General features: G+C 52.5%; 5 protein-coding genes, 1 long non-coding RNA gene and 1 pseudogene across 22 annotated transcripts; 3 read left to right on the top strand and 4 right to left on the bottom strand.

Moving 5' to 3' along the window:
* Positions 1-18,594: 18,594 nt before the first annotated feature.
* KCNJ12 (potassium inwardly rectifying channel subfamily J member 12) lies at positions 18,595-63,354 on the bottom strand. Of its 5 annotated transcripts, XM_060647039.3 has the most exons (4): positions 62,775-63,354; positions 30,735-30,856; positions 25,946-26,230; positions 18,595-23,749 (listed from the first exon to the last, which is right to left on the bottom strand). In XM_060647039.3, the coding sequence occupies exons 3-4, from the start codon at positions 26,193-26,195 to the stop codon at positions 22,401-22,403; spliced, it is 1,599 nt and encodes a 532-aa protein (XP_060503022.2). In that variant the 5' UTR covers positions 26,196-26,230; positions 30,735-30,856; positions 62,775-63,354; the 3' UTR covers positions 18,595-22,400. The 5 variants fall into 5 exon arrangements, with proteins under 5 accessions (XP_060503022.2, XP_060503027.1, XP_060503026.1 ...); XM_060647044.3 differs by lacking the exon at positions 25,946-26,230 and having other exon boundaries at positions 30,724-30,856; XM_060647043.3 differs by lacking the exon at positions 25,946-26,230 and having other exon boundaries at positions 62,775-63,353.
* Positions 63,355-126,090: 62,736 nt separating this feature from the next.
* On the bottom strand, positions 126,091-155,451 carry MAP2K3 (mitogen-activated protein kinase kinase 3). Its single transcript, XM_060647048.3, has 12 exons — positions 155,194-155,451; positions 140,116-140,182; positions 139,684-139,732; positions 138,531-138,644; positions 138,235-138,354; positions 136,789-136,905; positions 135,479-135,530; positions 133,904-134,031; positions 133,359-133,436; positions 128,992-129,131; positions 127,773-127,818; positions 126,091-127,143 (listed from the first exon to the last, which is right to left on the bottom strand). The coding sequence occupies exons 1-12, from the start codon at positions 155,240-155,242 to the stop codon at positions 127,060-127,062; spliced, it is 1,044 nt and encodes a 347-aa protein (XP_060503031.1). The 5' UTR covers positions 155,243-155,451; the 3' UTR covers positions 126,091-127,059.
* A 22,877-nt stretch (positions 155,452-178,328) lies between these two features.
* NATD1 (N-acetyltransferase domain containing 1) lies at positions 178,329-191,287 on the top strand. 3 transcript variants are annotated; one of them, XR_009614441.3, is made up of 4 exons: positions 178,329-178,639; positions 186,155-186,273; positions 187,400-187,646; positions 188,182-188,295. XR_009614441.3 is itself a non-coding variant. In XM_060647061.3 (3 exons), the coding sequence occupies exons 1-3, from the start codon at positions 178,534-178,536 to the stop codon at positions 188,296-188,298; spliced, it is 342 nt and encodes a 113-aa protein (XP_060503044.2). In that variant the 5' UTR covers positions 178,351-178,533; the 3' UTR covers positions 188,299-191,287. The 3 variants fall into 3 exon arrangements, 1 of the variants encoding a protein (XP_060503044.2); XR_009614442.3 differs by having other exon boundaries at positions 187,400-187,580; positions 188,182-188,292; XM_060647061.3 differs by lacking the exon at positions 187,400-187,646 and having other exon boundaries at positions 178,351-178,639; positions 188,182-191,287.
* A 4,853-nt stretch (positions 191,288-196,140) lies between these two features.
* LOC144614360 (uncharacterized) lies at positions 196,141-204,549 on the bottom strand. 3 transcript variants are annotated; one of them, XR_013552076.2, is made up of 3 exons: positions 202,030-204,549; positions 199,861-201,879; positions 196,141-198,150 (listed from the first exon to the last, which is right to left on the bottom strand). It is a non-coding gene; the product is annotated as an uncharacterized LOC144614360 (long non-coding RNA). The 3 variants fall into 3 exon arrangements; XR_013552078.2 differs by having other exon boundaries at positions 196,141-200,708; positions 201,121-201,879; XR_013552077.2 differs by having other exon boundaries at positions 196,141-201,879; positions 202,030-202,728; positions 203,272-204,542.
* A 205-nt stretch (positions 204,550-204,754) lies between these two features.
* TMEM11 (transmembrane protein 11) lies at positions 204,755-219,356 on the top strand. Of its 6 annotated transcripts, XM_060647059.3 has the most exons (6): positions 204,777-204,854; positions 207,806-208,246; positions 213,749-214,167; positions 215,766-216,277; positions 216,428-216,540; positions 218,445-219,356. In XM_060647059.3, the coding sequence occupies exons 5-6, from the start codon at positions 216,512-216,514 to the stop codon at positions 218,959-218,961; spliced, it is 546 nt and encodes a 181-aa protein (XP_060503042.1). In that variant the 5' UTR covers positions 204,777-204,854; positions 207,806-208,246; positions 213,749-214,167; positions 215,766-216,277; positions 216,428-216,511; the 3' UTR covers positions 218,962-219,356. The 6 variants fall into 6 exon arrangements, with proteins under 6 accessions (XP_060503037.1, XP_060503042.1, XP_078293765.1 ...); XM_078437639.2 differs by lacking the exon at positions 213,749-214,167; XM_078437641.2 differs by lacking the exons at positions 207,806-208,246; positions 213,749-214,167 and having other exon boundaries at positions 204,788-204,854.
* Positions 219,357-223,576: 4,220 nt separating this feature from the next.
* On the bottom strand, positions 223,577-283,223 carry DHRS7B (dehydrogenase/reductase 7B). Of its 4 annotated transcripts, XM_060647052.3 has the most exons (8): positions 272,857-272,897; positions 250,700-250,944; positions 244,119-244,297; positions 239,203-239,312; positions 231,599-231,815; positions 230,878-230,970; positions 227,478-227,630; positions 223,577-224,794 (listed from the first exon to the last, which is right to left on the bottom strand). In XM_060647052.3, exons 3-8 carry the CDS (start codon positions 244,270-244,272, stop codon positions 224,589-224,591), a joined length of 933 nt encoding a protein of 310 aa, XP_060503035.1. In that variant the 5' UTR covers positions 244,273-244,297; positions 250,700-250,944; positions 272,857-272,897; the 3' UTR covers positions 223,577-224,588. The 4 variants fall into 4 exon arrangements, with proteins under 4 accessions (XP_060503035.1, XP_060503032.1, XP_060503033.1 ...); XM_060647049.3 differs by lacking the exons at positions 250,700-250,944; positions 272,857-272,897 and adding an exon at positions 283,123-283,223; XM_060647050.3 differs by lacking the exons at positions 250,700-250,944; positions 272,857-272,897 and adding an exon at positions 249,798-250,137.
* LOC132688200 (large ribosomal subunit protein eL31 pseudogene) lies at positions 233,021-233,715 on the top strand (annotated as a pseudogene).
* Positions 283,224-283,769: the final 546 nt, after the last annotated feature.

The raw sequence follows: 283,769 nt of genomic DNA, 5'->3' as shown, positions 1-283,769 counted from the left end.
ATCCTCCAATTTAAATCAAACACCAGCAGGTTCTTCTCTATTTTTCCCCATTCCCGGTTTGTATTCCCTTTCTCCCATGGGGACAGCCCTGGTTACCCCACAACATTAGGAAATGTATGCATTTCCTCAATCCTATAACCCCCCAAAATAGTTTCAGTACTCCCATGCCTATTGTACCATCAAAAACAAAACTGTCAAGCAAAGTTGAAGATTTCCTTATTGATCTTTTGGTTCTTAGAGTACATCCCACTAGGGAAGAGTATATATTCGAAGTGTTGTTTTTGAAAGTCACTTGAATTATTTATTTATTATTTATCATTTTATTATTTATTTTTAACGTGTTCAGTTGTGTTATCAATTTGCTGCACAGGTTTGTGTTCTCCTGTTTGTATTTGATTTTTGTATTTTGTTTTTTATGCAACTTTATATTTAGCTTTATTTGCAAATTGGTAAAATGTTGACACTGTTAGAAAGTCAAATTATATTTTTGAAAGTGTACCCAGAGAAATTGCCTTCCAATCCCTATCCTGTCCATACTATTCATCCAACCCTGAGAGCAAAGCATTTTCATTAATTTCTTGTTTATTCCTCTTGGGTTTCTTTTTGAAAGAAGAAACAAATACATATGCATCTATATCTATGTATTCTTACTCTCCTTCTTTCTTCAAAATGCACATATACTTTGTAAACTGCTTTTTTCACTTAACAGTATATCCTTGAAATCACTCCATAGCAGTTAAGCAGATGGCTTTCATTAGTTTTCACAGATGCATGTTTTGCAATTTGTTTTAGATGTAGCGTATTTTATTCAACAAGGCTTCTCAGCATGGACGTTTAGGCTATTTCAATATTTTGCTGTTGCAAACAATACAGCCATCAACAAGCTTATGTGCACTGGTTTTTGTGTTTTGTTCGGGGGGGGGGGGGCTGGTTATCCTTTGAGGTGTAGTTTCAAGCTTTCTCCTAGAAGTGCAGTTGCTGGGTCAAAAGGTAAATGCATTTGTGGTTTTGTTAGATAGATAGTGTCAAATTTCCCCCCACGGCTGCTACACTGTATCCATACCCCACACTTACAGAGGGTGTAGTTGAGGTCTGGGAATTTTTGCCAATCTGAGAGGTGAGAAGTGAGGTTTTATATAGTTTTTCTTTTGCATTTATATAATAAGTGAATTAAAAGTCTTTAGTGTATCATATGGGCCATTTTCATTCACGGTTCTTTTTTTCTGTCAATTTTAAGAGCTCTTTTCCATTAAGTAGATTAACCTTTTGGAAGGACATGTTGTAAATATTCTTTCAATTTTATTTGTATATTGGCTTAGCTTATGGTGCTTTTTGCCCATGCAAGAGTTTTTTTTTTCTTAGCACTTACGCATTAACCTATCAGTCTGTTCTTTTATTGAATCCGAATTTTTGGAGCGTACTTATGAAAGCCTTTTCCACGCACAGGTGGCAATGGAATTACCCAGATTTTTTCTTCCAGTTCTTAAATGGTCTCAGTGTCTCCATTTATATCTCTGGTCAATATGCAGTTTATTCTTGTGTAAGGAGCAAGACACAGACCCGACTTCATTGGGGTCTGTGAGCAGGGGCTGCTCACACCCACCCTGAGGGGGAAGAAATCATGTTTCCCACCAAACCACTGGAAACACAGTCTTCACTTTGCCCCCTCCCTTGCTCCCACATCTGCAGTGACTCCCTACTGTCTGCAGAGACATGTTATTTGGGGCCTCACTGTGAGCTGACATGGAACCCCTAGGACCCTGCTGAGCCAGGCCACGCACTGTCGCACATACTTAAAGCACTCCTGCCTTCTCTCCACTGTCCCTGTCTTCCAGAATTCCACTTGCCCAGACCTCTCTTCATGATCCTCAAAGATCGGTTTCCTCCTTCTCTGCCTCCTTCCTGCTCCAACAGCCGGGATTTAACTCATTTCCTCCTCTAAATCCTCCTGGAATAAGTTTCTATAAACAGAGTTTAATTTGGTCCTTAGACCCTAGATGAATTTTCTTTCTTGGGTCACGGACTGAGCTACATTCCCCCGGATCCCCTCCGGCTGATGTCCCAGTAAAGTCTCGGCTTCCTGAGTCAAACTTCAGGGCTGGTGGCTGCACGGTTCTAACCACCAGTCAGTGCTCAGTTCAGGGCTGGGGTGGGAGGAGTATCTAGGTGGAAAGAAGTTTCCAAGACATAGATGCGGCCAGGGAGGGAAGGAACCTTCTGGAGAGGTGGTCAGGACTAGCCACTGAATCCTCTGGCAGCAGTGAAATGTGAGGAATCCAAGGATTCAACCCCTGTGAGAGTGAGGAGTGAGGAGGAAAAGCCCAAGGACCAGAAAGGAGAGTGAGGAAGGCATTGCCCGCACTTCTCCTTCCCTGGAAATCTATCTGTTGGCTCGACACCCTCCCTGGAGCCTCCGAGATGAAATCTGAATCTGGCACCTATATTCAGAGGGCAGGGAGAGACTGACGGAAAAGGCAGGCCACTCCAGATCGGTAGGTGGCAATTGTAATCATAGCAAAGGGAACTTACATACGAGGCTTGTCTTGAGCAGCAGAAAGATGAAGGGTCCCTGCCCCCACCCTCCAGCTATTAGAAGGTTTGGAGAGAGGCGCTAACTGGGCTCAGTCACATGCATAAAGCGTGCAGGTGTTTTCAACACCACGTCACCATCTCAACACTCTGTCCTTGATCACATTCCCTAACATCGCCCCTCCCTTCACTCCTGAAATTCCATTTCTGCAACCTCAGCTCACACACCGTCTCCCCCAGGAGGCCACCCCCTAAGCTGTATGGTTGGCACTCTGTCGCCCTACCCTGACCCAGTGTAACACATTGCTCTTGTCCCTGCGGTCTTCTCCCTGCTAGTGGGCGGTGGCTGGTGGTGTGCTTCATGCGATGAGCCGTGGCGCCATTAGGCGGGTTGCCTGACTCCATTAGGACAGTGTCTTTTTCAAGTTTGAATTGCCATGCCTCTCATGCACATGGAAGGTCATTTTGTGGACCCTGAAGAATTTTCTAAGTGTGTGGGAGGGCCTGGGAGGCTGAGAACTGCTCCAATAGGCTGGGAGGCCAGGCAGAGAGACCCTGGTCCGATCGATCATCCTAGAATGTTGAGGGTTCCTTATACATTCCAATACCAGCCCTTGGTTGGCTATATGGTTGGCAAATATTTCCCCCCATCTGTATTTTGTCAGTCCCTCCTCTTTTAAGGGTGTTACGCAGAGCATAAGCTCTTAATTTTGCGGAATTCTAATTTATCCAATTCTTTCTAGGGACCACGCTTTTGGTGTCAATCTAAAATCTCTTTGCCTAGCCTTAGATCATAAATTCTTCCGGAATTCCCCCCGCCAAAGCGTGCTCTAGTTTTATGTTTTACATGGAAGTATGAGTTCATGTTTGTATGAGCTGTGAAGTGTGGCTGTTTAGGTTAAGAAATTTTTGTGTGCTGGCTTGCGTGTTTTGCCTGGGGATGTCCAATTGCCCTGCTCCTGTTTGATCTTTCCTCCCTTCAATGGCTTTTGCACATCTGCCAAAAATCAGTTGAGCTTGGGCATATTTGTTTGAGTCTCTGTTCCATCCCATTGATCAACATGTCTCTCCACCTGCCAACATCATCCAGCCTCTGTCAGCTCTGTAACAAGTGTTAAATTAGGGGCAACTTTATTCTTGGTTTTCCAAATTTCTGTAGTCCTAGTTTCCTTGCCTATTTGTGGAAATATTTTTAAGGTAAACGTGTACATTTTGTAACACCAAAGAAATTTCTACAACTTGCTTTTTTTTTTTTTTCATTTGACTGTTCATCATGAACATTTACTTAATTCTTAAAAACCCCACAAATTTATAGTATTGCATTTATGGATATGCTGGAATTTATTTAACCCCTCCCCTCTTAATGAGTGGCTATTGTTTTCCTCATTTTTTTGTTTTAATATAAGTAATGCTAAAATCAATATTCTTATCACACATGTATTTGTGCAAATGTCCCCATACCTGTTTTCAGAATCCACATTCTTAAAAAGATGGGGCCACATGGAGGCAGGGCTAGACTTCTGAGGAGGAGCCACCCCCTGGCCATGGAGATACCTCTGGGCCGGGCAGGCAGAGCACTATTCTGAGCTGGGACCCAGACCTCCGGAAGAAGGTCTTGATGAAAAGTAGAACAATAAACTTTCTAGAAGACATACGAGCGTGTCTTCTTTATGTTGTGGTATTTATGAATTTGGTATAAGAAGTGCTTTCTTAAATGGGACCCCTAAAACACAATAGCCATAAAATAAAAGTTTGTTAGGGATGCCTGGCTGGCTCAGTCAGTAGAGCATCTGGCTCTTGATCTCAGGGTTGTGAGTTCCAGCCCCACGTTGGCTATAGATTTACTTAAAAACAAAACAAAACAAGTAAAGAATCTTTAAAAAAAATAAATAAACAAAAGATTGTTAAATCGGACTTCATTAAGATTAAGAACTTTGAGTAAAAAAACAACAGCCAAGGGGTGTGTGGGTGGCTCAATCAGTTAAGGGCCCAACTCGTGATTTCAGCTCAGGTCATGATCCCAGGGCCGTGGGATTGAGCCCCAAGTTGAGCTCTCTGCTGAGCGTGGAGCCTGCTTAAGTTTCTCTCTCTCTCTCTCTCTCTCTCTCTCTCTCTCTCTCTGTCACCCCCTCCCCTGCTCACACACACTCTCTCTTTAAAAAAAAAAAAAAGACTAAGTCAAAAATTTACAAGACTAGTAAAACAAGTGTTGCTAATGGGAGTGTAAATTAGTTCAACAACTTTGGAAGATCGCTTGGCAGTATCTATAAATCTAACCGTACATAACACACCTCCTATGACACAGCCTGACAGTGGTTATTGCTAATGCCCACTGAAAGACGTGGAAGTAGGCAAAAGCTAGAAAAGTCAGACACAAAGCAATTTTACATCAATCATAGAGGAGATACGTATATTTTGATATATTTGAACAACAGTAGTGCATAGCAATGAGGAAATCAACTATTGCTACATGAAATAATATGGATGAAGTTCACAGACATGACCTTGAGTGAACAAGCTAGAGTAAGAAAAGTACCTAATGTATGTTTTCATCACTGTTCTAGCTTTGATTGCTCCTGTTTGTTTCCTAACTTTGCTTTCACCAATACTCCAGCACAACAGCAAATAACATGGATGGAAACAGACATTATTGCCCCTTAGCTAATTTTAAAGGACATACTTCTGCTTCGTAATTTCCCCGTTTAAAGGAAAACACCCTCTTACATATGGGTCAATCTATTCCTACTTATTCTGGAGTCTTAAAATTTTAAAGATGTATTTATAACTATCTCAAATTATATTTGAGATGACAGTTTTATTTTTGCACGTTAAATGCTGATAAATAGATGTCCAATTGTTGTCAGCAGTTGGATGAAGAAGCCATGTTCCTGGTGGCATTGTCACTGTAACTACTTCAGGCACATTTGATCGCTTATCTTCCAAACATCATTCTCTCTGAACACAGTATTTTTTTTTTTTTGAGTACAGAATTTAGTAAATAGTGCCATATTAAGGAAAAAGAATAAGTTTAAAATTGGAAATCTCAGTAAGGTATTCATTCTGTATTCTTTTTTTAATGTTTATTTATTTGAGAGAGAGAGAGAGAGAGAGAGAGAAAGCGGGAGAGGGGCATAGAGAGAGGGAGAGAGAATCCCAAGCAGGCTCCCACCTGCCAGAGCAGAGCTGGACACGGGGCTCCATCTCAGGAAGCGTGAGATCATGACCTGAGCCTAAATCAAAATTCGGACGTTTAACCGACTGAGCGACCCAGGCACCCCTCATTCTGTATTCTTATTTATACTATTCAATCTGACTTCACTGGATCTTTCATAAAATCAGTTTTGAGTGGATTATGTTTCCACACAAATGCGCAAGAACTAAAGAGGCAAGAATACCTGGTGTTTCCGATCCCCAAACCAAGCAACGGTCTAGTTACTGATCTCTTGCTGCCCTCTGCTGGTTCCAGTTGGAAGCCCTTGTTTAGATACATTCCAAGAAAACCGCTTTATGGTAGAATTTTTATAGAAGTTTACCTACACACAAAACCAACAAAAATAAAATAAATAAAGATATGAAATCCTTGATGTATATACACTTAGTCAAATATTTAAAAAGGCAAAAGTATTCTGATCCCAAAGAATATTTCAAATCTACATTATTTGGCTCTTGGTGCCATTTGAACTTAATCAAAACTCTGCAACATTTTACCCAGAACGTGAGATTCTCAGTTAATAGTAGAGGTCAATAGTGACTCCTTTCGTGGGAGTGGTTTCCCCAGGCCATTTGCTGAACAGACTGTCTCAGCTGCAAATCCTAATAGAGTAACTTTTCTCAAAGACAGGAAAAAAAAAAAAAAAAGCCATGTGTGACACATCTAAACATAAGTCAAGCTGACAAAGTCTTAATATTCCAAATGCTTTTTATGTGATCTTATTCATGTAGGCACCAAGATTTTCACCACTGGAACCAGAGAACTTCCACCTGGTTCAGGCAAACACACACGCACAGGGGGACATGCACAAGAGCACACACACATACACCACACTCACAAGATGATACAGAAGCTCCTCGTAGGTAACCCAGGTAGCCCAAACTCTCTCAGGACTCACACATGGCCCAAACAGAGTTTCTTGTTTTCACCTGAACAATCAAGGTGACCTTGACTCTGTGTTCCCCACTGTCTCTCAGCAAGTCAGGACTTGCTTTCATGCATTCTTTACTCGTCTGTCCCCCGACTGCTTGTGTGTCCCACGCCTCTGTCTGCCTGCCTCTATGTCTGCTGATGAGCTGTCTATCTTGTTCTCTATCTACCTTCCTCTCTTTATGTCTGTCTGTCAACCTGTTGCTCAATTAGTTTCTCTATTTGTCGTTCTGTCTGCCTGAATTTTTGTCTGCATATCTGTCAGTATGTCATTCTAGCTCTGTGCATGTCTGTCTGTCTTCCTTTCTGTCTTTCTGATAACTTTCTCTGCCTGTCTTTATATTCATCTGGCCATCTCTTTGCCTGTCTGCCAATCTTTCTGTCAGTTATCTATCTGACCACCTTTCGACCTGTCTGAATGCCTATATAATATCCGTTTGTCTGCCTTTCTGTTGATCTATCTATATTATAAATCTACTTGTCTCTCTAACAGCCTTTCTGTTTATCTGTCTCTTTGGGTTTTTATGTGTCTTTCTATATGTATATTTGTCTATCCTTCTACCGGTCTGTCTGTATAACTACTTACCTCTAGAGATATGTGTATATCTATTTGTGTGTCTACTTGTGTCTGTACGCCTTTCTATCTCTTAATTAGTGATCTATTTCTCTATCCAGCTCTCTGCCTATCCATTTGTTCATCTATCTGTCTATATGCCTGTCTGCTGCTCTTTCTGTATATGTGACTGTCCATTTTCCATCAGTCTGTTTCTCTCTCTCTCTCTCTTTCTACCTGTCTGTAGACAGATAGTGTCTTTCTGTCTGTCTCACTCTCTGTCTATCCATGTATCTGTCTTTCTATAAATATTTGTCTGTATGCCTGTCAATCTTTCAACCTATCTCTTTTTTTAATTTTTTTTAAATGTTTTTATTTATTTTTGAGACAGGGAGAGACAGAGCATGAGCAGGGGAGGGGCAGAGAGAGAGGGAGACACAGAATCCCAAGCAGGCCCCAGGCTCCGAGCTGTCAGCACAGAGCCCGACGCGGGGCTCGAACTCACAGACCGCGAGATCATGACCCGAGCCAAAGCCAGACGCCCAACCGACTGAGCCACCCAGGCGCCCCAATCTATCTCTTTTTACATTTTTGTCCACATGTTGTCCATCTGTCTCTCAAGCTGTCTTTTTACCTATCCATTTGTCAGTCTGTCTATCTGACTATCTGCCTATCTTTCTGTCTATCTCCCTCTCCATCTGTCCATCCATCCATCCATCCATCCACTTGCCTGTCTATTTTTCACCTCCTTTCTGTTTTTCCTTCTATATTTCTGATTGTATCTTTATCTGCCCATCTACCAATCTAGCTCCCAGTCTGTTTATCTGACCCTCTTCCTGTGAATCTATCTACCTCTGTCTACCTACCGAGCTGTATGACTCCCAGTCTGTCTTTCCATCTGTCCATCTGAATCTTTTTCTGTATGTCCCCTTATCTTTCTATTTGTCAGTCTGCCTTTCTATCCATATATCTATATGTCTGGTTATCTCCCTCTGTCCAGATAGATAGATAGGTAGATAGTAGACATCTGTCATTTTGAATGGCTGTGCATCAGTCTCTTTCTATTTTCTATCTCTGTCTGTCAGAGTCTTATGTGCATACGTGTGTCTGTATGTCTACCTATTTTTCTGTCTCCGTAGTTGTCTGTCTACATGTATCTCTCTATTCGTGTTCCTGTCTTTCTATGTTGTGTCTGTTAACATGTCCGTCTTTCTGATTGCATCTATTTGTCCACCTGTCAGGCTATGTCTTTCAGGCCATCTGTCACACTCTCTATCTTGTCTCTGTGTCTATTTTTATTATTTTTTATTTTTTTAACGTTTATTTATTTTTGAAAGAGATTGATAGAGTGTGAGCAGAGGAAGGGCAGAGAGGGAGACACAGAATCCGAAGCAGGCTCCAGGCCCTGAGCTGTCAGCACAGAGCCTGACGCGGGGCTCGAACTCACGGACCGTGAGAGCGTGACCTGAGCCGAAGTCGGATGCTGAACCGACTGAGCCCCCCAGGCGCCCCTCTGTCTGTTCTGTCTCTCTGACTATATTTTTTCTCAGTATATCTCTGTGTATACATACATATAAAATTTGTCTGTGGGCCTTTTTGTCTCTATCTGAATATCTGTCTTCTGTAGATATGTGTACCTATCTCTCCAAACGTCTTTCGGTTTATCAGCTTAACATTGTGTCTGTGAGGAGCTATGTCTCGTGATGTATTTGCTTGAGATGCCACGTTTACTGGTGCCAGTGTGTGTATGAGACAGAGAGACAGAGTTGGGTCACCGGTGTGAGTGTGGCGAACTGTGTTCACTGACATGCGTGTGGCACTGCATTCGGTGATGCGTGTGAGAGACTCAAGCGTGTGAGATGCCGTGTGCAGAGGTACGTGTGTGAGCACCTCACCTGGGTGCATGTGGCCTGTAGGTGACGGCACCTTAAAAAGTCTTCCTTTTGAAACCTCAAGCCTGCGGGGGCCTCTGAGCTCTTTGATCCAACAACCCCATCTGTAGACGGACCACCGAGGCTGGGCCAAGCCCTGAGCGGAGGTGATGTGAATCGCCTCTCCCTTCATGCTCGCGTCCCGGTCTCTTGAGGGTGAGAGGGTGGGGGTGTCCGTGCGCCCCAGCGGGACGATGTGGCAGGAGGAGATGGCGTCATTCTGATGCCTTATCTGCACAGCAGAAGCCCCAGTCATCCTCGGTGCCTCCCTCCCTCCCTCCCACCACATCCTGCTGCATCACCTGTGTCTCCACCATCTCGCGACTGTTCGGTTCCATCTACACGCCAGTGAGTCCCCGGTCTCGACCTTCAGCCTGATCTCTTCTCCAAAACCCAGCACATCGATGTCTCTGCACACAGGTTTTGTTGGCAACTGCTTTTTCTTCCCCTTTATTTTGTTCAATAAAGTATAACTGATCCACGTTTATCCTTTGTTGTGTGGAGTCCTGCGAGTCTTGACAAATTGCACCTAGCCGTGTGACCGTCATTACAGTCAGGATATACAGCATTTTTCATAGCTCTCCCTCCCATCCCTTTGTAACCCTGCCTCCCTGACCAACCCCCACCCCGCCCAGGCCCTGTTGACCACGGATGTGTTCTCCATCCATATCACTTGGGATCTTCCAGAATGTCACATAAATGGGAGACTCCTGAGTCTGGCTTCTGTCACTCGGCATCATGCCTTTGGGACGCATCCTGTCACACCATGCATCAACATCTGGTCCTTCTCCCTGCTCAGGAGGATTCCGTTGTGGGGACAGGCCACAGTCTGCTCACCCACTTACAGGGGAGAGGCACCTGGGTCTCTTCCCGGTCTCGGCGATTACAAATAAATCTGTTACAAACATCCACTTACAGGTTTTTGTGTGAAAATGAGTTTTCATTTCTCCTGAGCAGCATACAGAAGGGGAATGGCTGGATCGTCCACTAAGTGTATGTTTAATTTCATAAGAAACTGCCAGCCTGCCTTCCAAAGTGGCTGTGTCATTTGGTGGCATCTTAAAATGCCCAGAGATGCCATCCTTCTGGGCGAAGCTCGCTCCTCCCCACCCACCTGGCGGCCCACATCGAAATCAATAGGGCCAGCCAGATGCCTCAGTGGCCCCATGAGCCCCCCTCAGCCCAGCGGCCATGCAGACTCCTAAACGCGGCCCTGGTCTCCTCCTCTCTTCCCAGACAGCACACTAGCCTCACTGTCCACTTCCTACACGGCAGCGGGTGTGATCTTCTTAAGACGCCAACCATCTCACAGGGCTTTCTTGCTCCCACCGTGGACACCTTGGACCCGGTCGGCAGACCCCAGCCCCAGCCCATCCCTCCTCTCGTCCAAGCTCTGTCCCTGGCTCTAACTGCTCCAGCCACCCTTGCCTTCCTTCTGCTCCCCCAGCCCATGGAGCACCAGCCCAAGGTTGCCCCCACCTTGGGTGCACATCCCCAGATAATGGCGATGAGAGACAGTGCCCATACTTACACGGCCCCTTTGTGTGTTGCTATTTCTTATTCATTTAATCCCCATGCTTCTTCGTGATTATCAGCCCCATTGCACAGAGGTGAAAACTGAGGCACAAAGAAACTAGCTCACTGGGCTGGGGGCACAGAATTAGGGAGAGGCGAAGATAGGTTCACAGCCAGGGTGTTGGACTTGAGAGCCCGTTCACACTCTCCCGGTGGTTTCAGGGCCACTGTGAAGGTGACCTTTCCAAGGGTCCTTCCGAATGCCCTTTTTCTCTGCCAACCAATTAGTTTGAGCATCACTGGCATTGATCACATCCTAGGCCAGGCATGGAAGGAGTACCCATCTACTGAATGAATGAAAGTCACACTTCACTGTCTCCACCGCTGAGCGGGTCCTGGGGAGACATCACAGCCACCTGAACTTTCCTAGTGCTCCCCCTTTGTGGCCACCTGGCTGGGCAGACGGAGGGACGCTCTGTCTCTGAAGTAGCAGAAGGCTCAAGAAATGACCCCAGCCCAGTCCACCCTCTATGATCGGAACCTGGGGCCTCATGGTCACTTGGGGGGGGGTCCTCGTCTCAGAACTGGGACCCAGGGGCTCCTCCCTGGGAGGAGCTGGGGCTCACGACTCCCCACCCCAAGCAAGGCTGTTTAGCAGAGTTCACTAATACACCTTTTATCACCTGCCCGTCTGGCCCCAGCAGCGGAGCCCCGCTGTTCTTCCGAGGGGACAGGGCGAGTGGGGCCTGATTCTGAGGGGCTGGGGTGGGGGTGGGGGTCCTTGTTTGTGCTGAGCCATTCCTGGGAGGGCCAGAGCCCGCGGCGAGCAGCCTGTCGGTGTCTCTGAGCAGTGAGGGTGTTGAATGTCGTGTGCCCCTCGGCTGACACCCGCCTCAGTGAGGGGCTCACCGCCCACCCCGTCCCTCCCAACTCGCCCTCTGACCGCCAGCTCACCTTCCTTCACCCTCAGCCGGCACAGCCCACCCCACCCGTCAGCCCCCTGGCCTCTGTCTGCCTGTCCCTTGCAGGCTCCGCCTCCAGGATGACTGCTGTCAGCGGTGGCCGGCTGAGAGGGCAGCACCGTGCAACCTTGGGTATAAGTCACCTCTGACCTTCACCTGTGAAACCCACTCTCTGCTGGGCAGGCCGTATGGACACAGGACCTCCCCTTGTCAGGCCCTTCCTCTCGATCCAGGCACTGCCTGTCCTCTGAGCCCAAACCCAGCCCCCTGCTCCAACAGGAACCACCTGCTCCCATAGGCGACCACTGCCCCCATGTCTATCACCACAGACTAATGTCTATTCTAGAATTTCATGTGGATGGACCTCACCACCGTGTGCCCTCTTGTGTCTGGATCCTTTCATTCAACATTGTGTCTGTGAGGTTTGGCCGCGTTGTTCCCCGCAGCGGGAGGCTATCTTCTCCGTGGCCACGTAACTAATATTCACACACGCTTATATGCGTGTGTGCTCAGTGTGTGCGTGTAGCTGTGTGCATCTTGGGGGTGTGTGCATGTGTTGGTGTGTGGGTGTTTGTGTGTGTGTCTGTGTGTTGGCATTGAGGCTGCACCACCTTTCAAACATTTTCTAGCTAGTCAGTGAGTTCACAAAACAACTTATAAAAGCTGCTTATAAAAGCAGCCCCCATCTCTGCCCCCCATCCCTGCCGTCCCATGCCACATGTTCAACGTGTGCTGTGGGTCCCCCCCCCCCCCCCCGCCCCACTACGTTGAATCCAGGGCAGTTCCTCTCTGGAGCCCTGAGGCAGTGAGGACAGGAAAAAGGCCTCAGAGACTGCATGTTTGTATAGGCTGTGAATGGCACCCCTGGGTTTGTGTAATACACCATCTGGGCAACTGCACCGCTCCAGAGCCCGGCCTGCAGCCCTGCCCTGGTCCAACGCCGTGGTCTCAGAGTTCCAGCTCAACCTCTATCCCAAGCCTCAGCTGGGAACCGCCAGGGTGCCTGGTGGCTCAGTTGGTTAAGTGTCCGACTTTGGCAATCTCGCGGTTCGTGAGTTCGAGCCCCGCGTCGGGCTCTGTGTTGACAGCTCAGAGCCTGAAGCCTGCTTGGGATTCTGTGTCTCCCTCTCTCTCTGCCCCTCCCCCACTTGTGTTGTCTCTGTCTCTCCCAAAATAAATAAACTTAAAAAAATAATAATAATAGGGACACCCGGGTGGCTCAGCCAGTTAAGGATCCCACTTGGCTCAGGTCATGATCTCACAGTTCATGGGTCCGAGTCCCGCGTCGGGCTCTGTGCTGACAGCTGGGAGCCCGGAGCCTGCTTCGAATTCTGTGTGTGTGTGTGTGTCTCTCTCTCTGCCCCTCCCCCGCTCACTCTCTGTCTTTCTCTCAAAAATAAATAAACATTTTTTTAAAAATGGTCCCAGGCCTCAGCAATGACCCCAGCATTGATCCAGGAAAGGAAGAAGATCTCTAGCACCTGGGCCCACAGAACTGGCCCAGCACTCAGGGCCATGAGAAAGCACCATTCCTGGTAGGTCAGATTGAAGATGGGGAAACTGAGGCCCAGGGAGGAGCTACAGCTGGCAGAGTCGGGGAGGCTAGAACCAGGCACAGGTTTGTTCAGCTAAACTCTCTGCCTTGCCAGGACGCCATCCCTGCCAGTGCCTCAGTGGATTCATGGGGGTCAGAGAGCCCAGATCCCCCAGTCCCAAAGCCAGGGGGCCCCAAAGACTTGCCCGGGTCAAGAAGAGAGCAAGAAAGCCCCAGTGGGCCAGAGAGGGGATAGTGGCCGTCATCTGAGAAGCAACGATGGCGGCCTGGACCAGCGGCAGTGGATGGAGAAATCCAGTCAGGCTCCAAACAAATTTTAGAGATTAAAAGGGTCAGCATGTTGCGCCAGACGGGGGGCGTGAGGAGAGAAAAGGGGCATCAGAAATCTGGCTTGAGCCACAAGATAGGCTGCTGGCCCATTCCTCTGCTCCTTGAGCCTCAGTTTCCTCATCCATAGAACTCTTTCGAGGCGCTGTGTAAGCAAGCATCCATTGGAATTACTCATGCCTGACTTCTCCCTGTGTATGTGCCAAGCTCGGGCTAATAAATGCCTGTATTCTCTTGTTACTCTGTCTTTTGTCCATCTAATTCGCAGGGCACCAGGTGGAGAACCTAAGAGGAGAGAAGGAAGAATGTTCTCTCTCCCACACCAGAGAGGGGCTGCGCGGCCTGGCACCTCTGTGGGGGATGCCAGGTCACCCGGAATTCGATGAGAGCCTTGGCTAGGGGGTTAAGTCATACCTCTGGGGCTCCATCCTGCCTGGCGTTACAGGACGTGTCCCTGGACAAGCAGCAGCAGCTCTGCAAGCGGAGGCCCCACCGCAGCATAGCCTCCTCGGGGAGCTTGTCGGAAATGCACGTTTCAGGGGCGCCTGGCTGGCTCGGTCGGTTAAGCTTCCGACTTCGGTTCCGGTCAGGATCTCACGGTTCGTGGGTTCGAGCCCCGCGTTGGGCTCTGGGCGGACAGCTCGGAGCCTGGAGCCTGCTTCGGATTCCGTGTCTCCCTCGCTCTCTGCCCCTCCCCTCCCCGTGCTCTCTCTCTCTGTCTTTCAAAAATAAGTAAATGTTAAAAAAAAAAAAAAAAAAAGAAGAAGAAGAAGAAGAAGAAATAAAAAAGAAATACACGCTTCAGGCCTGACTCCAGACCTGCTGAGTCTCAAAGTGAGGCCCAGCCATGGGAGTTGGAAGACGCTCTCTGGGTGTTTCTGACGCAGCCCACAGCCTGCTTCTGTATGGCCTTCCAGCTAAGAAGCGTTGTTGCATTTCTTAACGATGGGGGAAGGAATCAAAAGAAGAGTTTTTCATGTAATGTGAAAATTACATGAAATTCAAATTTCAGTGTCCATAAATGAGGTTTCATTGGAACACGGCCCCTATAACAACTAACGGACTTTATTGGAACCCATTAGTGGATATACTGTCCACGGCTGCTTTTGTATGACAACAGCTGGCAGCTTCCACAGAGACCTCACGACTGCAAAGTCTAAAATATTTACCATCAGGTCCTTTGCAGACAAAGTTTGCCTGCCCTGCCTCCCAGCAGCAAGCCAGTCCCCTAGCCACTGAAACCACAGGGGCCTGAGCCTGGACCACAGCCCTTCAAGGGCCCCCATTTAAAGGGACACACATGGGGCGCCTGGGTGGGTCAGTCGGTTGGGCGTCCGACTTCGGCTCAGGTCATGATCTCGCCATTCACGAGTTTGAGCCCCGCATCGGGCTCTGTGCTGACAGCTCGGAGCCTGGAACCTGCTTCGGATGCTGTGTCTCCCTCTCTCTCTGCCCCTCCCCTGCTCAATGCTCTCTCTCTCAAAAATCAATAAACGTTAAAAAAAAATTTATAAAATGAAGGACACATGCATCTGGGTGCGAAGACTATATCTCCACATTGTTTCACCACTAACACAAATGAAGTATCCTCTTCCTTTTATAATGGAGGCGACGGTGGGGGTCATGACCCCGCCCCTCAGTTTTGTGGGACCCCCTGGCAGCGAGGCTGTGCTCCTCACTGGGGAGATGACAGCAGCCGAGCCACCGCCGGGGGGCGCTCGCCCATCGGTGGTTAGCGAGGAAAGAGCCGCTAGCATGCCACAAGTTAATTCGTTCCCGTTTTGATGACGGCATTCCAGTGAAATGGATCTCCTATGCAACCCTGTGTGTTTTACGTGGTACATTTCAAATTTTTATTTTATCAAATTCGACTTCACAGCACAGGAAACCGTCAAAGCCTCTGGGCAGCGGCTCCCTAAGACCCGAGGCTGGAGATTTGCTCGTGCGCGGAGAATGCCAACAGGCAGCTCCACTGACCTTTTTCTTCGGTGGCTCTTCCACAGCTTGAGAGCAGCCAGATGGAGCACCTACTCAACTGACTGAGCACCTAGCGGGTGCCGGGTCTTGCGTCTCTGGGCGCTGGGCACAGTCGTGAAGCAGGTGGAACAGGACTTCCCCGGCCCTACAGAGGCTGACCTTCCGGGAGGTCGAGGCCGTGAGGCTGTGGCACAGGCCTGAGAGGCCGAGTGCGGGGAATGGGGGCCCTTCGCGGTCTTCCCTGCCCCTCCCCCAACGGAGTCGGTTCCTTCTGCTTCTCCTTGTGCTCTTTCCCCACTCAGGGCCTGGGAACTCCTCCTCACATACTGGGCAAAGCCTGACTCATCCCTCAGATCTCAGAGGAAGTGTCACTTCCTTGGGGGACCCACCCTGGTCCCTCTCTCACCAGGCCTCCCTTTGCTTTTCTTCCCACGGCACCTTGCGTGCGTCCCATTACCACTCAGGCATCACTCCGTATTGTTACTGCTTGGTGCGGTAGGTTCCGTCCAAGCTGGGGCGATGGGAAGAGGTGGAGATTGTAGGTTGGTGAGACCTGCAGACCCCTTTCTGGGTGGGAGGCCCAAAGGACCCGCCCCCCCTCCACTCAACCATCCATTAGGCAAACTCACACGAGGCACATACTGTGCCGTGCACCGGAGACCCGGCAGTGAATGAAAGAGAGGACAATCCCTGCCTTCATGGAGCTCTCTGACACTGGGTCAGGGAAGGCCTAGACGGGAAGGAGGAGGTAGATCTGAGGGGGAAGTGTTCCGGACAGAGGGAATATCATGTGCAAAGGTCCTGGGGTGAAGATGAAAATATAGTGTTCTCAAAACAGTAGAAGGAGGTGGGTGCCTGGAGCAGAGGGGCACAGGGAAAGGGGGAGATGAGCTGGCTGAAGTCAGGGCAAGATGGAATGGGGCTTCAGGGGCGGAGAAGTAGTTGGAATTTTATTTTCAGTGTAGCAGGAAGCCAGGGAGGGCTGCAGGAAGTGGGGTTACAAGGCCTGATTCTGGCTTTAAGGTCACTCTGGTGCTGGATGGCTGGTGGGCCGTAGTGGGGTCGGGTATGTCCTCTGAAGCCCCCACTATCCCCGAGGGGCAAACGGACAGCAATGATGTCGACCATCCACACTGAAGGGAAACCCATTTGTGAGTCCTTCCTGAGCCAGTGGGGCCCTTCACTGCAGGAGACCGATGATTGGAAGGATAAACGGAGTCCAGGGCAGGCCCCCTGGCTGGGCTGTCATCCCTCCACTGGCCGAGAATCTAACCCCAGCACCGGCCACTGGTAGACAGAGGAAAGGTCTTGGGTGGTCCGGTGCCTGGGAGGGTAGTGGCGTCTGGGTGAAATGAAGGCCACAGGAGGGCTTGGGGACCCAAGGCCTGGATCAGATCCCAGCTCAGATAACCTCCCTTGAAAGTCCCTTAATGTTCCTGGACTGATTTCCTCTAAAGCAGGTAAACCCGGCACCTTAGAGACCTCAAACTTCAAGTTCGTGAGCGCTCATTAAACACTCATCACCCCACCCCCCACGCCGTTCTACCTTTTAAAAAGCAGATTCTGAGTTGGGCTCATCTCATCCTTGGGAGGCAGGTAAGTGCAGGGGGAGCCTGTGGTCTCAGCCACACACAGACCTGGTGTTGCTACAACCTCGAGCCTCGGGCTCCTTCCACGTGCACCGGCCCCACCTCGTGGGCTTGTATATGCAGCATGTGTGCAAGGCATCTGCTAATTAAAGGTCCTCTTTCTCCTTCTCGTTCTTTCCGGCAAGTGTGAGAGCTAGCAACAATTATGGACACCCCTTCTTTAGAGACCAGGAGACCGAGGCCACAGGAGAAAAGGAATTCAATATAGGTCACCAAGCAAAGGAGTGGCCTGGGGTCTGCCCGAGGGTCACAGCCAGGACAGGGGGTATCTCAAGGCTCCTGAGCTTCAGTGGTACGAAGTTTGAACAATAAATATTTATCAAGCGCTGACTGGGGCCCCATACCTGTCTGTGGGAACTAGCACTCGGGGGGCTGGGGGAGGCCATCGCTCCCTGGCCTCAACTGGCTTAGATTCAGGTACTGCGGTGCCAAGGAGGGCTCCAGGGTTAGGAGAGGATGAGCTCCAACCCTGCCCCCAGATTAAGCCGTAACCACCCTCAGCTCTCCCTGTCTCCAGGTTCAACCCCAGGGAACAACAACCTCCAAGAAGCCTTCATGACCTGCCCCCAACACCTCCGTACCTCCTGTCCTTCATCAGCGCATATGTCACCACTACCCAGGCTTCCTACCTTGTGGTCTGGAATCATCATCTGAATCCTACAGAATGAAGGTCCCCTGGGGTCCTTCACTGATGCAGAGGAGTTCTCCGGCCACGGAACTAGTTTGGGCAAAGGAAAGAATTCTCTCCCTGTGGGCCCTCTGCTAGAAAGCCACTGAAATCCCAGAGACTGAGCCCTCCTACAGATAAAATTCTCGCTTCCCCAGAATGGGCCTTGCTGGCCTTCCTGCTCCCCCTTCTGGCCGCACTTGTCTCTGCCCTCTGTCCCGCATCGGCCCAGCCTCCCTAGGGGGGACACCACTCCAGGTCCTCCCTGTCACCTCACGGCTCCAGGCTGCAGTAGGGGTTCCTCTCCCCTACGGTGGTGAGAACCGGGGCTGCTGTCCAGCCGGGGCTCCTCCGCGCCTGAGTCCCAGGAAAGAGCTACTGTTTCCCTGCAGTCGGCACACGCGTGCGTGTGGACGTGCTCCTCAAATCTCTGCAGAAGGAACGCAAAGCGGGGAGGTGTGGGCCCAGGGAGGACAAAGTGGTGGCCCAAGGTCACGTGGCTGGGGAAGTGTGACAACCGGTCTGAGTGGGTGGTGTGCCCCCGGGGGTCCGTGTGGGACAGGGTGTGCGGTCACAGGAGAATGAGGGTCTATGTGCCAGTTGGAAGAGCCCGCTGGGGGCTGCGAGCAGGTTGTGTTCTGTCCTCTCTCCCAGAGCTCCTACCGTGACCCACCCACCCCCGCCCCCAAGGCCCCTGGGGAGCCCCGTCGCCCCAGGACACAGGGGGCTGAGGGAGCATCGGAATGCCAGGCAGGGATTTTCAAACACATATCTCCACACGGTGGCACTCAAAGAGATCAAAATGCATTTAATGTGGTCTAGTCTCGTGGCCTATGTCTTTAGATACTGCTATGTATTGAAAATAACATGAAAATTCTCCAGTTTCACCATTTAAAATAGATTTGACATTCTATGACCTCACGCAGGGCAGACACCCCTGTGCAGGGGCCTCCTTCCCATCAGGCCCCCGCTCCCGCCCCCCCCGGCCCCCACCGGGACCCTCAGCAGGCGGGGACGGGGCGGCACAGCACCAGCAGGGCACCGGGGGGCGGCCAGCATGTTCCTAGCAGCACGCACGAGCGTGCACAGACACACCATTTCCACTGACATCCGTGTGCACACACCCCTGGGACCTGCACATGCTCACACGTGCCCATACACGCTGCCCCCAGCAGGCAGGCGCCAGCCCTGCTCACAGAGCCTGGCCCAGCTGCCACGCAAATGCTCCACACGTGCATACGTGTTCACTGGGACAAATGCACACACGCATAGGCCATCCTTGGATGCCATGTACTCACGCACACACGAAGACACCGCCTCGGAGCCTCCGGCACGCACATTCCGCACATTCCCCTGCGGACACAATCAGGGCAGGGGGTCAGCAGGACTACTGCGTTCAGCTGTGTGCCCACGTCCGGAGCCGGCATCCGTCCTGAGCGGTGCGTCCCCAGCCTTCCAGCCTGGCTAACAGTTAAACCAATGCCCACGTATGGAACGCACACCCACAACCATGCCTACGGGTAAACGCACACACGAGTCTCTGCGTGTATCTGCGTACACACGCGTACACATCCCGCATGGATACCATCAGCCCGGATTCACACGCGTATGGAGATCGCCGTGCGCACACACCTGTACGACGCTCCCATGACGGGGTGAATCCGCACACCCGGGCACTCAGGCAAAGCTATGACTGCACACATCCGCTTGAACAGAGATGAGACGGGATGATTGTCCACGTCAGTTCCCCCACTCGGGGCTCACACACTCACGCTCCTGAGCACACTGCCAGCACGGCCCCTTTCCCACACAAGCGGCTCGGTGTCGCAGGCGGGAGGGCGTCAGGGGCCACATTCTGGGCCAACTGCAACCCCCACACCTCCTAGTTCAGGCTGTCAAGAAACCCCTTGGAGATCTCAGTGCCGGGGAAGGCAAGGGAGGGACTGGATTGGTACGCGCACCTGCACGGCACACAGACCACACACACGGGCACAAACGCTCCCCACTCACCTGTGCTCAGCACACACACCACGCAGGGCATGTGGCACACTCAGAGGACTGACGTGCTCGCCACATGCCACACACACGTGCACAAACATGGGTGCACACGCACACGCACACACACACACGCGGCACACACTCCCAGGGACCACGTAATCCTTGCTCTGCACACACACGGCTCCTCCCATCCACCCTCCCGTTTCAAGTGCACTAAAGAGGGAGACTATTTTGGTCTTTAGCACAAGCAATAAATAAATAAATAAATACAGGGGAGGAAAAAAAAGAGGGCAGAAGAGTTTGAAAACGCAGCATCTGCCTTTGGCAAGAGATGAAAGGCAGATCAGGGCTGCTCTCCCGCAGGGTCTGGGGCTGAACCATCCGGTGTGGGCCCGGGAGGGGGACAGGCCTGAGAGGAGGCGCACCAAGCCGAGGTGGCTAGGGCCTGGGGGCACCCAGAGTCCCTGGCCCCTGCTCCGGAGGGTGGGAGCGGAAGCCGGACACACCCGGCCCGGGAAAGATCTCCAGCTGCTGGGCACGGCAGAATGCAGGCTCCTATGCCAGCCCCAAGTGACCAGGACCACCTCGTCCCTCCCTGGCTCCCTGACAACCTGGGCGGGGGTGGGCAGGTAAGCCCTCCCACATCAACTCCACCCTCGCACCCCAGGGCTCAAATGGAGAAAGCCAGCTCTGGAAGGCAGGCCCTGGGCTGAGAAGGAGCTGAGGTCCCTCCAGCAGATCCTGAGAGGAAAGAGCTGCCTCCGAGGCCTGAATCATCCCAGCCAGAAATGAGGGTGGGGCCTGAGGCTAGGGCAGGACGCTGGGAGTCAGGCACACCCGAGGGCACGGGCCCAGGGTGTCTGTGGGTGGGAACTGACAGCTCGTGCACAGACCCTCCATGGCCTCTGACTGCAGGCCAGGTCTCCGGCTTCCCTGGGGGCTGGAGAAGGAGAGAAAAGGCAAGGGCCCCCGGCCTCTCCCTGCCTCCCAGGACCCACCCACTCACTGGGTGACCTTGCACTCTACCTGTTTCCCCACTTGGGCCAGAATCCTTGGTGCCTGGCTGTCTTGGGGGATGCGGATTGGAGTGGCCTAGACAGGCAGGCTGGGGAGACACACATGGGCTTTCTAATTAAGGACTTCCTTCCAGGCCTGGTTATTTGGGAGGACAACATTCTCAGCTGTCCTGGAAAGGGCCCCAGCTCCATCTTGTGCCATCTGCGTCCTCCACCAAGAGCAAGCCCACACTGGGCAGCTCCTGGTCCAGGGGCCTGCTCTGGGCCAACAGAGCCCAGCGCCCCAAACCCCTTCCTGACGAGGGTGCCTGGTTGCATGTGCCACCCCCAGTCATCTCTGCTGATGATGCCACACCTTTTCTAAGATGATTCCTCTGCCGTTCAGCAGCAGAGTACAGCCCGTGCTGCCCCAGGTGTGCAGAGAGCACCAGGACGGCCCAGCCTCTGCAGACAGGCTGGTGGGGACTTCACGGTGGAGTCAGGGGCGGCTGGGAGGAGGGGCGAGTCCGATAACAGAAACAACCGGAGCTGGCCCACCCGGGTCTCTAAGGCACGACTCACTGGGGTCCCGTGGGAACGGGGCTGATCTGCTTCCTTGTAGTCTGGGAACCCAGCCTCCCTTCCCACGGGGCCATCTCCTCCAACGTTTTCCGAGTATCCCTCACTGTGGAAGGGGTGGGGGCTACTGGGCAGAAAAGGAGAGAAAAGTAAAACAGGAAAATCTGGCGGGTGGGGGGAGAGCGGACCCTCCACGGCAGGCAGATCCCATATCCAGCCCTGAGACGCACCTCTAAGGTACAAAAGTCAAACTCAAAAAGCTCAAACTGGTTTTTTCCCAGCCCCTACCCCCACCTCTACCGGAAAGCTTTTATTACGATCATTCACATGGTCTTGGTTTCCTATCGCAAACGTCATCTAATGCGCCTGTGAGCATGAAGAACCACGGGTGAGCACCGCGCGCGCCCTTGCGGATGCGCCGCCCGGCACACGCCCGCCTTCGCAGAGGAGAGGCCTGTTCGGCCTCAGGGAACCTCGTGGAGCCTCCATCTGACTGCTTCCATCTCAGCAGATAGTGGGATTCTAACTGTCCTTTCTTATAACCCCCACAAAGTAAATTGTTTTCAATCACGTGTTGTTATTATTTTTTTTTTTTTTTTGTAAACAGTCTTACTCAAGCTAAGGTTGAGAAAGCCAAAACTGGTGTTTCTCCCCAAGTTAAAAACCAGCGAGGCGCACTGCAGCCTGCCAGCCTTCGCCCACAGAGGCTGGGTGGCTGTGGAGCCGTTTCCAGGCAGGCTGCAGTTCTAGCCTCAGGCAGAAGCCCCCGGCTCCTGGCCTGGACCCCGAGAGGCCACCTCCCTGTCCCTGCACCTGCTCTGGCCCCTGAGGCCAGGGGCAGCCCACTGGCCGCCCACTCTCCCGCCAACCTTGCCAGGCCACTGTGAAGAAACATAAAACATCTAAAACGCTACTGAGTCTGCAACCGGGGCACCTGGCCCGTTCTGCTCAAACCCGGGGCCCTTGCGGGACGCCGGGCCTCTCCCTGGCGGGGCGGATGCTGCACGTTGGCCGATGGCGGCTCAGATCTCTGACTCCCGTCTGTAGGGCCGCTGCTCGAGGCCGCCGCCGCCGCCACCGGCCTGGGGTCTATCAAAGTCATGCCGGGCCTGGGGGCTGCGGCCATCCTGGTCTCCGTCTGCCTCGTCCTCCTCATCACGGCTCAGAAAGGCCAGCTCGTTCTCATAACAGAAGGAGTTGGCACTGGGAAGCAGGAATTTGTTCTCCACCAGGTCCTTGGCGCTGCAGCGGGGTGTGGAGGGCACCTCGTAGGTCTTGTGGAAGTGAGAGTAGTCGATCTTGTACTGGTTCTTCTCCTCAAAGAGGACAGGCTCAAAGCGGTGGCCCCACAGGATCTCGTTGGCCAGGTAGGAGCTGCGGGCCTGCGTGGTCATGGCCGTGGCCTCCACCATGCCCTCCAGGATGACCACGATCTCGAAGTCATCTGTCTCCAGGTCCTGCCGGCTGATGCCAAACAGCGGGCTGGCCTCGTCGATCTCATGCAGGATGGTGATGGGTGACACGAGGAAGATGCGGTCGAGGCCCTTGTCAAAGCCGACATCGATGTCGATCTGGTCCAGCGGGATGTACTCGCCCTCCTCGGTGACCCTCGGCTTGATGAGCTGGGCCCGCACGTGGGCCTCCACGATGTGGCTCTTACGCAGGTTGCCCACGCGCCACATGAGGCAGAGCTTGCCGTCGCGCAGGGCCACCACGGCGTTGTGACTGAACAGCAGCGTCTGTGCCCGCTTCTTGGGCCGAGCCATCTTGGCCATGATGGCGCCGATCATGAAGGAGTCGATGATGCAGCCCACGATGGACTGCGCCACCACCATGAAGACGGCCACGGGGCACTCCTCCGTCACACAGCGCAGCCCGTAGCCGATGGTGGTCTGCGTCTCGATGGAGAAGAGGAAGGCCGCCATGAAGCCGTGGACCTGCATCACGCAGGGCGTGCGGCCGCGGCCCTCTGCCGGCTCCAGGTCGCCGTGGGCCACGGCGATGACCCAGAAGATGACACCGAACAGCAGCCAGGAGGCAAGGAAGGCCAGCGAGAAGATGAGCAGCATGTAGCGCCAGCGGATGTCCACGCACGTGGTGAACATGTCGGCCAGGTAGCGCTGCGACTTCTCATCCATGTTGGCGAACTCAATGTTGCACTGGCCGTTCTTCTTGACGAAGCGGTTTCGGCACCTGCGCCGCGTGTGCACCTTGCCGTTGCCGAAGCCGTTGGCGCCCGACATGGTGACCAGGTGCAGCCCGTCCTCCTCTGACGACACGATACTGTAGGGGTTGGCCCTGCCGGCCGAGGTCATCCCGGGGGTGGGGGGGCCCTGGCTCGCCCCCAGGCCGGCTCCGGGTGGGGCGTCTCCTGTAATGGAGAAGACGGCATGGCTGGCGGAGCAGGCCACTCCGGCCCGAGCTTCCGCCCCCACCCAGCCCTCGGACGTGGCGGGCGGACACTTTCGCCCTAACTCACCCATCACCGGACTCTCCATTTCCCCTCCTAAGCCGGCTCCTTATCCTCCCTCTCGGCTTGGGAAAGTGACACTCCGTCCTCCCAGCAGCTCCGGTCAAAAACCTTGCATTCATCCTCAACTCGTCTTGGTCCCACCCCAAAGGCTCTGACTTCAAAATCTATTTGGGATCCTGCCTCTTCTCCCGCCTCCGTGGCCCGAGTCCCCATCATCACCCACCCGGACCAGTACGGCGGCCACCTCGCCAACCCCGATGCTCCTGCCCCGACCCCAGTCCAGAGGCAGCCGTGGCGGGGGCGCCTGTCCGTCCTCCGCTCAAAGCCAGAGTCCCTGCTGGCACTTGCAAGGCCTGCGTGAGCGGAGCCCGGGACCCCTCGGAACCCACCTCCCGCCTCCGCCTCGCTCACTCGGCTACAGCCCACCGCCTCCACGCTGTTCCTCAAGCCCGTCCTGGACGTTCCTCCCAGACACCCTCCTGACACCTCACCTCCTTCGGTCCTTGGCTTCAATGCCACAGGAGCATCTCCAGAGGTCTTCCTGCACCCTCGGGAGACCGCACCACCTCACCCAGGTCCTCACTGTAACCCCAAAGCACCGACCGGTGACCTGATAATGGTGGTAATGACAGCAATGACACGCACGGGGTTGGCTCGGCTGCCGTTCCCACTACGAGATCCCCGGCCACCGGAACACGGGGGGTGTGCTGTTTCGTTCGCCGCTGTCTCGTGCCCAGGGTCTGGGACACAGCCTGGCCCCGAGGACACCCTCCTGATGCTCACGGGCTCTGCCCCAGGGCACCCACTCCCAACACCCCTTCTCCACGCCCTCTGAGTCCCCAGCGGTAGCTAGGAGGGGGTCCACGAGTTCAGTGCCCAGGGAGGTCCCTGACTGACCCCGGCCCGGGGGCCTTCCCTATCCCTGCCTTTCTCAGCTCCAAATGACAGCACACAGGGAGCGCTCAGAAGCATCACTGTCCTGGGCCCACGCAGGGGAGCACGTGGTTGACTTGCCACAGACACGCACACATACACTCACGCACACCAACAAGTCTCAGGGCGTGCCCCGCTGCACAGCACCCGTGGCCGGACAAACACTGCTCTCATGGCCGGTAGCACGCATTCAGCCCCCGGACACACAGGCTGGCGGCCGCCCCTCCCCCAGTGCCCCGTTGGCTCCGGGCTGGCCTGTTGGTGCCAGGCTGAGGCATCTGTGGGCCGGAGGCCACGGTGCCGCCCGGCCCTGCGGGCACTGAGGCCATCTGGCCATTAGCATCGGGGCTGCAAGTGCTCAGGCCCCCAGCCTGGCTCAGCGGGGCTGGGCTGGAAGGAGGGGGAGAACCCTGGCCGGCCGGCCTGGCTGAGGCACTGAGGAGTCAGGTGTATTCCTCCCCACTCACCCCTGATCCCCTCCCCTGGTCACGCTAGAAGGTCAGTGCTAGACAAGGCTGGGAGCCCTCGAATGCCCAGAAGACAATGAGGCCCCAGATAAGAAGGCCCCCACGGTAGCCGGGCCAGAAGCAGAGAGGCAGGTGGCTGGGCACCCACCAGAGACCGGGAAACAGGAAGTGACACAGCCAGGGGGAGGCGACACTGGCATTCAGCCCGGGTCTGTGTGACCAGGGGCAGCCAGAGCCTCCGGGGGAGCGTGACATCTGACCTCTGCTTCAAAACCCTGGGAGACAGGTGCGGGAGAAGCTCACATGACCACCCAGGCGGCAAACCCGTCCCAGGGTGTGTCTCAGCTGCCAGGTGCTTCTGGATCCCCGGGGCTGTGGCACATGTGTGACACTCTCGTTTCTCATTGCCTCAAACTGCAGAGAAAGCAGGCCAGACTCATCAGCATTTGCTGGTCTTAGGTCGTCCTCTCAGAAACCCAAGAAGGTGGCTACTAGCATTACTTCTCCTCCGACTGGAGATTCAGAGAGGTGAAGCGACTTCTCCACAGCCACACAGCCACAAGGCAGGAGAGGTGAAATTCAAACCACTCTGTCTAATGCAAGGTCTCATGCCATGGGGGACTCTAGGCTCCACGGGGGCCTCTTCTCGCACTTCCCTCCTCCCCCCCACAGCTACTCCAGCTGACCACCTCACCATGGGTCTGAGGAGCTGAGGCCTGAGGCTGTAATGGTGGATGCTGCTTCCGCCCAGCCCGGGATGCAGGGAGCCCGCGATTGTGGGGACCCCGGAGACTGCGCCGAGAAGATGGCTCAGCCCAGGGTCCCTGGACCCTCCAGGCGGAGGTGGCCAGGCCCGGGGTACTTAGATGCCGGCGGGAGGCCACCGGATCGCAGGGGGCAGGTTTATGTGGCCTGGAGGCCTGGAGGGATGTCCAGCGGGTCATGGCTGCTCCAACTGGGGCTCTGAGCGGCTCGAGGCCTGCAAGGGACAGAATCGGAAGAATCAAGGCCAGAGAGCCCAGCCTGGCGCGCTGCTCCCACCAGCCAGGCAGCCTCGCACCTGGCCAGCAGCGCCCAGACAGGGAAGGCTGCTGCAGTGACTCTGGTGTCTGTGCCCGGGCTGGGCACTTGGGACCCACCGAGTGTGTCACACAGGCTGGGGAACCCCTCTTCTGTCGGCTTTCCTCCTAAAACCACACAGAGAAAATCAACAAGGTCACGTTCACACCCTGCTCCCCTGTTTCTCAGGTAGAAACTGAGACTATGAGCAAAGTCACCCAGAAAGTAAGGATCAGAGAGAGAGCTGCAGGCATCAGTCCGGTCCTCAGCTTCCCATGGCCCCCCTCTGCTGGGTGTATATGCCTGCCGGTACATGCACGTGTGTGTGTGTGTGTGTGTGTGTGTGTGATTCTAGGGGTGTGGGGAGCCCCTCCCAGGCTCATGGTGAATATAGCACCACAAAGAAAGACCCAGAAGAGGACCCATGAGTAGAAAACCCAGCACCACAAACTTGCCAAACATCCCAAGGACACTCCACACAGACAAACACAGGTGTGGCAAGAAGGTTATGCAGCTCTATGGTCTTTAAAGACTTGATTTAAGAAATGTGGGACAATATCCTCAACCAAGGATACGCAGGCCTGTTTGGCTCTTGCTCAATGGATGCATGTGGCTAGATCAGATCAGAAATGGAATTACATTTGTTTTGCTGGAAGAGGCCTTAGCAAGTAAAGAGGCCGGCTCCCCATTTCCCAGATTCAAGAGCTAAGGCTGAGACTCGTCCCGGGTCACAAAGCCACTCGTGGGTTTGGAGGAGACAGTAAAGACAACAGTTGGGACCGCTGTGGGCAGATGCCCAGGTCGGCCAGTGGGGATCCCAGGCATTGCCCAGAGGGGAGCAGGAGAGAGGCAAGGGCTGTGCTACCTGAGCGAGCCAAGGTGACTTCAACACCGCAGGCACGGAGCGAGGCAAGTCCAGCAGGCAGAGAAGGAGCAGTGGGCAGCACAGACCCAGACACCTCTGAGAGACGGGGAAGCTGTCCCAGCCCCGTTGTCTCTTGAGCCCACTTCCTCGCCGGGCACAGCGTCTGCAGACTCAAGACTCCTGGCCCCCAGTGTGTTCAGAAGGCGACAGGGCCCGGCCTGGGAGCTTTCAGAGAGGCAGCTGCCACATGACCCAAAGGTGGGGCCCAAAAGTCACCGGGAGGTGCCTCCGGATGCAGCAGGACACCCCATGCCCCGTCCCCTGAGGCTCTGGGCACCTCAGGTTTCGGTGACATCCGGGAGGGGAAGAGGACGAGGCCTGGGCCCACATTCTCAGATATTGAGAAAGCGTTAACTAACTACAACAGCCAGTGGAGGGAGCCCAGAGTGGGAGGGGCTCAAGGTCCTGCCTCTCGGGCTTTCAGCTGGCCAGAGCACCTTCCGAGGTGGGAGCATACTGATCAATGCATCCTGAGTACTCACTACAAGCCAGGGCGGGTTCTAAGAGCTCAAATTATCTCGCTTAATCCCTCCACAACGTTGCAACTATTATCCCCATTTTCCAGATGAAGAAACGGAAGCTCAGAAAGACTAAATCACTCGCCCAGGGTCACACCGCCTTTAAGCAGCAAGTTCCCAGTCTACAGGGTTAGGAGAGAAGCCAACACCCCATCCTACCAGGCCCTGAGGCCAGACTCCAGGCATGACACTGAATTCCTGTCTCAGTTCTCAAGGCCTTTGTCACGCCGTGTGCTGAGAAGACATACAAATCCCAAATCTCGGCACCAAAAGCAGAGGTAAGCCCCGCACCAGCACCCCTGACCCATGGCCACTCAGCCCTTGGTTGGACCATCCAGGGATGGGGCACTCATTACCTCGTGACCAAAGCCTACAATTAAGAAATCCTTGGAGATCACTTGGTTCAGGGAAAGCCAGTGTGTGGCCTACACGCAGCTGGCACCCCCTCCTCTACCCCATACCCATGGCAGACATCACTAATCCATCAGAGAACTATTTCTCACGTGTCCTGGCACAGCCCCAGAATCTTTCTCAATCTAGTAACTATCCATCAGGCTTAGAAAGAGGGTTTGAATGGGGTGCCTGGGTGGCTCAGTCGGTTGAGCGTCCGACTTTGGCTCAGGTCATGATCTCATGGTTCGTGAGTTCGAGCCCCGTGTCAGGCTCTGTGCTGACGGCTCGGAGCCTGGACCCTGCTTCGGATTCTGTGTCACCCTCTCTCTCTGCCCCTCCTCCACCCACGCTCTCTATCAAAAGATGAATAAATGTTAAAAAAAAATAAAGAGGGTTTGAAGAATCCAATCTCTCATTTGTAGGCTCCAAGAGGGGCTCCCCTGCTCAGTCACACAGGAAGTGAGAGGCAGGCCGGGCCTGGAGGGTGCACCCCAGCCAGGCAGAGCACCTCAGCAGCGAAACGCACCCAGGGCTGGGAGTGCACGGGCAGGGGGCGGGGCACTGCTGGCAGGGGGTCGAGGTGGAACCGTGGAGCAAGAGGGAGAACACGCTGGCACACTCAGGGGCCAGGGAGGAGGCCGAGGTCACCTTGGAGGGGGCCAAGAGTTTGCATGGAGGGGAGATGGAGGGTTGGGGGCACCATTTCCATCCTCACAACGGGGAAGAAGAAGACAGTGTCCTTTGACCTTTCCAGGCCAAACTCCCTTCCCCTCCGCCAAAGCACAGACAGCCGTTGCCCCCACTGCCCACCATGGCCCGCAAACATTCAGGGTCAACACAGTGCAGGTGTTCTGTGGCAAGCCCATGCCAGGCCCAAGGAGAGAAACAGTGATGACACCCCAGTATGATGCTGGAGATGACTGGTGCCCCGTCCATCCCCCGGGCCTTACCACTGCAGGGCCCACCTGCTCGATTTCCAACCGCTAATGCTAGTCTTTTTGCCCGAGAGCTCTCTCTGACCACAGGCATGCGCTCTGCTCACGCAACGGGCAGGCTAGGGAGCTAATGCCCCCAGGGCAGCCTTCCTTGAGGGGCAGCTCCCTGCCCCTGACAAGCCTCCTCTGGTGCCAGCTCTCTGCTGCCTCCCCAGACCCGAGCCTCCCCTCCTGGATGCTCCACAGGACCATGTGGCCAACTATGGCTCCCCCTCTTCTCCCAAACCTTCTCCCTCCTCCTGTGCCCTTCCCCCCTCCTCCCCCCCCTCCTTGCTTTTCTCGCCCATCCTCCCCTCCCCCACATCCACTCTTCCCCCTCCTCCTGTCCCTCCCCCCCTCCTCTTCATCCTCCTCATCCTCTTCCTCTTTACTTCCTTCTCCCTCCTTCCCTCCCCCTCCTCCTGACCCTCCTGACCCTCCCCCTCTCCCCCTTCCTCCTTACCTCCTCCTCACCATCCCCCTCCTCCTGTCCCTCCTCATAGGGTCATTTGGTAACCTGACCACTTCCCCAATTGCCTGGCCTCCTCTCTCTCCTTCAGCCCCTATATCCACTGCCTCACCAGGTCCTGTGTAGTTTTCCCTCCTGAATTCTCAAAGTTGTCCACCATTTCCTCACCCACATCTTCCTTCCGGTCCAGGCCACTCCTGTTTGGACACACCAACAAGCATCTAATGGCTTGTGCTGTGGCAACCTTCCCCCCCATGTGGTCGGACCCCCAGATCACAGCTAAAGTGAATGTTTAAAATCCTCCCATCTGTCAGGGATCAGCTAAAGGCCCTCACTTCCAGGGAGCACTTTTGGATTCTCTGGCCCCGGGCTTCTCCTCTTGTGGCCAGAAGCTACCTTCTTCGTAGTGTGAGTTGCCCTTCCCCAGGCCCCATCTCTGACCAACCTCAGAGGTCTGGAGAGGATGGTGCAGGCCTGGCACAGAGGGGACACCCAGGAAACGCCCACTGACCAAACAAAAGGATGAGGGGTTAGGCAGCAGGTAGCAGACGGATAGGGAACTGGATGGATCAATTAATGAGGTGACAGATACATGCACAGGTGGGTAGTCGAGCACAAGCATCAATAAATGGGACGGATGGACGGATGGACAGACGGACGGACGGATGGGTGGTAACCAGAAAGATGGATGGGTTAGGTGGATAGGAAATGATTCAGTGGTTTGGGTGGATGGATTAGTGGGTCGATGAAGAGACGGATGGATGGATGATGGATGGATGGATGGATAGATTTGTGGGCAGGCAGATAAACAGACAGATGAATGACTAGATGGATGAATGGGTGGATGGAAAAACAGATGGGATTTTGGGTGCATGGATGAATGGCTGGGATGGTGGGTGAATGACTGGGAAATGGGTGAATATATGGATGGAAAGATGGCTGGATGGGCTGGGTAGGTGAGTGGATAGGTAGATGGAAAGAAAGCAAATGGGTGGAAGGATGTGTGGAGCTGGTGGATGGATAATGGGTTAATGAGAGGTCAAACAAGTGGTTGGATAGGGGAGTAAACAGATAAGCAGACAGACGAGTATTTGGTTGAGTGGATGACTAGATGGATAGATGCACACTGCTGACCTTAATCTTACCTCTTGAATCCTATCTTCTAAGTAACGGTGCTGAGGGGGCAAGTGGCTGTCTTCAAGTCTGTGTTAGCAGCAGTTTCCATTTCCCAGGCACCAGCTGGAGAGGAATCAGTTGCTAGAAGACCCTAAAGTTAATAGGACAAAGCCAAGTTACTGTCGGTGGTTCTGCTCTCCTCACAAGTGCTCAAAAATCTGAAATTTCTACATGAACCCACATTTCTGCTGCTTCTCTTGGGGCCCCATAAGAGGTGGAAGAGGCCTCCAGCCCACACTTCTGTTACCTCACACCTTCGCAGAATGCGAGTCTATCTATAAAACCTTTCGGAACCAAATAAGGGCAGAACAAAATGGGTCCCCAGAGAAAATAACAACTGATAATTATAGAGGGCCTACCACATGCCAGACACTGTGGTAGGTGTTTTATAGAGATCAGCTCATGTAATCCTCACAACTACCCCACAAGGTTGAAACCATTGCTGTTCTCATTCCAGAGATGTAGCTAATGTGGTAATTTTCCTAAGTTCACAGAGGAACTCAGATCCCTAACCTATGCTCCTAGCCACCACCTACAGAGCCTTCCCAGTGCCAACCACAGGATTCAAGTGTAGATGGGTAGAAGGACGGATGGAGGGATGGATGGATGGATGGATGATGAATAAATGGATGAATTATGGATATGTAGCTGGGTGTGTAAGTGGATGGATGGATAGACGGATGGATTATGGATGGGTAGATGGGTATGTGAATGGATGGATGGATGGATGGATGGATGGATAGCTGGATGAATGGATAGTTGGATGGATGGATAGCTGTATGTATGTATGTATGGATGGATGGATGGATGGATGGATAAATGGATGGATTACGGATGGGTAGATGGATATGTGGATGAATGGATGGATGGATGGATGGTGGATGAATGGGTGGGTGGATTATGGGTGAGTGAGTGGGTGTATGGATGGGTGAGTAGGTAGATTATGAAGGGGTGGATGGGTGTATGGGTGGATTATGGATGGATGGATAATTAGATGAATGGCTAGTTAGATGGAGGGATAGTTGGATTGATGGATGAATGGGTGGGTGGGTGGGTGATGGATAGATGGATGAGTGGGTGGGGAGATGAGCAGGTGAATGAATGCCTGGATGGATGAAGTGGTTGGGTGAGTGGGACAGATGAACAGACAGATGAGTGGATGGGTGGATAAATGGCTACATGGATGGGTACACATCAGTAACTTGTCAGAGACTTGTATTAGGCATACACATATCCTACGTGGTCCCAGCATTCCATAAGCCTCAATTTTCTCACTGTCAAAGGAGGCCCCTGCTTTTCTTTCCGGCACGCCGTGTGGATCGGGGGAGAGTGTGGCGGGAAGGGGCTCTGTGAATTTCCAGAGGCAAACTGACTTGAGAGGCCCTTCTCACCTTTCCCCACCTCCCAGCCACTGAGCCCGTGGAGCCCCACCCTTTCGCGGCTGAGGCTGGCTGCAATCCACTGTCACACTGGCTTTTCTGGCTGGGATTAAGGGAACTGTGGGTGAGTCACCCCCACATCATAAGCCTCCTGGGGCAGGTGACAGCAGTGGGTTTAGAGGCTCACAGGCCTGGGTTCAAGTCGCAGCTCTGCCCATCACAAGCTGTGTGACCTTGGGTGACTCACTTCCCCCTTCTGGGCCTCTGCTCACTCCATAAGGGAATGTCTTGCTCGTCCCTCTTCACCTTCCAGGCTTTCACCTCAAGATTTCCAGTCCTCAGCACCCTGCTTTCTTGTCCCTCATCATTCCCTGAGGAGCTGCCATGGGTCTGCAGGGTGCCTCCCTTAGCCCTTACACTCTCAAAACTGATGGGGAAATTGAGGCTCAGGGAGAGTCCATCACAGGCCGTATCACACAGCTGGGAGACTCCCTGGCAAGGACTTGTGTCCAAGTCCCTGATCTTATGTCCTTCCCCTTGAATGGGCCTACACTTTGTCTGGCCCTGAGTGCTCAGCTCTTGGCTTCAGTTATTCCAAGCTTCACAGCCCCACCTTGAGGGAGAGATAGTTCTCCCAGCTGGACAGACTGGGAAATTGGGGCTGGGAGAGGCTAAGTCACTTGCTCCGGGGTCACCTGGAGCTGGAACTCTGAAAGAGGAGGTGTCACAGGGCAATGGGAGCCAAAGAAGTTTAGGGAGAAGGGTGTGAGACAGCCTGCCGCTCCCCGTTTCCTGTTGGTCACTTGGCCTGCCCCAGGCTCTCTCAACCTTGTTCCTGGTGCCCTAGTTCCTGGAAGGGGCTTTCTTCAGACCCACAAAGCCAGACACATTTTTTCTCACAAATGGGCAAAATTAGCTCCATTCTAAGGGTAACTGAGGCTCAGAGCAGAGAAGTGACTCGCCCAAGGTCAGAAAGCCACTGAATGAGAGGCGGCTTGGAGACAAGAACCCAGGTCTCTGGACACCCTGTCCAGTGGTCCCCCTGCCACCCTGTGGTGGCCACAGAAGCCCATGATGTGAACTCAAAACTTCTGAAGTCCTCCAAATGCTTCTGCTGGTCACGGTCACAGTCCTAGACGGGACAGGTTGGGTGGGGGGGCATGGCTTGCACATAACCCTAGAGTGGCCCGAGCCCACACAGGCCAGACCAGCCCTCAGTCTCCCAGCAAGTGAAGGCAGCGCCTGGATGGACACTGAGGCTTCCCTACTCCTCCCCGTCAGTGCCAGCCTGTCAGCCAACACTGGGCTGACATCGCCAGGGACGTGGGGCAAGGCACTTCCCCTTCCTGAGGCCCAGCTTCCTCCTCCACAAAATGGGCTGATGACGCCTGCCCAGCGGATGTGCCTTGCAATTCAGTGTGGTGAGGGAGGTATGCTCTGGGCACAGGGCCTGGGACAGCAGGGCTCTGGGAGGAGGCAGCTGTCACCAACGTGCACAACAGTCCTCCCGGGCAGGGTGCGGCCGAGGGGCCGGTGATCCCCGATTCCCTAATTCAAGCCTGGCTGACCCCAGCTCATGAAGGGCCCTTTCTGGGCCTCAGCCTCCTCATTTGCAAAACAGATAGACCCCGCCTATCTCAGGAGACTGTCGAGGGAGTAAACTGAGGCCCTGTCCCGGTGCAGACCCACGACAAGTGCCGAGGCCCTCCCGTGTTCTCCGAGAGCGGGTTTCCGGCTCTGACCGGCACCGGCAGCTGACAGCAGAAGTGGGGACTCCCCACAGGACTGAAAGGTGGCATATGTATCCCTGGCCCTCCCACACAGCCCCGCGTGATCCTCTCCGAGTGCATCCCAACAGGCAACAAAGCAGGACAGCCATGACCTGGCACAGACAGAATCCTGGCTGCCTCCTTCCCCTGTGCCTGGACGGTGCTGGCTGGCACGCAACCCTCAGGCCCCTCGTGTTCCACAGCCCGTGACAGGGGCTGGACACATTGATCCCAGGGACAGGCTGCGCCAAGTGGCCAGGAGAAGCGGACATCTGCCTTCTGAGCCCCAAGGTGAAGCCAGGGCAGGAGGTTCTGGCCCCCAGGATGGACGGCGGGTCATGCCAGACACTGGGGAATGTTTCTGAGGGTATTTTTATCTTGAGAACATCCTTCTACGGGGGGCGGGGCCAGGAGGGAGACAGGGTGTCCTTGGCCCCAGGCCCCTGGGAGCAGCAGAGGACAGAGGCCCCTGGGAACCCTCCACTCGAGTGGCCATTACAGACACTGTGCTGTCCCCAAGCTTCACTGAGTCCCAGGAGCAGATGACACCTAGAGGGTCTTGGGGGTTTCACGGGCTTGCTGCTCCGCTCCGATTCACTGTGCGACCTGGGGCAGGTCTCTGTCCCTCTCTGGGGCTCCCTCTTGCAGACAACCTTTCCTGAGGGCCTGCTCCTGCCGGGCTCAGCTGGGCACCAGTGACTTGGATGGACCAGCAAATAAATGCCTGTCTGCATGGGGCACCCTGCCAAGCAAGGGAGATAGTGAGTTTACTAGCAATCACAACAAGGCTGGATCAGAGCCACGGTCAGAGCCCTCGGAGCCCAGGGGAGATGTCTAACCCGGTCAGGGTGCAGGGGGACTTCCTGGAGGGAGCAGCAGGAGGAAGCCCAGCCCAAGACTGACCGCAGTGCAGTGAGGGGCGCTGACAGCCTCACGAATCAGGGTGCCCACCTGGCTCTGCTCCTCACACACCGAGCCTTGGGCAAGGCTCTCCCCACCTCGGAGCCTCCCTGTTCCTATCCCAGGGGCTGGCCTTTCCAAGCCCAACATTCCAGGATCCTAAGGGATCTGGGGCCGAGGAGGGTGTAGAGCGACAGGCGGGGACATACTTTATCACTCTAATAACAGAGAAGTGCCTGCATGCACAGGTGCTGGGGCCAAGGCATTACATTAACAGATGGAGAAACCAAGAACCTGAGAGGCGCCAGATAACATATTAAGGAGCTTGGACTCGATCCTAAGGGCTATGAGATGTCAGAAGGAAATCTGAAAGTATGAGCTCTGGGGCAATATGACCTGGGTTCAAATCCCATCTCTGTCCCTTCCTCTGTGTCCTTAGGCAAGTCATATCATCTCTCTGAGCCCATCTTCTCATCTGTAAAATGGGATTAATAATGCTATCTATCTCGTGGGGTTTCAGCAAGTTAATACATGGAGGTTGCCTAGCTGGAAATTTCCTGGTCCCCCACCCGTTCCCATCATCATATATCTGAGGCCCTGATTCACTCTAGAAGGGGGGCATAGGCCCCTGGAGGGCCTGGACTGGACCTGACTCCAAGTAGGAAGGAATGAACAGATGGGAAGAGTGGGAAGGAACTCCAGCAAGAGGAATACAGTGAGCAAAGGCACCATGGCCTCTATATTTCTTACAGCTGTAATGCTTCAAGCTTCAACTTAATCGGAGTCTCAGACATTTCCTAAGCATCCAGCATGTGCACAGGAGAGCAAAGACCTGAAATAAAGTTACAAGAAACAACCTGGGACAAGGAAGACCATGAAAGAAAAGATAGGAAAATTTACCAACATAAAAATATTTATGATGTTGTTGATCACAATCCATCATAAGCAAAAAAGGTAAATGAAAATGTTATAGAAAGGACTGGAGTGCTTAAATATATAAAGAGTTCTTATGAATCAACAACAGAAAAAGACAGAGTAGAAATGAACCCAGTGCTAGAGCTGGGCTCCCCACTGAGTATCATGTGATCCCCAGCAAGTGATGACTCAGGAATGTCCACACCTCAGAGCCCAGCATGAGATGGCCCCTGACAGTGGAATGCCTTGCTCTGCCTTCCAGAACTCAATGCATTCTTCAGGCTCAAAGGATCCCTTCTCCATAAAGCCTTCCAAGATTTCCCTGGGTCCCCTGTTACTCCTTGCTGAGTCCCCACAACATGTCGCGGGCCCCTTGAACTGAGTGCCTGGCTTCAGCTGAGTGCCTGGCATTGCATCAGAGAATGTTCCAGGTGGAATAGCACGAGCATTTTTGACAGAGGAATAAATAAGGCAGAGAAAGGATCATGGCCATGTCCAAGGTTACCAGACTGCGAGCTGAGTCTATCACCCAGGTATCCTGCCTCTGGTCCCTCTGTGCTCCAGCCACCTCCTCCCTAGTGAGTCCTCCAGACCTGCCTTGCCCCCATCGGGGAAAAGGCCCCCTCTTGGAAGCTGCATTTCTTCATATCAGGCTGGGCCCAATGTGGGGCCTGTCTGGGACAAGGCAGGGCAGGATCGGGGCCTGAACCCCTGGCCTCAGTCCCCCAATGACCCCGATGCTCTGCAGGGGGAAACACAGGGATGGTTGTTTTCTTAGCTTCCCTTTTTTTTGTCCTCATTTGGCAAATTTGTTTTTATTTGGAGAACAGAAAATGCACTGGGAGAGCCTGCCAGACCTCTCTGAGGGGCCCTGGGTTCCTTCTGGCACGGACAGGAGGCTGAGCTCTAAGATCAGGAGTCCATGAAAATAGAGGGGGCTTTCTAGAAGGCTCATCACTCCACCCCAGGACTCCTCTTTACAGTTCAGGTCTGGGGGCACCGCCAAGGGCTTGGGCCTTCACTTCCTCGCCAGAATCACACTTAATACTCACTAACTCACTCAACAGGTATCTACTGAGACTACAACGTACAGATACAGTGCTTGGGGCCAACATTCAAGTGGAGCAAGACGGACAATGAACATGTTAGAGGGAAAAAAAAAAGAAGCAATTCCAGAGGCAACGTGGGCACTGTTCCAGAGGTCTTTCAGAAAACTGTGATATTTGACTTGAGACCTACAGGAGAAAATGTGGGAACAGTGTTCCTGGAAGTAGGAACAGCAAGAACGAAGACCCTGAGGCCAGAAGGTTGCTCCATGTGTTTAAGGAACTGGAGGGAGGGCAGCAGGGCTGGAGCTGCGTACGCCAGGAAGAGGAGGGGAGGTGAGAGGGGACAGAAACAGCTCAGAGATAGGACTTGGCTGGGGACACACCGCCAGCTGGGTAGATGGGAGCACCTGAGCTGCTTCTTGCTCATCTGCCAGTGGCAGTAATAACCCAGGTCCCAAAAATGGTGCTCCGAGGAAATGCTTCCCACCGCCTTGCCTTGCCACATGCCAGACCCTCTGCCCAAGGCCCCTTCTTCCTTTTTCTCCCTCAAACTCTTATGCATCCTTCCAAGCCCCTATCGCTTGTGCTTCACTCTTTGACCAGACCATGCTGGGTGGCACTTACCTATCCCTCCAAGTTTTCCCTACCAGGCCAGGGGCCCCCTAAGGCCAGGGCCTGGGTCTGACTGCCCTGAGCACGGTCCAGGTTCTAGAAGAGGCTAAGGAGGGCAATGGAGACTAAGCCTCAGAAGGCCCCTCATGATTCTGCCACTGTGACCCAGGAGTACCCTCGAGGCATGCACTGCAAAGCAGCGGGCATGGCTGCCGTCCATCCCAAGACCACTTCAGTCTCAACTTGCCATGGGACCTTGCTCTCTCTGGGCCTCAGTTACCCCATCTGTCAAATGAGAAGCTCTTCTGGGTTTGTTCATGTTGCCTCAGGGAGAAGTCTGTGGCCCGGGGAAGGGGAGTCTCCCACCTCCTTCCCCTATTAACGGCTCACAGCAGAGCAGCCCTGCAGGGTGCAGGGGCAAGGCTGTCATCGTCAGAGTCCCCTCTGAGCTCTGGGCAAGCCCACGGAGCAGGAAATGTCAGCTTTCTGCCAGGTCAGCAGGGAGGGGTCCAGGCCGAGCCTCAGGGTGTTGGAGGGTCCTCCCCCCGCTAATAAGACCCTGCTGGGAAACATCCCAGTGCCTGCCTACCCAGAACAGCCATGTAGGTGGCACTGAGGGTGCAGCTAAACTTTTCTCCCTGCCATGGCCTGTGTTGGTCCCCAAACCCTCACGAGGGCTGCTCAAGGACACCAAAGCAAGGGAGCCTGAGTGAGGGGAGAGGGGTGCAGGGAGGTCCGGAGGACCACGTGGGACAGAGGCAGGGCTATGTGGTCCCTGCCACTCAGTAGCATGTTCCAGGGGGTCCTACCCTGGGGGCCCAAAATGGAATCCAGGGCTCTCTGAACTTGATGGGAAAAACACCCGAACTTCCCCTTTTCTCTCTGTAAAATGTACCATCCCCTCTGTGACAAATGGAGGCAGCAGAGCCCAGCAGCCTGGCGCTCAGTACGGCTGGTCCCGGGGCCTGTTCTAGGTGCTGCCAGCAAAGGCATTCTGAAGCAACAGCGTGCTAATTACCGTATCACACATTCTAAAATAACATTTTGATAAACAGTTCACGTTTCTGGTTTCCTCTGTGGTCCTATGTGGGTTCTCTCACGCGTTCAAGAACATTATCCTGAGCAAGTGCACATCAAAGGCATCCACAGCCAGGCAGGTCGGGACTGGGGCATCATCGTGAAATGGTGGAGTCACCTGGGCCGTCTCGTTCATTCATTCATTCATTCATTCACGCGTTCACTCATCCATCCATCATCCATCCGTCCATCTGTCCATCCCACAAGCATGTCTTCATCGAGCACCAACTCCATCTCTGGAATTGGTGTAGTGGGAACAGGGTGAAAAGCCCGTGCCCCTTGGTGTTTCTAACAGGTAGGGGAAGAGACAGACACTTCAGAAGGAAGTGAATGAATGGAGAAGACTCACACTGCACCGGAGGCTGTACGACCACGGGGGAAGGTGCGGTCCGGCTGCCTGGGGGGAAGCCAGGGCTTGCAAGAGGACACAGGGCTCAAGCAGGGAGGGCAAACGCGCAGGCCAAAGGCAAGAAGGAGTTGCTATCTGAAGGAAGAGAGTTGGCAAGAGGGAGGCGGGCAAGATGAGGTCCGAGCGGGCATGGGCGGGGCCTCGGCCTGTGACCCACCTATGATGCCCCTGGCCTGGTCCCAAAGTCACTCAGGAGTCCTGGGGCCCAGGCCAGGAACATGAGCCTGAGGAATTCTCTGGAACACAGGGATGAGTATTGACAGCACTGTCTTCCAGGCATTGATTCGTCTAGTCCTGAGTGAGGGAGAGGATCTTCTTGGCCCAATGTCACAATGAGCTGAAGCTCAGGGTGGGAAGGGACCCACAGCCAGAGGGCAGTGATCCTGTGACCTCACAGCTGTCTCACCCCGACTCCCCCCACCGCACACGCTTCTCCAACCCCAGCAAACCGGAACCGCGCACCAACCGTGCACCAGGCACACCCAACACCGTGACATATGCTGCTTCAGTTCACAGCATCGTTCCTCTTGATAAAGGCCAGAGACGGGCTCAGAGAGGGTGAGCACCTTGCCCAGAGCCACACAGCTGGTCCACAGCAGAGGGGATGGGAATCCAAGACTTCCAGGGCCATGGGAAGAGAGACCGTGGACATGACTATGCCAGCCTGGCCCTAATGTCTCCAGGAGAACCCAGTCTCTCCAGATGTCTCAGGACCACCTCCTGCAGTGAGCCTCCCTGTGCGCGGCTGCCTGCCTCTTCCTGAAAGTTAACTGATGCTGGGGCAGGACAGCGCGGGGGGGGGGGGGGGGGGGGGGATGGGCGGGGGCGGGGGCACCGCTGACAGCCCAGGGCTGGCGGGGCAAGGGCCTGGGGGTGTGACCAGCAGGTCTCTGCCCCAAGAGCAGGTGGGGCAGCCACTGAGAACCCCAGGAAAAGCTTTCTCATGCCTGAAGCTTTCATTTACCACCTCTTCTATATTCCTCTGAACAACCCTACGAGACGCTGCCTGATGTCCTCCCCCAAGAGGAAGAAACAGGCTCAGAGAGGGAATCGAATTTGAAGCTACAAGCCAGTCAGCGCCCGGAGGGCCGTCTCCTCCTCAGGCGAGGCCTGGAGGCCTGGAGGCCTGGAGGCCTGGAGAGTTCGTGTGTGTTAGTGGCTGGGGTGAATGGCCAGAGCTCAGAGGACGAATGAGGCTGCTTCCTGACCCCATTCTCACACCAGCATCTGCCGGCAGGAGAAAGATGTTAGGGGCCCGGGGATTCTTCCCACACTTGGTCCCAGCCCTTGCCTGCTCCAGCTTGCCCTGCCTCCGCCTTTAAGACACAATTACAGGATTAACCCTTGCCTCAATTTCCACATCGGTTACGCGGGCCAATTATATTGCCTGCCTGGTACTGCTGTTTAGGGAATTAGTGGAGTTAGTTTATGCAAAGTGCCCAGATCAGGGGCCAGCACACAATAGGTGCTCATGTGTGGGCACATCCTTGCATGGACCTACAGCCTGAGGTATGGGTGCATGTTTTTCTAGGAGTGTCAGGGAAGTGTAGACACCTGGCCCCACTTTGCATTTCCCCAGGAAAGACCTGAGTGAAGGATGCGGGAGCAGGAAGTTTATTTGGGAGGTGATCCTGGGAGTGGGAGACAGAAACAGGGGAAGGACGGCAGCAAGTCACTGACAAGGGCACGTAGGCTCCAGCCCGCTGGTGCCCAGAACTCGAGCCTCGGTTATCCCCCCAAGGGGCAAGGGGCGAGTGGTGCTGGGGGAGGCGGGGGTTGCGGGGGCCTGACGTCCACTCCACTGATGGGTACAGGGCCCCGGGTGGGGGTGAGCGTGGGGGCGGTGCGGGGAGGACATGTTCATCCCCCGGCCACACGTGCAGGCAGCTCCGGTGACCAGAGGAGGCGCTTGTGCAGACAGTTAGGGTGTGGTCAGAAGCGAAGTGGGAGGTATGAAGCGGGCAGCCCCGAGAGCTGGTGTCTCACACTCGGGGGTACACGTACGGCTGGGGCTATGTGCGCTCCTGCTCTTCGGCAGGAACACATGGGTGCCTGTGCAATCTGCGATGTGTGCACACAGACACAGACCTGTGCCTTCACGAGGACAGATCTGTGCCTACATTTGTGCTGGGGCTGGACACCATGGGGTAGGTCTCTACGCGTCTGCCCTTGCACACACGTAGGTATACGTTTAAGCTTTACAAGGAGCGGCACACACATGCATGTGTGCTCAGTCTGGGTGCATGTGCATGCACTGTAGTCCCTCGCCCAACCCTGGCAGTGGCCATAGGATGGCAGAGATGGTCTGGTCACCTTGGCAACGGGGCAGGAGCTGGCTAAGCTGGGACAGCCTTGGTTCAAAGGAAAAAAAAAAAAAAACCAAACCACTGAACACAAAGAGGCTGGGAAAAGAAAAGGAGGTGGAGGGCCGGGATGGGGAGAGGCTCAGCCCCCAGCCCCCAGCTTCTGCTCACAGATCTCCTACCCCCACTGGTTCTGAGGCCCAGTCCCTGCCCTGGCTGCCGGCTGCCAGGAGCCAAGACACGGGTCCAAGGACCCATATCAGGCCCATTTTTCTGAGCATCCCCTGTGTAAGATCCCTTTAGAGTCCTGGAGCTCACCTAGGAGGAAAGCAAGAAGGGACGAGGTGGGTGCCACAGACCCCGACTGCCAAATACCCCGGGAGAGCCCTCTCCCAGATTCGCTGCACCCCAGAAGAGGGCACCCCAGACACGAGGCACTTTGCAAACCAGGGGACCCTGGGCCGTGCCCACACAGAAGTCACCCTCTCTGGACAATTAACGCACAAATTGCGTGCATCGCCCCACAGCCGGGCCATTAGCCCAGATCCTGCGATGATTTATTCACGAGCTCCTATCTCCTTCTCATCCCCACGGCCAGCTCATCGGCCTCACTGCCTAGGCCGGGAGGGACGACCCACAGACGCTTTCCTGGCCTCGCTCGAAAACATTGCATGCTATTTATATTTCATCAGACGAGTGCACGGGATGAAACCGCTGGTGATCTGCTCCCGCAGGCAGCCGGGAGCTGAAAGCCCCACATGGGTGGCCTCTGGGAAGGGAACTCTGGCTCTCAGACAGGAGAAGTCCAGATTTCTTTCACTCTTTCACGGTGGGACCATGCTGAGAGCCTGTGGCACAGGACCTCGGCTCACATTGACAGGGGCTTTACCTTGACTGCCTCACAGTGTCCTGACAAGGCCCCACCGGAAAGATTCTGCCATTATCCTCATTTAACAGATGAAGAACGAAGGTTCAGAGAGGTGAAGTCACTAACCTGAACCACACTGCCTGTAAGAGGCAGAGCTGGGAAGTAAACCGCAGGCAGCCCCAGAGCCTGTACCTTTACATCCCAGCATCTGGCCTCCCGGAGCCCCAGGGCAGCGCTATGAGGTCGTAGGTATCCTGTCTTACAGATAAGGACACCAAGGCTCAGAGAAGTACAATGACTTGCTCAGGGACACATAGCCAGGAATGGAAGCCAGGCAGGTGACCTTGACTGATAATGTGCTCTAATCCTTGCCCTGGGAGACCCCACTGATGTGCCCAGGGAGCAGCCCCAGGAGAAGGAGAATGGCTCGGGGCAGCCAGTCTCCACTGCTACCTGAAGCCACAGCCATGCAGGGTCCCCTCACCTGCCGGGGGGTGGCCCTACCTCAGCGCCCAGCCCCGCCTCCCAGAAGCCAAGTGGAGGCGCAGGGTGGGTGGCTCTGGTATAGCTCCAGCTGTCAACACAATGACAAGCGTGAAGGGCACTCAAATCACAGCGCTACCCTCTTGTCATCGCCCTCACAGAGAAGGGACCCTCACACAGTGGGATGGGTCAGGCCTCACCAACATCGGGCTGGGGAGCTCTGGATAACCCAGAGCTCCCATAACCCCTGGATCTTCCTGAGACCCCTGGGAGCGGAGTTGGCTAGAATCCCAAATCCTGCCAGACAGACTGCCCCCGCTTTGAGCCTCAGTGTCCTCATCTATAAGATGGGAACTGACAGTGCCTCCGAGGGCTGGGGTGGACATGTGAGAACTTGGTAGCCAGCATGAGGCCGGTATGCAGTGGTCACCCAGCAAGTGGCCACTGTGCATTCACGTTATTTGCAAAGTCCGAGATACCGCACCTGCTTGAATACAGACTGCACGAGCTTTGCAGTGGGCCAGCTCTGGGTTCAAAGTCTGACTCTGTGACTCCCTGGTTATGTACCTCGGGCACCTGGCTTCCCCACTCTGAGCCTCCGTTTCCCTGCCTGTCAGCTGAGGATGTCACTCCTTCCCTATGAGACTGTGGGAACAAACTACGTCCAGGCGTGTACAGCACTGATCTCCGACCTCAGCAAGCACTTGAGAGCCAACCAGCCCCCCACTCGCATTTCAACGCCAAGGTCAGGGTGGCAGGCACCTCTGAGCAACCCCCAGCCAGTACCTGCCTTCTAGAGACCCTGAGAGGCCGCCATGCCAGGCCTGGCAGGGACCCAGGGACAAGAGGACTGTGGCCCAGCTGGGGAGCAGAAGGTGTCCCAGACTGGCTGCAGGGGCTCAGGGCCCAGAGAAGGGCAGGCTGTACCTGGACCACACAACGGGACAGGGTGGGGGGTTGGGGGGACCCAGCCAGGAGAGCCCGACTCACCCTGCCTAAGCCAAAACCAGAACACCCTTCTCCTCTCCCTGGACCAGTCCACAATCCTTGCCTGAGCACCAACCGTGTTCAAGCACTCTGGGCCTCGGTTTCCCCATCTGTAACATAGGCGTGAGACGACGTGATTGCTGTGACGATGAATGAGTTCATAAAAAAAGAACCGTGCCTGGCATAGAGAAATATTATTAACATGTCAACATGATCAGCAGCAGGTGCATTTGTGTGCCAGGCCCTGGGGATACAGAGGGAAGAGGCCCACGGATCCCAGCGCTGACCACACTGTGTGTTCGTGGCCTCTGTCCAGGCCTGCCAGCTCCGGGGGTCCTCAAGCACTTTCAGGCACCCCTTTTCTATGACCCCAGCAGGGCCAGGAAAGAGTTTTTGGAAAGAAAATGAATTGACAGTTTATCTGACAGTTTATCTCTGGCCACACTGAACTCCCAGCAGGTTGTACCCCTACATGCCTTTGCCCAGGCTGTCCCCCTAACCCACAGGGTGTCCACCTCCTGGCTGACCTCTGGCTTCTTCTTCAGGCTCCCAGGCTGGGTTTGGAGCCACCCCTAACCCTCTGCAGCCCCCTGGGTTTTTCTCTGTCACAGCCCTGACCACACCAGGCACCCCTACCACCCCTGCCTCAAGCCGACCTTCTGGTCACCCAGCACGGGGCCGGGCACAGTACAAGGGCTCCGTGTCTGCGTTCAGAACAACAACAATCTACAATTTAAGCTTTTATGTTTACTAAGAATGCACTATATACCACACCTTGTCCCCAAGGACAAAAATTTCCTTGTTTAAGCTATACAAGAGTCCTACGAGGTAGATATTGTAATTTTACAGGGGAGAAACTGAGGCTTGGGGAGGTGGCCTGAGAACACTGGAGACTTCATGTGAGTCACAGCCCAGATCTGGACTCCTCTCTCTGCTCCAGCCCGTGGGGCGGCAAGAGAGGCCCGCACTGGTGACCATTAGCGCCCTCAGTGCCCCAGCCCCAGCTTGAAGAAGGATCCTTCTGCCAAAGAAGGGCCCTCAGTGTGGGGGCAGGACAGAAGAGGAGGAGGGGCACAGGGGCTGGCTTCACACTTGGGGGGTTGAGCTGTGCATTCCAGGCCTCTGGGGCCTCATCTGTAAAGTGGGGACACTGAGACCAGCCTGGCGCCTGGCACAGACCGGGCACTCGGCAATCAGTTGTTGAAGAAAAGTGTGGAGGGGCCCTCATAGCCTGGGATCCCCGGGCCTCCCTCTGCTTAGGCCTCCGCCTAGTGGTGGTGGCAGCTCAGCCCAGACAGGGGCCCCAGGCCCCCAGAAGGACCTTAGAGGCCCCCAACACCAGATCGATGGCCTGCAGAGAGTGCTGGCCCTGTGAGCAAGAAAGCAAAAACACCCGAGGCCTTGCACAAGGGCAAGATGCTGCACAGGGAAGGGCAGCAGGGGGCGGGGCCAGCCCCTGGAACAGCCGGTGACATAAGGACAGACTGTGTGGGACCCTGAAGCTGGGCTTCGGAGGGCTGCTCCGTCAGCCAGAGCCAGACCCCTGGACCCGGGCTCAGAGGAGCACCTGGGGGCCCAGAAAATCCCTCAAACCTCTCTGCGCCTCACATCCTCCTTTGTAACTGGGGATACCAAGAGGACAGCATTTCCACGGTTATCTTGCGAAAGCACCCATAAAACTCTGAAGCAGCAGAAGCCTCCAGTAAACGTCCTTTCCAGAGACCCAGGAGCCTGCACTTTCCCTCCGGCTGCGGGTGGAGGGCAGGTGACAGGTGAGCCGGAGAACCTGGGAACTGGGGAGACACGGGCACCGCGGTGCAGGGAACGGGGTGTTAGAGTGATGTCGAGGGACACAATAATGACTTACAAATCCAGCCCCGGACTAGAAGCAGCCTCAGCCCCTCCCCAGAGAGCGGTGGGCTGGGCAAGAGGGGCAGAAGGTACCGAGGGTCAGGGAAAGGGGAGGCGGGGGGACCAACCCATGTATACTCCCCTCGCCCGCCCGCGCTGCCCTCCCCACCTGTGCCGTCGGGCCACATCCACTTCACTGGCCAGGACACACACCTCTCTCACCCGCTCGCAGAACTCAGGCGCACGCCCTCTCCACGGTCAGGGCCCCTGCACGACCACCACACACACGGAGCCACGCACCCCCATCTCCAATGGCTTTCCACCTGTCTCTACAGTCCACGTCCGTCTACACTGTCCCCAAACGGGACTCATCACCACGGGCCTGGCCCTGTGAACACGGCTGCTTCACACTGACCCCATGTGCCTGGACTCCTGGGTTGTGAGGACGGGCAACAGAGAGGAGGGCAGGGGACCATGAAACCCTCCACTCGCAACAGTACCAGCATCCCCAGGCCAAGGGGAGCCAGGTGGCTTGGACGCCCTCCAAATCCAGCCGCCAGGCACAGCCCCGGTGGGGGGCTCCTGCCGGATCCTCGGTGCTGACAGGCTGATGAGGGGGTGGGGGATCAGCTGGGTCTGTGCCTCCGCCTCAAGCAGCTGCAGTCTCGGGAGGGAGGGGTAGAGGGGGGGTCCTATCAGGAGGTGGCATCTGTCCCCTTCCTGCCTTTCCATCCCCACTGTAGCAGGCAGGGCCCCCCTTCCCTGAGGAGCCCTGCCTGCCAGGCTGGGCACTGCTGACCACACTCGTCCGTGACCCCCAAGCAGGCACAGGTTGAGCGCCTACTGTGTGCCGAACTTGTGGGAACTCCTAGACACAGAGCCCTGCTAGGACCTCTAGTGGGTAGCTTATTATTCCCATTTTACACATGGGGAAACTGAGGGTCAGCAAAGCTCTGTGGCATGCCTGGACCGCTTCCTGTAGAAGTTGCTGCAGCTCAGGAAGAAAGACAGGATAGGAAGCCGCTTCAGAAAGCCCACCCCACCCCCATGCAGGCCACACACCGGGCACCCTCCACTGATTGTCTTGCTTCACCATAAGGACAGTCCTAGGAGGTAGACAGCAGGATGCCTGCATCCACCGTTCAGATGAGGAGGCCAGGCCACAGCGGCGGAGCCAGGAAGCAGTCCTGCCAGAAGGCCAAGCCGTGGCTCAGTTCCCCCAACCCGCTGGCCACCTCAAGCCCTGCTGGGAGTCGTGGGAGGTCGCCTGCCACCCGGGGAGGGGGCAGAGGATCAGGGGAAGGTAAGAGCTCGCAGGGGAGATGCTGCTGGGCAGGGAGGGGGCTGAGCCTGGAAGTAGAGGGCAGGCCTGGATGAGAGATGAGACCGAGAGCTGGCTGAGGACACGGCTGAGGCCCGGGGTTGGCGGGGAGGAGAGGGCACCCCAGTGAGCGCACCTCAAGGCACTGGGGCGGGTGTCGAGCCACGCAGACCTTCCCAGGGGGAGCCAGGGCCCTGGGCCCAGACGGTGCTGACGGTGAGCCAGACGAACTCTGGAGGTGACCAAGGGGGACCCAGGTGACCTGGACCTGAGCAGTTTGTACTGCCACCATAGGTACAAAGATCAGGGGCAAAGGCCAAGAGGAGAAATTGGGGAAAGCGACTGGGGACACACGCAGTGAGGAGTTCTGTAGTTACAGGGAGCAGAGAAATGAGCAGAAGCCAAAGGGGAGGGGGCGGTCAAGAGAGCATGCTTTTAGTGGCGGAAGATAATATATCCTCAGAAACTTAAACGCAGGGTTGCCATATGACCCAGCAGTTCACTCCTAAGTATGGACCCAAGAGAAGTGAAAACCAGTGTTCACACATGACCATGTCCATGACTGTTCCCAGCAGCACGACTCACAACAGCCAAAGGCGGAAACTGCCCCGACACCCATCAACTGCCCAAGGATGACCAAAATGTGGTACATTCACCCATGGACTATCATTCAGCCCTAAAAACCATCAAGTACTGAGCCACACTGAAGTCTGGATGAGCCTCAGAAACACTCTGCCAAGCGAAAGCAGCCAGACACAAAAGGCCACAAGTTGGATGATTCCACGTATATGAATGTCCAGAATCGGTAAACACAGATGCAGAAAGCAGTGGCTGCCAGGGGATGGGGGCACGGAGAGTGCGGGTTGGAGGGTGGGGGTGATTATTTAATGCGTACAGGGTTTTGTCTTGCGATGAAAACGTTTTGGAACAGGATGAGAGGTACATTTGCACACCATTGTGAATGTATTAGATGCCACAGAATGGCTCGCTCTCAATGGTTAATTTTATGTCATGTGAATTTCGCCTCAAAAAATATTTTTTTTGAGGAGTCACATGAAAGGGATTTGAACCTAACTAAAGCCTGACAGATGCAAGGCTAACTCCTCACACCCACTCAGCGGGGCCACGGCCACGGCCCAGAGAGTGGGAAAGAAACGCTTGCTGTTGCAAGAAAGAAGGAAACAATAGCAGAGCACTGCCTGGCCTCCGGGCCACCTGCAAGGCCCCCTCCTTACTCACGCTGCTCCAGCCATGATGTTCTGTTCTCCACACCAGTCCCTGACCCCGATGGGGGAACACCACCTACCTTTGGCCTCTCCCCGGGCCCGCTTCCCTCCGATATGCTCCTGGCTCCTCCCTGACTCCATGAAGGTCTCCGATCAGATGTCCCCTTCCCTCCCGTGTATTCTACGGTCACTTATTCAGAAATCTATGCTCAGTTGCCCCTTGACATGTGAGGGCAGGGGGTTGGCATCCAAGACTACTCGTTTTGCAAGACTATTTTGTAGAGGTGTTCTAGGTTTACACCAAAATTGAGGGGAAGGTACAGAGATTTCTCATATACCCCGAGTCTACACATGCACAGCCTCCCCCACTGTCAACATCACTCACTAAAGTGGTACATTTGTTACAATTGGTGAACTTAAACTGACACATCATAATCACCCAAAGTCCACAGTTTACCTTAAGGCTAACCTCTGGCGTTGTACTTTCTATGGTTTTGGACAAATGTGTAATGACTTGTATCCATCATTATGGCATCATACAGAATAGTCTCACTGTCTAAAAATCCTCTGTGCTCTACCTATTCATCTCCCCTTCTCCACGCCCGGCAACCACTGACCTTTTTATTGTCTCCATGGTTTTGCCTTTTCCAGAATGTTACATAGTTGGAATCCTACAGCATATAGCTTTTCCAGACTGGCTTCTTTCACTTAGTAAATCTGCACTTAAAGTCCTCCGTGTCTTTTCATGGCTTGATCTCTCTCTCTCTCTCTTTTTGCTGAATAACGTTCCATTGTCTGGATGCACCATTTATCCATTCACCTATTGAAGAACATCTTGGTTGCTTCCAAGTTTGGGCAATCGTGACTAAAGCTGCTATAAACATCTGCGTGCAGTTTCTGTGTGGATGTAAGTTCTCGACTTTGTTAGGTAAATACCAAGAAGTATGACTCCTGGATCATACGGTAATAGGATGTTCAGTTTTTAAGAACCAAACATCTTCCAATAAGGCTGCACCATTTTGCATTCCCACCAGCAATTACAATTCCTCTTGCTCTGTGTCCTCGCCTACATTTGGTGTCAACAGTATCCTGGATGCGGGCCATTCTAATAGGTGTGCAGTGGCATCTTGTTTTCATTTGCATTTCCCCGATGACATATAACGTGGAGTCTTTTCCCATGTTACCTGCCATCCGTGTATCTTCTTTGCTGACACGTCCATTCAGGTCTTTGACCCATTTTCCAATTAGGTTGCTTGCTTCCTATTGTTGAGTTGTAAGACTTCTTTGTATATTTTGGATAACAGCCTTTTATCAAATGTGTCTTTTGCAAATATTTTCCCCAAGTCCATGGCTTGTCTTCTAATTGTCTTAATACTGCCTTTCCCGGAGCAGAAGTTCTTAATTTTAATGAAGTCCGGCTTGTCAATCATTTCATTCACGGATCGTGTCCTTGGTGTGGCTAAAAAGGCATCACCAGATCCAAGTCATCTAGGTTTTCTTCTATGTTATCTGCCAGGAGTTTAATACTTCTGCATTTTACATTTAGATCTATGATCCAATATGAGTTAACTTTTATGAAGGGTGCAACGTCTATGTCTAGGTTTTTTTTTTTCTTATGAATGTCCAGCTCTTCCAGCCCCTTTTGTTGAAAAGACTATCTTTGCTCCATTGTCAGAGCTGGTTGACAATACTTATAGGGGTCCATTTCTGGGTTCTCCACTCCATTCCTTTGATCCATTTGTCTATTCCTGTGTCAATACCACACTGTCTTGATACCTGTAGCTTTATAGCGAGTCTTGAAGTCATGTGGTGTCAGTCCTCCGACTTTGTTCTTCTCCAATAGTATGTTGGGCTCATCTGAGTCTTTTGCCTCTCCATATGACTTTAATCAGTTTGTTGATATTCATAAATTAACTCGTATTTTGATCGGGATTCCATTGAGTCCATAGATCAGACAGGGAAGAACTAACATCTCGGCAATATTGAGTCTTCCTATCCATAAACATGGAATATCTCTCCATTTATTTAGTTCTTCTTTGATTTCCTTCATCAGAGTGTTGGAGTTGCCCTCTTAAAGATCTTGCATATATCTTGTTAGACTTGAACCTAAGCACTTCATTCCAGGGAGTGCTAATATCAACGGTATTGTTTTTAATCTCAAATTCCACTTGTTCGTTGCTGGTATATAAGAAAGAAATTGACTTTTGTATATTAACCTTGTATCCTGCAACATTGCTAAAATTGCTTATTTGCTCCAGGGCTTATTTGTTTTCTGTCAATTCTTTCAGACGTTCCTACATAGACAATCATGCCATCTGTGAACAAAGACACTTTTATCTTTCTTCCCAGTTTGTATATCTTTTATTTCCTTTTCTCGCCTAATTGCATTAGCAAGGACTTCCAGTATAATGCTAAGAAGGAGTGGTGAGAGGGGACATCCTTGCCTTGTACCTGATCTAAGTGGGAAAGCTTAAAGTTTCCCGTCATTAAATATGATGTTAGCTATAGGGTTTTTTGTAGATAGTCTTTATCAAGGCAGGAAAGTTCCCCTCTAGTCCTAGTTTGCTGGGAGTTTTGACAATGAATGGGTGCTGTCAGGGCTTTGTTTTGTTCCCTGGAGAGCCCTGGTACTTGCAGAAAGTGCTGGCCTACGGTGAGCCCTTAATGCCCACCTCTGGAAGAAACAGGTGCAGAGTGTAGAGAAGTGTCTAGCAGAGAGAGGTAGACTCACCACAGTGATGATCTTGGGTAGGTGCGAGGGATGGGGGTCCAGTGGGCAAGGCAGGAGATCATTCCATCCGCAGGAAAGAGAAGAAGGCACGCTGAGGGGCACAGGTGCCAGGACATGGGTGGCTGTGGTGGGAGGAAGTAGAAGTCCTCTTCTTTGATTTTCTCAGTGAAAGAGGAGGCCACACTGTCAGCTAAGGGTCCAGGACCTTGAAGTGAAGGGCAGGGCCCCAGAACTGAGGGAAAAGGTTCTGGAACAGGCAGGAAGGGGACAGGCCTGGGATCAGCAGTGTAAGCTGAGAAGCAGCACCTGGAGTGAGGTGGGGCTAACTGGCCACCCCAGGCAACAGACTCAGGGGTTCGTGTCCCTTACGTCTTTCTCCCTGGTGTCTAGGAGGGTCAGGGTGTGCCCAAGAGGCAGGTGGCAAGAAACCTCTCTGCCCCGGGCCCTGCCCAGGGCCCCAGGGATGGCTCTGAAGGACTCTCTAAGGTCTCCACTGGCTGGAAACTCACCCTGGGAGGCACTGGTGTAGAGACACCTCCTGAGGGTGCCTTCTCTGCTCTGCCATTCCCACCGTCCTCTGCAGAAACTTCTCCTCAGGCCATGGGTTAATTTAAGTCCATAATTAAAGGAATCAGTGAGTGAAGGAAGAAGTGATCAACGGCTCCTCTGTCTGCACAGGCACCAGAGCGGCTGCCATCACATCCCGGGGCATCAAATAACATTCGTGGCCAGGTCTACAGGCAGCGTGCTGTGCCCCCACCCCATATCCACAGACCCACAGAACTCAGCTGTGGGTGGGGTTGGGGCTCCAGGGACGTGGGACCAATAAACAGACGTGAGAAATGGATGAAGGGGAGGAACCCCGACCCTGAGAGCTTTAGCAAGACCTCGACCTAAATCTTTCCCCTGCATGAGCCTCCCAACACACAGTAGGTGCTCAAGCGATGACCTTTCTGCTCTAGTCCTGTGGGGGTAAGAATGAGGGAGACTGGATGGACGCCGTGTTCGGTGGCCGAGGTCTCAGGGGACAGAGGACAGCAGGTCATTCAATGTGGGCATCAGCTCTGCCGGTCCCTCCCTCTCGGGGCTTCAATTTCTCCCCCTGCAAAATGGACAGAACTCTGGGAGCCCTCCATCGTCTAGAGCTCTGTAATAGTGCTAACACTTGGCACACACGATCGCAGTTTAAACGGGGTGTAGACTTAGCCCCATTTCTCAGAATAAGGGAGTGAGGCTCAGAGAGGTGAAGCTGCTTGCCTCAAGACACACAGCTAGCAGAGGGCGACAGCCCCATTGGAATCCAGGCCGACCTGGCTCCTGCCCAACATCGCATTTCCCGGATCCTTGGCCAGGGCATCTCTGCCCCCTCGGGGGAGAACACGGCAGGGCCTGTGGCTTTCATGCCTTTGGAGAGAAACTGAGGCCCGCTCATAGGGCCTGTCAATCTGGGTTCAAACGCTGTTTTGGCCACCTGTGTCCCTCAGTGGCTCCTCTCTCAAGCCCTACGCCCCGCCTGGCCAGGACGTTTTGAGAATTAAATGAGATAATGTTCGGGAAAGCACTGAGCACAGCACCTGGCACCAGAAGACACTGGGTAAACAGTCATTTTCATTATTATTTTTGGGTGCCAAGTCTCAGCGAAACGTCACGTCACTTCCTGAGAAATAAAGGCACCCAGTACCACCACGGGCTGCTGATTTCACCACCAGGGCATGCATTTTGCTAAAGCCCCCGAAACGTCCTGACGGCCACCGGAAGCCAAGGGAGGGGCTGAGGACACCCAGCCTCTCCTGGCCACGTGGCATCAGGCCAGGGCATCGCAGCGGCTCATCCGTGGTGGCCCGAAGCGGGGGCGACGGCGGGAATAAAACCCAGCCCCCTCCCTCTGGCAACTTCGAGCTCTCAGGGAAACCCAGACCCCTGAGGAGCCCACCCCTCGGGCTCCGGGCGCAGACTGGGCTGTTCAGAGACACGATGGGCTGCGCGCGGCCTCTCTGAGACTCCGTTTGGGCATCTGCAAGACGAGGCAGCCGCTTCCTGTCCCTGGCGTTAGTCACGAAGACCCACTGCGATGAGAAAGGGCAGGGGCATGCCACCTGACTCCCAGTGACCTGAGCCTGGGGGAAGGATGAAGGTCAGGAAAACAAGGTCCTTGCAGGAGCTGGCTGCAGCCAGAAAAGCTATGGGAAGGTGTCTGGATGTAAAGAGCTGCCCCACCTGACTCCAGAACAAGAGACGGGCAGATGAAGCAACGGAAATGCAAGGGCCACCGTCACAGCCAGGACTGGCAGGGGCTGGGTGGCCAGCGACACTGGCGGCCGTGGGTGCGAGGGCGCAGGCTCACTCGGCTCTGCTGAGAGGTGAGGACGCCGGGACGACCCGGAGGAGGGCACAGCAGTGACAGCTCTCGACGTCACAGAGGCACAGGCCCTCTGACCCCACAGGGCCATTTCTGGAACGTTTGGCTTGGGCAACCCAGGCATGGGGACCTAAGTCCGGGCAGGAACAGCCCAGGGGTGGGCGGAGACACAGAAGCGTATCAGAATGAGGCGGGCTGACTAAATGGAAACTCAGCCTCGCATGGGAAATGCCAGCTAGATTTTAAAACCATTTCACTGGTTGGTATACTAACAAAAGGTGTCACACACACCCCATCCCAGGGCTGCGTGTTTCATCTGACTGCTCCCAACAGCCTAATGGACAAAGGACCCTAGTATCCCCATTTTGCCAATGAGCAAACTGAGACACACAGCTGAATAATTTGTCCAAGGACACGCAGCTGGCACAGTAGCAAAGATCAGGCATGTAACCCCAATGCTGTATGTCTCCAAAATACATCGCTAAAATAGAATATGTTTCTTAAAAAAGAAAGGACAGCGTATCCAGGTTGACCATGTGTAGTGGGTTGAATGAAAGCCCCCCCCCACCCCGCCAAAGATATATCCACCCAGAACCTGTGAAAGTGACATTATTTAGATAAAAGGTATTTGCAAATAAAATTAACCCAAGGATCTGGAGATGAGATCATTCTAGATTAGGATGGGCCCTCCGTCCAATGACAAGTGTCTTTAGAAGAGAAGAAAAGAGAAGACCAGACAGGACATGACAAGACACAGACAGAAGAAGGCTGGGTGAAGAAACGGGCAGAGATTGGAGGGATGTGTCTATACGGCAAGGAACACCAAGTTTTGGTGGCAGCTACAGAAGCTGGGAGAGAGGCATGGAATGATTCTCCCTCAGAGCCTCAGCAGGAAGCAAGCTTGCCGACCTCTTGATTTCAGACTTCTGGCCCCCAGAATTGGGATATAATAAATCTGTGTTGTTCTAAGCCACTCTGTTTGTGGTAATTTGTTATGGCAGCCACGGGAAACTAATACAGGGTGCAGTTTGCTCCCCACTGTCCCTGCGTCTGTTTTCCTTTCTGGGACCTGGCTGACTGTCCCCCCTGGACTGCTGCCTCCGTGCTCCTTCCACCACCCGGACACAATTTCAAGTGTATGTGTTCATTCAACCCATTTTCCCTAGTGTTCCCATTTCACAGATGAAGAAACTGATACCACTGGCTTGGATCGCTGTTCCAGAGGACCCCTGGAGCCTGCCCAGCCATGGCTGGTCCTGTGACCACCAGGAAGGTAGCTGGGTCGGGACAGGGCCCAAAGCCTGGTCACCTGGCCCTGGAGCTTCAGAACTAGGGCATCTGCTGCAGGATGAGGGCCAGGCCCCAGGGGTGCCTGTGAGGCTGCGGCTGGCAGGGTCCACAGAGGAAAGGAGGAAGGCAGCCAGGGGCTCCTCATTATGCAGCCCCCAGGGAGGGGCTGGACCATTCCGGAGCTGCCCCAGGGTATGCTGGGGGCACCCCTTCCAGTGGTCCTGAAGGCTCCCCAGGGCCCAGGAGGGGGCCTGGCCGCCCCAGCCAGGCAGGTGCTGCCGACAGCTTGAAGCTCAGCAGGCCAAGAATATGGGCACGGTTGAGCCTCCGGCCCGAATGGCAGAGGGTGGGGGAGCAGAGAGAGAGAGGAAACTGCCCTGCCCTGCCCTGCCCTGCCCTGCCTTGACCGCAGAGCCAAAGCCAAGAGGGATGAAAAAGCGGGTGCCCAGATGTGGGCCTGGTGTCCACACCCATTTCGTAAATGGGGAAACTGAGACTTGGGGTCCAGGAGCAGTGGGGGTGACTCACACCCCTCTCGGACTTAGGCTAGCAGATCCTCTCCACCAGGGGCCCTCAGTGGACCGAGGCGGGCAGTGTCTTTCAGATTCAGGCTCAAACCAGGTTATGGGAATGATGGGCTCGCCAAGCAGGTGGTAGACACCTGAGATGGAGAAGCTCAGAGATGAATCAGGGGTGACCGATTCCCCAGAGGCCCTTCCCCCCACCGCAGCTCTGAAGACCATGAAGAAGTAAACGATGGCAGCGAGCACCTTCCCCGTGGTGCATGAGCTGTGGGTCACTAAGGCCCAGAGCGGATGGGATCTGCCCGGGGCAGGGAGCTTCGCGGTGGCATGGGGACCGAAGGGGGCTGGGCTGGGGGCTCCGAGGTTCGGAAGATTGAAAAGTGCAGGTTCCCGGGCTCTACCCCAGACCCTCCGAACCAGAATCTCTGGGGATGGGGCATGCTCCCAGAGAGGTCTGAGGAAGGAGGTACCCCGTGCAGGATTCGGCACCTCTCCCACGGCTAAGATGCGCCAATTCTGCACCTCTGTAATCTCGGTCTCAAAGAGGTTACAACTTCCCATCTCAAAGAATCCATGACCCGTACGCTTGGGTGGCTCTGGATATTCAAAGACTCCACAGCTAAGACTCTATGATCTGGACTCTGTGACTCAGCCCTCAAGCCAATGCCCATCAAAGGAGAAAGGATGAAGTCCCTGGGTCTGGAGCCCTGGGGCACCAGCAGGGACAGCGCGTATGGAATGATCCCACGGGGAAAAAAAAAAAAAAAAAAACAGAAAGCAAGAAAGGAAGAAAGGGGAAAGGGAACTATAGATGTTGGCATGTTTATATAACTACATTCACATGTTTGCGTAAGCACTCAGACAATCCAGAAAGTTCTCTAATAATGGTCACCTCAAGAACATAAAGCTTTGGGCTGGGGTGAGGCGGAAGACAGAGTCTGAGAAGGAGAGATTCACTTTCTATCCCTACACTTGTTTAATACTTTACCATGAGCATGTAACACTCTTATAATTAAAAACGATAATGATTCATGAAAAAAAAAAAGGCATGACAAAGTCTATGCTTCCTTATGTGTTTGTTCGCTTGTTTCTTTAATCCTCTTCCACCCACCAAGACATCAGCCGCGATCCCAAGGCACAGGGCACAGCTCACCGTACTCGCTCAAGAGCTAATCGTGGAAAGCATGAATGGCGCCGAAATCCTGACATCCCCAGAGCCTGCACACTAATACTTGACCGGTGAGACCTCTCCGAGAAGGGAAGGGAGGGGCCTGGGAGAAAAGAGATGCCAGGGGCTGGTCCTGAGGATGGGGTGGCACCGGGATTCCCAGGTCCTGTCACACCCTGCTTCCACGAGGCCACAGTCAAGGCCGCTAGGAAATCCCGCTTTTGAGCTCCCTACCTGCCCCCAGATCCCCACGCCCTGCAACCACCTCTGCCCTGCACGTGACCCAGACAGGCCTCACACTCTCTGGGCCTTGCCAAGCTCTAGTCCCGTGAAGGGATGGGGCGTGAAGGGATGGGGCCAGCTCCCCCCGGCCATCCCCAGTCCTCCTCAGGCCCCCACAGGCCCGAGTGGAAGCCTGGCCTGGCCTTGGCCCGGAACCAAGAGCCCAGAGGCATAGGGTCGGGGGCAGGAGGCAGGCGGCTGCTACCACCCAGAACGCCAGCTGCTGGCAGTGATTTATTTTTGCTTTAAGTGCTGGAGAATTGCAGGGCTGCAGCCGCCAGCTCAGGGGGCTCAGGCTGCAGCTGGAAGGAGAGGGAGGTGGGCAGGAGGTGGGGGCCGCACAGCCCCTCCCTGACCTCTCTTGCCCTCAGCCTGTCAGAGTCTCCATGACACACACACACACACACACACACACACGCACACACGCGCGCGCGCGCACACACACACACACACACACACACACACACACACACACACACACAGCTCAGGACCTCCCTATCTCCACACGCTCCCTCCTCCCCGCCCCAGCTCTCCTAAGTAAGTCTCAGAACAGCTGCAAGGAGGCTCTAGGGGGCAGAGAGTCTCGACCACGACCCCCCACCTTGCTTCTGAGACATTTCACCACTTCTGGCTGGGGCTGTCCCTCTCTGGCCTCAGCCGGCCCACTCCCACCTTGGGATGTCATATTCACCCTTCCTCCAGGACACCCACTCACAGGTCAGAGGCTGATGACAGTCACAGGCAATCTGGAGATAGCTCTGGTTTTCATTATGACCTGATCCCTTTTCTGCCCGGAGGGTGGGCCTCAAGAGACAGTGCCCTGCCCTGGGGCACATCTGGCTAAATGGCCGCTGGGCACCTGGGGTTGCTGAGCAGCCCTGGCCAAGGCCCAGCCCCTCGGGAACCTGTCTGGACATCCACAGAAGGAGCGTAAGCCTTAGGTTGGCAGAGGCGATGGGGTGATCTGGGGGAGCCAAGGGGCTGTGCTTTGCCAGCTAGAAGGCTTATAGGTTCTTTTTACAGCTGGAAAGCTGCTGAAGTTGGTAATGGCCAATCTTGAAACATAAAATGTTTCAACCTGGGTGTGGTGCTCAAAAACAGAGACTGTGCAGAGGAGGTAAAACACACCGACACAAAACAAAAGGCCGATGGGCGTGTGAAAGTGTTTAATTGGGCAAGAAATGGAGACGCTGTCCCCTCTGCCACCCCCAGCCCCTGCAGCCGGCCTCCACACATTCTACTGAAGGCCCAAAGATTTATAAACGTGAAGAGAAGCGCTGAGGACCGAGCGGCCCTGACCCTCTGCACCTCAGTTTGCTTAGATCTGCAATGGGAATGTGGTTTCTGCCCCTCACAGGGTGGGGATGGGGGACGCCCTAAGCTGCAAGCAAGCCAAAGGCCAGGAACACGGCAAGGTTCAGAGCTTGAAGCAGATAAGGTCACAGACAAAAAGAGCTCAATGCAGAGTTGGGGCCTGAAATAAATGCCACTTCTCTCCCCCTCACAGACAGATGGCAGGCCAAGGGCTCAGAGGAGAGGTCTGAAAGCTGGCTCTGCCCCCGACAAGCTCCTCAGTTTGGGGACAGTGATGTCACTTCTCCGAAGCTCGGTTTTCTGATCTGAAGAGTGGGATGATAACTGTGGCTACCACTGCTACTGAGCACACTATCTATCAAGCACCGCACATGGAGGAACCAACCCATTCATGCCCCCACATGTTTATCGAGCATCTACTACACACAGGGTACTGCTGTATGTGCTGGGGACGTAGCTGGGAACAAATAAGACCAAAACCTCTGCACTTAAGGCACTTATATCCCAGTGGGGGAGACAGACAATAAACAAGATAAGCAAATAAAACATAACATGGTGGATGGCATTAAATTCGACGAGTCGAAAAAAGCAAGAGAGGGAATGTGGGCAAAGGGAGCCCATGGTGTCATCCAGGAGAGGCATCATGGAGGAGGTGGCCTTTGACAAGACCTGAAGGTGGTGAAGGAGGAGGCTTTGTGGGGATCTGGGGAAGAGTGTTTCAAGCAGAGGGAGCAGCAAGTGCAAATGGCCTGGGGCAGGAGCAGGCCTCAGGTGTTGGAGGCACAGCAAGGAGAAAGGCAGGGCGGCCTGAGGAGAGGGAGACAGTGGGGGGCAGAGAGGGTAGTACTGAAGACCAGACTGCAGGGCCCTGTGGACCACAGTGAGGAGTGTGGCTTTTATTCTGAGTTGAGGACACGGGAGGATCCTGAGCCCAAGACCAAGACGAAAGCACCCAGAGTGTGTCAAGTACACAGTAGGTGCTCAAGCAAGCATGGCCACTCTGAAGGCTTTATCTTTGTTCCCTGGCCCTTCCCCAAGCCTGAGTCCCCCAAAGAGACCCAGACCACAGATGATGGAAGGAGGGGGAGGCTTCAGTTGCCCAAATGGTGGGAGTGCTCAGTCCAGGCTGGTTGAAGGGGGACGGGTCCCTGGCAGGATCCAGGAGGCTGCTCCCACTGACTCTGGGGCAGCATCAATGCACAGCCGGGGTAGACCTGCTCCCCGGGATCACTGAGAAAGGGGCCCCCGCTCCTATCTGGCCGTGTAAATGGAACTCTGTCTGATGCTACAGGGCCGAAGGCCAATTAGGGGGCTGGACCAGGGGTCCCCAAGGTCCCCTCAGCCTCACGCTGCCTCTGCAGCTGCCACTTCAGCAGCTGGGCAGGAAGACCTGCGCTACGGAACATCAGTGGGGGTGGGTGGAGAGAAGGGGTGGAGAAGGGGAGGGGGTACAAGACACACAGCAGGAGCAGGAGGCCTGTGTCTGAGGCCCTCTCCCGCTGCAGCAAACCACTTAGCCTCTCTGGGCCTCAGTTTCCCCACATGTCCAAGGACAGGCTGCACTGGAAGGACAGATTCTCAAGGCTCTGGTGCCACATTCCCCCCCTTCGTGCAGCTCCCTTTCCACACCCCCATTTCTGCTCAGATCCCCCCTACCCAGAAGCACACACGGAAGCTCACGTTTCTACTCCCCCCCTCCCAGGTGTTCTCAGGGGTCCCCCCAGCTGCGACTTTGATCCCACTTCACAGATGATAAACTGAAGACCACGAGGAGAAGTGACTCAGCCCCGCTCACCTTGGCTGTGTGCCCTGAAGCCTCCTCCCAAACAGTGAGATTCTCGAGGGAAGGGGCTGGGTCTCCATTCATTCACCACCAGTTTATTAAGCATCTCCTGTATGCCGGGCACTACACCGGGACCACGGCTGAGGGTGCCAGGGTCTCCACCACTAGAGCTCACAGCCCGCCACAGCTCCCATCATCACAGCGAGGCCTCTGCGGCCAGAGAAAGCAGCCTAGACACAGACCCACCAAACATTTACAGGGCACGCCAGGCCTTCCCTAGGTCCCAGGGATACCGCCACCTGGGCACTGGGATGCCGAGCAGGCACCCTGCAGCCAGCCTGGCACACAAACGCAGCCGGGCAGTGTGCCTGGGGAACAGAGGAGGGTGCAACTCCGTCCCCGGGAGAGCGCCAGGGCTCTGGACCAGAGGGACACAGGTTCCTGTCCCTCCCGGTGCCTCCTTGGGCCTCAGATCTCCTGTCTGTACAATGGAGCTAATGCCACCCTAGGTACTGGCAGACCATTAGGAAATTAAATCAGGTGGCAGAGTGCTGGGCCCTCCGCCAGTGCCCGGCGAGGGCTCCAGTCCCGCCTGCGGCCCGGCTCCTCTGGAAAATCCGCCTGCCTCGTCCAGCCCCGCCCCCACCCCACCCCCAAGGCTCCTCTGAAGCCTCCAACCTCCCTGCCCCGCCTGCGGCCCAGTTTCAAGCCGGCTTTCTTTCTTTTATCTTCGGCCTTTGCTGTCTTCCTATCACGCAGCCAATTCCCCTGGTACAGCCAGCCTGTGGGCCCGAGCCCACACCCACCACACCTTGGAGTGGCCGGCCCAGCCTCCACCCTCCCGCTGCCCACGAGCTGCCTCCCTCTCAGCCTCTTCTCTGTGCCAGCCTATGGCAGGGCTCCAGCTGCAGGCCCCAGGGGAGGGGCAGGTGTGCCCATGTGTCACTCACAGCAAAGCCCTGGCGGGGGCCCAGCACCGCACACCAGGTGCACCTGTCGGAAGGACGGCCCAGCCCAGAGCCAAGAGGCAGCGAGACCAAGAGTGGCCATCGGGTGGGCTCTGAGGGAGCACCAGCAGCCTTCAGCCTGGGGCTGGGCGAGGGCCGCAGGGGTTGCCGGGAGTGACGACGCAGTTGCTTCTGCCCCAGACGTGTGCCAAGGCCGCCGGGTGCCATGCCCGGTGCTGCCAACTGTGGCCCAGGGCACCAGAGGGAACTGTTCACAAGCAGAACCCGTCCCAGTACCGCATAACTGCAGGGAACTGCTGTCATTGTTACTGTTATTACTATCTTCATTGTTGTCACTATTATTTCACTGCTGCAGGGCCACCAATGTTACCTCGTTCTGCTTCAGGAAGACTTGAGGGGAGGGACACTGTGGCCCTGGGACAAGAAGCTTGACAGGGGCAGCCCCCTGGCCTGGGAAGAGCTAGATGATTCTGCTCAAACCCCTGACTCGCTGTGTGGCTTTGGGCAAGACCTTGTCCCTCTCTGGGCATATCTTTCTCGCAGCACAGCACAGCTCACTGAACATCCCTGGATCGGGCAGCAGCCTCCACCACATCCCTTCCTGAGCAGCCTGGAAGCCCTACGGGGGCCTAACGGGGCAGGTGGCCATGATGGGGACAGAGGTCCAGGGGCGGGCCAATAAACCCAGAGCTGCGCCAACACCCAGCATTTACAGAGCACCCCCTACCTATATGCATTCAGCAGCGCACCAGTGGAGAAGAGGGGACCCCTGTCATCTGGCACACTGGAGCGCCCGTTCTTGTCCCCAGGAATGCTCAAGCAAGTCCCTCCTCCTTGCACCCTATTGCCCCTAAGGAGTCTTGACCCCACCTGAAGGGATCCCGTCCAACGTCTCCTTCTTAGAGCTGCCAACCTCCAGTCCCCTGGCCGGAGAGAAGGGACCACCAGAAAGCTGATGGCAGACTTTACTGAAGATTCTCTTTGGGCTCTGAGCACGAGGAGTGGGGTGATTTTCTGAGAACAGAGGAGCGGGGACTTCACACACAAAAAAAAGACCATAAGCCTCCAGTGGGCCCAAGACTGGGACCTCCTCCCTAACCCTCTGGCCATATGACAGCAGCCTAGGGAGGAAGTCCCTGGTGAGGGGCCACAAAGGAACAACCTAGCAGAAAGTGAGCCTGGGGTCACGCCGAGGCAGCGGGACTGGGCTTACTCGGCACCTAAGGGAGGGGGTCAGGGATAAGGCCGGAGGCTAACGCCTTGTAGGTTCTACCTTCCAGAGGTGGCTACTGATTTCAGCGGCATGTGGGCACCTCCGTGCTCCTGGAAGACAGAGCCTGTGAACCTGGGTTCCGGGAGGTAGGTATGGGGGCGGGGGCAGGAGGTCCCCAGCACTTTACCCCAGGGCTCCAACCTGGGCACAGGGAGCAAAGAATAAAGTAGAACGGATCACAGGCAGTGCAGCACTCCCAGATGGGTACGCCCCCTAGGAAATGGGCAGCAGGGTGAGGGGCCAGGAGAACCTCCCAGAACAGAAGACCATCTCTGAAGAAACACTTTCCTGTGACCTCCCATTCTAAACACAGGTTTTAAAATATTCACATGACCAGTGCACACTCAATCAGGACCGGCAGCAGAGACATGCGCTGGGGCCTCAACTCCCATGTGAAGCACCCCCCCCACACACACAGGAGCTCCCCACCCCAGGTGCCACTCCAGTGAGCCCCCTGGTTCCCCACGCCGCTTCCCCATAGGGCATCGGGAGCAGAGGTGAGCACCTAGGAGCCACTCCTGCCATGCAACCCTGGGGGCTTCTCAGCTGAGGGGTCATCGCCTCTGCGATCAAGGCCGACTTCTAAAAGCAAAAAGGTGCGGCTGGAGTTGCCGGCTGGCTAGCGGAAAACACCATTTCCAGAATATTTTTACTCCATTAGAGCACGGGAGGTGGGAGTGAGAAAGGACTCCGAGGACCCGCAGATCTAGGGCCTGGAGGCATTTTCGGGCGCTGGTAGACTGCGCCCCCTCTGCACCCCCACTTTAATCCCGGGGTCTCCGGGAAGGTCACGCATAGGATTGATGCCTGGCGCGAAAGTGCCTCCCCACGCTCCCTCCCGAGCCCCCATGTGCGAGTTGGCCAGAGGGGGGCCGAGGGCGCCTCAAAGTTTCCCGGAGCGCCCCCAGGACGAAGGTTAGCAAGGAGCAAAGTTCCCTGGTGGCAGTAGCCGGAGACATGGCAGGGGAAGAAAAGCTCGCAGTCAGCATTTCCTCCGATGGCTCACCAAGGGAGGAAAAAAAACAGAAACGAGAGGAAGAAAAAAACCTCCCGCCCCACCTTCCCTGTTGCAGCACCACCTCGTGCTCGCTCCGGGCCGGGGAGGGGGCCTTCGGGATGCCGGAGTCGGGCCCCCGGGGGGCCGAGCGCCGGGCGGCCGCGCACTTACCTCGGTCAGTGCCCCGGGCGCGGCGCGCTCCGCGTCCTCCGAGCTCCGGGCGGCCGTTCCTGGCCCCGGCAGCCGCCGCGCTGCCTGCATCGCCGCCGCCGCCTCAGGGCAGCCCCCGGGGGCGCTCCATGCCAAGGGGCGCGTCAGTGTGGGGCGCCGATCTCCCCGGTTCAGCCACGGGTCGGGGGCGCGCGCCTGGACGGCGCCCCCGGCCGCGGGGCGCTCGCTCTGGCCGGCGAGGCTGGCGTCCGTCCCTCCGTCCGGCTGGGAGCGCGGCCGGCCCACCCCCTCCCCCGCCGGCTGTTATCTGATCCCGGGCAGGGCCGGGCGCGCTCGTCTCTACGCCCCGGCGCCCCGCGCCTCCCCGCCCGCTCCGGCCGCGCCAGCCCCTCGCCCCCGGCTACCGTTCCCAGGGAGGCGATGGCAGCGGCAAGGCCCGGGGAAGGCGGGGAGAGCGGAATGGAGGGCGAGGAGGCGGCGGGAGGCAGAGGCTCGGCGCGCACCCAGCTCCGCGCCCCGCTGCCACCAGAACCGGGCTCGGCAACTCCTCTAACTCTCCGCCGAGAGCACGCCCGCCCCGCGCCGCGCCGCCGCTGCCCCCGCCCACCCGGGCCCTAGCCTGGCCCAGAGCGCCCCCAGCCCCGGGCCGCCCCCCACACACACACCGCCAGCCACTTGCGCAATGGGGCGCGCGCGCGCACACACAGACACACACACACACACACACAGAGGCATGTCCTCCAGGGACACGCGCACACACAGGTGCATGGCCAGCGCACAGACAGGCAAGGGAATCTTGCACACACGCGTCCACACAGCCTGGTACACAGCTCAGGTGCCAGCATACAAGCATGCAAAATGCATGTCCTGACATGCATGATGGTTCCAAGTGCACAGGTGCATACACACTCACACGTGTGCATGCAGGGGGGTATCTGCACATGTGCATACGTGCACACAGATCCTAGCTTGTACATCATTCCCATGGAATCCTTTCTTTTTGCACACCAGGCATACACTCTATGCACACTCATATACATACATCATTTCCCCCTCTTTAATAGCATCTCTCTCCTCCCCATCTTGTGCTCTGTTTGGCTTCTCCCATCTCCTTCTTTCTTCTCCGTGCTCCTCCCCCCTACTCCCTCTCTCTCTCTCTCTCTCTCTCTCTCTGCTGACTTGACCCCCATGTGACCCTCTTCTCTTGCCACCCCAGCAAGGCTCAGGCTCTCTTCCCAGCCTGTCCCCACTCGCCCTACCCTCCCAGCCTCCTGGGGCCTATTGTCTGGGCCTCAGATCTCTCAGCCTCCCGCCGGGCCCAGGCCTTTCATCCTGGCAGACAGACCTGCCCGGCTGGGCCTTGGCCCAGGAAGACCCCATTTTATCACCAGTCTGACCCCTTGTTCAGCCTTGGGGCCACAGAATTGGGCCAAGGAGGCAGGTCTGTGCCCGGAGCACAAGCCTCAAAGGGCTTCCTGGCCCCCTTGGCTTCCAGCTTCCCCTTTAATGTGAAATATAATTATGTGTCTGCACAGCAGGGAGACTGGCTGCAGGATTCTAACCAAGGAGGATGGCTCTCTGGCCACCGCCCAGATTGCTGGCGGCTGAGACAGAGCGGTCTGCAGGCCCCACCAGCCCCAGGCTCCCAGCCCCAGGCTCCAGGCCGCTGGCAGCTGGTAGGTACCACCTGGCCCAACCCACCCAGAGAACTCACCGACCTCAGGCTGTCCAGGGTTTGGATTGCGCCAACTCTATTGACCAGCTGTGGAGGCAAGTCATTTCATCTCTCCGTGCCTCACTATCCCTGTCATCAAGTGGGGAGAGTAACCATTCCTGCCTCATGGAGCCGCAGTGAGGATTAAATGCGTGTAAAATATACCTCAACAGTTGATACGGCTCCTGGCTGGGTGAAACAGCTAACACCGAGTGAGCACTCAAGACGTGTGAGGCTCTGTGCTAAAGACCTGGCTGGAATTATTTTGCTGTCGCTGCAACAGGGTAAATACACTCACTGACCCTATTTTACAAGTAAAGGAGCAGAGGCACAGGGAGGCCCATTGTCTGTCACAGGGCTGTTGAAGGTAGTACCAGGACTCAGGGCCCGATCTGTCCCCAGAACAAGAGCCCCTGCCCCCTTGCCTTGACAGCTGCTAAGGGCTGCAGTGGAGAGAAGGGCCACCCCAAGAGAGTCCGGCCCAATGCCCTACTCTGCCCCTAACTGGTACACCGTGCCCTGGTTTTCTCCTCCTCCTCGGAGACCAGCCTCCCAGAGGACCAAAAGCTCTCAGGAAACTTTTCCTCCTTCTCCCTCCAAGCGACCCAGGAGGGAATTGATTCAGCTCCCCACCGCCCCCCGCCCAGTTTCCCGGAAGACAGAGAGGCCACAGTCCCGCCCCAGGTGGAACCGGCCCCAAGGCACTCCTCCCAGGCTCCGCCGCGGGTCCCCAGAGGACCCCGGATGCCCGTCAGCTGGGAGATAGTTCCATCCAAAGCTCATAGCTGGGGAATAGACAGGAACACCTTGGGGCACCTCTGTGCCTAGGATTCTGACAGTTCCTGGGACAAGGGTAACTCCCAAGGTATCTGCAACCCTAGAATGTTCCCTACACAGAGTCCCCACCTAGATCCTCACCAAGCCAGGTCTTATCCCTGGGCCCCAGGCCTCCCCCAGAGCCATTATCGGACCCATTTCACAGAGACAGCAGGTGTCTTTTGCCCCAGGACTTCCGGCAAGGCAAAGAATATCTGGCAAAGGTGAAAGCCTGACTCCCCAGGCCACTGCTTTTAGGCTCCCCTATCCCACCCCCCTACCTGATGGAATGGAATTCAGTTCTTAATCATATCCTAGAAGCGGCTGTTAGCACCCTCACACCCAGGCATTTGCTGGGCAACTTGGGGCACCAGCCTCCCTTTGGTGAACACAACCATGTTCCAGATGCAGGGACCAAGGCAGAGAGGGACAGGGACATACGGGGCTCTTGCTCTAACCAGCTCACATACCTGGCTCCAAGGCTTCCTGGTCTGTAGGCAGAGCCTCCCATGGCCCTATAAGGGCACTGCCCGTAGGGGGTGGGGATCATGCCTCCCTCTAGGGTTGAAGGGGGCCAAGCAGGGCTGCATAGAGATGTGGACACAGCCCTTGCTGAGGTCTCTGTAAAATAAGCCCCTGTCACACGGCCGTGAGAGAAGCCAATGAGATGAACGGGAGTTCAGTGCCCTGCACACAGTAGGAGTTTTAGCAACTTAGGTAACACGCTTTGAGTGTTCCCGGCTTTCCTTCAATCTGAAGTGCTTTCTTTCTGAGGAATGGGGCAGTCCCTCCCCACCTGGGGCGTGGCACGTAATAGCTGTTCAACTAATATTTGCTCATCTCGGCATCCTCAGAGCCACAGCCAGGAGGCCAAAGAGCCCCCCGGCCCATCTGGAATCACTCCTTCATTTGAGGAAAGTGAGACCCAGAGAGGTGAGGTCGATTCCAAGGCCACAAAGCCATGGAAGGGGGTGGCGAGAGCGGGAGGCACCCCCCCCAGGCTGGGGTTTGCTGGTCGGGGTGGGCAGCAGGCACAGAACTGACAGTTCTTTTAATATTCACGTCTTCATATACCAACGCCGATGCATTTGCGTCAGGCATAAATTGATCATTGGTTGAGATGTGAAAAACAGACTGTCCCTCACCAGTTCAGCTGCACCAGGGCTCCCCAGAATCCTCCTGGGGGCTGCCTCCTCCCAGGAGCCTGCCCAGCTTTCTCCTGCCACACCTAGACCTCAGCCCGGCCCCAAGCCCCATGTCAGGAGACCCTTGAAACATAAAATGGGCTCACGGGCTGCCTCGTTTAACCCTGCCCAGGGCAGGTGTGAGAACCAAAGCCCCAGAGGCCCACGACCTGCCACCCGCACCTCACCTACGCTCCATGGCTTCCCGGTTCCAGACACACCAGCCAGCCAGCCGGGCTCTTGGATGCCACCCACCAGCTTGATTCTGTCCCTAGGCTCCCTTCCCCAAGCCGCTCTTCCTTCAGAGGCAGCTCGGGGGAGGCCCAGCAGAGTCTCCCATCTCCTGTTTACCACCATCCCCCGTTTTACCTTCCTCGTGTCTGGCCACTCTCTGAGACTTCTTGTTTACTACTGGTCTCCTCCGAGGCTTGTCAGTTCACGAGGGCAGGGACTACGTCTTCCCGGAGCGTTCACGGCCCAGGGCCTGGCACACAGTGGGTGTGCAGTAAGTGCCTGCAAAATGAGAATGAATGGACACAGGATGGAAAGACCCAGACAATCACAGGTTGTCTCTCAGCAGAAGCCTTGCCTCCTCCTCCAGGCAGGTGGCCAGGGTCCAGGGCTCACCCTGCCTCTCACTGCAACCCCTGAGAAGGGAGAGAGACCTGTGCCTAGCTGATCCAGGATATGCATTTCTTGTGGGATGCATAAAGCCCTTGACTGGAAGTCAAGAGGCACAGGATTGCATTCTGCTGGGGCCAAGGGAGGAGAGAGCCCCGACCACCTGGGCAGTGAGCAGCAGAGCAGAGCCTGGACCTGGGAGTCCTACCTTCAGCTCAGTCTCCTCCCTCAGTGCCTTTAATCCCCAAGACAAAATGATAATAACAATGATGGTAACAATGGCTGCCACTGACTATACATTTGGCCTGTGCTATGCTTTGGGTTAAATGCCCACCTGCGTGAACTTATCATGAAGGACCATGGTGTTATTACTCCAGTTTCTAAGCAGATAGATGCCACTCCAGTTGGCAGAGGAAGACATGATGCCCAGACAGGTCAAAGGAAGGGATCGCCTGGGGTGGTTGTGAGCTGCTCGTGTGCAGAGGTGTGCAAGCCAAGACAGGTGGCCCTTCCTCTGGGGCGCTAGGGAGGGGTGGTGATGCCTGCCAGGGAGGTCAAGGAAGTGACTACCCTGCGCCCTCGCAGCCACACGCCGGTCGGGCCCCGGGCTGACCCTGCAGCATTGATTTGAGGAAAGCAGAACTTCAGCAACGAACGGGTGGCGGCCCTGCAAACAGGACACTGAGTCCCTCCCACCCGTCAGGAAGCAGGCATTGATCCGCTCAGCCTGGCTGACTTATTCCCCTCTTGCACAGGCTGTGACACTGGCCCTGGTCACCCCGGTCCCTCCTCTCTGCCTTCCATGGAGCTGCAGCCGTCAGGAGAACGCGCTAATGGAGGCCAGGGAGGTAGAGCCCGTGACTCTGGGCCACGCTTGTCCGGCGTCTTCTGGGCATCGGGCCGTTTCTGTCCCGGCTACCAGACTTTAGAGGCATCGGTGGTCCACGTCCTCCCGTGGTTGGGGCCCCTCTTCTGGGAACCTTTCTCTTGGGGGACCCGCCCACCCAAACCCCCACCTCTCTGCCACGTGCTTCTTCTTGGAGGCTGGGACCATCCCCAGGGCCCGAGGTGAGCAAGCCACCCAGGCCTGGCTGTGAGCTTTACTGTGATTGGTTGAGGAGAGCCATGTGATTGAAGTCAGCCAATGAGAACTGACCCTAGGACTTTGGCTGGATAAGCTGGAAAAGGAGCTCTAGCTCCCTGGGGCCCCTGGGGACCCCTTTGCCCCTATGTGGCTGAGCCACCTGAGAGAGGACCCACCCGGAGGAAACCAGAGCTGATCTATTGAGCGAAAAAAGATTCCAGACAGGCTTCTTTGAGGCTCTTAGATCCACCCCTGGATTTTTGAGTTCTGAATAATCCCTCTTCTGATTTAAGAGATTTTTGAGATGGAGCCTAATACTCCTCTCCTTGCCCTGGAGGGGCTGCCTGTGGACATGGTGGGTGAAAGACCAGCAAGGCCTCCAAAATGTCCCTCAAACTTTCTGAAGCTCTTTCCTCCTCTCTAACATGGGGTCCTTCCGAGCCACAGCTCTGCCACATGGGGCATAAACCCTGAGGTGCAGGCCAGGGTGTTTTCTCTCTCCCCTAAAGGGACAGAAGGTGGACAAGGCCTGCAGGCCCCAGTATGACAAGAATAAAGGGCAATAAAGGGAGGGAGGGAAGTCGCTTCAGCCTCTCAGAGTTAAAAATAGCTTCCCCCAAGGAGGCCTCCCTGCTGGGATAATCCGGCCAATTACCCAGGCCCCCTCCACCCTGGTGGGCACTGCCAGCCTCCTCTCTGTGCACCGCCCCCCCCCATTGCGGTCACCACGTGAGGCCATCTCTCCCTGCCCCCATGACTAGCCCCCCTTACCCTCAGCAAGGGAGCCCGGCTTGAGGCCTCCGACTCAGTTTCCTCTTCTCTGAATTGGGCCTGACTCTGAAACAGAAAGAGATCTGTAAGGCCTGACAATGGAGAGTTTATTGGCCAAGTGTCCCCTCCCACCCTGCCACAAAAAGAACCAAGAGGCAGAATAGGGTCTATTACATGATCCTATTTATGTTAAGAAAAACGACAGATATTTTTGCATCTGCAAAGCAAAAAAAAAAAAAAATCTGAAACCTTGGAAATGAAACTGCTGCTCGTGTGTCCTAGGAGGGGGGCCTTTTTCCGCATTCGCTTTTGTGGGGAGGCAAATGTCTACACCGGCTTCCTGAGTGCTCTGGACTCAGACCCACCTGGGGGGGGGGGGGGTAGTCCCTCCCTGCAGCAGGAACTCAGCCTCTGTTCTGAGGAAAGACAGTAGTTTACAAGTGTGGGACACAAGGGCTCATGGTACCTCGTCAGGGCTGTTTTGTTGGAATTTTGTATAGAAAGCATTTATTGCTTCAACAATTTTTTTTTAAGTTAAATTATCTTGTCAGTGTAATAAAGCCTGACAACCCAGCAACAGGATGGACAAGGCTTCCCGGGATCCTGAGGTCCATTCCCAGGAGTCAACCGGGGCCAGAAGTTCCTATTTAAAGAGCACCCACATCCTGGGCCGTTCTCAGGGATGGGGAGAGGGGTGGGGAGACTGGATTCCTGGAGCCTCAGCTCTTGGCTTCTCCCTCCAAGCCTTGGTTTCCTCAGCTGCACAATGGGCATGACACTCGCCTAGTAACGTGCCCAGCGCCTAGGAGGCCCCCAGTTATTCATTGGCTAAGTGATGGACGATGCAGATCTCCAGGGGGACAGCTCCCCAAAAGCATCCAGCACAGCAACAGACACACAGCAGATGCTCATGAAGAGGCCTGCTCCCTGGATGCCCCACCCTCTTAAACCAGGTCCCACACCTCCTCCAGGCATCCACAGCCTCCTGGGCTCCCCCCCGCCACACACACACCTCTCCTGAGCCATTGTGCCTCTCCAATCCTGCCTCTCCCTCAGATCGGGGGCTCCTCGGGGGCAGAAGGGGCTTCTCTCTCTCTCCCCAGGCGAGTCCCACTTCTGACCCCCGAGTCTCCCTCTCGATCCACATCAGCACCACTTCCCTGGCTGCAACCTAAACCCTGACATTTCAACCACAGTCTGGTGACAGCTGGCCAAGTTCAGCGGATACACCCCTTTATCCCAGGAATTCCACATCTTGGAATTTATCCCACTGATATGCTTGCACGCGGGTGCCCAAATGTACTTCCAAAGTTACTCACCTTGCGATAGCAACAGGCTGCACGGTATCCCCAGGGAAGGAAAACACAAGGTAGCCCATCAGTGGCGGGGGGTTGGGGGGGCAGTGCACAGCTATGGGAGAGCAAGGACCCAGACTCCATGAGGACAGAGGTCTGAAAGCACTTAGAAGACGCTCAAGAAATATTTGTCGATTGAATCTAATGGGGAAAGTTCTTTAAGACAGAGTGGAAAAGCATGATGCAGAAGAGAGGGGATGGATGCCATCACTGGAATTTTTATTTTTAAGCAGGAGACACATACGTGCACACACGTATACACACACACACACACACACACACACACACACACACACACAGGTGTTTCGTAGAATGTTCTGGAAAGAGACATCAGGAAGGAGGTGAACTGTTCTCCGTAAGTCTGTTGTATCTTTCTTTACACCATGCTCAAAGAGTCCATGTGGCTCCCCAGATTAATCAATTTTTAAAATAGCCCAAAGCTGAGGGAAAAGGGAGGCTTCCCCCTTCTGGGGCTCCCCGTTGCCCTGCGAGACTGGTCCAGAAAGCTGTCCTGAACAACTCCCTTCAATTTTTCCATGCTGACGAGCTCCTTCCTGCTCCGGACTCCCCGTGGAGCTGCCCGACCCCATCCTGTCTGTGGTGATTAATAAACACTCTGTGATGACCTGAATCTCACAGAAGCTCCTCGGGGACAGCCTTGCCCGGTGCGCATGGACCAGGAGGACTTTTGCTGGGATGGGAGACATGCCTGGTTCCCCTGGCATGCATGTGTAGGGTCCCACTGCCACGCCTTCGCCCACGCTGTCGCCGTGGCCCTGAGCACTCCTTGCTTCCGTTTCGGCCTATTTAAACCCTCACCCTAGGTTTGCTGATGTTCTATGTGAAGGAATTTGGTCCTAGAGCTGTGGAGGAACCTCTCCCCACAGGCCGGCCCATCCACAGCACGGGGGCAATTAGTATCGACTCCATTTAAAATCCATTAACCTGCTTAGGGACGGGGATGATAAATATAGAACCAATTGTAAATCCAGGGAGCCCAGCCCAGCCCCAGGGAATCCTCCTGATCACAGAGGATTCAACAACAGCCCCTTCAAGGAGCCAAACATCTGTTATACCCCAGGTGTACCCCGGGCATTCTACTGGGTAGGGGGGTGAACGGCACAAGCTCTGGGGTCAGAAAGACTTAGGTTCAAGTCCCGACACCAACACTCACGAGCTGTGTGACTTTGCGCAAACGACTTGACTTCTCTGTGCCTCAGTTTACTCCTCCACATGATGGGGATTTGACAAGGGTCAGACGTGGGGAAAGTTCTCAGCCCGTGTCCCACACAATGCAAGGCCTCCATAAAGAGCAGTGGCCATCATTTGTCACCGTTGCTCACTGAATGTGGCATCATTGGCGTTTCTGCTCCTCTTCCTGGCAGGGAACACAGGAGCAGAAGAAATGAGGCTGCAACTCTAAGTTCATGTATTTGAATGGGAAAGGATCACTATTTTTATCAACCTCCAGCTGAAATGTAGTGTTTCCTTCAACTTTGCATTGAGACAGCAAACCCTGGTATCATCATCAGCAGTGCCTAAGACTTTGTCACCAAGGCAAGTCGCAGATGTGTTCAAATCCCTTTCCTGGGGCTGCAGAGCTTTCTAAATATCATTGACGCCCACCTCTGGCCTAATATTGTGGTTGGGATGAAACCCGCCATTCAACTTGATCATCGATGCGTTCACAAAGACGCACGTCCTTAACCATCACAAAAGCGCTTTTTAACTATCGTGATAACTGGCTCCTTAGGAATTCTGGGTGTTATTTGATACATGTGAGACCAGAATTCTAAGGAAGGGTCCAAGGCACAGAAAAGGGTCAGAGGCCCCCAAGCGGACGACATCACGGCGGTGCTAGACCCACTGACCTGCGACCCCATCTTGACCTATGACCCCATGACCCCAGGCCTGGACCTAGCACCTGCTGGGGCCCCACACCAGCTCCTCCTCGCTCTGGGTCCCGCACCTCCGTTTGCACGAACCCCAGGGTCTTACAGCGCTTCAGGTGGATCAGACCAAGAAGGGGATGACTGAGCCCTGGGCCAGGGGTCTGAGAGAGGGTGCTGACAGTGTATTTGGGCCTTCCCACACCCACCTTGGGCTCTGAGAGGCCTCCTGCGTTCACCCCCGGAGCCTTGACTTCCAAATCTGCCCGAGGGCCCGTCACTGCCACCTGCAGGTTTCCATCCCTCCCCAGAAACCCCCTGTCTACGTCTTCCAATGCCTCTGGCCGCCTCCAGAAGCCCCTGGAAACCCACAGTTTCCGGCCTCTGAAACTGGCACTTAGAAGACAGGGGAAAGAGACAAGAAGAGCTGGCAGGGGTAAGCCCCCTCCCAAAGGGAGGCTGGAAGGCAGGGCGGGGCGGCGGGAGGGCCGAGAGTTGTGTCCACAACAGGGGGCTCTCACACGGGGCAGGGAGGGAGGCCTGATGGAGAAAGCAGCCATTCCTCACATCCCGGAAGCTGGCAGCTGGCTGACCTGGTGGCGCAGAACCCCCAGGCTCTTGGGCGGGAGACCTCAGGGTGTTTCAGCTCATGCCCGGCATCAGCGCAGTGCCGTCTCCAGGCATCCTCTCTCTACCCACATCTCCATATCCATTAGAGCATTTTTCCCATTTTACAGATGAAGGAAACTGAGTCACAGAACTGTTTAGCCCAAGGTCGCATAGCCGTGAAGCGGCTGACTCCAGAGCGGATGCTCGTACCCGCTGCACTGTGTCCCTTTGCTGGGGGTGAGTACCTTCTGGGCTCAAGTTCCTCCTGTAGTTCTCTGGTGTCTACAAGCCCAGGATTGTAGTAACAATGGGAGCAGGAAGGGCATCCAGACCAGGAGGAACGGTAAGAGCGAAGGACTGGCGGTAGGAACCAGGTGTGGCCAGTGGAACCGAGGTCTCTTGGAGGCCAAACCTCGGCCTCTTTCTGCACTGATGCAGAAGAAAATATAACTTTTCCTACCATTCCAGCAGCTCAAAGGCAAACACAGCTGCCCTGGGACGTAGTGAGCGCCATGTCACAAGAGGTGTCCGAGGACCAGAACACTTCTGTCCCTGAGTAGCGGGCCTGGGGTGTCTGGGCAGGGGCGCCGTTCAGCTCGTCCTGTGTGTGTGAGGTTGGTGGGGGGGGGGGGGGGGTGCCAGAGATCAGGCCCATCCAGGCATGGCCCCGAGGTCAGTGCCCGGAGCTGGGGCACCATTGTCCCGGGATCCCTCCTGGGCCTTCGGCCTAGCCAGGGCTTAGGCACAAAATGGGTGCAGTGAGGGAAGCAAGATGGGGAATTCGGGGCTTTGTGTCAGCACATAGCTCCCGCTGGGTGAGGCGGGCACTGCCCCTCCCACCCAGGCCCCCCATCCCAGGACTGGGCCCCTTTCAGCCTCTCCAGTCTCAGGGGCTCTGAAGGTTAGACACACTGCTCCCCCAGCATTATCTGAGGAGCACAGTGGGAGGCTGAGAAAGGATTCTTATCGTCTTGCTTTCTAAACAATTTCGGTTTATGCCAAGCCAAGCTGTGCATGTCCTTAGGGGTTTCTGCCTCGGGAAAAATTTGGACCACAAACTGCTTCCAAATGGAGAAGATAAAGTTTCTAAAGGTGACGTTGGCAGTGCTGCGGGCTTGGTGCAGTTGTATAACCACTTCCTGGCACCTGCCTTCGTGCCCATCCTCAGTTTCCCCCTTGCTTTTGGACCTGGGAGCCCAGGTTTGGGGTCTCAGGTCTCAGGCCGGGTGCGGACCGAGGGGATGTCTCCCAGCTTGAGCGTCACGTGCTCTTGGTCTCCTGATGCCACAGCTCTTGCCTGGGGCCTGGGAGGGAGACGTCACCGGCTCTCTGCAGCCTCCACAGGGGCCACCAGGGGTGGGAGGGAGTGGAGCTGGCGGCGGAGGCGGGAAGCCGGGCTCAGCTACTAAAGGGCTGAGGAGACTGCTCTGCTGGGGACAAAAACATATGTGCACCTTCCCCATACATCACAGTTTGGGGGGCCCATTAAAACCCTCCGCTCTAAACCGTCCCATGCCCCCCAGCTCAGCCACGGCCTCAAGGCCCCCCATTACCTCTCATCTTACCTCCTGTCCCTCTCCTCCACCTCCTTGCTATTCCTCAAACACACCAGGTCGTGCCCACCCCAGGCTGTTTGCACTTGCCTCTCCAGAGCCAGAATGCTCTTCCCCCAGATCTCTGCAAGGCTCACTTTTGTCACTAACCTCAGGTCTTTGTTCAAACATCTCTTTTCATGGATATGCTTTTCTGGACACCTTATTTTAAATTTTTTTTTAACGTTTATTTATTTTTGAGACAGAGAGATACAGAGCATGAACGGGGGAGGTTCAGAGAGAGGGAGACACAGAATCGGAAGCAGTCTCCAAGCTCTGAGCTGTCAGCACAGAGCCCGACGTGGGGCTTGAACTCACGGACCACGAGATCATGACCTGAGCCAAAGTCGGCCACTTAACCGACTGAGCCACCCAGGTGCCCCTGGACACCTTATTTTAAATTGTACGCCTCTTGGGGCACGTGATGACTCAGTTGGTTAAAAGTCAGACTTCAGGGGCGCCTGGGTGGCGCAGTCGGTTAAGCCTCCGACTTCAGCCAGGTCACGATCTCGCGGTCCGTGAGTTCGAGCCCCGCGTCAGGCTCTGGGCTGATGGCTCGGAGCCTGGAGCCTGTTTCCGATTCTGTGTCTCCCTCTCTCTCTGACCCTCCCCCGTTCATGCTCTGTCTCTCTCTGTCCCAAAAATAAATAAAAAAAAAAAAAATAAAAAAATAAAAAAAAAAAAAAATAAAAGTCAGACTTCAGCTCAGGGCGTGATCTCATGGTTCATGAGTTCTAGCCCCACATCAGACTCTTTCCCATTTCGGATCCTCTGTCCCCCACCCCCCTCTCTCTCTGCTCCTCCCCTTCTCACTGTCTCAAAAATAAATAAACATTAAAAAACTTGTACTCCTCTGTAGTCCATTCTCCCTTTCCCAGATTTACTTTTCTCCATATCACTTATCCTCACTTGATATGGTCTGTAATTTACTTATTTGTTATGTTAACTGTCTTTCCCTGAAGATAGGAATGTTTGTTTTCCTCACTGCTATCTCCGAGCACATAGAATGGTCCCTGGGAAGGGGCACCTGGGTGGCTCAGTCGGGTAAGTGGCAGACTTTGGTTCAGGTCTTGATCTCGCGGCTCATGAGTCCGAGCCCCGCGTCGAGCTCTGTGCTGACAGCTCGGAGCCTGGAGCCTGCTTCAGATTCTGTGTCTCCCTCTCTCTCTGCTCCTCCCCTGCTCACACTCTGTCTCTCTCTCAAAAGTAAATAAAGATTTAGAAAATTAAAAAAAAAAAAAGAGTGGTGCCTGGGAAAATAAATCTTTGTTTAAAGAATAGAATCTTCTTAACAAAGCTGCAAGGCAGGCATCTGCACTCCTATTTTAAAGAAAAGGGAACTGAGGCTCAGAGTAGTGACCTGCCCAGGGTCCCCTACAAGGATGTGACAGAGCTGGTTGGGATCGTCATCAGTTGAAGCCGAGCATCTACCGTGTGCCAAGCACTTGACATCCATCACCTCGCTGGGGATGAAGCTGCCCAGTTTTCACCTGTTAGGCACTAAGGCTTGGAGCAGCGAGGCTGGGGCACAGGCCATGGGGTTCATGGTGCCGGCTGGACCGGGCTCCCTTTTTCTGTGATGAGTCATGGAGCCCGCCTCCCACCCACACCCCCTGCCCCATAGCGGGGCTGCTGGGTGCCAGTGGGGCGTGGAGGACTGTGGATGAGCTGCTCTTGTCCTCACTTCTCTGGGGCCAGATGTATCTATAAACATCAGATTGGACCCAACAGATCTTTGCAGCAACTTCCTTCTCCAGAGGTCAGCCAATGGGATCTTCAGAGATGCCCAGATGGGCGGGGTGCTCACTCATGTGGTGGGAACCTCGTCCTGAACAAGACAGCCCTGGAGGCTAAGCTGATCTGGGTACGAGCCTGGCTTCAACCTCTCCTCAGCCCTGAGGCCTTAGTAAGTCATTTCATGTCCCTGGGACTCAGTTTTTCCATCTGCAAAATGGGGACATAAAAGCCTCCCCTCTTAGGTTGTAATAGGAATTAAATGAGACTGATCATATGATGTGCAGGCAGAGCACACGAGAAGCACTCAGTAAATAATGGCTGTTAACAGCAGCAGCACCATCATCCCAGCCATCTGTCTACCCATCTGACCACCCATTGATTCATCCATCCATCCATTCATTTGCCCATCTATCCACTCATCCATCAACTTGTTTGCCCCTCTACTCATCCATCCGTCTATCCATCCATCCATCCATCCATCCATCCATCATCCTTCCATCCATCTGCCTCCCCGTTCACCCATCTATCCAACTGTTTCCTTTCTTCATTACTTATAGCATCAACATTCTCACCCATCTCTCACCTCCAGAGATTTCTCTCTCATCTGACCCCAACCTTCCCAGGATAAACCCTCTCTCTACCTCCCACTGCTGACAGAGTCAGACCCAAACTTTAAACTTAGCTAGGGCCTCACCCTCTACACTGGACCCAGCAGAGTCCTTGGGGCTCGTGTGGTGGAAGAGGACGGCAGCTGGCCATCCTGACCCCTTCCCACTCTTCTCCAGCCAAGTCTAGACTGGCAACATTGGAGCAGGGTGTCCTGCAGGCAGCCAATCAATCATTCATTCATTCAGGTAATATTTGCTGGGCACCCACTGTGTGCCAGTGACTGCATCAGCTGCGGAGACAGAGCAGTAAACAAAACAGACAGAATCCTTGCCCTTGTGCAGCTGGGGCCCTAGTGCAGGAGACAGAATAACTAAACTAAGTGAGGAATCAGAGTATTATATGTTAGGGAGAAAAATAAATCAGGGTGAGGGGGTCGGGTGGGGGTGAAATATTTGGTTGAGCCACAAATGTTTTACTGAGAAAGACCTGAAGGAGGTGAAGAAAGGAGCCATGAGGATGACTGGAGAAAGATTGGTTCAGGCAGCAAGAACAGCATGTGCAAAGGTCCTGAGGTAGGACTTATCTAGTGAGTTCCAGGAGAAGCCCATGTAGCTGAGCAGAGAGAGCAAAGACAAGAGGCGTGGAGACTCATGTCAGGGGCTCGTGGGGAGCCTTGAGGTCTTTGGAAGACTTTGCCTTTTTCTCCTAGAGAGGGGAGTCATGGGAAGGTTTTGAGCAGGGGGGTGATCTGAGCTGACTTGGGTTTCAAAAGGGAGTCAGGTGAGGCCTCTGGAGCAAATAAGTGAGCCTGACCAGCAAGCCCCCTTGACTCCACCCCCAAGACCCTGGGGTGGCAGGTGGCTGTAACTGTGGATTCTCCTGCACAGGTCCTGGAAGGTGTCTACCTCCCTGACCTGACTGAAGGGGCCTAAGGGCAGAGCCTGTGTCTGTCCCATTGTCCCACTCAGCATGAGGTCTGGTGCTCAGTAGGAGCTGGGGAAACATTTACTGAAATCAAGAAGGGAGGGAGAGTGGGTGGGGTGATGTGAACAAGAATAAATGAACAAAGGAGTGAATGAATGAGGGAGGGAGTGAATGAGTGAATGAATGAATGAGGACAGAGGCTGGGGTCTTTGCTCCTCTTCTTCCTCTCCTTCTCCTTTTCCCTGACCTCTGAGGCCGCCACTGCCCACCTATAAAACGGGACAATGCCCTCGATCCAGGCCTACAGGCTGTGGGGCCCCTGGCAGCCTCAAGCTGGAGCCCTTGGCTTTCACGGTCCTGTGAGGACAGCCCTCCCTTCCTCCACAGATTCCTGTTGCTGCTCCTTTCCTGCCACTCCAGCAGCTGCCTCCAGACTCCTGATCCCAGACCAGGGAGGGATGTTGGGAGGAGCTCCAAGAAGCCCACCTCTGCCTATGACAAGCTGGGCTATACACACGCACTTGCGCGCACACACACACACACACACACACACCTCCACTGGCTCTTACAGACACCCTCGGTACCACTGAGCCTCTGTAATGGGAGCTCGGCTCCCTGGAGGCCTCATCTTGGCCCCAGGACTACAAGGACAATTAGCGTGTCCATTTCACAGATGGGAAAGTGGAGGTCCTTGGGGCCAGCCCTTGAGAGCCCTCAACAATGATTCTATATCAGATTCCTACTTCCCAGCCCCTGTTCCATTCCCAGACATACTTGTGAAAGCAAAATGTTCTTTTAAATTAGTTTGCAATTTACAAAAATTTCAGGTAAAGGGGCGCCTGGGTGGCTCGGTTGGTTAAGCGTCCAACTTCGGCTCAGGTCACGATCTCACGGTCCATGAGTTCGAGCCCCACGTCGGGCTCTGTGCTGACAGCTCAGAGCCTGGAGCCTGCTTCCGATTCTGTGTCTCCTTCTCTCTCTGCTCCTCCCCTGTTCATGCTCTGTCTCTCTGTCTCAAAAATAAATAAACGTTAAAAAAAAATTAAAAAAAAAGATTTCAGGTAAAATGGAAATAATATCTGCTACATCTCACTTGCCCCGACCGCCTGCCAAGGGCCAGGCATTGCTGGGGGTGGAGCCCCTTGGGGCAGGGGGTCTGATCTGTGGCCAATCACTGTGGAAGGAAAGACCTTCTCTGGGTCTGTGGTTCCTCTCTGTACACTGGAGATCCTGGTCACTGGAGATCCTGGTCCCTACAGCTCAAGCATTCCAGAATTCCGAAATTTCAGTCCAACACCCCCCATCGGGTAGATGAGTTAACTGAGGCCCCGGCAGGGGCTGATGTACCCAAGGACGTAACAGAGACTTCGTGCCAGCAGGGCAGATAAAATACACAAGATGATCACCGAGGAGAAAATGGTTTAAGATGGCATAGGTTTTTCGTATATGAACAAAAAGGGTGGGGAACCAGCCAGCGGGAACAGCAAAAGCAAAGGCCCAGAGGCAGAAACGCCCCAGGCCCAGGTTAGATGAGAGCCACTGACGAGGCCAGAGGAAGCGTCTGGGGAAGCCCAAGAGGACAAGTCATGGGGGAGCAGCAAAGCTGGGACTTTCTCGGGACAGCGATGGGGAGCCACGGAGGGAGGCCTGGACAGAGACAGATGTGGGCCTGTCCTTCCCAGGGCTCCCGTCTTTCCCCGTCCACAACAGCCCAAATCTCTGAGTCCGTGCCCTTTTCTCCCCTCTAGCAGAGGCAAGGAAGGAGGGTCTATCGGTTCTGGATGCTCATCCAATGTCCCCACAACGCCTGAAATACCCCCACCGGTGGTTCATCCGTGGAGCAGACGGTGGGGCCGGAGGACCTTGCTGCTGCTGAATCGTCGCCACCAGGAGAAAGAACCTCCATGCCTCCCGCCCCCAGCAGCACCACACACACACTGCAGCTTTGCAAATGTTTGTGGCTCTCTCCTCACACTGGCGGGCTCATTATACAATAATTGAGCACTTGTAACAGTTTTTCTCCTCGAGGATCCCAATTAAGACATCACTTTACGCTCTTCCTCCCTTGAAGACCGTCTTCGATTCCCCTCCCCTCGCAGGCAGGGCAGGCAGCCGGCTAAAAATACTGTGCCAGGCGCTGTTCTCTCTGCCCACTTTTCCCACTGCTCCTCTCCCGCCCCGACCGCCCCGACTTGGGCCCCAAGGGGCCACAGGATCCCTGGCTGAACCTCAGTTTCTTCATCCACGAAATGGGAACAACAATGGCATGCATCTCATCACATCCTCGTGAGAAGCAAATAAAGCAGTACTGTGAAGGGCTCGACACCGGACAGGCTGGGTCACGCGTCCCCTCCCCACCCCCCCGACCCGCTTGGAGGGACACTGGGTGATGCTTTCAGCAGCTTGCCCTTTATGGCCACCAATACATTTGATGCAATACATCTGGGGCAGGGGTGGGGTGGCAAAAGCAGGATAGTTTTCAGGGCAGCTCAGCTCAGACTGTCAAAGCTGGAGCACAGAGAGGGGCTGTTTCAGTCAGGGGCTGGGACGGGACCCGGGGGACTGAGGCTACACAGAGGATCAGGTCCCCCAAGCTTCCTGCCAGCTTCTAATGCCAAGATTCCGTGAGGCTCCTAATTCTAGTTCTAATTAGGAGAGTCTAATTCTAAGATTCATGAGGCTTCTAATTCCTGGTGACTCAGACTGCAAGCAGATCGGAGTCCATCCCTCCCCTCCACTGTCCCCGCCCGCCCTGTGTGCGCCAGCGAGGGCCCAGTCATAGCTCACCAGGACGCGGGCAGTCGTCACTTGGCGGGCCTTCCAGCCACCCCTTCTGCCCCACACAGCCAGAGGGACCCTCTGAAATTCAAGCCAGATCACATCCTGCCCTGCTCTGAATCTTCCAACAGCTGTCCTTTGCATGACAAGAAGAACCCCGTATTACCTCCCCTTGCTATCCCACCTCTGTCCTCCAGCCCCTCCGGCTTCCTCTTCCTCACCACAGGGACTTTACACGTGCTGTTCCTGCTGCCTGTAACATTCTTCCCCTCGCTCTCCACTTACCATGCCCCTTCTCACCACCCAGAGCCCAGCTCCGAGGCCCTTTCCTCAGGGAGGCCCCCCAGATGCTTGGACCACAGTGGCCACTCCCACCCTGCCTCAGTGACACTATGTTTGGTTTCCTACGTGGCCCTTTCCTTCTGGAAGTTTTGCCATCCGTTCCTTCACAAGCCCGTTTTCCATCCCCCTCACTGGGATGTTTGTCTCTTTCACTGCTGTGTCTCAGGGCCTGGCATACAGTGGGTGCTCAATAAGTGTTTGTTGGTGAGTGAATGAATTCTGTAATTAGGAGAGTCTAAGTCTTTGCCCTCCCACCCAAGGTCTGATGCTTTGTGAGCTCAGTCAATGTTTGTTGATTGACTCACCGACCTGACACGGTCCTTCTGGGTAAAAGTCACTTCACGTAGGCTGGGCGGGAGAAAGCTGGAAACAGCACACAACTCCGATTTGGCAAAGAGGCAGAGGCGACTTCATGCTAAGTGGCTGGTCCCAATGCCCACACCTCTAACCAGCCATCACCACCTGGCCAGTGGGTCCAGCCACCAACTCGCACCTGCCTTGCTCTCCCTTGCCTCTGACCGCCCCCAGCTCTGCAAGGGTCAGCCACAAACTTGCACGGGCTGACCAGGCCTTGACTGTGGATGGGGGCCTCTGAGACCCATTGGTGTGAGTGAGGGGCCAGAAGCTCTGCCAGGAAGCACAAGGCAGGTTCTGAGGCTGGAGTTGGGGGTTTGGGGGTGAGGGGAGAATGAGCTAATGGGCTGCTAATGGCCTCACAGCTGTGACCTGGTGACCTCTGGCTCCCCAGGGGCTATTAGCAGTGCTAATGGGGCTGAGGTGCTCCCTCCTGCAGCAGTCACTCCCCTCCTGGTCCAAGGGCATCAGGGCTGTTAAGTGCCTAAGTGGCGGAGAGGAAAGGGAAAAGCAAGCACCCCTCCTCCACCCTGGCCCTCAGGCCGCTTAGGGAGCCTAGAAAGCAGCTTAGAATGCAGGGGAGGACATTACAGGTGGGCAAACTGAGGCCCAGACATGAATGTGCTCCCATTCCTCCCCCCACTGCTTCAGCCCCTGTGATCATGGCCCACCTTTCTTCTCTGGGCTGCAGAACCCCAGCCACAGACCCTTGGAAACAGCTTCCAACCCACGGCCTAGGGGGATGGCTGGGGACAGTTCACCCACTGGGCACAACAGCCACAGTTCCCAGGGTCCCCAAACCTCTAGATCAATGGCAGGAGCAGGGAGTGGAGAGACATGACAGACCGGCAGGGCCTTGAAGCTCAGCTAAGTTTGAAGTTTGGGTCAGATCCGTCATCAGTGAGAGGTGAAGAGGGGACTTGTGTTGGGGCTTGGAGTCAGATGCTAGAAAAATCTCTGGAGACAAAGATGAATGCAGAGACTGATGTCATAATGAAGAAAGAAAACAGACAGACCCGTCCGTAGACAGACGGACAGGGCATGTCAGTTAGATGTGGCGAGCAGGGGTCTGAGTGGGCAGGCTGGCCGGCTGGGGGAGTGTGTGGACGGACAGCTGGGTGGATGGATGGATGGATGAATAGAGGGGTGGCTAGGTGAACAGATGGACTCGGATGGATAGAGGGACAAGCGGACGAATGGGTGAGCAGATAAGGAACGGATTAATATTCATCTTTGTACCAATGCAGTCAGAATATAATTTGATTATTTTTTGTGGCGGAAGGAGCTCGTGGAGGCAAAGGTACCATGGGGGCTTGAAAGTCATAATGTGGCCCCGGGGAAGGCCTGACAACCTGCTCGGGGCCCTGTGTTCCCACTTTCCTCCCTCGAGCAGGACTCAGCTTCTAGGAGGCCTCGCTTTCCCCCACCGCCAGGTCCGTGCTCGGGCTGCTTCTTCTGCGGGGATACCCCAGAACCCACACTACCCACATTCTCCTCCTGCAGGAAGTCCTTCAGGGTTGGCTTAGGGCCTCATCTGGAATCCTGCAGGCCTTTGGTCTTGTGTTTGAAACAGTTTTTACCCAGACATGAGCTCTGGGCCCCATCAATCTTCCGACATGGACTGGAGCTCTAGGGAACTAGGGAAATGGCCCCAGTTACCCTGATGTTTGCCAGACCTTGACCATGTGCCAGGCCCCTCCCTCACTGTGGCCTCTTACCACCCTTGGGAGGAAGACTGACACTGTCCCCACTTTCCCAGTGAGGAGACTGAGGCATAGCCAGATGACCAGCTCCAGCTCAGTAAGTGGCTGGGTCCTTACCCTGCCTCTGGATCTGGGCTCAGGGAGAGTGGGCCTGAGGCCCCGGGGAGAAGAGGGACAGAGGCTAAAGGATCTTGAAGGCAGAGCCCAGGGAGAGCAATACAAGGCTAACATCAGAAAGAAAAATGCAGCTTCCACAAGCACATCTGCTCGGCCCCTTCCTCACTCTGTGACCTGGGAGACCTTCGTAACCTCTCTGAGCCTCAGTTTTTTCACCTGGAAAATAATCCCCAGAGGGCCAGGGGGATCATGATTAATGGATGTCCGAGGGTTCATGGGAACATTCATAATTGTCATCACCGTGTCCCCTGGGCTGGCTTCTTGGCTGCTTCCAAATCTGGGCAGCAGAGTTCGTGGGAGCAGTCAAGGTTGAAACTACCTAGCGTAGCTCTCGGCTGCAGCACTCAGCGGCCATGTGGCCTCGGGCAGGCGGAGGGACCTGTTTGTCGTGAGTGTGGGAGTGGGCGTAGGGAAGGGGTTCAGGGTGGGGACAGTGGAGAGATGGGCCAGCTGGGGCCGGGGAAAGGCCTTGAACGTCACGCCAAATGGTGTGGCCTTCACTCAGGAGGGCAGGCAGGGCAGGACTACACCACTCGTTCATCAAATGCAGAACCAGTGGGATTCAGCAGGCGGCTCACTGGAGGTGTTGGAGGCAGGGCAGGAAGGCAGGGGGACTGACATTCCTTCCTTCCTTCCTCTGGCAAGCACCCAGTGGGGGCCAGGCCCTCTCCGGGGCACCGGAGACCTAACAGTGACCCAAAGAGACAAGATTCCCCGGCCTTGCGGACCTGACATTCTCGTGCAGGAAACACAATAAAAATGGAAATGCACAGACTTCAGGGCGATGTTTTTCGGCAGCGTTAGGGCCATGAAGAACCCGAGGTGGCAGATGGAAAACGATGGGCACTACCGATCTACTTTCCGTCTGTGAATTTGCCTATTCTGGATGTTCTGTGTAAATGGAATTATATGATAGGTGATCTTTTGCGTCGGGCTGTTTTGGCTCAGCATAACGGCTTCGAGATCCATCCGCGTAGCAGCGTGTCTCATTCCTTTTCATGTTCATTCCTTGTTGTGGCTAAACAACATTCCGTCAGATGGCTAGACCACATCTTGTCTGTCCACGCACCCGCTGACGGACATCAGCCTCGTTTCCACCTCTTGGCGACTGTGAGTTGCGCTGTACGAACGTGCGATTCTCTACTTGTTTGAGTGGCCTTCTCATTTCTCTTGGGAGTGTACCCAGGGTGGTCACAGAGGAGCTCTGCGTTCACCCGCCAAACTCTTTCCGTGGGACATCTGCAAGGAGAGTCTATTTCGTGCTCTCGACTGTCTTCCAGCTGCCGTGGGAATAGGAGGTTAGGCGCACAAGCGGCAGCCTCTGCACGAGTCCAGTGAGCGATGACGGTGGCCGTGGAGGCGGCAGAAGTGGCTGGATTTGGAACTGAGCAGGTGTACCTGCAGGGTTTACTGAGGGCCTGGGCGTGGGCGTGACAGAAACAGAGGCAATGCCATCTCCTGAGTCAAAAATTCCAGGAAGGGTCCCACCTCGGAGCCTTTGCTCTGGCAGTTGCCTCTGCCAGAAATGCTCTTCCCCAAATGGTCTCTTGTTTTGTTTTGTTTAATTTTTTTCACGTTTATTTATTTTTGAGGGAGAGAGAGAGAGAGAGACAGAGCTCAAGAGGGGAAGGGCCAGAGAGAGAGGGAGACACAGAATCTGAAGCAGGCTCCAGGCTCCGAGCTGTCAGCACAGAGCCCGACGTGGGGCTCGAACCCACGAACCGTGGGATTGTGACCTGAGCTGAAGTCAGACACCCAACTGACTGAGCCACCCAGGCGCCCCTTAATGGTCTCTTGTTTAATCCTTCACCTGCGTCAAGCCTCTGCGCAACTATGGACTTGTCACGGAGGCCTTCCTGGACCAGCGGCTCTAAAATGGCAGTCCTCCCCACCCTGGCAGTAGGGCCCCTCTCCCCTGCCTTACTCTTCCAAGGCATTGCCAACCGATACGTATCAATCCCCAAACTCCAATGTCAGCTCCACAAGGGCAGAAGCATCACTTGTCACCACTGAGTCCCTTGCACACGGTAGGTACCCAGTAAGTGTCATAGAATAGGAACAACTGACAGGGGATATGGGTTTGGGGGAGGGAGCGGGTGGGTGGCGGGACCAACCACACCTCAGGGTCTAGATAGACTCTTCACCTTTCCAGGCCTCCCTGGCATGGGGCTAGTTGTGACCAAAGGGCTTAGACAGAGCTTGGCCCCCACACGTGGGACTTGTCTTCTTTGTGGCAGTGGGTTCCCTACCAGCAGAGGTGTGCAAGCAGAGACGTGACGGCACCCCGCTGGGGGCCCCAAAGGGATTCAAGCATCCCGCGGGGGCAGGATTCGGCCCTTCCACATCCAGTCTCGGAGATGGGTCTAGAGGAACAGATGGTGCCTGAAAACCCGGGAGGATCCACACAGAAGGTGGCAGGGGCCCAGGCTGTTCCAGTGACGGGGTGGGGACCAGGTCGCTGGCCCAGGCAGTTCCAGCAGCAAGTGTGCAGGAATCAGAGAACAGAAGGCGAGATGGCAAGAAACGTGAGCCTTCCTGAGCAGCGCGGGGCCCTGGCAGATGGCACCTGGAAGGGGGACTCGTGTGCCCAGCATAGCCACTCACACCACTCAGTGCCCCGGCCCCACTTTAAAGACGAGGAAACTGAGGTTTAGTGAGGTCATCCAGCTGCTACCAGGTGGCAGAAACAAAACAATGAGCCAGACCTGATACCTAAGCCCTGGCTGGCTGGCTGGTTCATCACCTTCTGGAGCAGCAGGTGCGTGGGGCCCCTTTCTGCTCCCTCCGCCCCTGAGGGCCAGGCCAGAGGCAGTACAGCACAAAGCAGAGGGGGTCTGATGGGGGACATGGAGGCAGGGACATCCCCTGGGGTCCTTCCCCCAGGACCTTCAGAGAGGGTTTTCACGGCTGGAGCAGAGAGGAAGTTGCACCCCATTCTCCCACGCACACCCTGGGTCTCCTCCAAAGTTCCGGGACCGAAGGTAGGAAGGAGCCCCCCGGGTACTCGGCGTGGCCCTCAGAACCTAAGAGGCAGCTTCGGTGCTATTTCCCCAAATGAAACGGTGACTCATCCTCGTAGAATAAGTTCAGAGGTCATGAAGTCCAAGTCCCCAGCCCGCTCCGACCACCTCTCAGCCAGCATGACCGTGGAGACCAGTGTAGGATAGACGAGACCCTGCCTGCCCTCTGCCTGGGATCACGCAGAAGCTTGTGTGCAAGGGCGGGGGAGGCGGCTGGCGACAAGACCCTCCCAATCTGGCCCCGAGCCCTGTGGCTACTTCACACTCGTGGCTCCTCGTCCACTCGGCTGTAGCCACACTGGGCTCCTGGAGCGCCCAGATGAGACGCGGCTCCCGGGGCTGCCGTCTCCCTGAGACGGTGCCCTGGAGGGCCCACCGTGGAGCCCCACAGCCCGAGCCTCCGGCTTTGCCTCAGAGACGGGGGGATGCGATGGGCCCCCACCGGTGCGTAGTCAGCACTCCAGCCACCCTGGGAGCCTAGGGGAACCCTGCTTCGAGAAGCCTCCAGGCCCCAGCCCGCTCCACGGGCTCCGCAGCTCATTTCACCTCCCAGCGTCAGACGGGGACGGGCACCGAGGGACACGGCGTTTGTCTCCTTTTTTCCGGCTCCCTTCACCCCCAGGCTGGGGGGCCCCGCTCTTGGGGACGGAGCCATAAGGAAGTTGTTCACTGCTCCGGGGCGGGGAACGGCTCGGCTCATCACTGAGACCTCAGGCATGAGCAGAGGTGCAGCACAGGCAGCCCGACCCCCACAGGCACGGAGTTAGACACGGAGATAGTAGTAAGTGCTCCTCCCCTTCGCCCCCTCCCCTCCCTGTTGGAGGCCTTGCCCTGTGACCTTGGGTGGACTTCCTCTCTGAGCTCGGGGCTTCTACTGGGTCCTCCGAGGGAGCTCTGCCAGGATCCCTGAGGTCCTGGGATCTGGGGGCTCCCCTCTGTCTCTGCGGGGGGCCGTACTGTGCTGACTGGTGAGCAGAGAGGGAGGAGAGGGATGCTCTCAGTCCCCGCAGTGCCCGCCCGGGGTGCCCTCTCCTTGGCCTAGTGGCTGACGTGGGACTGCGACGGGGGAGACCGCCGGGGTGTCTGTGGAGCGAATGGGTGCTGGAGTTGGGCTCGGTGAGGGGCAGGTTTCCCAGAAGCAGGCTGGCAGCCGCGAAGAGCCTGGGAAAAGTGATGACAGGTGAAAACATCTCCAGCCTTGGCTTGGTGTTGAACTACCGCTACCTGGTACTCCACTTCCCTCCTGTCAGATGGGAATAATAACCCTCCCTACCTGCCTCAAGGGCGACACGGGGGAAAGGAAAGCCCCGGTCCTCCTCCTGATAGCGCCATTGCGCCCCTCCGAGCCTCAGTTTACCCAATTGCTGAGCGAGAACGGACCTGTGGCTTCTGGCCTCTCATTTGGGGCCTGGAAAGCGCCCCCCACCCCAGGCAGGGAGAGGGGCCTGAATGATGGGGGAGGCGAGGCCAAGCCCCAGCCCAAGCCCAAGCCCAAAATAGCCTGGGATGGCAGGATGATGGAGGCGGTGCCGGGCTGGGTGGCAGGAGCCGGTAATTGATGGCTCCGCGCCGGCCGTGAATAAAACATCAGCCTCCGCTCTGTTCTGGGTTCATTATTTGCTATAAGGGGGACAGGCCTCGTTTGCTAGGGTCGCCCCTTCTCGCCTCCCCCCGGGTCCTCCCTTCTCCCTCTCCTGACTTGGCTCCCCAGTGCCCAGAGGACAAACTGAGGCGCTGTGACACGGCCTGTCCTTATCCCCTGCAGCGCAGACAACAACCCACCCTGCTTCTTGAATCCACCCTGACTTCCACCCCTGCCTGCCTTTGCCGGTGTTCCTCGCCCGCCCGGCTGCCCTGCCCTCTCTGTTGCACCTAAGGGAATCCTTCATGCATCGTAAGGCCCTGCTAAAGCAAATCTTTCAGGAAGTTTCGTCTGTCCTTGACATGCACCCTGGACATGTGGGGGGGCCCTTACCCACCCTGAGCATGGTCAGTGCTGTCCTACCTGTGTGACGGCCGACTGCCTGGCCAACGGTCCCTCTCTCCAGCCCCCTACCCTCTACTCGGCCAGCTCTAAACAGGACAAACGAAATACAATCTACCCTGAGGGGCCATTTTCACCCTCAGGTTGTCAAAGACCTCAACACGGCGGAGGGAGGTGGGTCCCACATTCATCGCTGGTCGGATGGCTGCCAGGGAGGACCATTTAGGCAAACTTGCCAGAAACCGCTGGCCCCAGGCCCACTGAAGACAGCCCACGGATATCATGCTCACTACAACCTGTTCTCGAGAGCCGAAGGCCACACACCGGGATGCCCACCACGGGGGGCTGATGTGACAAAAGTAGGTGACGTCGTACCACAGAGTGTTATAGGGCAGAGAAAAAGAACGACGTGGCTTGATCATCCTGACGTGAGGCACCGCCCAGATATCTCACGTTCAAAGAAAAGCAAGACGCAGGGTGGCACTCACACTGCTACACCCTCTGTTAAAAATAAGAACCACAGGGGCGCCCAGGCGACTCAGTCGGTTAAGCGTCCAACTCTTGATATCGGCTCAGATCATGATCTCACGATCGTGAGATTGAGCCCCACGTCAGGCTCTGCGTTGACTGTGGAGCCTGCTTGGATGCTCTCTCTCTGTCCCTCCCCCACTCGTGCTCTCGCTCACGCTCTCTCTCTCTCCCCCAAAGTAAATAAATAAACATTAAAAAATTTAAGAACCACAGGAAATACTTCGTATCAATTCTGTGTGTGTGTGTGGAAGCCTCTGGAAAGCCACACAAGAAATCCAGGGGTTGCCTCTAGGGAGGAGAAGTGAGAGGATGGGGGACAGGGAAGGGCAGGTGACACCCACGCCGCACCCTAGTGCTCTGGGCACGGTGTGTTCAGTACAAATTTCCTATCAGCACGCAACCCACGGACCCGTTGACCCAGGGATTTTACAACGACGCACGAACCTGCTGGAAGTAATCGGGGCACGTGGGAGTTCTCAGGGCGCTTCAGCAGCATCATTTCCACGGCAAGTGGTGGAAAGGGCCCGATGCCTGGCAGGAAGGGCCAGTGTGCAGCACGTGTGAGGCAGAACCTGCAGCAGCCAGGACAGCCATCCACGCAGAAGGGGCTGACGGTCCAGAAGGCACCCCCAGAGCCAGCGACCCGGAAAGCAGACGGCAGATGGCACGAGGAATAACAAGGCCTGCCTGTGTAATGCAAAGAGAAGTATCTGGAGGCAACATCCGATGGTAGCGAAGCTTGTCCCAGGTTTTTGACCTCTTCTTTTTGCTGGTGGGGTACAGGGACCTACCCTAGGCTCACTGCCCCCACACAGGCCGAGGCAGGGACCCCATAGCACCCCTGAGCCTACCCTGACACAGCCTGGGCTTCATGGGGGTGTGGTTCGCAATATCTGTGCGCTGTGTCCTGTGTGCCCGCACGTGCGTGTCCTCCCTGCTGGCTCCTCCGGGACGAGGCCACATCTGATCATCACTGTCCCCGCCATGGGGCTGGGCATCAGGGAAGGAGCCAGCTCAGGCCACCTACCAGCCCATCCTTCAGGCTGCCACCCCTGGAGCCAGCCACTGGGTTCACATTAGCTGAGACAGCCCCCCCCCACACCCCCCCCCCCCCCCTGCACAGCTGAACCGGCCCCCTGACCTGTGGTGACGACGGCCATCATGCCTCCTGGCCTCACACCCACACCGAGAAATCCATGAAGGAGAGAACCAGGGCTCACGAGGAACTTTGAAAGGCTGGTCACCCCCTCACACTGCACCGTACCCCCTGCATCCACAGACAGGGCCCCACACGGTGCCGTCTGAGGACTCGGCCCAGCAGAGGCTTGAGTTCCCACCTGCTGCTGATTGCTGTGTGACCTCGCACAAGGTCTGGCGTGACCACGGGCAGAACGGGCACTTTCAGTCTGAGCACTCAGGCCTCATTGTGCCCCACATCCTGAGCTTCTGGGGAAAGAAGAGAAATGGGAAGGAGCGAGAGCCTGGGAGGCATCCGGAGACCACGCACGGTGAGGGCAGAGGCTACGTGACCGCAGCAAAGTGGCTCAGCTTCCGTGGGCAGCCCCTCTCTGAGTGTGTGACAGGACCCCATGAGCTCACACGCCAGGGCTTTTCGAGATTCCCGGAGCTGCCTGTGCGAGAAGGCCCTGCCAGATTCAACCACGGGCCCTGGGATGCCGAGATGAGGCCGTAAAACACACCCTCTGAGCTCCCCAAATACCTCGAGCTGAGAACAGACGGGGTTTAAGGAGTAAGTCAGGCCTGAGAGGTATGAGGGTTTTGAGCCTATAGGAACACGAATGCAAAGGAATCCTGGGTCTGAGGCTTGGAGCCCCTCCCATCTGCTACCGAGGGAGGCAGGAGGTGAAGTCAGGCCCTGGTGGCTCGGCCAGTCCTCTCTGCCCCAGACACTGGAGGCCAGGGGTCTCCCACCCAGCCTCCTTCGTTACTAGGTGAACACACGCTCCCGTCCCAGACACTGGGACCCGAGGGCATGTCTGCTGGAGCTGTGGCAAAGGGAGCCCTGTCTCCTCAGGCAGGATGCGCCCAGAAGACGTGAGGCACCACTCATTCCTCGGTACTCACTGAGCACCTGCTGTATACCAGGGCCGCTGGGTCAGGCACTGTGGTGAACAAGGGGGCCTGGTCCCTGCCACTTGGCATTGTAAGGACATAGGAAGGTGATCCCAGTTGGTGATAAGAAGACTGCTGGTAAGCCCCCAGGTGCGAGCGGATTGGGATAGCCTCCCCGGGGAGGTGACATTTATCCTGAAACTTGAAGCCTGAGTAGGAGAGGGGTGTTCCAAGCTGGGGGGGGGGGGGGGAAAGAACGGGGCAAAAAGCCCGTTGCTGGAAAGAGGTTGGGATATTCAAGGAGAGAGGGTCACACTGGAGCAAGGGCCGAGGGAATCCAGGCGGGGGAGTCCTGGCGGAGGCCAGCTGTCTGAGGGAGAAGGATCCTTTATCTCTGGGACAGAGACAAATAAGTCCCTTTTAGCAGGTGGGTGGAGAGAAAGCAGAGACGCCGGCCCTTGTCTCAGCCCTGTCACCACGATGCTCATGCCCATGCCTGGTCCTCAGCTGCCCAGGGTGGGAGCTGGGGGGACAAACCCGGAGCCCATAGGTCCCGGCTCAGTTCTCTGGCTGTTGTTCCATGTCTCTGTTCCAAGCCAAAGTCTCCGGCTGAAAATGGGCCGCACAGGGGGCTCTGCCCATGGATTAGGGGCCAGACCATGGTGGGCAAATCCCCAGCAGGCCAGGGACCCAAGCCTGGCTGCCACCCCCCGCCCCAAACACGCACAGAGACCTGCTTCTCTCATTCGTTCACTCGTTCATTCACTCATCCTTGCAAGAAAGCCCGTCTGACACCTCCTCCAGGTCCAGCTGTGCAAGCGAGCCCAGGTCCACGGCCGCCATGTAGTAGCCGTGCAGCCCCCGGCAAAGCGTTCGTCCTCCTTGTGCCTCAGCTTACCTACCTATTAAAACACGGTGAGGGCTTAGAGTGCCTCATGGGATAATTGCAAAAGGGAAATGATTTAAAGGTGTGTTACCCCATGTGATTTCTAGACGCTACCAACCCAGGAAAGAAGCGGACCATCCTGATCCTCAGGTTGCTTCCAAATCTGGAAAAGAGAAAAGAGACTCCAGAAACAGAAGGCCCCCTAGGTCTCCCGGACGGAGACCCTTGCTTCTAGAGTGGTGAATCCGTGGGGGACAAAGTCTCTGAGAAGCTGAACGGGACACGGGACAAACACCAGCTACTGGCAACAGCAAAGCTGCCCCACTCCGAGACCGGAGGCGAGAGAGAGAAAGTGACCAAGTGCAGGGTGCGTTCACACAGCAGGGGCTGGAGCCACAGAAGAGGTGTGGCTTCCAGAGATGCTGGCAGAGAGGCAGGGAGGGAGGCACCCTCTAAGCTCCAGGGGGCAAGGGCAGGGGGCCACAGCAAGGCCCTGACCCCCAGGGGCCTGACACACAACAGGTGCACAAGGATAGGGGTTGAACGATGAAGCGGAGATGAGGGCAGGTAGGAAAGGAAGAAGGAAGGGAAGCAGAGAGAGTGCATTAGGTCCCCGATCCTGGGGCCCTGGGTGCTGGTGTGGGTTTGTTCTAGAAGCTGGCATGCCCCCAAATCTTCTCTTTTTGACCCTAACTTGCAAATGACTAAGACTTTTAGCCCCAAAGCATCATGGTCCCTGACTGCTCCCATTTCTGTCCTGAGCTAGATACATCAGTGTCTGTTTACTCCCATTTTCCAGACAGGGGCACCGAGGCACAGAGGTAGAGTAACTTGGCTGAGTGGCAAGGCGACCTGCCCGAGACTTTGTGGTTACAGGGGCAGCACGGGCACAGGAAGGAGCCCCCCACACCCTTTCCAGGGGTAGGAAAACTGCCGTAAACTACCGGGGACCAGGGAGACCTACGGAAACAACATGGCATAACCCTTCGGTCCTGCCCCGTGTGGTAGAAACGGGGCTTCCATCCTTCAACCACCAACTCCTCTCCGGACGGGATGAGAGACACGAGACCTGTGATGAAGCCCGAGCCTTGTGAGCCCCGGGCCCCCAGCACCCGGCGGTGACCCTGGCCAGGGGCCGCAAATGTGAATCCTACGGACTCGGCGCATGAGGACGGAGCCGGTGAGCGGCCACGGGGGTCAGAGGGCTGGATGCTGTTGGCTCCAGCCTTCCAAACCCAGGGCTCAGGATCGTCAGCACTTTCGTTTCTTAGGAGAGGCTGGAAATCTGGAATTTTAAAAAATTGTTTTAATATTTATTTATTTTTGAGAGAGAGAGAGAGAGAGAGAGCGAGAGAGAGAGCACGAGTGGGGGAGGGGCAGAGAGAGAGGGAGACACAGAATCCGACACAGGCTCCAGGCTCTGAGAGGTCAGCACAGAGCCCGACGCGGGGCTCGAACTCACGAGAAGCGAGATCATGACCTGAGCTGAAGTCGGCCATTCAACTGACTGAGCCACCCAGGGGCCCCAATCTGGATTTTTGATGGGGAAAAAAAATCTCAGATTTTAAAATGTTGGCCATGGGGGGCCCGGGGGGCCCAGTCAGTTAAGCGTCCGGCTTCAGCTCAGATCACGATCTTGGAGTTCGTGAGTTCGAGCTCTACGTCGGGCTCTCGCTGTCAGCGCAAAGCCTGGAGCCTGCTTCGGATCCTCTGTCACCTTTTCTCTTTGCCCCTCTCCCTGCTCGCACTCTCTCAAAAATAAATAAAACATTGAAATAAATAAATAAAATGTTGGCCGTGAATTCAAATTTTTAAAACCATCATGAGAGCTAACTCTCTGCAGGCCAAACGGAATGTGCCTGAAGGCTGGACCAAGTCTGTGGTATCTGCCAGTTCTTAGGTAACTTCCTCAAACGTGTCAAGCGCTCGCCAACCTCTGGGCCTTTGCACGTACTGCTCCCCTGCCTGGAAAGTTCTTCAGAAGTCTCATGGCTCACTTCCTCACTTGGTTCAGGTGTCTGTTCAAATGTTATCTTCTCCAAGAGGCCTTCCCTGACTTTTTCCATCCCATCTCTTTGCACCGTTTGTCTTCATAGCCCTTAAGTCCACCTGGCATTTTAGAATTATCTCTTTTCCTGATGAGAACATCATCTCCAGGAGGTCAGAGCCCCTGTGTCAGGCATACCCTGGATACAGAAGGCCTACCTTACACAGGGTAGATACTCAGTCAACAATTGTTGAGCGAGTGGCTCGTCTCCTCCCCAGAATCCTGAGGCACTCATGAGGCACTAACACAGGGGCTGGTGTTCATGGCCAATGGGACACCAATGATCCAGGATTCAGGAGCATGGCAGCACTGGGCCCATGGCCTAGTCAAAGGAGGTCGACTAACGTCTGGGGCGGGAGCCAGATGAGCTGGTTCCCAACCCATCCCACCCCCACAGCCTTGGTGGGTAACCTTGGAAAAGCCCAAGCCCACTGGAGGCCTCAGTTTCCTCACCGGCACAGCGAGGCACAGTGGCAAATACCCCCATCTTGGGGGACCACTCATGGGATCCCAAGATGGCTGCCATTACCAGCTACCTCGTCCAGGCCAGAGGGACAGATCCATTGATCAGTTCGATATTTATGGAGTGTCCGCATGCTGCTCAGAGGGGGACAGGAGGGACAGGGAGAGCAGCCAGGGCCCCTGGAGGAAGGAAATAAAGCCGCAGCCCCAATCCATACCAAAGCCGATGGCAGGAGGGCCATGCTGTGCACAGGTGGGTCTCTTTCCTTGCCACCTTAGGACTTCAGAGAGTCTCGAGTGAGCTTGGGGCAGCCGGGCAGAGGCGGGAGTTGGCCACTTCTCTTTGGAAGAAGAAGGGGAGGGCGAAGATACCACCGAAGTGCACACCCCAAGGAGGCCGCCTGAGGGTTTTGTTCCAATTTTAGTATATGTGCTGCTGAAGCGAGCACCGTCCGGGAGTTCCGATCACATCCCTGACACTGAGCAACGGGGGACTGCAGGGGGTGGGTCCCTGGCGTGTCTCAGGCCATCAAAGCCAGGACATTTCTTGGATGCCTGTGACTAAGGATGAAAAATTCTTGTGAGGTTGGCAGTGTGCTGCAGAATCCAGCTGGGGTTTGTTTTCGCATAGAAGTTTCACATCCTGCCTCAGATCTTCGAGGAGAGCCGATGTCCCAGGAAGGTGGGATGTGAGTGTTCTGTGGCTCGGCTTTCTCCAGGGGTACGGTCCCCACGTACAGGGACACGCGGTAATGGTGAGAGCCGGGACTCGGGGGTCCCACTGGCCTGGGGTCAAAGCCCAGCTCGTGTCCCTCTCACTGGGCCAGACCCCTTTCCTCTGCAGGCCATGAACTTCCCGTCTGCGACCTGGTCCCTCAGAGCCCTGGGCTCCTGGCCAGAGCCCCAGTGATAAGGAAGGGAAGTAGCCAAGCGCAGCCCTGCTCGTTAGCAAGGAAACACTGGCTTGTGCGCATAAGGAGGACACATGCAGGGTCAGGTCCGCAAGGGGAACAGGAGGGACACGATGGGTGTTGGGCACAAGGCTTGTTGTCAAGTCCTCAGCCAGCAGGTCCTTGAAACAACAGGCCTATGACCCGGTCACTCCCCTGTGAGGTCTCTGCCCCCCAAAACTGAAACCGGTGTTCGTTCACACAAAACGGGCACGTGAATGTTGCTAACGGCACTCTTCACGATGGCCAAAAGGTGGAAACGACCCAAATGTCCATCCACACATGGATGGACGGATAAACAAAATGTGGGCTATCCGTGCCACGGAATATTGTTTGGCCCTAAAAAAGGAATAAAGTCTGGCACCTGCTACAATGCGGCTGAACCTTGAAGACATCAGGCCAAGTGAAATCAGCCAGACCCACAAGGCCAAATACTGCGTGATTCCACTTGTACGAAATGTCCAGATCAGGCAGACCCGCAGAGACGGAAAGCAGACGTGAGGTCGCCAGCGGCTGAGGGCGGGGGGATGGGGACTAACCGCCAACGGGTGCAAGGTGTTCTTTCGGGGTGATGGAACCGTTCTGGAACTAAAGAGTGGACACGTTTGCACAACACCACAAATGTGTTCAACGCCACTGAGCGGTATGCTTTAAAAAGGATAGTTTTACGTTAGATTACTTTTTATCTCAGTGGGCGGGTGTGGGGGCGTGGGACCACCGGGGACGCAGCAGGACCGCAGCCGATGCAGCAGCTGACGTGGTGAGCGGACCGTCCAGGTGCACGTGGCTTCCCAGCCACCTGCCGGCTGTGTGACCCCGAGTACGTCCCTTTACCTCTCTGAACCCGCTTTCCTGCGTCCGTAGAGTTCCTGCGTCTGCTCCGAGGCTGCTGTGAGGACCGAGTCCGTGGATTTGTGGGAGTGTCGGAAGCAGACCTGCCTGCCCAGGGCACCATTTGTTATCTGTCTTCCCTCGGAGAACTGGAACCGCCACCGGTGGGGACCACGGAGTCTGCCACTTCTCCGAGTGACAAGCCTGGCTGTCCGGGGCTGTCGCAGACGGTGTCGGGGGCCACACACACCCCTCCCACTGGCTGAGACCTGAGCCAGAGCGGGCATCTCTCCGTGTCCCCGGTCAGCTCCCTTCTCCTCCCTGGGCCTTGCCCACCCCCCCCCCCCCCGGGAGGGATACCCATCAGTCCTCTATGAAGCTTCGAGCCCCGGAACCTTTCTGCTCCTGGAATCTCCGGGGGAAGATCTTCCTTCCTTCTCAACATGGAAAGAGAATGGGGATTCAGGTGTGGCATCCGGGTCCCTCTGTCCGGGTTCAAGCTTCGGCCCAGCTGCTCGCCAGCTGTGGAACTTTGTCTCCCCTCAGATGGAGAGGGAGTCAGGCTCGTGCACCGGGCCGACGGCAGTGATGAAGCGGCAGGTGAGGATTTGGATCCCAGCTGCACCACTTCCCAGCCCTCCACCCCTCGGGCCGCGGTTGCCCCAGTCAGCCGGCCTCTCTGTGCCTCAGTCTCCCCGTCCATAAAATTCGAATAATAATTGCAACTACTTTGCAGGGTGTTGCGAGCATCCAGTGAGTCTGTTAGAGCAGTGCCTGGCCCTCCAGGTGCAGATTCTTGCTGTGTCTGCCTCTGACAACAACCCGTTCTTCAGGTGAGGAACAGAGGGTCATGAAGGGAGCTGGCTGCAGGGGCGAGGATTGAGAGCCCGGGCCATGCCCCTTCCGTCCTAAGCAGACTGTGTTAAGCCCGGGTCCCCCCCAGGACTGGAAATGCAGGCTGGCAGGTAAGGAAGGAAGGGGGCTGAGGGAGGGGAGCGGGTAGGGAGCTGCCCCCCCACCACACAGGAAGCCCGGAGTGGGGAGTGGGGAGGGGGGCGGCCTGGCCTGTGCGGAGCGCAGATTCGGCCCTACCAGCCACACTTTATAAATTTTGCATCATCTGGGCTATGAATAGCTTCCTCCGCAGCAAGACAGACAGTTCAAAGGGAAAAGAAGGGCCTGAGGCAGGGAGGGGGAGGGGTGAGATGCACCCCAAATCCCTAACTCAGGTCCGGAGAATTGGAGGGACAGGGAGGCCGAGACGAGCGCGTCAGAGGTAGGGAAGACCTCCCACCACGCCCCACAGGGGCCACGTGAGTTTCCAAGTCCAGGAGGGGACGCGGCACAGGGGTCCCCACGGAGCCCAGGCAGCCCCTCGAAGGCTTCCAAGCCTGGGCCCGGGAGGAGGCAGCAGGGGGGCAGGGAGGAGCCCCAGAGCCCGGAGTGGCACAGGAGCCCATCCCGAGATCCCCACCCCCTCCCAGCCCTGTGAGGCCGCAAGGCCATTTCTCAGACAGGAACAATGAGGCCCGGGAGGCCATCCTCCACCAGAGGTCACACACGCTGGCCTGGGCCTGAGGTGAACGCACGAAGTGGCCGATTGAACTGAAAGGGAGGGGTGAGTAGAGCAACTAGATGGGGTAGCTGGGCCCTGGGGAGTGAGGTCCAGTGGGGTGAAGAGAGAGGACTTGGGGAGACCATGGCGAGGCTAATGTGTCACAGTGACTTCCACAGCCTCTGTGGCCAGAGAGCCCAGGTTCAAATATCAGCTTCAGCCCTTCCCGGCTGGGTGGCCCTGGGTACGACATGCAAACGCGTGCAAACCGCTCTGTGCCTCAGTTTCCCCAATAATAAACACAATAAAATAATAAAAGTACCCACTCCGTAGGGTGGGGGTTAAGGTGCGGCCTCTGGGCCCCTCCGCGTGGGTTCAAGCCCAGCTCTGCTGCCGACCAACCGTGGAACTTTTGTCTCCCAGCTCAGTTTTCCCATCTGCAGAATGGGCTGACGCTGCTCCCTTCCTTGTATGGCTGTGAGAGGATTCGGCGAGTATGTCCAGCATTTCGAACAGGCCTGGTAAGACCTAAGGGCCATGTGAGCACTTATCACCATTGTTAATTTTTGATCAGTGAAACATGAAAGGGACCGTCCCTGGAAAAGACAAAGTCACTACTGGGCAGTTTTCACTTGCCACCAGGGGGCGCCTCGAAGCGTCGGAGGCTCAAGTTCAGTCCCCACCAGGTCCCAGTAAAAGGACGCTCACGTGCTGGCAACTGGCCCCAGGCAGGCAGGCAGTCCCCTCTGACGGAGGGGGAGGGGGCGACGGGGCCCTGACCTCCTGGGGCTCAGCGGGGCACCCACTGCGCATGTCCCGACTCAGGGCGCTCAGGCCACCCCCTTAACCCTGTGCCTGGGTGCTGGTCTGCACACTGGAGAGGGTGTGCTGCCACGTCATCCGACTGCGGTGACGAACGTGCCCAGTATCACCTCCACGCCAGTTATCAATGTCACTGTGACAGCCAGCTCTACTGAGCACTTACCACGGGCTGGACAGGCACCATTCTAAATACTTTAGATGTGTTAACGCGATCCGCAAAGTGAGCCTCTGAGACAGGTGCATCCCCTTTTACAGACAGGGAAACTGAGGGCCGGGAGGTGAAGGAGCTTGCCCAACATGTGGGGCCTCACCCTTGTCTCTCCATCATCGTTGCCGCCTGGCATTTTGGTCCTGTGTCTTCCATTCAAGTGTCCGAAGACCAGGAAGACGCCTTGCGCCTTCTTGACAATGTCCAGGAGTGCCGCGTCTGAGGGAAAGGGAGCAAGATCCTCGTGCGATGCCTGGCCTTCCCCTAGTAGCTGGAGGCGAGTCCTTAACACTCTCTGTGCCTCTGTTTCCCTCTCTGTAAAATGGGAGCATAGCAGCTCCCGCTCCCGACACTAAATGAGGCAAACGCACCGAGTTCTCAGGGCGGCGCCTGGCCCTCGGGACGCGCTCCGGAAACGAGGGTCTCGCTCTTCTTGTCGTAGCGTTGCTGTGAACTGAGGGTCTCCAAGACCCCAGACCAGGGAGGACAGGGAAGCTCCAGGCCACCAGGACCCCTCAGAACAGACAGGTCTGGAGTCAGGTCAAGCTTCCCTCCGTTCTTCCCACAGCCTCCCACCCGCCAGAGCCCCACCTCACACGAGCTTTTCTCTTCCCTCCGGCCCAGTCGGAGGGGACCCCGAGGAAGCAAAAGTTAAGGCGTGAACCTTCCCCAACGGGAAAGGTGGCCTCACCGGTCCCTTGGAGCTCCGCTCCCCAAGCGGCAGCTGGCCACGTGCCCTGAAGCCTGGACCACATGCTTCACATCCGGGACTCTTCAGAGCTCCAACTACTTGGGACTGATTCCTGGCTCTGCGCCTTATCCACTATGTGACCTTGGGCGAGTGGGGGCACCTCTGAGACCGCAGGGGATAGCAGCCCCGCCCCACAGAAGGCTGTGGAAGCCCCGCGCCGGGACACAGACAGAGCAGCTGGCTGGGCCCCATGGGGCCCCACATCCAGGCTCCTAAGACCAGTCAGCTTAAGTGGGAAGGAGCAGGGCCCCGGGGGTCCGACATTCCCCGGTCCACGCCTTGACTCATCGCGTGACCTTGGGCAAGCCACTTCACCCTTCTGTGCCTTGGTTTCCTCATCTGCAAAGCAGACTTAATGATACTTACCCCGGGATGCTGTCAGGACGGTGAAATGAGGTGAGCCCGGGACCGACTCGGCAAACAGCGCTTGTGGCTAATATGGCTGCTCTGCTCCTGTGCTCCCCACTGCCCAGGAGATGCCGGCCACGCACCCAAGTCTTTCTCTGGGTAGGCCCCAGCCTGGGAAACACAGGATCTTGCCATTCGCCTCAGACTGAGCCTTTCTCCTCAGGTAACAAGGACCGGCCGGCGGACGCATCTCCCGCTTTCCCAACTGACACGTGACAAACACATCAGAGAAGAAAAGAAGGTCACACGGGACAGCCGTAAGAGCTTGGTGGCAACATGGGACAGAGTAGGGGCGAGCGAACCGGTGGCTCCCACAAAGTGGGGCTTGTCTGGGGTCCCAGGGTGTGCATCCTGGAGACCTTCCTACTGCCTCTATTTTGGAGGCTCCAAATGGGTTCGGCCCGGCCTCTGTGCCCAAGTCCCCAGCCTCCCCGCCCACACCTGTACACACAAACCTGCGTGTTGGGGCCCAAGCATCACTCGCTTTCCTGGGAATTCTCACCTACTGAATCATTGGGCCAAACAAAGTCAGGTGGCCTGGGACAAGTGCAAAAAGCCAGACACCCTTAGGTTCCAATCCTAGACCTGCCTCAGTCTGTGTGACCTCACCTGCTCTGGGCCTCAGCTAAAAACCCGAAGCCAAATAACCTGAAGATAGTCATGAACACCCCTGGTAAATAATAAATGCAAAATCAATGGCCGCTCTCATCCCCTAGAGCCGTAAGGCACTTTATAGTTTAGAAAGGCCATTAGAGTTTATTCCCCACGTCCCACCTCCATGACCTCATTTCTGTGTTGGGCCAAACCTTCCCCTTCTAGCACCTCGGATGTCCCCCCCTATCTGACTATGTATACCTCCTCCGTCAAACCAGAGGCTTCTGGAAAGCAGAAACTGAGCCTGATTTCCTTCTGTGGCCCCAGCAACACCCAGCATAAGATGTGGGAGCTCAGAGCATCTTTACTGATGGACTGCATGACTCCTATCAGCTGTGGGTAAATTGCAAACACAGCCCCAAAGTCCTTGCAGCAACTTCCCTCAAGAGCTAGAATTCAGGGGCACCTGGGTGGCTCAGTCGGTTAAGTGTCTGATTCTTGATTTCGGCTCAGGTCACGACCTCACGGTTGTGAATTCAAGCCCTGTGTCGGGCTCTACACTGACAGTATGGAGCCTGCTTGGGATTCTGTCTCCCTCTCTCTCTCTGTCCCTCCCCTGCCTCCTCTCTATCACTCTCAAAAATAAATTAAAAAATAAACTTTAAAAAAAAAGAGAGAGAGATAGGACGCCTGGGTGGCTCAGTCGGTTAAGCGGCCAACTCCGGCTCGGGTCATGATCTCACAGCTCGTGAGTTCGAGCCCCGCGTCGGGCTCTGTGCTGACAGCTTAGAGCCTGGAGCCTGCTTCGGATTCTGTGTCTCTCACTCACTTTACCCCTCCCCTGCTCATGTTCTGTCTCTCTCTGTGTCTCTCAAAACTGAATAAATGTTTAAAAAATTGAAAACAAAAAAAGAGATAGATCCTGTCCCCTTGTATCATGGGATTTGCAGGGCCAGTAAGATGAGAGGCAGGTGTCAGACGAGGCCAGGCCAGGGGTCAGACGAGGTTTCAGGAGGCCTTGCGGCTCCCACTGCTGTACTGGAGACCCTTCTGCCACATGGACTAGCCCTGCTGGCCTGCCGGAGGGTGAGAGGCCTCTTGGGGAGGGGGGCCCAGCCGTCCCAACCGAGACTGCACGCGGTGAGCAATCCTGGCGGAGAGCAGCTGAGCCCAACCCAAATTGCCAATCCACAGAACTGTCAGCTAAATGAAATTGTTGTTTTGTACCCCTGCGCTTAGGGGCTGTTCGTTATGGTGCGGTAGCTGTTGACATCCCCCATGTCCCCACTTGATAGTGAGGAGATCAAGGTTTCCATGGGCCGAAGCTCAAGGCCTCCTCTCCCTCTGACAAGGGACATCCGATCTCCCCTCCCATCCAGAGGAAACCAAGGATGCAGCCCATGAGAAGTGCCCACCAGGGGATGGGTGGCCGTGACAGGTTCTGCCAGCAGCTTCGGTGGCATCATTAAAAGCCTCGTTCATACAGATGTATTGTGGACGATAAAGCTCATGCCTTCTAATTGGTCCTGACATTTCTGCACTGGCTGCTCATTGATTGAGTGGCAGCCGAGCCCCTGCCAGAGAGACTGAAAGAGCCGGCATCAGCCTCCTCCCTCTCAACTTCGGGGCCACGAGGAGGGGGCTCCTTCTCTAGCTGGAAAGTCAGCTGCGCTCTGAATGGTGGCCAAAGAGAGGAGAGGAGAAGGACTCTGGCTGGCTTGGCTTCCGGCCGGCTGGCAACGATCCCCCTCCCGCCTGCTCCACCCCCCTCCCCACCCCGTGCCCGCCGCCCCGGGGCAAGTTCCACATTTTCTGCACGGGCCACACACCTTTGCAACTGCTGTTCCTTCTGCTTGGTGCACCCTTTTCTTCTTCCTCGCCAAACCATGGCCCCACTCGTATGCGATCCTCAAGGCCCAGACCAGCTTCGCTTTTTTGGCCCTGCTTGCTCTCCTCTGATCTCAGGTAGGACTTAACTCTCTGTGACCCCTTGGTCCCCAGAGCTGAGCTAAAACGATCAGTTCAGCACACCACCTCTCCTACTACCATGAGAGTCTTCGGAGGGCAGGAACCATGCAGGGAAACCAAAGCCAGGCACCACCTCTGACTGCACTTCTCCAGGAAAATGCATTTCTGAGGTGCTGCGAGTCAAACCCAGTCGTGGGTCTGAGTCACTGGGTGGGGACCGGGGGATGAGCGTTGTAAAAAATCCTGGATCAGGGGGCCCCGCCTCAGACTGCAAATCAAACTCCGCAGGGATAGGGCTCCAGAATTTGTATCTTAAAAAGCCTTGCCCTCTCCCCACGCCCATGACTCCCACACGCGACCGGGGCTGGGATTGGCTGGACTCGAACAAGGGGGGGCCCGCCAGCCTGGACTCCCCAGCAGACTGCTCGCTCAGCCACCCTGGTCTCTCTCCATTCCTCCAGTAGACCTGGCTTGTACCTCACCGCAGGCCCTGTGCGCGTGCCCCTGCCGGGACCACTGTCCCCTAGCTCCCTGCGTGGCCGGTTCCTTCTCATTATTGAAGCTTCGACTCTTTGTCACCTCCTCTGACGGATTCCCGCACAGCTCAGCCAAATGCTGGACAGCCGCCCCTACCCTCTTCCCTCTCCATGAGCACCTCTTGGGCCTGTAATTATGATTATTTATTTCTTTGACGTCTGTTAGCTCCACAGGGGCAGGCTGTGTTCGGTGCTGTGTCCGCAGACTGTCTGCTCACAGCGGGGCCGGAGGAAACGTGTGGAAGGAGTCAGCGAATAAGTAAATGAGTCAATGAATACGTGAATGGATGGCCAAACCAAGAAGCTCCTGAGGTTGCAAGCAGGAATGGAGGTTTCCCAGGAGCAGAGGCAGCGATCAGCAGGATGAGGGAGTGGGGGCCCGAGGCCTTCGCAGGGACTGGGGGTCGTGGATGAGCCGGGATCCGGAGGTGAGGGAAACGAGCGCTGCCAGTAAGCGCTCAACAGCCAGCCTCTCCTGGAGGGTAACGGTTAGGAGCCCGGGCCAGGAAACAAAAGCGCCGGCGTTCCAGCGTGTGTGGCCTCGCGCCCGTGTCTTACCTCCTGAGAGTGGCTGCCCACGCGGTCGCTGTGGACATGCCCTGCGGGCTGGTAGGGAGAGAGCAGAGCCAGCCACACCAACGTAGGAATTGTTTCTGACGGTTTGCCATGGGCGGTGGCAAGGCCCACGCCCACCCCCCCCCCCCCCCCGGGGTAGTGCTCTGTATGATACCATTTGGGGGAGGAGGAAACTGAGCCCAAGGATGTATCACTGATCAGAGGTGGAGCTAGGCTTCTAGACAAGTCTTCACTCCAGAGCCCAAGCGCTTCCCCCACCGCGGCAACAGGGCACGGGCGTCTGGTGGTTTTTCAACTCTCAACTCTGCCCCCGATCCCCAGCACACCCTCCCACACACATACTATGTGACCTTGGCCACGTCAATGCCTTCTGAGCCTCGATTTTCCATCAAGTCATGGCTCATTGCCCCGCCCCGACTCCCTGGGAAGGCCTGGTCAGCCAGATGCCTCTGCCCACCACCTCGCCCATTTATCCTCACTGATGGCGCAGAGCAGCGCTGGGCTCTCAGCTCGCAGCCAGCGAGGTTAAAAATACACCCAAACGATGTTTCCATTGACTTCCCCCTGAGTTATGGGCTGAGGCCTGCGGCTGCCTCCAGCTCTGACTCCAGAGGCCTCCTAGGAGACCATACATGCTCTGGGTGAGCCAGACCAGGTGCACATTCCAGCCCGGTGGGACAGCCTCGCCTTTCTCGCCTGTGAAATGGGCTGGCGATGCCCCTCCCCGAGGGCGGCTCACATTCACATTTCTCCAGACGACGCATCTGCGATTGGCTCCTCCCGTCCTCGGTGGTCCAGCAGGCCGGAGCAAGTTAAAGAGTGTGACTCGGGACAACATAAAGGACATTCAGAATTATGCCGCTGTGTCAGTTTCTCTGTATTCTTCAGGCCCTCAGCCCGAGAGACCCGGCGCGGGGCCGGAACGTTTAATAGAGGCAGGAAATCAGAGCTACAGGGGCTTCGGAGATACTGGAGAGGAAATGGGTTTCTATAGCATTCAGGACGGGGCTGGAGGTCTTGGACGTGGTGAGGCCACACCCTCGGTTACTACCCGCTCACCAGCTGCCTCCCTTCTCCCCAGATAAACCTACCCAGACCTTACTTAGCCAAAGGCGAAGTGCCCAGACCCTAGCGCTGTGCTGTCCATTACGGCGGGCTCTAACCACGTGGAGCTATGTACATTCAAATTAATCAAGGAGCGCCTGGGTGGCTCAGCGGGTTAAGCATCCAGCCCTCAATTTCCACTCAGGTCATGATCTCACAGTCGTGACATCGAGCCCCGCATCGGGCTCCATGGTGAGTGTGCAGCCTGCTTGGGATTCTCTCTCTCTCCCTCTCTCTCTGCCCCTCCCCAACTCCCTCCCTCTCTCAAAATAAATTAAAAAACATTTCAGTGATTAATTAATCACAATTCAATTCAATAAAAATTCAATTCCCCAGTCTCCCTAGCTACGTGCGGTTCAAGTATTCAATCTCCACTCGTGGCTAGTGGCTATCATATTGGACAGCCCAACTCTAGAGGATGAATCCTGTTGGGTCTAAGCCAGTCACGAATCTCATCCCGCATTGCCAGGGGTTGGTCTGTGGTTGTCGTGGGACTCGTTCCGATCAGTGAGACTGAAGGGAAGGCTGGGAAAGATGGCATTCCTGGAACAAAGAGAGAGATGCCGGAGGAGCGGACTCTACACGTCGGCTACCCCGTTGCCTCCAGCCTCTGGAGGCCACAGTGAAAGGATGTGATGGATGAATCTGAGGCGCCCATCTTGCAGCTGTAGCACAATAAGCCTGTGATGGAAGGCAACACACTGACGGGGGGCAAAACTGAAGGATGGAAGGAGGTGGGGCTCCATCGAGCTAAGCACCAGCTGCCTCTGAACCTTATATGATCATTCAAGCCACTGTGGCTGGGGACCTCTGTCACCTGCAGCTAAATGCTTTCTAACTGACCAGGCAGGAAATGATAGCTGCGTTAGACTTTCAGGCCTGTGGCTTGGTTGTTCTCTCAACGTCTCTCTTCTTAGCTCTTTACAAGCTCCATTCAGGTGTTAGGGCCCAGATCAGGGCCACCTCCTCTCAGAAGCCTTCTCTCCACATCCCTCACAAGCTGGAAGTGACCACTCTGTCCTCGAATCCCAGACTGGTCCCTGTCTTCCAGCACTTGAAACCAGTCACGGGCAGAGTGAGGGCAGGGTCTACGTCCGTCTTCACGGAGCTGCACCCCCAGGCCCTAAAGAGTTCCTGGCAAGTAGCAGGTACTCGATTAATACTTGACGAATGAAAGATGAAGTGCTTTCTTTCAGCGTCTCTACACGGCGTACGTTTACACTAAAGCTTGTAAAATGAAGGAGTGGGTTTCTCACAGTTCTCAGAAGTGGAGAAACTCAGAGTAGGCTGCCCGCCCCTACCTCACACCACACACCCAAATGCATTCCTAGTAAATTATAGAGTCAGATGCAGAAGCAGAGAGTTGACATTTTTATTTATTTATTTTTTAATTCCATGTGGAGTCCATGGACGGATAAACGGACAAATAAAATGTGGTGTATTGATACAATAGAATATTATTTAGCCTTAGAAAGGAAGCAAATTCTGATGCATGCTACGACATGGGTGAACCTTGAGGACATTATACTAAATGAAATAAACCAGTCACAGAATACAAATCTTGTATGATTCCTCTTATATAAAGCACCTAGGGTAGTCAAATTCATAGAGACGGAAAGTAGAATGGCCGTTGCCAGGGGCGGGGTGGGGACAGGAGGGAGTGGGGAGTTGTCGTTTAATGGGGGATGGCGTTTTAGTTCTGTAGGACGAAAGAAGTTCTGGAGATTGGTTGCGTAACAATGTGAATATACTTAACACTAGTGAACTGTATACTTAACTTTTATGGTAAATTTTATGTTCCGTGTATTTCACCACCATTAAAAAAGCGTTTAAATGTTATGTGGAATATACATGCCAAAGGGCATATAAAATGACTGTGTCCACTTTAAACCAGAATGCTAAGATGAACCCCAGTGGGCCCACCCCCCACCTGAAGATGAGAGAGCATCCGTTACCTTTGAAGCTCTGAGGGTCCCTGCCTGGTTCCACCCCACCCTCCCCTGTAGAAGGAACGGCCCCTTAGAATGCCGTTCATTTCCTTGCCTTTCTTAGAGTTTCGCTTAAATAATATATAGTTCAGTTTTGCTCAGTTTTAATCTCTGCAAAAATGAAACGAAGAAAGCAAATGCCGTGTCCTTCCTGTGACTTGTTTTTCTTCTGATTATTTTTGGGGTGTGCACCTTTATTGTTATGATTTGTCACACTTGCATATGTGTTGTGGACTCTTTGGTGTGCCTCATAAATGTCACGGTTACAAAATAAATACACAAAGTGCTAAATGTAAAGATTGAAGTTCTTTAAAACGTAAAGGAATCTAGGTGACTATTTTTATCATCTTCAGATGAGGAAGGCCTCTCCAAGCGTAACACCAAAGACAGCAATCACGAAAGAATCAGTTGACATGGTGGGTGACAAAACAGTTTAAAATGTCTGTGGATGAGGGGCGCCTGGGTGGCTCAGTCCGTTGAGTGTCCAACTTCAGCTCATGGTTCATGAGTTCTAGCCCCGCATCAGGCTCGCTGCTGTCAGCATGGAGCCCGCTTTGGATCCTCTGTCTCCCTCTCTCTCTGCCCCTCCCCTGCTCATGCTTATTCTCTCTCTCAAAAATGAATAAACGTTTTAAATAAATAAATAAATAAATAAATAAATAAATAAATATGTCTGTGGATGAAAACACCCTGAGCAGAGTTAAAAGGACAAAAAAAAAAACAAAAACCCACAAAACAAAAACTGGGAAAACTATTAACGATGCATAAGACACAGAAAAGACTGATATCCCCTTTATACGAAGGGGGTCTGTCAAATTACATGAACATGCTACCATACTGTTGGTGCTCTTATGAGTCAGTACAATGGTTTAAGAAGGCAATAGATGTCAATATATCTCCAAAGTCTAAAGCAAAGTCTGTACCCTTTAACCTGGAATAACTTCAGGAACTTCACCTTAGATAATGAGCGGAGACGTGCACTACAATTCACGTACGAGGTGTCCTTCACAATCACACCTACCATCGGGGAGATAGACAAGTGACCTAAATGTTAAACAACGGGATGGTTTGAACTATCAAAACCATTGAAGTCGTGTCTCGGAAAAATGTCTCCCTTCAGCAGGGCAATACTAGTTAAGTTGGAAAGCAGGTTATACTCTGATAGACTGGAATCCAAAACGGTACAGCCACGTTGGGAGAGGGTTTCTTCTGAAGTCAAACACACATTGACCATACAACCCAGAGATGATACTCTTAGAAATGGAGCCGAGAGAGATGAAAATGTGACCACAAAAACTTGGGCGCAAATGGTAATAAGTTTTATTTACAGTAGTCAAAAACTGGAAATAACCCAAATGTCCATCGGGTGATGCAGCCATGCTGTGGACTTCTAGTTGACAATAAAGAGGAACAAACTTCTGGATGAATCTCAGAGACGCTGTGTTAAATGAATGAATCTAGACACCAGAGGCTAGTTGCAGTGTGATTCCGTCTATGTAGCAGTCTGGAACAGGCAAAACTACAGTGACAGAAAACGAATCAGTGTGGGTCAGGAGCTGGGGTGAGAACAGAGTTCAAGTGCAAATCAGCAAGAGGGACTTTGGGGGCAGGGGGGTGAAGGAAGTGTTCTCTATCTTGTGGTTACACAGCCGGGTACACTTACTAAAATCATCAAAATGACACTTAACATTGGTGGATTCTATTGTCTGTAAACGATTTGATTTATAGACAAATATTTTAATTTTTTTAATGCCTAGTATTTTTGGGAGAGACAGAGAGAGACATACAGACAGAGCATGAGCAGGGGAGGGGCAGAGACAGAGGGAGACGCAGAATCCGAGGCAGACTCCAGGCTCTGAGCTGTCAGCACAGAACCTAACATGGGGCTTGAACCCACGAACCACAAGATCATGACCTGAGCCGAAGTCGGACACTTAACCGACTGAGCCACCCAGGTGCCCCTACAGACAAACATTTTATTATCTGTAAATTGTACCTCAGTGAAGCTGATTTTTTACAGTTTTTTTTTTTTTTTTTGAAAGACAGAGAGCAGGGGAGGGGGAAGAGAGAAAGGGAGAGAGAGAATCTTGAGCAGGCTCCACACTCAGCACGGAGCCCAACGCAGAGCTCGATCCCACAACCCTGGGATTGTGACCTGAGCCAAAATCAAGAGTCACTGACTGAGTCACCCAGGCGCCCCTTAACAGTTTTTTAAAAGCATGTTATAAGTAACATGGCTGGTAGGCTCGATTTTGTGTGAAAAAAGTTTACTACTTATCTCTGTTGGCCAAGAAGACTAAAGTTGTGCTATGGTAACAAACCCCCACAATGTTGGTGGCTTGACCAAAGTAAGGTTTTTGTCTCATCCCCATGTCCCAGTCTCAAACAAGTTGGATGACTGTCCAGGGTAGCTCTCTCCTCCACGTGGTGTCCCAGGTGTCCAGGCAGCCTCCATTTTGTGGCTCTGCCGTCTCCACACGTGACTTCCACAGTTACCACCACCAACGGAAAAACGTTGGAGGAGAGTTCCAGTTCTTATCTGGGTCAACTTGAAATCGACCCAGGTCGGGGTGCCCGGGTGGCTCAGTGGGTTGAGCGTCCAGCTTCAGCTCAGGTCATGATCTCGCGGTTCGTGAGTTCAAGCCCCGCATCGGGCTCTGTGCTGACAGCTCGGAGCCCGGAGCCTGCTTTGGATTCTGTGTCTCCCTCTCTCTCTGCCCCTTCCCTGCTTGAGCTCTGTCTCCCCTCTCTCTCTTGAAGATAAATAAACATTTTTTAAAAAGATCTTTTTTTTTTAAATAGAAATTAACCCAGGTCACATCTGGGATTAGTCCGTGGCCAGAATGAGTCACATGACTCCACCCCCATGGCAAGGAAGACTGGAAACATGGATCTTCAGCAGTGCTGGTTGTCTCTGCCATAACACTTCAAATACGCTCTGCCCCGTCCTTCCTACACAGAGAATACACCCCTCCCTTAAGGGAGAACACCTAGGTCCCACCCAGTCATTGCCTCCCGCTGAGAGTGCAGGGTCCATGGGCAACCTGCAGTGGTCTCTCTGTGGCTCCTCTTTGTCCAGAGCCTTCTGAACTAAAACCACAGGTCACATACCCCTTTCCACACACACCCGATGTATTCCAGTGGAATAGGGATCCGATAACCACAATCTGCATTCCTGTTTGGAATCCATCAAAGCATTTCAAAAATTCATCTATAATTTTTAAAAAATTTTTAATGTTTATTTTATTTTTGAGAGAAAGAGAGAGACAAAGCATGAGCGGGGGAGGGGCAGAGAGAGAGGGACACAGAATCTGAAGCAGGCTCCAGGCTCTGAGCTGTCAGCACAAAACCCGATGTGGGGCTTGAACCCACGAACCGTGAGATCATGACCTGAGTCAAAGTCAAATGCTCAACCGACTGAGCCACCCAGGTGCCCTCATCGATAATTTCTAATAAAAAAAAAACTTCTAGAATTTGAGAAATCGCGGCAATGTTGAGAATTCACCAGGGATACTTTGTGCAGCCCCCACTTTGAGGGTGAGAAGTTTCCTGACTACAGCCCTGACTCCTCCCTCTGAGAGAATCTCCAAGTCCAATGTCCTCCACGGTGACTTTTGGGACTCTTCTTTTCCCCCCTGGGTTTTATTTGCCTTCTTGACCATTTCTGGAGTGAGTTTTCTCACGTTCCCAGTCTGCTTCCTGTCTCCTAGGAAGGGTGAAGGCTCAAACATCATTTCATTCCATTTGAAGTCTTGAATTATCAAAGGCTTTTGCAGGCCAGGCATGGGATCTCATCGGAATTACAGTCCCTTTAAAAATCTAATAGGCATCTGACTGATTTGACTCAGGTCTGTTCTATGTGCACATTCTCACCTGTGTCTTTGCTTGATCCCCTCTGGGCCCTTTCTCACAATTTAATGGCTGAATCGACCTGAAACGACAGGTGAGAAGGCCACGCCCTACTCTCATATTTACCCTCAATCACCTTGATCAAGTGACAGATGTTGCTGGGTTTTAGGCCCAAAGCATCTCAAATACCACCTCAGACTGTTGGGAATCCAGAAGGCCCGAGTGTCTCTGCCCTACTCGGTCCTGACCTTCTGATTTATCCCAACTCCTTTCCATTCCTTTTGAGCTGATGTCTTCCTCATAATCCTCACCAGATGCAGCCAACAGCAGTGAAGAAACTTTATGTGCATCTTCTTTTCAACCTTTTTCTCTAGAACTATAAATCCAGGAGGTACTCATACTTTCCAAATGGTCACAGGAGACAGGCTTGTGAAATGTATAACATAGATCTCTGCCTTTCTGGCCTCTGATACATTTCCTTAGCACCTGCCCCTACGGTGCTAAGCCAATACCACCTATTTCAGAGCTTTGCAATGCCAGCATTTCTCTTACAAATCAATTTCTGTGGGAGTCACAATTGGACAGCCTGTGTGAATAAGCCCCAAAGTTCAATGGCTTACCATTACTCTTTGCTCACGTTCGGTCTGAGCAAACATAGGGACAGATGAGGGATCCAGGACTCAGAGGGGTCCGGGCCCTTCCATCTTAGATGAAGCTCCGTCTTCCAAGACGACCACAGCAGTGGAAGAAAGAGGCAGAGGGGCAGACCCAGTCTTCGCGGCTTCAGCCAGGAATGGATATACGCTTTGTGGAAACTGGGAGGACTGAGCACACAACTCCCAAGTGTGGGTGAGCGCAAGTGGCCCACAGAAAGATCTGAGGAGGCTGCAGCAGAGGGGACCCTGTGAACTCTCGATACTAATGAACTGAAACTCCACTTCAGGGCAGGGCCCCAGACAAGAAGGCACTGCTGAAAGTAGGAGCCAAACTGGACAAAACAGAGACAATAGAAACCCAAAAGTAGACACAAGAGGAAGAGAAAGAAAGAAAGTAAAAAGAAAGAAAGAAAGAAAAGAGGGAAAGAAAGAAAAAAGAAAGAGAAAGAAAAGAAGGAAAGAAGAAAGGAAAGAAAAAAAGAAAGAAAGAAGAAAGAAAGAGAAAGAAAAGAAGGAAAGAAAGAAAAGAAGGAAGGAAGGAAGGAAGGAAGGAAGGAAGGAAAGAAGGGAAAAAGAAAGGTCTACATAGAAAGGAGAAGGGGGATACGAGACTTTTTTTTTTAACATTTCATAGACACAACAGAAGAGGGGACTATGGAGCTACAAAGCTGATTCTGACCCATCCCTCCTCTGGAAAGTTCAGAAAATTCCTTTCACATAAACATGAGCATCAGAAAATGATTGTTGTAAAGTTATCGTAATAAAAATGAGAATAATGGGCAACGTCCCTACAGATAATGAGGGCATCCCAGAAATGTGTGCCCATACAACACATGCCTAAGAACATAAAAAACCGTATCCTGGTATTTAAAAATGAGTCAACAGAAATTTTTTAAGTAATAAAAGATACAGAAGAATATTCAAAATGAAAAGACCTCAGAAAAGTTGTGCTAGAAGTGAGATTGAAATTAGAAATAAAAGGAAAACCTCATTAAAGAATAAAGCCTAGGGGTGCCTGGGTAGCTCAGTCAGTTAAGCGTCGTAAGCATTGGACTTCAGCTCAGGTCACGATCTCGAGGTTCGTGGGTTTGAGCCTCGTGTCAGGTTCTGTGCTGATGGCTCAGAGCCTGGAGCCTGCTTCGGATTCTGTGTCTCCCTCTTTCTCTGCCCCTCCCCCGCTCGCATTCTGTCTCTTACTGCACAAAAATAAATAAACATTAGAAAAGAAGAAGAAGAAGAAGAAAGCCAAAACTGAACAGAGCATCAGAGCAAATAAACACAAAAGTCAGAACATAAGTGGTGGGGCATTAAAAAAAAAAAAAAATGGAAGGGGCACCTGGGTAGCTCAGTCAGTTAAGTGTTCAGCTTTTGATTTTGGCTCAGGATGATGTCACAGTTTGTGGGATCAAGCCCCGCATCAGGCACTGTGCTGTCAGCACAGATTCTCTCTCTCTCTCTCTCTCTCTCTCTCTCTTTCTTCCCCTCCTCAGCTCTCTCTCTCAAAAGAAAGAAATAAACTTTTTAAAAAAATGGAGGAGAGAAACTGATTTGAGAAAAAGTGCCTATACAGAGAGCAGGCAGAAAGACCTAACATATGTGTAATAGAAGTCACTGAAGAAGGTAATCGAGGCTAAAGAATCAAACAAAGGCCAAACACTATAATTAAAAACCAAACAAACAAAAACACTCTCCTGAAATAACTAACTTGAAACAGCGCCGGGTACCTGGAAAAACTGAGCCAGAATATCCAACAGAGAGATGTCATAGTCTGCGACATAGTCTGCAGATGCCTTTGGGAATCCAGGCGAAAAAGACACAGTCACTTCTCAGGAAAATCGGGTCTTTCTCAGACTTACCCACATCGACACTTCTTGTCAGAAGCAACGGAAGGCGTATTTGCAATATTAAGGGAGAACAGCAAGAGCCAAGGGTGGCATATCCAGCCAAACCGATCTTCGAGCGTAAAGGTTATGAACAGTTATCAACAATCAAGAACTCCAGGAATACTGTTCCCGTGGGCACCTCCTGAGGACCCTATCGGAAAACCAGTTCAGACAACTAAAATGACCAGAGACACACAAACAAAGGGGCTGATGGTGAGTGGTAGTCGTAGGGGGCACATAGTTACTTGTACGGTTGAGACCAAAGAGCGGCTGTAACAGACACAGGATAGGGCGCTGCGGTACAACCATCAGATGTTGGAGGGAGCGTCAGAGGAGCGTAGAGAACCTGAAAGAAACTTACTGACTGGTCAGTGTCTGGGAGCAAACCGGGGTTAATTCAAATCACAGGCTAAAGAGGATCATAGCAAGTTTCAATATCGCCCGTGGTAGAGAACCAATAGACAAAAAGAGAGGGAACTGAAACTATTTCCTACGGAGATGAGCGTAAAGGGAACAACAGTTAGAGCAGAGGCGCCCGAGTGGCTCAGTCGGTGAAGCGTCCGACTCTCGATTTCGGCTCAGCTCATGGTCTCACGGTCCGTGAGATCGAGCCCTGCGTCGGGCTCCACACTGAGAAGGGAGCCTGCTTGGGATTCTCTTTCTCCCTCTCTCTCTGCCCCTCCCCTGTTCTCTCCCTCTCGCTCAAAATAAATAAATAAATGTTAAAAAAAAAAACAAAACGTAAAGATTGGAACAAAAATATGAACCTTTCCTAAGTACCAAAGAGAGAAAGTCAAAGAGAGAGAGGAAATAAAAAATATACCGAAAGACAATTTGTTTTAAAAGCTTACATAGGCATAAGTGTAACATAAAACAATATGACAGAACTGAGGCTAAACATATTGATTCTGTGGTCTTAACTCACCTATTAATAGAAAAACGTTTTTAGGTTGTCTAAGAAAGGAAACTTTCTTTAAATCTCTCTGGAGTGATGGCCAGAACATATACTGTGTGGTGAAAAAAACGTGAGGTGGAGGGAAGTGACTATGGTATATTTTATCTATTAAAGGAGGGGGATGCATGTGGATATGGCCAGCTTATGTTACAAATCCGAAAGGAAGAATGTTCTGATTATCTATTGTACCATGAACTACCCCAACAGTAGGCTTAGACAGTTATCTTGCTATTAAATTGTTTCGTGGGTCAGGAATTCAGGGAGGGCGCGCTGGCTGGCTGGGTTTTGCTTTTCCACGTGGTGTCGGTGTGGGTCACTCACTGGCATCCAGTTGGAGGTGAGCTGGCCTGGAAGGTCCAGGATGGCTTTACTCACATGACTGGCATTTGGTGGGGCCAGCTGGCAAGCTGGGCTTCGAGGGGACTGTGGATCGATGCGTGATACACGTGGCCTCTCCAGCAAAGACCCAGCAAAGGGTCTTGGAGCAGGGAGGGGTCCAAGCATCGGTGTCTTGAGTGAGTCAGGATTAGGTTCTGTGGCCGTGTACTACTGAACTCAGAAGGCCCAGAGAATCACTCCTGCTGCACGCTGCTGGTGGCCGAAGTGGTCACAAGTCACCCAGAACCAAGGGGGGGGGGGGACATAGACCGCATCTCTCAGTGGCATGAATGTCCAAAAATGTGTGGCCCTGTTTTACAAGTGCCACCAAGAATAAACCGTATATTTTTTTAATGTTTATTTATTTATTTTGAGAGAGAGAATGAGCAGGGGAGGGGCAGAGAAAGAGAGAGACAGAGGGAGAGAGAGAGAGAGAGAGAGAGAGAGAGAGAGAATCCCAAGCAGGCTCTGCACTCTCAGTGCAGAGCCCAACCCACGGCTCGAACTCACAAACCATGATATCATGACCTGAGCAGAAATCCAGAGTCAGAAGCTCAACCGACTGAGCCACCCAGGTGCCGCTAAACCATATATTTTTTAATGATTACATGCAGGAGAGAAACCCCCAGTAAGGGTGATTCTCACAACCAATTGAAATATATAAAGTATCTTTCAATCCAGGCATTCAAAATTATTTCTTTAATCCCTGTTTGGTCACCGTTGGACGACGAATGTAACTTAGAAAACTACAGGGACTCCACAAGCAGGCACTCCACCTTTTCCTTTACAACCTGTATCACCAGGTAGGCAAATAGGAGACGAAGGTGAGTTTCTCTCCACAGAAACATTTCAGCTAATGAGTGAAGAAGTGACAACAGAATTAGGATGTCACCAGCTTGCAACCACTAACAAATGACCATCAGCAGCTGCTCACGCCGCAGAGACAGCGGGACTCCGTGCCTCCCACAGGAGGACCGCAGAGCTCTCTACCAAGCGTTCTTGCCAAAGAAAAATTCCAACCTGAATCTGATCAAGTCTCTAGACTCAGCTCCCGGTTTGCAGGAAGAACGCAAACCACGGGAAACTGTAGGCCTCTCAAGCCCTGTTTCTTCAACAAGTAAATTAAAAGGAGGAAAACACGGCAGGGTAACCTCACGACGAAAGACACTTGGGAGATACGTCAGCCAGTGTGACGGGGGGACCTCAGATCCTGATTCAAACTGGTTTTTGCTTCTTTTGGACATTTCGGAGGCATGCTAAGTCCGAACAGAGACTGGATGTTTGCTGATATTAAGGAATGATTGTTACACCTGAAGCATCCAATAATGATATTGTTACTGTTTTTAAAGGCCTAATCTTTCACAAGCACACTCTGGAATAATATTTGTGGATGTAATCATACGATGTCTGGAATGAATGGGACGTAGGCCCTAAGAATTTGGGAGGTAAAGAAGTAAAGTGGGCAGGGGTAAAGACAAGACTGGCGTGCACTGAGCACTCTGGGTGTTGGGTATGTGGCGGCTCGTTACTTGCTCTCATTGTACACATGTCTGGACTTTTCATACTAAAAGGCTCATGTGTGCAAACGTTTGTACAATAAAAAAAATTTATATAGAAAAAGGCTTGTGGGGCACTTGGGTGGCTCAGTCGATCAAGCGTCCAGCTTCGGCTCAGGTCATGCGCAGTTCATGGGTTCGAGCCCCACGTTGGGTTCTGTGCTGACAGCTCGGAGCCTGGAGGCTGCTTCGGATTCTGTGTCTCCCTTTCCCTCTGCCCCTCCTCCGCTCACGCTCTGTCTCCCTCTCCCTCTCCCTCTCAAAAATAAATAAGCATTTAAAAGAAAAAAAATTTTTTTTAAAAGGAAAAGGCTGGAAAGATATACATCACTTAAACTTACACAGTGCTCTATGTCAAGTATGTCTCAATAAAAATAAATTCTAAAAAATGCCAAGCATAAGTCGTTTTGGCAGATGGGATGGATCATAGGCGAGCTTTCTTTTTAAATCATTCAATATCTTCTAAAATGGCTACAATGAACACGCAGCATAATCTGGGGGAGAAAAATGAAACCAAGCTAGCACACCCTTCCTAGGGAGGGAAGGTTTCTCTCAGGCTCTGCAGGTGGACGGCTGACCTGGCACAGCCGGGCCAGGAAGCCATGTGGCTGGGCACACTGTGGCCCTTCCAGGCAAATGTGCTTCCCTTGGCCCCACTTCTGGGAATCGTGCCCAGGGAAATCATCTGAACCCTGAAACGCCAACCAAGCTGCCTGCTCAAGGATGTCCACGCTGGGGTAGTTACCAGAGTAGAAACTTGGAGTCAGAGGCCACATCCAACAACAGGGAACTGCCTTGGCAAAGAACGGAACGTGGAATGCTAAGAAGCCATCAAAATGGTGATTGTGGGACAGAGAGCCTCGGACCTAATGCTGCGTGAACCAAGGGTGCGTGTTTGTATGTCTGACACGATTCTAGTTTTGCAAACATATGCGGAAAATGAATAGAACCCAGTTATCAGCCTCACAGAACAGCCCATTAATATCTGCCTCTACCCCTTATAAGACAGATTTGGTTTCCTCAAAGCTCCTCCGGAATCCTCGGGAGGCAGATGGCTCCCTTAAACCCCACCTGTTCCAGTGCCCCGTGTCTCTCGCATTCTCAGCTGGGCTTTGTCTTTTGCGACGAATCCCCCCACTGCCTGCCTGGTGAGGCTCCCGAGAGCCCCCGGCTCCTTTCCTCAATCTGCAACTCCCTTCCAGGCTCCTGTGCGTGTCACACTTTAACTGAAAAGTGGAGAAGCTTGGGTTTCACAGTGAAAGTATCCTCACCACAGGCGGCCCCCCACCCCGGCCACTTCTTGTCCCTTCCTCCCCCACTCCTGGCCCCAAGGTGCCCGGTGCACTGCACATCTGTAAAAAACTTCACAGCATCCCACGGCTCCCCTGTGCCCTGCTGCCCCCCGCCCCCCAACGGGAGTCCCCTCATCCACAGAATCCTCAGCATATTTTCTTAAAGACCATTCTCAGTGAAAGAAGACTTTTGTTCCAGCTTCAAAGTACCATTTGTGCCCTTATTTGTGGTGGGACTTGTTAGATTTCCCCGTCTCTACTCCGCCTCCTTTTACAGTCATATAGCCCCTGCTGTCTAGGTAGGGCCCTGGCTGCCTACACAAAAACTACATTTCCCAGCCTCCCTTGCAGCTACAGATGAGCTTGTGACCGAAGTACGGCCAATGGGATGTGACCCAATGAGGTACTACTTCCAGGTTATGCCCCTATCCAAAGGATGGGATATGCCCGCCATCCTGCCACTCAGAACATGGGGTTTGGAGCTGAGGAAACATCTGGGTCATAAGGATGAAGGCATCAAACACCCTAGGAACAGCAGAGCAACAAGATGGAAGGAACCTAGGCTCTGACACCATGAAGCGGCCACTGTTGCTGCAGATCACTGTCCCTCAACCTGTTACGGGAGAGAGAAAAATAACCATCTGTCTGGTTTAAACCACCATCAGTTCGATTTTGCTGTCGGTGTTAATAAGCAGCCAAACCTGGGTCGTAATGATAAACCTGCTCTATTAAAAGGCGCCATGGCACCCAGCGCCAGCAGGCTCGCTTATGTCAGGAAGAGCCTGGGACCAGGATTCAGGAGCAAGTGCTTCATGAAGGAAGTGCTCCCAGTGGAAACCAGTAAGGGAGTGAGGGAAACAGGAGAAATGGGAGAAGCCAAGCAACGGTGCGTTTCTGCCCCCTGGCCGGGGCCTGATCCCGGGGAGCTCTGGAGTGTAGGTTATACTCCGGAGTACTATCCGGAGGGGATCCGGTATGAGACCCCCTGATGGGGGTCTGCAGCCTCTGGAGCCTCTGGTCCCCACGCGTGGGGAGCTGAAGCCTTCCAGGCCCTCTGTGATTCCCACCCCATCGACCTCTTTCCCCAGCCTGGGCCTGCCCTCCGCATCCAAACAAGATGAACAAGGACAACCCCAAAGATACCCCCTGGAACCCTTAGCCAGGAGCGCTGGCAGATGCCATGAGACCCACTATTCGGTTGCCCAGTAAACCACGCCGGCATTTGCCCAGAGAAAGCAACAGGGCCCAGCACACGGAGCTCAGGATGTGGAGAATCAGAGAGGTGCAGCGACTTACCCAAGGCCACACAGCCGAAGCGGAGGGACTGAGGTGGGTGGGTGAAGGGCGGAGCCGTGTAACAGAAAAGCCTACGGCTGTGAGAATCTGTGGGGAGCTGGGGGAGCTTCTGGGGGCAGGGTGGCCCCATGGGGGGTAGGGAGAACCCCTGTAAAGACTTCAGGTTGCATTTACTGAGCATTTCAGCGGACTGACAGCCTGGCCTCTGTTAGCATCGGCTTTCCCCGGTAATTCACAGAGGCGCCACCTCCTTCGGAGCGCCCCGCAGCAGACGCTGAGAGAAGGATTCGGGAGCAAGAAAATCCTGGGAAAGACCCACAGGGAAGTGAGAGCCGGGCAGAAAGGAGCTGATTTAAGGTGCGTTCTCAACACAGTTCCCCGGGGCTCCTGGAGCTCTGTCCAGCTGGGGAAGCCTGGGACAGCGATGGCCCGTGTCTTGCTCTCTCCAGCAGCACACTGGCCACAGAAAGCTCCTGGGCAGAGCCCTGGAGCCTGAGGCAAAGGACAGGCACAGGAGCCCCCTACGGCAGGTAGGTAATTTCATTCCCCCACATACAGGGGAGGGGCCGCTCCTGGCCACGCGGGCCACACCGTCGGCCCAGGTCCGTTTGACCCAGGGCTCCAGAAGTTACCAGTCTTTCCAGCTCTTCCTCCCTCTTACTCCTGAAAATAGCATTTGCCAATGTTTTGAGACCCGTGTGCTTTCTTCATTTTAACAGCTTCAAGACTTGAGTGACTCGGAGCTTTTCATTTACACACTGGCATTATATTTACTCAGCTCCATTAACCCACTCTGGGGCGGGGAGGGAGGTCTTCAAACACCTGAGAGGAAAAGAGCAGCTGGGTGGCCAGACCCCTCCCTGAATGGGGCTGGACTCTCCCTCACTCACCAGCCCTTAGAGCCAGGCCACCTGAGTTTGGATCCCAGGCCCGGCCCTCACCACCTCTGTGACCTTGAACAAATTGCCTCGCATCTCTGTGCCTCGGTTTCATCATCTGTAAAATGGGAAAGGCAACAGAACCCACTTCCTAGGGCTGTTGTGAAAATTCAATGCAATAACCCACGCAAAGTGCAGGGAGAAGTGCCTGGCAGAGGGTAAGTGCTTAATAAATGTCAGATCGACCTGTGTTTCAAAGGAGCAGAGTCGGCTGTAGGAAGGGGACTTGGACATAGACATGGCCACACCCGGCGCGATTGGGGCTGGATAGAGGGAAGCGAGGTGCTGTGGGAACCCTGAGAAAGGAGTGACGAAGACAGGAAAACCGCGCAAAGGCAGAGCTGGAGGAAGTAGGTTTTGGGGGGTGAGTAGAAGTTCACAGGCAGAAAAGGGAAGGTGTAGTGAATGTGTGTGTTGGGGCGGGGTGGCTGTCCCCCATCTAAACCTCTTCTTAATTGAGAGGAGCTCCTGTATAGAGTCCCAGGTAGGCAGCATCCTGTCTCCCCCTGCAGAAGCTGAAACGACCAGACTTTGGTTTGGTGCATAGGCCACTCCTGCCTGGGACTTTGAAGCTTAACACTGGGCAAGGGCCATAGTGGAGTCCTGGCCCATGCTGGCTTGGATGCCCAGGCCCCAGTATCTTCCTCAGTCACTGAAAGTCCTCACATCCTCTGGGTAAGCCCTGAGACTGAGCTAAGAAATCCCCCCTTTACCTCGGGTGGACAGTCGCCTTCTGTTGCTTGCAACCAAGAGTTCTGAAGGGAATTCCTGGCAGAAAGACCAGAACGAGACAGAAATGGAAAGGAGGACATCTCCAGTGATCCTGACCCTTGCCCCCACCCAAGGCCCCACCCCAAAGCCTGCCCCCCCCCCCAAGCTTTCCTCATCGACATTCACTGAGATCATACAAGGAGGCAGGCTGGTGGGCGGACGGACCCCTCCACTCCGTCACACAGGCAACAAAACTGAGCCCTGAGAAGTAATCATTTGCTGAAAGTTGCCCATAGATGGGAAGGCCCAAGTAGGCTCTGATGTAGGATCGGACACCTGGCCAGGCTCTGCACCTGATGCAGTCAGAGGCGCCGGGACCCTGAATTGGGCACCTGCCATAGAAGCCCTTGGAATCTTACAGTCCCAGGACAGATGCTGAGGCCAAGGTTTAAAAGGCAAGCCTCTCTTGGCCATGGCCACATATCCTGGGGGGACTATGGCGAATGGGGTTTTAGTTTCAAGGCAATTGTGAGACAGAGAATGGATTTGGAGCCTGAGGAACACAGTGCCTGGTGCTCATCATCCACTGAAGTGGCCCGAGAAGGTGCTTAAGAACAGGAACCAGAGGGACAGGTTCATTAACTGAGCACCTACTGTGTGCCAGGCCCATGATGCCCCTCCAGGGTTTCATGGAATCCACCTACAATCCAAGATCAGTGTCAGCACCCCCAATTTGTAGAGAAGGCAACTGAATCTCGGGAGGTACTGTGACATCTTCAAGGTCACACAGCTTCGACAGAGTCAAAGCAGGGCGATCTGACCCAAGAGCTGGGGACGGGGTAGGAGGGGGTAGGTAAACCTTCATGGGGGCATGGAGCAGGGCTTTGATGACAAAAAGGCATTTATGTAGCAGAGACGAGGACATTTCAGAAAAAGTGTTATTGTTCTTAGTGCAAGTCTGACTGTGTCTCTCCTCTGCTTAAAATCCTTCAACAACACCCCTTATGCCCTGAAAGTCTAGAGTCTTTGCGTGGGCTACAGGACACCATGTGATCTGCTCCCAGCCCTCGATTCTCTTCAGCGGCACCAAGTCCCCTCCCTCCTCAGGACCTTTGCACAGACTGCTCCTGGAATGCTCTCTCCATTCCTCGCCTACTTAATTCCTTCTCCAACTGCTGCCCCCTTACATGGAGTCTTCTGAGGCCGTAGGCTGTCTCCCATGGCCGGTACCCAGTTAGGGTCCCACCCTCACGTCTCCCCTTTTCTTTCACCACGCTGACTGCGTGCATACTCATAGCCATACATCTGGCAAAAGTTGGCTCTTGGGGGAGTGACAAAATGGTTCAGTGGTACAATTATTTGTGGCCCCCACATGGCAAAATCTTTATTCCTTCATACTGTGTCTCTCGTTCAGGAGAAATTACATTTAAATAATTTCCCTAATTAATTGAATTTAATTACTTAATTATAATTAGGTTTAACAAAGGTAAATGATTTAATTAATTAATTAATTTAATTTGATGCTTCTCCTTAGGGAGTGATGATGTAAAAGAAGTAGGAAATGCTTCTTTGAGCACCTGTGAGTTTGCCTTGTGCTGTGTCTGATGCCCTGGCGGAGCTCACTGAGGGCAGGCCCAGGTCGGCCTCAGCCCTGCTGGAGCTCCAGTTCTAGAACACTGCCTGGCACACGGCGGGTGCTCAGACAACACCTTCCACGCGCCGAGCCCTGCAGCGAACAATCCAGACGAGGCTCTGCTGCAGGGAGTCCCCACTGAGTTCCCTTTGCCTGGACCCTCGGGCAATGGGGAGCCGTGGAAGAGAAGAACTCCCTGAACTGGTGCATCCCAACAGAGGTCACAGCTGCTGCCGCCTCCTAAGCCTCCTGCCACCCAAGTCTCTCCGCGAGGCCAGCCCAGGACGAGAATAGAGCAGCCCACGGCTTCAGCAAGGCTGGCGGGGGCGGATGCAGCTAAACCTGGCTTTGGCAGGTGGCTCCCTTGGGTAGGGCCAAGCTTGGGCCGGGGGTGGGGAGTGGGGCAGGACTCCAGGGTTTCTGGGTTCACCCAGCTCTGCCTCACTGTCCGGGGGGCACGGGCAGGACCAGACCCTTGCTGAGCCTTCGTAACCTCCAGGAGAACCCGAGTCCCCTGGGTGTGAGGATACACGGGCTACGATAAACATAGCACAGCTGATGTATATATAGACCCTCCCACCTGGTTTCCAAAAGGATTCGAAACGGCTTTCACAAGAGGCGAAGAAATGAACATTTGCAGCGTGCCAGGGTTTACACATGAGGCGCTCACGTCACAGGCCTCAGGGAGTAGAACCAGGACAAGTAGAATCTCTGATCCCTCCAGGAAGCACGTCTAAAGGGGAATGAGCTCCCCATCGGGGAAGGTGTGCAAGCAGAGGCCACAGACCCCAGGTGGGGGGTTTGGCTGGGGAAGGATCGGTACACGGATGAAGGCTGGGCCAGATGCTAAGTCCCTGCTGGGAGAGGAAATGATACCGGCCCTGCTTGCTCAATCTCCGCCCCTGCCCACGGGCAGCCAGGGATACAGCCCAAGATGAAGCTGGGCGTTGGGAGCCATTTGTTAGCCCCTTCCCCCTTCCCTGGGCCAGCGTTACCCAAACAGGCTTAAAAACTGGAGCAGGGGAGTAAACCTTAATCACGGTTCTTGGGACTGCCCTGCTAAAGTCTGCAGCGTCACTGGGAGTCCTGCCTTCAGACACGGAGCGAGGCAGCTGATGTTTGGGAGACACCAACTGAGCCCTGGGTGCCCAGCTCTCGTTGCTGCTTGCCGTGTGGCCTTGCGCTCTTTGCTTCCCTTCACCGAGGTGCAGGGTCCCCACTCGGTACAATGAGGGGGTTACCTTCCTTGCTCCTAGAGAGCCCTCCCAGGACTGATGCCTCAGAATAAATAGAACTACAGCCCCCACCCTCACCCCCCAAACCTCGGCACAGTTCTGGCAGGGCTGGGCTCCCAGGGCCCCACTGCCTTGGTTCTAGGTTCAGCCTTGAGGCCAGAGGGCACCTTCCCCGCACCTGCCCTTTCCTCTGTCATTGCCAGACCCTCCTGGCCCCATTCCAAGCTCTAAACAAGACAGACCCATCCAGGCCCTAGAAGGGCTCATGGTCTAGTGAGAGAGGTGGCCAGTGGACAAAAATGTAAATAAATAAACGTGAGGAATATAAGCTAGGGTGAGGGGACAGAGTGACAGGGCGGTCAGGGAGGCTTCTGTCAGGAAGCCACATGTGAACAGAGATATTTGAGCCAGCCAGGAGGACATCTACGGAGAGTGTTCTGGGCAGAGAGAAGAGCTAGTGCAAAGGCCCTGAGGTGGGTCCAGGTTTGGTGTGTTTGAGCACCGTGTGGCTGAAGCTCAGAGAATAAGTGGGAGCGTGTTGAGAGGGCAGGCCAGCTGGCATGGCCATTGTGGGCCATCAGGAGGTTTGGACTGGGGAGGGGAGGCGGGAGCCACAGCACAGTTCTGAGGAGAGGAGAGACTGGGCTGATATTTAACAAGGGAGGCTGCCTCCCTGGCTTCCAGAAGGGAAGTCACCAAATCTTCCTTCTGGGGCTGCCTTCCCATTCCCAACCAGGCCCAAATGCTGCATTTTAAAGCTACCTAATGAGGAGGCTCTCACAACTGTGATTGAAACAAAGTCCACGTGCCTCTGCCATCTGTCTATCAGTCCAGAGAGACTCATTGACTCCAGAGATAGGCACCTCTGAGTCCCTGCTGCCTGGAGGGAAATGGAGACATCCAGCCCTAGCAAAAGGGCCTCTGACCTCCACGTTACAGCCTGGGGACAGGGAAGAGGGGGCCCTGCCACTTTCAGTGAAGAGCAGGCAGGAAGCCTTCACTGAGGTCATGGGTTGTATAAACCGTCCAGGGCCTGGGGACTGAGCAGGTCCTTTGTAAATGTCAAAATTATCTGCATACTGGCTTCCCTTGCTCAGATGCCTGAACACTCTGTAAAAGCTGAAGGATCCCGTAAACAGTAATGGAACCTGTAAACAACTGGTGTTTGCACTCATATGCAAACTCTAAAGTGCTTTCCAATGGGGAGAGTGCTTGGTAGACTACCTGGTAAACTACAAAGTGCTTTATAATCCTGTACAGTTTTGCAAATGTAAATTACCCTGTAGACTATTTTGTAAAGAGCCCCAGGTCCGCACAGCGCGAAGTCCTTTGTACGCTGTATCACTCTCTGTAAACCGTAGAGCGATTTGCCAGCTATGGAGGGGGGTGCGCCCATGAGCTTCTGTAGATGAGTCAGGCCTGTACCCTGTCACTCTGCATCAGCCCCAGACCTCCCAACAGGGCCCATGCACGCAGGGAGAGGGGTGGGTGAGCACAGGCGGGCCGGACAGCTGAAGGTGCAGGGAGGGAGAACTGTGCTGAGAGGGTCGGACGCCGGCGCTGACCCCTGGCCCACCCCGAGACCCCGCCCCGGGGCTCCAGAGTCTCGAGTGCGTGTTGGGGTGTGGGGAGTAGAAGGGGCGGGCGGGGCGCTCCGAGGCCGGGCGGGGCTCAGGGGACACAGGGTCAACGTCAGGGTTCTGCCGCCTCCTGGCGGCGGCAGGAGGAACTACTGGGGCCGCGCCCCTGGGACTCAGGGTCCGACGGATCCCGTGCGCGCGCACATGTATACATTCGCGCGCGCGCACACACACACGTGCCCGCGGGCCGATCCGCGCACGCGCAGACGTCCACGCGCGCACCTACACACAGAGCCTCAGAATTCATTCACTCCCTCATCCTTTCCTTCGTGTATTCATTCATTCGCCTTTTCATTCAACAAAGGTTGACAGAATGCTTGCTAGATGTCAGCACTGGGGACAGAACAGTGGCAGGTCCAACCTACCCAGATAAAGCTGATAGAGATTAGCTACACTGGCTGGACCAGATGTGGGGAGGCCTCCCTGAGGAAGGGACATGGCCAACCAGGAACGGTGGTGGGGTGCCAGGCAGCCACAGGATGGTGGGGGAAAGGGATTCCGGGCAGAGGGCTCAGTCGGTGCAGAGGCCAGAGCGGGGAGAGGGAGGGAGGGAGGTGCACAAAAGTGCCTTGAAATGATGAAGTGCTGTGCCAGGGAAGGGTTAATAGGCAGAAACCTGTCCCAGACTGGGGACCAACTTGGGGACAAAAACCAGACCTCACTTCCGGCTGAGCCGAAGATGAGAGGCGTGTGCACGAAGGCAGAGCAGAGATGGATCCCAAAGGGATCAGTGCCTCCTTCTGGGAACATGCCCCCATTTCCCACGGAGGACGAGGGAGACCTTGCTCTCAGACCCTGAGATGTGCGTAGGTAGGTGGACTCTCCCGTGTGTTTGTTCCTCCTGGCCCGTGATTGGTTGGAGGATGAGCATGTGACCTCTTCCCAGCTAAAAGATCAGCCCTGAGACGGGGGCTGGAACTTCACTAAGCTGGGGGAGCCACTGGGTCCTGACTTGCCCTCATGAGGGAAGCATGAAGCCCAGAGGAAACAAAGCTAAGCTGGACACAAATTCCTCGGGATATTAACCAGGTTCCTGGATCTAACTGTGCCTGAAGCCAGACACAGTTCTTACACAAGCAAATACATTCCCGTCTGCTAGGGAGGGTGTCAGCCCTAGCCCAGGCCTCAAGGATCACAGGATCACAGAGCCCCACTGGACCCTGGCAAGGAGGCCTTCCTTGAGCTGCCCCCCACTCTCCTCAGAGCCCTCTCCAGGGGGCCTATACCTGTCCCCAAGCCTCAGTTCCTCCATCTCCCAAGGTGTGTGGCTTTGAGCAAGTCACTTCAGCTTTCTGGGCCTGTTTTCTCCTGTGTGAACCGGGGAGAACAATGTTACCTGCGACAGGAACACAACACCCTCGAGGAGGTGAGTGTGCCAAGGCTGATGCAACCTTCAATGGCGGCGGGACAGGCCGTTCCCCCAGTGGATCGGGCCTGTGTCTGCTCTGTCCAGCATCCAGCACAGGGCCTGGAACCTTGTCTGGGAGCTTCCGTGTCCTCACATGGGGAAGGGCCTGTCAAGTGCAGGGCCCTGGAGAGTTCAGCAGGCACCCCCTCCCCCAATCACACTCCCCTGGCCCTGTCCCAGGAGCAAGAGGTCCTTCCGTGGGCACAGATCTTCACCAAGGAGTGGCGCTCGCCGCTATGACACACAGTCTCACACAACCTGTGTCCCACTTTTTTTTTTTTTTTTTTTTTTTAAATTAAAACAACAATCAGGTAACTGCCCCAACCCATCAGGGAGAAGACCCTGGGCAGTCTTTCTTCAAAAAAATATATTTTTTCTTTTTTTTTTTTTTTTTAAACAACACCAAAAGCAAATCCACAGCCCCTGTTGAGCCGGTCCCCAAGGAGAGTGAGCTAGACAGCTCCCCTAGCACCTCTCTGAGCAGAGACCTTGGGCCCATCCCCCTAGACCCCAGGCTGAGCAGAGGCAGGGGTTCTCCACCTGCTGGTCCCTAGGGGGTGAGAGAAACGTGATCGGCTCCAAACCATGCAAGAGAAACCAGGCAAACCCACAAAGCAAGAGAAAAAAAAAAAAAAATCAAGAGGATAAATTAAAACAAAAAAGTGAAACAACCCCCCCACTCCCGAGGCAGTGGGCGGGGCTAGGTTGAGCCCGCGTGTCCTTAGAGGCCCTATTTGCCAGTGCTGGGGTGAAGGCTCGAGTGGCTCTGTCCTCGCACTCGTGGGGGCTCTGGCGGATTCACATGGCTCATCCCCCGATCGTGTCCCCCACACTGATGCCAGGACAGAGGTGTGGCCACCCTAGGCCAAAGTGTGCAAAGTCCATTCGGTCAAGACATAAAAAAATATACAACTTGGGTGGCATCCAGGGCTTGGGCCAAGGCAGCTTCCTGAACACAGGCACTGGCTGCCTTCTCTGTGAGGGGCAGCGGGGTCCGGTGGAGGCCATCCAGGCCCCTCCAAGTCCAGGATCTCGGGGGCTGGAGACTTGGGGTCCTTGGAGCAGCAGGGGCAGAGGCACTGGTGGGGCCCACGCGGGCCTGGCTGGGGGCTCTGGCGGTCTGGTTCTTTGGCACTTGGGACGAATGGCCTGTTGCCAAGCCAGACACGAGCAGCCCCCTTGATTCTTCCCCAAACACCCAAGGCCGGGGTGGCAGTAGCTTATGGGTGTGGGCAAGCACTGCCCTGGCAGGGAGGGCTGTGGGGCGCTGGAGGGCCAGAGCGGAGTCCACGGCCCCACCCCCTACGAGTCCTCCCCCAGGATCTCCTTCACAAAGGCAGCAATGTCCGTCTTCTTGGTTTTGTGCAAGGTGAAGAAAGGGTGCTCCTGGTGGGACAAGAGAGGGCAGTCACCTCGGGTAAGGGTGAGGAGGCGAGGTGGAGACGCCCCTACCTCCCCAAACCGCCCCCAACCCCTGGGTGCTCCTCCTGCCCAGGACACCTCTCTCCTGCCTGGCCAACTCCTACTCGTCCTTCTAGGACCTCCATCTTCAGGGAGCCCTCCTTCTAGAGACACGTTGACGGCTTCCTCCTCGGCCCTCCTGCAGCCATCCCCTGGCCACACCACACTCCCTTTTCCCCACACACGCCAGGCCTCCAGCCCAGTGGAACGCCCTCTCCAGCAGCAAATAAATCCTCATTCACCCTTCCAAACCCAGTTCACATATCATCTCCTCTGTGAAGCCTTCCCTGATGCCTGGGGATAAAATGGCTCGCCTCCCGCCACCGTGCACCCCGCCCCGCCCCTCCGCCCTGTGTGTCAGAGCGTGGCCGTGTGCCCCTCCGCGGGGCCTGGTGTGGAGGCGGGGGAGGGCGCCAGGGTACGCCCGAGCCAACGGCCGCACACCTGAAGGAATCAAGACAGAGGCGGGCCGAAGGCGCTGCCCATCTCTGCGCACAGGGAGGCGGCCCCCTCCCCAGGGCCCCGCCAATCCACTACCCGTGCCCCGCACTTACCATCAGCTCCAGGTAGCTCATGCGCTCCGCGGGGCTCTTCCTCAGGCTAGGAGAGAACAGGGCAGGCTGAGCCAGGCCGGCATAAAGGAGGTCTCTAGGCCGGCCGAGCCAGGGCGGGCTCACCCCTAACCGGGCACTTAGGACACACGTGCTCCTGGGGCAACGGCAAGGAGGGGGCAGCTATTCGGGGGCGGGGGGGGGGGGGGGGGATGGGGGGGGGCTCCTGAGGATGGAGTGGGATCCGTGGGTACAAACTACAGAGACTTGGACGAACTTCCCTTGCCTCTTGGGGTGTTCATTTTTTTGCCTCTAGAGAGGTCTAGGGAGTTCTCAATGACCCCGATACCAAATGACATTGAGATGCGAGAGTTAACAATCGTGTCCTCAGTGTCCTGACTCAGAAGGGAAATTCCTTATCACGGGTCTTGGGAGAGGGGAGGCCTCAGTGTAAGGGATCAAGGTGACCAGGCACTCTGTTTGTGGGGCTCATTTGTTTTTGGTCTTTCTTATTTTCTAATAAAAGAAATAAAGAATACAAATTTTCCTCTGAGTTGCTCTTTGCCCACGACACATAGATATGTTGATATGTTCTTTCACTTCTGAATACTTTGTATTTCTATTTTTCAAACCTCTTTCAGACCCCAAGAGTTGGTCACAAGAATTTACTTTGAATTTCCACGTATCTTTTTCCTCCTCAGTTACGCACTTTTTGTTTGATTTAACTACAGGCAAGGAACATGACCTATATGACTCTGCCTTTTCCCTTCTCCCCATTTCCTTTGTAATCTCTGACACGATATATATTTTTTTACATGAAGCTCACACGGGCATTCTTTAATTTGGTACAAAGTTCTCAACAGCAATAAAAGCAACTCTGTTAACGCTGTTCAAATCCTCCATCTGTTTTTTGTTTGCTTTTTCAGTCTACCTGGTCTGTCCATCTCTAGGACTGTCCCCCTCTAGGACTCTCCACCTCCGGGACTGTCCACCTCCGGGACCGTCCCCCTCTAGGTCTGTCCACCTCTAGGACCGCAGTTTGCCAGATTTTCCTCGTGTTCTATTTCTGCCTTGCATATTTTGGGGCCATGCTGTTTGGGGGTTTATCTGCTCAAGGAGAAGGGGGCCAGGCGAGGGAAGAGCGGGAATCTGGCCGGGGCAGGGAGGGGTGCTGACCGGGGCTTAGGGAAGCCCCAGAGCCATCGCAGGGCCGCTCACTCACCACTGTGCGGTGAAGTCCACAAACTCGGGAGAGAACGAGTCAGCTGGGAGCTGGGGAGATGGCTCCTCCACAACCTGTTTCAGCTGCTGGAACGGGGTCCCCCAGGACTCATAAGGAAACCGTAGAATGGCCATCTCGATCTGCGGTGGGGACAGCGGCACTGGGTCAGATGCGCCCACACTCTGCACCCGGAGACAGAGCATTTGGGGAAACCTGCCTGTCTTGGCTTGGCGCCCCAAGCCGGGCCACAACGCGAGTTGCGAGAGCCGGGGTGACACCAACAGCCAGTTCCTGTAACGCAGCCGGCAGAGACCATGGCTCACGAAGCAAATCTAGGCCCGGGTTGTAACTGGCTTGAATGTCATTGGGCTCTTAAACAATCTAAATGCAGAAAGTTTTACGTAAAAACCCAACTTCCAGCTAGTCTGGAAGAAGGTTTTACACAAAAACTCAAGTTCCAGCTAGTCTGGAAAAATCAGAGCAGCCGGCGACCCTGGTACACCTGCCACAAGGCAGCCGTCGGCAAAGAACTGCCACTCCTCTCCCTAACGTCTCCACAAGGTCTAAGTATCTGCTGCCACTCATTTGGACAGTTGTGGTTATGACAGAGCAGGCAAATGGGAAATGGAATTATTCTCAGAAGCCGATCTCTCCCCAGAGCTGTAGACGGTGAGGCCGGCGCTCGGTCAGCTGCTTCGTCTCTGCAACAGCCCCTCAGGCCGGTCGAGAACTGAAGTTTGCAGATGCCCCTCCTCCTTCTCCCTCCCCCACCCCCACCCAGCGGCGTCCTGCAGGACCCATTTCCAATGCCTCCTCCTCCAGGAAGACCTCCCAATCCCTGCTGACCCCCTGGACACATGGCCACGGTGGCCTTGTCACTCCTCCTGAACCTGGGCCTGCCTGCAGGTGACATCAAGGCCACCTGGCCTCGGCACCCGTGCCAGGCACCTAGTTGGTGGGAAGTCATTTGTGGAAAAGACCAGCTATCTTACGATAAACTCTGGGTTCCGAGTTTGACTGCCAAGATTAAAAAAAAAAAAAAAAAAAAAAAAAAATCAGGTCAGCCCAGGCCCCCGCCTGGAATAGCACAGAGACTGCTCACTGACAGGCCATAATCACCATAATGAACACAAGAGACCTCGGCTCAAACAAATGCTTCGTGTTGGCAACTGGCGCCTGAACAGATCACTAATTATTGTGCTAAGAAAGGGCCTTCCCATTAGGCTCAAGGCCCCTTTCCAGCCAAGACATAAATAAAAACTCTCAGATGGAGGGTGTGCGCAATCCAGCGGGAATGGTGGCGATCCTGTGTGTATTTTCACGGGACAAATTCAGGGTGCTTTTTCCTAGAATGTGCACCGATTCCAACCAGCGGAAGTGAGGATCCTCTACGGGTTTCCAGGGAAGGACCCGGTGGCCTACTAGAGCTCATAATTAGGAAAACAGAAAACGGTCCAGACTCTTGACCTCGTAATCCTTTTTCCCGGTAATTTTTTCTAAAGAGCGCAAAATATGAAACCCAAAACAAAACAGCCTCTGGGAACAAAAAATGCACGGTGTGGTGTGATCTGTAATAGTGAACATTAAGAAGCAGTCTGAACACCCAGTGCCGGGGACTGGCCTGCCGCAGGGCGGCTGAGTCTCGGCCGTGCCCGTCATTCAGGTGTTCACATGATCGGCACTTGATCAACACTCGTTATGGCCCAGAGCCTTCCCAATATCATGCCATATCTATATGTTCTGGCTGTGGTCAAGTGCCTGCAGAGGGCCTCTCGGGGTGGGCTCAGAGCACTGGAGAAGACCACCCAGAGTGACAGGCCCGGCGCACAGCGCTTCACCGGTCACTCCCCCAGGTCGGCCGGGGATTTCAAATGGAAAGAAAAAACCAGACATGAGTGAAACGCCTCACATTAGGGACTGAGTAGATGGTGGCAGTTGGCTGTGGAGTCTCTCGAAGAGATGCCTACAGGGATTTGTAACTACCCAGAGGAACACGAGTGATGAGATGCTAAGTGAAAAAAGTGAAATAAAAACCATAGAGGTTTTTCAGAAAAAAGCAAAACATCTAGAAGGAAACGCACAACGTTGGCAGCTGACAGCAGGAAGAAGGGGCTGTGTGTCTTTGAGAACAGTCACACTGATTTTTCTTCCCCCTTTTATGTTTCTTCTGTATTCTTAGATGTTGTTCTACTACTTTTGTAACTTATGGGGGGAGGGGACCTAATCTGTACCAAGGCAGCCAGTTCCCTAAGCTGCTATTACAGCTTCTCCTGTGAGCACCTGCCGGCCCCCCCATCTAGACCTGGAGTTTATTTCTCCTTGAACCTGGGCTGGCCTGTGACACTATGACCGACATAATGAGGCAGAGGAGACACTATGCCAGTCCTCTGACAAGCACGTAAGAGCTCTCCCCTCGTAGAAGCCACCACAAAAGACTTCAACTACCCTCCCCACCACGTTGTGAGGAACCCGGCGGGCAGTCAGCCAGGAGGAAGCTGCGTGAAGGCCCCACGTTTGCAGAGCCCTCTTGGACCTTCCGGCCCAGCCCTGACCCCAGCCAGAGCCGAGTGTAGTGGAAGAACTGCCTGGCTAACCCAGTCCGGAATACAGAAACAGCAGAAAAAATAAACTATTATTGGTTTATGTCACTAGGTTCAGGTCCACTTTGTTACGCAGCATTTGCTAACTGAAGTACGCACTAAGCACGCACTTGCCCAAGTTCCACCAGAGACACCAGAACGTCACCGGGATGCGGTGGGTCCCCAGTAATGACAGATGGACAGATGGATGGGAGGGAGGGATGGATGGGGGGGAGCAGGGGGGTGTGTGTGTCAAGCGGTCATGAATGGGGTCTCTAACATCCAACCAGTTCTGTGCAGTCTGTACATCCTGCAAGAGTTTGCTCTTATCTTTTTAACTCAGGAGGTGAGAAGCTCTTATCTGCAGGCACAGCGTGCACCTTTAGGCTCTGACTACTCCTCTCTGCTCCGAGAAAAAACACACTTAAGTAAAAAACGATCGTGTTGGCACTATCAAGCAAAACCGAAAGCATCACCCGATTCTGTGTCTCTGACAAATGATTTTGATTTTGGACCTTTCCTGGTTATTGCACACAGACACAGCTTACCAGTCACAGCGATGAGGGGGAACAGGATGATAAAATTGCATTATCGGTAAGATCCAAAACATCTACGTTGATCCTGAACTCCCGCCTCGCCCTTTTCTGATCTCCCCTCGATTCTGGCCCCCAGGCAGAATACTAGGCACACCCCACCTCAGGGCCTTCACCCAGAAAGCCCTGTGGGTTCCTCCCACACCTCCTCAGAAGATTAATGCTGCTCCACTCCTACCTGAATCTCTCCTCTCCACGCCCCTTCCCATGAGATATTTTACTGGTTTGATTTTTGATTACCAATTATACCCTGTCCCTAAGAGCTGGCGGCCAAAGCTGGGACAGGGAGGGTGCTGACACCAAGCAAACATCAAGGGCTAATTCACATCCCAGACACAACCCATTAGTCCCAATGGTTGGGATCGGAACAGAGGCTGATGACCCCTCAGCCAACTGAGTCAGTCCCGTGTGCATACTGGGGCCACCATGACAGTAACCTTTTCCCAGGTATTCTTGCGGGGGACGGGAGGGGTACTCGCATCCTGGTCTTTTTCCTGTCCCTTCAGCCCATTCTCCACATGGGTACCAGAAGGGGCTTTCTGAAGAAATATATAAATAAACCTTGACCTACACCGGAGCCAAGCCCTGACTCAGGCAGGAGCAGACGTTGGCTGGGCAGTTCTAGAAAGAGCAAGCAGCACACGAGCCCCGCCCTCCTCTTGGACCTCATGTAGCCACCCCAGCTCGGCCGGGCACCTGCCCCACCCCACCCAAGCCCCCCACAGCCCAGGACTGAGAGCCCACTGCCCCATCCTACCACACTCAAGGAAATGCACAAGGACCTCACAAGCAACAAACTTCTTGCTATGAAAAAAAAAATTTTTTTTTTAATTTTTGCCATTTTGCTTTTTAAATTATTTGGGTACCAGAAGCCCACTTAATTTGGACTTGGCTGTGATTTCTCAACAAGCACAGTGAGCTCTGGAGAAAGTCTAACGGACAAATTATCACAAGCCATCAAGAACTTTCATGAAGGACACACCTCCCCACTAGGGAAGGACCTAATGCCATCTATAGATATTCTCTTAAATATACCTTAACTTTTGATGGTACATTTTCTTCTCAGATTGTGAAGCCAACACTTTTTTCCAGGCCTAAACTATCTGATGGGCCCTCCAAAAGCTCATGGACTGGGCCCGGCCCCACCCTGGCCCCCACCCGACCAGCAAGGGCTGGACCCAGCTCCGAGCAGTACCATGGTGATGCCGAGGCTCCAGACGTCGGACTTGACGTTGTAGCCCTTCTGGTTCAGCTCCGGGTTGATTCTCTCGGGCTGTAAAAGGGACCAGTGAGACATGAACACACACTCACCCCGGTGAGGGGCCAGAGGAGGGGCCGCCCAAGGTTCCCTCGGCTGGGTCTTGCCTCTCCCACCCCAAACGGAGGGGTCAGTGCTCATCCTATCCCACTCCCCACCCCCCATGGGGCAGGTGAGAAAACTGAGGCCAGCGAGGGCCAGGGTCTTGTGGTGAACGCCCAAACCATGCCTCGCAGCTACCCCCGCCCAGGCCACTGGGACAGACTTGGGATCCACAAAGATACCACAAGCCACCACCATGTGGCTGTGTATGAAACTTATCACCCAAACGGGCACTTTGGAGCACAGCTAACACCCGGGGTAAAGAGGGGCTCTGGCCACCCCAATGGACAGAGGACATGGCCCGACGATGAGCTCCCAGGCACGTCCCTCCTGAACCTCAGCTGTGGTTTGGGACCCGGAGCGGTGTGGGGACCACTCACAGCCATGTAGGGCTTGCAGCCAGCATCCAGCGTCTTGGCCACAGAGTCCACCAAATAGCCGCTAATCCCGAAGTCGCACATCTTCACATGACCCTCCTTGTTGATGAGGACATTGGACGGCTTCACATCTGCCAGGGACAGAACACACCTTTTTCTTCATGTGGGGTTGTGAGTCTCCGCTGGAGGCCAGCAGGCTCCTCCTACGCCCCAGTCACCCAAGGGGCACATGATACCAGGGAGTGGATGAGAGATAAGGCTCTGAGAGGCTCCGCTCCAGTCCAAGGTCACAAAGATGGAGGCAGCGAAGCCAGAACGTGCCCTAGTCACCGGCCACGAGTGGGGAAGGAAGTGAGTCTCTACCAGGACCTCGTCTCTGTGCCCACCATCAGCACTTTGGACACAAGGTCCGGGGGCGAATCTCACACCCGCCGGGCAGCCCCACAGCCGGACTCGGCCTATTTCCTGTTATAACCTCTAGCTCTGGGGTCCTCCCGGGCTGGGGATTTGGTGGGGCGGAGCATCACTGACAGAAGCCAGAAATCACCCGAGCGTCTATGCTGAGAGGTCGGGAGGTTCGGCCAGGAAGCACAGGGCAGCAGCAAAAACACAGGAGAGGTGCATGAAAACACGGAGCCCACGCCATGACTCGAGGTCCACACAGAGCATGCTACGGGGCACGCAGCAGGGAATCGTCCAGCAAAAGCACACACAAGACACACGTAAACCGGCATGCTTTCCTGTGTGTGTCAGGATAGAAATGCATAGGAAGAGAACCACAGTTTCCATACGGAACCACCACAGGGGTGACCTGGGGCCGGAGCTGGGATGGCGACTGAGTAGTCAAAGCAGGCCTGGTCTAATTTAACTTTGTAAAAAACAGTACGTCTGGGATAGTGAACTACCCAGAACAAAAAGGAAAGAACTGCGATACACACAGCCCCGGTGAACCTCAGAAACATTAGGCCGAGTGAAAAAGGGCAGAGAGAGACCATGTGAATCCATTCACATGAAGTTCAAGGACACGTAAAACCAACTTACTGTAGGAAAAATCAGATGAGAGGTGCAGGGGGTACGTAGGGGTGGGGGCTGACCAAGAAAGGCACAGAGAAGTTTCTGGGGGTGCGGCAGAGGGTGGAAACATCCTGCATCCTCACAAGGGCCAGGGTTTCATGTGGATGTAAACTCTGAACAGACTCATTGAATGGTAACTACAGATCTGAGCATTTCACAATATATAAATGATACGTCAAAGCAAATTCAGCAGCATTCCCAGGACGAATGTCCAGTTTTTGCTCTGAGCACCAGCAAACCTAAGGGAAGCATGTGGGGGCGTGGGGCTGGGGGGGGGGGGGGGGGAGGGGGCGGAAGCCAAGGAAAATGGTTTGGCGAGGTTGACAGTGGCCTGGACTGGGAAGCAGGCTCAGCTCCTGACCCCAATGGGCACGTGACTACCTATCACCTGAGAAGGTGGCTCATCTTGGAAAAGGGGAAGGTCCACCCTCCTTGCAGGACTGGGCGGGACCGTGTATGAGTAGCCTGCAGGCCCCTCCCGGATGGTGAGCGGCAGGCACTGACCTCTGTGGATCACGGACAGCTTGCTGTGCAGATGCTCCAGTGCCCGGACGATCTGGCATCGGCGCAGGAGGAGGAAAGACAGGCTGCGTTACTTCCGGTGGCATCGACAATGACAGACCAGGAAGACCCCTACCCTCGTCCACCTGTCTCCCTCTCCCATACACATGGCCCAGCCCCTCACTACCCCAGGCTCTTGCTCCCATGCCCCCATTCACCCCGCTGTCATGGCCTTCTTGGTGCAGGCACACCCAGCCTCCTACTTTTCTCCCACCAACCCTAGAGGGCCAAGGTCTCAGGCCCAACCAAGCCTTTACCAGGGAAATGATGTACCCAAGACCCTCAGAGTCCCAGACCTGTGACCCCTCCAAGAGGCTGTCAACACCTCCTACCAGGCTATGGGGTAAAACCTAGCCCTTCTGCAGCATCCCTGGCCCCTCTCCTTCATGAGAACCAGTGGGCTATATGCTTAAGCCATTCCCCTCAGGGAGACATAGGGGAAGCCTGGACAATTACCCCAAAGATTCTGACTCACTACCCTGGCATGGGTATGTTTTAAATGTTCCTGGATGTAGTCAAGATCGAGAAGCACCCTTTTTCCCTCTGGCTGCCAGGATGCTCAAACCCAGGGTTGCTACCCTCCTTTAGAAATGTTCAACCTCAAAAGGTGAACATTATGAATGCTAACCTTCCCCCCAACTTAGCTTGTCCCTCTATGAGCTGTCTCAGGGCATTTTTTGGCATGAGGAAGTTGCAAGTACTAAGTTCTTTCTTTAAAAATGGTCTTGGGGAATCTGGGTGGCTCAGCTGGTTAAGCATCCGACTTCAGTTCAGGTCATGATCTCATGGTTCATGAGTTCAAGCCCTGTGTCAGGCTCTGTGCTGATGGTTCAGAGCCTGGAGCCTGCTTCAGATTCTGTGTCTCCCTTCCTCTCTGCCCCTCTCCTGCTCACACTCTGTCTCTCTCTCTCTCTCAAAAATAAATAAACGTTAATAATAGTAATAATAATGATAATAAATTGGTCTAGAAAGCTCAGGCCTGTACACAAAGGCCTAGAGGCCTGAGATCTTCCAAATCTGTGTGGCTCTGGGAGCCCCAGCCTCTGGGGTCTCCTCACAAAAAGGCTCTGACCCAGAGTGGGAGAGTCGGGTCCCTGGAGGGCAGTTACCCAGGTTCAGGGCCACACTGGGGACCCACCTATGCCCAAGTTATCACCATTAGGCTGAGCTCTGTGCCTACTGGGGCAGGGCTGGGGCCTCTGGCTATGTAACTGGGACCCCCAGCCCCACCCAAGCCTGAGGCAATTACTTACAGACACAGCAATTTCCCCCAGGATGTCCTCTGGAATGGTCATGTTTTTATCGAGCACTTTCCGGTAGAACTTGTCCAGGGATGTGTCCATGAGCTCCATGCAGATCCACACATCTCCCTGTGGAAGGACACCTGGAGGTCAGCCTGGGTTACCTGAGGCTGTACCTGGGCCTGGACAGCCCGCCCTGCTGCCAGCGTCAGCACACGCCTGCCTCCCCCGTGCCGGTCAGGCCTTCCTACAGACACGTCTGCCTGCCCACCTCAGCCCACAAAGATTTACTGAGCTCCCAGCTCCACCCTTTCTGCCCCCAAAATCTTTCAGCTTCTGCTTCTCCACCTTCCATGCTTGTCCACACTACTAGGTAGGTAGTATACCCACCACCCTTGCCCACCTCTTTTGCCTCTGGTCTCCCCGATCTGATCCCTAATTCCATGGCAGTTTTCTAGAAAGAAGTGACTGAAACACACACCTAATTATGTTCCTTCCAACAAGGGCTCTCAGGATCTCGCTGCAGCTCAGCTCCATGACCCTGCCCTGCAGATCCCTCCTGACCTCAGCCACTGCGGCCCCCAACATGCATAGGTCACCCCAGCTCTGGCCTTGATGGACGGTTCCCTTCTTCTCCTGCAAAGCCCTGCCTCCCCCACACCCTGTTGCCCCACAAATGCCCACCTATCTTTCAGGACAGCCTTCTGGGAAGACTAGGTATGGCATCTCCTTGGGGTACCCACAGGACCCCGTGCCTCCCTGCCAACTCTGACCCTACGTGCAGTGAGGCCCAAGTGTGTGTCCTTCCCCCCAGCAGCAAGGGGATGACCAGCCTGCACCTGGCACTCAGCAGGTGCTGAGCCAATCAGACAGGTGGATAATGAGGGGCTGACTCACAAATGGGTCCACCGCACCCGGGAAAACCGGGAACCCAGTAGATGGTCAGGGAGCATCCCGCGGGAGCCCATCCTTCCGCCATGGCATCACCCTGACCCCTCTCTCATCCCACATGCAGACCTTCCCACAGACTAAGAGTCGGACCCTCGCACACCTCCATGACCGCCCCTACCTGGAGCCCCGCCCTGCCAGCCTGGAGGCCGGTGAAGCACACGGGCAGAGTGAGTGCCAGGCCCTGGGCCACATCACTTCAAACCCATGCAACCTTTCGAGGTGGACACAATTACTGGCCTCATTTCACAGGCAAGGAAACTGAGGCAGGAAGCAGGGGAGCCAGGCAGTTTGGCCTCTGGGCCTGAGCTCTCAAGACCCAGCATGTACCATCTCACTCTTGTGCCTGGCACCTGGCACACAGGGGCGCTCAGCAAGTGTCTGCTGGGGGCCCAGCATGAGCAACAGCGGACCGCAGGCTAGACGGAGTGGGGCAGGTGTGCAGAAGAGAGGTGGGGGTGGGGCAGCGTACCCTGGCACCCACCTCCCACCCTCCCACCAGGGCCGCACCTCTCTGAAGAGGGCCCCATAGAAGGTGACAGTGTAGAAGCAGTCGACCGTGCGCATGTTGATGTCCAAGTCCATGAGCAGACGCTTCTGCTCCTGTGAGTTCACAGTGGCCCGGATCCGCTGCAGGAAGAGAGGGTTACGGTTCAGGCGCCACACGTCAGAGGGCGACCACCCCACCAACCCTTCAAGGAGCTTCAAGGGGTGCCCTCAGCCTCCCCTTCAAGGCTCAGCCCCCCATGCCTCCTCCAGGAAGCCTCCCAAGTGTCCCCTCCCTGCCTGGCTGGGGCCCCGCTTACCTTCACGGCCATGATGGTGCCACTCTGGGCATGCCGCACCTTCTCCACCACCCCATAGGCTCCACGGCCCAGCTCTGAGATGGTCACCAGGTCATCGGCCTCCACCTCAAAATTCTTGGGGGACAGAAATGAGAGAAACCACAAGTTAGGAGCCTACCCTCGCACCTTGCCCAGTAGAGAGAGCTGGGGCAGCAGAAATTAAAAACAGCCAGTGAGACCTGGGCTCAAATCCTATACCAACCACCTTCTGCCGTGTGACCTGGGGCAAGTCACTGAACTTCTCAGACTCACGTCACCCTCTACAAAACAGGCATAGCCCCAACGTCCAAAGGCTTCCACAAGGTATAAGTAAGACCACCTATGAAATGCCCCCGGCAGGCACAGAGAGCTCAGGAGATGCCCTTCCCTCTTGTCCCCTAGCCCATTCAGGTGGTAGGACTAAATCTTTCATTCAACCAGTATTTACTGAGCACCTACTATGTGTGAGCTCCTGGAGAGAACAGAACAAGGTCTTGCCCTCACAGTGAGCAGTGTGGCCCTAGGCCCTCTTCTGTAGGGCAGGCAAGAAAGGAATAAACAACTAGATGAGCGGGACAGCACCCAGTGACAAGTGTCAGAGAAGGAAAATTAGCCTGGGAGAGGCTGTCAGCCAAGGGGATGCCTCTACAGTGGGGTCTCTGCCTGGAGACCCTTGGTATCTCCTGTGGGTGAGGCACCGTCCCTGAACCAGGATCTCAACCACTGGTGTCCATGCATCAGGAGGTGCATGTGAAATGCAGGTTCCCAGGTGCTGGTTCTGAGGACAGAGCCAGGAGTCTGCACGTTCCACACACCATTCCCACAGGTGAGGTGGACGCAGGCGGCCCCACGACCCAAACTCTGAGATCAGGAAACTTCACACTGCTCTGGCTCTCCAGGGCTCCACGAGGCAGGCCGACTCGCCCCAGTCCAAATGTGGCGGTCTGAAAGTGGGCAGCCCAGGGCCACACGGCCACCATCTGGAGCGTGAGGCTCCTCTCCCAAGCCCAGCTCCTTCCACCTCCCGGAGCCACCTCCAAGAGGCCCTACAGAGTCAGCGTGGGCTCATCTGTCATGAAGACACCGAGATTCAGAGACATGAAGGCCCCACCCCAAGTAGGCAGCCAGCACCTACCCTGTCTCCGATGGTGATGAAGGTCCGAGAGTCCAGGTTCCGGGGGGGTCTGTGGGGAGGAAGCACACCCCATGAGCCTCGGAGAGAACCACATCCTTCCCCGAGAGAAGGAGCAAACCAGGCTGGCACAGGAGCCAGAGACGCGTCCTGTCCCCGGGAGGCAGCTTGAGGGAGGTGGTGCTCCTCAAGGCACCTAGTCTCAGTCACTCAGCATCTGCCGTACCAGACACAAGGCGTGGCCACACAGACATGGCCGGAGCCTCGCCTTCCCATCTCTGAGATGAGTGAGAAGGGGACACAGAGCGGATGTGCGACGCCTGTGAGCCCTGTGGCCACCCCACCAGGGCCGTCCAGGACACGATGCCCCCTGCTTGCTCCCCTCCCCTGGGCCCTCTCCAGGCTGAGCCAGGGGAAAAGCTGAGGTGGACTTACGTAGGGTTGGGTACAGGCGGCTTGGACATGCAGGATATCCGCAAATCCTTCTTCCTCTTGGATTTCCCTAAGATGGAGAGAAGGTAAGGCATCTGGTCAGCTCAGTCTATCAACATCCCCTGGGCACTCCCTAGGCCGGACAAACCTGGGGACATAAACGGCTCAGGCCTCTGGCCCTCAAGGAGTCCCAGGTGCAGACACAGATGCTGAGGGTCAGTGTGGGCAGGGCCCTGATGAGGCCTGGAACCTCTGGGCACCTGCGGGATGTTCCTGGCTCAAGCCCCACTGGCCCTCCTGGCAGTGGCCCTCAGGTCCCACTGGGCCCCGGGCAATCACCCCCCCAAACCACCCGAGAAAAGATGGCGCCTCCAGAGTACGCCTCCCGGGAAGGTGGCTCCATTGCAGATCTGTCCCACAGGCCACACATCAGGCTGCCACTGAGCACCCGCCTCAGGGAGTAGGGCCGGGTCTGAGCAGCTGAGGTTTCTGCCGGGGCCCGGTGCTCCCACCCTAGGCGGAAGCCCTGTGTCCTAAAGTTTCTGGCAAGGGTTGAGCTGTGCCCCCTGAAAATTCATGTGTTGAAGTCCTAAGAGTGTCACCCTATTTGGAGATGGGATCTTTACAGAGACGATTAAGTTAAAACGAGGTCATGAGGGTGGGCTGTAATCCAGTATGACTGGGGTCCTTACGAAAAGGAAATTTGGACCCAGAGACAGGCACGCAGAGCTGGAAGGTGAGGAGACACAGGGAGAAGATGGCCACCTGCAAGCCAAGGAGCTCCTAAGGATACCAGAAGCTAGGAGAGAGGCCCGGAACGGATCCCTCCCTCACAGCCTCAGAAGGAACCAGCCAGCCAACACCTTGATGGGACTTCCGGCCTCCAGAACTGTCAGACAGGAAGTTTCTGTGAAGCCCCCAGCCTGCGGTGCTAAGAAACAGATATAGCCTCCTTCACCCACTTGTGCTGCTAACCTTGGTGGGGCGGGGGTAGGGGCAGCATCTGAGGCAGAGAGAACTCCTTTCAGATCCCAGCTCTGCTGCCCACCCCTCTTCTGAGCCTCAATTTCCCCATCTGTCACCTTGGAATGCAGACGCCCACCTCAGGGATGGCTGGGAAGCCCGAGCGGACGCAGGCTGGGGAGTTGCAGGCCGAAGCCTGGTGCCTATTTCTGTCCCACCCCCACGAAGTTCTTGCCTTTGCTGCCCCCTCCAAGAGCACCCCAGGAAGCCTGCTTCCCTCCCGAGGGCTCCGGGCAGGCCTTGAGTCCCGAGGCCGCACCTCCCTCACCCTCACCCTCACCCCTAAGGACGGGAGAGGGGCTTCCCTTCTCCAAGGCCCAGTGCCCACGTCTCCTGGGCTAGCTGAGAAAGCGTGGCCGGGTGCCTTAAGGAAGAATCCATATTCTGGAGCGCTGGACGCGGCTGGAGCTGGGCACAGCGGAAGAAGCTTCATTAGGCCACCCTCCCAAAAAGGTACAACGCCACCTCACAGTCAGGAAAGCAAGTTGAGGGACCTCAGGGAGCCCAGCGGTAAGGACCGAGGCAGGCCTGAGTCCCCAGCCCCTGCTCCCAGGCAACCGGGACAAGGAGCTCCATTTTCCAGAGCAAAGAAGTAACTTGTCCAGGCCACCGAGGATGTGGGTGGCAGAGCTGGGACTTGACCGTGACTCCCCGAAACCTCCCAGGGCACTTGCCAGCTCCTGCAGGAGTATCCTTCTCACCTCCCAGGCAATGCCCTGCCGTCGGCTCTGCCCTCCCCGCCAGCCTCACGAGGCTGCCGCAGACATACCACTGGCCACCCAAGGAACTGGGAACTGTCCGAGGCCCTGCACCACATGCTGTGAGTGTGCACAGAGCACTAGGAGACCTGAGCCCCTGAAGCCACCTCTGAACTGGGTTCAGATCCAGTCTCCACCACACTGTGCTGTGCGGCCTCAGTGCACCATCTGGGAGCCTGGCTTGGGGGCCTGGACCCCGCAGCCGGGCAGAGCCTGACGCCACTGTCGAGTGATGGGATAGGGAAGACGAGGCCCAGCCTCAGCTGTCCTCAGATGAACCACCGAAAAGCAGAACGGCCCCAGCGGGGATGGGGGTCCCAGTGTGTGCACCGGGGTGGGTGGGCAGAGCACTGGGGGTGACGGAGGCAGACACCTGCAGCCTCCCCACAGAAGCCGCCCAAGGCCCTCCAGATGCCTGGCTGCGAGGCAGGTCTGCCTGTGCCCCAGCAGCTGGTGACAGAGCCACAGTCCCAGCCAAAGGCCCTGACCCAGGGGACCCCATGCCAACTACTAAGTCAGTACCCCAACGGCACAGTCCTCAACCCCAGAGCCGGGAGTGAGGCTGCTCACTCCATTCTGGCCTCAAATTCAAATCCCACCTTTGCCCCTTAGAGGCTGGGTGCCCTTGGGCAAGTCCCCATGCTTCTCTGAGCCTCAGTATCCTCATCCAGACAATGGGGATAAAGAAAGCACCTGCTCAGTAGGCATCACAGAAGGCACTCAGAACAGCACCCTGCTGCCATCAGAGCTACTTGACCCCCCAGCCTGGGCCTGTCCAGGACCAACCCGGAGGCCTCAGGAAACAAGCTTCTACAAATAGTATTCACTGGGAACCACCCTCCGCTCCCTGTCGCTGGGATAAACCAGTCACCTCATCATGAGCCCATGTGGGAGGTGTTTTCATCCCATTTTACATATGAGGCAGTGGGGCCAGTTGTCAGGGGCTGGGTGGGTCTCTCTCTTGTCCAGCGGCAGCAGCAGTCAAGGTCACACGAGCGGCCCTTCCCATCTATTCCAGACGTTCCAACAACCCTAGAGGGAGGAATTCTCAGCCTTGCTTTACTCGAGGAAACCGAGGCTCAGAAGCGAAGATGCTGCACGGGGAGTCAGGGGACCGGCCGGGACTCCCTTCTGGATTGGTCCACTCGGAGACCACAAGGGGCTCGTGGCACCCCGTCCTGCCGGGGAGGAACTGGCAGGCTGCACTCCCCCGCGGGGAGCACTGTGCCATCTTGTGCTGAGCAGAAGTCTAGAGGCTTCCCTGGGTTTCCCTGGGCCCAGCACATTCCACATGGCAGAGGAGAACAGAAAAGCCGAGGCATGCGGGGCCTTCTGGGTCAGACTTCTGTGCTGGCCCTGGGTCAGGCTACATCACCGCTGACCTCTGGCGTGGGAGCAGGGGCCGCGGGGCCCGAGGCCTGAGAAGGCCACTGGCCAGGCCGGTGCTGCTGACACCGCATTTGGCACGCGACAGCCTCTGCCCGAGTCCAGCTCGGCGCCCCTGCTGAGACGAGGCCCTGGACCCGTCTCCGCCCCTCGAGGCCCGCGTCTCTGAAGCAGGAGCGCCGAGAACACGCGCCCCGTGTAAGGCAGGCTCGTCTGCAAGGTAACTGGCACAGGCTGGGCACTCGGTAGGTGGGCCTATGTGATTGGCCCCTAAACGGTCACTGTAGTTATTATAAGCCTGTCCACGGAGGTGAAAACATCTACCCTACGTAATGAGAATTATGGGTGGCTTTAATTCTTCACTTGAAACTTTTTGTAACCAGAAAGTAAAACATTTTGTGTTAAAAATGAACAACCCACTCGGGGGTCTCCTGGGGCTCATGGCCGCACCCGTGCCCGTACTACCTCGGCTCTTGGCCCTGCTTGCCCCTTGTCTGGCTCTAGCCTATGCACCCATCCCCCACCCCGGGATCTGCGAACGCCGTGAGATGGGCGCCCCCTCGCCAGGCCTCAGTTTCCCTAGCTGTCAAGGGAGCTTCTATGCCTGCGGCCAGGCTGGGTGGGGGAGGAGTAAACAAGAGCTCCCATCTGCCCCTCCTCCCAGGCGGGCCTGAGGGCACAGGCTGCTCCAAGCACCTGGGTGGGTGGGTGGGAGGAGTGTGGTCCTGGCCTTCTCACCTACCTGCCCGTCAGGGCCACCTGGCCTGCGTCCGGAGGGACACGCACTCTGTGGGGCAGCTGTGCCAGCTGTCAGAGGGAGTGGGTGAGGCCGCCATGGAGACAGCACAGAAACAGGCCGCGGGCCACCAGCCGCTGCCACCGTCCATCACACACGTCAGCACTGGGCCCAGATGGCCAGGCAGCCCGGGGCTGCCCAGGTGTGGACTCAATGTGACGACCGTCACCACAACAAACAGAGGTTCACAGGCTGCCACCAGCAAACCACAACAAGCCTGCCAGCCTCAACTTGCAGGGCCTCTGGCACAGGTGGGCACAGTGCCAAGCATCTGTGTGTCCTCGGCCCTCTCCAGTCTCCCAGTGGTACCACGGGCAGAGAGCAAGGAAACCAGCCACTGACCTACGGGACAAGCCAGTGGAGAGAGGCACCCCATGCTCCCACAACTCCTACCCCTGCCTGGCCCTGCTCATCATTCCTTGCATAAGTCACCTTCTTGCCTGTCTCGGTACGTTTGCATGTTCTGTTCTCTCTGTCTAGAACGTTCTTCCCTGCAACTTTGTTCTAGGTGGTATGCGATCCTCACCCCTCGCCTAGTCAGAGAGGCTTTCCTGATCACACCAGCTAAGCCCCCTTGTCCCTGGCTCTCCCTGTGTCCAGCCAGCTTCTCTCCTGTCACGTCTCACAAGTCACAGTTCTACAGCTACTAGCTCAGGAGCAGCTATGGAATTGTTTAGGAGCACTGACTCTAGAGCTAGGCAGCCTGGGTTCAAACTACAACTCTGCCACTGCCTAGCTGTGTGCCCTGAAGCAAGTGTCTTAACCTCTCTGGGCATCATAGACTGCACTGTGCAGCGGGGATAACGGCCCCACAGTTATCCCAGGGCTACCAGGCATGTCCTACCAGGCTATCAGTGCCATGCTGCAGCGGTGGCTGACATGCAAAGATTAGACTGAACCAAACCCGCAGGACCCAAAACAACACTAGGCCCTCAGCCCCAGACAGTCACTCTGTTCATACTCTCCGCAGCCCCACAGAATAAAGTGCTTTTCTGTCTGTACCTGTTGTACCGGGGCGGGGGGAGGCGGGGGTCAGAGAGGAGAGGTACCTTGACCAAGGTCACACGGTGGGAGTCTAGCAAGGGGCAGACATGAAGATGGGTCTGCTTAGCTCTAACGAGCAAACATCAACAGAAAGCCTGAGAGAGGGCTCTCCCCACCCCCCGCGCCACCCCTGCCCTGGGACCTTGGGGACATTCCAAATAGACTGGACTGTGCCACTCCCTCTCAGGCTGTGTCCACGGTGGGGGGTGGGGGGCCCTGCCACAGACTCCACTCACAAAGGGAGCCCCCCACCCCTCATCGTGTTCAGTCACGACCCCTGGTTTCCCGTGACAAGCGCATTGCTCCCTGCCGCTCCCAAACTGTTACTATTCCTACCCCTACTTTGGGGTACTTCGGGTGCTTCTTGTGGTCTCCAATTCCACCGGAAAAGTCCCAGGCCCTGAGCGTCCATGCCCGCCATGGAGATGTGGGAGGCCGGACGTCCCAGGGCCACTGATGCCCCCTCCCAGCCTCTGCCCCACTCAGCCTGTCACTTCTGTCCTATGGGAGGGTCCCTCACAGAGAGAGCGCCCGCGGCGCAGGCAGCTATCGAATAGCTCTTGTCAGCCGGCACGGCACCTGATGCTCAACGTCATCGCCCACTGCAGCCACCGCACCCGCCCCACACTTACCGCCCCGCGGGCGAGCGCGGCCCCCAGTTCACGGACCGGCCCACCGAGGCCCTGCGATGCTCAGCAGGAACGGCAAGGCCGGGCCCGTCCCACCTGTGTCTGAGGCTGCAGTCTCCTCCCCCTGGTGCCCTCCCCTCAAAGAGGCCCCTGAGGAGCTGGCGGGGACCACCACCACCACCAAGTGTCGGCAGGGACCAAGGACAGAGCCGGCTCCCCCAGGGAGGGGGCCAGTTGGGTCCCCGGCACGGTGGCGCCCGCTCCCCAAGGTCCTGAAACAGATGAAGGGCTCTCTCATTGACGGGTCCCCTATACACGTGGCACCTGCCAAGGGCACCGTGTACCTCATCCCACAGGCGAACGACGGGCTGCACCACGGGGGCCGCTCAGCCCATGACCCTGCCCTATCTCCTGCTGTGTGCCAGTCACCTGGGCAGGCCCTGGCCTCTGAGGCCCTCAGCACCCCCTTTCCCTTTACCTCTCAGGCCCTTCCTCATCTGCAGAGCACGTTGGGGGGGGGATTCAGTGCCTGCCTACCTCACAGCATCCGTCCCTCCCTCAATGAGCAGACCGCACCCTGCCCTCCGAGGTCATGCGCCAACCGCGGACCTGTGGCGACGTATGAAGACATTCCGTCAGGGGGGTGCTACCGGCATCTAGTGGACAGAAGCCAGAGATGCTGCCCCGCAACCCACGGTGCACACTCAGCACCCACAACTGAGAATGATCCAGCCCAACGGGGCAACCGTGCCAGGGCTACACCTGTGGCCGACAGGAGAGGCAGGACCACAGGCAAACAGCAAACTAGCAAACAACACCAATCTGTGTAATGTTTACACAGAATCCCATGCGCGCTAAATGCTCTACAGCATAAAGGGAGCTGGGGACAGGGACCTTTGTGAGGTGGGATTTGAGCTGAGGAGGAGGAAGGAGGAAAGCTCTAGAGCCACAATGGTCCAGGCACAGGAGGCAAGTGCACAGGGACGTGGGCCTAGAAGAGGGAGGGAAGGGGGAAAGGCTGGGACCAGCGGGTGCGGGTGGGAGACCTGGTCTCACCCGGCCTCGCGGGCTGCTCTCGGGGCGCAGGGCACAGAGGGCAACCAGAGTCCGCCCCCTTGCTGCTGGGAGTCGCGTGAGCTCACAGGGCCACCACCTTGAAGGCACCTCGGCACTGTCCAAACGCCCACTGACCCGGAAAAGCGACCTCAAGGAACTCATCCCTAACATACAACTCCCACGAGACAAAAAGAATAAAGAGCCGCCGACACTTGGTGAGCACCTACTGTGTGGCCTGTGCTAAGCATTTAATCACATCTCGCCGGATCCCTTCAGCAACCCCCAGAGGCAGGGATGAACAGGATCTCCATTTTACAGATGAGGACACTGAGGCCCAGCATTTGTAAGGTCAAGAGACTGGCCCAGGGAACTGGCAAGGGTCCAGCAGGCCCCTGGGCAGGATGGGGGGGGGGCGAGTGCTCTCCACGCAGGAGGAGGAATGCAGATTTTGTGAGAGAGAGAAAACGAGGGTCTCTCCACAGAGGATTCCAAGGAGCAGGACACTGCCTTTCTGCACCTTTGAGATGATCCTAACCACGTGTATGAGCTGCTTAAATGCAAGTGAATTTAAATTAAATAATCAGAAAGAAAGAAGCCCTGTGTAAACCTTGTGTCCTGGGCTTCTGTGGGTCTGGGGCTCAGGCTCCTCCTCCCTCCGAAAGGGGTAGCCAGGTTCACCGGTGTCCTTCGTGGGGGCTCTCAGCAGCAGGGCCTGCTGGGAATTGGATGGCGCCTCCGAGGCTGGCCAGCCCGGATCCTGGGGCCAGAGGCCTGGAGGCTTGCACGGGGTCCCATGCCAGGGCAGCAGCAGGACCAGGACTCCGACACTGACCCCAACTTCCTGGACCGGCTCTTCTCCCCGGGGTCACCAGATACTGGCTTCCCACACCTCAACCGCAGCCACGACAGCACCTCGCAAGCCACTGCGGTGGAGGCCGACAGATAGTGAGTTGAGGAAAGACAGGCTTGGGCACCGGGAGACCTGAGCTGCTGTGTGACCAGGGGCAAGCCACACCCCCTCCCTGAGCCTGTTTCCTCCCTTGATGATCTGGGGAGCGCAAAGACCTTGACCTCCAGGAGAGGACTAGTCAGGGGTTGCTAAGAAAAGGCCGGGGCAGACCTGTGTGACCTTGGGCATTCACTCCCTGCTCTAGGCCGGCGTACTTGTAAAACTCAGGGATGACAACACAACCATGTTGCTGGGTAACCATGACAGCTAAGAAAGATAGCGCACGCCAAATGCCTGGCCCAAAACGGATCAGATCAGCGGCCGCCCTGGCCCAGAGGCCTTCAGTCACCAAGGTGGGCCCCAGACTGCAGAGTGAGGCCCCCAGACCACAGAGCCCACGCCTCGAGGCTAGGGGCAGGGAGGGACGTTCCCTGGTGGCACCTAACCTTCCCAGAGCCCCAGGGAAATGGGCTGCTCCTCTTGCTTGGACGCGTGGGCTGAGCTCCTACAGGTCTGCACTTGGGGCCGCTGTGAGATCACCCAGGCCACCCGGAAGCACTGCTGGGCCCCATGCTCCTGCCCCTGCAAAACGGTAGCAGCACCTTCCCTTAGCAAAGACCACGCTTGCTTTTATCATCATTTGTCTCGGAACAAAATCTTACAAAACATGGGGATAACGGAGAGAATACCTAAATGGGTATTCTTGGTGACAAAAATGCTAATACATAGCTCAAGTTCAATTTCAGCACCGAATGGGCACCTATGGTGTCCCTGAATCTGCCAGGTCTCATCCCTTCTCACCCTCGATAACAGCCTGAGAGGTGGGTGTTTCCATTCCCTTGGTTCGTGTGAGAACACTAGAGCCCAGGACATCACAAAGGGAGTCGGGGCAGAGTTGGGCCTCGAACCTGGAAGTCCCCCCAGGCTCACCCAGCAAGGCTCTACCAGCACTACCTTGGGGTCTGCCCCAGGCGGTTGGGGGTGGGGCAAGCTGTGCCTGGAGTAGGGAGGTATGGGGCAACCCAGAAGGCTAAGACACAGACCCGCTGAAGGACAGGGAGGGCAGGACACGCTCCCCAGGCCCCACACCCAGGGCAGTCTCGGGCAGGCCCCCCCGCCCCTGCCTCAGCAGGCGCTGACCACCAACAATGACGACCCACTTAGTGGGAGCCCAGAAATGCTTCTCAGCTCTCTGTTTACTTCCTGATAGAACGCAAACATCTCCACGGACATCCAAGGCCCTTCCCTTGTCGCTTCACACCCGCTGGCTCATGCAACCCTCAGGACACGCCTTGCACAGTGATGCGGATAAGGAAAGTCGGGGCCCGTCAGGGTGTCGCTACACAGGCTGAGCACAGCACAATTTGGGCCCGGGAGTTTAAGATTCGCTTAAAGCAACAGTAACAGCTGCAAACACTCGTCTACACCAACTCCTAGCCAGCCCCCATGCCGAGCACCTGCATAGGCTAATGCAGCAAGTCGTCACAATAGCCCTGCAGTTTCGATTCTAGGAGCATCCCCGTGAGACAGACTGAGGCCACACGGCTCGGGAATGGGGGAGACGGGCGTGAACCCAGCCAGCTGGCCGCAGCCCCTCTCCGCCATTATGTGGCTGTGCCGGCCCCATGGGCCGCAATGGGGGCCAGCCTAGGGATTCTGAAGGACAATGAGCCGAAACATACCCCTCATACCTTAGCACTAATAAAGAAGCGATTATGACAAAAGTCAGGATGGCTGTAAGGGAGATGCAATACTGGAGGCACTCTGGGGTACAGTAACGTTCAATTTCTTTAGCTGAGTATTGGGTACACAGCACTCATTCACAAAAATACGGCGGTACCTTCTATATACCCTTTTGGTGTCTGCAGTACAGTTACAATTTGAAAGTTTGAAAAGGACGGGCTGCGAGCAGGGCAGCTGGACACCGCCTCCCAGAGAAGCCGGGGCGGCCCCTGGATGCCAGGTCAGCCACAACACCCCAGAAAGGGACAGGGTGACAGGGACCTGCGCCCGAGACTGGGGGTAGGGAGGAGAAAAGCCCCCTCAGGGTGAGCCTGGTGACCCTCTCCCAACTTGGATACAGCCCCCGGGCTTGCCGTCTGTGAGCGGCAGAGGGGCCTTCCGGGTTGCCACTGCCCAGCCCCATCTGTTCTTCATGACCTTTGTGTGAAGCTTTTGGGGGCTTCCGTGGTCAGTGCTGGGGAGGGCATCTACAGACACAGCTGGGCAAGCAAGCCTGACTTGTGTGCGCAATGCCGACAAGGAAGGCCAAGGGGAAGCATGGGTGGTCCCTGGAGGCTGCAACCCCAACGCTGGGAGCTGAGCGGAAGGCAGGCGGGTCTCATCACCCCCATCTGTGCGGGGGAGGGCTCTCTGTGTGGCACCCTCTGTGCTGCCCCCCGGTGTTCCTCTCTGGGACCCAATCATGACACACGGCACCCAGCCTGAGACCCTGACGACACTCCACATGGCCACCAAGGCCCTGCACCCAGGCAAACCCTGCATCGAACTGCTCCCCCCTTCACCTCGGCCCCCCGTCCACTCATACACTTGGCCTTGGATCTGGACTCTCAGAACCGTGACTCCCAAGGCCTCCTCCTGCACCCCAGGCAGAACTCTGTGAGAGCCAGGGTGCTCCTCGCTCACCCCCTGTATCCCCACAGCCAGCACCATGCCTGGCAGTGATGAAGTTCCACCAGCTAAGGGGCTGGCCTAGAAAGTCCCCATCCTCCTGATTCCCTGCCCCACGCCTCCCTATGCTCAAGGGAGGCGGACCTGAAAAAAGAGGCCAGCACCCAGTCCTCTCTGTTCCCCACAGGCCCTCCCCAGGAAGGCCCAAGAGGCAATGGGAGCCCCAGCTCCAGCTCGGGCACCAGTGGGGAAAGGGCCTGGTACATTCTGCCGACATTACAGGACCCTGCAGCCACAGAGTCCCATGTCACAGGCCTTATGAGTCTGTCACCAGAGGTCAGGGTCCTACTTATTCATCCATCAATGAACACCTTCCATGACCATAACAATAAGAAAATAACAGCAGATGCCATTCGTTAGGCAAACACTATCTCCAATCTTTACCACCACCCTGCAAGGGATGGGTGTTTACTCCCACTTGGCAGAAAAGGAGACTGAGGGTCAGAGAGGGCACATGAGGAAGTCAGGAAGCAGCGAAGTGAGTCAGAATTTGAACTCGGCCTGTCTACCCCCTGAGCCCAGGCTCTGCACCCCCTTCCTATCTCGCCAGGGCTCTTTAGGGACTGAGGACAGTCTTGCTGGCCCATTACCTGACACTTAGCAAGGGTGGAATGAGCCTGTCCACAGCCATCCTTGTGGCTGCTAGCAAGACAGGAGAGGTCCCTATTCCCATTCTGCAGGTGAGGAAACGGAGGCCTCTCATCTGAAAGGTAGGCCATGCCCAGGGGACTGAAATCACTTACAGAGTGCAGTGAATGTAACTTTTCCAACATCACACAGCAAAAGAGACCGAACTGAGATTTGACCACAGGCACCCCCACCCTGTCGTTCGGGACTTCAGGCCAACCCTGCACCCCCTCTCCTCCCCCGCATCCCGGAGCCCCCAGCAGCGCATCTGAGCCTGAGGGTTCCCTGGGCCGAGGGTGGTGAACAGCCGCCTCCACCTGCTTCTGTTCCGTGAACAAGAGGAAGCAGGGCCCTTGCCTAACAGAGGAAGTTCCTGGGCGGGGCGGGAGTGGGTCCAGGAGGGCCTGCCCAAGGGTCCCGGCCCAGTCTGAGGTCCAGGAAGGGGGCCACCTCTGATGCCCATCTCGGCTAGATGTTGACCTGAGAGGTCGGGGCTCACAGCCCCCTACCCATCCGCCAGCCAGCAGGCATCGCCCCTTTAAGCAGCAGCCAGTTGGGCTGGCATGCCCGGCGGGTGAGTCAGCACCCAGTGCCCGCTGACTCACCCACCGGAAGCCTCCCGCTGCCCCAGCCCTCTCCCCACACAGGCAACTGAGAACTTTGCTCCTTTCGGGCCCCGAGCCACGGGCTGGCTGATAGAGAGTTTCCTGTGCGTCACGCCAGGGGTGGGGGAAGTCCCCAAGGTGTCACCCTCCAGTCTTTCCGACAGCAGGGATGGGACAGGATGGGGGTTGAGGGGGGACAGTGGCCATGGCAGGCAGGACCGGGACACGGTGCTCCTGAAGCCTCAGTGCCCGCGCTGGGCGGCCGGGAGCCATGGGAAGATCAAATATGAAGTGCCCGCACTGGCGGCACTCACGGTGCAGCGGGGACAGTAACAGGGTACATGTGGTACCCCCGAGGACAAGCGTGGCTTGAAGCAGCAGACCCAAACCACGCCAGCTAAACGTGCCCCTGACCACTGGCCCCAGTGCCAGCTGCCCTCAGCCTCTGACCCCAGCCCAAGATGGCATGTGCGAGAGGAGACTGGGGAAGACCAGCAGGGCTGTGGGACCTGGGGTCTCATGGGCTCATGGAAAACTCCCCAGGCCTGTGGCACAGAGGATGGAGCAGGGCCCCAGCTGCAAGGCAGGAAGGTCAAAAGGAAAGCTCCCTTAAGGTCAAGTGCCAACCACGCCCTGTTTTGTTCAAATTCCTCTGAGAAGGTGGAGAAGAGCACAATGCTGGGGGCCCTGTGCCCAGGACGGGAAGGGCAGCCAGGTGAGAATCCCAGCTCTCTGGACTCAGTCCAGCCGCTCCCCTTGTCTGACCCCAGTTTTGTCATCTGTCAAATGGGACGGACTGCGGTGAATATAAAATGTGCCAACTGTAGAGGGCTGTGTACACGAAAGGCATCACCTCTGGCTCAGTCCTTCCCCTGGGTCAGGCATGGCCTGGGGGAGACGCCTATGAGACAAAGACGTCATGGAGAGTGCCACTAGCTGGGACAGTGGGACGGTGGGATGGCGGTTGGCAGGGGGCAGCGGGGCAGGGAAGAGGGGGCCACTCAGCAGCTCAGCTCAAGCATCTAGAACAAGAATGGAACACAAAAGAGCACTGGGGAGACCTTTGGAGATAGACAGTCCTAGATAGGACCCTAGCTCCACCTGTCACAGCTGTATGACCCAGGCAAGGCACTGAACACCTCTGAGCCTCAATAAATGGGGCTGTGAGGAAGAAATGAGAGAGTACCTGGAACAGGGAAAAAAGCTTGATAAGTAGTAGCTGTCAGGATTTTTGTGAGGTGGTATCGCGGCTCCCCACCACATCCTTCCGCAGACCCCAAAGAGGTTGACGGGGTCCCTAAGCCTTGCAGAGGCTCCTGACCCTCCATCTAACCCACCCACCATCATCTATTACCTGGACCCACAAAATGGAATTTCATCCCAATTCTCTCTCTGCAGAGAGAGGCTCAGAGAGAGCAACACCAGGACTCCAGTCACACAGCGTATGGGGACCAAGCAGTGCCTCTCCAAAGTCCCTTTCCCCTTCACACCTGTGACCTCTCTACCTTCACAATTCTACAGCTTTAACTTTTATTCGGACGAGGCATCCCCCCCTGGAAGAGCTGAAAGGGCATTCAGAGACAAACATTGCTTCCGAGCTCTTCCTTCTGCCCATGAAAACACTGTGGCCCAGAGAAGGTGGGGGACCTGCCCTAAGTCCCCCAGCACCGACCAAGCCAGGCACACACCCCAAGCTGGAGAAGCGAAATGTCTAATTTCCTGGGTCTCCAGAACGGAGAAGCTTATGATTTCCCGGTTCCCGAGCTCCACGAGGTCTGTGCAGTCCAAGTCCCTCCCCAGCCACCTCCCCCCTTGAGTGCCTCCTGAGTTACTCACAGCGGTTGGGCAACGGTCAGGGATCCGGCCTCCCACTTACGTAAGACGTAATTACCCTGCCCACCGGGCCAGCAGGGCTCTGGCCCACAGCCACCACAGCCGCTGGCAGCAGGGGCAGAGAAGGACCCGTGCCCTCCCCAGGACCCCACATGCCCTCCGGCTGCCGGGGCCCCTCCAGAGAAAGAGACGTAGGAACAACCTCTGATCAGAGGCCCATTAAGTGCCATGTGTTACTTTTCTCCACCTCACTCTGCAGCTGCAAACAGAGGCAAGGCCTTGACACTGCAAGACTGAGGCCTTCCCAGCAAGAAAAATGGTAAAACCGGGGGTGCAGCAGCTGTCCCTCCCTAAGCTCCTACTATGTGCCAGGCACCATGCTGAGTTCCTTGTCTCCTCAGCCATGCTTGCTTAAAACTCTTCAGTATTGGCTACCTCGTATCATATCCAGAACGCCACACAAGGTAGGTGTGATTACTCCCATTTTGCAGATAAGGAAACTGAGGCCCACAGACACTCCTGCTGCTGGGGTGAGGCAGCAGCAGGTTTAGAGAGCCAGGAGGCAGCCCATTCATTACAGCTATGTCCGGTTTGGAACTCTTACACAGCCCAGCCTGCTGAGGCTCCCACATGCCAAAAACATCCTTTCCTCTTCCTGCAAAAAAAAAAAAAAAAAAAAAAAAAAAAATCCCCCTTTCACCCTCCAAGTTCCCACCCCCACCCCCACCCCCGCATGACAAATCCTGCTGCCGCCCGCAGCCGCCACCTCACAAAAATTTCCAGGAAGGCCAGCTACTTGGAGAAGACAAGAGCAAGCCCACTGCACGGCCAGCACGCCGGCCTAGTAGTAGCTGGCCCGGGACCCAGAGGCAGCAGGGACAAGCCTGGTATCGATCAATCCTGGAGACACAGGGGAGCAAAAAGCAGTGAGGTCCCCAAGTGCAGAGAGAAACTTGCAAGTCAAGACAAGGAGAGCTGATGGAGAGGGCGCTGTGTGTTAGGGCAGGCTGGGAGGACGAGAGAGGTTCCTGGGGGACAAGGCTGCAGGGCTGCAAGCCCACCAGGGATGGGGCAATGTGGGGCCTACAAGGATGGAGAGAGTTAGGGGAGAGGAGAGAGTTCTTAGCTGGAGTGTAGCCAAGGCACTCACATGGTGGGGGCGGGGGGAGGGGGGGGTGAGGGGGGTGAGGGTGGTTACAGTGATTCCCCAGCAGGGCAGCACTGCTGGGGTGTCAGTTAAATCCCAGTCTGGCTACAGCCCTGGGACCAGGGAGTGGACGGAGAAGGAGGGGGGAGGCGGCTGGGTGCAGGATCACAGTGAATCCCCCTGAATCCAGCTGAGGTGCCCACGTTGGGAGAATTCATGTTCTGGGTGCAGTTAAGGCCTAAATGAGGAGGTCAGAGTGAGGTTTCTGACCTGGAGCGGGGTAATCAGAATAATCGGAAGGAGATCCTAGCTTGAGTTCGGGCCCGAATGCAGTCCCAAGGCCTAAACTGGGGGTCCAAGTGAGGTCTAAGCTGAGACCGAGACCCAAATAGGGACGGGTTCTGGGCCGATGTGCTGCGTGGGTCCTGTACGGTATGGAATGGGATCACACAGACGGAGGTCGGGGTTCGCGGCCCGGGCCCGGATTGGGCGCGGGGGCGGGGGGGTCAAGTCGCGCTCCCTAGCAGGGGCTCCTACCTTTGGTCGGGGGCATGCTGGAGGGCTGACTGGAGGCGGGCGACTCCATGGTGCAGGCGGGTCCAGGGGCGGCGGAAGGAACTAATCGAGAGGACGGCGGGCTCTACGCGGACGGAGAGCGCTCATGGCTGCGGGCAGGGGGCCCGGGCGCGGTGGCGGAGCAGAGGCGGCGGCGGCGGCGGCGGCGGCGGTGGCGGCGGCGGCGGCGGCAAATACGCGTCCGCGACGGGCGGTGCCGGAGCCAGACTGGGCAGCGCCGCTGGGGCCCCGGCCGGACGGCGCCGACATCGGCCCCGCCCCCGCGCGTCGATTGGCCCGTCAGTCTCCAGGGCCCGTCCCCTGCCTATCCAACGCCGGCGTTGCCCTGCCTGTCACGCACAAGCCTTGCCCCTGCTGGCCCCAAATCGGGCTCCTCCCACTGTCTGTCAAGCCCCGCCCCCCGCCCGGGAAACCCAGGCCCGCTCAGGCTCTGTCCCCTCCTAGGCTGGAGCGGTGTCCCTCCCGCTGCCTGTCAAGACGCAAGCCCCGCCCACTCCCCGGGACTCGCTGAGCGCGCCTGGCGCCTGTCAGGCTCTAGGCCCCGCCCCCGCGCTCTCCCAGGCCAGTCGTGCTCTGCCAGTGAGCTTTGTGGGCCCGTCTGGGGTGCGTAAGCTGGAAAAAACCCCAGCTATACTGGGGTGGAGGGGCTGGGGCCCCCGGGAGCGGGAAGGCAAAGTGCTGTGCAGGGGTTAAAAGAGCGTCCCCGGGGCGAGACCTGGGTTCAGATGCCTACTTGGCGGTGACCTTGGGCAAGTCAGGTAACCCCTGAGCCTCGGGTTTGGCCTGTGTGAAAAAGCAACCATAACAGCCCTGCCTCCTGGCGCTGGTCAGAAGGAGACCCGGGCTTTAGCGGACTATCATTGGTTGACTGAATGTTGTAAAACGCTGAAAGCACGGTGTCTGGCGTGCGCACATCTATTCCCTGCTTCTGCAAACATCCACCGAGGGCCTGGTGTGTTCAGGCACCGGGAAATGGGTGGAGATACAGTGGTGAACTTTGTGGTACCTAGCGAGAGGTCAGTAAATGTAGCATTCATGGTCATGTCTTTACTGCCCCTTCTTCTCTACCTGGCAGGGAGTAAGGTGTTTCTCTTCTCTGCTCTTGGGGCCTCAGTCTGTATGTACAGACTGTATAATGTATAATGCAGACAGACCAGTCCTCGCTTGTGCTGCCTGCCACATGGAGTCTAGGGGCATTTTAGGAGCCACTGACCAATCTGGCCCTGGGATCAAGTGACTCAGATGGAAAGCCATGGGCTAGTGAGGGCAGGAAGCGCTTGGCAAGGGTCAAGGGGTCAGCCCCTTGCCTCTGGGCAGGCATGAGTGTGTGACCTGCCAGGGACCTCACGTGAGGGAAGCAGATTCCACCACCTGCTAGAAATGCTTGGAGCAGGGAGCTGACCTCTGTCTGCTCATTTGTAGAAAGGGGTGACCCCTGCAGAGCCCCACCCACACAGTGATGGAGAGGGCCCGATGAGATAAAAAAGGGGGGGATATGTTATAATTATCATTATTCTCTTCCTGTGTCTCTCACTCACCCTTTCCAGGAAGTGGACAGAAAGTCATGATCTGTGGACTCAGACAGGTACGGGTTTGAGTGTCAACCCTGCCACTTACTAGAAGTCATGGAACAGCTCCATGCCTCAGTTTACTTACCTGTCCCATGGGGGCAGTGAGGCCTCTCTGAAATTAGTTCATGAGCTGAGGCTTGGAAGTATCCAGCTTAGGGCCTGACACTTCCTAAGTGCCCAGGAAATATACTGTGGGCCACCTCCTCCAGGAAGCCACCTCAGCCTTACCACTCCTGGGTGTCTGGAGCGCTCTGTTCCAAATGGGCCATGTGACCTTGGGCTAGTCATTTCATCTCGGAACCTGCTGCTTATCCATCTGGAAAATGGGCACCCAGCAGCAGCTACCTCCCTACCAGGACCACAGGCCTGGTCCGGCGGGTTTTCTAGGTTCAGGCCTCTGCCATCCACTTGGACTTCCGTGCTTCCCATACTCCCCCTCGTCCTCTCTGTTCCTTGCTAGGTTCAAGGGTCGTAGTGCTGTCCCTCGAACATGCCAGTACCGGTCCTGCCTCGTAGGGCCTTCACCCTCGCTGTTTCCTCTGCCTGAGACACCTTTCCCCGCCCAGATTCTGGAGGTGGCTCCCTTCCAGCCTGCAAGCCTCCGCATAAATGAACTCCTCTAAAAGGCCTTCCTGGTCATGCCCCCAAATCCGCGGTTATTCTCTGCACAGCGCTCGGGCCACCAATGCCTTTCCTATTTGCTCTGTTTTTAAGCCAGCTCTCCCTCTAGACCATCGGCCCTTCCTGGGCAGGAATCTTGCCCACTCATCCCCTGCCGCAGTCCTGATGCACAGCCCCGGGCCTGGTGCATAGTAGGTGCCTAATAAGTACCTGAGGAATGAGCAAAGAGGATGAAAAGCACGCCACAGACATCGATGAGGTGACTCCAGTCCCGTGCCAGCCTCCCAGGCACCCATATGACTCAGACAAGGCCCTTCAGTTGGAGGAGTCGACGGTTAGTCAGGGAGCCTGACAGCCCAAGAATCACAAAACTCCGTGTGGGGCGCTATAAATAGATGCCCGAGCAAGAGTCTCAGGAAGGTGCCAGACACCGCCTGGGTGAGGTCAGGGAAGACTCCTCAGAGGAAGTGACTTTGAGACGGACCTTTAAGAATCCATAGGGGGCGCCTGGATGGCTCAGTCGGTTAAGCGGCCGACTTCGGCTCAGGTCATGATCTCGCGGTCCGTGAGTTCGAGCCCCGCGTCGGACTCTGTGCTGACAGCTCAGAGCCTGGAGCCTGTTTCAGATTCTGTGTCTCCCTCTCTCTGACCCTCCCCTGTTCATGCTCTGTCTCTCCATGTCTCAAAAATAAATAAAACGTTAAAAATTTAAAAAAAAAGAATCCATAGGAGCTTGTCGGGCAGAGAAGCAAGAAAGAGTCTCCCTGGGAAAGGGGCCACGTATGAGGGCCAGACTGGGGCGCAGAGCTGCGTCGCTGCCACGGCGGAAACACCACGGGAGGGCTTCTTCTTCTCTTCCCGGCTAGTCACCGCAACATCTGCGGGCCACCCTCCGCCTCTAAGGAGCACAGTGAGGCTGAAGGACTCCACGATCCCCCAGAAACCAGAAGGGGTGTTTGATGGGGTCACAACAGGTTGCCTCGTACCCCGACTCTGAGAACAAAAGTCCCAAACACCCCTGTCGGTAGACTCGGGGAAACTGAGACACAGGGAGGAAGAGGGTTAGGAGGTGGGTGTGAGCAGAGGTGGGAGGGACCTGGAATGGCAGAGGACTGGAAAGACACGATGGTCTGAGCCCAGGATTGGGGAAGCTCACTCATTCATTCATTCAACAACAATTTGTTGAGCACTTACTCCGTGCCTAGCACCGAAGGCACGACAATTGAACCAGACAGACACAACACGACTCCCTGCCCTCGGCAAGGTGATGGTCTGGTGGGCAAGCCAGACAAGCAAAATGCCTAAGTCACTTTGCAGTCTGTCAGTGGATAAGAAGTGCTATGGGACAGAGGAGGGAGGGAGACAGGGAGTGAGTCTGGGTGTGGGGGCCGTACTTCTAAAGATGGAGGGCCGGAAAAGCCTCAGCGGAAGGTGCCGTGTAAGCACAGAGCTGAGGTGGTGAGAGGGGAGTCATGAGGATGTCCGAGAGAAAGGCACGCAGGCGGAGGGAACAGCGGGTGCAAAGACTCTGAGGTGGATGGCTTCTAGGGGAATAACAGTGTGGCTGGAGTAGTGGGAGATGGGGGCCCCTGTTCTCACCCATATGGATCTCTTGTACATTCTCACACACTCTTACGCAAAACCCCACAAGCCCCCTTTCACACCTGTATAAGTACACACACCCCCAAATACCCATGCACACAGGAACACAGCAAGGGGCACAAGTGTGACCATGAGTGTGGAGTGGCCACACAGCTGCAGAAACAGCCCACAGGCACAGCTGTGCCCATACCACCCTGACACCAGCGGAGGCCTCCAAGGTTGCTGACACACAGCGCCCTCTGGTGACCATTTCTGGCATGGTGGCCGGACGCCTGCCGGTCACTTCACGGAGCCCTGGGCAGCATCGGCCACCCTCTCTCCTCTTCCTCCTCCTTGCTTTGCTTCCTGCCCCCAGTTCCTCCACACCACAGCCAGAGAGCGCCTTCCAAAAGACACGGCGACCCATGTCCCAAACCTGCCAGGGCTCCCTAAGTGGGGAACTTCCCCAGTCATCTCCCCCTTCCAGCCACTGCCAGCCCAAGTTTCCTCCTTTCTTTGCAAAAGCTGTTCCCTTGGCCAGGAAGGCCCTGCCCTGCCTTCTCCACCCGATGCATTCCTACCCTCCTTCAAGGCCCAGTTGTGAAATCGAAAGGGGAGGCTTTCCCTGACACACACCCCCTGCACCTCCACCCCAGCCCTCTCATCAAGGACCCTGGCTCTGCCAGTGGCTGCTCCCCCATCTGCCTCTCCACTGAACTTGCGCTCCTCCAAAGTAGGAGCTGGGACTGGGTCCTTCAGGCCCAGCACAGCGCCAGCGGGTGCTTCAAGGCCGTGGGAAGTTCCCCGGGAAGAGTAGGGCAGCAGGCGGGAGCCTGTTACTCAGGATCAGGCTCTGAAGTTACAGTGTACAGAGGAGAATAGTGAGGGGAAGGCAGGGGCTCACCTCCCTTGTTTACATTGTCACCATTCTCAAGTATCAGAAGGTGAACTCCTACAAGCTCAATGACTCTGCTAGCAAAACAGCAGGTACTATTTTTAGAGCACCTACTGTGTGCTAATCCCTCAAAGCACATCATCTCGTGGACTCACTATGATGCAAGACACGTGAGGGCAGCGACTTTGCTTTGGCCCCTGCACTGTCCCCAGCCACACAGGCGCTCAGTGAACGACTGTGGAATGGAGAAAGGCTCACAACACGCCAGCAAGATGCATACTAGCATCACCATCTCCATTTAACAGAAAGGAAAACCGAGGCTCAGGGAGATGCCTAAAGCAGCTAGTAATGGCAGACCTATTGTTGAAACGGGCAGATGGAGACAGAGTCTCCCTGCCTTTTCTGCCCAAGCTTCCATTAAATGGGTTGCAACATCCTCCTCCTGAGCAAAACAGTTGTCCTTGAGCTCTCGCTACTGCTTTCTGGAAAAATGCCGAGCTCTTTGCTCCTGACGGAGCACTTGGGTCCATCCAAGCCAGTATTCTGCAGGGAGGGACGTCCCAGGAACATGTCAAGGTGCTCAGGGGCTCTGGACACCCAGGAGCCTCAGTCCAGAGCCTGTGTGTCCCCAGGTCCTCCAAAGTGGCACTTCCTGCCCAGGAGGCAGGGACAGGTGTTGAGGGACACCTGTCACACTCCAAGGCTGAGACTTAACGTGACCCAGCGAGGTCAGCACGGTTAGACTTCATCTCACAGACAAAGAAACAGAGGCCCAAGGCTTCAAGCAGCTTCCTGATTCTCAGTGCCAGGAAGAATGAAACCAGACGTTTACCCAGATCATCAGGACAGCCTACTGTGTATCAGGCATTTTACTAGAAGGTTCATGCTTGTTATCTAAAATCCAGGACGTCGGAGTTGTCCTTATCACCAGGGTATGGGGGAGGAGTGCAAACATAGAGACAAGCAAGTTGCCCAGCCTGACCAAGGAGGAGAGAGGCAAGCTGCATCCAGATCAGGCCAACTCCATGACCTGGGAACACCCCAATATCCGCCTGCAAAGACTGCTTTTGAATCTAAAGGGCGTCCTAACTCCCCCAGGAAGGAGCCGAGTGACCTTGAGCCAACCACGTGTCTCAGGCCTTGAAGATTAGCGCACCTGTTCTCTTCAATGCTTCTGTGCCCTTTCAGCCGTCCCCAAGCCTAGACTTACATCCTTCCTACGACAAGGGTCTCATGCCCTCACTGGAAGTGTCTTCTGTTCCTAGGAACTTCTGACCATTACCATCTTCTTCCTTAAGTCATGCTGAACTTTGCCTCTTGGAGATTCCAAACTTAAATCCATCCATCCATTTGACATATATTTACTGAGCATCTACTTTGGCCTGACCCCATGTTCAGGACTGAGGAGACAGGAAAGAACAAGATATACAAGGTCCCTGCCTTCATGGAGCATAGCTCTGGGAGAGGTTGAGAAGGAAGGCAATACATTAATGAAAGTAAATACATAAAATAATTTCAAATAGTGGGGCTATGAACAAAAAGTAAAGCAGGGTGATGTGGCAGAGAGGCACCATTAGACAGAGTGGTCAAGGAGGCCTTCCTGGAGGAAGTACCTTCTGAGCTCAGACTTGGGGATAAAAAAAAGCCATGTGAAACTTGAGGGTAGGAGCTGATTTAAAATGGTCCATGGTACACAGTAGGAGCTCAGAGAAAGGTGAAGGGGACTTCTAGTTAATCATGAACTGAATGGGGATATTTTTCTCTTTTCTCTCCCAAAACCCCTCTAAAAGGACAATAAAATGAAATAAAATAAATAAATCCTTAAGGCACAAATTCACAAGGATGAAGAGAATAAGAAAGTCAATGACAGGGACAAGAGGAATCCACAACATTTTTGAAGCTAAAAAATGAATAGACAAATAGCAACCAACTTAGAGAGTGGAGGAGAGTAAAATCAGGGGTTTCAGAGGAGGGGGCCAATCCGAAACCAGACCACGGACATGACAGACTCTTAGAAACACTCAGCCTGAGAGGCACCAGGTCCTTCTGGAGGTGGAGGGGCAGGTGGGAATGGAAACAAACTAAGTTAAGAGTTCGTGAAAGGAGGGACGCCCGAGTGGCTCAGTTGGTTGAGCGTCCGACTCTTGGTTTCGGCTCAGGCCATGATGTCATGGTTCGTGGGATCAAGCCCCACGTTGGCCTCTATGCTGATGGAGCGGAGCCTGCTTGGGATTCTCTCCCTCTCTCTCTCTCTTTCTCTCTCTCCCTCTCCCTCTCTCTGACCCTCCCCCACTCGTCACCCTCCCTCTCTGTCTCTCTCTCAAAATAAACATCAAAAACAAAAAAAAGTTTGTAAAAGGAGCAGTTGTGCCTCCCAACTTCCCAGAGACAAAGGTCATGAGCCTCCAGCTTGAAAGGACCCCCTGAGCACCCACCTTGACACAAAAAGGAAAAACAGTCAATTGTTAACTCCTGGAAACACAAATAACACAAAATAGAAAATGTAGTCATAATGGGCTACAGCAGCTCAGCTGGAAACAATGTTGACTTAATCACAACATTGTAAACACCACACACTGATGTATCCAAAAGTTTTGAGGACGTGAGATTGGGTGCTTGGGGGAGGAGAAGCACACGGATCCATATGTAAAAGAACGAAATCCTTGGAAGCTATCAGATACTGTCTAAAATTGAAGAGAAAAAGAAATAGCAATATAAGCATGTCATGGAGAGATGAGGAAGAGCTAAAGGGGTTGGAGGCAGTCTCGCTAGAATATCAACTGTGGCCGGAAGGGACTTGGTCTGTTTGGGACGCCGCTGTGTCCTCAGTGCCCAGAACAGAGCCTGGCACACGGTCCACGCTCACTTCCCCACTTCCCGTTTGTCAGGGGCGGGAGCAGGCAGCTCCTGGGTTTCTGTTGTCCCTCCTACAAGCCTCGTAATGCCGTTTAACTTTTAACCCTAGGTATATGTGTTGCTTTAATAAAAATTAAACGGAAACCTTCAGGAAAAATAAAAAGGCCCGTGGGTCTAGAGCATAGTAGCAGCAGGAGTGGGGTAGAGGACTGGAAGGGCACGAGGTTAGGGGTCAGCAGGCCCAGGCCGTGGAAGGCCAAAATGGAATCATTTTGGAGGATCATCAGTCATTCAGGGACGCTCAGGCCTGCCAGCCACACGCTCCCCGGAAAAGCCACAAGTGCCTCGCCAGAGCCCTGGGGATAAAGACCCCCACACCCTCCTCTTCAGCTGGGCCAGTGCTGCAGCCGCGCCCCCGCTGAAGGGCCAGCTGACCCCCGTTCTGACCGCTGCCTGCTTTCTGCGTGGAGTCGGGGCAGGCCATCCGATGCCCTGTGCCCGGGTACGGGGCCCCTTGGCAGGCTGGGCCACCAGGGCCTGGTGGTCTCCAGCGTCTCCCGTGGAGGCGGCTCTGCCTGGGAGGAGGGGGCGCGGTGGAGACCCCGGGCCAGGGTCTGCTGTGGGCGGGCCAAAAAGGGACATACGTGCCCACCAGAGGGGACCCCGGGCAGGGGAGGCCGCTGTGTGGGGGCTCAGTCTCGGCTGGGGCGCGACCTCAGAGCCCAGGGTTGCTCTGAGGGGCCTGCCGTGGAGATCACTGGGGCGGCACAGCCAGCCAAGCCAAGCCAAGCCCGGGGTCTGTCCCTGACAGCACCCTGCGTGGCGCTGAGCGCTTCCCACCTCCCCACGCTAAGAGGCCTCAGGAGGGATCTCCTCGGGACCGGCTGTGCCCTTCCAGGCCTAGAGTCAGGGCGCTGCCTGCAGTCCTGTGCTGGGGAAGCGCCCCTGCCTAAAATGCCCTTGGCCGCCACCCCCAGCCTGCCCCTGCTCCGAGTCAAAGTCCCAGCCATCCCATCCTTCCAAATGTTCTGTTTCCGGCAACCACACATCTTCCCAGTATAAGGGGAGAAAGGGTGTTCAGGTTGTCCATCCCGGGAAAACTGTCCTTTGGAGGGTTGCAGATGTTCTTTGGTGGAAAGAATCTGTCCCGGGGTGAGGCCCCAGTGAAGGACGGAGATTGATTCAGACATCTGGTGGGCAGGCGGCCACCGTGCCCCCAGCGTGCTTAGACAAGTGGCTTCCTCAGCCCTCCTCCTAGGGATGAATTTCCGCTGCCCCGGCTTTGGAGGTTAGTGCATGTGCTTGGGGCTGGGAGAACCCAGAAATGGCAGGAAGGATGTTTGGTCTCACACACTCGAGGTGCTCCCCCAGCCACGGCGTTGTTCTGTGAATGGCTCAGATCTGGGTCCACTGCAGGGGTGGCTGCTGTGACCTTGTCCTTAGACACTGTGCAGAGGCAGGGAGCGAGGGCACTGTCGTGGTAGGAACTCTCCCTTCTGCCGGCTGTTTTCTGCCTTGCTCGAGCCATTGGGAAAGTTCGCCAAAAGTTGCTGCCTGGTTCACGTTGCTCAGTAGGAATGTAGGAAATACTCCCAGGGCGCCTGGGTGGCACAGTTGGTTAAGCATCTGACTCTTGACCTCGGCTCAGGTCATGATCTCGTGGTTTGTGAGTTCGAGCCCTGCATTGGGCTCTGCACTGACAGTGTGGAGCCTGCTTGGGATTCTCTCCCTCCCTCTCTCTCTGCCCCTCCCCGACTCACTCTCTCTGTCTCTCTCAAAATAAATAAGAAAACTTTTAAAAAAATTAAAAAAGGAAATATTCCCAACAGCTCGGCCATGGCGACTTGTGGGCAAAGAGGAATGTGTTGCCTTATTTATGCTTTTCTGTCAAACATTTCTGTAAGAACCAGGTGTTATTTTTCACATATATTCAATATGTCACGGTTTAATATGTCCCCAAAGCCAATGTTTATCTGATATTTTAATGTAAACAAACAGAATGTCATGTTTGTAACTCTGCCTGTTCTTTACAGCTCAAATCCCACCTCTTACGAGCAGCCTTCCCGCAATACCCAAACCGAGAGCCTCACAGGACCTGACAGCACCTAGTGTCCCAAAACTCCAGAATCTAGTGGTATCAGAGGCTGTGTGTGTGTAGCAGTGTGTGGGAGGCAAAGGGGGACACAGCAAAACTTCCTTGGTTCTAAGCCAGCCCCGCTGTTTCACGGAGGAGTGAAAAACAGTGCCTCTAGGGTTTGACCCTGAGCCGAGTTCTAAGCCGGCATGGCCTCCCCAGCCCCCAGCCCCTCCTAAGTCCCAGCAGATATGTGTTGAGAAAGGAATGACGGTCAGAGACAGGGAAAGCCACAAAATCCACCCCGTCTGCCTATTTCCTGCTAAAATCATCCCCCTTAAACTCAGTCCCAATGCCCCCTAAACTCAGTGGTGTCAAATAACTATTTTATCACGCTCAGGGCACAGCAGGGGTGGCCTGTGTGTGACCCACCACATCTGTGGCCTCAGCCGGATTCACCACGAGGCCCCATTCACTTCCGTGTTGGGCACCCGGGCCAGGAGGACTCCAGGGCTGGGCCCGGCTTGGTCTTTGAACAGGAGCACCTACACATAGCCTCTTCCTGTGGCCACGGCTTCCTCCCCGCCTGGCAGATGGAGACCCACGTGGAAGTTGTGTGGCCCTTTCTGATGCAGTGTGAGAAGTCACACAGGGCCACCTTTGCCTTACTCCCTTGGTCAAAACAGCCCTACCAGTTTTAAGGACCGGAGACATAGACTCTGGCTCACCATGGGAAGAATGTCGGAGAACTTGCAGCCATTTTTATAAAACCTCCACAGCCCTTCTGCAGTCTACTGTGGACGGTGACCATCCACAGAGCCACCTACCACGCTTCCCAGTGTGTCAGCCACTCCTAGGGCAGGGCCCCTGGTGGGGACTTCCTTCTCCAGTGAGGAGCTGAGACAAGTCCAGATAGGACAGGAGTGAGGGACACGGTGGCAGAATCTGAGAAAGATCCAGAGGCCTCAGTGGCTGGCAGGAAGAAGGTGGAGGCCGAGGGAGGAGGCCAGAGTGATGAGGCTTCGGGCCTCCCACAGGTTCAGGGGAAGGGTGCCAATCACAGAGATAACACCGGGCTGGGCAGCAGGTGTGGGAAGAGAAGATAGTGAACTTGGTGGGAAACATGTGGAGTTGAAGGGTTTGACAGCCATCTCGTCCTTCTCGGCTGAGCGCCAGTCCACCTCCCCCAAGCCTTCTCGGCCGCTCCAGGAGGAATTACTGCTCCCTCCTCTGGGTTCCCGAAAACCCTGTGCTTATCTTCATCATGCTGGATTGGAGCCCACAAACCCAGGCCTAATGCATCTTGGGTCCCCAGTCTCATTCAAGGGCAAGAGAAAGGCACCCCCAGGGTGGAAAAACCACGGATGGTCGGTCTCCCTCAAGAGGCTGCCGAGAGTCCCTCCATTCACCAGTGCATGACCCCAGGCGAGTTCTGGGGTTTTGTAACTGTTCAGTGAGCCTCAGTTTCCTCCTCTGTAAAGAGGAGGTTTTACTGGTACTCATTTTAAAGAGTCGGGGAGGACTAGAATGTGTTTAGCACATACTGCTCAATAGAGGCTTGGCTGTAGAATCAGCCCATTCCTGAGGCCCAGGGGCAGGAGGAGACCTCAGGATCTGGGCCAATTCAGTGGCCTCCTAGGGTCTTGAGCTGGACATGTGGGTTCCCCTGAAGGATGTACCTCGGCCAGGACTTCCCTCAGGGGTGTCTGGTCTGACCCAAAGACAGACAGGCGATGAGTGGATGGGAGGCACTTCCCAAGAACCGGTGGGGCAGCCAGATTTAGAAAAGGGGGGAGGCCTATCCTGACCCCTAAGTTACTCAACACACCTCAGTTCGTGGAATGAGAGGTGGCTTCCCAGAGGAGGGGGAAATTTCAGTTCAAAATCCAAAAGGGCAAAGGTGTGAGAGTGAATCGTGTCTCCACCTCTGTCCCCCAGCCACCTGGGCACCCTCCAGGGACTCCGTGTTCCCGCATCCTTGCACGGACAAGGCAATATCTGGGCCTTCCTCAGGATCCTGCACGTCTCTTTGTGACTTAACATCCCCCTTCGGTCCTGCGTGCCCCTTCATCTCAGCACATGGAGAGCATCCTTATCCGTTTTGCAGCTGCAAAGAATCCACCGCATGTCGCCCATAATGCACTTAGCAGCCCCCCTGCTGACTGGCATTTGGGTGCCTTCTAATACTTCCCATTTACAACGAACGTCCTCACGCAAACACCTTTTCCCACCGTGCCAGGATATCTGAGGCTGGTAGTCCCAGAGAGGGGGTGGCCGGGGCAAAGGGCACCTGCGTCTTAACGCAGCCAGATCATGCCTGCCACTTGGCCTCCCACCCCCCACCCGGGGGCCCCAGCAGGGTGTCTGAGTCGGCCTGCTCCCGCCAGGAAGATTTTAATGAATAAAGCCATTTTTATAAACTGCTTGGGTGGGGAGGGCAGCCGGAGAAGCATCACGGCATGGAGGAGGGTCTGGAGACGGAGCATATCAGTCAACAAGCTTGACGGGCATGTCAAGGTGAAGTGGGGAGGGCATGAGGGACTGCCCAGCGGTATCGTGCTGGTCAGTGAGGATGCGCACGTACTGTGCCCAGCAGCACAGAACAGCTGGCCACACAGGTTGGGGCGGGCCCCACGGAAGGGACAGAGCTGTGGGCCCGGTGGGGCCCAGCAGTCCAGCACTCAGGCCGAGGTGACAGCGTGCCTGCGTGCAAAGCCTGCTCTGCCACTCCGACGAGTGAGTCACTTGGTCTCTCCAAGCCTCAGTTTCCTCATCTGTAAAATGGGCCAACAGCCACTCCCCCGAGTGAGATAACTCCCTCAGGCCCAGGGCTCGGCACCCGTGAGGTGCTCAGGAAACAGTCACCGTTTGCCTCCAGGTGTTCTCGGCCCAGCCTGGCAGTGTGCACGAGCTGGGTGAACGCTGAACACGAGTGCCCGCACACGCCGATGTCCGTGCGAGAGAGCCCGCGGTGGTGTCTCAGTGCCACCCTTCTTGGGCTGCAGGACTCGGGGCGGCCGCATGGGCTCTCCAAGCCTCAGGGGCCTCCCTTGGCGAATGAAATCAGATACCGGGTGCGGTGGTGAAGCTCCAAGGAGGGAGCATGTCCGAGCGTGCCCGGCACACCAGAGTCTTGGAGGCGGGCGGGAGACGGGGATGGATGTGGCTCTGCGTCATGGGCAGGGCAGGGCGGGCGAGGGTATCTCTGAGGTCTCTTCTGGGCCACCCTCCCCTCCCAGGAGCAGCCCAGCCAAGCAGCCTAGGCCAGCTGGTTGGTTTTGATAAGTGAATTTTATAAGCAACAAACAACACAGAGACGCCTGGGCTCCAGTAGAGGTTATGTCTCCCTCCGGGAGTTGCAGCCCAAGGGGACCTGAGTGTTGGGTTTGGGGGCCCTGGGGAGCTTCCGTTGGCTGGTGCCACTGGGAGTTCCAACCCGAGAGGCATGAGGTTTTGTTCTATCCACAAGGACAAAATAGAGTAATAAAGTAGCATTAGTCTTAAGAATAGTAATGATAAAACCCCCACTTACTGAGCATTTACGATGTTATTTAATCCTCAGAACAAGCCCAAAAGAAAATATTTGCAAAACACATTTCTGATAGAGGGCTCATACCCAGAATATACACAGAATTCTTACAATTCAAAAGTAAGAAAACAAACAACCCAATAAAAAATGTGCAAAAGATCCAAACAGACACTTCACCAAAGAAGATACACGAATGGCAAATAAACACGTGGAAAGGTGGTCAGCGTCATTAGTCACTAGGGGAAGGCAAATTAAAACCACAATGACGTTCTACTACACACCCATTCGAATGGCTAAAATTTAAAACACTGACAATTCCAAGTGTTGACCAGGATCCGCAGAAACCTTGCTGGCAGGGATGCACAATGGTATGGCCACCCTAGAAAACAGCTTGTCAGTCTCTTATAAAATTGAATATACACCTATCTACGAGCCATTCCACTCCAAAAGAAAGGAAAACCTTTCTTTACACACACACATACACACACACACACACACACACACACACACACCTCTTATATGTAAATATCAATAGCATATTTTTGCATTATAATTAAAACCCAACTGTCCATGAACTTGTGAATGGAAGAACAAATTATGGCATATCCGTCCATGGAATACTAGGCAGCAACTAAAAAGGAATGGGCTACAGATACAGGCAGCAACGTGGCTGAGTCTCAAGTGCATTATGCTGAGTCAAAGAAGCCACGCTACAAAAGGTGACATTGGATACAATTCCATTTGTATGCCATCCGGACAGGTAAAACTACAGTGACGCAAAACAGATCAGTGGTTGCCAGGGACTTGGGGTGGGAGGATTAGCTGCAAAAGGACGTGAGGAAAATTGGGGAGTGAAGACAATATTCTACAGGATGCTCGTGATGGTAGTAACGGAGCTGTGCGCTTTTGTCAAAAATCATCAAAATTACACTTACATGTATTAATTTTATGGGGTGTCAACTACACCTTAAAAGCTTGGGGAGGAGGAGGAAAGGCAGTCCATAAATTAAAAAAAAAAAAAAAAAAAAAAAAGCTTTGAGCAGCACAGAGCAGGGGGCGGGGGTGGGGAGGTGCGGGGAGACTCAATGCTCAGAAGGGTGACGTCATGGGTCCAAGCCCTGATAGGAGCCAACACACAGAGAGTGAGGATGAGGCTGGGGGGTGGGGAGGAATAGCAGCTGGGTGGGTCTGGAGTTGGGGAAGGGAAGGACTAGAGGAGGCGGCCAATGGCCCTTTGGGGCAGGCTGGGTGGGCGTAACAGCTGGGGATTCTGAGATTTCAAGGACTGCAGGGGAGGGGGACATATGACAGCTCTAACCGTTCACAGGGCAGCAGGCCAGGAGCCTTCTCACCCCAAACTATAGCTCAGAGAAGTTAGGTCAGCCCTCAGGTCACACAGCAAAGCTGGAGGCAGAGCCTGGCCTCTTGACTCGAAAGTGAGTGCTCTTGCTCTAGGGACAGAAGGAATCTGTCTAGGGACAGAAGGAAGACAGGAATCCCTGAGGACCAGCTTCCCCTGCCCAACGTGATGTGCAACTCAGTCAAGTCACTTCCCCTCTCTAGGCCTCAGTTTCCACCTCTGTAAGACGGGACTCTAACAGAACCCATCAGGAAGAAAGAAAAGGCCAAGAGAGAGGAAGTGACTTATCTCCACCAGCCCAAACACCCACTCGCACACTGGATAAGGAAAATCAATTAGGAAGGTAAATCAGTGGCAAAAAGAGGAGGCTCCTTCCTTCTCCCTAGGCCTCAGTTTCCCCATTTGGCATGGGGGTTCATTGAGCTAAATGACAGGTGGCGAACAGGGGGCCGTGTTGAGCACCCACATACATTTTGTTTTCCCCCATGGTCGCTTTCTCCATCTTTACCCCCAACTTTTTTATGAAAAACCTCGGGCACACAAGAAGTTGGAGGCTCAGATGGCCACTGCTAACGCCTGGCCCACGTAGTCTCCTCTGTCGCCACCTCTCTCTCCCACACATAAGTCTCCGTTGTCTTCTGGATCACTTGAGAGTCAGTTACTGCCATCGTAAGCTTTTGCTCCTAACCCTTCAGCACGTGCGCCCCGGGAACAAGAATAGTCTCACTTGTAGCCACACTATGATCATCCCACCTGAGAGAAAAGCTGCAATTCCATTTGATATGCAATTCATATTCCAGTCACTCCATTGCCTCCGAGACATCTTTTATGGCTGAATTTCTTTGTTTGAATCAGGATCTAGCCCAGATTCACTTATTCTATTTGGTTTTACCTACCCGCCACCCTCCCCCCCCCCCCCCCCCGCTAATTTTTTATTTTGAAAAAGTTTACATCCCCGGGGCGGGGGGGTGGAAATGGCCAGAGTGGCTCAACGGATGCACACATGGTCTTCATCTGGATACGTCGATTCTCAGGATGTCTCGCTCTCCACCAACCATGTAAGGCTTAGCAGCAGACACACGCAATTGTGTTTGCTAATCAGCTGCCATCAGGTAAACATAAGAACAGCTCAATTTATTATTGATTTCCAGCTTCTGTTGAAACCCCAGGACAGGGGCCGCCTGGGTGGCTCAGTCGGTTCAGCGTCCGACTTCGGCTCAGGTCATGATCTCACGGTCCGTGAGTTCGAGCCCCACGTCGGGCTCTGTGCTGACAGCTCAGAGCCTGGAGCCTGCTTCGGATTCTGTGTCTCCCTCTCTCTCTACCCGTCCCCTGCTCATGCTCTGTCTCTCTCTCAAAAAAAAAAATAAATAAATGTTTTAAAAGAACAAAGAAAACTTGGGACAGGCTTCCCACATGGCACAGTCAGCTGGAGCGAGCAGCAGCTGCCCCTCTGGACAGGGCAGGAGTCCCCACTCTGCCACAATCCCCATCGCTCCCTTTTGTCTGACACCCAACCTGTCTCCCTCAATCATCCGACCTGCCTAGACTCTGCAGACACAGCTCTTCCCGCTCAATCTCCTCCAGATGATCTCTGAGAGACTGGGTCTTCTCAGGAGGGAGCCATCCTTGTCCTTGGGAAGGTCCCGTCAGGTCCACCTGGTGGCTTGTCCCCTGCTTGGGATACCAGACTCGGGACTCAGCCTCACCTGGGTTCAAATCCCAGCGCACTACCTTACTGCTGGGGACACTATGAACGGTGCTGTCTCTCCCAAGTCCCGTCCCCTCATCTGGATGATCCCTGCTTCACACCCAGGGAGAGCGGGATCACCCACATGCAGCACAGCACTCAGCACGGCGCCTGGCAGAGAAGGAGCTCTCGAGAGACGCTGTTGGTCGCAGAAGGCTTTTTGAGAAGACAGTTGCAAAGGTAGGCGACAACATCTGTACAAACATTCATCTCCAGGCAGCGCAACATTGGAAGTTGACCTAAACGCCCCACAACAGGGAACTGGTTAATTACAGTATCCATAAAATGGAAGAATCAGCAGCTGAGACAAAGATGTTATATTTAGACGTGACCCAAAGAGCCATCAATAAAGGACTGTGTCTAGGAGGACGGTTAGGGTCTCGTCATCTGTTAATGACATCATGATATTCATCAATGGAAAACGACGCAGCTGGAGCGTGAGGGTACCCACGACGTGCTCATACAGCAGAATCTCTGGGACATACTGGAAAGTGACACAGCACACTTAGCAGCTACCTGCTAACTGGGGGATCAAAATGGGAAGAGAGAGGGGCACCCGAGTGGCTCAGGCGGGTAAGCCTGACTCTTGATCTCAGCCCAGGTCTTGATCTCAGGGTCATGGATTCGAGACTCCACACCGGACGTGGAGCTTACTGTAAAAAAGGGCGTGGGGGGATATACACGTGTATATACACCTAGCGTGTGGAAAAGCCTGAAAAATGCATAAGAAAGAAGAAAAACCGCTTCCCTGTGTGGGGTGGGGAACTGAGGACACAGAAGACGTGGTCATGAGGTAGGTTGTTCTCAGTTACCCGCATTTATTCTGCCTCGGTTTTTGAAACATGTGAACTCATTACCTAGGCAAAAATTAACTTTAAAAATGTTCTCCAAGAGGGGTTGCAGGCTGGCTTAGTCAGTTAGCTCAGGCCATGGTCTCACGGTTTGCGAGTTTGAACCCCGTGTCGGCCCGACACTGTAGACAGTGTAGACAGCCTGCTTAGAATTCTCTCTCTCTGCCTCCCCCCCCCCACCCCACTCATGCTCTCTCTCTCTCTCTCGGTCTGTCAAAAATAAATTTCAAAAAATTCTTAAAGAATGCTGTGTGGCTTCCATATATTAACAAAGAAAAATGCTCACAGTGTATTGTTAAAAGGAAAAAAAGAAACAGTACGAAATAGCGAATATGATTTGATTACGTTTGTAAAATATTTTTTTATTTTGGGGTAGAGCGCAGGTTGGAGAGGGGCAGAGAGAGGACAGAGGATCTGAAGAGGGCTCTGTGCTGACAGCAGGTGTGGGGCTTGAACTCACGAACCGTGAGATCGTGACCTGAGCCACCCAGGTGCCCCTGACGCTTTTGTTGGAAAAAACACTCTGTGTACAGACCTCCATGAGAGCAGGGGTTTTGTCCACCTTATTTATTCATTGGGATGTTCTCAGAATCCAGAGTGGCTCCATAAACAGTGGCTCCATAAACACTGAATGAGCAAGTGAATGAGTGAATGAGTGAATGAATGAATGAATGAATGGCTACAAGAGCAGGGTGTCTAGAAGGACATGTGGCCGAACCGTGACCCGTGGTGGGCTTTGGAGGTAGGTTTGTGAGGGACTTGTACTGTGTTGATATTTTTGTGTCTCTTCTGAAATTTCTAAACGAGCACCCCTTGTGCATCTAATCAGGAAAGAAGAACAGTAAAGGCATTAAGAGGAAAAGTGAAGGGGCGTCTGGGTGGCTCAGTCGGTTAAGCGTCCGACTTCGGCTCACGTCATGATCTCATGATTCATGAGTTCAAGCCCCGCATCAGGCTCTGTGCTGACAGCTCAGGTCCTGGAGCCTGCTTCGGACTCTGTGTCTTCCTCTCTCTCTGCCCCTCCCCTGCTCGCTCTCTCGCTTTCTCTCTCTCTCAAAAATGAATAAACATTAAAAAAATAAAAAAGGAAAAGTGAAGGCTCTGTCCAGGGAGCTGGGGGTGGCTGGAGTCCAGATGAGGTAAAGGGATGAGGGCTGGCCGGGAAGAATGTTGGGCTGGTGACCAGGACAGGCATCCCCCCACATCCTACCCACACTCATTCCATGCAGGCTTGGTGGAGGTGAGGTACTGGGGGGGGGGGGCGGGGGGAGAGGTAAGGCCCAGAGAAGGCCGGTGACTGACCTGGGTCTCACAGCAGAGCCAGGATGGACAATCCAAGCCTGTTCGGGTCTCAGCCTCCAACCTCAGGAAGTTGGACACTTGGTGAGGTTATTCACACCCCTTAACTATTTCACAGATGAGGAAACTGAGGCCCAGGGGTATAGAGCTAGAGAGGCTAAGAGCACAGGTCTGGAGACTAACAGGCTCAAATTCTAAATCCGTCACTTTACTCTCCAAGGAGCCTCCTTCTCATGAGGCTTCAGTCCCCCTGTCCCAGGGGAGGCGGGGGGGGGGGGTGGGCAGTGTGGGTGCCGCACCCATGAGCTACCTTCAACTCGGCATTTCTGTGAGAACCACAGAGCTGAGGACAATGGGCATTGGCCACTGTTGTCGCTGTTCGTTTGGACTGCTGCAGGGGTCCCCTGCTTCTCTGCTTCCCTTCCCATGGTCCATCCCCCACGAAGGAGGCAAAGGGATTCTCACAATGGAGGTCATTATACAGTGCCATGGAATGCTATGGAACCACGGAAAGGAACAGGCTGCTGGCAGGCACAGCACCCTGGACTCATCACAAAGACATCATGCTGACTGAAGGAGGCCAACGTAGGTGGCCGTGTGCTACGCGTGATTCCATTTATAGGATATGCTGAAAAAGGTAAAATTATGGGGACAGAAAACAAATCAGAGGTGGGGTGGGGGAGTGGTTAAAGGGGTTCAGGGGAGGGGCGCGTGTGTGGCTCAGTCAGTTGGGCATCCGACTTCAGCTCGGGTCATGATCTCGCAGTTTGTGCATTCAAGCCCCGCATCAGGCTCTGTGCTAACGGCTCAGAGCCTGGAGCCTGTTTCAGATTCTGTGTCTTCCTCTCTCCCTGTCCCTCCCTGCTTTTGCTCTCTCTCAAAAATAAATAAACATTAAAAACATTTTTAAAGGGGTTCAGGGGATTTGGGGGAATGGTAAAACTTTTATAACTTGCTTGGGAGTTTTGCTACATGAGGGTATCCATTTGTCAAAACCATACGCTGAGGGGCGCCTGGGTGGCTCAGTTGGTTAAGGTCTGACTTTGGCTCAGGTCGTGATCTTACAGTTTGTGAGTTCGAGCCCCGCAACAAGCTCTGTGCTGGCAGTGCGGAGCCTGCTTGGGATTCTCTTTCTCTCCCTCTCTCTGCCCCTCACCCACTTGCACTCTCTCTCAAAATAAATACACAAACTTAAACAAAAAAAACCCTATACCCTGAAAAGGGTCGTTTTTATTGTATGTAAATACTACCTGAATTTTTTTAATTAAAATTTAAAAAAAAATTTTTTTTTAATTAAAAAAGCTCCCACGAACAAAAACCTCAACCATGATGGGTACATTGGGCCTCATCTTACTATTCAATGTATTTATATATACTGTATGTTTGAAATTTTCCAATATTAAAAAGAAAAACAAAAACCCTAAGATTGTATCTCTCATCTGCTCAAAACCTTCCCATAGCTCTCTACTGGCTCAGAGTAAAGGCCAAAGTCTTCACTGTGGCCAGCAAGGACCCTCAATCTATCCCTCAGGCCCCTCAGCATCACCCCTCTCCCCTGGCTCCCTATGCTCCAGCCCCACTGGCCTCAGTGGGTTCTTTAAACATACCTCAGGGCCTTTGCACTGGCTGTTGTCTCTGCCTGGATTGCTTTTCCCCTTGCAACATCTCCTGACTCACTTTCTTATCTCCTTCAAATCTTTCATTAAAAGACCTCAAGTCAGTTGAGGTGGGTCCTGGCAACCTTGTCTGAAACTTCCCCCAATAACATGGCCCACATCCCTCCTGGCAGAATCTCTGGGACATTCGTCCCCATGAGATGGAACAACTATTTCTTTCTTTCTTTGCTTATTGTCTCTCCCTCTCCTAGAATGTAAGCTCCTGGAGGGCAGGGAGTTTGGCCTGTTTTGTGTGTCCCCTTAGAATAGTGCTTGGCGCACAGTCGGTACTCAATACATGTTTGCTAAATGAAGTAATGAAATGACTAAATAAATGATATCCTTATACATAGGACCGGGTCTCCATGTGGCCCCACCAGCCCCCAGTCATAGGGGCTTTAAGCAGTCAGGGCTCACCGACCCCAAGACTATTGGGACCCGGCTTTGCTTTCTAACTTCTGGAGTCACACATTCATTCAGCAACCCATCCGCAAGTTCTCCTTCGTGGCCAGCATGCTCTGGGGTCAAAAGATAAAGCAAATCCATTCAACCTGGTATATATTAATTACTCACTTCATCTTTTATTGATCTGCTGCCTTGTTTCCCAAATGATTTCTGCACATTTTAAACACCCCAGCAAGCTACTACATTAAAAAGTAGGAGAAAAAGAAAGGAATCTAAAACAGGTTGGGGCGGGGGGAGGGGGTGGGGGGGGGTTGGGGGAGCGCCTGAGTGACTCAGTCAGTTGAGCGGTAGACTCTTGATTTCAGCTCAGGTCATGAGCTCATGGTTTATGAGTTTGAGCCCTGAGTTGGGCTCTGCACTCACAGAGCCTGTTTCGGATCCCCTCTCTCTCTCTCCTGCTCCTCCCCGACTCATACTCTCTTTCAAAAATAAACATTAAAAAAATTCAAAAAAAAAAAAAAAAAAAAACAAAAACCAGGGAGGATCTTGGGCTCTTCTGCTAGGCTTGGTGTGCACTGGGACTTGGTGTGCCAGGGACTTATTCAGAGAGGAATCTCCCCTGGACTGAGGCTGGTTGGGAAGCATCAGTGAGGGCTTCCTGGAGTAGGTGATATTTGACTAATAGCACAAGCAAAGGCCCAGATGGGAAACAGCATGGCCTGTTCATGGAATTTCCAGAAGCAAGTGCTTTGGAGACAAAGAAGTCACCTGAGACATATAAAGGTCACATCTTGCTTGCACAGGATTACAGTCAACCCTGACTCAGCTGAGGTCAAGGCCCCGTCTGACCCCAGAATCTCTTTCTGTCTCCTTGTACATAATGACTCACTCCTCGGCCTTGTTTTTATTTCCAAACTCCATGATACAATGTACACTTGTTAAAAAAAAAAAAAAAAATCCGGCTAGGATATTCTCAATAAATACATCTGACAAAGGACTTACAACCAAACTATAAAAAGAAAAGTCTCCAATAAATCAAAAAGAAGAAAAGTAAACGGGCAAAATCCTTAAACAGGCTCTTCACAAAATTGGATATCCAAATGGCTAAGAGTCTTTCGAAGAAGGCTCAACATCATCAGTCATCGGGCAAATGCAACTTAAAGCCACTGAAAGACCACTTGACAGTCACTCATCAGAATGGCTAAAGTTAAAAGATGCCAACACCAAATGGAACTCTCAAAATTACTATTAGGAGCATAAAATAGTATGGCCATCTTGGAAAAAGGTCTGACAGTGTCTCATAATTTGGTCTCATAAAAGGCAATTTCTCTTACACCTTCCATAAGACACAGCATTCTTGGTAAAGACCCAGCAGGAGTGCTACAATACAGACACTGACAGAGGTGTTCAAGAATGTGTTCAAAAGAGGTGTTCAAGATTTATTCGTAATGGTCAAAACCCGAAAGCAACCCGAGAGCAGACAAATAAATTACAGTGTGTGCCCACAATGGAATACCATTCAGTGATGACAAGATAACATGGATGAATCTCACAGATAATGTGGAACAAAAGACATTAGACACTAAAAAGTGCATACTATGATTCTGTTTATGTGAAATTCCAGAAAAATCAAACTAGTCAATGATGCTGGAAGTCAAGGACAGTCCTTACTTGAAAGCGTGGGCCACTGATTCGAAGAGCTGTGAGGGAACCATAAGTGTTCTCTGCCGTGATTTGGGTAGTGGTCATGTGGCAGTGACCTTCAAGCTTGCACCTTAATTAACAAACTAGTAAAGGGTAACCTGTAGTTCATGTGATTCATAAACAGCAGTGGGTGGGAGGGAGCACAGCTCCAAGTGTGAACACGATGAGGGTCGGTCAGAGGAAGGCTGGTCAAGTCCCCCTTTCGGAAAAGAAGTTTGCCACCACTGCCACCATTCCCACAGTCTTGTGAGTCCCTGCCCCTTTTCTGGGACTCAGTTTCCCCAGCTGTGGAGTGGATCCAGAGATCTCCACGGCTTCTTACACTTCTGTCTCTTTTGGGGTGAGGCGGTATTTCACCCCTATCCCGAACAGTCTTCTCAGGATTGTCCCTCCTCACCAGCCATACCTGCATAAGGGTCGGATAGGAAGCACCAAGCCTCCCAAGGTCCCAGCTGTGTGACCTCAAGGTCTTTCGGTGCCTCGGGCCTCTATTTCCTCATCTGTGAAATAGAGTCAAGCATACCTATTTTTCAGGCTTGTGATGAGAATTTTCACTGAGTGCAGGGAGTCGTTACTGAGCGCCCCCTGTAGCTTACCAGGGCTTTGCTATGCACACGCTGTGCACACAGCAAGTGCTTAATAAATGGTGGCTTCGAGAGGACGATTAGATTCCCCACGGGTTGTTACATCTTTTTGAGAAGGGGTCCGCGTGGGGGGCCCAAAGTTGCTTGCGGGTCAAACGCAAGAGGGGAAAGGGGTCCTGGCGCAGACGGGGAGCGCGTTGTTTTGTTTGCGGCGGCGAGTGGAACGCGGCCAGCGAGGCGCACGGCCCCTTTAAGAGTCGAATGGAATGTATCAAAACAAAAAGGTCGCGCGCCCACTGGCTGCGCGCCGCACGTGACCTCACAGCTGATTTCCTGGCCCCCCTCCTTTTTTTTTGTTGCTGCCGCCGCCGCGGCCGCCGCCGAGTGTCAGTTTCTGCGCCGCCGCCTGCGGTCTCCCGGCTGCGGGCTGCCGGCCGTCCCGAGTCTCCGTCCCCGCCGCAGCCGCCGCCGCCGCCGCCGCCGCGGGCCCGCGCACCGCTCCGCGCGCCCGGCCCTGCCGAGCAGGCGCGGGCCGCGGGTCCCAGCGGCCGCTGCCCGGCGCGCAGATGGCGCACTCGGCGGCCGCCGCGCCGCTGGGCGCGCTGGAGCAGGGCTGCCCCATCCGCGTGGAGCACGACCGCCGGCGCCGCCAGTTCACCGTCCGGCTCAACGGTAACGCGGCGTCCGGCCCGCCCCCGCCTTTTGTCTGCGAGCAAGCGGGGCCCGCCGAGGCCGCCCCCTAGCTGGGGCGCGCGCCCCCGGCCCGCGGCCCGGGAGGGGCGTCGCGAGCGCGCGCCGCGGGGTGGCCTCCGGCGGCCGCCGCTCGGGTGCTGCTCCGCCCGGCGCCCCGGGATCAGGCCGGGGGCTGCGCTCGCGGGCTTGGTGGGGGCGCGGCCGACTCGCGGGCTGGGGAGGAGCGGGCTGCCCGGGAGAGGCGCGCCCACGCGGAGCGCCCCGGGCAGGCGGGCAGGGGACTCCCCCTCCCCCCGGGAAGGCAAACGTAGAAGTAGGGCCAGCCCGGGTGTTCTGCGGCCGGCACCCTGCTTCAGCCACTCGGGACCCTCACCTGCTCGAGCGCGGCTGTTTTCCGGTGTTGGACACCCCCTGAGGGCTGCCGTCAGTGGTCCTGGAGTGTGGGTCAATGGGGACGTCTCCCCTTTCCCTGGGTGCTAAATGGCTTCTTGCCGCCCCCCGGACTTTAGCTTTCCTGCACCGACAGAGTTGGGAGAATCTTCTGAGCAGATCTAGGGCGGAGGGAGAGAGTGAAGTGTCTGCCCCGGTGGGGACGATGGAGGGGAAGGTGTCACCGTCACCGTCAGCCCCATTGGCTCTCAGGCTTTGGCCAAGTTGCCTCATCTGTGTGCCCCAGTTCCATCTTTGCGATGGTAATACCACCAGAGCACTCCTCTCCGCTGGTTGTAGGGATGAAATACAATAATGAGAGTGAAGAAGGCTTAGAATAGCGCCGGCGGCATAGAGCAAGTGCTGATCAGCGTGGACTGATCACTGTTTTTAAAACCAGAAAGTAAAGTCGAGTCTTCATTTCCTGTGAAGAAAGTTTCCACCACTTACTAACCCATACTCCCTCTCCGCTAAGAGGTCTGGGGGATTGAAAAAAGAATTTTAAAATCCAGGACCATGAGCTCCTTGTGCACCGCATTAATAACTTTTTCTTCCCTCCCAGCTGGGCCCCTCGAGGCAGTGTCCAAGCCGGAAGGGCCCTTAGGGGCCATTGTGCCCATTTCTGAGAAAGGAAGGCAGGGGATCAGAAAAGGGAAAGGCTTGCCTGAGGTCAGGCAGTAAGTTAGGGCAGAGCTGGGATAGAATCCTACCTGGTGTGACTCCTGGAATGGGCTTGTCCAGCCTGCCCTTGGAAGCAGTCAGGAAAGGCTGGGGCTGGGGCCTGGACATTTCTCAGGCCCTACCACATCCCTATTACACTATCCCGGTGGTGTGGGCACTATCACCTCCATATTATGGATGAGTAAACTGAGGTTTGAACCACAGGGACAGTGATTTGCTCCGCATTACCAAGTGCCAGAGCTCAAACCCAAATGACCCTACGCAGCGTTCTTTCCTTGTGGACCTAAGGCCTTTCACCGCCATGGTGCTCGCTGTGGCCTAGCTGGCCATGACACTCAGGGCTGGCCATTCCTGTGTGGAGGGTCCTTGGGGTTTTTCAGATCCTCTTTTCTGAGGTTCCAGAGAGGCCTCTGGTTCCCTTGGGGGCTTAAGAGGCTCGTCTATACATTCATAGAGACAGAAGAAAAAGGGAACATTTGGGGTTTTCCTTTTTTTTGCAAATCAGTACAGCCGAAGGATACCCCTCTAGAATTGGCTGTGGTCAAGGCTGGATGTGGGCCTGGCTTTCTTTCTAAACTTGCCTCCTTCCCTTCCCCAGATGGCTAAGTATAAAATGGCCTGGGCTCCCCGGCCAAGCCCCGGGAGGAGTGGGAGGCGGCCAGCTTCTCTCCAGCCTGCAAGGTGGGGTCTGGGTGTGTATATGGGGAGGGGATGGAGATCATCTCTCTCTGGGCCCAGTCCTGCCTCGGCTGCCGAGGGGAAACAGCCTGTCATGGCGGCTCCCGAACCGCAGAGCAAGCCCTGGAGACTGGCTCCTTGTGCCCCTTGAGAGACGTGAATGCCTAGGCGGACAGCCAGAGCAGCCCCAGGGCTCCTGGTGCAGGCTCTGGGGCCATCCCCCCTGGCAGAGCTGTGCTGATAAGCTTCCAGCAAGCTCTGGTTCTGGGTGAGGGAAGAGACTGAGCAGCTGCATTCAAGTCCTCGCGTTCAAGTCCACGAAGGCCCTGGGCATGTGAGGGGCGGGGGGAGGCGACACTGCTCTTCCCGTTTTGCGGATGAGGATGCTGAGATACAGGGAAGCGACCGACTTGCTCGAGGTCTTGTACCTGGGAAGGGAAGAGTTGGGATTCCTTCCAGAAGTCCTTATCGAGCACCTACCGGGTGCCGAGCATCATTCTAGGTGCTGAGTCCTCATGGGGCTGACAGTCTAAAGGGGTAGTGAACAGTGAAGAAAGCTTAAAGTGTCCTAGAAACCAAGGGCCTGGTGAGGAATAAAGCAGGGCAGCAGGAAGGCGTGTTGGGAAAGGGCCGCTGTTTAGAATCAGATGTCCAGAAGGGCCACTCTGGGAAGGTGCCATTTAAGTAAAGACATAAAGGAGGCAGGGAAGGGGGTTCTGAGTGGAAGAAGCAGCAAGAACGGGGGCCCTGCGTTGCCTGGTGTGTATCCAGAGAAATAGGGAGTGGAGTAATGGAGAGGAGGATTCGGGGATCGCAGCAGATAAGATCAAGAGGTCACGGGGTGGGGGGGGGGGGGGTACCAGGGCCACAGAAGCCACTGAGGACTTGGCTTTGACTCTGAGTGAGGTGGGTGCCTGGGAGGGTCCTGAGCGGAGGAGGCTAGACGGGATGTTCTGGGCTCCTTCCAGCTGCTCCCAGGGGACCAGACTGTGTGGGGCAAGATAGGAGCAGGGAGGTAGCTACTGCACTAGTCCGGACATTGCGAGGAGGGCTGGGGAGAAATGGCTGGGTCCTGAAGAGACGAAGAAGGATGCGTGGGTAGAGCATGAGATGATGCCGGAGCTCAGGCTTGTCCCCCACATCCAAGTTCTGAAACACTAGCTTGCGCATCCCCATTTCCCAGGAAACAAGGGCACACAGCCAGTGGGCATCTAAGCCAGAATTGAGCCCCCATCCCTGGCAGGTCCCTTCCTTGACCTCTCCTCTCCCCTCCCAGCCAGGGCCGAGTTTCCCACATGCTGCAAGTAGGAGGGTCATCTGGGGGGTCCTAGAATCCTGGTGCTTTCCACATCCTCTCTGACCCCCATTTTGCAGATGGGAAGACTAAGTCTCCAGAGAGTTGGCAGGTACCTAGAGCAGGGAGGACGGAGAGGATGCCTGCATTGGCGAGAGGACTAACCCAGTCTGTGGACGGACTCGCCTGGGGGACCCGCAGGCTCTGGCGTCATGTGCCTCCTGGCTGTGCTGGGTTCTGCCCCTCGCACTTCTCTGGGTCACAGCCCCGATGTCTAACCCGCCTCGAGCCACTGATGTGTAGCCCTTCCCCAAACCAGCCTCTGTATGTGCAGATGCCCAGAAAAGCCAGCCAGGTGCTTCTTGGGCCTGCCCCCCTGCTCTGGCACCCACTTGTCCTAAGTCTGCTACTTAGGCTCCCAGAGGGAGCAGAGGGCCTGGGTTCCGGCTTTGCCTCTGCTTCAGTTTCCTGACCTGTACAATGGGTGTTTGGATCCACCGGCCCCCGACTCAGCAGGGTTGGTGGCTCTCTCCAAAAGTCCCACATCTCCAACCCTGAATCCTGGCTCCTCCTTCCGGCCTGCCAGGGAAAAGAATTTCTCGGTGACCACTTCCCCTGATGGCTTCCCGGGGACCTCGGTCCTCAGTGGGGCCGGATGGAGGGTGCCAGAGTGGAGACACCCAGGGCAGGGCCCCATTAGCGGAACAGCTGTAACTTTCCTCAGAATCAGTTACAGTTCATGATCTCGATGTGATTCTGCGGTCCGGGAGGGTGGTACTGATTGTCCCAAGCAGGAGAGGTAAGGTCTTGGCCACAGAGGTCTCAGGATTGGCCTGAGGTCACCTGGCAAAGCTGGGACTGGAACTCAGGGCCCCACTCTGCCCTGGGCTTGTTCCTGTGGCCCCCCAATGGCGAGCACTGACCCCCTTGCTAGTGAGGCTTGGAGTTCTTGGCAGTTCATGGGACCTGGCCCAGATAAGGGTCTGGGGCCCAAGCAGGCGGCAAGAACAGTTCAACAAAGGCTGGGGGGTCAAGAGCTGGGTGTGTGTAAGGAGCCGCAAGGCCAGTGTGGCTGGACCAGGGCCCCACCAGGTGAGAGAAAGGATCCAGTGGGCGGACTCAGGGAAGCCGGTAAGGCAGCCGGAAGAGGGTGCCTGTGGACACGTGAGCACTGTCCAGATTCCAGGCACATTTTGAAGGTTATGTCCATGGACCTGCTGAAGGATCAGGTCAGAGTTTGAGAGGAAAGCGGGGCACAGAGGGCCCTGAGGATCTTGGCCTGAGCCACGGGAAGGTGGCCGTTTTCTGGGGCTCTCCAGGCGTCAGGTGTGGGTGGTTGGGACCAGGTGACCTTTGCTGCCTCTCTAAGGCCCAGGTGCCAGGCCACGGGCCAGGCTCCCCAAGACTGTTCACTAGGGGTCTCTGGGTCCTCCCCAGCCTGGAGTCCTGGGTCTGGCCAGTGGGAGAATTCAGTACAGAGCTTTTCCCTCACACATAGCCCACCCACCCTGGTGGCCCCAGATGCCTTTTTGTACCTCTTTCAGGTAGAAAACTCTCCTAAGTGAACTCAGCCCCACAGGCTGCCAGCCTGTGTGACTGCCTCTTGGAGCCTCACTTTCCCCATCTGTAAATGGGGCTGTAAGAACCTTACCCATTTTGTAAGACCGTGGAGAGGATTGGTGTGTGGAGAGAGCTGAGCACGGGGCTGCCCGTGGCAGGGCCCCACAGATGTGAGCTGCCTGTCATCTCCCTGAAGGCCAGCCTGGGAAAGCCAGGACCCCAAAGCACCTTCCTACTGCTCTCCCTCTTTCATTCGGTTTGCCCCCTCCCCAGCCACTGGTCCGAGAACGTTCCACCTCAGGGCCTTTGCACATGCTGTTCTTAACCACCTGGATAACTCAGCCCCCGCATCTCCTCTTGGATGGTTTGCCTCCTCCAGGTCTTTGCTCCAAAGAGGCCTCCCTGTATACTCTGTTTAAAATGGTAGGCCTTCCCTCTTTGCTGTCCAACTGCTGGCCTCGAGTCTTTTATTACGGTGGTTTTGTTTCTCTGTCTTCCTCCACGAAGGCAGGGTCAGTCCGTTTTCTTCACTGCTGCATGCATAGCATTCAAAACCCTGCCTGACACATAGTAGACCCTCTGTGAGTTTTGGGGTAATTAAATGGCCAGGACAGGCAGACAGCTCCTCCAGTGAATGGTGACCAGCTCGGGCCCAAAATAGCCTCCTGGTCTCTGCTCTCCTGTACTGGGTGAGCTGGAGTAACTCCAACAGATGCAGGAGCTGAGAACCAAGTCCCTTGCGACACAGCTGGGGCAGGCTGCCGTGGAGGCCACAGCTGGACCCTGGCCACAGCTCAGCCGGCAGAGCCACAGTTGGGACACAAGGAGGAGATGTTGGGGGTCTGGAGGTGGGGGGGGGGGGAAGCAGAACTGGGGCCACCATCACTGGGGCTGAGAAGGGGAAAGGGTGTTCCAGGCAGAAGGAACTGCCAAGGCAAAGGCCCGGCGGCAGGAGGCATGTTGAGGGCGGGGGGGGGGGGGGGGGGCGGGGGGGGGGCGGGGAGAGAACTGGGCTGAGGCTCCGGAGGCCTGGGTGGCAGTTTCCCCTGGCACTCGCTGTGGTACTTGGATCTCTGGAGCTCAGTTTCCCCATCTGGAAATTGGAAGATGAATTGTAGCCTCCCTCCTGGAGCTCTGGGGAGAAACAGAAAGCCTCCCGCATGGGATCGGGCCCTGGTGCAGTGTCCGACTCGCTGCAAGACCCTGGTCTGGTCATTTCTATCTCTAGGCCTGTCCGTCTTCCACACCCGCCATAGACGGGGAGCCCAGACGGCACTAGGGGCGAATTCTCCGGGATGCTTTAAAGTTAAAACACATGGAAGACAATTCGCTTTTAAAAATTAGAAAGATAGGGGTGCCTGGGTGGCTCAGTGGGTTGAGCGTCCAAGTTTGGCTCAGGTCATGATCTCACGGTTTATGGGTTCGAGCCCCACATTGGGCCGTGTGCTGTCAGCGTGGAGCCGGCTTTGAATCTTCTGTCCCCACCCCTTCACCCTCTCGTGCTCACTCTATCTCAAAAATAAAATTTTAAAAACGTTACAAAAATTAGAGAAAGACACTTGGCACTGACATGTTTTCTTTTAGGGGCAGCGATTTGTGTTTTCTAATCTCAGGGCCTTTGCATTGACTGCACCCTCTGCCTGTCCCTCCCTCAAGCACCCCCTCGACTCAGAGGTTTTCTTGGAGGGATCTCCCCAGACTGCCCCCCTGGCTAAATGGCCCCATCTTGCCCCCAACCCACTTTACTTTTTCCTTCGCACACTTGAAACTGTCTGAAATGATAAACCGTGGAGTTGTTCTCAACTCTTGTTTCTCTCACTTACCACGTCCGAGTCATCGGCACATCGGCACATCCTGCTGGCCACACCTGCAAAACACCCTCAGACTCTGATCCCTTCTCGCACCCCCACCGCCCCCACCCGGGTCTGTGTCCCCATCATCACTCACCTGGACTAGTGCAGCAGCCGCCTCAGCTGTCTCCCTGCTCCTGCCCCCGGTCTGTTCTCCTGTTCTCGAGGCTGCCGGACGGATTCCACAAAGTCATGAGTCACCTCCTGCCCCTCCTCTGCCCACGACCCTCCTATGGCTCACAGCTCACAGAGATCTAAGAGGCTCTGCGGGACCTGTTCCTGTCACCTCCCTATTCTCACCTTCTCCCGCTTTGCCCACACTGCTCCGGCCACCCCAGCCTCCTCACTGTCCCTCAAACACACCACACCCACTCCTGCTTCAGAGCCTTTACGCCAGCTGTTCCCTCCGCCAAAACACTGTTCCCCGAGACGACCTGGGGCTGACTCCCTCTGCTCCTTCCTGTCTCTACCAAACACTCCCTCTGCCCCACCCTCTGCCACGCTACACATTAACTTGTTTTCCTTGTTTATTCTCTGTCTCCCCCTCTAGCCATTTCCACTAGGGCAGGGCTCTTTGTCTGGCTTGCTTGTGGGTGAGTCCCAGTATCAGAAACAGTGCCTGGGGCTCAGTAAACATGTGCTGAGTGGAATGGATGGATACATGGTTGAACGGACAGGTGGACCGATAGGACGGCTGGGGACTAGATGGGTGGCTGCATGGCTGAGATGGCTGTGTAGGTGGATGAGTGGGTAGATGGACGGCTGGTGCTGAGGTTGCTACTCAGAGCGTTTCGTAGAGACGACCTCGCTTAGTCGTCCAACTACGTGTGAGGAGTGCTTTCTCATATCCCCACTTTATGGATGAGGAAACTGAGGCACAGAGACATTATTCAGGATCCGACTCTAGCAGCGTGCCTCCAAATGCCCGTCCCTCCACCATTTGCCTGAGTCAGGCCCCGAGAGTCGTCACAGCCTCACCTGTTCACCACCCTCCGTCCGCAGGCTGTCACGACCGGGCCGTCCTGCTGTATGAGTACGTGGGCAAGCGGATCGTGGACCTACAGCACACGGAGGTCCCCGACGCCTACCGCGGGCGCGGCATTGCCAAGCACCTCGCCAAGGTAGGGGGCGCGGAGGGTGAAGGGTGGGGAGAGGGAGCCGCCCCCGCGTTCAGCTAAACCATGGTCCCGGGGGCTGATCGGGGCCTGTGTCTTGGCTGACGTGTAGATGGGTGCCCCCCGCCCCGGCCAACAGGTTACAGCTGGGATTATGCAGGTGTCAGGCAGCACACTTTGCCTTCCCCCAGCTCCTCTGGGGCCCGGGTTTCTGTAGAGCTAAGCCTCCTGGCCACTGATGCCTGCCGTGCGTCAGGAGCTCACTGGCTGGGGCCCCAGCACCCGGCATATAGTCCATGGGCGCTCAGTAAATCCTTCCTGAACAAGTGGATAAATGAACGTTCGGGTACATTGGCTTGTGCCGCAACCCCCAACCCCAGCCCCTTCATCCAAAAGCCCCTCGGACCCCAGGCCGGCTGGAGAGCACGTTTGGGCTTCATGCGGGGAACTGCAGCCTGGAACGGAACGGCCTTCCGTTCGTTCTCCCGAGGGCCACTCCAGGCCCACGTTCCCTCCGCCCGTCCTTCGAACCTCCACCCCGACCTCGGGCCTCTGTTCCTCCTCCAGCCTCTGCCCTGGTTTAGTTGCTGACCGGGGCCAGCAGCTTGTGCCTCCTGAGTATTTCAGACATGGCTGTCTTCTTCCTTTAAGTGGGACAAGCTGTCAGTTGGTGTGGGGGGGCTGTCCCGTGTTACTGAGGAGGAAACCCCGGGAGTTACCCACCTGGGTAGAGGGGAGGTGGGCCTTGGAGCGGGGTGCACCCCTCCCTCACGGCCTCGGCCAGCCACGGGACCTGCTGGAGGCCCCGTCCGGGACTCCCCTGAGCTGTGCCTGCCGAGGGCACCAAGTGTTCACCGTGTGGCCTCTGACGGGTACCTTGTTGGGGCTTCGGTTTCTTTTTCTGCGAAACGGGAGCAGAGACTGGAGTCTTGTCTCTTGAGGGTCTCAGGTAGTGAGTCCTGAGACGGGGTGTGGACGGTGAGATGCACCAAGGCCTGCTCGGGCACGTGGGGCTGGAGGGTCACGCTGGCCAACCTGGAAGCACGGGGTCCCTGGTAGGTGCTCAGTAAATGCTGCTCCCCTTTCATCAGACCAGCCAACCCCACCCGGGCTGTCTTCCACTTTGTTTCAGCAAACGTTTATTAAACACCAGCCGTGTGCAGCATCCTGCCAGGCACCAGAGGCAGGGCGTGCACCAGACAGGCCCTCGTTCTCCGTCTCGTGAGCTCGTTGGTGCACACAACCACAGCCACAGATGAAGGCCACACACTGGCACCCTCATCGCTTCCCCCACGATTGGCTTTGGGAGCCCTGTAAGAACTAAGCGTGACCTCTGCTGGGTGCGGGGGGCCCTGGGGCGCCCCTGACCCAGCCTGAGGGTAAGGTTCCAGAAGGAGGCATCAAATGAGTGGCCACGTGGAGATGAGGGAAAAGGCACTGTAGGCGGCAGGTGCCTTGGGAGCATGGAGGCCCTGAGCTCAGCCGGGGCAGGTGCATTGGGTGACAGGTGTCCTGGTGGCTGGGGGGGAGGGGCGGGGAAGGAGGGGACGGGCCAGACCGGCCACGGGGAGGGGGTTCTCCTCCATGTCCACCCGATGCCGTTCACGAGCACAGAGCTGTGCCCGCGTGGCTGCCTGGGTAGAGACTCCCTCCCAGGGCGGTTTTGAGCGGGGCCTCTGGATCCAGTCCTGGCCTGTTCACTTCACTGCCGTGTGGCCTCGGGCAGCGTACCAAAGCTTTCTGCCTCGGTTGCCCCAACTGGAAGAGGAGGGTGGCGGCAGCACCTCCCACCTTCCGTTGCAGACCAGGCAGAGCCAGCTCCCGCCCTCGGGGTCGGGGAGCGGCCCGGGAAGCGCGGCGGCAGGGGTGCGGGCTCCGGGCACTGACCGCCTTTCTCTCCGCCCTGCCTGCCAGGCCGCTCTGGACTTCGTAGTGGAGGAGGACCTGCGGGCCCATCTCACGTGCTGGTACATCCAGAAGTACGTCAAGGAGAACCCCCTGCCGCAGTACCTGGAGCGCCTGCAGCCATAACCCCGGCCCCGCAGGGCGGGAGCCCTCCTTGCCAGACCTCTCCTCACGGCCTTCGCCCTGGCCCTCCGCGTGCTCTCAGGAAACCCGCCCCCGCCCCGGGGGACAGACTCAGAGTTATTTTTGTAAGGACACTCACCTGTGGCCCCTGGAGGCCGCTGGCCGAGGATGGGCAGTGGTCCAGCTACCCCGGTAAAGGGGAGGCCGGGCAGCCGAGGGTCCGGCCGCTCCCCCTCCTCAGACGCTGGCTGGCTTCTCAGAAGGCCACCCGGGCCGTTTGCGGGCAGGCTTGCGAGGGCCTGCCGCCAGGACCGGAGTGTGCTCAGGGGCGTCCCGTGGCCAGTCTGGCTCCCCCCTGCTGTTCCCAGCTCTGTGATTGGCAGTAGGGCCAATTTGGGGCCCCGTCTGCCACCACCTACGTCTGTGTCCTTTCTGCAGATGAGGAGGGTGTCCCCCCGAGGGGAGAGGTGCAATAAGAAACCTCGTGTGCCAACTTCCCGGGGGCGTAGCACCGAGCCACGGCTGCCACCAGCACTGCCCCTTCTCTTCCTCCAGCTCGTGTGCCCTGGCGCCGGGGGGCAGGCCAGGGCGAGGGGCGAGCCTCCTTCATGTGCAGAGCCCGGAATGGGTGCACACGTGAGCACACATGCACACGCACACACGTGCACGCACACACACGCATATGCGCACACACACAGGACACTATGTGCAGGGCTGTGCGTCAGCGGAGGGAGCGCTGGGTGTTCTCTCCGTGGTACCTGTTCCCTTCACTCCTTGCCCCCTGGCCTGTCAGCTCTGCAGGAAATCGACACCCACCCGCTACCCGCCCCCACCCTCCGTTTGCCCCGTCTGCCTGGAGCCAGCTCCAGGTGTGGCCCGAGCAACCAAGCACTGGGAAGCCCCCCTTCACCAGCCCCTTGGCCACCCGCAGGGTGGGCTTTCTCAGAGATGACCCTTTGGAGCTCGAATGGGAGGGAGGCGAACTGTCCTCAAGGAACCGTCCTCAGCACCCAATGGGAAGAAACATTTCTGCAGAGGGATTTCCTTCATGGCCGCTGGATGTCAGAGCTGCTTTTCTCTTTCTTGGCAAGCTGGTGGCCGGGCACGTTCTGTGGCCTGGCTAGAATTCCGGGGTTCCTCCCAGACCAACTTTCCTGGCCTGGGAGGTGCACACCAGCACCCTTTGTTCTGCCGGCCTTGTGAGCTGGTTAGAGCTCGGGGTCCTGACCTGTGCCCTACTTCCCACAAGGTCAAATCCATGCCCGCTCCTCTGTGGGGCTGGAGGGCGACCCTGGGGTCAGAGTCCCTCTGGGGCTGAGATGTCAGTTAACAGCACATCTGGAGGGGTATCCTGTCCCCTTCGGGCCTCCGACTGGGGGAGGGTTTGGGGAGGTGTGTGTGTTCGGGGTACTGGTTGCCAGGTGACCCCTCCCTTTTCTGTGACTCGCCACGGCATCCACTGGCCTGCGGTCGGCCTTTTCCGCTCACCTCTTCGCTTCCAGTCTCTGCACCAAGCTCACCGCTACCACCGCAGCAGCTCAGGGGCCACCTCAGACGTTTGCACAGACACCTTCTCACCCAGTGGCAGGAACGTCTAGATCAGCAGGTGCACAGAGGCCCGACAGCCTGCCCACTGGGGGTCCCTGAGCCCCAGAGAGGCACTGCCCTTAGCATCCCCCACCCACTCCACGTGCCAGCCCCCAACCCCACCCCGGCCTCCAAGGATTCCCCGAGGGCTGAGGACACCCCTCACTTTCCCACCGTGCTCCTCAGCTCTGTTTGCGAAGGGCTACCGCGAGGAGTCAGAGAATCGCCTAGGCCTCCGCTGGGCTGGCAGTCCCTGGACAGGAAGAACCCAGCAGGAAGTAGGCTCAGCTGCCGAGTCCCCTCCGAGGCTGGGGGTATCGCATCCCTGGTGCGGTCTGAGGAAAGAGCAGGCTGTAGGCCCAAGAATGGACAGATGGGCCAGTCCAGGAGCCGGGCCTTCTCCCTCTGACTCCTGAGGCAATGCGGTTGGGGGTCCCCTCCCACTCCCCACCCACACATGCCTTCCCAAGGTCAAGCACAGACTCAGTCGTGAAAACTCCTCCCCAGTAGCTCAGCAAGCTGGTGCTGCTTCCCTCCCTGGTCTGCAGGGTGATGTGGGTACCAGGAGGGTACTTGGCCCCAGGGTCCCCCCGGCCCATCCACAGGAGGGTGCCCTGCAGCAGTGGCACACGGGACCCCAGGGCCTACAGGAGCAGAGAGCCAGGTGGCATCAGGAGGGAGCAGCCCTGTTCCAGTCCCCAGTGTGTCCCAGCCCGAACCTGTGTTCTTACAGCAGGTGATGTGCCACACTGGCCAGCACACACACAAAACACTTAGTACTTGAACCAGGGGAAATGCAGGGTCTCGGGGGCCGTCTACAGCCCTGGGCCCAGGAACAGCTCGTCCCCAGTTCCTGCAGGAGCAACCTGGAGCCTCCTCAACTCCGGCTGCCTTAAAGGACAATTGCCCCCCCTACGGGGCCCTCAGCCTTCAGCGGAGTCTCAAAGCAACAGCCTGCTCTCTGAGGCTGGGACCCCGCGGTCTGCAGCAGACGCGGGCCCTGGAGCCCCCAGCCCACCTCCACCGGCCTGCCCCGGTGCTACTCAGTCTGTTCCAGCGTCACCCCCACCCATCCGGGGAGTTCCAGGAGCCCTTCCTCAGGAGGCGGGTCACGCGGGCCGGTCCTTGCACCACCCTGCAGGGGCAGGGGGACACTTAGGGATCCCACCCGGGCCCCCCTTCCAGCAGATCTCCCCCAAAGGCCCCGCGCTGTCCTGCCGTGTCTCGCTTTGTGGGTTTTTCTTGCCCAGTCAAAATAGGGGGTAACTCATGTGCCTTTCCTACTCAGGACCTGTTCCGTGTGGTGTCTGGGCCAAGGCTGGTCTCCAGACCTGCTCCCTTTTGTTATTTTTCAAGCTCCTGAACAGATTGCATGGCATACATTTCAATAAAAGGTGTGATGTGGCGTGCGGGCCCCAGGACTGCTAGATGCGACAGCGTGGGTGCTCACAGGCCAGGGTGGGGGGCGGCATCTTGCGCCTTCCCCACAGCAGTCTGATCCCTGGCCCCCTTCTACCTGTTCGATTCGGGAGCCATGGGGTGTGAGGAAGGAAGGGAGAGCAGGCCTGGCAGGCGGTCTCCATTCTGTCCCTGGTCCCTGGCGTTCAGCCGCTTATTTAATGAGCAGCAAAGCCCCCATTTTCAGGTAAGGAGCTCGCGACAGGCACCAGGGCTTGGCTAAGGTCTCCCGGCCAGACACCGGTGGTGTCAGGATCCGGGGACTTTGTCATCCTTTCCCGTGCCGCAGCTCCCACCTCCTGAGGCCACGGCCGTGCTCTCAACACGGCCAGCAGGGCGGCTGGACGGGGGTTACCAGGAAAAGGCTGTGAGGTCCCGTCACCTCACGTCAGCTACTGCTCTCAGGCATGGCCCTCTCCCCGCCAAAGAGCCTTGTCAGGAAATCCTGGTCCAGTGGTACGGGCCTCTGGGGTAAGCCGGGCACTGTGCCCGAGGACTGTGTGGCCCCGTCGTGTGTGTGTCCCGCTCCCTACCCACGACGCCACTGCCCGGGGAGGGCGGGACCCTCGAGTGGGAAGTTTTTCTCCTAGTCCTCACTCGGAATTACGGTGCTAGTCCGAACAAAACGGGAAGGCACCACGATCACCAGGCCCTTCAGAGTTTCCGACCGGCTTCGTCGTCACAGCCATGCCGTGAGATCCCGGTTCTTAGGCCTGTTTTACGGATGAGGAAACTGAGGCTCAGAAGGGGGGAGTCACTAGGCTGCAGCCCACATAGCTAGAGAGCAGGGGAACCAGGATCCACACCTAGCTCCTGCCCTCCTTATGCTACTGTGCTTGTGTGTCATGAGATCTTACTTTAGGTGACAAATGGTAACCGAGGGCAATACACAGATAACTCTTCTGGCAGCTTCTCTGCTCGTTTGGAAGGCTGAGGATGGTTCCGTGCTGAGCTACGAGGGGCATCACTAATCGGGGGGCCCAGCGGGCGTGAGAAGACATCACGTGCAGCTGGGGCATGACGTTCAAGCATTCGCTCACATTGTCCCTTCCTCAGTTCAGGATTCTCTAATCTGCTCAAGTCCAGCCAAGTGTCCCTTGTGCTATTCTCAGGGCCCCGCTCCTTCCGAGTCAGCACCGTAAAGTGCACGTCAGAGTCTGGCGAGGCTGTGAACGCGACAGACTTGTCACCACAACCAGCGAGATCCCATCCGGGGTTCTGTTTGCAGTCGTATCCGGCCGACAGCTACACGATATCAAAGACGGGCTTTTCTGGCCTCGGACGCTTTGTGGTTTGGTACCTGTGCCTCAAGCCGAGCCCTGGGTTTTCCTCCCTCTGACTCCAGCGCAGCCCCCGCTGCCAGCCCATACCAGAGCATCTGCGCCTGTGGTCCCCATCACGGTGACTGGGGACAGCAGCCAGGGGGGCTCCAGGCCCCGCCTTCCGGCAGCGAGGTCATGCCTGCGCTCCAGCGCAGCCGGGGCCCGGCTCCCCGATCCTCGGAGGCCGTAGCCCGTCCCAAGAACAACAGCGGTCAGTGGAGAGTCAGCAAAACTGACTCTAGGTGCTTCAGACAGGGGGGATTTCGTGCGGGGACTGGTTACCAAACCATAGGAAGGATGAGAGGAGACAGCGTGAGAAGATGACCCAGTGACCCGAAGAGTAGCAAGTGTGGGAAGCTACCGGTGGGAGCCGGTGACGGAGTGTCGCCGCAAGCTGCGATCACTGGGCCCCTGGAAGGGCTTCGCTGCCCAAACAAAACCCCGGAGTACAGGCCCGCGGGTCCCCGCCGCCACCGCCGCTAAAAACACCCCCCATATCCAGAGACTCCTTCACTGCCTTCTAGTCTCCTGCCAGCGCCTCCCTGGGGCAGAAATGACCGGGCAGCCCAATGCTAAGGGCTCTGGGAAGTGGGGCTTGCAGGCATGTCCTCCCTGCGTGATCCAGGGGAGGAAGGGACGTGGATGCACGCAGACAAGTAGCCGGGATAAAATATTCTTGCCAGCTCGGGGCGGGGCACCTGCCATCACGCCAGGCCATCTAGACGCCAAGGGCTGAAGCCGGCATGATCGAGAATGACAGGTCCCAATGCCAAGCCGACGCAGAAAGGCTGTTGGAATGGCCACTCCCATGCGGAGGCCCTCAGTCCTCACGACGGTGGCGCCCCAGGGGCTGGCGTGTCATGAGCCTGTAGGAGGTGAAGGGGGACGCTGGCAGGCCGCGAATCAGGGAGTTGGATGGGAGACCTGGGGGTTGAGGTCCGGCAACCTCCTGGATCAGGGAGAGGCTGGAAGGCGGGAGGTCACGGGAGGATCCTTCAAGAGGCTTCTTTCTACAGACTGTCCAGATGTGAGAGGCACTCCACGATGAAGTCACACGTCAGATGTGGGAAGATGCCGAGACAGGACAGGAATAAGCCTCTCCGTGGTCATTCTGGAATCTAGAATAAAAAGAGTCGGGGAATAAGAATTCACTGGTGTTTCATCTGCTAAGACAAAACGGCCAACTAAAGATAACAGCCACTTGCCCTCGTTGAAATTTCCCAAGACGCCCGTGAAGGGACAGTCCTCCTTTTCCACGTGGAGACCCCACAGTTCAGAATGCCAGTCCCATTCCCACGTGGAGTAGCCGTTATGTGTCCCCTGAGGACATAAGGGTGAGCAAGGCGGATGGGGCTCCATCTTCAGGGGACCCACAGTGCGTGGCAGAGGGCCCTGGAAGGCTCTCTTGAAGAAGGAATATCTAGCTTGAAAGCTCAAAAAGGTGGGCTTTGTGAAGGGATCAGCGCACAGGCCCCACACGACATGGTCCCCACGGCCTCTGACCTCATCCCCCCCACTCTGTAAGCCACACGGGCTCCCCCGCCACCGCTGTTCCTCATGCCTGCGAAGTCACTCCCACCTCAGGGCCTTTGCACATGCTGTTCCGTGTGCACGGAATGCTCTTCCCCCAGACATCCTCAGGTGTCCCTCCCTTGCCTCCTTCAGGTCTGTGCCCAACCGTCACCTTTTCAGTGAGGCCTCCTTTCCCAGAGCCTACCCTGCCTTTCATGTTGCTACCTACCCATCCTGACTCCCTTACCCCTTCTCCACTTTTCCCGGTCATCGCTCACCTCTTACATTGCATACATACCCGCTTTGTTTGGGATTGTTTGTTATTTTCTGTCTGCATCTCGCTGCAAAATACAAGCCCCGCGAAGACAGTATTGTTTGTTTTCCATGTTGCTCGTTTTGGTATGCTCGTTTGGAGATCAGATCAGTGCCTGGCACAGGTTTAAGGCTCAACGATACTTGCTGGATGGTCGGATGGATGGATGGCTGGATGGACAGATGGGCAGACAGATGGAACAGTCGGGAGAGAAAGCTCTGAGTAGACCAAACAGCATGAGCAAAGGCCCAACAGCGAGGTGGCTTAGGGCATCTTTTGAAGTTGCCGGAAGTGAGGGAGTGAGGAAAGGAGCCTGGGGAGGTGGGCGGGCCAGATGACGGAGAGCCTTGAGGTGTGGCGGAGGCTGCTCGCAACTGAATCTGTCTCCACTCGCGGACACACAGCTGCTGCACCTACCGGCCTCCGCGTGGCTGGCGTGTCCCTGGGCCTGAGTCCTGGCCAATGGAACATGTGTGGAAATGAGCTGGGCTCCTCCCAGGCTCTGTCCTTCTCATTCCACTGCTGGATGCAGTCGATGGCAAGAGTTTGGGGACGGTGAATCCACTCGTAAAGACCACAGGTCCCTGAACTGCTGCATGGAGACGAGGCCCCTGCCAAAACCAAACTCTTAACTGGGCTTGGGCCGAGCTGCATTTGGGGGCGTGTTTGTTATACCAAATAGTGCGCCAAAGGCGTCTTCAAGTAGGGCGCCTCCAGGATCTACAGCCGGAAATTCGTAGCACGGGCTCAGTGGTCAGGCAGCGGGGACATATTACTGCAGAGTGGGAAGCTGAGGACTCATGTTCTGCAGGGGCCAAATGTTTGTGAACACCATCCCCTGCGGTGCCTTGGGGGGCAGACCGGGCACCCACCCTGTGGCTCCGGGGGGGGGGGGGGGGTGTCCGGTGAAACAAGCTGGATACCCACGCATGTGGCTTTTTCCTTCAGCTCGAGGCGAGACGTGAGGGATACAGGTCTGCAGCCAGAAGAAAGGTGGGTGAAAGCGTCGGAGGCCTTGCAGTTGGAAAAGGCACCTGCTACCGGCCCCAAATAGCAGGGAATAAAACCGAAAACGTTTGAGCCAACAACCTTCTCGGTTCTGTGGGCAAAGGCCTCGGCCGCAGGCCAAGCTCAGGGGAAGTGTTGACTTGGCCTGCTCGCTAATTGTCTGAGAGGCTCGGGAGGTGAAGCATCAGTAAACTGAGACAGAGACAGACGAGTGATTAGAGAGCAAAGCAAAGAAGCCTCCAGAAAGCTATGTTAAAAAGAGAACCTCAGGTGTAGTCCCCTGGAACTTCCTGAAAGGAGAGCTCCCTACATTTTGGAGGAAATCGCTCTTGCCAAAGAAGCCACGAGCCTGCGGTTTGACCCCCGAGCCACGCCTGTGTGGGCAGGCTGCACAAAGTGTACAGACTCCTCCTCGGAGAAAACGGGCCTGGGAGGGTCCTCCCAGAGAGCAGAGCCGGGGCGGGGGGACCCCCGATGCCTGCTCCCTGGATCCCACCGTCGCTGGCCTGGTGCTGCCGCGTGCTCTCCCTTGTTCTGATGAGTTTTACCCACATTCATCCCGTCCCTGTCCCACATCTCATTCTGGTTCAGAGCAGGTAGTAACTTGGCTCTTACTTCTAGATCCCGGGCTGCCGCAGGTGGAGAACACGGTGCATCCCTAAGAGATAGGAGGCCTCGAGCGGAAACGGGGTGTGGCGTGAGGGTGTGCCCCTGGTGGAGGGTGGTGCGAGCCGAGAAGGGGGACGCTACCTCTGGGTCGCCAGAGGGCAGATTGTTGCGGGGACTCAGTAATTCACCAAAACTTCATTTCCTACCCTTCCTGGACAGACTGCACTTCCCGGCCTCCTAGGTGGTTAATGGCAGAAGTGGACGGAGGCTTTCAGAAGGTGGGGCTTCCCCCCCCCCCGGCCCCACCTTCCCCTTCAGGAAGCAGCTGGCTGCGGGGAGGGAGAACCCAGCTTGTACATCTGATCTCTGAGGCATTGTGCAGTCTCTCTGTTAGACTAACAGAGAGGCCCGGTCCGGTCAGGCATTTCGATTTGTTGCTGAGGCTTATGGGGAGTCATCGAAGGGTTATAAGCAGGGAAGTGCCATGTTCATTTTTATCTTATGTTATTTTTAATGTTTATTTATTTTTTAGACAGAGATAGAGCGTGAGCAGGTAGGGGAAGAGAGAGGGAGACACAGAACCCGAAGCAGGCTCCAGGCTCTGAGCTGTCAGCATAGAGCCCGACGCGGGGCTCGAACCCACGAACCGTGAGATCAGGACGTGAGCCGAAGTCAGAGGCTTCACCGACTGAGCCACCCAGGCGCCCCAGCCATGTTCATATTTATTTTAAAGGAATCTTGGCGGCTGCAGTGTGGAGAAAGGATTGCAAGGTGAAGGCTGTGGGTAGGAAGGCAGCTTAGGAGGGCAGGACAGAACCTAGGCCACAACAGGGGCGGTAAGACAGAGAAACTAGTGGGTTTGGAGTGTTTCCGTCACCTGTCCCAGAATCCCACAGCTGACGAGTGGCAGGGTAGGGATTCAAAATGGAGTCTGTCTGGGCGGAAGAGGGCCCCATGTGGTGTGTGTGTGTGTGTATGTGTGTGTGTACACATGGCCCCCAGATTCCATCTGCACTACAGCCAGCCTAGGCCGGAGCCCAGCATCCCTTGCCTGACCATATGGTCTCCCAGCCAGAAAGATCTTTCTAAGACCTCAGATCACGTCTCTGTCCTGCTCCAAACACTCCACTGCCCTCCCGCTGCGCGAAGGGTACCATCCGAGGGACCCGAAGCAGCCCCTGCTCCCCCCGTGTCCCTCACGTTCCTCCCACTTCAGCCGCACTGGCCTTGTTTCAGTTCTTCAGATCCTTCGAGTCTGTCCTTGCCTCAGGGCCTTCGTACTTCTGTCCCCTCTACCTGAAAGCCTCTTCCTCCACACATCACCATAATTTAATCTTGTCATTTAGATCTGTTGTCATTAGACAGGTGTTCAGCTGTTAGGAAAACCCAACTCACAGGGGCATTTCCTTTGTCTTATGTACTAGAAAGTCTGGAGGAGGAAGGTCCGGGGCTTGTGCGGTGGTGCTGTGAGGTTACTGAAGGCCCAGGCTCTTCATCGTCTACATCCCCTTTCTATGTTGACTTTTGCCCTCCTGATTGTTGCTTCCTGGCCACAAAATGGCTCCCGTACCTGCAGGCATCACAGCCATATTCTAGGCAAGAGGAAAGGTGGATGCTGCCCTTCCTGACCTCGCCATCTAATGGTGCCTCCCTGGGCACCCTTCACCTCATTTTCCCCATCTTATTCTGATCCTGCACCACTACTTGGAGTTTTCTTCCTTGCGTCCTTGCTTGTTGACCAACTCTTGCCACTGAAATAAAAGCTCCCAAAGAGCAGGACTGCACCCACCTTGTGCATTGCCAGCCGACCCCCCCCCCCCGCCGCCCCCCGCTGCCGCACAGTCTTTGGAGCGTAGGAATGTTTGTCGAATGAGCGAACAGTTAAGTCCCCTCTAGGGGCCAGAGTCAGGACGCAAACCCAGGTCTCCCACTTCACGGGCTCGGACATCTCACGGAGTGTCTCTGGGACCCTCTCTGTGAGGAATCCAGGCAGCCCAGTCTATTTGCAGGTCCAGGCATATGAACAAGGAGCCTGTGTTTTCAGGCCTGGATACAGAGAGAGAGAGAGAGAGAGAGAGAGGGAAATCCTCCCCTGCCCCCCACTGGGATTTGGGGAGTGCTCCTTACTTAGCGTGAGGCTGTATTTCCTCAAAGGCTGGCTGGCCAGCAAGGTGGTCCTGGGTCGTACGGAGCCCAGAGTTAAATGGCAACATCTCACCTAGGGGGCAAGTGCCCCCCTTTCTGAGGGAGCTTTAGGGGAGCGACAATATCTAACTAGAATCTAATAACCTTTTTTTGTTGTTTTTATTGTATTTATTTTTGTAAGGTCCCGCATATGATACAGACATTACATTTGGATAGTCACATAGAGTTTCCCATTTAAATAAATATATTTCAGTGCTCAAAGAGTGAACCCATCAAGGAGCACTAGTGTGGGTGGACTAAGGGTCTGGCACAAATGCCGATCATCACTTCTACCTGCTTCCAGAACATTTTCATCCCACTGTTTTAATGGCCAAATAATACTCCATCGTGTGGGTTTATCCATTCATCCGTGGGTAGTTCCATCGTTTGGTGACTGTGAATAGTGCTGGCAAGAGCACGGGTGCCCTTTAGACAGCTTCGCGCGCAGCCATCCGCCAGCCCACAGCAGCCCAACCCACGGGACCCAGGGCAAGTGTCGTCACCCCACACGTCCTTGTCCCGAATCAATGTTCCTTTGGATCTCCAACTTCTTTTAGGCTGGATGTTGGCAACGGTCACCGCAGGGCACAGAGACTTGCTACGTACGGTGGCCTCAGTCCAAACTAGGCAACAGTGTGTTTCTGGGCAGAGTTGTGTCACCCCAAAATTCATATGTTGAAGTCCGGGACCTCAGAATGGGGCTGTATTTGGAGATAGTCTTCAAAGAGGCAAGTGAGGTGAAATGAGGTCACATGGGTGGCCCTGACCCGATCTGACTGGCTACTTCAGAAGAAGAGAAAATCTGGACCCACAAGGAGACACTAGGAGAGTGTGTGTGTGTGTGTGCGCGCGCGCGTGCACAGAGGGTCATGTGAGGACCGGTCTGTAGTACTTTGTTGTGGCAGCCCTAGCGAATGAATACACAGTATGTTTCAATGTCCTGGGAATATATCCTGAATTGCCTCCCTTCCCCTGCCATCCCCCAGCCCCAGCCCGGCTGTGAAATCAACATGCGAACGGATGTCTCGCCTACCTCACGCTCCCGAGGGAGGTGCAGGCCATACGATGCACTGCAAAAAGGCACCATTATTAGCAAACCATCTTGGCCCAGTTTGCCTATTTCCTCCTCATATCAACACGGGAACGTTCCCATAGGGGCGCCCGGGTGGCCCAGTTGGTTCAGCATCCGACTCAGGTCAGGATTACACGGTTCACGGGATCAAGCCCCACACCGGGCTCTGCGGTGACAGCACAGAGCCTGCTTGGGATTCTCTCTCTCTTTCCCTCCCCCCTCCCCCGCTCACATGTGCGCTCGCTCTCTCTAAATGAATTAACGAACTTAAAAAACCAACACTGGAATGTCACCCGTTCGCGTCACCCTTCGGTATCCTTGCCCCATCTGCCCCAGCCCTGACCTAGGGCTGATGGAAGGCAGCGGCCTCATCCATTTATTCCTCTGTCTCCAGGGCTTTTTCACAACCTGGCACAGAGCAGGTGCTCAGCAAGGATTAGGTGACAAATGAGCGAGTGACATACCTCCCATGGATCATCACAACCGCTAAGTAGGCTCACCGCTCATGCTGACCGCTATCAATCTCCACCAAGAAGATAAATTAGGAGCGATCTGTGCCTTTCCCAGACTCGCTGCGTGAAGCTGTGGCAACTGTTTTATCTTAACGGGCGTGAACGGCATGTGCCGGGGGTTCCCAAAGAGTGCGGTTTCTGCACACACACCAGGGCCTTTTCTGCATCCGAGGTGGCCTGCCGATGGGTGGGATGACGGAGGCTCCCCAGGAACATCCTGGAAGGACACTGGCCAGCTGCAGTTGGGCTAACGACTGGGCTTTTGCAGCAGGGAGCACAGGTAGGCCCGCTTTTGTCTCACCAAGTGGAGAGCTGTGCCAAAAGGAGTTTAGGAAGGGGCTGTTCCAGCTGCCTACTGCTGCGTAACCAGCCACTTCACGGAGGCATAGAGCAGCAGCCATTTGATCCTGCTCACGCAGTCTGTGGGTCAGGAATCCAGACAGGGCACAGCAGGGAGGGCTTATCTCTGTCCCTCCACGTCTGGGGCCTCCATGGGGGCGGCGTGAAGAGGGTGCCGGTGATGCTTCGGGAAAACAGCCCCCGCTGGTGGGAGCGGAGGGCGGTCGGGCCGTATTTATCACAGTGACAAGCGCCCACAGCCTTTGACCCAGCAAGTTCCCTTTCGGAAATGATCCCACAGGAAGACATGCGCACGGGCACTAGGAAGTTGTGCAAGCGCGCGCACCGCAGCCCTCTCGGAAACGGTGAAAGACTCCGGGAGGCTGGCTAGGAAAAGCATGGTTCTGGTAAAACAAAGTGGTGTGTGCTGAGAGCGACCTCCAAGATTCGGTGGAGAGAGAAACGCGAGTCCCGGAGCTGTGTGCGTGGCACGCACCCTGTGGGTCAAAGAAAACAGTTGTTTTGAATAGACGTATACCCTTGCCCCGGTCTGGACGATCCGTAGACACAGAAGAAAGGGACCAGCGATAGCTTTAGGAGGAGTCAAGGATGAGGCAATGAGAAGACAGGATACGAGAAACTTATTTTTGCCGCACATTGCTTTGCAATTTGAATTCGATGGGTGAATACATGACCCATTCGGAATTAAAATTCTATTTTAAAAATGCTCATTTTTGATGCCTCACATCAGAAGTTCAGACCTTCACGTTAAAATATTATACTAAAGGTGTTTATATAAAGGTGTTTAGTATAATATAATATATTATACTAAAGGTGTTTCTGTTTGCCTTTCCCGCATGCCTACTACGTGCTATGAAGCCTCCGTGCAGTAATTTGTTGAACACATACTTGTTTCCCTCCTCGTACAGAAGTGTGCAGTGGCTGGTGTGGGAATGGTGTCTGTGGTTCCCATCCTGCACTTGCCTGTTTAGGCTCTTCTTCGCAGCCAGGACCGGGAGCCTGCAAACCTCATTTCCCAGATGCCCTGGTCAGGTGACCCTGCCTCCAGGAGGCACCAGCAGGGCTTCAGAAGACAGGAGGGAGGGAGGAGCCATCCCAGCCCAGGATTCTGGCGGCCCCTCAGGCCCTGGTGGTGACAGCAGCTGTGTGACAGTAGCACCCCTGAGGGTGTGGCTCTCAATTCCTGCTCGAGCAAGCAGGAATCACAGTTCTGGGAAATGTTATTTCTCCTTTTGCTCCTCTGGTCTTAGGGGCCACAGCCGCTCCCTCCAGTTACTAATCTGTGCGTGTCCTCATTGTTCCCTGGCTCCTCCTGCCCTCCCAACACCCCTGTAAACAATGCCCTGTATTACATTCCTTCTGCCTGAAATACCTAGGGTGGCTTTCCCCACCCCCTAACTAGACACTAACACACAGGTAAAATTACGCCCATTTTACAGATGAGAACACTGAAATTCAGACAGAGGAAGTGACTTAACCAAAGGCAAACCCAGCACCTCTCCTCCCTCACCATGCTCCGGGTATCCTCATCTCATTTCTGGGACACATCAAGCTTGCTCACACTCCAGAGCCTTCACACCTCTTCTCTTGTGCAGAACATTCTGTCGCTAGTTCTACATGTGCACATGGTTTCTCTTCATTCAGGTCCTGTGCAAACGTCACCTCTTGAGAGAGAGCTCCTGTAGCCACCCACAATCCCCAAGCCACTCTACATCACCCTGCTTGATTTCTTCTTAGAAATTCTCTGAAAATATTTACTCACACTGGAAAGCCCATGAGACCAGGAACGGTGCTTACCTTACTAAATGCTGTCTCTGGTGCCTGAGAGCACCCGGCACTGAATGTGCACTCAATACTTGTTGGCTCTAAAAATGAATGAGTGAAAAGGGTGCACGAGAAGTGCCATTATTTTTGAGCACCAGCGAGGCCCCGCCTTTCCCACCGGCTGGTTGTCTGCTAGCAGTTCAGGGGTCTCTTCAGGAGGCTCCACTGCGCGGGAGGCCACAGGAATTTCAATTCCCACCATTCAGGATGTACCCTCAGTAACTGGGTGCTCAGTTGCTACGAGCTGAGTGAACCAGCCTCCCTATGAACCTTCCCGAAGGTGTCTGTGCACTATCAGTGATCAAGAGGCAACATTCTGGGGGTGAGGGCAGGATCTCAGCTCAAGTCAGCAGATTGGAAGCAGATGGCCTGCCAGGAGTTAAGCGCAAGAGCCAGGGAGATGGGAAGATCATGCTAGGTCCACAGCTGTTGGAGCACTTAACATTTCCTCTGTGCTTTAGACGCTGGCCTGGAACCGGTCCTCATTGACGAAGGTGGCGTTTCCAGAGCTTTTCCTGAGAGGCGCCATAGCATGGTGTGATCTCTGCAATCAGACAGCTTGGGTTCAATTCCTGGCACCATTCTAGACCCGGCAGGCAGGGTGACCTTGGAAAGTCACTTGGGCGGTTCCCTCATTTGCACAATGAGAATGCTGATAACACTTTCACAAGGCTGTTGTGAAGATGAGAAGAGTTAAATCACTCACCATGTGACACTTGGAACACGTAACACTTTGAACAGGGCTGGGCACACATAGCCATCAGCTGTTCTTGTCACCTTATCTAACATTTATGGATAAGTTCCACACACGTATCATCCTATATCGTGTCCATAGCAGTCGTGTGAGGAGAGCTGCTAATATCACCGCTGCCTGGCCAACAAGGAAGCTGTGAGAAGCAGGTTATAGAAGCAGCCCCGGATCCAGAATGGGGGAGCCATGCTTCAAACCCAGCTGTTCTAGAATCCCCAGAAACCCTCTTAATCACCACACCGGGCTGGAGAAAACGGGCCTATCTGTATAACTGCTCAGAGGTCTCCAGCAGCGTGTTACACATCGGGACTCTGAGGCAAGGTTGTGTGACCCAACGAGAAGAGCAGATAGTTCTGAGGGACCAGACTCAAGTCTAAAGGATAGTTGGCGGGGGGAACGGACAAAGGATTGTTGGCTGGGAGAGAAAGAATTTTAGGGAAATCATGAAACAACTAGGGACCTACAAATGTTCTGAATTCGCCAGCCTGGCAAGTTCCAGGCAAGGAGAGGCAGTTGAACCTGGCCAGTTAGACAACCTCCAAACCACGAAGGGGCTTCCAGATTGCGCTAAGGAGCTTGAATTTCATCGCATAGGTGATGAGGGACTGTGAGAGGATTTCAAGCATTTAAATCTACCGCAGAATGTGAGCTGGAAGGAAATACTGATGAATCCTCAGTGGTAAAAGTGCCTTCTACACCTGCCAACCCCCTGCCCAGGCTTGCTGAGCTCCTCCAGAGTTGGATGCTGGGAGCGCTGTGCTTCTTCCTGTCTCCGAATCTGGACATTTTGACATATTAAGAGGTGCTCAAGTATTTATGGAGCCCCCTAATGTGTCTGGCAACGTTGTCTGTGGAAAGCAGGAGAGGGACTATAAGTTCAAACACTGCAAAGGTTCCGCCCAAATAGCCCAAAGGTTCACGGGAGCCGCATCTAGGAATCCGTGGTTTCCATTTAGTCTCTCCTGACTTTACAGCAGCCTCCAGGCAGGGAAATGCCAGGTCCTGTGCAGGGATCCCGTCGGGGGCGGCGGGGGTGTTGCCCCCCATATACCTTCAAAGACACGGAAATATGCGATTATGCTCACGTCCCCGCACCAAGACACGAGTGGGAGGCGTGGTGGAGACCAAAGGGCCTAAGTTGGCCCACCTAAAATCGGCTTTTCTCTCTACGGGACCATGTTTCTTTCATAGCAATGATCGCGTGTTGTAGTTCTTCCTCTTCTCTGCTTTGAGATTCTCAATTCCAACAGTCTGCAAGCAGGGACTTTCGTGGCAGCAGGGACCGCGTCCGTCCTGTCCCCAGAGCATCCTGGGAGTCCAGAGCATTTGGGGGAATGGAGCGGGAGTAGCGAGGGCCTCCGAGAAGGGCCGGTGGCGCCTCGGGCCCCTCGGTGACCTTAGTGGACAGAGGCGGCTGTGAAGGGCAGATCGGGCCACCTTCGCGGAGGGCGAGACCGAGGCGCCGGCTGGACGCGCCGGCTGCGGGGCGGGCGCGAGGGCGGCGAGCGCGGGTAGGACCGACAAGCGACAGGCGGGCCTCACAGCAAGCGCGGCGCCGCTCGGCGACTGCAGCGGGCAGCGCCGGGACGCCTCCCGCGTGGCGCTCTGGGAGTTGTAGGCACTTTCCTTTCCACTCTCCTTCCGCGCTTTGCTCTTGAAGCCCAAGGCCGTACTAACGGGTGGGCGCCTGTAACTCCTAGCCTGTGAATTTTGGGAATTTTAATTTCTAAAAAGGTGTCCTGAATAGAACTCCTCCCAGAGTGCCTCCTTCTACTGGAAGGTTTGAGGACTACATTTCCCAGGCGACGTCAAGGAGGCGGTGCTTCCGGCGCGCGCGATGCATTTTGGACATTGTAGTCCCGTGGGGCTCGATTTTCACCTCCCGGGCAGTCCGGGGATGTGGCCCGGACTACATTTCCCTTCAGTCCGCCCGCTATCCCGAGGCCGTCTTGGCGCGAGACATTTGCGAGCAGAGTGTCTCCAAGATGGCCGCTTGGGGAAGGAGGCGTCTTGGCCCGGGCAGCAGTGGCGGCAGCGCCCGAGAGAGGTGAGATCCGGGGGCCTGTTGCTCTCCCAGGACGAGTGGCTTAGGAGCCGGGGAGCCAGTAAAGCCTCCTGGAGCCGCACCGCTGTCCCTGCCTTCGTACCCGGGCTCCCCCTTCTCGCCCACTCGCCCTCCTCGTACCCCTGCGGGGCACGCGGGGTTCCTGCTCGGGCCGACCCAGGATCTGGGTGGGAGCCGGCGCCCCCTCTAGCTGGGCTGAGGCGGTCTCCATGGAGGGTTCAGGGGAGGTGACGATGGAGGGGCCGGGCGAAGTGGGCCGCGGCCGTACAGGGTCGGGCCGGGGATCGAGGCCGGGCCACGCGGGAAGGATCCGGAGCCCCGCGCAGGCCCGAGGGACCCGCCTAGCATCCCGCGGCCGAGCGGCGACCGAAGCTCCCGTCCCACCTGGCCACGAGCGTGGTCATATTGGCCGCGACCCCTGACGTGGCGAGGAATAGCTCGGAGAAGGGAGAAGGAAGGGGAAACCTTCACTAAGTGGGCCAGCTGCGGGCAGGGCAGTGCAGTCTGCACGTTTATCAGGGGAGCCTTAACCTTCCCCAGTTTGTCTCCCGGGCCGAGAACCGGCCGCTTCCTCGAACCCTCGATGTTTGCGACTTTTCGCGGGTTCTCTGCAAGCGCCCCTGCCGTGGAAGTCCTTTGAAGTGACCTTTCCTAATGAATGGTGTGTGGATACGGAGCAAGGGACTTGTGTCTTCCAAGGTGGATCTCGATTTGTAGAACTGACTTGTAGAAGATGAGATTGGAATGGTTTTCGTGCTTCGTGTTGAATTTACAGTTTTTGCTTCAGGAAAGCAGTGTCACCTAGTAGAAGCCACTAGAAGCTAGCTGTTCAGCTACCAGAAATTTGGGAAAGGGTGTGTATTGGTGGAATCACCTGGATTCGACTGCTCAGTCCATTTTGTTATGGCTTGGTTGGTATAGCAGAGGTCAGCAGGAAAGTTTTGTGTTTGCTTTTTTTGTCTTTTTGGAGAGGCTTATTAAACAGAAAAGTTATCTTTCTCTCTCTCCCCTCACCGCCCCCCCCCCCTTTCTCTCAACTACCCTCCTTTTCCTTTTCTTTGATTCTATCACGTTCATTGCTGTTTAGTGCAGATGGCTTTCTCAGCTCAGAAGATTCCTTTTTGATGGTTGTGATAAACCAGCTTGCATTTTATTCTTAAGCTCAGAGTTACCCAATGTTATCAGTTCTGCATTTCCTCTTCCGTGGAAAAGCAGTGAATGGCAAGCAGATATTTTTGTTTTTCCAACTCTCGTCTGGTATTTCTTAAATCAGACCACAGGAAGAAGTTAAAGGTTTCCAGATGGTCTTTAAACCTGGCAAACGTCTTCAAGGTCTTCAATCTGAACATTAATCCTTTAGTAATAGGAAGTGACCTGTTTAGAAGACTCAAGAGTATCTGAAAGGCATTTGTCCTTACTGGACAAAAACAATTGAAAGGGCCAAGTGGGGATGCCCCAGACGTCATCCAAGGGCCGTGCCAGTACAAGTTAAGCTTTTATTGATCTGAGAAATCAGATACTGGGGATTTTTTTCTCCTCGGTTGGAGACCAGCATTAATTCAAAACTGAGTTTGCAAACCAGCAGCCCAGAGGCTGTTGACCATCGGTTTTAAAAAAGAATTTAAGTTAGTTGCCAGTACTTAGGAGCTGAAAGGTTTCACATAAAACTCTCCTCGCAAAGCTGAGTGGTGGCCGACATTTTTGGCCAAGGCAAGTACTCTCTAGTTCATTACTCACCTGACAGCTCGACTCACTGCAGTTACCTGCCTAGTCTCCTTAGGTGTTCAGATCGCAACCTTTGGCCTGGAACTACTCACTCATGCAGATGCTGTATGTGAGCCAGGGTTGGGGTGTCAGGTTTTGTGATTCGGGTGGCACCATCTCTCTTTCTTCCAGATAACGTGGTGTGGCTGGGGGGAGCCCCTCTGTTTGCCTTTGCTGCGAGGCCCTACCCGGGCTCTGTTGGAGGGGACATTTGCCGGAGCCCGGTTTCCCAAAGATCCTCCCACGCTGAGCAGGGGATGGAAACATAACCCACTGCTGGGCCAGCTAGCTAACTTCTGGGCACACCTCCATCCCTGCTCAGTGGGCGGAAAGAGTGTTCGGGGGGGGCAGGCTGGATTAATTGATTGCCCAGCGCCGCAGATTAAGAGGCCCAAGCATATTATTGGCTCCAGCGTCGGAAATAGGCTGTTTATGGCCCTCTTAAATGAGTTTGTTCCATGTCACATTCATGCTGACTCAAATCTCAGCTTCACATTGTGAGACCACTTTCTAGAATTGCTTGACACACCTAGTTGGAGTCTGCTTTATGCTGAAACTGAAGGACACGTTGCCTGGTTTGGGGCAGGGGCTGGAGCAGAGCAACACTTTGGGCAAACTTTCCAGATTCGCCAGGGCCTGCAAACTCCAAAGCATGACTTGTATTTAAAGGCCCTGCCTAGTGCCAGACTGTCCACAAGACAGCGTTAATGACGGTCCACTTTAGAATACCCAATGTGTGAATTCTTTACCTGGTTCTTGAGTCTAGAGCTGTGTTCATTCAGTAGCCACTAGTCACATGTGGCAATTAAATTTAAAGTAATTAAAAACAGGAGCTCCTGGCTGGCTCAGTCGGTAAAGCATGCAACTCTTGATCTCGGGGCTGTGAGTTCAAGCCCCACGTCGGGTGTAGAGATTCCTTAAAAAAATAAAAGTAAAAAGTGATTCAAAATTCGGCTCCTTAGTCACACTAGTCACATTTCATGTGCTCAGTAGCCACATGTGGCTTGGGGCTACCACACTGGACAGCACGGATAGAGAACACATCCCTCACTGCAGAAAGTTCTGTTGATATAACAATACTGGTCTAGACTAAAATAGGAGAGGGGTAAGAAATAGCAAAATGATAGCTGCTTGCATGTTGATTTTTCTCTCCGCTCCATTAAATCCAGGGAATCAACAGTGTTTGTAATGAAGAACATCACACTCTGAGCTGTAACCTGAATTCTTGTCCAAAATTCAGCACCCTGGCAGCGAGCACACGACACAGATTGCCACTTGTCCCGTCGGCGTCTTTGAGACACGCTTGCCCATCTAGGAAGGCACAGTGCAGGCATCTGTGTGTTCTGCCACTCGGGTGCCAACGTGGACCAGCTCACAGACGGTCCCTCCTGTCCCACTCGGGCTGCTTCTCTTCACTCCCTCAGGGCCTCTGAGCATCCCTGAGTTCTCCGTGATTGTTGGAATGGGAGTATAGCCACGTGCTGTCAGTTCCTGTGTTTCTCATCATGTGAAGAAGTCCTTGATCTGATTCTGACCATGGTGCGAGGCAGCGGCGCTGTCTGAAGACCTGGGGTGTTCAGAGGGCCGTGCAAACTGGACTAAATGCTCAGGTTGTAGTGTGAGATCACCTTTCGTGGCCCTCCTCTCCCCTGGCTTGTGCAGCCGTCGGCGTGTCTAGGCGGCCCGTGCCACGGGACTGCTTCCCCATCTTTGCGTACCACACCTTATTCCCCAGGACTTGGGCCTCCTTTCTGCCGCTTTGTTTCGTATATGAATTGGACAGACGTGCTCCCGGATGGCTGGTGAAGGGCGCAGTTCCCAGGCCAGCCGAACAGATGGGCCACAAGCCACGTGGGCAGGTGGCTCACATTCCGGGAGTGACATTCTCCTCATTCTGGTCTGATCCTTTCCTTTTAGAGCTGAGGCACCTTAGGGGTCTGGGGTATTTTATTTCTCTTGGAAAACTGCCGTTCTGGCTCTAGCGTGTGGTAAAAATGTTTCCCTCCTCCTGGTCTGGATGAGCCGCGCGGGTACGGCATCCGCCCCCAAGTCTCTGGGTGTGCGGCCCTTGACGGTTGTGGGTCCTCCTCAGCTGGCTGCCAGAAGGTGGAGCCCGGCACGGCTGGGCCACACGTTCTGCTCCCAGAAATTGGATGTTGCGTGTTAAGATCATCCGCTAGGGTTCATCCTGTTAGGCACGACTTTCCATTTTCCTTGATTTACGTGAGCAGTCTGGATTCCGGCAGCGCTGACTTGTGCCTCAGTGGTTCAGTCCCGTAGGCCGCGTTCCAGCGCGGACCCGACTTTCTGAAGAACGGAGGGGCAACCTTGTACCCAGGGACGGGAGGAGGCGGCTGAAGCCAGGCCTGAGTTTAGCTTCTGTGTCCTGGGCCTCAGTGAGCAGGGGCCGCGGGAGGAGGCGGGAGGTGCTCCATAGAGCCGGCACAGGGGAACCTCCCGGCTGCCACTGTGCTCGGTCCCCGGTGCCAGCAGCCACTGGACGGGCCACAGAGTTCTTGGGAAAGCCAGTAATCACTTAGTAGCCATAAGAGTTCTCTAGCTCAGGGCTGTTCAGTAGGATTTTCTGCCACGACAGAAGCGTCGCCGATCTGTTCTGTCCGTGAGGGTAGCCGTTAGCCACGTGTGCGTGAGCATTGGAAGTGTGGCTCCCGCGTCTGAGCAACTGGATTTTTTATTTTACAGTTTTCTTTTTAAGATTATTTATGTATTTATTTATTTTGAGGGAGAGAGAGCACGTGCACGAGCAGGGGAGGGACAGAGAGAATCCCAAGCAGGCTCAGCAGCGCAGAGCCCGACGCGGGGCTCGAACCCACGAGCCGTGAGATCGTGACCTGAGCCAAAGCCGAGCCACCCGGGCACCTTTTTATTGTAGTTTTAATTAATTTAAATGTAAACAGCCGCCTGGGCCTCACATGGGGGCGGTGCTTGGCGGCCTTCACTTTGGCGTGCACGCCTGACCCCTGCTCCACCTCCACGGCGGCCCTGGGGGAGAGGTAAGGCCTCTGCCCTAGTTGACGCGGGGCGGCCCGGCTCGAAACGGCCGGGTGTGTTGCCCTTGGATACAAAGCCAGTGAGTAACCGAGAGGGAACCTGAATCCAGGTCTCTTGACTCCCACCCTTGGTGCGCTGTGTTCTTCCCACGGCAGAGAGCTGCTCGGTTTCCAGAGTACAGAGGAGGAAAGTGTGGTCTCGCGTGGGGCTTCCTTTGAGACAGATGATAATGTCAGGTGCCTGTGGAAGTTCCTCGGCCCGTTTGGAACCGTCCTCAATATTTGGGGCTACCTGCCTGTGTCTTCCTGTACTAATTGCCCCCACTCTTTTCGTTTGTTTTTTTTTTTAATTTTCCAACTTTTTTTTTTTTTTAAGTTTTTGTATTTGTTTTGAGATAGAGTATGAGCGGGGGAGGGGCAGAGAGCGCGAGAGACAGCCCCAAGCAGGCTCCACGCTGTCAGCGCAGAGCCCGACGCAGGGCTCAACCCCACGAACCCTGAGATCATGACCTGAGCCAAAACCAGGAGTCGGATGCTTAGCTGCTGAGCCACCTGGGCGCCCCCTTGTTGGGCTTTCAATCCACAATGTACGGTCCTACTGCCTCTCTGGCTCCTACTCCCTATCTGAGGGAGCAGTTGCTCCTTTCGGTTAGCCAAAAGTGCGTTCTCCTCGATCTGGGGGCTAGAGGGACAGTCCGGCACCTCACAGAGCATAGGTGACCACGTGCTTATTAGGCGGAGAGCAACCTGACATATGGACCTAGTTTCATGTAATTTTCTCCTGTCAGTTATTTCAAATGAGTTTCCACTGTCTTTTTTTTTTTTTTAAGTTTATTTATTTTGAGAGAAAGAGCGTAAATAAGTGGGGGAGGGGCAGAGAGAGGGGGAGGGAGAGTCCCTAGCAGGCTCCGCACCAGCAGCATGGAGCCCGACGTGGGGCCCGAACCCATGGACGGTGAGATCATGACCTGAGATAGAAGTCAGACGCTTAACCGACTGAAGCACCCGGGCACCCCGCCCTGCCGATGCATTTAGGTGACCCGTCACATTCAGGCCCAGTGCAGGGGATACCATGACGAAAACACACTCTGCCTTCACAGAGCTCAGGATTGACATCCTCTGTATGTCACGTGGGAGGGAGCGCATGCCTGGGCGCTGCCTGTGAGCCGCAGGCCCGCTCCGGGACGTAGGCCTGAAGCAGGCGCTTCCGCCACAGTTCGATTAGGTTCTTCTGGTTCTGCCACGACCAGAAGGTGATGGGGGCTTGCGTGAGCGAACAGGGAAGTGGAATTTTCCTCCTCCTCCCTGGCAGGACCGCACGGGTGTGACCCCGGCAGGACACCGTAGCCACGAGATGCCGCCTGTGCCCAGGCTTGCGGTGGCGGGGTGCTTCCCTGGTAGCATGGGCTTCTCCGCGGGCACAGAGACGCTGCCGGAGCCGGAACTGGGCCCCCTCCGGCTGCCGAGGGCCCGTGGCTGTCTGCCCTCGTCACCCCAAGGGATATGGGCTGTTGAACAAGACTTTTCTTTTTAAGAAAATGCATGCAGTGAATTTTCCCACTGTTATAAGAGAAACCCATGATTCTTTGTTTTCTTTTTTGAAGAATACAGATAACGTATGAAGGAAAATAAAATCTCAGTCACCTGTTAGGCCACCATCCGGGGAAAACCATTGTCGACCGTTTTCCACGTATTGCATCTTTGATACTTCCCTCCAGGTGTTTTGTCTTGGATTTTTAAAAATTGTATATTAAACAGACCCAAAGTATGTTTCCAATATGTGGAAAGTCATAAACTTGCTACCATACGTCTGGCCTTTGAGAACCTTATGCTAAATGAAAGAAGCCAGTCACAAAAGACCACAAACATAATTGCATTTATATGAAACGTGCAGAATAGGTGAGTCCATCGAGTCAGGAAGGGGACGGGTGCTTGCCGGGGGCTGGGGAGGGGTGGGGGAAATGGGGAGCCGTGGGGTTTCTCTTTGGGGTGATGGAAATATTCTAGTATCGATTGTGCTGTTTGTTACACAACTTGGTGCAAGTGCTGAGCCACCGAATTTGTACACTCCAAATGGGTGAGTTGTGTGGCCCATGACTTCTGTCTCAGTAACGCTGTCATTAAAAAGTACAAATCAGAGGCGCCTGGGTGGCTCAGTCGGTTAAGCAGCCGACTTCGGCTCAGGCCATGATCTCCCGGTCCGTGAGTTCGAGCCCCGCGTCAGGCTCTGTGCTGACAGCTCAGAGCCCGGAGCCTGTTTCGGATTCTATGTCTCCCTCTCTCTCTGACCCTCCCCCGTTGATGCTCTCTCTCTCTCTGTCTCAAAAATAAATAAACGTTAAAAAAAAATTTTTTTTTAAAGTACAAATCAAAAGCACAGTGAGATACAGAAACAGGCACCTGGGTGGCTCCGTCGGTTGAGTGTCCGACTTCGGCTCAGGTCGTGATCTCGTGGTTCGTGAGTTCGAGCCCCGCATCAGGCTCACTGCCGTCAGCGTGTCAGCACAGAGCCGCTTCAGATCCTCTGTCCACCGTCCACCCCACCCCCCGCCCTTTCCCTGTTTACGTGCTCTCTCAAAAGATAAATAAAACATTTTTTAAAAAACAAAATAATAACTTCTGGTGAGGATGTGGAGCAGTTGGAACCCTCATGTTCTTTTGGTGGGAATATAAAATGACGCAGCCGTGGGGCATGCGGGTGACTCAGTCGGTTAAGTGGCTGACCCTTGATTGTGGCTCAGGTCATGATCTCATGGCTTCACGAGTTAAAGCTCCGCATCGGACTCTGCACTGACAGTGCAGAGCCTGCTTGGGATTCTCTCTCTCCCCCTCCCCCCATTCGTGCTCGTGTTCTCTCTCCCTCAAAGTAAATAAGTTTTAAAAAATAAAATGATGCACCCACTGTGGAAGACGGTGTGGTGGTTCCTCAAAAATGAAAAGAATTAGGGGCGCCTGGGTGGCTTAGTCAGTTAAGTGTCTGATTCTTGATTTCGGCTCAGGTCATGATCTCAGAGTCACGAGATTGAGTCCCGAGTCAGGCTCTGCACCGAGCTTGGAGTCTGTATCCTTAAGATTCTCTCTGCCTGCCCTTCCCCTGCTCACACACCTGCACACGGATCCGTCTCTCTAAAAAAATCTAAAAAATGAAAAGAATGACCACATGATCCGACAGTCCTTCTAGATACGTATCCAGAAGGATTAAAAGCAGAGAGTTGAGCAGGTAGGTTTATACCACGTTCGCCACATTCCTAATAGCTAGAAGGTGGAAGTGGCCCAAGCATCATGGATGGATGATGCATAGACAAGTGAGGTGTATACATATGATGGAACATTGTTTATTCGTCCTTAAAAAGAAAGGAAGTTCTGACTCATGCTGCATAACCTGAATGAACCTTAAGAACATTACGTTAAGTAAGCCAGCCACAAAAGGACAAATACTATATGATTTCACTTGCGTGTGGTACCTAAGGTTATCAGATTCACAGAGACGCAGAGTAGAAGGTGGGGAGTGGGGGCTGGGAGCTGTCGTTTAACGGGGACACAGTTTTAGTTTCGCAAGATGAAACCGTCCTGGAGATTGGTTGCCCAGCAATGTGACCTAATGCCACTGAGCTGCACACTTACAAATGGTTAGGACAGGAAATTTCATCTGTATTTCCCCGTGATTTGAAGATAGTTAAACCTGCGTGCTCACCACTCAGCCTAAGAAGTAGAAAACTAGCATTACCCTGGCGCACATGTCCCTTCTTGCAGGCGGAGGCCACCTCGCTCCTGAATTGTCCTTTCCTTGTTTTTCTTCCTAGTCACCACACATGAAAACGTTCCTAAATGCCGTATCCTTGCGTTCTGTGTGCTTCCGAATGTGTCTGTCCGTCTGCGTGTGTTCTGAACCTGCTTTCTCCTTCGCTTTGCATGGGAGGGATTCAGCTGTACCTCCGGTTTCCCTCTCGTGGAGGAACAGCTCAATTTATCGATTCCTTCCCATCAGTTCTGCTCTTCTCGGACAGTGCCACTCAGAACTTTTTTGCGCAGCTCTGACTTTTGGGGAGGTATCTGCAGACTTTGGGTATCCCATGTTTGAGACTACTTCTGTAATTTCAGATCCCTCTGAGAGAAGCTTCCCAGTGGTGCAGGGGACCCCAGGGCCACATGCCGGGCAGGCTGCCAGCTGTGCAGAGAAGATACCCGCACCCAGGGAATGGAGTTTGTCAGGTTGCTTCTTCATTACGGCCACCTTCTCACCACAAAGCCAGTGTTTCCAAGGGATCCCTCTGATGCGAGCACAGATTGAGAGGAGGAGAGCAGAGGGTCTCGGGCCCACTGTGGTTAAAGGCAGAGGGAGGGAGGCGGATCCAAGAGCCCCGGTCACAAGTGCCCGTGACCCTGAGGCCACATCTGTAGCAGCCACCCCAGCTCAGATGGGTTGATGTTCTGCTCCACAGGCTGGTTAAGGGCTCAACGTGCGCATCGATCTCAGCACTGGCAGAGAGGGTGTGCAATAGCGTAACCCTTACCTCGTGGTAAGTACCACGGAACGTGCTGAATTCGAGAGGTTCAGAAGCCATTTGGTAAACGGGACTCTCCTTTCTGGAGCCACTCCATGCCTCTCCCCAAGTGATAGAATTCTCAGGTCTTTGTACTTCCAGAAATGCGTGTAAAAGCAAGCATGTGCACTAAAGTTCGCATACTCTAATCACTGTTCTGGATTTGGCCTTTTTCACTGATCTCGTAGATACTTTTCCATCACTGCTCTTTCCCTCTCACACTCTTCCTCTTTTTTTTTTACATGAACTCTTTATTAGGACTCTTACTGGTCATTACACACCTGCCATGGAAAGCACAAATGAAGTCCCTTAAGCCCCAGAGACTCCCAGTTAGCTTTTTTTTTTTTTTTTTTCCTTCCCATATGCACTTGTGTACCAGGGTTCAAGTTGGGGGTTGGCTGGTAATGCTCTGAAATTGTTCAGGGCAACCTTCTAACTAGGCTCCTTCTTTAGTTGGGTTACATTTGACCCGGAAACAAGCAAGCCACACGTGGGTGGGCCCTGGGGTACCTGGGTGGTGATGGACATGCCTCTCTCCTGGGAGTAGTCAGCCACCAAGTTTCTGAAGTAACTGCCCATGGCAGCCATGTGAACTGAATCCTGTGGTCCAGGCAGCTTTTAACGCCTATGTTTGCAGGCACATAGGGCACCCCAGCTGCCACAGCCAGGTGGAAGTGGAGTACTTGATGGGGTGGCCTCTAACAGAGGGGGGCCCCAACGTGTGTGTGTGTGTGTGTGTGTGTTTCGAACCTTGCTATCTCCTTGTATATGTTGCAAATCTCCTTCTCCAGACATCAGATTATATCCTTTGGCAATGAAACAAGAACAAGAATCCCTTTCCTGAATTTGGGCCGAGTAGTTTGGCTTTGAGAGGATTCGAGAGGGTCAGGGCAGTGGTGTGGCAGTGCCTGCCTGCTGGACTGGCTGCAGAGGGTGCCTTGTTTGAAGGCCCCTGGGATGTTACTTCAGTGTGGCTTACGCTCTTTTGTTTTTGCACTGTGGGCGACTGGTGATGGGTAGGAGTGGGGTGGCCGGCCCACAGAAAGCCGCGGCGGCTTTAGGAAGCCGGCGTGCTCTGGATGTGTATATTGGGGGAGCAAACCCGTGCCCACACACACTCCTCTGAGCTGTGGTGTTTGTGACTTGCCGGCAGCCGGAAGGCAGAGGGTGGACGGCCGTCCATGTCCCCTCACTGTCCGTTCCTGTGCCGTCGGGCCTGACGCAGGCACACGTGACAGCAGCGGTGAGACAGGAACCCGGAGGGTATAGGGTCAGGCTCGAAGGGACCCGTAGACACACCTACTCATCTGTGTCAACAAAGGACAGGAGAGTACCGTGCCCACCACGCCCGCCCCTGGGACGGGCTGGGAAAGGGCTGGGAAAAGGCAGGCGGGCTGGGAAAAGGCAGGCGGTGTGGATAGGGATGCCGGCGGGGCTTGCAGAAGCTGGGGGAGGGCGAGGTGGGATCTCCCTGCTGACAGGCCTCCAGAATGGAGCAGTCTGTTCTAGGTCGGTGGGGTTTCAACAGGCATTTCTTATTGGGCCTCACGGTACTTTTTTTCCACCATGTTCAGGATGGCTACAATCTGCTGGGCAGAGAGGGCACCGTACTGAGGTCGAGTTGGGTTTGGTCAGGAACATTCTATAATCCCAGTCTTGACACCCACGTTCGGCTTTGAACATTCTAGAGGAACCTTGTGGCCAGAAAGGCATCCCTGGACTCGCTCTGATAGTCAGCAGGACACACGGCCTTGGAAGTGTCTCCTCTCCACCACCTGAACGTGCGGCCCGGGAGCAAGCCCTCTCCCTGCCCCTGCACGCACGCGCGCAGTCAGCCCCTTACCAGTGACTTACCCGACCAGCGTGAAACCCTGCCTCTCAGGTTGGCGTGTTTGCTAACTGGCTTCTAAAGTGCTGAGTCCTGCCTGGGAGGAAGGACTGAAACAGCCCCATCTCCTCTCTCTGAACGAAAACCAAGTGGAGGCCTTGAAAGGGCAAACCCCACTTTTCCTGTTTTCTCAACTTCCGGTGGACTCTTGTGGAAACAACTCATTGACCCATCGTGGAGAGGCAGCCCTGACTACTGGTGAGCTGCTTTGGCAACGTCCCATGTTTAGGAGGCTTCTTGTCCGACCCCCAGGGAACAACTTCTCCCCAGTGCACGCCGGTTAATTAGGGCCTGTGATTTAATTAGGAGGCTTCCTTGAGCCCAGCTTAATTACAGTTACCTTTTCAGGATAAAGACTTCCCTCTGCCCGAGTCCCAGCCCGTGCCTTTTGCTACAGTGCTTCCCACCCGGATCGGAGGCCCCTCCTGGAGGATGCCCTTCCCCCTGCCCCTGGGGGCACGGTCAGCCTGTTACCAGTGACTTTTCCTTTCTTGTTTTGTTTTGTTTTTAATGTTTTATTTGTTTTTTTGAGAGGGAGAGACAGTATGAGCGGGGGAGGGGCAGAGAGAGACAGAGACACCGAATCTGAAGCAGGCTCCAGGCTCTGAGCTGTCAGCACAGAGCCCGACACGGGGCTCGAACTCACGGACCGCGAGCTCATGACCTGAGCTGAAGTCGGTTGCTCAACCGACTGAGCCACCCAGGCGCCCCTAAGTGACTTTTCCTTTCTGATGTGCCCACAGGAGAGTATTGATCAGGCATTTTCCTAACAGAGTGAAACTGCCTCTTAGGTTTGCTTATTTGTTGGCTGAAAGTAGTTTCTACTGTGCTGAATCCTGCCTGGGGGTAGTAGGTAGTAACTGGAAGGAGTGCTCAGGGGTCTGTCGCTGTGGTCTCGGGCTCTGATCGCCCGGCCTTTGTCCTTGAAGTGCGCCCATGACAACCTGATTTTCACCACATCTAACATGTAATTGCTTTCATCTCTGAAGGAGGGCCAAGACCTAGAGCTTCTGGGGGTGACCTTGTTTCACAGCCGCTGAGGCATATGTGAGAGGTGCTCTGCACTGCCTGTGACAGGGGTTAAGTGACTTGATCCAGCCTTGAGCTGTGTCTAGCAGTGCCCTCTCAGAGGCTGGTATAAAGAAGGCTTTTTACCAGATGAACAGAGAACACAAAACTAGGAGAAACAGTATATGCTAGACAGCAGTATGGAGATTTGGAAAGATCTGGACAGGCTGAAACAAGCCAAATGGAAATGACAAGGCACGTACAGGTCTATATTTAGGTTTGCCCATCAGGGGGTGTGGAAAGACTCTGCTTTGGATGCAAAGTCTGCACTGGAGGGACCTCACATAGGATCCCGAAACTGCCTGCGATGCCCCGTGGCCCACGGTCACAGCCAGCTATCTGGCCTTGACCCAGAGCTGAGTTGTCTGTAAGCGTCCAGATTTGTCTTCCGCTGGTGAGGGTCAGGCCGCCCGTCCCTAGTCCCAGGGGGACGTCGGATCAGCTCAGCCACTTGAAGTGGGTCTTTGTGAAGTGTTTCTTATACGAACGAGAGGAGGATTTACTGGCAGTAAACACCTACAGAGGCCTGGAGGACCAGGGTCAGAATGGGCCAGAACCTCTGGGGCCCTTTGTGTCGTCCGTACACTAAATTTCAGAGTCACTGCTGTTCTTGAGGCTGCTGGCTTTGGGAAGGGCCGTGGGGGCTTTGTACAGCTTGTCCTCTGTTGACGGCCAGAGGAGTTTTGTGCTCCATCATCCAAGGCGAAGGCGACCCTATCTATCTATCTTTTGTCCCACAGGGCAGGGCTGACTCCTTTTAAACTTTGCAAAGGGCAGAGTGTTTGGCTTTGTCGGTCTTACGTCTGTTGGTTTCCATCAAAGAAGCCTCCTCCTGCAATCGCCCTGATTAACCAAGAGCACGTGTCACTCTGCCGACCTTGGGCCTCTGTGTTGATAAGAATCCGGGCTGAAACCATTCTTTCTTCCTTGGGGCTCCTTAGGGAACTTGGATCTGTCCACTGCCTCAGGCTATCTCCCGGGCCCAGTACACATCATAGGCTGTCATCTTCTGGAGAGCTGGGTACCCCTTCTTTCCTGTGTCTTTTCTACATTTCACTAGTAATCATTCTCTCAGAAAAACAATAAAATCTTTCCTATCTTACATATTGGGTTCCGGGGAGGATTAACTCCTAAGTGAGATGTGGTGCCCTCAGGAGCTCAGGCTCTCTGCTGAGCGCCAGGCCCAGACTTGAGTCACGAACCTCTTGCGGCGTCTCAGCGCCGAAGCGTGGTGTGTGTGCCCCTCAGCCTAACTATCTCCTCTCTCTCCCCCCCCCCACCCCACCCCCACTCCAAGGGTGAGCTTGTCGGCCACAGACTGTTACATCGTGCACGAGATCTACAATGGGGAGAACGCCCAAGACCAGTTTGAGTACGAGCTGGAGCAGGCCCTGGAAGCCCAGTACAAGTACATCGTGATCGAGCCCACGCGCATCGGCGACGAGACTGCCCGCTGGATCACCGTGGGCAACTGCCTGCACAAGACCACCGTGCTGGCGGGCACCGCCTGCCTCTTCACCCCGTTGGCGCTGCCCTTAGATTACTCCCACTACATCTCCCTGCCCGCAGGCGTGCTCAGCCTGGCCTGCTGCACCCTCTACGGCATCTCCTGGCAGTTTGACCCTTGCTGCAAGTACCAAGTGGAGTACGACGCCTATAAACTGTCCCGCCTGCCCCTGCACACACTCACTTCGTCCACCCCGGTGGTGCTGGTCCGGAAGGACGACCTGCACAGAAAGAGACTGCACAACACGATAGCACTCGCCGCCCTGGTGTACTGTGTAAAGAAGATTTACGAACTCTATGCCGTATGATTTCAGTAGAACAGGGAGAGAAGCAATCGGCCCGGCCCACGAGAGACCACAGAGTGTTCAGATTTGCCACAGTAACAGGTTTTTGCTCTGTGAGGCGGCGGCGGAGCCTGGGAAGGTGTTTGGTTTAATATCTGTTATTTTAAAAAAATAACACAGGTCACGGGCGTACCAAGGGTTTTTCAACTCCTTACACTAAGATATGGATTTCCATAACCCGCAGGGGGTCCGAGTGGTGGAAGTCTGGGAAGACCGGGCGGTGCGCGTTGGCGGCACGGCTGCCGAGGGGATGTGAATGCGCTTGCGGGGGGCGGGGGGAGGTCTTTAAGTATATCGTTTAACTGTACCATCCAGAGCCAACCAGAAGCTATTGACCATTAAAATTATGAGAATTTCAACTTCGGGTGTCTTCTCTTTCCATGACTGCCTAGCTGCTGCCCACAGTCTGCTCTGGGTGGTAGCTCGCCCGGGGCAGCGGTGGGCACCTGGTGTCGCCATCCACAGCAAGGACGGGCCTCGGAACAAGGCAGGCCCAGACCCTTCCCAGAGCGGTTCACCTCTGACGGCGGCCTCGTTCTCAAGGCCAGCACAGCTGAATGCTGCTCGGGCCACGTGGTAGGATCAGGTGACGAGGTCCAGAGGTCACTGGGTTTCCGTTTGGGTCCACGTGGAGAACTGAGGCCTGGGATCCCCTGTCCAGAGCTTTTGATTTTGAAGGACACACAAATGAACATCCGGCACCTGAGCTGTTCCTGAGGCGGACCCTGAGTTCAAGCCCACTGCCCTAGGCTGAGGAAGCACCCTCCCCTCGGCGCCCGTCTCAGTGTTCCCGTTCCATAGCAGTCAGGTCCCGTGTCCCCCTCACAGCAAAGGGCAGATTGCACACCATCCTCCATATCCCTGTAAGGTTTCGGATAAATGAAACCGGCCTTTCCACAAAGACACTGGGTTCCCCGCCTTAACTGCAACCTTCCTAAGGCCTGCTCAGTCCTCCCTGAAGAGCTACATGGTACTTCTTTCTGAAGGGTCCATCTTCAAGAAGCAACCTAGTTTTAAAGGCTCTACCAGGAAGAGCTGATACCAGAGAATAATGAAGGGGTGCATGCGGAGGTGTTCAGAGCTCAAAGGGAGTGACTGGGCTATTTATTGTAAGGGAGATTCAGAGCTTTTAAAAGCTTTCAAAATGGACCGTCCATCATCCACAAAGAGTTTGAAAAACTGTAACTCCGAGGAGCCTAGAAATACTAATCACTCATTCGAATGCCGGGTGGCAAAATGGTGTTGGCTACACACTGTCGTTTACGGGGCAGTCTGGCCGTCTGGAGCAAAAGGATAAATTGGTAGCGATCCCAGACAAATAGACCTGGTCTCAGTTGTACAGTGCCTGCGGTCCCTTGGGCGTCTGGCTGCCGGCTCTCGAGCCTGCTGGGCCGGAATGGTAGGTGTTTTTGTAATAAACGGCCCAGGTTCGGAAAGGGAGCCCCATGCTCTGCCTGCACATCAGCTTTTCCTGGGGCAGGAGGCTAGAAGTGGACAAGTAGCCATCTCGGTGGGTTGAGGGCTGAGCAGAAGCCCTCACCAGGAGAAGAGGCCAAGTGCGAACAAGGTGCCTGAGGCTGCGCTCAACAAACTGATTCTTGTCTGCTGGACTAGCCCAGGTTCTGAGACACCACCTCACTTACAGGTCTCCTGCCAGGGTGAGGGCTCGGCACTGCTGGGGAGCGCGGGGCAGGACTCTCATGTTCCAGGCCTCTACGCGAGCGGCGCCCCAAACTGGCTGGGAAGGGGAGCGGCAGGATCACACCTCCTGCAGCTGGAAGGATTCCCTTCTGTGGGCGCCGGCTTCTCTGTTCCCGTCGCCTTCCCACTTCGACATCGCTGACAAGTGGGTTGTGCTCCTCTGTGACGTGCCACGATGCTCTGGAAGAAACAGCAATTTTTAAGTCACTGCCAAATGAGAAACAAAGGCCAAGTCGGCTGGGCCCTTCTCTGCAAAGTCCACACACGAGCCTTGTGCGTGCCATTTCTGTGAATGCATCGTGCAATTAACCTAATTACGTGAGTCTTGTTGGAACTGCCCAGTCTCACCCCAGTTTCAGAGGAGAGCAGAGAGCCTTTGTAAAGGTCAACTCGTCAAGAATGCGGGGGGAGCAGATCCTGGCAAGCGCTCAGGGGCGGTCTCTCTTCGTTAGTCTATCTGCGCCCTCCGAAGTGTTCACATCTGCTTCAGCAGCTGTCAGGCCCCACTGAAGGGGAGGGAGACTCCTTCCATGGAGCCTGCGAGGAGCCGGGCAGTGCGCCCAGGCAGCTGCGCGCTCACCATTCCATCCAGTCACTCGCGAGCCGTGGCCGCTCAGCAGTGCGCAGATGTGTGGTGCTGCCATCTGGAAACTCACTTGGTTGTACTTTCCATGCTCTGATTTGGGCACGAAACACAGGCGCGCCTGCTTCTGCCCTCGGACCAGTGAAACACCAGGAGACCTAAAGAGCAAAGTGGAAAGTGCCTTTGAACTTCATCTGCAGGCAGAAGCAATCCAGAACTGAGCTTTTCAACCATACCCAGAATCCCAGGATGAAAGAGAGAGAGGAGAACAAAGCTTTGAGGACAGAAAGGAGAAACTGGAACAGCACCGCCACCACCCCAGGCGGCAGATGTTCGTATTCAGACACCGATCTGAAAGCAAGAGTGACATTATCAGGGAAACACAAATCAAAACCACAGTGAGATAATACCTCACACCTGCCAAATGGCCACGATGAACAACTCAGGCGACAACAGATGTTGGTGCAGATAGAGAGGAACCCTTTTGCACTGCTGGTGGGAATGCAAACTGGTGCAGCCACTGTGGAAAACAGTATGGAGGTTCCTCCAAAAACTGAAAATAGAACTACCCTGCGACCCAGCAATTGCACTATTAGGAATTTATCTAAAGGACACAGGAGTGCTGATTCGAAGGGGCACATGCACCCCAATGTTTGTAGCAGCACTATTGACAGTAGCCAAAGTATAGAAAGAGCCCAATGTCCACTGCCTGGTGAATGGATAAAGAAGATGTGGTATATACATTCAATGGAATAAATGTATTCCAATCATGATTTCACTCACATGTGGAATTTAAGATAAAAAACAAATGAACATAAGGGGAGGGAAGAAAAAATAATATAAAAACAGAGAGGGAGACAAACCGTAAGAGACTCTTAAATACAGAGAACAAACTGAGGGTTGCTCTCGGGTGTTGGTGGGGAGATGGGCTAAAGGAGCGATGGGCACTAAGGGCACTTGCTGGGAGGAGGACCAGGTGTTATATGTAAGTGATGAGCCACTAGATTCTATTCCTGAAATCATTAGCACACTATGTGTTAAGTAACTAGGATCTACATTTTTAAAACATTTTTAAAAAGAGATGCCAAGTTGGGGTCCTGGTCCTGCGGCCGCCATCCCAGTGGAGACAGCAAGCCCCGCCTTTACCAGGCAGTGCTGTCTCCGGGGAGCCGCACCCAACTCCAGAGGCCCCCCAACATGGCTTGACGTGCCACACGGACTTTTGAAGAACCCTGAATCGCTTGCCCTTTTAGTCCTCTGCGTAGTTTCCAAGGCCGGAGAGAGCATGTGCTGCGGTGCGAGCGGATCTTCAGTACCTCTCTGACCTTGCCGACCTCCTCAAGGGCAGCTGGGCCTCAGCCTTTGGCAGACAGCCAGATCCAGCTAAATTTAATGGTTGTTTGTATTACATTATTCACTATTCATACGGTAGAATATAAGGTTTCTAAAGTAAGTTTTAGCAAGTGAGTTGGTTGAGTCTTCAAGAATGTACGGTAAAGGCACATCCAGTGGTTTGGGATCTGGCTCAAGTGTTGTATCTAGGTTGAGACCCTGCACGTCTGCTCCAAGTTCTGCGTGCCACCTGCACCCCAGTCAGGGCTTGGGGGGCTCCCGGCCACTGTCACAGTGGCCCCCAAAGCAACCACCTCAACAGTGCGTTTGACGTCTTTTGATGACAGACCGTGTGGCTGCTAAACGTGTGTTCTTTTGAGGGCAGGAGATCGCATCGGCCTCCAGGTGCTGCCCGTTTTGCTTATCAGAGAGAAAAGGGCAGCACTTGGATACGGGCCCTGTTGAAAGTGCCCATCAACAAGTGTCCAAGGAGAGATGTTCTCTCATTCCCATTTAGAGGAAAAGCTTTCTTTGTCACTGCCTTTTCCTGAGCACCTGCTGTGCCCTTGGCCATTTAACTCAATGTCACGCTAGGCTTTAGAGTGGCTGCTACTGCTGTCTTGGGTCCAGCTCTTCCCTGGCTCTAAGAGCCCTGATGTGAACAGTAAGGTCTCTCTGTTCCATGTCTGGAGGGAAGTAGATGGTTTATTTGGAAGATGAAGAGCCAACCCATATGTCTATATCCACATTTCAACCAGGGGCCCTTGGAATGTTCAGGCCCATGGTGGGAGCTGGGGAAGATCACCAGATCTAACGCCCCACTCTTCATGCTCCTGCTCTCAGGAAACTTGACGGCCTCAAACACTAACCACAGGCTGTGGCTTTGGCCATTTTTATTTCAGGGATAGCTTTTAAAACACAAGCTCCATAGGACCAGAGTTGGGACACAGTGCGAGGTGCCGGTATGATATGCAAGATTTTTATTCCAAGTTGGGAAAGTCATACAATACACCCACAATTTCCACTTTCAGCCTCAATAATAGGAAAAGTTTCATCCTAAACTTTCAATATGAAGTTGATTCACTCATTGAACCTCAACCATGTATTTTTAAGAAATCAAAAAGGTGGAAGCAGGCATCCAACAGGCACAGCTAGCAAATGACTGCTCTCACCAGGGACCAGATGCCGCTTTACAATCCCTCCCCACCTGACCAGGCTTCTGAGTCTTCTTTCTTAGAGGATACACGGGACCATGTGGGGTTTTCCTCTCCCCTTTGCCTGTTTCCTTAATAAATTCGTCTTCTGCTTGGAGTGGGGCCTGGTCTACGGGGCTTGAGGTGAGAGTTTACAGGGGAAACAGGGAATTCCTTTTAGGAACTAAAGCCGGCATCACTTGGGTTATGCTGGAAGACAGAAGGCGTATTAGCCCATTGGTCATGTTGGATGATGGACTGTAGAGCCCTGAAAATGGATATGGATGATGGCTTCTTACGACAGCCTTCTCCCTTGAGTGCTACAGGTGCCTCTGCCAAAACAATTAGGCACGTGGTCCAGATAAGTCAAATATGAGAACTGGGTCAGGTGATGTCAGGATGTCTTCTGTTTTCAAGGCTGAAACACTTTCTAGGAGCTGGCGGAGGCTGGAATTCAAAGGAGGCATAGTTTTTCCAGCCCTTGAGGACTACACCTCTGACTGCTCATTCATTTATTTCAGGTCCTTACTTTAAAATGAGCTCCACATTTGTTCCGTAAGGTTTACCCCTCATCCCTGGGAAGAAGGTTGTTGCCTTTTTGGTTTTCATTCTATTAGCAGAGGCCTAGCCAGGGATCTTCAGTTCAGGACAAGTGTATGTATGTTCCATCTTTCCCACTCGTAAGACAAACATCCAGTAAAGTCTCAACAAACACAGCTGTCCCTTGTCCAGCACCTATACCCAGGCAGGTGCTGCTTCCCTATCCCAGCTCGGACGCGCGACTAGGAGTTCTTGGATTTCCGCTCCTTTCTGGCCCTGGAGGCCATGAGGCTGAAGAAGAGCCCAGGAGCCAGAGTTCGCAGATAAATGGCCAAGGAAGGCAGGAGGTCGGCCAGGATCACATCTTTCTTTTTCTTCCCCACCGCAGCCAGAACATCTCGGGCCACCTCCACGGGGCTTCGGCCTTGGGCTGTGGTCTTGTCCATAACTAAAATAAACAAAACCAAAGAAACACATGAACTTAGAAGCAGAAGTCTCTCTCCGCAGGACTTGAGCTGACATGAACCGATGTCGGCTGAATTTCCCATCATGGGGCCCTTGCCACAGTCTGTCAGGAGGCAAGGGGTTTGCCACCATCCCTGACTATTCCGTACTCCAAAGAAATGAGGAAGCCGTCAGCAGCTCAGTATGTGTGAAGGGGGAAAGGGGACTGTGGGTGAGATGTGGAAACGAGGTAGATGGGTGACCTTGTAAGTGCTTACAACTGGTGGCTCATGACACAGGCCAAAGGCCAGCCCAGATGGGGTCTCAAAGAGCAATCACACACACACCGATTCCCGACCTTGGGAACTGTTGTCTACCGGAACGCACAACTAAGGGTGTTGCAGCACTGATTTGTCTGGGGTAGCTTGGCCTGAGGTCTGCCAGACAGGTGATAGGAGGAGACTATGACCCCTCATGTGCACGACAAGCTGGCCAGACTGAGAGTGAGGTGGGTCAGGAAGAGACGTCCCAGTTCCCCACATCATGTGGTGACCGGTAAGGAACAGGAAGAAATCCTTGGTTCGTTTTCGGTGTCAGAGGCAGCTCAGGGAGGTTAGGAGGTGTTAGGCTGGTTGACGCCAACTGATGTTCCTTCTTTCCTAGTGATGTGACAATGTTGCCGACCAAGCAGAACCAGTTGGCAGCCAGAGAGGAGAGGCCACTAGCGCAGACCATTTGAAACTATTTGTAAGTTGTCCAAAACGCGTGAGCCTCCTCACCGATATCTGTTCTCGTTGGGTTTTTGTCAACACAGAATTGATTTCTGATAGTTGCTTCTTTTTAAAGGCCATAGAGGGAATTTTTTTAAAAAGATTCTTCTAGGGGCACCCGGGTGGCTCAGTGGCTTAAGCATCTGACTTTGCTTAGATCATGATCTCACGGTTCGTGAGTTTGAGCCCTGCATCAGGCTCTCTGCTGTCTGTCAGCTTGGAGCCCACTTAGGATCCTCTGTCCTCTTCTCCCTCTGACCTTCCCCTGCTCATGTGCGCACGCACACACACTCTCTCTCTCAGAATAAATAAATAAACTGGAAAAAAAAAAAAAGGAAAAGAGCTTTACATTAAAAAGAAAAAAAACATTCCTCTAGGGGTTCCTGGGTGGCTCAGTTGGAAAAGATTCTTCTAGGGGCAACTTTGGCTCAGGTCATGATCTCGCAGTTCACAAGTTCAAGCACTGGACTGGGCTCTGGGCTGTCACTGTGGAGCCCACTTCCGGTCCTCTGTCTCCCTCTCTCTCTGTCCCTCCCCTGCTTGCTCTCTCTCTCTCTCTCTCTCAAAAATAAACACTTAAAAAAAAGAGATTCTTCTAGGTATAAATAAGTATGAACCTCTCTAGCTCTATGCCTCTATATGGTTTCTGCTGACTTGCTGAGTGAGCGCCTATCCAGGGCATGTGCAGTTCAGGTCTGGCCGAGGTGGGGTGCAGGGACAGGAGGCCCCTGGTGAACACCATAGCATAGGCCCAAAAGGTCACATCCAGGGAGGCAGGACAGGCAGGTCAGTACTTAAGAGGGAGGCAGGCCCCACGCAAGTGTGGGAAAGCAACTCAGTTCCCAGGGCAATAGCGTGCATGGGTCACCTGACCCGGGAGGCTGGCCTGAGCCTGCACGCTGGGGCCGGGCCATTCAGCCCACTAGTGGTGACTGCAGGTCAGCTCACCACATCTTTGGCTGAAGCAAGATGGGAGATCTGAGACCGGTACACCCAGCGTCACCCCAGAAGACTGTGCTCTTTCCTTTGAGTATCCTGAAATCAGTCATTTCTCAAGCACACTGAGTGGGGAATCTTTTGGGGCAAGCAACCCATACTTTCCATGCGATTAATCCACTTTGATTTTACTTTAATTCACTGAGGATGGGTTAGCGGAAAGTCTCGCAGCATTTCAGCTTGGCCCTCAAAGTCCTTTAAGGACTGAGTCCTGGCCAACAGGGACCCTGTTCCAACAGCTGCAATGGTGATGCTCAGGCTAAGGATGGCTCGTGGTAAATGACCATTATTCAACAGTATATATAACCAACACCCATACATCAAGTTTTTTAGTTTTAAAAATTATATTCCAGGGGCGCCTGGGTGGCTCCATCAGTTAAGCATCCGACTTTGGCTCAGGTCATGATCTTGCGGTTCCTGAGTTTGAGCCCTCCATCCTTCTGATAGTTCAGGGCCTGGAGCCTGCTTCGGATTCTGTGTCTCCCTCTCTCTGTCCCTACCCTGCTCACACTTTGTCTCTCTCTCTCTCTCTCTCAAAAATAAGTAAACATTTTTAAAAAAGGTTTTTTTTAATTATATTCCAGGGGCACCCTGGGTGGTTCAGGAAGTTAAGTGCCCCACTCTTGGTTTAGGTTCAGGTCATGATCTCATGGTTCGTGGCATGGAGCCCCACATTGGGCTCTGTGCTGACAGCATGGATTCTCTCTCTCTCTCTGCCCCTCCCCCACTCATTCTCTCTCTCTCTCTCTCTCCCTCCCTCCCTCCCTCCCTCTCTCTCTTTCTGTCTCTCTCAAATAAATAAACTTAAAAAAATTACATTCCAAATGAAAAAGAATCAAAGAATCATCAGGTGAGAGAAGCACATCTCGCTATCGCCAGCCGACAGCTTTTCACGGAAGAAAAGAGAAACTAGGGCCTCACCTCCATATTTGGACCCATCAGCAGTGACAGCATTTACAGAGAGGTTGGTGTGGATGTAGCCAGGGCTGATGACAGTCACCTCGATCTCATACTGTTCCATCTCGGCACGAAGACAGTCAAAGAACGCCTGGGTTGCATGTTTGGAGGCCGCATCTGCAAAGGTTTGTGGCCAGAGATGCAGGTGAGGGCGAGGGCCTGAGACAGGCCCACATATTCGTTCCCATTCATTCGCTTTTACTTAAAAACTGACATTACAATTTAAGATTACAGTATTACAGCCGTGTTCCTTTCCTGACTTAGGGAAGTGCAGTGTATACCTGTTCTTAGGAAATACCCTGCTGTGTAGGAGTAAAGGAGCATCATATTCCTCACCCTCTTTCAAATGATTCAGGAAAAAAATTATAAATCATATATACACACATACATGCATATATACACACAACACACACAGAATATGATAAAGCAAATATGGTCAGACGTTAACAACTGGGGAATCTACATGAAGGCGACACGGGAGTTCCTTGTACTGTTCCTGCAACTTTTAAGTCTGAAATTATTCTAACATTAAGAGTTAAAACATATATATATATATATATATATATATATATATATATATATATATATATATATCACAACTTAATGTCTAATGAGTGAAACATTTAAGTGGGACAGAGGATATAAGAGTCAAAGTCTTCCTTCTGTCTTCCAATTCCATTCTCCAGAGATAACCTATGCTAATGGTTTCTCAGCATTTACTTTTTAGATACTCTATGTACATATATGTGATTTTACACTTAATTTTTTTTTTTTAACAGAAGTGAGCTCTACTGTTTATATTATTCCTGCCAGTAGCTTTTTCCCCCTGGTGATACAGACCATATAGCCTCTGTGGCACCTGTGCAGGCCCACCATGCTCTCCATGGGCCACCAGACTTCAGGGGTTGGAACTTCCGGGCTTGTCTCCAGGTCTCGTCACTGAACAGAGCTGCCAGTGAGCATCCTTGCATGCACGGGAGTGTGTGTATAAAATCCATGCTTAGCTTTCTTATGTATTTTGTTTGATAAACTTCCATGAAGTGGCTTCATCTGGAAGAGCCATCGATCCTGCTCCACTTGGGAGAAGTCGAGCCACGGCAGCTTGTCGGCCACGGCTCCACAATGTGGTGAAAGGTGCTTTGAGGGGGGACAACAGTGACCCGACAATGACATTCTTGGGAAACACACAGCATCTCCACTGAAAATCAGTTTCCTCCAATTCACAGTTCTAAGTAGCTTAGCCATGGGAAAGGGGCATCCATCAGCCGAAATGGCAGGAAGGGAAAAAGCAAGGAAGTGTCCCGGCAAGGCACGTGAGAGAGTCCAGCGTCGGCCCTCCCTGTGGTGCCTTTCTCAGGCCAGCGCCTTTGGTGTGGGCCGAGCTGCTGGGGGCTGGACGAGGAGTTTGCGGGTAGGTGGGTGGAGAGAGCTGCTCTTGTCAGCTGTGATCCCAGGTGTGCAGCCCAGGCCCAAGGATTGAGAAGAGTCACCCTGGGGGGGGGGTCCCCAAATAGAAGGCTGCACCCTGATGACTACTCTCACAGAGTCCCAGGCCGTAGGTCCTCAGCCAGGCTGACTTATCACCATCACCACGGCTGTCACTAGTGAGCCCCTCCGACCTGCAGGGCACGGGGCTCGACAGGCCACCTAGATCATCCCACCAGCGGTGGGAAGCGGGTAAGGCCGCTCTCCCATTTTATAGTCAAGAAGACTGCTGCTCACCAGGGTTAGCTAACATGCCCAGGCACACCGCCACACTCAGTCTGCTCGTCATAAAGCGCCCAGACCAACTCTGCGGGACCTACTGCAGCCACAGGCCAAGTGGAGAACAAAATTCAGGGAGATTAAGTCAAAGTAAAGTTTGAAAGTAATTTAGTACAAAGAATATATCCTTTACCCTGATTTATCTATTATTAACATTTCACCTCATTTGTTTTATCATTTGTGATTATATTTCTTCCTGAACCATTAGAGCTGTCTTAGAGAGCTGTCCTGTGCTGCCGGGAGTCAAAATGGAATGCTGGTGAGCAGGGAAATAACACCCCCAGAAACAACTATGGATGGAGAACCCCACAGTTCACAAAGGACTCTTGGTCTCCAGGTGTCTCCTCTCATCTTTAACAGAGCCTTGTGAAGTGTGTGCGGTAACCGTCAGTCTCTTCACAAGCAAGGAGACAGAGGGTCAGGGACTTTAAGTTACTTGCCTAAGGACACGCGACTAGAACCACAGGCAAAGCAGGGGTTTGTATCTGGAGAGAAAGAAGATGTCTTTGTCACAGCTCCGGTTCAGATAGCGTCCGGCCGGATGTCTGGTACGGCCCTCGCAAAGTGCTGACCCGGCTCTGCCCTCCCTCCTTTCGCTGCCCAGCGCGCAGCTGCGCCAGGCGGAGGCCCGCACTCGGAGGTGAGAACAGGTGACGTCAGCACTGACTGCACAGGGCAGAGCAGAGGAAGGAGTTCCCCGGGCGGTCCGTGAAACCACCTTTGAAATCTTTCAGCAAAACAGAACCAGGCTCCGTCTGTTTGCCGGTACAACGGGGCGGTAGACAGCGGAGTGAAATGATATCTCAGAACTCTGGCCCAGTCACTCGTACGTGGAGGTGAGTGTGCCAACCGGAAGTCAGTTTGGCAGGGTTAATTTCCTGGTCCTATTTAATACTTCCACTTTTGGGAATTTATCTTACTGAAACCCTCCCACGAGTGCCCAGAGATGTAAGTATTCAAGGAGGTTCTGGGTAGCACATCATCGGTACCGGACAAGAACTGAGGGCACGTGATCCTCACGCGTCCAGGAAGATGGCTCAACAGCTCACGTCGTATCTACCCGAGGCATTACTACTATATCGTCTGGTGGAATTAATTAGCAAGCCACAAAACGGTATGTACAATGTGATTCCGTGTTTGTACGCTACCATGTGTTTGCTCACGTGAGAAAAGTTTGGAGGCACGTGCCGCAAAGTGACCCAGCGGAAGTGCCCGTGAGGACGGTGCAGACCGACAATGAGATGGTGGCTAGCGCGCACGGCCCTCGGCCCGGCACCGCTCGGGCGCTTCTCCCCCAGCGCTCAGAGAGGAACTCAGTCTTCCCGGCGGCTCCTCTGGCCTGGGACTGGCCCTGTCTCCCTTCTGCAGCTGCAGACTGGGGGTGCGGCGAGGACACTCACACGAGGTCACGCGGGGGAGAGGGGGGTGGGTGAGGAGTGGAGCTGCCATCTGAAGCCCGGCCTGCTCAGAGCACATTCTGATCAATTCCCTCCCACACTCTGTATTGAGTGTCTGCCCAGCGACACTAAGTGTGTTATTTTTATAATCACGAGAAAACATTAGGGAAAAGCATAGGGGAGAGAGACTAGGAAGTACTCACATGCTGATCGGAAAGGAATGCTGATTTTGCCCTGGATGCTGCTGATCGCAACAATATGGCCTTGTCGCCTTTTGATCATGGAGGGCAGGAGTGCTGAAGAAAGAGAGCAGAGGCTTTAGGGCAGGACTTCTCTTCTGGTCACCACAGCTAATGCTGACAGGAGGCGAGCTTGCTTATTGTATGTAGTCAGAGCCAGAGAGGTGAACAGGGAAGGCTTCTCAATGGGGAGCACCACGCTTCCTTGGGACTCTCAGGTCCCCTGTGCCCAGCAGACTGCCAACAGGAGGGAGGAGGCCAGTGGAGGACTGGGAAGGAAGCAAGGAGGGAGGCAGGCAGAAGCCTAATCACCAGGAACAGTCAGTCAGCTCAGTCACCTTTTCTAGGCAGAGCCTCTACCCTTGAGTGATACCCATGGCTGGACATAAAAATATCCCCACTTTGTATGGGTTTGCAAACACCATGAAGAGGAAATGGGGGGGGGGGACAATGCTGTATAAATAAAGCTGTCACTGGGGAGAACATCTTGATTTAAGGCTATAAAACAGATAAAGAAAATCCAAGTGAAAGCCTGGAGAAAACAAACACCCAAGCTCTAATGACAACACCCATTCCAGGGTAAAATAGATGGAGACGGGCAACATTTAGCTAAAAAGGAACCAAGTAAAGTGAAAAGAACATCAACATAGCAGTGCTCCTTTTTCTTTTACTTCAGGACTGTTACCTTTCGTTAGAGCAACTGGGCCAAAGTAGTTTGTCTCCATGACTTTCTTGTCCACGTCTGGGGTAGTGTCCACAATGGCGCCTCGGTAGCTGATGCCAGCATTGTTGATGAGCACATCCACGTAGCCGAAGCACTGCAGGATCTCGGCTGTTGCTGCAACTATGGCCCCAGGGTCCGCAAGGTCAAAGGCCACCGTGTAAGGCTTGTGTGTCTGCACCTGGTCAAATATGACAGAAACCGAAGGCATCTTCAGAGTGACAGGCATGTGAACCACATGTCCCTGCTTTTCAGAGGGTGGGGAGTAGCCCGCTGGGCATGACATGCTCAGGCTCTAGCACCTGTCTTCCAAAGAAATGTGGCCTGAAGGATCTTGCCTGTGGTGCTCACACATGACCTGGGCAACCTGTCCCCTGAACTGAAAATGACTACTAGAGCCAGACTCCCCTTGCTGCCCTGAGCCAGCATGGTGCTCTCCGGTACCATTACATCTCAACAGAGGCTCTATTCTTCTCGGGTTAAGCCACTTTCATTCATTTGTTCATGAAACATTTTTGTTGTTGTTGTTAATATATCTTCTATGTGCCGGGCACTGGGGACAGGGCAAAAAGCAAGACAAACATGGTTCCTGTCTTCTAGAAGCAAACTGTCTAGTGAGGAAGACAGACAGATTCTCTAATTGTAAAGAACGGGATGCCAGAGAAATGAAAAGCTGAGCCGTCTAACTTATAGGACTTCCCAATGGAAGTGAGTTTAACAAGAGGCAGAAGGAGTGGGGGTATGAAATGAGAGAAGATGGCACAGTAGGAAGTTCTAGGAGTCTGTCTTTCCCCCTGGACGCTGTACTAGCAGAAACTCTCTGATATGACAATTTTGGAACTCTGTAGTCTATCTGATGCTTGCAGCTTCCGGGGCAGTGCTTGGCTGGCAAGTTATGGATAATCTGAGTCAATTCTAGCCATCAGCTTGGTGGTAGCTTTCCATTCCCCACCCCCATCCCTGTGGCAGGCCGCTGTAGGAAAGGCTACCCACATCTCTGGTGCAGCTTGAGGATGCCAAGGTAGGCAATGAGGACCTTGTCTCCAAAAATCAGGATTGCGTTCTGACGGTGGATTGCTGCTCTGATCACTGAGGCGCAGTATGGATGCAAGTTGCATTATTTTAACCACTACTAGCTAAAATAGTTTCCAATAGATTTAAAGGAGTTACACTTATTATTCTGATATTCAAAAATATAAATAAATCCCCAGAAAACACACCTGAGGAAGCCTAGACAATGGACTTCCTAGACATAGATTTTAAAGCAAATGTCTTAAAAGATCCTCAAAGTGCTAAAGGAAGACATGGAAAAAGTCAGAAAATTGATGTATAAACAAAATGAGAATATCATTAAAGAAATAAATTATAAAAAAAAATTCTGGAGCTCAAAAGTACAATGACAAAAATGGAAAATACCCTACAAGTTCAAAAGCAGATTTGAGCACAGAGAAGAGAGAATCAGTGAAACTGAAGAGAGGACATCTGAAATCACTGACTCTGAGAATAAGAAAAAAAGAAAAAGGAAAAGTAAACAGGACCTAAGGGATCGGTGGGATGCCATCAAGTGGACCAATAAACACACTGTGTAAATCTGAGAAGGAGAAAAGAGAGAGAAAGGGGAAGATAGAATATTTGAAGAATAATTGCTGAGGGGCCTGGCAGAATGGCTCCCTCAAAGAAGGGTGGCGAGAAGGGCCGCTCTCTCATCAATTAGGTAGGGACCAGAGAACACATCATCAATATTCACAAGCACACGCATAGAGTGGGTTTCAAAAAGCCCCTTGGACACTCAAAGAGATCCAGAAATTTGCCATGAAGGAGATGGGAACTCCAGATGTGCACACTGACACCAGGCTCAACAAAGCTATCTGGGCCAAGGGAATAAGAAATGTTCCATACGTGAGTAACCATGTGTGGTTGGTTGTTCAGAAAACATAATGAGGATGAAAATTCACCAAACAAGCTCTATATGTCGGTCACCTATGTATCTGTCACCACTTCCAATAATCCACAGACCATTAATGTAGATGAGAACTAATTGCTGATTGTCAAATAAAGGTATAAAACTGGGAAAAAAAAGACATGCTCGTACTCTGTCTCTCTCTCTCAAAAATAAATAAACATTAAAAAAAATTTTTTTAAACAGAAACCACAAACAAAACAGCTGTAAAATATACACATGAGGAAATACAAAGGAAATCAAAAACACTTCACTACAAAAAAATCAACTGAACACAAAAGACAGAAATGCAGGAAATGAAGGACAAAAAAGCTGTAAAGTATACAGAAAACAAATAGCAACCTGGCAGAAGTTCCTCCTTAATATTGATTAGTTTAAATATAAATACTTTTAAATCTCTAATCAGAAGACAGATAAAATCTGGAATTTCTTTTAAAAATCCAACTATACGCTGTCTTTAAGAGACTCATTTTAAATCTAAAGATACAATTATCTTGGAAGTGAAAGGATGAAAGAAGGATATTCCAAGTAAATAATCACCGAAAGAGAGCTGGAGTGGCTGTACTAATATCAGACAAAACAGATTTTAAATCATAAAAGGTTACAAGAGACAGAAAAGGATATTGGATGTAGGCATACCTGAGAGATATTGCAGGTTTGCTTTCAGACCACTGACAGCAACTATCTCAATAAAACAAGTCAAATGAGTTTTTTGGTTTCCCAGTGGATATAAAAGTTATGTTTACACTATACTGCAGTCTATCAGTGTGCAACAGCATTATGTCTAAAAACAATGTACATATCTTAATTTTAAAATATTGCTAAAAGTGCCAACCATCATCTGAATTTTCAGTGCGTTGTAATCACTGATCACCATAACAAACTAATAATAATGAAAACGTTTGAAATATTGTGAGAATTACCAAAATGTGACACAGAGCTGTGAAGTGGCCAAATGCTGTTGGAAAAATGGCTCTGATAGACTAGATTGACACAGGGTTGTCATAAACCTTCAATTTGTAAAATACACCATATTGGCGAAGCACAATAAAATAAGGTAAGCCTGTAAGAATAAAAAGATAGTCATTACAGCAGAAAGATATAACAGTTATAAATATCTATGTACCTAATAACTGACACTCAAAATATATGAAGCAAAAATCAACAGAACTGAAGGGAGAAACAAACAGTTCTACAATATTTTGATATTTCAAAACTCCACTTTCAATAATGGATAGAACAACCAATCAGAAGATCAATTACAAAATAGAGGACTTGAACAACATTATAGATCAATTGTACCTAACAGATGTATACAGAACATCCCACCCGACAACAGCCTAATAAATATTCTTCTCAAGCACACATGGAACATCCTCCAGGAAAGACCATATATTAGGCCACAAAACAAATGTCAACAGATTTAAAAAGATAGATATCATTTAAAGTGTCTTATTCAACCACAGTTTAACGAAGCTAGAGATCAGTAACAGAAGGTAAACTAGAAAATAAGCAGAAATTAAATAACACACTTTAAAACCACTGACTCATAAAAAATAACAAGGAAAATTAGAAACTATTTAGACACAAATGAAAATGAAAACACCACATAGCCAATCTTATGGGTTGCAGAGAAAGCAAGGCTAAGAGGGAAATTTATACCTGTAGTTGGCTACATAAAAAAAAAAAAAAAAAAAAAAAAAGATTTCAAATCAGTAACATAACTTTACACCTTAGCGAACTAGAACAGAGCAAACTAAACCCAAAGCTAGCAGAGGAGGGAAATAATACAGATTAGAGAGGAGATTAAAAAAAAAAATTCAGAGTAGAAATAAAGAAAATCATGAATGCAAAAGTTGGTTCTTTGAAAAGATCAACAAAACTGAAAAACCATTAGCTACACAAAGAAAGAGAGGATGGAAATAAATTAGAAATGAAAGCCAGGGTGGCTCAGTTGGTTAGGCATCCAGTTTTGGCTCAGGTCATGGTTCGAGTCCTGCGTCAGGCTCTGTGTTGACAGCTCGGAGCCTGGAGCCCACTTCGGATTCTGTGTCTCCCTCTCTCTCTGACCCTCCCCCACTCATGCTCTGTCTGTCTCTCCTTCAAAAAAAAAAAACATTTAAAAAAATTAGAAATGAAAGTGGGTCCTTACCTAGATAAAAAAAATTATACTATAAATGACTGTATACCAACAAATGAGATAACCTAGAATAAATGAAAAAATTCCTTTAAACACACAAATTACCTGACTCAAGAAGAAATAGAAAATCTTAGCAGACATATAACAAACAGGTAGAGAGATTAAAGCGATAACTTAAAACCTCCCAACAAAGAAATGTCATGCACCAGATGGCTTCACTGGTGAGTTTCACCAAACTTTAAAGAACTAACACCAACACTTCTCATACTCTTCCAAAAAACTGAAGAGGAAGGAGAGAATACTTCTTAATTCGTTCTGTGGGGCCAGCATTACTCTGATACCAAGTTCAGATAAAGACATCACAAGAGAATTACAGACCAACATCCTTTATGAATATAGATGTTAAAATCCTCAACAAAATACTAGCAAACCAATTTTAACAGCATTTTAAAAAGATTATTCACCACAAACAAGTGGGCTTTATCCTAGGAATGCAAGGGTGGTTCAATGTAATAAAATCAATCAATATATCACATTAATAGAACAAAGGAAAAAACCCCATAGGATTGTCTCAGTTGATGCAAAAAAGAGACTTGACAAAATCTAACACCCTTTAATGATAAAAACTCAGAAAACCAGGAATGGGGGGGGGGAATTCCTCAATGTGGTAGAGGATGTTTAAGAAAAACCTATAGCTAATATATGTTCAATGGTGTAAGATGGAAAGTGTTCCCCCTACGATCAAAAACAAGACAAGGATGCTTGCTCTCACTGCAGCTATTCAACACAGTACTAGAGTTCTAATCAGAGCAATTACACAAGAAATAAAATGCACCAAAACTGGAAAGGAAGAAGACAACTATTCATAGATGAATGTGATTCCATATTTAGAAAACCCCAAGGAATCCAGAGAAAGCTATTACAGCTAATATAAGTCAGTTCAGTATAGTTGCAGGGTACCAGGTCAACACACACAGATCAGCTATGTTTCTACACACTAGCAATGAATAATCTGAAAAGGATTATTAGGAAAGAAAATCCATTTATAATCGCACCTAAAAGAATTAAATATTTAGGAATAAATCTAACTAAATAGGTCAAAGATTTGTATGCTAAATAAACATTACAAAACACGGCTGATAGAAATTAAAGGAGACCTAAATACATGGAAAGACATCTCACATTCGTGGACTGGAAGACTTAACATTGTTGTCGATACTACCCAAAGTGATGTACAGATTCAATGCAATCCCTATCAAAATAATAGTATTTTTTTTGGAGGAAATAGAAAAAAATCCTAAAATCCATGTGAAATCTCAAAGGTCCTTGAGTAACCAAGACAACACTGAAAAAAAAAAAAAAAAAAAGAACAAAGCTGGAAGACTCACACTTCCTGGTTTCAAAACTTACTGCAAAGCTACAGCCATCAAACAGTGCGGTACTGGCATAAAGACGGATATACAGACCAATAAATAGAATAGAGAGCCCAAAAATAAACCCTTGCATTCATGGTATGTGATTTTTGACAGGTGTGGCAAGACATTTCAAGCAGGAAAGAACAATGTTTTCAATAACTGGTGCTGGGAAAACTGGATATGAACATGCAAAAGAATGAAGTTGGAACCTTACCTAACACCATACACAAAAATTAAATCAAGTGGATTAAAGACCTAGATGTTGGTGTCAAACTATAGAACCGCTTAGAATAAAATATCAGGGAAAATCTTCGTAACATTAGATTTGGCAACAACCTCATGGATATGACACCAAAAATACAGGTGACAAAAAAAATAAATTGAGCTTTGTCTAAAATTAAAAGCTTTTCTAGGGCACCTGGGTCGCTCAGTCGGATAAGCATCTGACTCTTGATTTTGGCTCAGGTCATGATCTCACCACCATGAGACTGTGCCAGGCATTGGGCTCTGGGCTGACATTGTGGAGCCTGCTTGTGATTCTCTCTCTCCTCTCTCTGCCCTTTGCCCCCCTTTCTCTCTGTCTCTTATGCACTCAACAATCCCTCTCAAAATATATAAACAAACTTTAAAAATAATTACATTAAGTTAAAAACTTTTCTTCATCAAAGGATACTGTTAAGAAAGTGAAAAGAAAATCTACTGAATGAGAAAAAAATCTTTGCAAGTCATAGATCTAATAAAGGATTAATATCCAGAATATACAGAAAACTAAACTCAACAACAAAAACAATCTGATTAAAAATGATGGGAGAAGGACTTGAAACACGCTTCTCCAAAGAAGACATACAAATGGTCAGTAAGCACATGAAGAGGTGCTCAACATCATATGAAATTACGGAAATGCAATTCAAAACCACAATGAGATGCCCCTTTATATCTCCTAGGATGAGTATAATTTAAGAAAATAATAAAAAATGGAAAGTAACAAGTGTTGGCAAAGATGTAGAAAAAGCAAAACCCTCGTGCACTGCTGGTAGGAATGTAAAATGGTATAGTTGCTGTGGGAAACAGTTGACAATTCTTCAAAAGCTTGTATATAAAAGTACCTATGGCCCGGCCATTCCACTCTTAGGTACAGAGTCAAAAAAAGTGAAAGCAGGGACCCAAACAGATATGTGCACAGGTCCCTTCACAGTAGCATTATTCATGACAGCCAACAGGTGAAACAACCCTAGTGCACGTGAACAAATTAACGGAGAAATAAAATGTGGTATAAATGTACCAAATGTGGTATATACGTGCACTGGAATATCACTCCGACATGGAGTACTGGAATGAAAATGGAATGAAATTTTGATACATGCTACGACAGGGGTGAACCCTGAAGACATAAGGCTTAGTGAAACAGCCAGACACAGAAGGACAAATACTGTATTTTCCACTTATACAAGGCATCTAGAAGAGGCAAATAAGTAGAATAGAGGTTTCCAGGCACTGGGGAGAGGGGAGGAAGAGTGAATTCTTGTTTAATAGGTATAGAATTTTTGTTGGAGATGATAAAAAGGTTTTAAGTATAGAAAGTGGTGATAGTTACACATACTCTGAATGTGTTTAATGCCACTGAGTTGTATACCTATAAATGGTTAAAATCATTAGTATGACGTGAATATTTTATTTAAATGTACATCTTTCTATGCATGTAAATACTATGTTATGTACATTTTCCACAATTAAAACTTTAGAAGTCATGGCCAACCTTCCCCCGACCCCCCACCGTAAAGAGATGACTAGGTATTAGCCAGGTAAAGGCGGAGGGGAAGCGTTCACAGAGGGAACCGTCTAAATGAGCAGTGTTAGTAAGTGGCAGAGAGGGGATCTGAACCGTCTGACAGTTCTCCCTCCGCAGGCCGTGGGGACCCATTGCCTACCCTGGCACCGAGTGACCACGTGGGTGCCCTGCACATGCAGCAGCCCAAGTGGCCGCTATCTCCTCAGATGCCTGCAGACAATGCGCTGCACCTCGTGCCCACGGCAAACACACCCCTGGGCTCACCTTGGTGGCCAGAGAGGCAGCAAGTTCTTTTGTGAGCTCTTCCAGGGCCTCCCGGTTCCGGCCACAGAGCACCAGCCTGGCACCTGCAGTGTAGAAGACTTTGGCGCATTCTAAGGGAAGAAGAAAGAACCTTGTCAGCTGAGGAGATTCCATGCCTTTCTTCCCCGGTGCAGGTCAGTCCAAACTTACCCGATGTTTCAGAATATGAATTTGTTTCTTCACATGCTCTACACATGTGTATTCGCTCCTGCTGTGGACCAGGCATGAAGCCAGGAGTTAAGGCCCCAATAATAAATGAGCTCTGTTGTTGTCCTGAGAGAGCTCAGGATCAGTGGTACAACAGACATCCACAAGCCAAGAGGAAGGCCGAGGCTGGTGGACAGATTTGTTAGGTACCATGCTCAGAACTTTCCATAATGATCTTTAGCTCTGAACAACCCTGTGAACATTATCCTCATTTTCACAGCTGAGGAAGCTCCAAGAGGTCAAGTGATACACTCAACGATCAAGCAGCACCAGCTACTGCGAGACCGTGGTTTGCCGAGGCCTGCATTCTGGCACAATCTAGGCTGTTTCCCGAATCATTTCAATGTAACAGGTACAGATCTATGGGGGGTAGATGGTTCCTACAAGCACAGGGGGCACGGGACTCTGTTGAGAAGGGATGGGGGGCCCTACCCCAGTCCTGAGGCCTGAGGGGCTGTTTCTCTGGAAAGCGCTTAAGGCTAAAGGAGCAGAGTTTGCAAAGCACCTGAGGGGCCATGGACAGACATATCTGGGACACAGAATGTCAGCCTTGCTAGGCTGGGAAATGACAAACAAGTCAGAAGAGCTGAACGTGCCGAGTGCCTACAACAGCAAAGGATCAGTAAGGGAGGCTGTGTCTAAGAGGCTGCCTCCGGCTGGGTGAGAAGAGGACTTGTGGCGATCAGGCTCTGCTGAACCCACTACAACATTCCAGGCAACAAGTGATAAGGACATCAACTGAGACCAAGGTACCTCTATTCGCGTTCTTTTGGTGGCAAGAAAAGAGACCCAACACACACTGGGGCAAAGCAAAAAGACTGACCAGGAGGATGCTGGGATTGCTCAAGAATGAAGAGGAAAGAGCAGAGTGGCCAAGGCTGGGGAGGGGCAGGAGTGGTGGCTGCCCAGGGCCCCCGGCAGCAGGAACCAGGTGCTGGCAGGGCTTTTCTCCATTTCATCTCCTGGGCCTGGCTTCCCCTCATCAACACAGCTCCCCTGACTCTGGGAGAGGGGCCTCTGACTGAGGCAGGCTCTGTGGCCAGCTGCGGCGGGGTGGCATCTCTAAGACTAGCCCAGCAAGGGTCACAGGTAAGTCCCCTGAGGCCCAGGGGGAAGTGTAGGGAGGGGAGACCTCCAGAACCAGGACTAGACTGTGGGGAATATTGAGAGATCAAGTCTGTCAATTCCTGGTTGGGATAGGAGGAGGTTGTGAGTCCAGACAGGGTGTACTGGTCTGATAGTCCTTCACCCACAAAAGTGTCAAAAGCTAGAAGGGCTCAAAACAGGAAGGGAAAAGAAACTCCAGCATCCTTCAGGAAAACAGAGAGAAAGTTCTTTTGACATCTAGACTGTCTTGTTGTGCAGAGCCCTCTCTTTTCACTCTACAGCTCCTCCTTTAGCTACTCTTAGAGCTTTCACTTACCATCCTCAGACCAGCACCTCCTAGTATGTCTCCAGGTGGACTTTTCTGGAAGGAAGTGCTAAGTGGACTAAACCAAGGGATTTTCAGGTGCGCTATATCACCTTCTTTGAAGATCTGGTTGGTCTGTTCACTGGCTCATCCTGACAAAGGGCACAAACCCAGACAGAGCTGCAGCCCTCACTCTGCTTGTCCCCACATGGTCTGGTCAGGGTCACAGCTCCTGCCCAGCCTGCCTTGCTGTGCTTTCTCAGCAGAGCAGCAAACGCCTCATAGGGGTGGGGGTGGCGGCTGCCCTCAAAGCCAGACAGCAGCATACCTGAGGCTAGATCTGGCTCATCTGGTTTACAAAATCATTCCAAAAGATGAGGAATCTCTGGCATGGCCAGCCTCCTCACCCCATTTCATCCCGACGTGACTGACACAATGGACGTGTCATAAGGTGCCCCCACAGGGTGCAGACACGCAGAATCAAAGGTGGGGAGAGGCACACTAGCATATAAACAGCTTCTGGAAAATGGTCACGTACATTCTGCTTAAGCTTTACTTCCCAGCAAAGCCAAAACAAGGAGGAAATTAAAGTCTGTGTAGGGAGTGACAGAAATGAAAACAACAGATTGCAAGGATTCCACTTTCATTTCTTGAAAAAGCTGACACAGGGAGGCAGGAGGGTCAAGGGAAAAAGGAAAACAGTCCCGAAGTACCATTTATCTAGCTAGGGCTGCCAGATGATTCCCCAGTGCTGCAGGCACTCTGGGCCTCCTCCATCAAGATAGTTATTCACAACCTCAGGGCTGAGGCTGGCTAAAGTGGGTATGCAGAACATTCTGTTCCTTTAGTCAATGGTCTTACTGTTTTACAAGGATAAGCTCATGTAGCTTAAATATACAAAATAGGGGAGAAATACAGAAAGCTATCTGAAGACTGTCACAATTCGGACTTTCAGAGCAGCTGACACGGCAGGCAGGCAGAGCAGAGCCACCAAGGGCAACCCGTGGCCTTCCTCCTCTGAAAGCTAAGGTGCAGCAGCACCTCCTTGGGAGTCACCAACAGTGGCTCCTGTACTTGCAACGGCTGGGTGAGAATCTGTTCCCGTTCTGACTGGCTGGAGTGGGGAGAGATCCGTGGACTCTTGTCCCTAACATGTTATATAGGACACAATATAAGCAGGGTGATTTGGAATTTGGGAAAAGGCTGACCTAATATAGGAGACAGACACACACACACACACACACACACACACACACACACACACACGTATTGTTTTTCTTTCAATTATATTTTCTATTCCCTTCCCAGTCTTGGTTTCCAGAAGTGGAACCGCAGAATGATAAAGAGGACAGTGTCCTTCTCCAACATTCCCATATCAGAGTACCTGCAAGTTACCTTTCCATCCCAGCCAACTCTCAAATACTGTTCAAGGACTTAAAAAAAAAAAAATGCTTCTCTCTGAGATCAAGAGAAGTGGCTGCTGACTACCCTATATATAGTAGCTGAGTAAGGTCAGAGAACCGACTGTGGCAAAGGGCCTGGAGGCAGCTGTCCCCACGCAGGTCTAGATATCTAATGACAGGCCCAGAGTTCACCCCCAGAGATCTCATCTAAAACATCATAGCAGCATGCGGATGAACCTACCTACAGCTTTCCCAGGCTCCCCCTGGCTGCCCGCAAGCCACTTACCCGGCAGACGAGACCCCATCTGCTCCTTTATGTTCCTGCAACCGCCAAGTGCTTCCCACCCCGGCACAACCATGCTGCTCCCTGCTCTGGGCCCATCTGCAACACCCTCCCTGTTGGCCCGTGCTTTCCTTTCCCTGGCCATGCCCCCCACAGGTGATACAAGACGGAGTCCTGGAGTCAGACATGGGGTTTGAATCTAGAAGTCCTAGGGCAAGTCTCTGAATCTTAGCTGCAAGGATTCAGGGAGATAAAGCACAACCCAGCCCATTCGTCTGCCGGGCCTCAACGGGAGCATCCGTTACTGAAATGTCAATATGCTGAGGTAAGTCCTTGCCCCTCTCCATCAGACTGTGAACTACCTGAGACCAGGCACCCTGTCTTTTATTTGTCCCAGCACTTTGCCCAGAGCCTTATAAATCGGAGATGTTCCATCAGCGCTGGCTGTGCTATGGTCCCGATGGACAGATGCAGCAGGGATGGGGTTACCACGACTCTGGGTGCCTCTCGGCCTTCTTCCATGGAACTGAGCCCCCACGCAGAGGGTATACTGGTGTAGTGTGCTCCGTGTGCAGGTGCTGAGAAGGAGGAAGCTCCATAGGACGTGCCTGCATCTGTCCTTGGTACTATGCCAAAGTCAATGCACATGTGTGCAAGGGAAATGACGGCAGCTCTACAGACTCATCTGTACGAGGCAGGGGGCGGTGACTGACTCTGGGCCTGTGACCCGGCACAAAGTTCCTGGGGCCGAGAGGCTCGCCGCGTTCACCAAAGTAGATGGAACTAACCCGGAGAACCTAGGTGAGGCACAGCTGAGGTATCATTTATTGTTTCCAGTCCCGCCAAGGCCATGCGGGACAGCTAGAGGCACAGCCCCAGTGACAGGAAGGTGAGGAGAAGGGGACACCAAGGCCATGAACTAGGGATGCTGGCTAAATCCAGGAAAAGGCACGTTTCGTTTGGCCCTCACAGAGATAAAAATGTTTTGTTTTTTTTTTTATAAATTTTTTTTTTTATAACGTTTATTTATTTTTGAGACAGAGAGAGACAGAGCATGAACGGGGGAGGGTCAGAGAGAGGGAGACACAGAATCTGAAACAGGCTCCAGGCTCTGAGCTGTCAGCACAGAGCCCGATGCGGGGCTCGAACTCACAGCCCTCACGGACTGTGAGATCATGACCTGAGCTGAAGTCGGCCGCTCAACCGACTGAGCCACCCAGGTGCCCCTAAAAATGTTTTTTTAATGAGTTGTCATATTTGAAAACAGGGAGCCTTCACATAAAAATCCCTATTTCCACAGCCAGCAGCTGCCCACTTAGACGAGGCACGTAGTGTCCGGTTTGCCACAGTCTTCGTCGTGGATTCTACCCCCCCACACTGATGCTGAAAGTCAGGGACCATTTCTCATTGCACTTAAGCTCTTGCTTCTTCCAAGTGGACCAGAGACAGTGACATACTCTTGTTCCCCAGTCACCTAGCCTGTGTCACTTATTTGCACCTATGCAGCCGAGCTGCTCCTCGAGTCTGGGCCAAGTTCCCTGCCCCTCCTGACAGCACTGGCCCCAGGACCCACCTCGCCCCAGGCCTGAGGTAGCGCCTGTAATGACCACCACAGCGTTCCGGAGGTAGGCTTTCATTCGCATCCGCTGCAGCAGCTTGAAGAGGCTGAAGATTCCCACACAGCCAAAGAGCAGGGGCAGGATGGCCGTAGAGGTGATAAAATCCATGACCCTCACCTTCAGCAGACTCTTCCTGAAAGAACCCAAATCCAATGAATTTGTGACAAAATAGGAAAACTCAAGGGACCTGCCAGCCCTCCTCCCCCTAGACTGATGATACAGAGCCCAGGTTTCTCTTGCGCGGACTTTAGCTCTGAACCCAACAAATGTCTTTCTGGGCCCCGTGCTCTATGCTGACTGCTCAGCATCGTGGAACTTGCTTTCTCTCACTCTGGCTGACATGAGCAAACAGCAAAGCCACAGACCTCGCGATGCCTCTCAGAGGCGCACAGCAACCCCAGAACAAGCTGAGGGAGCCATTCGGCACAGCACCCAGTTACTTGTGAGTATTCCAGGAGGCTCTGGCCCGTCAACGCTCACCTGAATCTCCTTCAGAAGCCTATTTAGGGGAACTTAGGTATGCCCATTATCATTTTCAACCCCTGTTTGTGAAACTAGAAAACAATTTTTAAAAAGGAAAGAGAAGGGGCGCCTGGGTGGCTCAGTCAGTTAAGCATCCGACGTTAGCTCAGGTCATGATCTCACGGTTCGTGGCTTCAGGCCCCACGTCGGGCTCTGTGCTGACAGCTCAGAGCCTGGAGCCTGCTTCAGGTTCTGTGTCTCCCTCTCTCTGCCCCTCCCCTGCTCCCACTCTGTCTCTCTCTCTTTCTCAAAAATAAACAAACGTTAAAAAAAAAAAAAAAAAAAAAAAAGGAAAGAGGAAACTATACCAATCTATATACTCCTCCCTAACCAGATAGATGTTTCTGGATGGGGTGTCCTCTGGATGGTCTCTGCGATGGCCCACAAACATCCTCCTGGCCACAGGCCTCACAGACACCCAAAGGGAATTCAGTGCACAGGGGAGCTGCCCTTTGCCAGGCATAGGCACAGACTTAGGCTGTGAAGTGGGCTGTCCGGCCGTGCACCGTGCCAGGCTCCCGCTGAGCATTCGCTGGTGAACCACCGCCAGCCGGATGAAATCAGGGGGCCACAGGAGTATTTGTGCATCTGTGGCAGTCAGTTCTTAGGAAACACATCCATTCCTTACACAACCGCCCCAAATTTCCTTGCTCCCCCAACCTTCCTCGATTCCTTGTCACTCATCCATGCCCCTATGCCGAAAGCAAGCTAAGAGAGGAGGGAGACACAGGATTAAAGGAAGGTCAAGAACGAGCTAGTGAGGAGCAACACCATGTCTGTCACTTTGAAAGAGATGCCCTGTAAGGCGATTTGACACACGGGCTGAGTCTATTACACAAAAGTCCCACCACCCACAGTCCACTTCCAGGACCGGGATATTATCGGCATAATAATCCTGTCCAGGAAGGAAGAGACTGGAAACCAAAAGCAGAGCTCCTGCAAACCAGTCTAAAGTTTTAATTATTCATCAGATTGGGAGTAACTACATAAAAACCATCACCCACCTGCTGAATGCCCCATGTCCTCAACTCCATATATTTAAAAAAATACATTTCTGTTTCCATTCCCAAAACAACATCACCTCCGTGGACACCATGAAGCCAGGAACCCACTGAACCCCAACACCGATCCACTTATAGGCTGAGTTGGCTTTGATCCTGAACCTTAGGATCAGGGTGAGTTGTCCTGATGTAAGTTAAACCGCTCGACTGCAAAAGAGTTCTGCTCGGATTTGAACTGTCAACTCAACTAGTTTAGTATTTGGTTTATTTTTTCATCTGCCTTTCCAAATATATCCAATTTCTTGGTCACCATAAAAAATTACCATTCTTAGCAAACACCTGTAAAAATGACTGTTTCCCATCAACCTCCACTTATTCTACTTCTGAAAAATCCCCAACTACTGTCTGCTAAGTGGTTACATTTCCCTCTCACCCTACACTGTGTCAGGCCTACACTTGGATGGACTGGCAATTAAAGTGGCTTCTAAAGTGCCCAGCTCTTTTCCAGGGTACTAATGGCACCATCCCCTGCCCACGGCTGGAAGCCGAGGCCAGGTATTGGAGCTTACAGGTCAGGCCGAGTCCCAGGGGGAAATGCTAGGACCCTAGGACCCTCTGTCTGGCACCTGGGAAGTACTCAGAAGCAGGTACTTAGAGCAGGTACCAGTGCCTCCGCAGTTTCATGGGTTTGTGAGTGCTGCCTGGGGATCTTCACGGGGCCACCCCTGAAGACCGAGGCTGTAGGAGTGTTTCCCAAGGATGGGAGGGATGAATTCTCAGGGGGCAGGAATGATTGCCAATCTGTTAGTGTAGCTTTACCAGAAGACTATAGCAATTAGAAAACACAGGTAGACCCCAAGGTAATTATGGCTCAGAACTTTCATGTAATAAATTTTGGGGTAGAGAGCTTTCAACCCAGCAGGACGACCGTCCAGGAAGAGCTTGATCCCACTGTAATCCCAGATCCTTGTATCAGGCAGGTCCCCAGGTGGACCACCCTGCCTGGCCCAGAATTACCCAGGACCCGGCCACTGCCCAGGATGACCAGGGAGGTGAAGACGGGACTCATGAAGGGGAAACAGGCCTCGGCCCGTGGGAGGGGGGCCCAGAGCTCCATTGGGTCAGCTGGGTGGAAACAGGTCTGCATACTCCTCCACAGGCCCTGGAGACCAGAGTCTTGTGAAGCCTGCCCGTTTCAGACTTTCAACCTGGGGCTGAACCAGAACTCCACTGAAGGCTATGGGGGCCTGTTGCCCCTCAAATTCAGAAGCTGCAGAGACCACATGGAAAACACTAATGATGGCAAAGTGACGGCAGTGCAGGAGTTAGAAGGATGAACCCTCAAGCAGCCTGTCTGGGTTCCCATTCTGGCTCAGCCACTTACTTACCAGCCTGGGTACGGGACCTCACCATTCTGGGCCTCAGTATCCTCATCTGCAAAATGAGGGCGTGTGAGTGCCCACCTTGCAGGTTGTTGTTCTGAGGTCAGATGAATTAATACGTGGAAAAGCGTGCACAGTCTCTAGAAAAGGGGAAGTGCCCGGTAAATGTAGTTGCCGTCAGCATCATCATGACCCACAACTAACTAAAAGCTCCTGACCCAGGAACTGGTCTCACCGCAGTCAGATTCCCAAGGTTGTCTGAAAGAGTCCCTGGTTTATGAAAACTGGTTTCTTCCAAATGAAGGAAATTAATTAAACATAGAGCTCACTGGAGTTTAATTTTTATATCTTCATAAACCCTTTGGTTTAATTACATTAACAAGTAGGAAAAAAGACACCCCAACTCTGTCAGAAGTCAGGATCCCATATGCCAAGGTTTGTATTAGAAAATGTGGCTGCCAGAAGAGTTATCGAGGCCAACACAGCAAGGAGAGAGCAGACAAATTTCAAACCGCCCCTGCCACCCTTTCCTCACGCCTGGGGAGGAGCGGGATGAAAACACATCTAGCGAGGTTCCCCCCAGAGGATGACGACGCTCCCAACAAACCGCATTTTCATGCACCTATTTAAAACTCAAGCCATCAATCTAGGTCACGAAGAAAAGAGAGAAAACTACACACCGTCTGGTACACTTCTGGGATTCCTTGAGCACCTGACACAACATCGCATGCCAGCCTTGGTCTCCTGGCCCTGGGGACCACTTTGCCTGAGGCAAATATGGCACCACGTTAATGGGATCCATCCTCGGCCCACGGGCCGGCTTTCTGTGGGGAGAGCGCACATCTGCATTCAGTCTGGCGAAGTCATTAGAGTCAGAATGCAAAGTAAATTAGAAATCAGCACCAGTTGCGCCCAGCTAACTCAGGATGATGATGGTGGCGAAAGACATTCCAGAGCAAGCCATTTATTTGACAGCATCACATTCAATTTCAGGGTAGGTATTCAGGTCACTTTCCTGACCAGGCGAAGGCGGTCATATTGACGATCCCAACTCTCCGGGAGTTTCTCAAGTTCGGAAAGACCTTCCCCCTCGCATTCCACTCTGCAGTGCACGTGGCCATACTGATGGGCCGCTGGGCCACCAGGCCTCTCCAGTCTCTGAGCATCAGCTGGGCCGGCTCCTCCCTGTCTCACCCTCAGCACTCAGGATGTTCAAGAGAGCAAGGCATGGAGGTAACTCAGCCCTACCGCCTTGCTGTGGTGTCCAGGGGCATTCTCCAAGCAAAGAGACAACTTCAAAGTGGAAGAAAGGAATTGTGTCCTGGCTGGCCACATTTCCAGATTAGGAAGTAAATCTCTTCTGTAAAACGGAGTCAAAGGGGGCCTGTGTACTTTGAAAATGACATTTAAGAAGGATTTTAATGTGTTTACAAGTTTTGCCTTTTATACCAAAATGCTCAACTGCTAGTTTCAGACAGAACTGGGAAGGCAGGACTGACGGCATAAAAGAGAGTGGGGGAAAAAAATCTAGCTCACAATTTCTAGCATTTGGAGATCAGCTCGTAGATAGAAGGGATGGCCCAGCATCGCTGTGAGCCAGAGCAGAAAGTAGGGCAAGTCACAAAAAGAGAGTGAGGTCAGAAAAGGAAAAAGGCAAGATAGCCTCCCTTGAATAGGAACCACAGATCACACATGGTCTAGATGTGCGAGTGCACTGCCTAACAGAAGCGTATGCACTCACAGTCATGTCTACTCTCTTAATTGACAGGGAAGTGACCTGAAGCATGACCTTCCGGTAATAAGCCACATCAACCGGCATGTAGAAGTTAGAGAGTTTAGGCATTCACGCACTAAGCTCGTCCACCTGTATTTTCACATACCACAGGCTATGGAGCTCTAGACCTAAGTTAAAAGAGGGTAAAGGTAGAAAAGTTGCTCGTGCGTGAGTGTTACATGGGCCTGGGCAGCCAGAAAGTTCATGGGTTCTCACTGTGACCTTGAAATTCAGCTGTTCCCTTATTCTACTGAGACATTCCTTTTGGAACCTCAAACTAGAAACAAGACGATCTCCAAGAAATCAACTCTGCGCAGAAATGTCACTTTAACGTTATTCCATTCCTCATCCTTTAGCCACAATTCTACGTTGCATTTCACAGATGCAATCTGTTCCTGAGATTCCTTTCTTCTCTCGAGCAATTATAAAAAATAATTTGAACCATCAATAAAAAACAAGTTGTGGGAATCTACTCAGAACCACACATAGAAATTAAACCATTAACAGCCACATCTGAAAATCAAAAGAGGGTATCCAAAAGCTCTCCACAGTTCAAGAATAAAAATGATTTCAGGTCTGAAAGAAGGATTAGTCATGGAATAATCTGCCATGTTATGCACAAGAAATTCGGGCTAAAGGGCAGAGAGGAGTTCCAACTGGAAGGCAGGACGCTGAAATCATGCGGCAAGGAGTGGCTTAGTATCACCAAAAGCAGTTAGGATCCCGTTCCCACAAACCTACACCCGCTCTTATATTTCGTAACTGAAGACCAGCTCTGAACAGCTGATCTACCAAAGGTGACATAAGCTACGGGTCATGCTTATGACCCATATCTGAAAATACGTATCTATTTTCAGAAAGTAAAAGCAGAGAAAGCTGCTCTTTTTCGGTCTAAGCACATGAGCAGCAGCAGCTAAGGCTGTCTTCAACTGGAAAGAAAAAACAATATCCTACCTCAAATGCCAGCTACTTTGCCAGTGGCGGGTCCTGGTGCCAGCGTCTTCTTTGGTCTTTTGACCTGGGACAGAGTGACTAAGAGTATAGGCCAGAGGACAACTTCAGGTCAGCAAGCCCTCTCTAAAGCGCCGGAACGGGCCACTGACAAGTGACCTGGAGGGTGTACTTTGGGATGCCAGCCTTAGGGCCCCCAGTTTAAAGGAGTGCCGGCTGGCATTAGTCAAGATAAAACCAAAAGGGAGGCCTGAGACTATTCCAGACCGGGCTCCTGAGCGCCCACTCCCGGGAAGAGCAACCACGCTGAAGCGAGCCCTGCTCCCCAGTGAGACGCTGAGCACACACGCTGCACAGCAGCCCCAGCCAGGGAGGGCGGGAAGAGAGGAGCCAAGCACAGCTCCAGACCCTGCAGGGCAGGCTACCTACACAAGGACAGGGCACGTTTATTAGAAACCGGAGTCTTAGTTCTGCTTTTTAAAAACAGCACTCATGATGCCTACCTAGGACCTTGCCACACACACACACACACACACACACACACACACACACACAAAACAAAAATTTCGGTGTCTAACATGCTTTATAAAATGAGTCAGGTATTACTGGGAGATGCAGGAGTGATCCCACCCACTTTCCTAGAAAACACACAAGAGGCCCTGACAGAAACCAGACAGCAAGTTCACTGTGAGGGTGAAGCAGAAAAGGCACCTAGTTGGCACTTGGGGAGCTGGGTTCGAGTCTACTACGTCGTGTACTTGCTGGGTGACATGGGCAAATTTACCATCTGCAAACGTGTACTGTAATTTCAAAATGGGGATGGTTATTCCAATGAGAAAACACATAGGGAGCATCCTGTACATGCTAATGTTCTGAACACACATGGTGCTGATCCCTAAACTCACCGAAGAAAGGAAATTCCTGGAGAAGATCTGCGGAAGGAACTAGGCAATGGCAGCCAAGCAGGCGGCTTCGAGGGTTATTCGTGTTTAAGTATGTGTGGTAAAGAGACCAGACGGATTACTTTATATTCACACCTCATTTATCAAGCGCCATCCTGTATCAGGCTCAGCTAGGACTGGGGTGTAAGGCAATGAATGAGGTAGACATGGTTTCTGACCTCGTGGAGATCACAGCCTAGATGAGGAGGCTGACGACAAACAAAGAAATACAAAAATTAAGTGATTAGAATTGTGGTAATGAAAGAAACAATCATTGTAAAGCCACATAGTGGTGGCCTGTCTAAAGGACAAGCCTCACCTGAAGCTTTAATTCAAAGTCAAAACAATTCAAACCACTGTGCTGGCCACACAACACACAACCTGGCCCAGGGAAGCTGCTGGTTTGTGACTCCTGAGTTTTAGATTATTACCTAAAAAAGTACATACAACAATATGAATATGACAAACAAGGTGCCATGTAAACATAAAGTCAGGAATCCAGTGTGTTTAAAAGGAGCTGGTAGGGCTCAAACCAGACTATCTAACAGGATCTGGGCCTGGGCATGAGCTTCAGAAATAATCATACAACACAGTAACTCACAATGTTTGTATTCAAACTTGAGCACAATTGCCCTCCGTATCTGCTATGGTATAGATGCATTCTACAAACATTTACTGAGCACCTACTGTGTGTCGATTTTTCCAGGGTCGGTGGTATAGTGAACAAACACAAAGTGAATCATTGTCCTCATGGAGATGACATATCAATGGGAGAGACAAACAGTAAAAAAACAAATAAAATGTACACTAGAAGGATTCTAGGACAGGGCACCTGGGTGGCTCAGTCAGTTAAGCATCTGACTTCAGCTCAAGTCATGATCTCACGGTTCGTGAGTTCGAGCCTGGCACTCTGCTCTCATCGCAGAGCCGCCTCTGCCCCTCCCCCCTCTTAAAAATAAAATAAAACATTTTAAACAAAGAAGAAGAAGAAGAACAAAAAGACGAAGAAGGATGCTAGGATAGTGGTGGAGTAAGAAGCACCAGGAATCTGTCTGCTAACGTCCTCAATAATCGCCCTGGCAGAATGTTTGGTACAACTGTGTATTTTAGAACTCCGGAATCTATTGAAGGCTTGCAAATTCTCTGAGAAGGCTTGTCTGGTAAGTTGTAGTTAATTTCAGTCAATTTCAGCTGTAAACACAGTAGCAGCTACACAGGCTCCACCTCAGGGACATGCAGCTGTGCACCAGATCCTGGCGCAACACAGCCTGCTGGAATGAGGGTGGGCAAAAAAGACCCTCTGCTCCCAATATTATGGATTTGGGTCTGACTGCTGATTGCTGCTTTCTGATCACAGAGGTGGGCCACCATTGTGGTTGCACCTCCCTCCACTGGAGCAAGCATCTCCACCTCTGGATGAGGTGACGACTGGCTATTTAAAGAGCTGGCAGCATGTTATCCTCCCTTCACTTTCCTCTTTTTCTCCTTTTGGGAGCCATTAATTAAAGAGTTGGACATTCAAAAGCAACTGAATGTGTGGGTAAAATTAGAAAGTGACCACGCATGTCCAAGGAAAGTAGGCTTTTAGAAAACTAGGCTCTTAGAAAGCCACGCTTTGGAAAGACCTGAGAAGACCTTAAGTTTATATATCATGCTGATCCCTGGCACAGACACATCCTACAAAAACAGGGAAGCTAATTAATTAATTAACAAAAAAGAGGAAACACTAGGGAAAAGAGAAAATCTGATTTCAGAGTTACCACGTTATTAGATTCAAATGTCCTGTTTTCAACAAAAAAGTCAAAAGGCATACAAAGAAATAGGAAACCACAGTCTATTCAAAGGGGAAAAGACAACAGAAACTGTCCCTGCAAAAGACCTAAAGATAGGTTTACTTTATAAAGAAAGATATTAAAACAACTGTCTAAAGATGCTAAAAAAAAAAAAAAAAAAAAAAACTAAAGAAAAATGTAGAGAAAGTCAAGAAAATAATGTATGAAAAGAATCGAAGTATCAATAACGAGACAGAAAAAGAAAGCAAAACGAAACACTGGAATTGAAAAGAATAATAACTGAAATGAAACATTCACTAGAGCAGTTAAAAGGAAAATTCGAGCAGGCAGAAGAATCACCGAATTTGAAGACAGGACAATGGAAAGTATTGAATCTAAGAAACAGGAGAAAAAAAGATTGAATAGAAGTGAACGGAGTTGTAAGGGAATCACAAGACACATCAAGCCGACCAACATACACATTATAGAGGCTTCAAAAACAGAAAAGAGCAAGGGGCAGAGGGAATACTCGAAGAAATAGGGGCTGAAAACTTCCCCACTTTGCTGAAAGACACGAATAAAACACCCAAAAAACTCAAGGAGCTCCAGGTAACATGAACTCAAAGAGAACCATACCAAGACATATCGTAATCAAACTTCCTTAAAGGCAAAGACAGAGACTTGTCAAATATAAGAGATCCTCAATAAGATGATCAACAGATTTCTCGTCACAAACTTTGGCCAATATAACGAAGTGGGCACTATACTCAAAGTGCTAAAAGAAAAAATTGTCAATGAAAAATCTTGTATCTGGCAAAATCGTCTTTCAAAAGTGAGGGGACAATGAAGACATTCCCAGATAAACAAAAGCTGAGATAGTTTATCAGTAGATCTGCTCTGCAGAAATGTTCATGGAAGTCCTCTCCTACAAGGTGAAATGAAAAGACACTAAACAGTACTTCAAAGTCATACGGAGAAATAAAGATTTCAGTAAAGTTATATACATGCAAAACTATAAAAACTGGAATTATTACAACGGTTTGTAACTCCACTTTCTATTTTCTACATGCTATAAAAGATACATTTTTTAAAAACAGTTTTGTTTAAAAGCTAATCTTATTGTAACTTTGTTCTGTAACTCTGAATCTTGTTTCCTATATAATTTAGGAGATTAACGCATTTTAAATTATTAGTCTTTGGGACACACAATGTATAAAGACGTAATTTTGTGACACCAACAACCAAAAGGGATAAGGGCTATAAAGGAGAATTTTTGTCTGTTATTAAAGTTAAGCTGGTATAAAGTCGAATTACAGTGTTACAACATTAGCATGTTAAACATAACCCCGATGGCAACCACAAAGAAAATTACTATGGAACATACACAAAAGGAAATGAGAAGAGAATCAAAATGTTTCGCTACAAAAAAAATCAACTACATGTAAAAGAAGACAGTAATACAGTAAATAAGGGGAGGAGAGCAGAAAACAAATAGCACAACTGCAGAAGTAAGTCCTTCCTTATGTAATTACCTTAAATGTGAATGGATTAAACTTTCCAAAGGACAGAATTTGGCAGAATAAATAAAAACACATGATTCAACTACATGCTGCCTACGAGAGACTCACTTAAGACCCAAAGACACAAAGAGGTTGGAAGTTAAAAGATGGAAAAAGATACTCCATGCAAATAGAGACAGAGAGAGAGAGAGAGAGAGAGAGAGAGAGAGAGAGAGAGAAGGAGGGGTGGCTACACTAATATCAGACAAAACAGACTTTAAATATATGAAGTAAAAACAGACAAAATTGAAGGCAAAACAGATAGTCCTACAATAGTAGTTGGAAACTTTAATATCCCACTCATAATAATGGAAAGTACAACCAGACAAAAGATAAGTAAGAAAATAAAGGACTTAACACAATAACTAGGTCTAAAAGACGTATAAAACACTACCTAACAACAACAGCATGCACATTATTCTCAAGTACACATGGGACAATTTTCAGGATATACATATGTTAGGCACAAATTCTCTAAGTAGTCTTTTTTTTTTTAATGTTTTTATTTATTTTTGAGACAGAGACAGCATGAGCAGGGGAGGGGCAGAGAGAGAGGGAGACACAGAATCCAAAGCAGGCTCCAGGCTCTGAGCTGTCAGCACAGAGCCCGACGCAGGGCTCGAACTCACGGACTGTGAGATCGTGACCTGAGCTGAACTCGGACACTTAACCAACTGAGCCACCCAGGTACCCCTCTCTAAGTAGTCTTAATATTTGAAAGATAGATATCATACAAAGTATCTTCTGTGAACCACAACAGGATAACGTTGGAAATCAACAACAAGAGATATAAGAAAATAGAGATAAATAAAAACAAAAATATAATATACCATGGGTGCCTGGGTGGCTCAGGTGGTTAAGTGTCTGACCCTTGATTTCACTCAGGTTATGATCTCATGGTTTGTGAGATTGAGTCCTACATCAGGCTCTGTGCTGATAGCATGGAGCCTGCTTAGGATTCTCTCTCTCCCTTTCTTTCTGCCCCTCCCCCACTCATGTGTGCTCTCTCTCTCTCTCTCTCGGTATAAATAAATAAAGTTAAAAAATACACATATATATGTGTGTGTGTTTTTAAATATGTATTATATATATATTAAATATTTATTATTATGTTAAATAAATATTATACACACACACACATACATACATACACACATACATCAAACTTATGATATACAACAAAAATGGTGCTAAGGGGGAAACTCATCGCTGTAAATACATACATTACAAAACAAGAAAGATCTCAATGACCTAACTACAATTAAAAAAAAAAAAAAAACTAGAAAAAAGAACAAACTAAAGCCAAAGCTAGCAAAAGAAAGGAAATAATACAGATTGGAACAGAGATAAATGAAACAGAATAGAAAATAGAGAAATCAATGAAACCAAAAGTTGGTGCTTTGAAAAGGTCAACAAAATTGACAAACCTTTAGCTAGCTGGGCTAAAAAAAAAAAGAGAGACGAAGAAAAGACTCAAATTACTAAGATCGGAAAAGAAAGTGAGGACATTACTACTGATTCTACAGAAATAAAAAAGGATTCCAGGAGAGTACTATGAACTTGATACACCAATAAACTGTATAAACTAGATGAAATGGACATATTCCTAGAAACACAAAACTACCAAAACTCAATTACTAAGAAATAGAAAATCTGAATAGACCAGTAACTATTAAGGAGACTGAGTCAGTGATTAAAAAAAAAAAAGTCAACAAAGAAAAGTTGGCTTCACTCATGACTTCTACCAAACATTTAAAGAAGAACTAATACAAGCCCTTGAACTTTTCCAAAAATATTGTAGAGAACACTTCCTAACTCATTCAATGAGATCAGCATTACACTGATACCAAGAAAAAAAAACACCATAAAGAAAAAAATCTAAAACCAAAAGAAAAAAAAAAAAACTACAGACCAATATCCCTTTTGAAAATTGATGCAAAAATCCTCAACAAAATATTAATAAACAAAGCTCAGCAGCATATTTTTAAAAATATACATCATGACCAACTGAGATGTCCCTGAAATGCAAGAATGGTTCAACATATGAAAACTGATCAATGTAAACTATGCCACATCAACTGGAGAAATAAAACCACATAACCATCTTAATTGATGCAGAAAAAGCACTTGACAAAATTTAACACACTTTCATGAGAAATACACTCAACAAAATAGGAACAGAAGTAAACTACCTCAAATTAATAAAAATTATATATGAAAAACCCACAGCAAACATCACACTCAATGGTAAAAGACTGAAAGCTCTTCCTTTAAGATCAGGAACAAAGCAAGGATGCCCACTTCACTCCTTCTATTCAACATAGTATTGGAATGAGGCAAGAAATAAAAGACATCTAAATTGGAAAGGAAGAAGTAAAATTATCTCCGTTTGCAGATGATATGATCTCATACATAGGAAACACTAAAGACTACAGAAAAGGTGTGAGAATAAATAAATACTACAAAGTAGCAAGATATTAAGTCAACACAGAAAAATCAGTTGGCATTTCTATATCCAAACAATGACTAATCTGAGAAGGAAATTACAAAAACAAATCTACTTACAAGATAGCCGAAAAATTAAATACTTAAGTATTTACTTAACCACAGAGGTAAAGACTTATAAAATGAAAACTACAAAATACTGCTGAAAGAAATTAAACAAGATATAAATAAATGGAAACATATCCCATATTCGTGGAGTAGGATACTTAATATTATTAAAATGTCAATACTACCCAAAGTGATCTATAGATTCAATGCAATACCTAGCAAAATCCGAGGGACATTTTTCCGAAATAGAAAAACCCATCCTAAAATTCATATGGGAACTCAAATGTCTCCAGACAGCCAAAACAATCTTGAAAAAGGACAAAGCTGGAAGACGCCTATTTCCTGATTTCAAAACAAGGCTACAGTAATCAAAACAATGTGGTTCTGGGGTGCCTAGATGGCTCAGTCAGTTAAGTGTCTGACTTCGGCTCAGGTCATGATCTCATCGTTCATGGGTTCGAGCCCCGCGTGGGCTCTGTGCTGACAGCTCAGAGCCTGGACCCTGCTTTGGATTCTGTGTCTCCTTCTCTCTCTCTCCTCCCCCACTCACGCTCTGTTTCTCTCTCTCTCAAAAATAAATCAACATGAAAAAAAAATGTGGTTCTGGCATAAAGATAGACGTATAGACCAGGGGGATACAACAGCAAATCCAGCAATAAACCCTTCCATATATCATCAAATTACTTCTGACAAGGGTGCCAACCTCAGTCAATGGGGAAAGGACAGTCTTTTCAACAGACGGTGCTGGGAAAAACTGATATTCACATGCAAAAGAACAAAGTTGGACCCTTACCTTATACAAAAGTTAACTCAAAATGGATCAAGGACCTAAATGTAAGACCTAAATCAATAAAACTCTTTGAAGAAAAAACATAGGGCAATAGCTTCACAACATTGGATTTGACAGTGATTTCTAGGATACAACTCCAAAGACACAGGCAACAAAAGAAAAACTACACAAACTAAACTTCATGAACATTTTAAAATTTTGTGCGTTAAAAGACACTATCCACAAAATAAAAGGCAATGTACAGAATGGGAGAAATATTTTCAAACCATTTATCTAATAAGGGATCAATATCCACAATATATAGAGAACTCATAAAACTCAAAACAAAACAGGTGTGCCTGTTAAGTTAAGCTCCTGACTCTTGATTTTGACTCAGGCCATGATCTCATGGTTCATGGGTTCAAACCCAGTTTGGGCTCCAAACTGACAGTGTGGAGCCTGCTTGAGATTCTCTCTGCCTTTGTCTCTGTCTCCCTCCCCCCACCTCTCCAAAATCAGTAAATAAACTTAAAAAAAAAAAACTCAAAACAAACAATCTGATTCAAAAATGGGCAAAGGACTTGAATAGACATTTCTCAACAGGAGGTATGAAAATGGCCAGTAAGTACATGAAAAGATGCTCAGTATCACTATTTATTAGTGAAATGCAAATGAAAACGGTGACATAGTACCTCACATCCACTAGGGCGACTACTACCAAAACAAAAACAAAAACAAAAACAAAAACAAAAACAAAAACAAAAAAAACCAGAAAATGACAAGTGTTTGGACAAATGTAAAGAAGTTGAAACCCTTGCGCGCTGTGGGTGGGAACATAAAATGGTAGACGTGCTGAGAAAATAGTACAGAGGTTCCTCAAAAAAATAAAAAGATTTACCATATGATCCAGCAATTCCACCCCTGGACATATACCGCGAAAAATCAGACAGAATCCCAAAGAGGTAAGTGTACACCCATGCTTACAGAAGCATTATTCACCATAGATAAAACACGGAAGCAACCCAAGTGTCCATCAACCGGTGAACAGATAAGCAAAATATAGTATACATACAATGGAATAGTATTCAGCCATAAAAAGGAAGGAAATTCTGCAATATGTTACAACGCGGATGAACCTTGCAGACATTATGCTAAGTGAGATAAGCCAGTCACAAAAGGGCAAATACTTTATGATTGCACTTATGTGAGACATTCAGAGCAGTCAAATCCTTAGAGAAAGTTGAATGGCACTTGCCAGGGACTGGGGTGGGAGCGGGAAGGGATGGGGGTTATATTTTAATGGGTACAGAGTTTCCATTTTACCAGATGAAAAGAATTCTGGAGATGGACGGTAGCGAGGGTGGCATAACACTACGAATGTATTTAATACCACTGACCTGTACACTTAAAAACGGTCAGGATGGTAAACTCTGTGAGGTGCCAGGTTGGCTCGGTCTGTGGGGAGGGCAGCTCTGGATCACAGGGTTATGAGTTCGAGCCCCATGCTGGGTGTAGAGATCACTTAAAAATACAATCTTAAAAAGACAGTTAACTTTACTATGTGTATTTTATCACAACAAAAAAAGAAAAGTAGGTATGTCACTCACTAAGGATTAAACACTAAATGCTGTCCAATTTCAAGTAGGCTCGTGGTTGAAATCAGATTATTTTAAATTCTAACAAATTGCTGCCTTAGTTTCCTCACAGATTTGGATAGATCCTCTGTCCCTGTCCACCATCTTTCAGACAATCTGCCTTACTGTAATTTACTGAGGATGATACTTCACCCTGAATTCCAAGTTATTTTTAGAATTGAAAAACATTATTGTGAAACTTAACTAGGAAACGCCCTTTATTCTGAAGCAGTTTTTACAATGCTTCTACTTAAAACTTGTAAAGCATGGACTCTTATGCCAGAAAACATTAAAAAAAAAAAAAAAAAAAAAAAGGAACTTCACAAACTGAAAGGGCAAAAGGAGAAGGAAAGCATAATAACCTGAGAGGGGTTTTCCATAGCCAGCTTCTAAGATTTCATTTAAAAATAGCCCAGCAAGTGCCCTATCACCTTATTTTCATAGTGTCCTAGCAAATAGCTCCCTGAGACACAGCTATGTCTCCTCAGGACGGGCCCACGGTAGGGAGTCAAACAAACTATTTCTTTCACTCACTCTTTGCTTTCCCACTCCCCCCACCCACCCAACCCCCGAACAGATTTTTTTCGCCTTATTTCTCTCTCAGAGCCTTTTTGGTCTTAAGAAAATACTTGGCAAATTCCAGAGTCTATATTAAAAGGAAAAAATCCTTCAGATTGACAACATCTTTTACACGTTCACCGTATTTGTGGTCACGGCGTGTAACAGTATAAGGGCTATCTTTTAAACTGCATTTAAATATACGCTGTGACATAACGAAGCTTTTTTTTCTGATGATATAAGCGTTAATAAGCTTAGCCATAGAATGAGGTGAAAACAACAAATTTTAAAGTCAAATTTATGAGTCAAGAAATGGAACATGTTATTTCTTTCATTCCATGGCAAAATGCCGATGGCTATTGAGGTTGGGCACTGGCTATATGGAGGTTCACTGTACTATTCTAGTTTTGTGTATAAAGATACACAAAAGCATTTGCATAATGTCTACTTCATACTCAACTTTGCCAGAATGAAGTTGGAAAAACGAATAATTAGCTACACTGAAAGTGTCAACTTTGTAAAATAAAATTAGCTAATAAAAACCATCAACTAGAACATCAAAAGGAACAAACTGATCAATGTTAAGTTACAGTGGCATCTATGTGGGACAGCATGGTGGGTGGGGTCTTGATTTACACCTTCCTGGGACTTGAGACCAGGTGACTACAGAGTAAATCACCAGACTTTTCCAGGCTTCCTATGAGCTGGCTCCAAGCCACATTACTCATCGTAGTCTGATAATCACTACTTGCATTAGAAGCACCAGTTAAAATCCAGGTCTAAGGCCCCACCCAGTGTAGACCTTTGAAATCAGTAATACCAGAAAGGGTGACACCTGGGAATCTGGACTCTTGATATCCTCCTCTGATGATTTTAATAGATACTAAAGTTTGAAGCCCCTGAAGATCTCTACAGTTGTCTACCAAGAGAGATGTGCCACCCTGGGAGTGACAAGGGCTGTCTGCCAAACTCTATTCACGGGGACAGGAATCTTTTCTAGATTCCATCAACAGGAGTCCAGAAGAAGCTCCCAGCAAGGCCTCCACCCCAACCCCAATGCCCAACCTTACCACCCCCATCTGCCCAGAAACTACTGAGACCAATCTCATCATAATTTTTATCCCTGTTTACACCAGTCACCACAGGAAGCCCAGACCCCTTGAGACAACCCTCGGCTCCCAAACCACTCTGCACTCCCTTCTGATCCCGTCTCCCACTCTTCCCGATATTAAACACGTGGTCCTCTCGGTCAATCAGCAGCAACACCACTTGTGTCTTCGACTCTGAATAGTTCCTTCACCTTCCTCTTCTAGCAATGTCTGGCTCTTCCTGAGGACAGATTCCCCCTGCAGACCTCTGCAGTGGTGGCTGTTGTCTCCCCCACGTCCCTCATGAACTAGCTCCTCCCTAGTACTCCTTCTTTCTCCCTAAAACTGCCCAGCTGTGACTCTTCTGTGTCACACTGGGTCACTCACTGCCCCTCCTTATAATCACCCGCTTTCCTTTTGGTCACCGCCCCCACCCCCACCGTTACTTAAAAGATTTTAGCCACTCACTATTACTCTCTTCAGGGCATTTTCTGTCATTATAATTCCTGGAGATTGTATATACACATATACACAGCCTTCCACCTGCCCATGCCTTAGTTCCGTGACCCTGTCCTCTACTGTCTTGTCTTCCACCCACTTCAGCCACTCCCACAGCCAAAGAGAAGCCCTTTATAATCTTCATTTCAAACACCCCATTCTGGCTACCGCCTTTCTCCTTTGCGAATTTATTGCCTCACATGTTACATCTAAACATGTTATAAACCCAAGAGTGTTAATAATTATTGCTGCTTTAATACAATCTTATGACTTTTACAAAAGTTAAGAGAAAATGTATTTATACAGTCTTCTTTTTAACTTTTTTTAGGTTTATTTTTCACAGAGAAAGACAGAGACAGAGCATAGGTGGGGGGGGGGGGGGAGAGAGAGAGAGAGAGAGACAGACAGACAGACAGAGAGAGAGAGAGAGACGGAATCCGAAGCAGGCTCCAGGGCTCCAAGCTGTCAGCACAGAGCCTGATGCGGGGCTCAAACTGACGGACCGCGGACTCATGACCTGAGCCGAAGTCGGACGCTCCACCGACTGAGCCGCCCAGGCACCTCTACAGTCTCTTATAGCTACCCACAAGTTAGTCATTTCCAGGGCTCCTTATTTCTACCTGCAGATATACAGTCTGGAGTCATTTCTTTTTGGTCTAAGGGACTTGGCTTAGTATTTCTTGAAAGGGAAGTCTGTAATCAATAGATTCTCTCAGTCTTTGTTTATGTGAGAGTATCTTTACTTTCGTGTTTGAAGGATAGTTTTAGATATAAATTTTAATATAGAACTTGGTGTTGACTTTTTGCTTTGAACATGTAACTCCACTGTTCTGTGACTACCATTCTCTTTTCAATTATTTAATTTATACACTTTATTTTTTAAAGCAGTTTTAGGTTCATAATAAAACTATATCCCTTATCCTCACAGATGCCCAACTTCCTCCGCTATCACCATTTCCCATCATGGTGGTAAATTTGTTACAACTGATGAACCTACACGGACACATCATTATCAACCAAAGTCCACAGTTTCTATTACCCTTCACTGTCGGTGCGGTGCGTATTCTGTGGGCTTTGAAAAATGTATAATGACATGTGTTCACCACTGCAGTATCATACAGAATAGTTTCACTGCCTTAAACATCCTCTGTGCTCTGCTAATTCATCCCCCTCCCCCAACGCTGGGTACCCATTGTATTTCTACCGTCTCCATAGTTTTGCCTTTTCCAGAATGTCAGATAGTTGGAATCATACAGTATACAACCTTTTAAGACTGGCTTGTTTCACTTAGCAATATGCATTTAAGGTTCCTCCATGTCCTCTGATGGTTTGGTAGCTCACTCTCCTTTCACACTGAATAACATTCTTTTGTACCACAAAAAAAAAAAAAAAAAAAAAAAAAAAAAAAAATTCCCGTATGTCTCACAGTTTATTCACCTACTGCAGGACATCTTGGTTGCTTCCAGGTTATGGCAATTATGAATAAAGATGCTAAAAACATCTGTTTGCAGATTTTTGTGTGGACATAAGTTTTCAATTTGCTTGGGTAAATACCAAGAAGTGCAATTACTGGATCATAGAGTAGAAGTATGTTTAATTTTTTTTTAATTTCTTAAGGCTTATTTTTGAGAGAGAGAGAGAGAGAGAGAGAGAGAGAGAGAGAGAGAACATGGTGGAGGGGCAGAGAGAGACACACAGAATCCGAAGCAGGCTCCAGGCTCTGAACTGTTGGCACAGAGTCCGACACAGGGCTTAAACCCACGAACCATGAGATCATGACCTGAGCTGAAATCGGATGTTTAACCCACTGAGCTGCCCAGGCGCCCCAGAATATGTTTAGTTTTATTTAAAAAAAAAAAAAAAAACTGTCAAACTGTCTTCCAAAGTGGCTGTGACATTATGCATTCCTGCCAGCAATAAATGAAAGTTCCTGTTGCTACATATCCTTGCCAGCATCTGGTGGTGTCAGTGTTTGGGATGTTGGCCATTCTAATAGGTGTGTACTGATGTCTCACTGTTGTTTTGCCATTCTCCAGTGACATATGATGTTGCACATGTTTTCGCGTGTTTACTTGCTATCTGTATATCTTCTTTGCTGTCTGTTCAGTCTTGCCTAAATTTTGAGCTGTTCATTTTCTTACTATTGAGTTTTAAGAGTTCTCTGTGTATTTTGGGTAACAGTCCTTGATCAGAAATATGTCTTTTACAAATATTTTCTCCCAATCTGTGATTGTCTTCTCATTCCTGACACTGTTTTTCCCAGAGCAGAAGTTTTTAATTTTAACAGAGTCCATATTATCTTTTTTTTTTTTTTTGAGAGAGAGAGAGAGAGAGAGAGAGAGAGAGACAAAGAAAGAAAGAGAATCTCAAGCAGGCCACGGACCACAGGGCTCGATCCCACAACCTTGGGATCATGATCTGAGCTGAAATCAAGAGTCGGACACTCAACCAACTGAGCCACCCAGGAGCCCTAGGTTTTCAAGTATTTCTTTCATGGATTGTGCCTTTGGTGTTGCATCTAAAATGGCATCGTTAATACCCCAGGTCATCAAGGTTTTCTCCAACACTATATTCCAGGAGGTTTATAGCTTTGTGTTTTACATCCAGGTCTATGGTCCAGTCTGAGTTAATTTTTGTGAGGGGTATAAGGCCTATGTCTAGATTCATTTTTTGCATGCGGATGTGCAGTTGTTCCAGCACCATTTGTGAAAAAAACTATCTTTGTTCCATTGTATTGCCTTTGCTCCTTTGTCCATGACCTGCTGACCATACCTTTTGTGGGTCCATTTCTGGGCTCTCTACTCTGTTCCATTGATCTTTGTCTTCTTTCACCAATACCATATTGTCTTGATTACTGTAGCTTTATAGTCAGTCTTGATGTTGCATAGTGTCATCTTCCAACTTTGTTCTTCAGTTATCAAGTTGGCTATTCTGGGTCTTTTGCCTCTCCATATAAATTTTAGAGTCAGTTTGTCAACATCCACAAAATAACTTGCTGGGATTTTTATTGAGATTACATTGAATCTATAGATTAACTTGAGAAGAACTGACATCTTGACAATATTGAGTCATTCTATCTGTGATCATGGAATATATCTCTATTCATTTAGTTCATTTCATATATCAGAGTTTGGTAGTTTTCCTTAGATACATCTCGTATATATTTTGTTAGACTTATACTTAAGTACTTTGTTTGGGGAAGGGGAGGATGCTAACGTAAATGATATTGTCTTTAGTTTCAAATTCCACTATTCATTGCTGGTATACAGGAAAGTGATTGACTTTTATGTACGAGCTTTGACAGATTGTGTCTTTCAAAGAATTGGTCAATTTCATCTAGGTTATCAAATCTGTGGGCATAGAATTGATAATATTTTTATTATCCTTTTCATGTCCATGGAATCTGTAGTGATATCCCTTTTCTCTTCTGATATTAGCAATGTCTTATTTTTCCCCTTAGCCTAGCTAGAGGCTTATCAATTTTATTAATCTCTTCAAAAAATCAGTTTTTGGTTTTGTTGATTTTCTTTACTGATTTCCTATTTTCAATTCCATTGATTTCTACTCTAATTATCATTATTCTTATTTTCAATTTGATTTGTTCTTCTCTTTCCTAAGGTAGAAGTTTAAATTACTAATTTTAGATTTTTCTTCTTTTCTAATATATGTATTCAATGCTATAAATTTCTCTGTATGCACAGTTTTCACTACATTCCACATATTTTGGTAAATTAGATTTTCATTTCCATTTAGTTAAAAATATTTTTAAATTTCAGATGTCCTCTTTGAGCCATTTGTTATTTAGAAGTGTGCTGGCACCTGGGTGGCTCATTCAGTTAAGCATCCAATTCTCGGTTTCAGCGCAGGTCATCCCATGGTTCATGGGATCAAGCCCTGCATCTGGCTCTGTGCTAACAGACTAGAGCTTGCTTGGGACTTTCTCTCCCTCTCTTCTCCCCTGCTCGTACATGCTCGCTCTCTCTCAAAAATAAATGAACTTAATTTTTTTAATGTTTATTTATTTTTTTTTTTAATTTTTTTTTTAATGTTTATTTATTTTTGAGACAGAGAGAGACAGAGCATGAACAGGGGAGGGTCAGAGAGAGAGGGAGACACAGAATCTGAAACAGGCTCCGGGCTCCGAGCTGTCAGCACAGAGCCCGACGCGGGGCTCGAACTCACGGAACGCGAGATCATGACCCGGGCTGAAGTCGGACGCTCAACCGACTGAGCCACCCAGGCGCCCCTTAATGTTTATTTTTGACGGAGAGAGAGAGAGAGAGAGAGCGAGCGAGCATGACTGGAGGAGGGGCAGAGAAAGAGGGAGACACAGAATCTGAAACAGGCTCCAGGTTCTGAGCTGTCAGCACATGTGGGGCTAATGTGGGGCTTGAACTCATGGATAGCGAGATCACGACCTGAGCCGAAGTCGGATGCTCAACTGACTGCGCCACACAGGCGCCCCCAAAATAAATGAATAAACTTTTTTTTAAAAAAGTGTGTTGTTTAATCTCCAAGTATTTGGGGCATTTTCCAGCTATCTTTGTTACTGACTTCTACTTTAATTCCAATGTGGCCTGAAAGCAGACATTGTATGATTTCTACTCTTTTAAATTTGTTGTGTTTTATGACCCAAAATGCGATCTATCTTGGTGAATGTTCCACGTGAAGAATTTGTAATCTGCTGTTTTGGGATGAAATATTCTATAGATGTTGGGGCACCTGGGTGGCTCAGTCGGTTGAGCGTCCGACTTCAGCTCAGGTCATGATCTCGCAGTCTGTGAGTTTGAGCCCCGCATCGAGCTCTGTGCAGACAGCTCAGAGCCTGGAGCCTCCGTCGGATTCTGTGTCTCCCTCTCTCTGCCCCTCCCCAGCTCATGCTCTCTCTCTCTGTCTGTCAAAAATAAATAAACATTAAAAAAAATTTTAAGGAAATATTCTATAGATGTCAATTATATATAGTTGATTGATGGTGCTGTTAACTTCAAATATGTTCTTACTGATTTTCTGCCTGCTAGATCTGTCCATTTCTGATCAGAGAGGTACTGAAGTCTCCAATTGTAATAATGGATTAATCTATTTGTAGTTCTACCAGTTTTTCCTCATGTACCTTGACACACTGTAGTTAGGTGCATACACATTAAGGAATGTTATGTCTTTGGGGAGTATTGACCCCTTTATCATGTAATGCCCCTCTTTATTCCTGATCACTTTCCTTACCCTGAAGTCTGTTCTGTCTAAAATGAATATAGCTATTCCTGCTTTCTTTTGATTAGTCAGCATATCTTTCTCCATCCCTTTATTTTTAATCTATATGTATCTTTATATTTAAAATGAGTTTCTTGCAGGCAACATATGGTTGGGTCTTGATTTTTAGACCACTGATGTTTAGAGGGATTATTGATATAGTTAGATTAATATTTATCATATTTGTTATTGTTTTCTCTTTGTTGTAATCATTCTTTGCTCCTATATTTGTCTTCCACACTTTTTCTACATTTTGGACTTTTTGTTTGTTTTGTTTTAAGTAAGCTTCACACCCAGTGCAAAGCCCAATAAGGGGCTTGAACTCATGACCCTGAGATCAAGACCTGAGTTGAGATCAAGAGTCAGACACTTAACCAACTGAGCCACCCATGCACCCTTACATTTTGGAGTTTTAACTGAACATTTATATAATTCCATTTTCTCTCCTTTCTTAGAATATCAGTTATGCTTTTTTTAGTGGTTGCTCTACAGAATGCAGTATATATTTATAACTAATCCAAGGCCACTTTCAAACAAAACTATACCACTTCACGGATAATACAAGTGACAAAATATTCCTAATTCCTTTCTTCCATCTATCATTGCTGTCATTCATTTCACTTATACATAAGCACACACACATACACACACACACACAAATTGATACATCTTACCTATTATTATTTTGAGCAAACTGTTCCTATTAGGTCAATTAAGGATAATAAAAATAAAAGTTTTTTACTTTCACTTATACTTTCACCGACATTCTTCCTTCTTTGATGTAGATCTGAGTTTCTGACCTATACCATTTTCCTTTTCTGAAGAACTTCTTTTAACATTTCTTGCAAGGCAAGTCTAGTGGCAACAAATTCCCTCAATTTTTGTTTGAAGTCTATTTCTCCTTCACTTTTGAAAGGTATCTCCCAAGGGTATAGAATTCTAGGCCTTTTAGGGACCCTGGCTGGCTCAGTCAGCGGAACATGCAACTCCTGATCCTAGAGATTACTTTAAAAATAAACAAAAACTGGGGTGCCTGGGTGGCTCAGTTGGTCAAGCGTCCAACTTCAGCTCAGGTCATGATCTCATTGTTTGTGAGTTCGAACCCCACGTTGGGCTCTGTGCTGACAGCTCAGAGCCTGGAGCCTGCATCTCCCTCTCTCTCTGTCCTTCCCTCGTTCATTCTCTTTCTCTCTCTCTCTCTCAAAAAATGAATAAATGTTTAAAAAAAAATTTTTTTTAAATAAACAAAAATTTGAGGCACCTGGGTGGCTCAGTTAGTTAAGCGTCCAACTTTGGCTCAGGTCATGATCTCACAGTTCCTGGGTCTGAGCCCCACGTCAGGCTCTGTGCTGACAGCTCAGAGCCTGCAGCCTGCTTCAGATTCTGTGTCTCCCTCTCTCTCTGACCCTCCCCCACTCATGCTCCATCTCTGTCCCTCAAAAATAATAAATAAAAAATAATTAAAAATATTTTAATAAACAAAAATTTTAAAAATATATATTTTTTAATTCTCAGCTTTTTTCTCTTAACACTTTGAAAATTTCACTCCATTCTGTTTTTGCTTACACAGTTTCTAAGGAGAAATTAGATATATTTCTTTGTTCCTCTATGGGTAATATATATATACATTTTTTTTTCTGCTTCTTCCAAGATTTTTTTTCTTATCTCTGATTTTCTGAAGTCTAACAATAGTATGCCTAGGTGTCGTGAGGTTTTCCTGACATTACTTTACTTGGTGTTCTTTGAGATTCCTGGATTTATAGTTTGGTGTCTCAGATTAATTTGGGAACATTCTCAATCATTATTGCTTCAAATCTTTCTTCTGATTCTTTCTCTTTCTTTCCTCTGGCATTCCAATTATGCATATGTTACATCTTTTGTAGTTATTTCACAGTTCTTGTATATTTTTCTGTCTTTTTGCTTTTCAGTTTTGAAAGCTCTCACTGTCACATGCTCAAGCTTAGATATTCTTTCCACAGCCATGCCCATCAAAGACATTCTTCATTTCTCTTAGAGTGTTTTCTATCTGTAGCGTTTTTTATTCTTGCCTAGATTTTCTATCTCTCTGCTTACATTACCCATCTGTTCTTGCATGTTGCTTACTTTTTCCTTTAAAGTCCTTAGCATATCAATTACAGTTTTAAAATTCTCAGTCGGATAATTCCAACTTCTCTGCCATATCTGACTCCAGCTCTAATGCTATTCAGTGTCTTCAAACTATGTTGTCTTTCAGTATGCCTTGTAATGTTTTGTTGAAAGGCAGATATGATGTGCTGGTTAAAAAGAACTGCAGGAAATAGGCCTTGAGAAATGCAGAGGCAGTGGAAGCATACTATAGCTCTGTGGTTCTATCTAGTCTTTTGGTGAGCCCATCTCCCAAACCGTTAACTTCATCAGTGGTTCTCAGGGTTTTTTCCCCTCCTTAGATAGGACAGGATGACTAGAGGGAGATGGGAGTTGAGGATTTCCCTTTCCCTAAGTAAGTTCTCTAGATAAAATAGTTTCTTCTGGGGGCAGGTCTTGTTAAGAACAGAATGCTGTGACATATTTCAAAACAGTTACTTTTCCCTCCCCATACCAGAAGCACAAGGGAATTTTTCTCCAATATTCAGTATGAGGGCCTTGTGGAGCTTCTTAAGTTAAAACTCATCAAACTGTGGGGCCCTCTTCTGACTGGGTCCCTCCACAGTTTTTAACTCTCAGACTTGTTCACACTGAGCCTCCAGCAATTTGTCAATTACAGTTCAGACTTTCCTACCACTCCAATAAATGTGATTCTCTGTACCTGTCTCACCAATTTTGGTGGCAACAGTTTGCTCTGTGATCTCATGATTCTGACAGATCCTAAGCGTTGGCTGATTTTTCCATTTGTTCAGCTTTTTGCTTGTTGGGATTGGAAGGGCAGCTTCTAAGCTCCTTACATGCTGAATAAGAAACCAAAAGTTCCAACACCATTCTTTAAGATGAAGTTAAGCCATTAATCATATGGTTGTTCCCGGTATGTGAAAAAGTAATTTTTCTCTTATTGCTTTTAAGTTTTATCTTTGCCTCTCAACAGTTTTACTATGATGTATCTCGGTGTGAATCTTTGTGTTTACCCTCCTTGGGGTTTGCTGAGTTTCTTGGATATATATACTGATGTTTATGGTAGCCTGAATAAAAATCCCTCAAAGATGTCTACATCTTAATCCCTGGAACCTAGGAGTATATTACCTTATTTACATGGTAAAAGGAACTTTACCGATATGATGAAATTAAGGATCTCAAAATGGGAAGATTATCCTGCATTATCTGGGCAGGCTCAATACAATCACAAGAGTCCTCGTAAGAGGGAGGCAGGAGGGTTGAGTCATATGGGTAGATGTGACAATAGGAGTAGAGGTTAGAGTAATGTGAGGAAGGGGCCCTGAGCTAATGAATGCTGATGGCCTCTAGAAGCTAGAGAGCAGGTAAAAAGATTCCCTTTAGAGCTTTCAGCAGGAATACAACCTTGCTGACACCTTGATTTTAGTCTGACCTCCAGAACTATAAGATAATAAATTTATTGAGTTTGAAGTTATTGCATTTGTGGTAATTTATTACGGCAGCAATAGGAAATTAATACAATGTTCTTTATCAAATTTGGGAGTTTGGGGACATCATTTCTTCAAATATTTTTTCTGTCCCATTCTCTCTTCTTCTGGGACTCCCAAATGATAGTACTTGATATTGACACACAGATTTCTGAGGCTCTATTAATCTGCCTTCAACCTTTACTCTTTTCGCTTTTTTTTCCCCTAGGTATGAGTCACCCTTTCCTGTTTCTTCAACATGTCTTATATATTTTTGTTGGAAATTGGCTATTTTAGATATCACATTGTTAGCGACTCCAGATTCTCATTTTCCCTTCTGGAGACTGCCAGAGTAGCTGACTTTTAAAATTTGTTTAATAACTTGCCTGTATTAAACCTGTAGATTTTGTTTCACTCAGTGTGGCCACTGATATCTCTGCTCAGTTTTTATTTTTATTTTTTTCTTCTTCTCATTTTTATTTTTATGTTTGGCTTCCTACTGAGGGTAGACTCTGTATCTGAGTATCGTAATGGTCAACAGTACATGTCAGGGTTTGTGCCCAAACACCTCAAAGCAATACACAATACAGCTTCTACCCTTTGCAGATAAATCTGTGTGTGGTATGGGAAGTACCTTCAAAGTTCAGGCACATTTTAAGTCTTCCTCAGCTTTTACTTTCCATTAAGCTTTCTTTAATTCCTCTGTATTTGCACACCGTCATCCAGGGATGTATACAGATAGCTTGTGCCCTCCCTAGTCAACTATGCTCATACATGTAGCTTTCCAGTCATCCAGGGTATTTGGGGGTTTATCAAACCCATCTACGGCTGTCTCACTTATAGGACTTGTCAAATTTCTAACTAGTCTACTGGTCCACTGCATGCCCAACCAGGGCCACAACCTAAGACTAAGTAAGTTGTTGGCCTTCCCCACACACTTCCCAACAAGATTACTAGCTTTATTGACAAAGATGCTGAGCATGGTTTTTTGTTTTCTCTCCGTTCCAAATAGCTTCCTCTGACAGTGAGACAGCTGGTCTTCACCACCTGCCCCACCCTGGTGGAACTACTGAACTAAATGAGCTGGGGGTATGGGGTGGGAGTAGTGCAGACAAGAATGCCACAGATTCTCACTGGTCTTACCTAATGTTCAGTGCTTTTTCATGAATAAATGCTTCTCAATTGTCTGTCTTTAGTCAATTCCCAGACCTCTGAAATGCTTCTTTTTGACAATTTTGTCCTGTTTAAAGTTAGTTTGGGGAGGGCAAATTTGTAACCTCTTCACCATACCAGAAGTCTTCCCAGCCCATCCCAAGGACGTCATAGAATTTTTTCTACTGATAGAAATTAAAACTGATGATGATAACACAAACCTAATCAAACGGAAATTATTTCTCTCAAATATCCTATCTGAATGTCTTCATAGTCAAATACTGCAGGTCACTTAGAAACTTTCAAAAGAGACGGCTTGTAAGATGTGATGTGTGGCCAAGTTAAATTTAAAATGTTGAGGGGAAAAAAATAAATTTCAAGTTTATGGGAAGAAAGACAAAAGAGACTAGATCACTGCGAAACTGCTTCTTGTTGTAAGAATTCACATTTCCTCACTTTCTCCAGTATCCCTGGCCTGGTTCAGTTGCTACAGTTGTCCAACCATGCCTTCCTTCTAACACAATTCAAAACCAAATTTTGTTTCTTACGATTCAGTGTTTTTCCCCCAACAAATAATTTCTCTTTAAATTTAAGTCTGTCTTGATTTTTACCTAAGATCAAGTTTCCAGCTACCATTTTTCCATTGAGATATAAATGAGAGGTGTGAATAATAATTTAAAATTATTTATATGATACAGCACACTGTCTTTGGAACCAGGCAGACTTAAGTTCAAATACCAATAATCAGACTAACTAGGTAAGTGTCTCTAGACAAGTTACTTAATAGTTCAGCCAATTTCCTCATCTGCAAAATATGCCTAATACCTGTCTCACACAGTTGCAGGAAGGATTAGAAATGATAGCACTTATCTCTACAATTGCTGGGTTATCTACTTAGAAAGTTGCTAAGTAATGTCAGGGTGAAAAGAACCAAGAGACAAAATGGATAAATTAATCTTCCTTGCTATGTCCGGCACTCATGGGTGGCCAAATTAACTATTTTAATTTCCTTCTCTTTTATCCCCTTTTTCATTAATTGAGACACTTCTACATAGTACAATATTCTACCACACAGTAAGGAACACAACAGTTTCCTACAAAGTGGCATTTAAATTTTATTTTTTTAAACAATTTTTGGGTGGAGCATTTACTGTCTAGGAAATATTGTCTGAGAAAAACTTAAGTACCATAGTTTTTAAACTTGTATACTGAATTTTTAAAATTCTCCACCTTTTCTTAGTACAGAGTCCTTTGAAAGCCTTATAACTGTTGAATTTACTAAAGTACAAGTTTGTACAGGTAAACTGTGTAAATGATATCAAGAGATCCACAAACCCCCTGGAGTCCATCTGGACACAAGTTAGAATACCTACCTTTGCTGGCAAGTCCTTCTTCAATGCAAATATTCACCTCTTAAACCTGAATGAATTAGTACACCTGGATTTGCAGAAGTCTAGATTCCTTAAACTGAGGCAGTCCAGAATTACAAATGAAATGCAAATCACTGTAATTACTACAATGGTGGAGCCACTGATTTGGAGTCAAAATGTTGCCACCATTTACTTTCTGTTCCACAATGCAACTTATCATCCCCTTTGGATCCCAGCTCCCCTACCAATAAAATAAGGAAATAATCCTCATTCTACACACATCTTGAGATAGTTATGAGCTAAGGAGTAAAGAGGTAACAGTTCCTTGTACACTACACAGTGATGAGAGAGGTCCATTGGCATTACTTACCCTGGCTGCTAAAACATCCTCTGCTGTTGCATGTTTACCTCATGTGAGTGTTTCTCAACCTCAAAGTATGAAATGAGGTGAAGAAGAAAGCCCAGAATTGTCTGATGCCTCATGCCAGAGTTCTTGGAACCCCTGGTTGTACGTGATCTGTCCACACGTGGTCTCTCCCTGGTGGCCTAAGCCCCTCAATTCGTCTCTCTGTTTCCTGTGTCAGATACAAAGTGGATGTTCGGTAAATACTGCTGAATGAATGATGAACAAACGGACAGCCTGTGTGAAATGAGCCAACTGAGCCCTAACAGCACCTGGGGCTCCCTCCTAGTTTTCAGGAGCTAGAACGTCAGGCCCCAATCACTATCCCAAAGAGTCAGTGGAGAGCAAAAACGATACCACTTTGGTGCGACCTACCAGACTGGGCCCTTGGGAGGTGCATGCGCAGGTATGTGAGAACCACTCTTTGTCACAATTTGTAAATCTCCAGGTTGAGAAGAGAGAAAAACACTCACCCTTTGTGAAGATCCGGAAACGGACAGGAAAAGAGGAACAGTGCTGCTTTCAGATGCTTTTTATGTGTTACAGAATGCTATAAGATCTAATGTCACAATCCTTCATTCCCTTGAAAATGTGGTACAAATTACTACGTATCCCAACTCCTCAAACCAGAAGTACGTTTCTATCTCTAACATAATCTCTTACCTATTCCGTGATTCCTTCTAACACACGACTTTAATAGAGTGAAACAATATTACACAGATGTCCAAATTATACTTTAAAAAAGTAACTTTTAGCTTGCTACCATAATTGGCTATTGTATGAAGAAAAATATTAATAACAATTACTAACTTTTTAAGGTTTGCAACGTCCTGGGTTACATACTCCATACCCATGATCTCATTTCATCCTCGTAGCAATCCTATGGGGTAGGTATGATAGCTATTTCCATATGCTAAATGAGAAAAGCACCTGAAATCACACTGCTAACAAATGGCAGAATAGAGATTTGAACCAGGTATTCAGATTCTAAAGTTCACATTAACTATTAAGTACATCAAATAAGGTGTAAATAATAATTTTAATAATCCTTTGGTTGGAGCCTAAAACAGGAAGAATTTTAACACTGTCTAGGAGATGAATAAATCCCTATACTCAGCTGAAATCACCCAAACAAAATACAAAAGCTTTTATGCAAGAATGGAATGTAAACAAGCTAATTGCCTAATAGGAACTCAGTACAATTTCCTTGATTCAGTTGAGCAAATGTTTTAAGCCAATCTGGACTATAATACCATACTCAGAGAATTGAGAAGCAACAGCGGTTTCCTAATATACCTTGCGGTTGAACAACTAAGTACTACTCACATAAACCTGGAGAAACTTACCTCTCCCTTCAAAACTTCGTGTTCCTAGTACAAACGTGACCTTAGCAATAAGTTTAAACTACTGTAAGCAATGTTCCATTAATTCAGCTGCTATCAGCAGACCTCTCCCTCCATAAGCAGATGAGTAGACAAGTCTCAGGTTACCACGAACTTAAGAGGAGAGGGAGAGCTCAAGTAGAATCTAAAATCATTTATTCAATTTCCTACCTTGCTGGGTGGCAAGAAGCTTCCAAGCTAAATTTGCATGCCATTCAGGCTCAATTTTCATCCTCATGTTTATGGCTTTCCAGAATAGATTAATGGAGAGTTCATTTCTGCATTAAAATCATAACATTACCCACAAAAGAAAGGTCTCATATGTGGATGACTGGGGTTAAAAATAAGAAAACAGGCCCAAAATGGAGTCACGTAAGCTAAGCCCCACATCACCAAACCGAGTCTTAATTACAGTCTCAGCCTCTGCCAGAAATGGAATCTTAAACCAATCAGGAATTATCTGGTGAACATTAGTGACGTAATTTGTCTGACAGACCCCTAGCTCCCCTAAAGGAAAGTGACCTTGCCAAAACCAAACCACTTTTTGCTAATATAACTTCCTTGTTCCCACTCCCTTCTGCTTATAAAAGTCTTTTCATTTTGTACAGTTCTTCAGAGCTCCTCTCTGTCTGCTAGATGCAATGCTGCCTGATTCATGAGTCACTGAATAAAACTAATAGGACCTTTACTTTTTTTTTTTTTTTTGAGAGAGAGAGAGAGCGCGCAAGTAAGCAGGGGGCAGAGGAGCTGAGGGAGAGAGAGAATCTTAAGCAGGTTCCATGCTCAGCGTGGAGCCTGATGCAGGGCTCAATCCCACAACCCTGGGGTCATGACCTGAGCTGAAATCAAGAGTCAGATGATCAACCAACTGAGCCACCCAGGCGTCCCAAGCTAATAAGATCTTTAAATTTTACTTACCTTGAATTTTGTTTTTTAACAGTGGGTAGGACTGAGAAATGATAGTTTTGGCTGGAAACTACCAGCAGGATCCAGATCCACATTTTTCTTTAAATCAATGTGTAAGAAATTATGGGCTAGATTTGGCCATTTGAGGGCATCCTACCTACACTCAACTACATGGAACTCACTTAAAAGTCATCTTCAGAATAATCCCCCTTCTGTGTGTGCTCCACTCCAACATTTTACTGCACTGTAAGTATAAGTAAATTTTTAAAATTGACCTTTCCCTGTTGCCAAAAGGGAACGAGATCATTTTTTTCTCCCTCTTTTTTCTTAGAACATTTTTTTTTTAAAAGCTAGTATTTATAAAGTTTTCTTCTGTCCCTTTGATATGTATGCAAATCTTTTTAAAAGTTAAATAAGCTAGCTGCAGAACTCAGGAATAATTTTCCTGAGAGTCCTAGAAGCCTTTTATTTTATTTTATTTTATTTTATTTTATTTTAATCTATTCTATTCTATTCTATTCTATTTTAGAGAGTGTGAGCAAGGAAGGGGAGAGGGAGGGAGCATCCTAAACAGACTAGCACAGAGCCCAGTGTGGGGCTCACTGGGGGCTCAATCTCACCATAAGATCATGACCTGAGCCAAATCAAGAATCAGATGTCTAACTGACTGAGCCACTCATGCGCCCCGAAGCCATCTCTTTTAAAGAACTTACCAAATTCAACACCTGAAAAACAAATAATCCAATGAAGAAATGGGCAGAAGACATGAACAGACACTTTTCCAAAGAAGACATCCAGATGGCCAACAGACACATGAAAAGATGCTCAACGTCACTCATCATCAAGGAAATACAAATCAAAACCACATTGAGATACCACCTCACACCGGTCAGAGTGGCTAAAATTAACAACTCGGGAAACAACAGACGTTGCCGAGGATGTGGAGAAATGGGAACCCTTTTGCGCTGTTGGTGGGAATGCAAACTGGTGCAGCCGCTCTGGAAAAGTGTGAAGGTTCCTCAAAAAATTAAAAATAGAACTACCCTACGACCCAGCAATAGCACCACTAGGAATTTATCCAAAGGATACAGGAGTGCTGATTCACAGGGGCACTTGTACCCCAATGTTTATAGCAGCACTTTCAACAATAGCCAAATCATGAAAAGAGCCCAAATGTCCATCAACTGATGAATGGATAAAGAAGATGTGGTTTATATACACAATGGAATACTACTTGGCAATGAGAAAGAATGAAATCTTGTCATTTGCAACAACGTGAATGGAACTGGAGGATATTATGCTAAGTGAAATAAGTCCAAGAAAGATATATGTTTTCGCTCATATCTGGATTTTGAGAAATTCAACAGAAGATCATGGGGAAGAGAAGGGGAAAAAATAGTTTCAGAGACTCTTAAACATAGAGAACAAACTGAGGGTTGATGGTGGGAGCAGGGGAGAAGGGAAAATGTGTGATGGGCACTGAGTAGGGCATGTTGGGATGAGCACTGGGTGTTGTATGTAAGCGATGAATCACGGGAATCTACACCTGAAACCAAGAGCACACTACATACACTGTATGTTAGCTAACTTGACAATAAATTATATTTTAGATAAATAAATGTAAATATCTAGGAAGACAGTGCCTCAGCTCCCCATCAGGGTAGGAGTTTAGCCTACACACCTCTATTACCTGCACAAAGAAATCAAAGATGTTTTATTTTACCTTCAGATAAAGGCAATTAATTGGTACAGATGACCACAATTACCAGCTGAATTTAGGATGAACTATGAAAGCAAGTACATCAAATGCCACTGTCAAGTCTTCTTAAAGATTACCATTCGCCTTGAGACTTCATATGTAATGGATTGTAAAAGGTAGAATTTCTTGTTTGTTTTTGTAATCTCATTAGCACACTACTTGTGATGTATCCCAGTCTGGGTTAATGCTCATTCAGTAATAAAACTAGTTTCTTTCATTACATATTTGTGAAGATCATTTCTTACATAGGCATATTTTATTTTCCCCACATAAACGTGTAGAAATTCTACTCTCTACTGGGCTACCTTACTGCCACTTTCCCAACCTTGATGACCACAATACAAGAAACAAAAATTCCTCCCTGACAAGAGTTTGTTAGGGATTTAGCCCATTACTATCATCTGAGTGCCAGATACTCCTATATCATTGCCTCTGTGACACCTCCACTTGGATTATTTCAAAGACACCTTTTCCAAAACTGAACGCATGTTCTTCCTTCACGGTTTCCTATCATGGAAGCACAAGCCGGAAAATGAAGAATTAGCCCTGACACCTCCCTCTCCCTTCTCACCCCAGAGTGAACATACTGTCAAGCACTATTGATCCTGCCTCTTAAATAGTTCTCAAATCCATCGACTTTTGCCTCCACTGAGGAGCCAAAGTGATCTTTTAATAACACAGACCCACTGATGCTACTCTCATGACTGAAAATTTTCAATGGCTTCCCACCATTCTTAGGATAAGCCTAAATCCTTGGTATTACCTATGAGGCCTGCATGGTCTGACCCCTGCTACCTCTTCAACCTCATCTTCCTGACTCCCTCTCTCTCTGCCCTCCAGCCCCGACTGGGAGCTTAAACTCCATGACAACGGAGACTATGACTATTCATGCTATATCCATAGCACCGTGCCCAGCACATAATAAATGCAAAGTAAATGTATGTCCAAAAATAATGTTGTTAAAACAACTGCAGCATCCTAAGTGGAAGGCAAATAAACAGTGAGTAAATTATGCACGGTGAAGGAAAAGAATGTTCTTACCTATTTGCACCATAGGTGGCTAACACAGGGTGCGGACCATAGTGAGGCTATAAAATGTTCGTTAAATCATTTTGCAAACCAGAGACAATATGATGAAACAAAACATTGGCACTCAGTTTTTATTTAGCATTCTAGGGCAAATTACCGATGCCAATCACATCTCATATTTAGGTATTTATCCCTCCTCTCATCCCCAATATCCATCCTGTAGGCCACCAGAGGTCTAACCACATGTTTGAAGAAGGAGGGTGGACTCCAATCAGAACTGGAAAGTAGATATGGTTTGTGGAGCTGACTACACATAATCCAAGACTGGGGAGCAATACTGCTCTTAGGGTAAGACCCTTACCTCCCTTGTGTGTTTGACTTGGGCAACATCCTCCACCCTTTGGCCACACAGGTCTTTCAGTAACTGCAAGACACAAGCTGCTCCTATTCTCGAGGCATTGCGACCTGCTGGATTTGGAGTTGTAAGAAACACAGGGTGGAGGGCCACACCATCATGGTGAGGCCCTTCCTTTTTGCTGACTCCAAGAGCCACAGTCCTTCCCCAATCCAGGTTCCCTCTCCCTGGTAGCTCTTCACCCTTTTCTTTGCCCAATGTAATACAACTCAGTCCTTAAAGGTCTCAGCTAAATATTTCCTCAGCAAAACCTTCCCTGTCTCTCCTCATTCCCTCCCACTGCCAAATGGCCCCATTATACATTCTCCTAGCACCCTCTACTGTCCTCCAGAGCATGTACTACAACCGCAACTGATATTTAATTTGTAATTCTCTTTCCGTCTCCACTGTTAGACTTATAAGCAACCCAACAACAGGACCGTGTCTGTTTTGACCATAACTATATCCCCAACACCTAGTACACTGCTGGTAGAGAGTAGCTATATTCAATAAATATCTGCCCAAAGAAGGAATGAATGAAATACATAGATAAGCGCTAGTTTTTGGAGTACATCGAGTTGGCTCTGCCCTTACTAGCTCTGTGCCTTTGTATACATTTCTTACCATCTATGAGCCCATTTCTTCCTCTATAAATAAAAATAACTGTCCCTACTTTATAGGATTATTGCGAGAATTGAATAATTCAATAAGATGCTTAGCATAAACTCTGGCACATAATACTCAATGAATGTTAACTATTATTATTCTTAAAGCATGGAGAAAGAGAGGAATGCATATGTTAGGGAAGGTACATTCATTCCATCCTCTTGACTAAAACACAAACACGGCTCCTTTATACAAACATACAGTGGCAAGTCTGAATACAATATTTTAAGTATACTATAGGAACGTATTATCTAAAAGAACTCTGAAGAAGAGAGCACATGCGGTAACTTCTTTGACATCAGCCACGGAACTTCCTTCAAGATATACCTTCTGAGGCAAAGGAAACAGAAACAAAAATAACTATTGTAACTACATCGAAATAAAAACCTCCTGCACAGTGAAGGAAACAATCAACACAACTAAAAGACAACCTACTGAATGGGAGAAGATATTTGCAAATGACATATCTGATAAAGGGGCAGTATCCAAATATATAAAGAATTTATAAAACACAACACCCAAAAAACCAATAGCCCAATTAAAGAATGGGCAGAAGACATGAGCAAACATTTCTCCGAAGACATCCAGAAGGCCAACAGAGTCATGAAAAGATATTCAACATCACTCATCATCAGGGAAATGCAAATCAAAACTACAATGAGATGTTACCTCACACCTGTCAGAATGGCTAAAATCAAAACACAAGAAACAACAAGTGTTGGTAAGGATATGAAGAAAAAGAAAACCCTCTTGCACTGTTGGTGGGAATGCAAACTGGTGCAGCCACTGTGGAAAACAGCATGGAGTTTCCTCAAAAAATTAAAAACAGAACTACCCTATGATCCAGTAATCGCATTACTGGCTATTTACTCAAAGACTATGAAAACACGAGTTCAAAAGGATATATGCACCCCTATGTTTATTGCAACGTTATTTACAATAGCCAAATTATGGAAGCAGCCCAAGTGTCCATCAAGAGATGAATGGATAAAGATGTGGTATATATATACAATGGGGTGTTATCCAGCCATAAAAAAGAATGGAGTCGTGCCATTTGCAACAACACGGATGGAGCTAGAGAGTATAATGCTAAACAAAATAAGTCAGAAAAAGACACCATGTTTTCGTTTGTTTCAAACAAAACAAACATACAAAGGAGAAAAACAGAAACAAACGAATGCAGTGCCTGGGTGGCTCAGTCAGTTAAGCGTCTGACTCGTGGTTTTAGTTCAGGTCATGGTCTCACGGTTTGTGAGTTCAAGTCCAACGTCCAGATCTGTGTGGACAGCGCAAAGCCTGCTTGGGATTCTCCCTCTCTGCCACTCCCCAATCATGGTTGCTCTCTCCTTCTCTCAAAATAAATAAACAAACTGAGAGAGAGAGAGAGAGAGAGAGAGAGGAAACAAAAAACAGACTCTATAGAGAACAAACAGATGGTTACCAGAGGGGAGGTGTATGTGGGAGAGGTGTGAAATAGGTGAAGGGAATTAAGAGTACATTTACCTTATGAGCCCCGAGTAATATCTAGAATTGTGGAATCACTGTATCATACACCTGAAGTCAATATAACACTGTATGTTAACTATACTGGAATTAAGACTTTTAAAAATCTAGAAAACAATTTTAAATAAAAAAGAAAAGAAAGGGGGATGGGCTAAATGGGTAAGGGGCATTAAAGAATCTGCTCCTGAAATCATTATTGCACTATATGCTAACTAACTTGGATGTAAATTAAAAAATATTTTAAAAAGAAAAAAAAAAGAAAAGCGTAAATAGATCTGTCTATAAAGCCAGGAATCTTTTTGGATGTGAAGTGATCACGCATCTACATGCCTTGCACACTCCTGTGTACAGTGTCGGCCTCTTTCAAAGCAAAGCACATCAGCAACCCATTACTGCAAGGCAGTAGGTTCCAGACCTGGGCTTCAAAGTCTAAAGGACCACAGTCCAGCTGTGCTGACGTTGGCCCAGAACATGCAGATAAAACACCAGGCTTTTGCCTTTGAGATAAGTGCCCTTCTCTCCCAGTAGGAAACTCCATGCCTTCATGAGAAAATGTCCCTTCATTCTTATATTGTCTGGCATCCGAGTAACCCTAAGAGACCCCCCCTTAAACATTATTTCTGTTCTCTCTTAGATTCTCCAAATTTAAACACATCACTTGACTTCTCTGAGCCTCAATTTCTTCATCTGTAAAAAATGGAACTAAAATAGTACTTCCCTCTTAGGTAAATGGCTCAGTATGTGCCATAAAATAAACATATGGTAACTACTGTTTCAGTGTTTCTACCAGGTTCCTAATCAATCTACAATCCAGAAAAAAAAACCACAACAAAGATCCTTTTCAATGCTATAAATGTGGTTTTTTTTCCAAAGTCCTGTGTTTGCTACAATAAAAGAAACCCCCCACCCAGGAATAAAAGGAATGATTCTAATGAAGCTTCAATTGTTGCAAAGGAAAACAATGGAACAAATCAGATGGTCTTCTGTCTACTGAAAAAGATTAATTCAGCAAAATGTAATTTATGCATATCCATTTTTAGAATGCCTCCTTTTAAAGGAACCCCTATTGGGACTACATAAACTCTCATCAACTGTTAATCTGGAAGCCTCATCATGTCGTTTTGGGGGTCGGCAGAATGCCATCCCAGAAAAATCCCCGCAAGAAGGAGCACTCAGTCTTACTGATCACCCCCGACCAAGGCCCAGTCATGACCCTACTTCTTCCTCCCATCTCCACTCCTTCCCATCATAAGCCTCAGGAGAAATCAAAAGCTACCCTGGGAAAAAGTTGGGGGACCTCTGTATGTTCATAAAACTATATTATGACAAGGCTTCAGATTACCTTTTGAATATAACTTCTTTAACAAGGACCTCTTCAAAGGCAACCCCCGGACCAGAATGACTAGATTTAACACAGAGGCCTAGTTGTAAAACCCTGCCTCCTCCACTTATTTGTTGCATAAGTTCACTGAAAGCATATGAAGATAGCACCCACTTTACTCTTTTGCGGTGAGGAGTAAGAGAGATATCTACAACAGAAAACATTTACGTGGGTGTTCAAAAAGCTAGTTCCCCTCCCTATCCTGCTGAAGAATTCGATCATTTTACTAATTTTATCTCTGGATCGCCAAGCTAAGGATCCCTTTTTCCACCTGCCACTTCCTTAGAAACTGACTTCCTCTTGGTTCTCCTCACCACCAACCCTGCTCCCACCCCCACCTCTATACCGGTCGGAAGACGTGAAAAGCACTTCCCGGTCAATTAATTAGCTCACTAAACACAGGTATATATGAAGCTCAGAAGTTACACCAAAAGTAACTTCTCAACTCTCAAATCACTATACCAAAGGGAACTTAAAAGAGAATTCTACAGGTACCATTTATTGGGTAACTACTATGTGCCAGACACTGGCGGGGGCATTCTACAGGCAATCTCATTTACATTTCACAACAACCTCACGAATATGGGCGTATTATTCCCAAAATTACAGCTGAGTACACAGGCGCCAAGAGTTTAAGACATCTGCCCTAAGGTGCACAGTCAGGATGCGTCAGGACAAGGATTAGACGGGTAAGAGAAGTAAAAGAGTCCCCTGCTGCGGGTGCTCAACAGTCCATACTCTCCCCTGCCGTGCGAAAAACGGGATCTCCCCGGCTAACCCTAGGTCTCTAACACCAGGCTCCAGCGCCACCAGCCTCCCGGGCTTGAGCCCTGCCGCGCGGCGCCACGTCCGTGGGTGCGGAATCCGGGAAAGGGACAGGCCCGAGCCGGGGGCGCACACCCAGCGCTCGGCGAAGCCGGGGCGGGTCCGCGGCCTCACTACAGCCCTTTCCGGCCGCACACACCGCCAATGGGAGCTCCGCGAAGGCGCCGGCGGCCCAGAGAGAAAGTGCCAGAGGCGGAACTCCAGTATAAGTGCCAGCATAAGCTGAGCCTTCCTTCAGAATGAGGGGCGGCGGGCGGCCTCCACGCCCGCTTCCCTCCCGCTCGCCCGGGGCCCAGAGAGCACTCGACTCAGGATAGGCCCGCGCGCCTCAGCTCCGGGCGCGCCCCTGCGCCCCCGCCACCAGGGTCGCTTCCTCCCTAGCCCCTACCTGGTCGCCTCAGTGACCATGGTCAATCAAGTTCATCCTCCCGCCTCGGAAGCGACGCGAGACCTCCCTCGCCCAGCCCATGCGGCTCTGTCCAATCCCGGCCTTCAGGCTGCGCATGCGTGCCGGGCTGCCTCCCTCAAGGTGCAGGCAGGATCCGCCCGACTCTGAGGTCAGAGAGGCGAAGCGTACGTAATTGCCTTCCTTCCATCTTCTGGAGGGAAATTCGGAAGGTCGTGGTTTGTGTTTCGAGCGCTCTCTCGGTTAGCGTGTTGGGGTCGGGGGTGGAGGGCGTGGTCGGGACAGTGGAGAATATCTGCTACAGTTATCAAGACTTATTATAAACTATAAAGACATAACTAAAACAGCAAAGATAAATGAAAAGATCACTGGAAAAGGAGAGGCTAGAAACAAACCCACAGAGTTGTAGTCGCGTTTTTTTCCCCCACAAAGGAGCCACCGTAATGCAATAGGAAAGTTACTTTAGGTAAATAGTGCTAGATCACTTGAATGACAGTAGGGGAATGGGGCGGGTAATGAGCCTTGACCTCTACCTCGGACCAAAAAAATAATTCAAGACTACACCTAACTGTGAAAGGTACAACTCTAGAAAACAACAGCGTGATATTGTGACCGTGGGACGGGGAGAT

The sequence above is a fragment of the Panthera onca genome, chromosome E1, assembly GCF_046562875.1.
Source record: "Panthera onca isolate mPanOnc1 chromosome E1, mPanOnc1 haplotype 2, whole genome shotgun sequence".
Lineage (NCBI taxonomy): Eukaryota > Metazoa > Chordata > Mammalia > Carnivora > Felidae > Panthera > Panthera onca.
This window is presented reverse-complemented; position numbering and strand designations above follow the sequence as displayed.

Bases quoted from the DNA above. Each gene is read 5' to 3' on its own strand.
- NATD1 (XM_060647061.3), top strand. From the start codon at position 178,534: ATGGCGCACTCGGCGGCCGCCGCGCCGCTGGGCGCGCTGGAGCAGGGC. The intron at 178,640-186,154 runs GTAACGCGGCGT...CTCCGTCCGCAG, and splicing joins GTTCACCGTCCGGCTCAACG to GCTGTCACGACCGGGCCGTC. The intron at 186,274-188,181 runs GTAGGGGGCGCG...CCTGCCTGCCAG, and splicing joins TTGCCAAGCACCTCGCCAAG to GCCGCTCTGGACTTCGTAGT.
- MAP2K3 (XM_060647048.3), bottom strand. From the start codon at position 155,242: ATGGAGTCGCCCGCCTCCAGTCAGCCCTCCAGCATGCCCCCGACCAAA. The intron at 138,355-138,530 runs GTAAGCGGGGCC...CTCTTCCTGCAG, and splicing joins GCACCATCATGGCCGTGAAG to CGGATCCGGGCCACTGTGAA. The intron at 127,819-128,991 runs GTGAGTGAGCGG...GTTCTCTCCTAG, and splicing joins GTGGACTTCACCGCACAGTG to CCTGAGGAAGAGCCCCGCGG.
- KCNJ12 (XM_060647039.3), bottom strand. From the start codon at position 26,195: ATGACCCGCTGGACATCCCTCCAGGCCTCCAGGCCACATAAACCTGCC. The intron at 23,750-25,945 runs GTGAGGTGGTCA...TCTCCATTACAG, and splicing joins CTCAGCTCCTCAGACCCATG to GAGACGCCCCACCCGGAGCC.
- TMEM11 (XM_078437638.2), top strand. The intron at 214,168-218,444 runs GTAAGTACCACG...CCCCACTCCAAG, and splicing joins AGCGTAACCCTTACCTCGTG to GGTGAGCTTGTCGGCCACAG.
- DHRS7B (XM_060647049.3), bottom strand. From the start codon at position 283,142: ATGGTCACTGAGGCGACCAG. The intron at 231,816-239,202 runs GTGAGCCCAGGG...ATATTTGACCAG, and splicing joins CTGCCTCTCTGGCCACCAAG to GTGCAGACACACAAGCCTTA. The intron at 224,795-227,477 runs GTGAGGCCCTAG...TGTTTATTTTAG, and splicing joins TGATGGGTCCAAATATGGAG to TTATGGACAAGACCACAGCC.